The sequence below is a fragment of the Meleagris gallopavo genome, chromosome 1 (genome assembly GCF_905368555.1).
Source record: "Meleagris gallopavo chromosome 1, MGAL_WU_HG_1.1, whole genome shotgun sequence".
In the NCBI taxonomy this organism is placed as follows: domain Eukaryota; kingdom Metazoa; phylum Chordata; class Aves; order Galliformes; family Phasianidae; genus Meleagris; species Meleagris gallopavo.
Window position 1 is genome coordinate 44,233,243 of NC_139404.1, and position 208,205 is coordinate 44,441,447.

The window sequence follows — 208,205 nt, forward strand, 5'->3', positions numbered from 1 at the left end:
ACTAGGATATCAAAATGAAGTTACGGTGCAAAGCAGTCCCAGAAGGGTACTACACCTTGCTTAAATACAGAGCTGCTTTGTTACTGAAGTTGGAGCTTAGTCTTTAATGGGGTGGCATGATAGCTGGAAATGGGGAGGGCTTGCATGTGCAGTATTCAAAGGGAAATCTGACAGTGAAGGGGATGAGATGGTCGTCTGGCCTCTCAAAAGGAAGGAGTACCCTCCCACTGCCTTTTGTTCTGTCTCACAACAATAAGTAAGACTCTTGCTCTGTTTCTGGTTAGTGTATTGAAATGTCAGCCAAATATGTGCAGTTTCTCCCCTGACCTGTGGAAATACAGCTCTCCGAGAGGAGGAGGCTGACTCTGGATAATCTGCAGTGACCATAGAAGTGCCAGTAATGTCATCTAAGACCTCTCACAAGAAATAAAAGGATCTGTTCCAGCTAGTAGCTAATACTCCATTGAGTTATTTAAAAAATAAAACACCCTCTTAAATTTAAGAGATTGTACAGTGGTACAATGAAACCCTTTTAAGTTCTAAAAGTATACAAGAAAGAGCAGGAATAGCCTTGCCCTATGGCCATTGAAGTACTGTCCAACAGATCCCACAGTTGAAATGACTCAAATGTCGCGGATTTTAAGCAGGTTTCTGTCAGTAGACTTAGCTTGAAAGTTCCAGCAGGACTCTTGCTCCATCTACAGGAAATACAAGGCAAGCCTGATTGCACCTCTGATGCAGTGCTACACTGGGATCTGCCGGCAGTGAGTCCTCCAGGCCAGGAGAGTTATGGGATGAAGCAGTTTGTATTCCTCCCTGTGGCTCCATTTAGACTAGCATTACAGTATATCTGAAGTTCAGACATGAGAAGTTACTATGTAGTGCTCATAGACTGACAACAGCTTTACTAAAAGACATACACTCTAAGGTTTTCTCTTAAAGCTGAGTGTCTCACTCAGCTGTTGGATTTTGTTGGATTATTAAACAACTGTGTTTTAACTGCTCTGGGCTCACAATAGCCAAAGAAGAAAGACAAAATTGTTCACGCCCTAAAACTTACCATTGCATTGGGTTATGAGCTCAAAATTTGCAATGTGAGAACTTTATTGGACATTCCAGGAAAAAGCTGGATCTTTTCTAGGTCCTCTAGGTCTCAGTTGTGACAGATTTTGAAGATACCATGTTAAGAACCTGGAGAAAATGTTTTGGTTAGGGAAAGCACTTGAGTTTTCAAGTAGTCTTCAATTTAATGGCGCTTCTTAAATAATGGCTGCTGTTATTCAGCTGAGGTGAGAATAGCTTACTTTTTGAGAAAAACCATAAGACTTCAGCCACTGCCTTCTATGCTTTGGATGTAAAAGTTTTGAAAGATGCTCCTGTCTGCAGAAATGATGCCCTGTTTTGGAAGCACGTCTCTTTGCCTAGAGAGTGACTCGGAACTGGGGAGAGAAGTCACATCTGGTGACATCTGGTTGCACAAAAGCTTTCATTGTTTAATTCCACATTACTCAGTCAAGTGTCTGTTTAAACCACTGATTTGAATGGAGGCAGAACAGAGAAGCTGTTAAAGTCAAGCAGATTCCACGTGGCCGTAGTGAAATTGATGACAAATTCAGACTGAATCTGGGGTACTAAGAAATGGGGGGGAAATTGAAAAACACGTGAAGAAAGCTGTAAAGCTGTATACAACTCTGCACTAACTTCAGGTCTAGTTCTTGCTCTGGATAAGCAAAAGACTGAGATGCAGAGGCAGAGAGCAGACTTCTTTAATCAAAACTGCCTAATAAATAACATTAGCCATCTGCTTCCTTTAAAAAGAAAGACATGGAACATTCACTTGTGAGATGCTGATTAGGCTTAGTGCTGAAGCCTGCCCAGTTGCTTGTCAGAGCTGCACACCAGAATGTAAATAAGATCCATATGGCCCTTTTACATAAAGGCATTGGTAACTTTGGTTAAAGCTGGAAACCAAGACTGAAGGCTAGAAAATGTCATCTTAGCACTAAGAAACCCGGTTTTAAATATCAGTTACACAAGGAGGCAAAATCTAAATATGGCTTTATCTACCAGTAGGCTATACATGTTCATGTCTCAGTGGAATGCACTCGGATTTATTTGGCATAAGTGGATGATCATAAATAACGGCTGTTGGAGGAAGCATTGTGTATTTTTCTGTGGAAACCAACCCTGGAGCCTCACAGGGATATAATGACTGCCTTAACTGTACAAAAAAAACTGTGACAGGTGCATTCACATAGGGCTTATTTAAGGTCTTGGAACAATACTAAATGTAGAAGTTAATAATGCTATGAAGTCTGGGGAATATAAATTTGGTTGTAAGGTTACATGCCCCAAACCGTGCTTTCCTGTGAAAATGAACTCGTGTTAATTGATTGTGCTCTAAGAGCCACCTGGCTACCTGTAGTTCAGTTCGTTGCTGTATTATGAGGACTTGGAGTCCTCAGTTTCTGTAAGAAATAGTAGTGGAGTTCTAATGATTCTGTCTCTAGATTGACCCATATACTTGAATTTTTCTCTTCGCCTGTTTACTTTCATGCTTATTTTTTTCAGCATTGGTTGTATATGCAGCACTGTAATTAAAACCTATGTTAAATAATTGCTTAAATAATCCTAATAAGAAAGAGTAATTCATTTATTCTGATTATTGCTACAGTATTTTGACTTCTTAAATTATAAAGCACATGTTAATGCTTCTTTTCCTGCCTATTTTGTAGGCTGGCGTAAAGGGAAAGCTAGGCAGACTGCTCGGCATATTTGAGGTGAGCTATTTCTTTCACTTTGCAAAGACAGTTTTTGTTTGGGTTTGGTTCCACTATTTGTTTTTTATTGATGTTGGTTTTTTTGTGAGTTGATAACCTGCAGAAAGCAACTTCCACACGACAGAGTCAGACTTAAGTTGTACTTGTCTGTACAGTGCATTAATTGCTGCTGGAAGACACATGAGACTGATGTTGTTCTTTAACTGCCACATGATGTGTGCAGGTTTGAGTAAGGAAAGGCTTAGAGCCTTTTTAGAAAGTGTCTGGAAGTGAAACTGTGTGCACTGACAGTCTTCAAACCTGCCTATCTTTTTGAGTCCAATAGAACAAAGCTTTCAAATACCAGATTCCCATACATGAGTACATACTGTTATCAGTGAGAATTAGAGCCAGTTTTGCTGGCAAGTATTTCCTAGGGTAAGTAACTTCGAATGTTACAGTTGTGGAATGTCTGTGATGTTGACAACTTTTTTTTGCTGTGAATTAAAACCTCTGCTTCTAACATTCAAGCAGAACCAGGATCGGAAGCATAGGACGTACGTTTATGTTCTTACTGTCACAGAAATACTGGAAGACTGGGAGGATTCTGTTAATATAGGTAAATGCATTCTCTCTCCTCATATTCTCCACTTAAAATGTTGCAGTTAGCAAATAATTTCACTTTCTGAAACGACTCGTTGATGCTTTGCCCTTTTACAGGAGATGGTGCTTTAAGTGATGTTAACTTCCATAAACTCACAACATTTCTATGTCACTGAGTGGCACACAGCTGTCTCTTGAAAACTGTGCTCAGTTTGTTTAGGTAGAGCGGATATATTGCATGCCAGCGTTCCTGTAGAGCAGCCCTGATTGTCTGTTACTTCAGAGGATTGATACGGGGGTGGTTTTGCTACTCCTCAGGCTCAAAGTGTGCAGGGACCATCAAGGCTGTGCTGCTCCATTCCTGCTCAGCACAGGAACCATCCACTGCTCTTCAGAGCACTGCCAGGGTTGACAGTGTAAGAGGGCAGTATTGAGTCACTTAAATAATAACCCCTTCCTATAAGGCCTAAATGAACAGTCCCATGAGCTGCTGCCCACTATCTGCTTTATTATGAACTGTTTCAGCAGGCCTACGTGAGTCTCTTGTGCTCATCCATTTTCTTCAGGTCTTCTTACTGTGCTATCTGACAACTTGAACTTCCCGAAGTAACTGAGAGGTGATTGATCAGATAGAAGTTTAATGGCACCACTGGTTGCTAACTTTTTTCTTTGTGTATTGCTCTCTTTCAGGAAGGAAAAGAGAATGGTTTAAAGTAGAAGATGCAATCAAGGTCCTTCAGTGCCACAAGCCTGTTCATGCAGAGTACTTGGAAAAACTGAAACTGAGCTGTTCACCTACGAATGGAAACTCTGTGGTTCCCCCTCTCCCAGATAATAACTCCCTGTATGTCACTTCTGCACAGACTTCTGGGTTGCCCTCTACTGTGAGATAAACGTTTGGATTACCTTTTTATTCATGCCATCGCAAGGGGGGACATCTTTGATTACATGCAGGCACCCATATAACTGTCAATTCTAAGTGAAATATGTGAAAATGTCATGATGTTGAGTTTATTTGAATGCATTTTTTCCTTTTTAACAATGTAAAATAGTATTTCAGCAAACCAAAGCCATATATGGATTTTTTTAAGATGCCTTAGTAGGCCATTTTTTAAGAGAGGAAACTTGAGTATATAAATTTCCGTATCTGCTAAAATAAAGTATGCATCTAAATGGTGTTGAGCTTATTTAAGACTTGTCAGTAGTTCTGCAAGAGTACTTGCTTAAAGAAAAGCTTGAGCAGCTTGTCTTATACTAAACTCTTATTGGGTATCTGCAAATGAAGTGCTAAGAACTGAAGACCGCACTGTTTGGGGAGGTGAAGGCAGAGATGTGTGACTGCAGTGAAGCACACTAACCCATGTTGAGCTGTTGAGAGCTAAGGATACCAACACTAAGCACTGTTTGCCTCAGTCATCCAAAAAGTTGTCTTGCCCTCTGCATCCTTCACGTAATGTAGGACTAGAGCAAGGACAATAACTTTTGTCTTGTAATCACCAACCCATTTGCTATACTTCTGCTACTTGGTCAACCAGCTGTCAGCAGATGTATGTGAAGGTTGTTGTTGTTCCCTCCCTGATCCTTTTTTTTCCTTTCAGCATTTTGGTGCACATTTTGTTCATAGTGCAATTACACGGCAGGATCCAAAGCCTGCTAATCTCCAGTGACAAGCATCTTATATCATGTTCATGCAGTCTGTTATTTAAAAATGCCTGAAGGAAAATGGGACATTAAGGTAAAGCGGTGTTCATTAGCATGCATGTGTTGAGGGGTTGTGCCCAGTGGGAGCTGGTTGTGGTACTTCTTGGGCCTTGGAGACAGGTAGGTTGATACGCTGGTGGAGGAGTAATATTCCTTTGTCTTATTCAGAAGGTATGCTGAAAGCCCTGTATTAAAGTTAGCTCTTTAATACTTGAGTTTTACTGTTTTAACATCAGTTGCTCTAGCATTTTGTAATTAACAGCTGGCCTCTTGGTGAAATTCACCTGGAATAAATGAGGTACAGCTGACAACTCCCCTCTGCTTCGTTATTTTCTCCTCCTTTTCAGCCAAGAAGATGAAACCTAAACCCACTGTAGGTCTTAATATGTTTCTACCATAGGATTATTCTTTCTATGTGTGTATATGGCTTTCTTATACAGGAACGTGATCCAATTCATATGAACACCTTAATTCTGTATTTCTTCTAGGATGTAAACCCAACTGTCCTCTCCAGCCAGTCAAAGCAGAGGCTGAGGTAAAGCATTACCTCACGTGTGAAGTTTATTCTGGGTATAGCTCATTCTCCACACAGCATTTGAACCTTTGTAAATAGTCCAACTAGTAAATAGTGAGTGTAAAATGGAAAATAAATGTAATTTAAACCTTTTGTTACTCAATACACAAATGGTTAACTTCTACTTTTTTAACACAAATTGTGTAAAATGCTGCTATAAATTAAACTTTTTTGTGCTGTTACACTTTTTTAGGGAAAAAAAAAAATGTTGCCAGAAGTTACTCCTTAGAAAACCAACCTTGTGCCATATGTAAATGCAGTGGAACTAGGGAGACAGAGTTCTGATCTCTTAATGCTGCTCTCTTTGAAGAGGCATAAATACTACTGACAAGAGGTGTGAGCCACAAAGCTGAAGACTTCTGAAATGTTGGGTAGGGCTTTCCATCCCTGCAAGTCCTATTCCAGATCACTTTCAGAATGGGAAAGAACACAACTCTGTTCAGGTGCATCTTAGCATAGAAGGTACTGCAGACAGCTGATCCTTGCCTTCAGTTATGAGGTGAAGGGCTGAACTTGGTCGTTTCTAAAGTAGGGGCATGCTAAGCTAAATAGCAAAGGGTGGAATTGAGCATTTTCAAGTATGTTCAGTGTTAAAGCTATGCCCCCCTATTGTGTAAAAGTACCTCCAGCTCTACAGTTACCTTTAAAAGAGTGACCAATTCAGCTTTTTGGGCACTTACCTTTTGCTCACTTTTTTGTTCAGTAGTCATTTGAACACTTTAAATTGAGCAAACTTGTACAGGCTTTCTTGTAACAAGATTCTATAGAAGATGTGAGAGCTAAAACAAGAATCCAGAGTTCAAGTCCATATTCCTAAGCCTGCTTCTGTCTCAGTTTCCAGTTCTTGGAATGAAACCAATCCAAGCTTGTATGAGATTTAGTGGTAATGCATGATCTTATTTTGTAACTCTTGAATTATGTATTTGATAATAATGTAAAAATGTACAGTATTGCTGTTACTAACAAACTCAGAGTTGATTGCCTATAAATATTTTGGTTATTTTTTTTTTGGTCACACACATTTGAGCTGTTCAGTAATGCCAGATGGATTTTGAAGCAGCATTCACTGTATAAACCTCTTCAGTCTCTCTGCAGCCTTCAGAAGGAAACACTGTGATGCTTAGTTTGACTTCCTCTCAGAGATGAATGTTCTGTGAATTGGACAAACCTGACAGCGCAGGTAAATTGAAAGTGCATCAGCTGTGCTGAAAGAAAACCATTTTAGTAAAGGAGCAGTGGTCTGGCTTCAGCTGTAATGAAATCTGACCCTAAGCTTAACAGAATGGGTCTGTTTAAAAATCAGTTGGAAAGCTACAGGTATTTTTCTAGTACCTATCTATTAAAATGTAAAGCCTCCTTTTTTCACACATCTCTATTTAGATGGTCCAAATCTGCTGTATACAGAATGGATATGGAATTGTCCTCATGCCATGAATTCTGTAAGACATCCCAGATTTGGTTCTCCAGAGGAAAGAGAAGTGTGTCAGCTGCTAGTCTCAGAAAGCTGAGTTTGAGCCACTGCTTCCTGCATTAAGTTCTGTCATTACAGTGGTAGCAAAGAGAAATAGCCTTAAAGTTAAAAAACACACAGAAGAAATAGTGAAGGACTGCACAGAGGCTGCTGAAGTGGAATATCTTATTTTGGTGCTTACTGCACCCTGCGTTAACCTTTTAGTAGTCTGCTAACAATGTGCTGTAAAAAAAAAAAAAAAAAAAAAAAAAACAAGAGGAGGCAAACACTTGGTTTACTTACCACCATGGTTTGTGAAGTGAAAACTGAGGGAGGGGGTGGGGGTGCAAAATAAGTTGTAAACATTTTGACCTGCTTGCATGGATTTTCTTTAAAGATTGATGTAAGAATTTTGACTTTTTATATTTGAGAAATACCAAAATAAAATCTAAATTAGTCCTGTGGATGATGTGGTCATTCAGTCTCAAATGCTGCAACCGCACTCTCTGTGCAAAGGACTTGCATCTCCTTTAAAATGTACACGTGGGGGTTTCATCTTTTTTCGTGCTTCAAAACAACACAACATGGTAGCAACAGCTGCCACGTCCCTCCCTGCCTGTGGCATGGAGAGGGGCAGGAGCTGAGCCCTATCTCAAACAAGACACTAGCATTCTTCTGCCCTTTGCAGCTACTTGAGGAAGAGCAGAGCCCACTGAGACTGGTACGTGATCAGCTGCTCTCTACCTGATGGCCCATGCTCAACTGCCCCACTCTCAGTGACAGCACAGGTTCCCATTGACTTTCCCTCAGTATCTGTTACCGTTCATTCTAGTGGACAGTATGAAGAAGCACAGACAAGCACCACCTCATCCCTCTCAGTTACTGGGGCCTGGCCTCTGCTACAGCCACAGAGGCTTCCTAACATGGTCTTTTTTGCTACCATTCATCTGAATTCTGAAAACTTTGTGCCTGTGTTCTGGGTATGCCATGAGCAAAACTCATCTTTGAACATAGCAAATTACCCAACAACTGGAAGTACTACTAGGGTCAATGTATCATATTCTTTAAGATGAACCTGCCTTTACTGCATGGAATGTAAGACTACAGCTACCCTTCATCCTGTGGGGAGTGTTCAGCTGTCTCCACTGCCATCAGATATCTGCCCCAAGCTGTTTTCTGCAGGCTTCGACAGGAAAGGTGCAGATACATGGCAATGAACTCCATTACAGCAGACATAATTATTAGCTATGCTCGTGCTGTAACATGGCTTAGCAACACTTAATACACCTGCCCATTAAACTGCACTGTAGTATCCAAATTGTGCAGTGTTACAGTAAAAGTCTTAGGCTAAAAAAGGCAGATAGAAATAGGCAAAGCTCTGAGCTTGTGCACCTCAGCAGTCCTCTGCTGGCTGCTCTTTCCTCCCCTAGAAATGAGAAAAAAAAACCCAATTACAAGTGACTGATGAGAGGAGTTAACGTTTCCTTATTTTAAGAGATGATGAGAACTGTTAAGTTGTGCTGTACAGCGGTGGCAGCCTGCTGCAGTTAAATGAAGCTCAGTGTCTATGTAATGAATAATCACTCTTCCTTTTATTTCAGTGTCATATTACATTACAGTCAAGACATGTTATTGACAAAACCTACCAGACATTTTACTTTAAATGTAACCCTTAAAAAAAAAAAAACAAAAAAAAACAAAAAAAACAAACAAACAAAAAAAAAAACCCACAGAATGTACATAAATTGAGATGTCACAATTTTGTACGTTACTAATCCATTAAGATGTTTCACAATATTCTCCATGTTGGAAATACACTTTCTTGAAAGCTACAGAAGCAACATTTCACCGGTTTTAAACTAAAGTCAGCTACTGCACAAACGTCAGTTCCCAGTGATAAAACACTTCATACCCATGAAAGCACGCGGCCAAATGTTGAGACAACCACCAAACGTTTATGCAAAGACAAAAGCCTCCCAAAGCCTCCTTCCCCTCTTGAGCTCAAGGAAATTGCCACAACTGTGTTCTGTATGCATGGTTTTAGAGTCCATTTGATAATCCAGGCTCAACAGATGCAGTCGCTATCCAGAAACTGACCAGGTGCAATGTCAGTGCTCTCACTGAGGGTTCCAGGACACGACACATAGCACCAGTAATGGCAGAGGAAGCCCACCTATTGTACATTTGCTGTAAGTATACCCAATAGCCACTAGAAATGGAGCTAGAACGAACACTCCCTAAGAGAGAGCTGCGTTTGCTAACCAGCTGTAAAGGTACACGTGACAGAAGTAACCTCAGGTTCAGATGATGCCTGTAAATACACACCTGCTTAGCTGAGGGGAAAAAGACAAAGTCCCATCTACCTGGCTTCAGAGAATCCCTGTTTGTTGCAGGGAGTTGGGCTAGATGACCTTCAAGGGTCCCTTCCAACTCAACTCAAACCACTCTGCGATTCTATGATTCTAATTTAGTCTAAAACTCACATTCCCTAACACAACATAGAATAAAATTTCCAGGTTGACTTTATACATAGCTCTTAAATCAGGTTTATATTACATATATATATATACACGCATACATAAAATGCCAAATTTTGAAAGACCAAAACATACCTGAATAGATCCCACAACAAACAGGAATTTCGGGTTTTAGGAAGCCTGCTTAAAGTTTCCTTTCATCACAACTATCACTTGAAAATATTCAAAGCAGTTTTGAAATACAGTATCTTGCTTGTCCTTTTATACCGTTAGATACACCACTACTACTGACTCACAAATTCAAACTGACAGTATGGACTTCTGTAAGTCTCCAATTTGTTGAGATACTAACAGTAATAGTAAAATAAAGAAAAAAATAAATAACCCAGACACATACCAGCTACAGTGTACTCACACTGGTCTATAATGTACTTAATTCGGTCACTAACAAGTGGGGGCAGAGGATTTTTTTTCCTATTTATATATTAATAATATTCCATCAAGAACTTATTCATAGCTTTAATTACATTCTCATCTCAACAGCCAGCTCCAGCCAGGGTTTAAGCCATGCACTTACAAACACCGACCGTCTGCCCAATGCCCCGGCTCTGGATTCAGCCCACCTAGTTTTAAGCCGCACGCTGTGAAGCGCCACTTCAGAACCTGCTTCTGTGCCAAAGGAGGAGAAAGCCACATTCACAGGGGATGCTCAGGGTTCTGACCGCCCAGCAGCACTGTGCTCCCTTACACCATGGAGCTGAGGCAAGCCTTATCCAGTGGGGAGTGCCCATATCAAGCTTTAAGAGGTAGGTGAAGGTAATGTAGAGCCTACTGCACACACAGCTCACGCATTCTCAGCTGCCTGCCACAAAAGCTGCCCGTGTTAATAGCATATAGGGGGCACACAGCAGCCGAAGCCAAGCACATGCTCATTTGCAACACGAAGATAGGGTTAACAGCACTTCCATTCTGAAGAGCAACTTGTTACAAAGCCCTGAATGCAACTTTGGCTTATATTCAGCACAGAAACTACTTTTAAGGGGTTTTGTTTTGTATCATGAAGTTGAATTCCGAACCAAGCTTCAATCGCGCTTAAAGTACTCCAAGGGAGAAGACCAATCAATCACTGAAAGCATTCTGTTTGGAAGAAAAGCAGTTTTAATAGATACTCTTAATCTCCCTTAGGAGCACAATAAATAGACCACATTCTATAGAGATTTCAGCTGATACTAGAGTAAGAAGTAAAAAAAAGTGGGAGGAGAACACCAATAGCCTATCTGATCATAATCCAAACTGCACAACAGCATTCCCCATTGCAACCACAGCTAGTTGTCACTCATAAACTTCAGGTCAGCCTTGCCAAAAGCTTTTACAATTGTACTTGGGAGGTTGGAGCTAACATGGGAAGAGAACAGGGATACAAGAAGTTATAGGAAGTAATAAGATGGCTTCCCAGAAAAGCTGCTGGATTCCCAGACACGATACACGCACTCAAACACAAGGACAAGAAGGAAGCATCACACCAAAATTCCCTTCCCTCCGATACAGAAGCATTGCTGCTACTGACGCAGACTGGTTGTTCAAGCAAACAGCTTAATAAGGCATAAGGCCAGTAGATAAAACCAGTGGTAAGAGGTGCTAGCTAGATATGGTTAGCAAACATGAGTTGATATATAAGCTAGCTGCAACTGTTTCTGTGCACTGGTACGTTTCATGTTTACAGAGGACAGGAATTTGAGTTAGAAAAGTGTAACAACTGATGATAATCAAAGACAAGTTATGCAGATGCTCACAATTACTGCTATCTTTGTTCTCGGCCTCCTACTTGATTACACTCCATTTCTGTGACAATGCATATCAATGCATTATCGAAATGATGATTATAATTGTAACAGATTTTTTCCCCTCCCCCCCAAGTCACTCCAAATGTAACTTTCTATTAAATCGGACAGGTAAGGTCACCCACATAACACAAGCTAATGAAAAAAGTCAGCGTACAGAAGCAAAACATCTTGCAAATTCCACCTCTTTACTCTTTTAATCTGTCAGACTAGCAAAGACAAATGGTCAATTCTGGTTTCCATGTTTTTTTTTTTCTTTTTAAATACGATTGTCACATTAGAGAAATGAAAACACAGCAAAATAAACTGTACAAAGGCAAAGTAGAATAACAAAAAATATTTTACTAAAACATAAGATTTACAGGAGATTTTCCAGACAAGCCATACAAAATGGTCACAAGCTTTTTCTCTGAGGGATTTTTCTACACTTGACAGCAGAATCACAATATTATTAGTGAAGGTGATGGATGTTTAATGTTCCCATTTTTTTGTTCAAACAATGAAGCTTGTCCATCTACAGCGTCTAAGTTAGACTGGGCTAGAGGGTATATTCTAAAGTACAACTGGTTAGCTGCTTTTATCAATGCAATTAGCATCACCATAAAAAGGGAGGAGGAGCCCACAAAATTAAAACAAAAAGCCCCGCAGCTAACCCTGCCTACCTTCATTCACAGTGCTTATGCTTAAACCATGATGGGATTAAAAGCAGAGATGTGCTGCTGCTTTTAAACAATTTCACAACAATCCAGATGATACTTCTAGCCTCTGCTCATGCGTTACAATAGTGAATTAGGACAAGACACAGATTTGCTAATGTGCATTTAATCACCAAAAGACTGAAGATGTCTGGGCTTTTATTCTGTAATGTTTCTAAGACTGTGTCCATTAAATGCAAACAAAAAAAGGAAGAGGTCTTGGCAGAACAGGAGAAGTGATGCACACTTGATGTTCAAAGCGCATTTAAATATTATTCATGGCATATAGCCTAGTCCATGCTCTGGCTGTAAAGGAAAAAAAACACATTTAAGAAAAAATGTATTTTTCAAGCTTTATTCAAGTTATTTTGTTTTTCAAACATTACTTTTACGCTGCTGCAAAGACACAAAATGTATCAGTAGTGAGACAAGCACAATTTTGACCTCCTATAATACACAATATGTAATACACAAAAACAGAGATCTGATGAAGCAGCCCAAGTACAGCGAGGCCAAAAGTGACACAATGCAGTAATTCTTTCCATACCTGAAACAGAAGTATGGAAGAAATACCTTCTGAAGCTAAATAACCCATTCCTTAAACATCACAGGTAAAACACAGGTGTGCACTTCTATTTTACCATGTCTCCACACCGGACACCCTTGCAATTTAGGAACATAAAAACTCAAGAGAAAACCACTAAGTTTTCTTTCTAGCAGGCTGCATTTACACACTTGAGTAGACCACTGCAGGTATACACGGGAAACCTGGACAACAACTGCATGCAGTAATTACTTCTGCAAGTAGCAGGCACAAAATAGGAGGCTGGGATTTCAACTCCCCAACCAATTAGCCATCAGCTCATCGTATTTCCTAAAACTAGAAGAAAAGCATCAGATACATCACCTGTTTCTATGGCTTGGGCTTCATTGGTCTTCCATTGCTCAGCTACATCATTTGCTAGTGGATCATCTGGATTGGGAGCGCTTAACAAAGCCTGGATTGATAGCAGAACTGTACGAATCTGCAAAGCTGGGGACCATTTATCTAAAGAGACATTTATAACAGCATGAAATACCACATTCACAGTCTACTGAAATATCAAGTTTTCCACTCCCAGATTAAAGGATAAATAAGATATCCTTATAAAGAAATCTCTTTCAGAGAGAATCTCCAAGCTTCTGTATGTGGTAAGATAATAAGAAAATAAGGTTGCACTTACCTTTCAAAATATCTAAACATATTCTTCCCAGCTTGTCTACATTAGGGTGATAAATTTTGGTCATGAAACGTACTTTAGGAGCTGCCATTGGATATTCTTCTGGAAGGAATAGTTCAAGTTTAAATGTCCCACCCTCAAAGGGGGAATCCTGTGGACCTGCAATGACCACATGAAAATAACGTGCGTTGCTTTCATCTGGTTCTGCTTTTATCCCAGGGACCGGCTCTGCCAGCAAGCGCTGGGTTTCCTAGAAGAGAAGGAGAAGAGGCAATAAGTACAAACTGTGCGACGTAAGCGCTCTGTACAAACTACTTTAAAGATAAGTCTTCATTACGAATTGATTACATCCACTGAAACTACGATATCAAATGAGCATCAAAGAACACCATGTGGTGAACCGGTATAGATCTCCTTCCAAATCTCTCAACTGCTATGATAATAACACGTGCCTCCACAGCAAAAGGTAACGGCTAACAATCAAGAGATTTGGTAAGGACAGCTTTACTTCTGATTCAGTATAAATACAAGCAATCTAAAGAATATCACAGTAATAATATCAGCATTTCCCATTCTACCTTAAAGACACAAGTCCACAAGTGAAAAACGAAACGACCGATCACTCACAGAAAGCATTGAAGACTTGCTCTAACACGAGTGCACTGGTTTTAAAATGAATGCCTGTCCTGGAATCAGAATCAACTCTGAAGAACTGAAAGTACTACTCAGCCCCAGTTAAAGACGTTGCTGTATGTATTAATATATAAAACATCTGTATGTGTGAATAGCTTTTGCTCAAGCACATTCAGCTTACATAATAAGCTGACTTAAAGCTACTCTAACAAACAGCAGGAGACAAACAAGTTGTTCTGTACACGTTAGAATTAGGGAAGCTTGCTTTTCCACCCAGATTCGTTTTCTTTGTCGCTCTGCCTCCAGCAGTAACTCTGCCCCAGGCACCACAAAGGAGCTGCCCACGTTCTGGCCACCCATCCCACTAGAGCTCCCTGCTGATTTCTCTCTCCTCTACTGCCAGCCTTCGTAAGTGCCGTAGGCACCACTCCACCCCAAAAAAAGAAGAGGCTGACACTGGCAAAAGGACTTTAGGCAGGGACAAGGAGTTCCGCAGAAGCCTCATTTCCTCAGGTAATTTTAGCCCCATTTCGTGCTTTTCGTCCTGCTTGTTTTCATTGCTTGCAGTTAATTTTATCACCACCTTCCCCTGTTGACTTACACAAAGAGAAATTCTATTTCTACTGCAGCAAGTGGTAACCTGTGGGTGTCACATTAATTTATTACCCTAGTTTTATGGCATATTTACTCTGTGTGTCTACAACAGCAGTACTATAAACACAATAGCTGTACATGGCTTAAAGTTCTTCAAATATAACCGGGCTGTTACAATACATGCACTTTATTAAAATAACTCACACAGCACTGAAGTGACTGCCTTGATGCAGTAACATCTCACTTTAACAAGCGAATGAAATATTTGAAGCATTGAAGCCATAGTAATTAACATTCCAATCCAACCATTCATATCAAATGCATCAAATTCCTACAGCTCATAATATTGATGTTATTATCTTCATAAACACACCACAATAAATGTATGTGGTCCAACGTCTTGTTGGACTTATCTGCACAGGCATTAGCTGCCAGTGCCATTTATATACCACACTCTAAAGACATCCAAGCTGCTCTAAGCTTCCTACACTCACTCATGCAAATATATTTCATAGGATACAAATGGATTTACGTTCCGTTCCCAGCCCCGGCTCTGTCCCGCTGACCCCAACACTGCCTCCCTAGCCATGCCAGTGTGCTGACTGTACCCATACCACACAGCCAATCCTGGCTTAAAACAATCCAGAATCAGCAGTTCCACGGCAGCAGCATCAGCATTTCTACCTGCCAGTGCATCCAAGGGAGCAGTGTCAGGCTGGGAGCTGCACATACTGCCACTAAAGCCATTTGTCAGTAAACAATGGGTGAGCCCACATACAAGAAAAATCATTCTATTGATAAGGTACAGCATCATCATATCGAGGGCTTTATCACTGCTGGAATGTCATCGTGTTCAGATAGACCTTTATGCCCTATGTTATACGGACACTTTTATCCTGCTATAAAATAACAGAAGAGATGAGAGCCAAAAAAAGCATATAATGTTACATATGGTTACATATGGCTCCTCAGAACCTGGGCAGGACGCCTAAAGAGTGTGAGGATGATGAGACACCCAGCGTGGCTGTGGATGCCACCTCCCTGGAAGCATTCAAGGCCAGGCTGGATGGGGCTTTGTGCAAGTTCAGTATGATAGAGAACCCTGGTCTAGTGGGAGGTGTCCCTGTCAAGAGCAGGCAGGTTGGAACTATATGATCTTAATGGCCCCTTCCAACCCAAACCATTCTGTGATTCTATGAAAAGGAGTAGGAAAGGGAAAACTAATCAAGAAGTTTTGTTTAAGGCCACAACATATCAAGATGCTTAAACATAAGTAGACCAGTAAGTACCAAGGCAGAATTGGAAACTCAGCTTCCACACTGTATAGTCAGACAGCCAGCTAAAGACACACTGATCCTGAAATCCATTCCACCTGTCGTAAGGCTCGGAGCAGTAAGTTCCATTTGAGACAAACAGCTGTCGGTACACAGGACAACACAGCACCAACTCATCAAGCTGAACCTGCTTTAAGAATTTCTAAAAATACGTTGCACCCCTTCCCCCTTCCCATCCCCTCCAATACAGGCACCTACAAAAGCAGTCTGCAGATGTGAACTCAATCTACAAAAAGGAAGTGTTTAATTTCCTTTTATATGTTAATCTAATTATCTATTACCTTCCCCAGAGGACAGTTATCCAGTGAAAAAGATACCAAAAAAAATCCCTTTCAATTAAATTTTTAGCTCGCTAGATTTAATTAGATGAATCAAGAAGCTCAAGCGTATGCAACACTTCGCTTTACTACACAGTAACTAATTTTGTCTGCACAGGAATACTAATTTCAATCTAACTTGTACCACAAAAGCACGTCATGGTATTTCTTATTAGCTCTCCTCTATCGTACTGTACTGAGTTTCACAGAAAACACTTCAGGACATACTTTGAGCTCTACAGCATTTAGTGAGGTACATCCTTTGCATCCACAGGCACTTTATTTCTATTTGTCACACTCACGTTTCTAAAATGAGAACTCTATTCGTTCTCATTTTATTTCACTTTTCCTCAATTTCAAGCTAATTTCACAGCTTTCATGTATTAATGAAAATGAATAGATAGAAAATGAAGATACATGCCAGCCAATACTTCAAGGAATAAAAAAAACCACCAAAACACACCGTTATCATTCAGAATTTGCTACACCTTTCCACCATTTCCTTTCTTGTTTTTAATTAAGTGGTTACAAGAAACACAGAAGTGTTGAATGTTTTCTGATGAGCCAAAGCTTTTCTTAGTAGTACAGGTGGCCTGAAGTAGAGTGACAGATGATACGGAAGGGACATATGGTGCAGCTGACATTCTCTGTAGCTATTCTTCTATGAAGACATTAAACTGAAGATGAATAGTACCTGTGGGGGAAAAACCTTCAACTTGTTTATATGGTAACCTCTGAGACCAAGGCAGCCTAGGACAAAGTCTGTGATGTTTAGAGGAGGTCAGCAGAGGAGGTGGGAGCAAGAATGGTTCGGGCTGCCGAGGCAGAGAAGTCTCACAAGCAAAATATCAATTATCAGTGGGGTGTGTTTCAGTCTTTGAGCACTTGACTTCATTATGCTGCTTTCAGAGGAAGAAAAAATAAATATTGAAACACAGCTACCAGGATACTTCTTGCTCTGTATGATAGAGATCCTCTTTAGGGAAGCAAAATGAACAAGAGAGGATGCTTCTATACAGAAATGCATGAAAAAAAAAAAACCAATTGTTAGAGCATGTGGAGATACGTGGACACAGCAATATAAAAAAGGAGTCCACTACAAACATACAATTGTTTTAATCAGTTCTAGTCTTCCAATAGTCTTTATAAAAGCCTCAAGTTGCCAACACCTCATTCAAAACAACTACTACAGAATATGTATTCCACCACTCCATAAAACAAAAGCTACTGTAATAGACTTCAGAAGTCTTACTTGCCATCAACACTATGGCAATATCAAACAATGGCACACTGGAAAATAATTATAACCAGAAGGCAAACATATGCGGGCATTTGGGAAAAAAAATACTTCTTACAAAGCACAGCCACTGCAGTTGAATTGAAATCTTTAAAGCTCCACTTGTCCGATAAAGACCATACCAGCAATGAAGGAAGAAATTACTGCATGGGATTACACAATTTTTTAACTTTCTTTGTAATCTTTAAGACTACTGTATGAAGACTTCTGGAATGTAAAAAAGATGTTTGTGCTGACTTGTCAAGCAAACTAGCTCAATGACAGCAGGGTTGGTCTCTTCTCACTGGTGACAGGGGGAGGGGAAATGGCCTCAAGGGTAAGTTTAGGTTGGATATCAGAAAAAATTTCTTTACATAAAGGATGGTTAAGCTCTGGAATGGGCTCCCCGGGGAGGTGGTTGAGTCACCATCCCTGGATGTATTTAAAATCCGTTTGGATGTGGTGCTCAGGGACATGATTTAGCAGAGAGCTGTCAGAGTTAGGGTAGTATGGTTAGGTTGTGGTTGGACTCGATGATCTTTAAGGTCTTTTCCAACCTGAATGATTCTATGATTCTATGAAGAAATCCAAACTCTGTGCTTTCAGCCAAATTTGCTTTCCTTTTTCTTATTTCACGTCTACTATTACTGCTGCACAGCTAACCTCACCAACCAAAAAGCCTGCACACAAGCTAAACACTCTAGTCTTGAAGCTGCAACGTCAGCAGTTACAACTGAAGGAATACACGTTGGACACAATCTACCACAGTTGATATTAGAGGACTGTGTAGAAAAAGAACTGTGAAATCCATAAAGTGCATTAGAACAAAGGGAACTTTGAGAAATCCCAACACTTTGAAGAGCCTGAGCCATTTCAGTTGATAAGTGAGAGGCCACAAGGAGGGGAAGGAAGGAAGAAAGGCTGCGGGGCCTTCCACTTCAGCACCAGCACTTCTGCCTGCGTGCTGATCTTTTGACCTCACGGTGAAACAGTCCTTGATCCAGCCCACCACATGCCCATGCAAACAGCTGTGCTGACAAAAAGGAGAGGGCAAACATGCTGCCAGAGTGCTGGGAGAACAGAGCCGCTCTGACAGAAGAGCTGTGGCAAGAATCACAGCAAGATGCGAGCGTAACAGATCACCCCTCTGCAAACAGCCTAAAAAGGAAGCGCAGAGCCTTCCTCCTCATTCCAAAGGAAGAGCCTTAACTACCAGGAGTGCTAATTTCAGTAACAGATGGCGAATTGCTAAATTAAAGTATTTGGTATTTAAGGCTTCATAGATGGATGAAGGCTCTGCATCTTCTTACTTGTTATAAATGGTTATCTAGCAACTGTGCTATCACAGGTTGCTACAGCAGAAGAATCCTCAGGGCCAGCAGAGCCTTTATGCTGGCACCTATCGTTAAGCTCTCAGATTCAGCATAGCTGTGATAAAGTTACACTGAAACTTCAGAACTGAAAGCATTAACAAGGCCTCTCTTACCCAACAAAAAAAAGCACTGTAATTATTAAAGCTATTAAACACTCAAGCTTTTACGATGCTATAATATCACACCCTGACACCAAGTCTCAGGTTAATTATTTCTTCCTATATTGTCATCAGCTCTTTGTCATCACTGCTACACAACTCCCCCAAAAGCAGTGAGGCCATTTACCTCTACCACCAGCAGCTATGACGGAGGTTACATCCCTAAAAACTTTTCAGGCCAAGGGAAGCTAAGAGAGCCCTCATCTGCTTCAGACAGAGAAGTATTTTAGCTAATATCCACCTTTAGCTGTAAGTTCAACTAGCCAAAATGGCTTCATCAGATCAGAGAGCAGGGATGGACCACTATCTGTCACAGCAAAAGGCCACCTGTCACACAGCCCCCATTCACTCCCAGTGCCCAACGCTGTCCCCTTGCCAGAGGCAGCCATCACTCCAACCCACCCAGGAGGCAAATCCTGCCAGCATGCCTAACTCAATCCCGAAAATTTTAGCTGGACTCTCTCAACTACATTTCTAAGCCCCAAAGTTTAGGCAGCACAAACTCTGCTGCCCTCTAGCAGAAGACAGCAACCCCCAGCAAGCAGCTGGCACTAGGGGCTGCAGATAAAATCCTTCCACCAGCACAAGTACAGAAATATGCGCATCTCTTAACGGACTGCCTCTTCATATGCCCTCTACCAGCAAAAATCTCCAGATAGCTGGTTACAAACTTCCTCCATTGCACTGGCCACGTACAACAGGACCAATGGCTCGCAACACTGCATGAACAGCCCCAAACTAGCTTAAAAGAAAGTTACTGATAGGCAAGAGAGGCACACGGAGTGAAAGAGAAGCATACCAGCCTCCTGCACTTCTCTGGGACACAGAACTTGTATTTAGCCCCCACAAGGTGAGGCCAGGGCTGCCCCGTGCCAGACACGGCTGGTTCCTCCAAGTTCAACAGCCCTGCAGCCAAGGTGGGGGCCCCTCTGGGACAGAGAATGGAGGAAACAAAAAACACCACAAAAAGATAATAGCAAGGGAAAAAAAGCATGAGCAAAACCACTGCAAACGCCAAGGTCAGAGGAGGAGGAGATATCCCCATGCAGCTCTGGAGAGAGCACAGCAGACATCCAACACAAGTTACAGAGCAACTACTGATCTGCAACTTGCTTAAACCTCTACATCCAAAAGCATTTCTAGAGAGGATATGAGACAGAATTCTAACTTGCAGCATCATTTGTAGGATTTGAGTTCTTCAAGGAAAAAAAAAAAAAAAAAAAAAGAAAAATAGAACTAGAGGGAATGGCTTCAAGCTGCACCAGGGGAGATTTAGGCTGGACGTTAGGAAATACTACTTTTCTGAAAGAGTGATCAGGCAGTGGAATGGGCTGCCCAGGGAGGTGGTGGAGTTACCAACCCTGGAGGTGTTCAAGGTATGTTTGGACGCTGTGATGAGGGACATGGTTTAGTGAGAACTATTGGTGATGGGTAGATAGTTGGACTGGATGATCTTGAAGGTCTTTTCCAAACTGGTGATTCTGTGGAAAAAAAAGGGCAAAAAAAAAACCACTAGCTGCATTTCTGTTATAGCTGAGATAGCACTTGGAGGGCACTACACATAATAGGTAGACATCATATAGAAGACAACATGACGAAGAAAATATAACTTTCAGTTTAAATAACTGCTGATCAGTCATTTTCAGTATTTGCTTCACAGAGAAGATCGCACATTTGCTGCCAAGTTCCACAGAAAGGTTTCTAAAGCAAATGGAAAGTCAATATCAAAAAGCCAAGTTTGTTTCGTGTGTTTTTCCCCCTCTCAAATTTAGACCTATGTCTCACCCTAATGACTAGAAATCAGTGCAAAGCCTTCATCTCATTTCCTCATCAGCTCCAGATGCTGAATGCAGTCAAACCACCTTCCTCTTCACTGTTTCAGCCTGACTTCCAGTCCTTCGTGATCAACTCATGTCTACGACTGCATGCCTTTTCCTCTCCTCACAACATACAAGGGTTTGTCCACGAGGGAAGTTGCAGCTTCTCAGTAGTAGTGCTAATTTGTACAGTTCCAAGTACCCCATTCTTCATGTCCACAATGTTCAACAATAAATGAGATCACAACTGATCTGGCTTAAGAAATAACCATTACTGCAGAGTTCTGAGCCAAACCAGTCCCTCAGACCAAGCTCACTGTAGCAGCACAAAGTTCTCTCTCTCTGTGCCAGCACAGCCCAGGCTGTAACAGTTTACACAGCAAGGCTGGCCAGCATTGGACCACAGGCTAACCACCTTGACAAATTCTGGTTCATCCAACTTAACTAGGTGGCAACTTCTCCACCCGGTGCCAGTAATCTACAGAAACCGTAGAACTACAACATCACCTTCAGCATTTTGATTTGGAGCACATACAGTATATGTTTGTTTCATATTTTTATTCTGATCATAGAAAATCCTCACCAACTACCAGCACCAATATGTTCCAACTACTGTGAGCAGTTTGGATTTATTTTTTTTTTTTTAAATATGAAATGGAAACTAATTTTTTTAGCTGCATAGGACTAAACTCAGCAGTATACTGGCACACAGACAAGTTGTAATTACTTGTTGAATGGCAATTCTTTCATGTTCTGTCAGTTTGGGATAAGGAGGAAGATTACACTTTCAGTACTGATACGTCACACACAAGACGGTAAACTGCACGCATGTTTTTGCTTTGATTTCTGAGAGGAATGTAGTAGGAGAAACTGAAGCACATTCAAGACCTTTTTCTACATATATGGATAAAGCAGCATCAGAAAACCACAAAGACTTCATCCAGTAACTTTCTATAATGGCATACCACATCCCAGCACAGATTCTTCCAGGACACACATCCTATCATTTCATTAGCTGCAACAAAGAAAATATCTGACTAGAATCAGCACTGCTGAAAATAAATGTTACTCAAGCAAATATCATATTGCCAGCGAGATCTCAAAATGCTTGAATTAAAACTTTATCACTGTAAAACAACTACACTGGAGAAAGTCTTCACAAAATACTATCTTCTTTGAGGGAAAAAAAAAAAAAAAAGAATTACCAATAAAGTCCATTAAATCTTAACGCAGAGGTCAAACATCATAAGCAGAAGGCTGCACTTGTGGTTTCCAGTAGCCAGCCTAATCAATTCCTCGATTCCTTGCCATATAATCCTGGAGTGTGAGCATTCTGCATGGCCCTGCTTCCTGGGATCCTTACTGGGCTAATTAATGGCTTCCAGCAGTCCTCCTGCCTGCAGCTTCCTAGACCTCATCACCCTGACTGCACCTACCCAAAGAAGCAAAGCAGAACAACGTTCAGCATATCAGCATGTCAAAATGCACCTCCCATAGAGCGTATCAGCAGTACAGGTGATTTAGAAACTACTTCAATCTGTGAACAAACACCCAGCAATCTGAAGCTGGAGCTCTGCTAAACAGGCACGGTGAATTTTGCATCCATCACAGTTCTCCCCGTGCACTCCAAGCTCTCCAGCTCTCATCACCACACTACAAATTCCAACAAAGCAGAGCACTGACAGCGAGATGAAGATGAGCGCGCTCCAGGTAGCAGTGCTTTTACAGAGAAAAACAGACTTGGAGGATGACTTTATTACCATACAGCAGCAACATGAAGAAGGCATTTTTAAGGCAGCATCGCTCTCCCCCGCAATGACCACATTCTCAGATTTTCCATAGCAGATTACAGGATTTTGAAACTGTGAAGCTGAGATGTTATGCAAATTCCTAGAGGATAATCTATGTACTAGCACAGATCAAGCTTTGTTAGAGCTGGAGATGCACCATAAAAAGTGAGGCGTGACTAAATTCAGTAAGCTAATAGCATAAACCATTCCTCCAGTTACATTAGGGAGCATGTTTGCATTAGAGCCTTGTGTTAATACCTACCGTAGAGTCAACTATCAAAGCGTGATTAAAGCAAATAATTAATGTAGAGCTCTTGTCCAAATGCCATTTGCAGCAAGATTTCCTACTCACTGTCATTACTAACCCCCCAGTCACATAACAACAAAAATATACTGATGATATTTCTTCTGGCTTTCGCTACCAGACAAATGCATATAAAACAGCTGTGTGCAAAGTTATACATTGATATTAAGAAAGTTCAGTTTACTGTAGATTTGTAACTCAGTGGTGCACAAGTATTACATAAGAAGGTACTCCAAACAAAACACTTGCCTCTTACTGGACTATTTTGCTCTTCTTTCTCCAATTCTATCTTCTGGTGTCTACTGCATGCAAGAGGCCATGGGAAGCCAGTGTCCTCTAAGATCTTTCATTAAGACTCCATGCCTTTCTTCCAAGGCTGGCTCCTGGGACTAATTTTACAGGCTTCTTACCGTCTGTGCCTGACTCTCCTCAACCTCCTTCCATCAACTCCACAAAATCCACCCGTCCTGCCAAACCCAGGGCTTCCAGCACCTGCCCCTACACCCATGGTATTACTGGCCACAGCCAACACAGGTTATACTCGAGGACTGGCAAGGTGGAACTAAGAAGGTCACAAAGCACTGAAATTCACCATCTTTCCACAATTTTGAGGAGGGGCAAAAAAAAAAAAACAAAAAAAACACCCACAAAAATAAGAAATTTTGATTCTTCTGTCAAATTTGAAGCTATCCACAAGATTCAAACAGCACACATGGGACAACAACACATTATAAAGTCCAAACATACAGTTCCTTTGACCGATGTCAAGGAACTGTGCTGACCAAAAACAAGAAGCTTCTACACCTAACCATCATTCAAAGACACTCAAAAATACTACAAAAAGCCTTTAATAGAAAAGACTGTAGAAAAGACTACAGAAATCAGAGCCTCAATAGCTTCACACTGATAAATTCATTCACAAAAAGTTTGAAGAATCTCATACACCGCTTCAGATGTTTTGTTTCACGAGATGAGCAGCTGCAGCAATAACAAAAGTGCCATTAACAACGAGTCACACAGTTGACACACAGACCTGGACACCAAACCATGAATGATGAGATCATTGCAGCAATGAAAACTGAAAGAAAAAAAAACAAAAACCTCTAAAGGATGACACAAGGCAACATTGCCTACCCGATTCAGATATATTCACTGCATTTGACACAGCAATGAGGTGGTTTTGAATGTCAGCCAAAGGAAAGAAAAAAAAAAAGATACAATTCAACTCCTTACTCTACTGGAGCTACGTGACTTCGCAACATAGGAAATAATTGGTTTAACAAATGCTTGAAAATAAAAGTTTCTGGGTTTACTGTGTACACTGCAAAGATTCACTTCTTAAATATGTGCAGTAGCAGAAGAGTTCACAGTATCAAAACCACAAATCTATGCAAGCGTACCATACCGCCTTCTTATTTTCTTACATTAAGAGATTTTCTTGACAAAGTGCCTCTCAGAGGACCACTGGTGTTAGGCTACTGAATAAAAACACCTCTCTATTCACAAGATAAAAATGTCTCCAATTCCAATTATACATTTGATTTAAGGATTCACAGCTATAACATTTCCTACTCAACATCTGTGATGTGCTAACACCATAAGCCATACTTGTAAAGCGAGTCATCTCCTGAGCTTACAGATCATTCACCCCACTTTTTTAAAAAGCCTGTCCGTCGAAGTAATCTGAGGACAGTGAGCCAGGAGTAATCCTTTATCTCCTGTAAAAAATGCTTTGCAACATCTATACTGACACCTTCTAAATGAGCATGGAGAAGTACTGAAAATATAAATAGAGCTCTCTGCTGAGACAAGGAAAGTCAGAGCTCTCCTGCTGGGCTGGATGACAGTTTGCACAGAGCTAAGAAGCAGGCTGGAGAGCGCAGGCCGCTAGTCAACCTGAGAGCCAGGCCATCTGCCAGCAGTCCATCAAGATGAGGAATGCCAACTGCATTTTGAGCCCTTAGCTAGATTCTGTATTTCATTACGGTGCATACATGCTGCTTTACCCAAACAGCTATTGCTGTGCTTCCCTCAGATGACCACACAAAGGCCACACGTGGATCAAAGGGAAAAGGTCTTCTCCAGGCCTAAATCACTTATTTATCAAGTTTGCACCTTGTTACTAGAATTATTTCATTCTTCTACAGCTCTTTTCTGTCATCTGATGTATCTTTCTCTCTTCTATTTCCTCATTTTTCAAATTCTCACTAGCAATAGAATTCATTTACTCCCCTCCAACTAAGGCAAGCAGCAATAGGACACTTAACTCCAACATTAAAAACAGTTGAACAGCAAGCATCAAAACAACCCTCGTTCAAGACTCCTGAAGCATTCATTCCTACATCTGCAATTTTGCAGCTGGGATACTTTCAAATATTACCTTACACATTCAAGATTGTAATACTAGTCAGATTCAAGTCTTAGACCATACATACTGCTGATGACCTGATGCATGCACAGCACAGGAGCTACAGAAACGGTCATTCGGTGCAACCAGTTCAAGACTCAAAGGCTCTAGACTGTCCACAGACAGCCCACAATGCATACCTGGAAGTAGACAACCCACTATACGCACCACCCTGTAACAGACAGCACTCTGAAATATTCCAAGCAAGACTCCTCTGGAGAAAATCTAGAGCTTCTAGGACTCTGCTTGGGGCATTCATCTATCTATCCCCAGGGACAAGAAAAAACATTCTCCTACCATCCTCTACCTTGGAAATGAGCTGTGTGCTCTGCTCTATGTTTTCCCTAAAAGAAGCTAAGAAAGAAAAAACAAGGGTCCTATGAAGGAAATTTATGTACTAGCTTATAAGTGGGTGCGCTTCTTTGCTGCTCTCAGGAGAGCTGTCAAAATCAACAGCAAAATCTAACATGGACATCAGCTTCACAACTGAGCTCTTACCACATCACTGCAATGAATACCAGTTCTGCTACACCATGAGATTTCCTCAAACCTGAAATATATTCACTACTGTATGTTGTGCACCAACGCAACGGGGTGACCAAACTCACTTCCGTAAGATTTACATATCATTTTGACTGCCTGTATTTCCAAGCATCAATCATAGTTCAGCTGTTTTCATACACAGAAACGTTAATCCTGCTGAATTTTTACCCCATCTCCTATATCACCTGTTATAGATATGTACTGACTTAAAAAAAAAAAATAAAAATCCAGATTTATTTTTTTGCATCAACTAGTTAACACATTCTGTGTTTTTGTGTTTTACAATGGTTGCCAACTTTGCATGCTCAACCAAGAGGAGCTTTGCAGCGTTATTCTAAGCAGTGACATTCACTCAGGTGGAAATGAAACAAGTGCTACCGCTAACATACCAATGAATCTGACCAAAATCAGTTAGTAACTTTTACAAAAGCAGTCAGTGACCACCGATTTGAGATTGCAAGCCACATCACTGCAAACTGAGCAGGAGAGAAGATGTCAGCCCAGGAAGCATCCACACCAGCTACAGGAGCAAGCGATCAGCAGGACGAACTGCATTGCAACGTAGCTCCCTGCGCCTGTGCCGAGTGACTTCACGCGTTCGAGCCAGGCTGCAATTCCCTCCGAGGTGTAGCTGGAAGCATCCGAAGCCAAAAGCAGAGCTTGGCAGACAGAACTCGAAGCGCATCGCCGAGCCGCCAGCATCGGCACGCCGAGGCCACACGAGCCGGCAGCTCGGGGCGCACGTAGCAGCCTCGGACTGGCGCAGCCCGCACGGCAGGACACCGCGTGTCTCTCCAGCGGGCCCCGCGGGCCGTTCCTGCGCGGAGCCGGTAGCACAGCGGAAGGGGGCAGCGCCCGGCGCCGCCCGAGCCCCGAAGCCCGGAAGGGCTGCGGGACGCCGCCCGGGCGGGCACCGCGACGGGAGCGGCCTCGCTCTCGCCGGCCGCCCACGGCCCACCGGGAGGCCCCGGTCGCTCCCCCTTCGCCCGCGCACGCCGCCGGACCGAGGAGGGAGCGGCGGGGAAGGCCGGGCTCGGCCCGGCGCCCGGCTCTCATTCAACCCCACGGCGGCCGGGCCAGGCGGCGGCTCCGCGCCGGCCGAAGGATAAGGGAGGCCCGGGAGCGGCCCTGCCCCGCGCGGGCCCGCTCCCGCGCACCGGAAGCGGCGCAGGGCCCGGCCCTGCCCGCCGCGAGAACCGGGCGCGGGCCGGCGCCTCCCGTCCCCGCGGGGCGCGGCGCGTCGGTACCTTGATGATCCTGCGGGGCAGCCCGGCCATCTTGTCTCGTCGGGGTGCAGGCTCGCGGGCTCGCCTCCGCTCGGGGCTCGCGCACAGCCGGAAGTCGCCCGCTCCGCGCTTCCGGTGGCGCCGCCCTCGGCGCGGCACGTCGGGCAATGTAGGCCGCGCCCGCCCCTCCGGCCTCCGCGCTCCTCCCGCTGCTGAGCGGCTGCGCGCCGAGTCGCCGCCGTGCGCGCGCTCTGACAGAGCTCTGAGTTCACCAACGTGTCTGACGCACCGCGATGGCACGACGTGTGTCGGCGAACAGTCAGTGAGACGTCTCGGGACATCTCACCTTTGTGCCGCTAAAGTCTCGTCGGTCAGTTCTCTGCCTTCTTGGCAGGAAGAGAAATGTAGAAGATGAGCTCGTTTACATGGATATCGTTATCTCTGCAGCATCCTATGGCTCCCTGCTACAGCTACGTAGCGACAGTAGCATCCAGCCCTCTGCGTCGGCACTGTTGCTGAACAGATTGGAAATGAAAGCACAGAAAGATGAAGCAGTTTCACAAAGCATTGCCAGGAGCAAGAAGACCCTGCACGAACAATTCCCCATCAAGTGCTTCCTCCTGATTCAGAAACAGGACTTCTAGGTCAGCTATGCCATTTTTGTACACTGGTAGAATGGAAAGTTCTGAAACTGGTAAATCTGTACTGTGTAATTGCTGACACGCTCCTGTCATAAATACTACAAGCTTATATTGTGTCCTAAAATATAAAAATTCATATCAACACATGGTGGCTACAATAACATGAGACGTGTCAGCATTGGTGTGTTTCCCTCCTTATAATCAAGGAAACAGGATATTCTGAGTCAGAAGGGACACACAAGGATCATCAATTGCTGGCTCCACACAAGACCACCCAAAATTCAAGCCCTGTGTCTGAAAATATAGTCCAAATGTTCTTGTGCCAGTGCCCACCACACTCTTGAAGAACTTCCTAACCCCGAACTGGACCCTCCCCTGACACAGCTCCATGCCATTCCCTCAGGCCCTGTCACTGTCCCCATTGAGCAGAGCTCAGCATTGCTCCCTGTGAGGAGCTCCCTGTAAGGAGCTGCAGCCGCCATCAGGCCTCCCCTCAGCCTCCCCACAGTACTTCCCAAAAACTTCCTTCTCTGTCTTTTGAGAAGGCTGTTAAAAGGCATATAGTTGTTCTACACTACTTGATCTCCTTAGCTGTTGAATACACCAGCAATTCCAAACTTTTCATATAAGTTCATGAAAAATACCATCTCTGTGCATTCTTGTATACATGTTTGGCCTTTTAAGCACTAAATTGTTCTACTAATGTTATGGATGTAACTTTCTGTGGAAGTCAATTAAGTCAATGTATTGACATGTGGCAAGAAAAAATGCATCGAACATTTGCAGAATTGGATCATAAAGGGTTCACCAATAACATTCCCTCATCTTGCCTCGGTGAAGGGTGAGTTCATTTGCATTCATTATTGAGCTTGTAAAATAGCTGTGCTTAGATGTGGTCCTTCAGCAAAATCTGGTCATACTAGTTAGACCTACATCTATTCTGTAATCATGGATTTTCCTTTTTACTTCGTCATTACAACTTGTTAATGCTAAACGGGACCAACTATATGCTTTTGTATACACAGTACCTTACTGATTGTTGTTGGTTTTGGTTTTTGTTTGTTTGTTTGTTTGTTTGTCACTTGGGGGAATAATAGTTTTGGTGTAAATGAAATAACACAATTTAGTGGTGACTGCTATGTACGGCTGATCTGTATATAACTAAATGCTTACCACTGAGCAGCATAGAATCACCAAGATTGGAAAAGACAACTAAGATCAGCTAGTCCAACCATCAGTCCATCTCCATCATGCCCACTAACCTACGTCACTCAGTATGACATCTACCTTTTTCTTGAAAACTTCCAGAAAATGGGTTAGAGCATCTAATTGCTTTTGATGAATGGGATTTAGCAAACTTTGCTTGAGGAGTTGGGAGAGAAAACCAAGGACAGGTTAGTGAAAAGAGAGCATTAGTATTCATATAATCTTGCAGCTTCTTGAATGACTGCACATATTTGTAATCATGTTGCTATGACACCCAGTAATAACTAGGAGTCTTCATTTTGAATTAGCAGGTATGCAGAATGCATAGGTTTCTGTTATTTGTAACGTTCTTCTTTCCATGTTGTGTAAATTTCACATAATGTGATGGATAGCTAAGGGAACAAATGGTCCCATATCACTCTTCTGTCCTATGCCAGTAACCCCTGTAAGCATTTGCCAGCATCAAACAAATGTCAAGATGTAGGAGGAGAGGTTAAAGACATCAATTCTTTGTCAATTTTAACAAAAAAAAAAAAAAAAAACCCACACAAAAGATAGAGAAGTGTTGGTAGTCCCAGTGAGAGGAAGACTCCACGACTTCTACATTAACTAGTATCAAAGAATCATCTTCAGAGGGCCCTATCTTCTAAGTAATTATAACAAAATTCTTCTTTTTTTACACTGCTTACTTCTTTTTCCTTGTTTCTGCCTTCTCCTTTGTTTATTTGTTTTCTTTTGCCCTTCTTCTGAAATCCTGACCATTGAAAGACTGATCTAAGCGAAGGAAAATATGAGAAAATGTTGTAGGCTCAGTGTGATTAAGAGGCCACAATTTCTTGAAAGCACTGGAACTTCTGCTCTGTGAACCTTGCCCCATATGTGCTAGATGCACTACAGCAGAGCATGATTGACTCAGTGCTGATGAATATTGTGTTTAGTGTTCTTACAAGTGTTGTAGACAGAATCCCGCTTCTGTCTGGGGTTGCAGTAAGTCAGTATGGCAAGCTGTTATATTTTAATTGTTTTCATTGCTCAGCAAGTGGCTTGCTACATCCTGGGAAAACTGCATTTTTCACAGTGCCTCCCTTTCTGGCTTCTTTTGGGAAGAGGTTTTTGTAGTCCACTTGCTCCACAAGGGGCAGTGAACAAAAACATTGTTTTCTATTCTCAATGTACAAAGATTTAGGTCGTTCCTCTAAATCGTGCTACCTCTTAGAAGGACTACTGCTGAGATTCCTAAGCATCCATATGAGTGCTGGGAAAGCCATTCATGCTGGCTACTCTAGGATCTTGGCTTTATAGTTTGCTTCTTTGAATTGCATCTGTACAAGGGATGTCTTCCAGTAGAAACTATAGTGAAAAATGTTCTTTTATGCATTCTAAAATTCCCAAAGAACGCAACTTAATCCTCTGAATCAGATCTGGAACAAGACAATTAAGTGCCAAGGGAACTTTGTCTTCTCAGCTAGCCCCACCCTATGGGGATTCTGGCAATTTCTGGGTGCTATCCCACTCCCAATGACCTTCCAGCATCCACTCTGGAAGGAAAATACTTTGGGATTTTCCACTCTGCCATTATTGCCACTGTAACTGAGTTCTAGGCTACAGCCTACATAGCAATGTGTGCTCACCCTCGCTTTGGTGTATCTCTTATAAGGATTTCTTGGAGAAGAGCCATTGGTAAGCCAGCCCAGTATGGCCCTACTTTCCATTTCCATTGGTCAAATAGTTCTTCAGGACTCCTACTCCTAGTTCAAGATTGCCACTAAAATGTGTTTATTTTTCTTATTCTCTTCTTATTTTGAGCAATATGGCTCAGAGATTCCCTTTTCAAAGTACCATATAGCAATATCATTAAAACCTCCTGGAGAAATGTACAAGTTTCTGAAGGGCATGCGAGGGGGAGCAGGGAGAAGAAACAGAGAGAAGGAAAAGTAGATCTGGAAAACTAGATTGCCACAACACTACACAGTTTGTTCACGGGAAAACAAAAGTTCTGCTTTCACCCCAAACAGTATAATTAATGAAGTCGTGCATTTTCATTTAGACAGCTGCCTTCCCTGTCTCAGCCTGGCATTTTTCTTTTGGTAGATTGAAAGATAAAGAAGTTATGTGTTTGACAGTCATTTAGATTGATACTTTCGTTTAAATTAGATTGAAATTTTCATTAGAACCATTGCCTGCAGTTCTGTCTGATAATCTCCTAGCAATTGCTAACTGTTTGCTTTCCTAATATCCTTGAAATAAACCCCACATAGATAGAATGTGATGATTGTACTGCCCTTTACTGTCTCAGTAAAGACTTTGAGTAAATGGTATTTTTAGTCCACAGCTTACCGTCAAGGCTCTGGGTGCACAAATAAGCCTTAATTGCTGTGTTGGGCATCAGCTGGGGCCTCCACCCTCACCCTCTAGGGACCTGGATACTGAGTCCCTTCCTGAGGGACACTGAGTCCCTTCCCTAGCTTGCCGACCTGTCACCTGCTCCTGAGCTGATGGTGGATTTCCTGGAGTGACCTCAGGCCAGGCCAGATCAACCCTGGATGACTGATAGGGCCTGCTGTGGTAACCATACTGCCCTGCTCACCTGCTCTGGGAGCAGTAGGACTGCCTGTCACTGGTGGGGTCACACTGAAGTGCCCTCAGTTCCACATTCACCTGCCCGCAGGGAGCAGTGCTGCTTCTGCTGCTCCCTGCTGCCTTGCTGCTGAATTCAGGCTGCTTGAAGCTGGAGGTTCATTGTGGAAAAGCAATCTTGCCTAGCTACTGTTGCTGTTAATCAGCTTTTATAAAGGGCTACAAATACAGGCGTTTCGAAGCAAATTCAAGTGCAGCGTTTGTTAAGACTGTTGTCATCTGTAGTCCCCATTCAAATCAGAGTTCGTTCCTACACCACAACTCTACCAAGGCCTGCCTTAACAGTGGTTATTTAGGGTGTTGTTTCCTGTCAGAGTTACACCACTTTGTATTTGCAATGCAGATGAGAAGAATCTTGCCCTCCTTCCTCTACCACAAGCTGCTGCTCCCTCAACTCACTGATCTCACAGAGGGCTCATGAATAGTTCCTGGGTGATCAGTGGGCTTACGTGACTTGCAGTCATGCATCTGTGTAGATCTGGCACAAGAAAGGGGGCAGGAACACCTGAGAGTGTGAGAAGGTAACAGCCTGTGGTTGGCTGAATTGGGTGAAACTGTGCTTTGGGGTTAAATTATATCACAGAGCTGAGTCAGCTTGTCAAAAGGAGATCTTATTTCCTCTTCCCACCTCACTCCTTCTACCCTTTCTCATCCACAGCTTTTCCCTTGCAGTTCACTTCTATGACCTGCCAGATTCTATTGTCTTCTACAGATTCTGTTTGCTAATTTGGCAGAAACACAGCCATGTATTCCAGCTTTCTGTTGGAAGGGTGAATTGATTTGGCTTACAGTAGGATCTAGCACACACCAGAGACAACCAAAGGTACATGACAGGAATAAGAGTGAAGTTTTCACTTTTAGTGTTCGTTAGTGTTCAAACCACTTGTGGATGTCTCTTACCATTTTTGAGAAGCTGCAGGCAACACTGAACTCCTATTTCCTTTCCCTGCATTCTGCCATCTATTTCTGAACCCCCCCTCCCTTTCTATAGGTGCTTATCTGCTTAGGGAATGGGAGGAGCAAGGGGTTTTTCTTGGTTTGGTTACCCTTCTGACCAGCTCACTGGGAAATCTAAGTTGGCACAAGAGAAACAATAGTAAACAGAGTAAGATGTGGTGAATGTAAAATTAAACCTTCCAGCAGCAGTGACCCATTCTGTTGTCTAAGCCTCTCACGTCTCACTGCACCTATATGAAAACCAGGATGGGAAGCATATTTTTCATGCACAGATCCATAACAGTCATGTCACACCACCCTATAGCTGTTCTGAGAACAAAATTAAGCAACTGCCTTATTTAACAATAAGATTCTCTAGGGTGCAGATAGAAAACATTAGCAAAGAATTGCAGTTATACATACAATTCATAGTCCCAGGACAAGGCAACACAGCTGCTTACCATCTTCCTGTGACAGCTTTAGCTGTCATCTAGTTACTCATTGGGTGGATCTAGACCATCTGAGCCTGTGGCTGACTAATCTTACTTCCTCCTCCTACCCTCTTTGCAATCTTATAATAAGTCTAACTGCAATTACAAAACTTTCAAAACCTGGATTCTTTATTTTACATAAGAACATTTTGATATTTTTGTTACATCTTGCAGAGTATGTTCAACTGGATACTTAGGAAAAAGATACATATACACTGATTGGATTCCCACTGTAACATCTGGATTTTACATTGGAAATATTTATACATAAAGCCCAGGGTATTTTAAAAGAACTGTTGTTATCCTTACACACAAATGGGGAAACTGAGGCATAGAAGTGCAGTTTTGCACTTAGCAGTGGACAGAACAGTCATTGAGCAAATTCAGAATGATTCTAGCAGGCATCACTGGCTGAAACCTTACTAAGAAGGGCCACCTCTGGGATGTTTTACCTGCATAAGTAAGACATCAGAATGGGATGCTGTAAGTAGAAGCCAAAACTATAGGAAATGCTTTTGATTGTTATTATTTATTTAAGTAACTGCTCGAATATAGGCTTAATGTTACTTACTTGAACAACAGTAATCAACATCAGCACAAATTATTTAGGTTGTATAGGACCCTACAGGCAATTAAGATGCAGCTTGAATCTTTAATGGTAACCCAGTGAACAGGTGATAGGATGGCATGGAATTTACTAACGAATGAAAATAGTCTATTGACATGAGTGTTGGAGTTTATTCTGTGTGTTTACAGATTGACTTAAAATATAGAAACATCCATGGCTACAGCGTAACTTGAGAAGATTTGAGAACTAACACCTCCACTCAACTGCTGCGCCTTATTAGAGATCTGTGCTCTAAATTTGGAGAATAACCTCACAAAGACTAAGACACTTTCTTTCAGGAGTAAGGCTTGTCTGCCACCTTGCAATACAACAAGCCCATGCAAACCAAATGCTCATTCCTGGAAGACTCTGAAGCGTTGATTTCTGTGGAGAGAAAAAAAAAAAAAGAAAAAGAAAAATACTTACTGTGTTCATTTTTGCTAATAAGGTGCCTGAATTAATTTACTAAGAAACAATTTCCTAAATATGTCATATGCATTTTTAGGAATAAGTATGCAAGAGAGCTAGAAAAGCCAATGCCTAATTTTCTATTTCTCATAAGATGATGGGGGAGAGAGGGAAAATATAGCTTCAACAACAACAACCCCACAAAAATCCAGATACCAGCTCTGATTTATGAATTTGTTGGCAAAGCCAACACAGTCCTGCCCTCGCTACCACATCCCATTTGTTACATAACTGGAAGTCAGTTGTTTGATCAGAAATTCATAAGTGACTGCTTGGGTGAGATAAGGTAATGCTTTATCTTCAGCAAGAGAGCAACTTAGAAACTACACTTTCTAGGTTTTCAGAAACACAGAGTCCCAGAGATCCGTGGCTCGTGGAATTACCATTAGTGCCTTCTTGGTATCTCTGCTGTTAATGGACAGAAAAACCTACTTTCTGTTTAGCCAATATGGAGTGAGCAACTTTCTCTTTGCTATTCACAATATGCTGAAGCAAGCAAGGCAGTTGGCAGTTATTAATAGCCCCATCTCCAGCCATAGTTGAGAAGTGTGTAGTCATGCTTCTGAGTGTCCTTAAGCAATTCCTGTCTTGCTACCAGAAAGCTGTAATCTGTCAGAACATGCTTCCAAGAATAAACTCTCAGAACATTAAGTGTCAGAGAGGGGGCAGACCTCATATACTGTCTCCTAAAATCTTTTAACAGAAGCCATCTAAAAATAGTCTGGAAACTTATCAGGGAACGTGGTTTAGTTTGTAAAAATAAAAATAATGCTTTGCAATGTCTTCCACTGCAACCTTTTAGAGCTAATCTTTTAAAGGGACGCGTTTCCAGAATAACAAATACCTACCGATTACCTCTAATTTAAAACTAATTACACTATGAGGTTATAAAATAAGGGAATCTCCAACCTAGTGGAGGCTATTTTGTGAATAAAATTTAACAGGATTGCCAATGAGTTTATACAAAGTACGGAAGATTGCTGCCAGTTTCTAATTAACACTGTAAGTAATATGCCATTGTAGTGATGTGAAAGACAGGACTGCAGATGCGATAGTACTATGTAACAGATAGCAGTGATGCCATCTGTTAGATAGCAGACAGCACATATGATGATTACTAATATAATTAAGTATATTGAGTATAATAAGACCTAGTATTTTCTATGGATAGGGTAAATTTCTAAGGAGCTACTGAGAATGTCTTAACAATTTTTATTAGTCAGATACTACTCAATAAAGAGGAGATAATTAATAAAAGTCTAACACCGGGGAAGAAAAACAGTGAGATTTGCAGTGGTGTCCAATTGTGAAGGGAGTTTATTTCAGTCTTAGACTGGCCTAGAAGGATTTTACCTGCAGCATGAATGAACAGTATCCTTTGGGAAGGAATCTGAACATCTGAGGTGTCAGCCACCTCAGGTGTCATCATTATTGAATTCAGCAAATTTTTAAAGAAGTTATGACAACTAAGTCATGAATATCTTCAAGATAAGTCGGAGATAACTTAATTTTATTTAATATCCTCCAGGAAACTAGAACAAGGCCTGCTGTGCTTATGTCAAAATTTCACACAGAACAATACACCTAATCATATTCGGCATTGAGGGGCCTCATAGGATGCATTTTCTTAGTGCTGTATTACAGTGATGCAGTTCAGGATACAGGCAAGGGCAACTTGGCCAGCTAAATCTGAGCTGATGTTTGCTGAAATGGGACAGTCTGCCAGTCAGAAGAAGGTGGCAGAAAGTGACAGCTTTGTTGCTGTAAGAAGTGATGTACTTCTAAATGATGTATGGAATTAGCCAGCTGTGGCGGCACACCATACAGGCTGCACCACCTGCAAAATCCTAGTAAGAATCCTGAGAAGTTGTGCCTTGGTCACAACCTGCTCATAAACTTGTCAAGATGCAGTTTGAAGTAGAACAGTTTGTCTCCACTACACCTACAGACAAGATTTTCCATAAGTTATTTCTTAAACAGTTTAAATACTTTCTTTTCATTTCCAGATCACATTTGTTTCAGGCAGTTTATAATCGTTTATTTTTGTCAGCACCATCCTTGAGCTTAGAATTCTCAACATGTTTTCTTTGTCTGCCAGTGCAACCACTCTCTTGCTTGTACTCAGCCCAAAAGGCTGTTCTTCATCTGAAAGCTGACCTCATCCCAGCACAACAGCTTCCTTGTGGGAACAATGAGCTGGCACAGGACATACACTGAGCTGTATTGCTTCTGTTCAGTGCTTGAATGCAGAACAGAAGCTGTGCACAGAAGCGTGATGGGAGTGATGAGGAGGGCGTGAGAGAGCCTTGCAGTGGAAATACAGCTTTCTTCTTGATTGCATCTCTGAGTAGTACATAAAGTATGGTGCTGCATTGGCACAGGCTGTCCAGGGTGGCAGTGGAGTCACGTCCCTGGAGGTTTTCAAGAAATGCGTAGACGTGGCACTGAGGGACATGGCCAGTGGGCATGGTTGGACTGGATGATCTTAGAGGAATCTTCTGCAACCTCTGTGATTCTAAGTCACCCTTCTGCCAGCTCTCTGCTTACTGACTGCAGTGCTCCACGAAGGCCCAGAACGGATGATTTCCATCTTAGAATCATAGAATCATAGAATGGCCTGGGTTGAAAAGGACTACAATGATCATCAAGTTTCAACTCCCCTGCTTTGTCCAGGGTCGCCAACCACCAGACCAGGCTGCCCAGAGCCACATCCAGCCTGGCCTTGAATGCCTCCAGGGATGGGGCATCCACAACCTCCTTGGGCAACCTGTTCCAGTGTGACACCACCCTCTGTGTGAAAAACTTCCTCCTGAAATCTAACCTAAACCTCCCCTGTCTCAGTTTAAAACCATTCCCCCTTGTCCTATCACTATCCACCCTCGTAAACAGCTGTTCCCTCTCCTGTTTATAAGCTCCCTTCAAGTACTGGAAGGCCACAATGAGGTCTCCCGGGAGCCTTCTCTTCTCCAAGCTAAACAAGCCCAGTTCGCTCAACCTTTCTTCATAGGAGAGGTTCTCCAGTCCTCTGATCATCTTAGTGGCCCTCTTCTGGACTCACTCCAAGAGCTCCACATCCTTCCTGTACTGAGAGCTCCAGGCCTGAACACAGTACTCCAGATAGTACCTCATAAGAGCTGAGTAGAGGGGAAACTGTCATGGCAAACATCTGAAAATAAATGTTTGCCACTGCTAGTGGGAACAATCAGTGGGAATGCTCAGCTCTTGGCTATGCTCCTGCTGGACTCTGGAAAGCTGTCAGTGTCACCAGCTGCTCCACAACTGCAGGACAAAGCGAGATGCTGCTGAAACTGGGAGGCTTTCACTGGTGGCTGCGTGAAACTTGTACACTCAGCCAGAGACCCGAAAGCACCAGAGAACAACCGCACTGCACCTCCCAGCGGGCCGCGGGGCGTACACCGGAAGAGGAAGTACGCCGGAAGCGGAAATAAACCGGAAGCAGAATGGCGCCGGAAGCGGAAGAGCGCTGCTTTCAGCGCTGAAGGCGGAGGGGGTTCGTATTGGCGCAGTGCTTGTCTTCGCGGCCGGGGTCGCGTACTGAGGGATGAAAGCGTTCCGTTGGTATGTAGTGCTCTGCAGGTCGGCTTTTATAACGGGCACTCTTGCTTGCCGTGATGGATTAGGGACTGATTTTCTTTCAGATAAATACTTGCTGTAGATAAGCACGCATGTATATAGACGTTCTTTGTCCCAGGTTGTGTGCGCGGGGCCCTCTAGCAGCGTCCCATCTCTTCCCCGGCAGCGCCCAGAGAGGCGCATGGGGCTATGCGGCAGCGGCACTCCTGGTGGGTAAACGGGTGGGAAGCGGGGAGGGGCTGCCGACCGCACGCTGTGGAGGCGTTCTGAAGCGCTGATTTTTTTTTTTTATTTTTTTTTCTGTTAACGAGCATGTCGTTTTGCTGTCCCCAGTTATGTTTTGCATCTAGGCAGTTTGTTAACTCCAAGAGTTACTTAAGAGTCGCTCTGAATGTAATGCTTCCTAACCTTTTTCTATGGAAACTACAACGGTTTCAATGATGCTATTTGATAGAGCAGATTCTCAGCTATGACAACACAATCTCCACCGTTAGTACTGCATTTTTGCTAACAATGAATAAAAACCTGCTTAGCCACACTTGTAAAAATCTGCATGGTTGTCCAAAATGTGGCTTGGCTTTCATGTCTCAGTCACTGCTGAAATACACCACCCACCTTCTCACTATGCTCACGTCTGCTGTTTGATCTCCATCAACATTCAGCACGCATTAATGAATGTCAGTGAGTGCAGTTTTTTCCCCATGAAAGAATTCGGTGATGCACCTTTGCTTCATATGCACTTCCCTGTCAGACACCATTCTGTCAGACTGCCCCCCCGTTGCCATTTGTCACAAGGCAACAAAATGTAACAGAATGCTGGTGGGAGGGTTCAACCTCTACTGACACACGACCAGCATTTACTTTTGATGTTATGGGCTGATGTAATAAAATAGGAGGCATTACTTTTGGAACAGGCTCGTGTGTGTTGCGAAAGGAAAATCGCACATCAGGAATAGTTCCATGGGGCTTGCAGAAAAAAGAAGAAGTCGCTGTTGGAGAGGGTCCAGATGATCACAAGGCTGGAGCACCTCCCCTATGAAGACAGGCTGAGGGAGCTGGGCTTGTTCAGCCTGGAGAAAAGAAGGCTGTGGGGTGACCTCATTGCAGCCTTTCAGTACCTAAAGGGAGCCTACAAACAGGAGGGGAACCAACTCTTTGAAAAGGTTGATAACTGCAGGACAAAGGGAAATAGTTTTAAGTTGAGGGAGGGAAGATTTAGGTTGGATGTCAGGGGGAAGTTCTTTACTGTGAGAGTGGTGAGGTGCTGGAACAGGCTGCCCAGAGAGGTTGTGGAAGCCCCATCCTGGAGGTGTTCAAGGTGAGGTTGGATGTGGCCCTGGGCAGCAGGGTCTAGTATTAGACAGTGAGGTTGGTGGCCCTGCATGTGGCAGGGAGATTGGAAATTCATGATCCTTGAGGTCCCTTTCAACCCTGGCCTGTGATTCTGTGAAGGATACAAAAGTGGTGCATGTGTGGGCACTAGCAGCAAAACTGAGCTGAGGGAGGACCCAAGCTTGGAAAGTTGTTTTCTGGGGCGACTGAGGTTGTTCAGTAAATTAAGCTACTTTAGAGAGAACTTCTTACTAATGAAGATTGTCCCATATTTGACTTTTTAGGAGATGTGTTTATCTTAAATCATAAAGACTTACCAAAAACTGACAACAAGTAACATACTGAACGAATTCTATTTGTTCTTAAGCTAGGAAACTAAATTGTCTATCTCTGTACCCAAACAGTTACGAAACTGGTCTTTTTCAGAGGGTGTTCTGGAACCGAAAAGACATCGTGTCTGTTTCAGTTCCATCTTGTCCAGGACTGGTTTCCCATCTGCTCTCAGCATGGCAACATCACTTAGGGCTGTGTGGTCCAGCTGTCTCTGGGTGCGTTCAGTAGCTGCCTGTAAGCAAGTCCCACTACGAGGTAAGTGATGATGGAATTGAAATCCTATATTAGCATTTATTCTTTGAGAGCTGCTTTGTTATACTCTATAAAATCATAGAGTGGCTTAGTTTGAAAGGGACTTTAAAGATCTGTGTTATAAAAGTTTGACATCTTTATAACTAAAGATGAGTTTCTTTGGGAAAACTGAAGCATGATGGTGCTGATCAAAATATAAATGTAGAATTTTAAAATCCGAAGTGTATCTCAATTTCTAGATAAATTTGTCTTTGAATTTTAGAATTTAACACATGAAAGTACTTCTAAAAGGAAAACACCTACAGAAAAGTTTCCCCTTGGTTCTTTGAATCTTCCCAGCTTTGTTGCACTGAATGCCTCTCCCCACAGTATAGCCACTGTGGTGGCATTCACAGCATTTATGCCATTTTACTTTTACTGAAGGGACCCGAAGGGGCCACAGTATCAAGGTGTGATCTAGTGAGTGCTGAGTGCAGGGTGAGAATCTCTTCCCTTGCTGTTATAGACAAGCATGCTGGTGGCCTTTACTACTTGTAATTCTTGTGATTGCTTTCCTTGGAGTAACAGGAACTTGTGGAAGGAATTGAGTTCCCTAGTGTTAGAGCAGCCAAGGGATTGTAGTTTTGCATAGCATATATACCACTCTTCAGCAAAGTACAAACTCATTTTAACAGTGACTGTTACTGTGAATTAAAGAAAAAATCAGATAATCTTCCCTGTAAATCATACTATAATGTTCTTTGCCCTTTCAATACTATATGACCTCAAAATGCATCTATTTTGTTAAAGCATTTATAAAGATATAACAGTGACGTTTGTGTTTTGTTCAAGCTGTGTTTTTTTTCTTAGGAATACAGTACAATAGAAATACAAAAGTAGGACAGCTACGTAAATATTGCGTTTTTGGTAGCACTAGAAATCTTCATGCTAAAGTGAGCTTCTATTTAGACAACGTTTTATAACTTGTTTGTCTTTTTTTCCTTGCAGTTGGAGCTGTATGTCATGCTTGTCATAAATCGACGTACTCAGTGCTCCCTGAAGACTACAACTGGTAAGTCAACGTGCTCTGTGTGGCCTTCTCATGTGATGTGTATTGCACGTTACTGGCTCTGCCATCAAGTTGTCATCTGATGGTATCAAACACACTTTCGACCGCTTTTGGATATAGATGCATAATAACTTGAAGTGAAGTATTGTTTTCAGTCATAATGATTGTGAAGCTACTGTTTCAAAAATGAGCAGAATGGAGAATCATGCATGACTCATTCCAAATACGATGATGAGCCCCGTACCACTACATTTTTAATTGTGGAAGAGCTAAAGAAAGAGCAGTTGTTTTCACAGATGCTTATTGTTAAGACACAGCCCAGGTAATTTTGTGCTGCTGCATGGGAAACTTCAGTAGGAAATGGAAAAGATGATAAAAACATAATGAGAATTGCAACATCTGCACTGCAGAAGTTTTTTGGAAGCTAATGTTACAGAAGTTAACAGGGAAATAAGGTGAGAAAAGCCGTACTCCCTCAAGGAACTTGTCAATAGAATTTCTTCTTTATCATGCTTACCATCATTTGTCAAATGATGGAACCTGGAGCTTTATTTCCTATTCTTTCTCTTACTGGTACCACACTTCTTATAAAGGCACGTTGTAGATATCACTGACATTCATTACCTGCTGTTAGTTTTAGTGTGATTCTTCAGTGTCCTAAAGACTTTTCCGAGCCATATTTCCAGCTGTCTGTAGAGCTCCATTTTATCCCTTTCTTCTCTGCCATCAAAAAAAAAAAAGAGAGAAGAAGAAGAAACATGAAATAGCTGGGGGAAGAAAGTTCAGATCAAGTACTTGTGAGCCTTCTATTTTTTTATTTTATAGAAGATTTACAAAGAATTCATAAATAGAGGATGAATTCAGGTTTTCTTTGGGAATTGGGCTGCTCAGTCAGTCAGCATTTCTGAAAATTGTAAGGGATTGTAATAATGTCACTTTTTATTTTTATAGCAGAGTGGAACTTGCCTTGACATCAGATTCGAAGACAATTGTCTGCTACCACCCTTCACTTGAGATTCCATACGAGCACACACAAGTATGTCCAACTGTACACACTGCTTAGTCGTGTAAAAGCATAGGAAGTTCTGAGTCTTTAGGACAACTGTTCGTTCTTCCTTGCAGTTTGAAATACAGAGGTACTATTCTTTACATAAGCAGCATACCCGTGAAGTGAATGATGAATATAGCTGCTGCTGTAAGGAGGACTTTGAGCTGAAGTGAGAGAAAGCTACGGGCAAATAAATGCTCAGATTATCCCAGCATTACTCAAAGTGAATTAAATGAGGTACTCAAATAGTTGTGCACTACAGAGAAAACCAGTGTTTGTCTAAGAGCATGCTCCTCAGAGAAGATGTTGGAAATCCAGGCGATAGCTCATACGTCCTACTGTGTTCAGATGCAGCAGTGTGGGGGACATGAAGAAGTGCTGTTATTTTAAACTCAGGCTTTAAATTCCATTCAACTCTGAGTTCATAAACTTCACAGGAAAATTTTCAATAAAAACTTAAAAACTTAATACGATAAAATGGTGATCGTCAGTATGAGCAAATGTATAAATAGCAATAATATGAGTATTTTATGTTAGTAAATTGATGCTTATGATTCAGCTAGTGGATTGTAAGGATGAGAGCTCAGCAGTAGTACTGATAGTAGGGACACGGTAATCAGCTGTAGCACCTGGAGTAATGAGATGTTTCTAGAATTCCTCCCCAGAGTGATGTGGTTTTGATTGAGAAGGAGGGAGCCTTTTATGATGCTTTCTCTTTTTAGTTCTTTTGTTCTCAGCTTTAAAGAGTAAACAGTAATGTTATCAGTGCAGCTTGACTTTTTGTTTTTCCTCAAAGAGGAAATTTACATTATTGTTTTTGTAGCCTGTGCCACGACCAGATCCAGTGAATAACAAAGAAGAAACTCTTGATCAAGTTTTAAAATCCAGATTGAATGAAGAAGAGCTAAAGAATGATAGAGGACTTACAATTGAAGAGCTCAGCAAAATGTTTTACACTACAAAACATCGGTGGTACCCTGTGGGACAGTAAGTTTTCTTTTTATTCCATGTGTGTTCCTTTTGGGCATAAAGAGAAATACAGGAATGATTATAATTTATCCAAACTCATCCTATGAAATACTCTTAGCACGTGGGCTACTGCATACAGTTCTAAATGCAATGTCGTGTAAATGGAAGACTGTGTATTATTTTATTTTTTTAAATTCTGCCCCTTCCATAGACTTTGCAATTTGATTGGTAAAATACCATGGAGTAGAAATTTCTCATGTTGTGTAATTAGCTGCTGCTCCACGTGATTTCCTAAAATTGCATAAGTGAAATCACACTTTTAATGAATGTAGCCAATACAGCTTGAAACCATATAATTATCAGACTTTAAAAAAAAAAAAAAAAAAAGTAGTTTTTCATTTGAAATGATGAGAAGTGTACCTTGGTGCACTTTGTATTCAGAAAGCTGCAAGGAGAAGAGATATAACATGCCTGACTGAGCTTAAAGAGAAACTCTGTGTGTTCAGGTACACCATTGGAAACAAACAGCATTTTAGTTTGTGCAACTCCACTCCAGTCTGTGTTATTACATTTTATGGTAATTGCTAGTTTTATAGCTATGGAAACTTGATACACAGCAAACCTTTTTAACTGCTGTGTTTTGTGAACAAGTGAAGAAAACAAAATGGTAGAACTCCCTATGGCCAGAGGGTAGTTGTCGCTTAATGAGTATTGTACTGTATTTGCCTTGTTTAAGGGTGGCTAATTAAGAAAGTAGGGATGCAATTTATCTTTCTTTGTTGTGAAGAATTGTTTTAAATTATTTGACTGTAGAATATTACACTATTTAAAGTAAGGTCTGACATAACTCCTTCTTGTACCCCTGATTATTCTGTAGCAATCATTTTGGTCAGAGGAGGCCCTGACTATACAATAAAATCAATCTCACACAAAGGATTAAGAGTAAAAAACAGCCTTTGTATCTAATCTGTTCTACAACTGAATGGATTATTGCGTGCTTGTAGCAGACATAGCAGCAGAAATGAGCAGTGTTACGTAACTTCATGAACAACATCTAATGAATGGTCACGGGCTGTGTTTGTGTGTATTATATTTTGCTTACTGTGTAACCTCCAAACTGCTTCTGGAGGGAAGAAGGTCAGAAAAATCAAAGATTTTTCCAAAACTTGCATTCACAGCAGCTTTTTTTTTTATCTTCTAGGTATCACAGAAGACGGAAGAATCCTAATCCTCCTAAAGACAGATAATTAAGATGACTTCTCGCTCACGAGCATGTTGTTATTAATCTTTATTTGAAATAAAAGAAAAAATACAGAAATGTTTATCAGTTCTACATGTGTGTTTTAACGAAACAGTGCTTAACTAAATTTGATTTTTCCTGTTTCAGTTAGTTGATAATAGAAAAACAACAGAAGTGCACTGATGACATAAGGGCTCTGAAGAATATTGTGCCTGTTGGGTCAGAGAATGTGCTGGTCTTAGATCTGGATGTAACAGATGATGGAGTGCTCTGATTAAACTAGGTCAGAGGCTTATCGTAAAGTAAACGCATAGAAGCAGTATTTCAGAGTGGGAGTTCTAGAACTGGACGTGCTGTGGTTTCTTATTTTAGAAATCTAAGACTTGAAATGCAGATGAGCTTTGAATACTGAGGTTTAAAGAATTTAAGGCTCTTTTCTTATTCTGAAAGCCAGATGACTCAGTTAAACTTCAGCTTCCAAGGCATCACTCGCTCTTTAATCATTCGGCATTCGCAAATATTTGAGATATTTGTGTACATTCTTGTTGTTATTTTTAATTTTAAATTCATCCTAATTTATTCAGTGAGGATGCTATGTATGTTCCTATAAATAGGTGTAGCTCGGGGAGGAATAGTTCTTTGCTTTAGCCCAGCAATCATTCAGTGAAGATACCTACTCTTTCCAGCTTACCAAGGGGGAAGGACTGGTCCTTTAAATGCTTTAAATTCAAGAAACATGATTTTAATCTGCTTCATAGCACTTTGCAGTGCTTAAATGTTTCTGCTAGTAAAATATTGTCACCTACCGTTTTTCTCAGAAATATGAAATTCTGTTCTCCAGCCTCCAGTTTTAGGCATCGGCCTTCTGACAGAAAGTGCCGTCTTGGGACGTTGTGCCTCCACAGAGATCCAGTAACATTACTGTTATCTTTGCACATCTAAATAAATAATGATGGAGAAAAAATCCCAAATGTCATACATTTTGATCGTACTTCCTTTCCAAGGCAACTTGGATAAGACAGGAAGGTTCTTGTTTCTTGCATTCATCTAGTGTCATTTTGCCAGTTTGTGTTATCCATATGTTTTGCTAGAAGATGAGTACCGTATAAAGTCTCTAATTCTGGTCATTTTAGCATGAAGTACATCTGCTTTTTTCTAGAGTTATTAAACAGTTTGTTTTTCTTAAATGCTTTGATTGTGTGAAGTTAATGGCAGATGCACCAAGCTAGTCTACGTATTTGATGGGTGTTATTTTTAACATGTAAGGCCAGTAGCCCGTAATGATTTCTCCTGGAATAGCACGAAACAGCTCTGCTACGCTTCTGTGTTAATCTGATGCCATGTGTAATCCTACATCAGCACAGTGATTCTGGGTGTGTGATCCAGTGTGTTGCTCACATGTCATCAAGCATACTGTCATGAAGGAATGTTTACTGTGTTTTTGGAAAGGATGTCTGCTTACTCTGCAAATTCAGTTGAACAAAAGTACTTCTTCTGCCTATAGTATCACTTTTTTTGAAGGGTTTTTAGTAATTGGTGGCGTAGCACATTTTATTATTTGCATCAGTTTATGGTGACTGTTACTGACACAGGTCCATAGGTGAGAAGCTTACATCTCAACGCTCACTGTTTTGTTACAATCCACCATGTAAAACTGAACCACCATTATTTTTGGAAAGCTGAGACCTAAATAGTCTCTGCTTGGTTTCATTCCAATTTAAAAAAAGATGTTCTTTCTTGGGTTCAGCTTTCAAATATTTATCCCCCCCACAAACAAATTCTTGCTTATGCCTGCATAATGCTGTTAGGACGTTTTCCCTTGCAGATGCCTTTTGTTATCACAGTACTACTACATTTGTCTGTTCTTGCCTGTCAAACTTGGTGATTAATCATCTACAGTCACTGCAGAAATGTTACATATCTCACTTTTTCCCAAATGTTTCTGAACACTCCTGAGGTATTTGGAGCACTAAAAATCTGTTATGTGTGGGACTGCTATCTGATTTAAAGTACTTCCTCTTCTGAGCAGTTACTGGGAACTGAGCGAGTCTGAAACGCACTCACTGCATGTACCCTCTGCCAATTTGTTGTTACGTTAATCCATAAAATGGGTGTTTTAAAATCTTTCCTTGCACTACGCTGCCAATATTTCTGTTTTCTTATACTAAATCTTTCGTCTGGGTCATCTGAAGCGTGACCCAACTAAACTCCTATTCCCACAGTAATTTCAAGTTGTCCTCATGGCTTTCATCGTCTTGAACAGCTACATAAAGCTGTCTTTAACTGTGTGTTTCTCTTTACTCGAAGACTTGGAGTTGGAAATCCATCTGCTGGAGCCTTTTCCTGCTTTTTCCTAAAAGAACAATCAATTTGAAAGGTAGTTTGGGACTTTCTGTTGTCTTTTCTCCTCTTGTGCTAACTTCGTAATTGAAAATTTGAGTTACACAGAATTGGTAGAATGGGAAATCTGCTGTAGTGCTTTTGTATCCAACTTAAGGCACTCAGCCATTTGCCTTGTGCTTAATAGCTATTGTTTCAGACTTCAGGAGGCTCATTGCCGTGGATAGTGTGCAATTGGGTACATCTTACTGATTTTTAGCTTTTTTTTCACGTTGTACTGAAAGTCTCTTTGAGCTTTCCTTGTTAGTATGCTATTCCACTAGAAAGCTCTGCTTCAGTCACATATCAGAAGGTTTATCCTCAATTCAGGCCGTTAAAATCACACTGAAATTTTTCACTTACTCTACGTAGACCTGAATTCAAAAAGGAAGCCTTCTTTTCAAACGGGTATTTTGCCTTTTCTGTGTGCAAATTGTCGTTCTGCAGGTTCGTGGTACCACCACCGGGAGGCAATCTTGCACAGTGGCTCTCCTGGATTTGTTCGAAGCCATAGATCGTGGGACTTAACACTATGAGAGGCATGCACCAGCTGCTACTTAATTAAATTTGCAAGTACTGAAGAATAAGATATTTCCTGGGAGGTCTGAAAGTGCTTGGATTCAAAGGGTCAAAGGTTCTTTTCTAGCACTTTCTTGTTTGCTTTGAACTGTTTGACTTTTCTAATGTATCAGAGTTGTATCTTTCTTCATACTTATTAAACAACAACAAAAAAAACCACCCAACCCTTGTGGTTTTGAAAAATTGAGTCAAAAGTACAGCACTGCCAAATGTGCCCATTTGACGAGTTTCGTGTCTGCATGCTCAAGTTCCTCGAGACAAGAATGGAGGGAGTGGTTAGCCACCCTCCCCTCTGCAGCTATTCAGCCCCATGGAAAAGCTGGCTGTTGGGAGGGCCTGGATTTCACCTGACATCTCCAAATTCTACTGTGCCACCACTACATCTCTGCTGCAGCTCTATCATGTATCACAATAGGAATTTATGTTTGATGTCAGCACTTTCTCGGTTATTCCAGTTTTCATGGTGCATTGTTACAGTTTCCCACATGCTCATTCCATCCTGAAAAACAGTACAAGGTTATATGAACAGGCAGACATAGGCTGTGCAGGCTGCGTTCCTCTTCTGTAATGGAGGATGTGTGTCTCACTTTAATACTACTGTAGAATAAATTGACTTACAGCCCAGTTTTCACAAGAATAAAGTTCAGACTAATTGTATACCTACAATATGTAAGAGCTAGACTTGTTTCTTAACACTGAGTCAACTACCAATTAGACATGTAAATCTGAGTAAACTGTCATAGATTCACCTTATAGTCAATAGGCACGCATACAAAGTACCTCAACGAGGCAGTAAATCCCATTAAAAAAAAAAAATGCTTGGAATAAGCCGCACATTGTTTTCTGGAGGTGCTTTTCTCTCTTCTGTGAAGAGAGGAGGAGCTTAGTAGAGATTTAGATGCCTACTTCATCTAGGCAAATAAAGGTAGTTTTATTGTGTTTGGGAATTAGTTTTTGGTTGGTTGAGTTTGAAGGGTAGGGCAACAGTTTGAGAGCAGAGACAGAAATATAGAAGTACTCTGCTTAAAGGTGAAGACTTCTTTTTTGCTGTTTCTGCTAACCTTTAGTAGCATGTAGTCCATATACAGAAGTCCTGAAAGAAGAGATGAGAAAGTCAGCAAAATATTTTAAAGACTAAGCAGTTTTCTCTTGCTAAGCAAATGAAGCAATGTGTTTTGCCTTCACTGCAACAGCTTTCTAACTTCCTGGTTTTTGTTCTCTGCATGCAGTAATGCACATGCTTAATAACTGTGTATAGGATTTTAATCTCTCACCTCCTTTTGTTTCATCAGCTCTCCAATATTAAAAGTTAGTAGTGAAGCTGTTAATTTTTTTTTCTTTCATTCTAATTATTCCGAATAAACAAGAGTTGCTTATTTCATGCATCTCTGTAGTCCCTCTTCTGATGAGCCCATGGGTCTCTCTGTTACCTCCAGGTAGCTACACAAGACAAACACAACAAATAACAAAATGGCTGTGCTGCAGACATGCTCTTCTGCTTCTGCTTTCGTTAAGGCACTCTGAGGCTTCCAGTCAATAAAGTAATTCCAGGGAAAAAAGGTCTGTTTGTTTACATTTGTTTATGGTAATGTAAAAATTCATGTTTCCTCTTAATTTTTTGGTTATTCTATATTTTTTAGTCCTGACTCAGAATCACAGAATCACCAAGGTTGGAAAAGACCTCCAAAATCATCCAGTCCAACCATCCCGCTACACCAGTATTTCATCTCTAAACTATGTCCCCACTTCTAGGTCAGGATTTGCTTGTTATTTTCTATGAATACCTTACATCTTTATAAAACTGCTTACTCCCATCCCATTTTTTTATGCCGTTAAAATCTTGTATTTAGTGATGGGGAAACTGATCGTGGCAATGAGTTCCATGGATTTTAGAACTTGATTAAGAAAAAGGATTTCTGATCAAGGGGGAAGGCACACACAGTGCAAGCAAAGTGTTCGCCATACCAGGGAGAATAAGAAAAATGGTCCAGCACTTCTCTTTCTAGACCGTGTATTTGTATTCAAACCTACTGCAACAAACACTCCACGTGTGTCGTGTTGGCCGTGTGGGTTACAATTCATTGAATTTATACAGCTGTATTTGTTTAATAAAAAAAAAAAAAAAAAGACTTGAAATGAGCCCAAAGAGGCCAATGGTTTGGCTGAAAGGCGGTGATGGTGGCTGGGGCACAGCCTGTGAAGGAGGGAGGGTGTGGGCAGCCCTGAGGCAGGTGGCAGTGCTGAGCACCCCCACACTGCTTGGCTGGTCCTGGCCCCTCGAGCTGCTGGCTGTGTTGCTTCAACACGGCTGAGGCTTTAACTCGTGACTTGAGGAAATGACCCCTTAGAAGCTCTGTGCTTTCTTAAGGGTGAAGCACACCACCTGCAGAGCGCCACTTGTGCCCAGCCAGCTGGGCCCAGCAGCCGGCAGTCAGGCTGGCCCCTCTGAGCCTGGCACCAAGCTCAAGCTTGGGGCTGCTGAACACCCACACTGCTTCACCACATACCCCTCAGCCCTCTCCCAGCTTCTCCCAGCTGGCCCCCAAGCAGTGAAGAGCCTGCTCCCGAGGCCAGGCCTTTTTGTGCCTCTGCCCAGAGCAACCCAAGATGGCTGCATGCCCTCAGACATTACCACGCCCCAAAACACGTGTACCTCACATTCACAGTAGGGAAGCACCATTCTCAGAGGCTGCAGAGCTGTTTCACCTTATTTCAGGCACTCTGTACTGAAAGAAACACAAAAAAGCATCATTCCACATTGGACCCACAGAGCACCAGAGTGCAGGCAGTGCTGTGGAGTGGGGAAGCAGGAAGAGCCCAGGAGGAGCCACGTTGGCACGGCTGTAAGCCAATCCTCCTGGCATCAGGAATGTTCTTATCCAGAAATAAAGACATGCCCTGTGGGAGCAGGTAGCTGTTCTCTCAGACAACCCAAGCTCAGGCCCTCTTTGCTCCTCCTGTAAACACTCTGGCACAGGCATGTTGGGATGTGTGAGAGCAACAGCTCGCACGCAGTTATTGCTCTCTCTGCACAGCTTGAGTCCTCAGCACGGTCTTGCCCAGTTCACAGGTGTTCAAGTTGAAACAGCAGTAAACATCAAAGTATTTTTCTTCTGGATAAGCAAAATAAAAAATACAGTAACATAAAATCAGCCTGGATTTAGGAACACACAACTCTTTCAGTGGTCTGCATCAGAGTAAATGGAGTGAATGAAGGGTAACTAAATATCAATGTTCTGTAATCCTCAGCCTTCAGAGGATCCAAAAGTCTAATGAAATAGCTCAGGTTGAGGCACTTGGGAAAATAATGAGGCTTCTGGACAAAAATAATAATTGAGCACTAATTTCTTGAAATCTTCACTGAGGCATTTTAAAATAAAAAGGCTGTATTTTCATTTCAGAGCTAGTGACATTACAACAAAAGACATATCAGAGCATTAAAGAGCTCCCTTTCTTCTCAGGATGCACAGGTTAATGCATTTAAAAATCTGCAACACTGGCAGATAAGCTTTTCCCTCTAAATTACTTGCCATTTTTTCCCCTGTTCAGCTGCTCTACATGACAAATTAACTTTGCCTGGAAGGCACTACCAGCACAGCTCCTCTCTTCACATGGCACCCTGCTATCTCCCCAGTAGCCCCAGAAGCCAGAGACGAGGCTGCTTCAGGAATGAAGTTGCCTCCAGAATGCATTGGAGCACGGCCGTCAGCATCAGCAATCCATCCTGTGCGGGGATTCCAGAGCTGCAGCTGTATACTTTTGTCAGCCAGTCCAGAGGGGTTTCATTAACCTCTCCCCAGTACCTCTGTCTAAGCATGGATGGTGACTGGATTGTGAAACTTCTAGAAAAAAATCTATTTTGAAGTGTTAAGTACATAAATGCAATTGAGTGGAAACAGCTGTTATTTACATACGCTGAGCACAGGATTCTGCTCCCAGATGGATAGAAAAAAACTTGCCACTACAGGAAAAAAAAATTGGAAAAATATGGATTTAGAAAAAATACATGCAGTGGACCATGCTGTCAGATTTTATAAGCAATCACAGCTCCACAAGTTTGCCACAGCGATGGGATACAGCCCATCCACTGGAGGGTTATGTGCATCCCTGCAATAGAGCAGCTGGAAGGAGCGGGCGTGCTGCTGGGCACAGTGCGGGTGGATGGGCCCGTGTGTCAGCCTTGTACACAAAGGCAGACAGAGAGCCAGGAGTCTTCAGAAATAGTCTCGCAGAACAAAGCCCCCTTCACAACCAGATTTTGCCATGGACTTCTGTAAATTCAAGATTATGTTCTAGAAGAGAAATTAAAAAAAAAAAGAAAGAAAACAAAGCAAACTTTAGAACAATGCAAGCAGCATAGAACTGTGTGGCTAAAAGTGGAGGATGGCTGGGAATGCCCATCCCATCCCATCCCATCCTATCCCATCCCATGCCAGTGAACAGCTGGCCCCAAGACATGAGGTGGCTATGGAGATGTACAGAGAGGGCACACAGCGCACCTTGGTACTTTCCACTGGGAACCAGGCTGGGAACTTAGGTAGGGAGGTTTGGTTGGCTTTTCCTCACAGGAGCTGCTGTGAGAAACAGCAGAAGCTCAGGCAGAGCGAAAGCTCAGGCTCGGCAAAGCCGCTCAATTCTTGGAGCTTGCCATGGGATCCCCTTCAGGATCTGTTGTGTTCCAGGGCTGCTGTGCGTATCACTGCACACAGACCTGCCCTGATGCAGGCATGTATGTGGGAAATAGGTGCCACCTGTCCCACTTCAGATACAGACCCCCACAAGCCAGCCTGTGTGATACAGAGGGACATCGGGCAGCTGAAAGTGTCTCTCAGTGCCTGCCCTGAGCAGAGCCCAGCCACAATAGCAGAGCTGGTTCCATCAGACACAATGGGGCCCAAAATGCTGGGGTAAAGTGTGCCGTGCCCTAGGCGGCTCGCTGAGCCAAACTCATACCCAGAGGGATAAGCTATCAGGGGAGGGAGCTCTGAAGAGAAAGCTAAAAATAGTGTTAACATTTTGAAATATGGGACAATGGCATTCACAGTTAGAAGGGACCCAGCCCCAGACTTAACACTTTTTAAAAAGCTCTGCCTGTTTTGTAATAATCCCAGATATTATTTCCCCTCCCCCATCCATTTACAAAAACAGAGATAATAGCAAACTTCAGCAAATCTAAACCCAGTTATACAGAGCCATCTGTTAATTCTGGTCCATGGCAGCAGAGGGCATCTGAGGATTTCGAGCCACATCTGGTGCGGGGCTGCAGGCAGATGGCCGAGATAGATGCCCACGATCCGGCCTTGGACATGGCTTATCCCAGCCAGGGCTCCCACAGCCGGGCGTCCCCAAGCTCTGCACCGCGGCGTGTGACCGAGAAGCTCCAAGCATCCTTGGGCAGCAGGCGGGCGCTGGGCAGGTCACTGAGATTGTGCAGCGCGTGGGGCTGTGGGAGGCCGTGCCCAGCCCTGCAGGCCTGCAGCCACGGGGCCTTGGGCAGGCCGTGTTCGTTGCCTGCTGCGAGCACTCTGAAAACACATCTGAGGTGAGCACCGCGCACAGCTCCAAGCTGCACGTTGTCACTATGTGGAAGAAGTTTAAAGTTACAGCGATGCAGTAATACCCATCTGATGCCCTGTTATTCAAGCTGCTAAGTGCAGCAGCACGTCAGGCCTGAAGTGCGCTGCAGCCTCCCTCCGAAGTGTAGCAGTGGCTGAAGCCCAGGAGAAGGCTCTCCCAGCTCCCTCTGTGCCTCCCAGCACTCCCAAAATGATATCCTCCTGCTGCTTCCCGTGGCAGCGCTCGCAATCATAAACACGTAATTGTAGGAATCCATCCTGGAGACCAAACAGCTCCGGGTGAGTTAAACATCCTCAGGACAAGAACTAGAGCAGTGATGTAAAATAAATCCTGCTCTGACGGGAGAGCATTTACTCAGAGCCACGTAACCCAGTTTCTGCTGCATCCCCGTTTCACTTTGCGCTCCGAACCCTCTCCGTCAAGAGCCAGCCACAGCTGCACCTATTTTAATTTTCCCTCTCAGTTTCAGAGCTGCCCCTACCAACCAAGGCTCTGTACTAACACACACAGCACCCCGGAGAGCCTCCTGCCCGCTGGGGGAAGGCAGCCGCAAAGCACGGGCCGCCCCTCACAGTGCAGGCACCATCCCGTCCTCGCTCAGAGCGGCCGTGTTGTTTCTGGCAGCGGCCGGGAGGAGAAGGCAGCACTGCACAGCACTGCCAGCCGCTATCTCGGTGGGCTTTAGGAAGCAAAGCCGGGGGTGCGAGTGCCGACAAACACCCGAACTTCAAAGAGTGCAAGTGTGACCAGAGGAGCCGTCGGTGTGCAGCTGGGTGCGCGTCTCTCAGCCGGGAAACGAGCTGAACAAACAGCACGGCCACGGCACCGTAGCCTGAACGCTACAGCCCGTCACACTCTCTCAGCAGCAGTTTAAATGACCGCTGTCAATGTGCGGCTTGCAGCAGTCTCTTTTTCTGCCGCGCTGATGAAAGGGAGGACTAACGGGGAAGAAAACGCTGTCAGAGCACCAGTATCTGCCCGTGAAACCTCCGGTACCTCTGTGCGGTGTTTTCCCCATCTCATCCAGGGACGCGGCACCTCCGTGTGATGGCAGTGACCCAGCAGATGGGGCTCTGAGCACAGTGCGACCCTATACACCAGGTAGGCACTGCCAGGTACTGCACCAGGTGGGCACTGCCATGGAAATTCTCTTCTTTTTTTTTTTATGTTTATTGCCCTGTGCCATCACATGTCATTTTGCCTTAACAAGCAGATATTTTCATGTTGCTTTGTCATTGCTTTATATCATAAATAATAAATTGGAGAAGCTATGAAAGCACTGCTTGCAGCATGGTTCTAATTAAAGCTCCCGAGTGTGTGAATCTCGCTCGGTGCAGCAGAGGCCTCTGTGTGCCACCAGCAGTTTCTACAGAGGAGAGGGCACACGGGGAGAGGGCAAAGAGTCCCGATGCCCCTTCCCAGGGGCTGAGATCTGTGCCTGCCATGTGCTGTGTGCATGGTGAGGGCAGGGGAACCCACTGGCCCTTCGAGGGGAAACCAGCAGGACAGCATTGCAGCCCTCCCAGCGCTGTCTCTGGACTGTTTGCTTTCCGATTCTGAGTGCTGCTTTCTCTTAGGACAGCGCTGATTCATAGGAATTATCCACCCAGTTTTTGATGACTCTCCTCGAGCAAATATATATTCTTAAGGAAGAGAAAGTGTTTGTGTCTGAATAGATCAGCATGGCAGGAAGTAAGGTGGCAGTTGGTTAAGAGTAAAATTGTTTCGTATACATCATCATTGATTTCATCAAAACATTCTGTTCCTCAGGCAGCTGCGAAGAGCAACGTGGTCCCACTTAGGGAAACGCTTGTTTTCTCTCTGCTCTATTTATTATGTTTTAAGAGCTCTTTGTAACAGAAGCAAAAACCTGACTGCAGGGCGAGAAGTTCCCCAGCCCCTGCATTGGGGTGTACCCTCTTAACTCACCCTCATCTGCTCACGGTGAGGGCTCCATGCTCCCATCCCTGTGCCTGGGGCCGGGATGTGGCAGAGCTCCTGCCGCAATCTGTATGAGCCCAGCAGTGCATGGTTGATCCCTCAGCGTGGGACACGATGCCCCCAGCCCCTTGGCTGACGCAGGTTGAGCTGAGCACAGGGCACGCTGAGGGCAGTGGGCTTTCTGAGCAGCATCCTCAGGGAGCAGGGATGCAGCAGCAAGGAGAGGCCCCTCTGTTCTGCCAGTGGGATAAATGAGCACGTAGCTTTTGCAGCACGGCAAATTTAGCCAAATCGGCTGCACCAGGGACAGAGAACTCCCCCCGTTCCCCCTCACATCGCATTACATAAATAAAGCAGTGCGAGCTCTCCTGTGCATCTGGCACACTTTTCAGGAATAAAGTGAGAAGCATTTCTAGCAACAGCCACACTTCGCACCACTGCAAAAACACTGCCGCCTCTTCTCTCGATCATGGAAGAGATATTTGCCTTAGGGAAAAACAAGCAGGGAACCTCCTTGTCCCGTCACCCCCCACACCCCCCCACCTTTCTCTCTCGGTACATCCAGAACCAAGTGAGAAATGTGACACATGCTCCGTGATTCCAGGAGCTCCCCACGCTGCTGCGGATCCGAACCTCCGAATCTGACACATCTGCCGACGGCCGACGCACTGCCCGACTGAACTGCTCGTGTGCGGGGGAAAGGATCTGGGAAAGGAATCGACTTTCTCCTTCCTCAGCCTCAAACCTCCGACGTTTGTGCCCTCGTCCCTGCCGGGCACTGCACGCCGGGGGCTGGCAGCGGCTGTCCCCGAGCCCCATCGGCAATATATAAAGCACGCTGCCCGGGCGGCATTACCCATTTCAGATCCCTGCCTACAGACGGTCATTTTCCTTTCGTATCAGTGACCCCGATTGGAAAATTATTGTTTATAGCACGGCAAATTAAAGCCGGATTTTGTTTACATGGAGCAAAGCAAAGCTCTCAGAGCCCGAGATCTCTGTGCCTCTCCCGTCTGCTTTTCCTCTGCATCCCATCTCTCTCCCACCCCGCTCTTTCTCACCCAGCAAAGCACTCGTGCAGACCGACCGAGCCCGTATTAAACGCCCTAATGCCAAAGAAGCTACAAAGTAGCTTAAAGCACTTTAATACACCGCATGTGGCCCGTAATCCCCAAAGTAATTTAATTTAATCGCCTTTTCTTCCACCACCGAATGGTTTTTTCCTCCCTGTGACCGTGCGGGAGTCTCACCCCGAGGCGGAATGGAGGTGGGGGGGCTGCGAGGAGCGGAGCCCGAGGTCCCTCCTGTCCCCCGCCCCGCCCGGGGGGTCCCACCGAGCGTCCCCGCACCGCTCCGCTCCGAGAGGGAACGCCGCGGTCACATCGCTGCCTCGGACCTTCAGCATTGCTTTTAAACGGCATTGACCTCTCGTGAAAAGTTGAACGGGACCACATCGAGAAAAGCCCCCGCTGGAGTTTTATCGCAGCTTTTCCCGTAACAATGGCCGGAGCCGGCAGTAACGCCCGTTCATTGCATTCCGCCGTTCCCGTTCCACCCCCGGCTCATGAATCACGGCGCTCCCCTCCGCTCTCCGGGAGCGGTTCCCGTACGGCTCCGAGCGGCCGAGAGAGCGGCGGCGGCGGGGAAGGGAGCGCCGAGAAGCGGTGTTCCTAAAAGTGCCACCGACAAATAACGCGGGGGGACGGAAGTGCGGCAAAGCGGCACAGCACAGCCCCGGCTCGGGGCGGGATGCACCGCCCCACGGGGAGCTCCTGAACGGCAAGGGGAGAGCTCCGATTGCAATGCTATAATAATACAGATATCGCAGCAAAAATAGGTAGCGTCGCAAAATATATATCACTGCAAAAATACATCTCGTAGCCGAACAATATATTCGTGAGCGAAAGCTCTGTGTCTGCATATAAGGAATTATTTTAGGAAGAAAAACGGAGAAATGTCCCTTTCTTGTTTTTTTAAATGTAGTTTTCTGGACGTAGTGCAGCCGATGTGAAGCAGTAAGTCGGGCTCTGCGCAGGCTGCCCCCCCTCCCGCCACCTCTCCCCTCGCCGACACCCGGAACACGGCTGGGAGCGCGGCCGAGGCGGGGGACCGGCGGGGCACCGACGCTCCGCGGGCAGCGCGTACGTACGGCCGCCTTTCCGAAAAGCCCAACGAGCGAAGTGCCCGCACATCGCACACACGCGGAGCCACGCCGACCACCTCGCTTAACAACCGTTATTCTTTCACACGAATCGCTTTAATTACCAAACGCACCGCTTGTGGCTAATTTTTATTATTTTATTTCATTTTTTAAGGGAGAATGATTAACCCCAACGCTCCTCGCTCACACCCCGCAGAAGCGCGTTTAAAACTCCTGAACAGCTCGGAGCGGCTCCCCCCCGATCTCAGCGTTGCCGGAGGTCAGCTCCCGGCGCAGAGACGGCGCGGCCCCCGGTTGGGGCACAGCGGAGCCCCCGCGCACCGTCGGAGCCGTCCCGGCCGCGGCCCTCTGCGCCGCGTTCCGCCGACGAAGGGTCCTCCGCACCCCCCACCACCACCACCACCACACCGCCACGCACACACACACACACGATTTGTAGAGCTGGTTTTGCTGCGACCGACACCGGCCTAGAGCAAACCGAACGGCCCAACGCCCCGATTCCTTCCTCTTTCAGATCCGAAAATTATCTCCTTCCCAACACCGCGGTTAATTTTGAGGGCGATCCCCACCCTTCGCCAGAGACGAGCCCGGCACAGCCGCGGCCGCCGTCGCTTTGCTCCCCTTTGTTTCCCCGTCAGACCCCCCCGCACCCCGCTCCGCGCGGCCGCTCCGCGGCACGGCGCCCGCACAGCCCCCCCTCTCCTCCCCCCCGCCCCCCTCCGGGCGCTCCCTGCCTCGAGGCCGCGCCCCCCCACTCGCTCTCAGGTGCCGCGGCCGCGGTGTTCCCGCTGCCCGCCCCCCCCCCCGCTCCCTCCCTCCCCGGCGGGCACTGACCTGCGGCGGCGGCGGCCTCGCGTCTCCGGCGCGATTCGTGCGGGGCGGTGCGAAGCGGCGGCCCGTGCGGGGAGGGGAGTTGCGCGGCGATGCGGCGGAGCGGCGCGGCCCGGGAGCGGTGCGGCTCGGAGCGGGTCCTGTCACATGATGCGGTTCCTGGAAAGTTCCTGGAAAGCGGCCTTTGTATGGAGCCGGGCGGGGGGAGGATGCCCGCGCCTCCTCATCAAAGGCGCGCGGAGCGCTCGCTCCTGCCCGCTCCCGGGGAAGGGGGCGGGCGGGGGGTGCTTCCCCCGGAGCGCGATCCTCCTCCTCTTCCTCCTCCTCCTCTCCTCCTCCTCCTCCTCCTCCTCCTCCTCCTCCTCTCGCGGCGGCAGCCGCCCGCCTCTCTGTCTGTGTCCGTCCGGCTGCGGGAGGGAGCGCGCTCCGCCGTGCGCCCGCACCGCCCGCACCGCCGCGCCCCGCCATGCCGCCGGCCCCCTGACGCCGCCGGGAGCCGAGCGAGCGCCGCGCCCCGCCCGCGGGCGGTCCCGTCCCGCTGAGCCCGGGTGAGTGCCGACCCCGAGCGCCCGCCGCGGGGCCGCGCGTTCCTCGACAGCGGGCGCGAAGCGGGGGGGGCTAGCGACCGCGCCGTCCCCTTCGCGTCCCCTTCCCGAGATTCCCCACCTGCGCCCGCGGCCCCGCGACACCTGCGAGTGCCGGGCGCCGCGAAGTTGGCTCCGGGGAAAGTTTCGGAGCTCCGCTGCGGGCCGTGCGGCGGGAGGGATCCACCGCGCTCTGCCCCGCAGCCCCCGCCGCCCCCTCCCCGCCGGCACCGCCCGGTCCCGGCTCGGCCGCGAGGTGACAGCGGTGCGGCGGTCGCTCGCGGCTTTCCCGTACCCGCAGCCGGGCGGGCGGGAAGGCGATTTTTCTTTTCGATATCCGAATTTAATGGAGCGAGGAAAGCGCCGCGTCCCCGCCCCCGGCGCGCCGCGACTCGCGTGTTCGGGAGCCGCCGAGCGCTGCCCCGCGCCGCTCCCAGCTCCGTTCCTCGAGGTCTCACCGTGCCCGGCGTCGCTCAATCCGAGGCGGTCTCCGGGCACAGATCCGCGTGCCCTCCCGATCCTCCCCCCCGACCCCTCGGCGCTGCCCGGGCCGGGAGCCCGCTCTCCCTGGTCCCTCTATGAACTCGGGGCGGTCCCGAAGCGCCGCGCGGAACCGCTCCGGGTGCGCCTCCCGCGGGGCCGCCGCTATAACCGCGCTTCTCTCCGCTCGCAGGCGGCGGCGGCCGCGGGGCAAGGGCCATGGCCCCGGCGCGGCGCTGAGTCCCAGACCCGCCGCCGCCCCCCATGACCCTGCGCTCCGCCGAGTCCCTGAGGAGCGCGGAGAGCGCCGGGCCGCACTGGGGTCGCCCCGGGGTGGCGGAGGCGGCCGCGCCCGCCGCAGAGGAGTGCCGGGAGGCGGCTCAGCTGGTGGCGGCCATGGAGGAGCTGCGGCGCGCAGGTAAGCGGGGCGGCGAGGGGAGCGCGGCGGTGCCGCCGGGAGCGGCGGGCGGGCGCTGGGCGCTGCGCGGCGGCGGCCCCGCGAAGGCGGCTCCGAGCGCCCGAAGCGAAAGCGGCGGCAGCGCCGCGCCCCGGCGGGAGCCCGGATCGCCGGGCGGTCCGGCGACAGGGAGCGGGCGGCGGCGGCGGCATCCCCGGGGCCGTGCCCGCCGCCCCGAGTGGTGCGCGGTGCGGGACGGGAGCGCCCCGGCGAGCCGCCCTCTCGCCCCCCTCTCCCCAGTAGGAGCCGCTCGGGCTGCGCGGTCGCGCGGTGCGGGGCCGTTCCCGCGTGTCGCCGAACGGAGCGACTCCACGGGGCGCGGGTGGGGGTGCGGGGGCCGTGCGCGCACCGTCTGGGAACAGCCGCCGGCCCGAGGGGCGCGATAAAAGGAAACGCGTCGTAAGGCAAATTATTTTCTATGGCAAATAAAACTTTATGATGCCTGCAGGACTCCAGCTTGCGAGCAGCACAAGAAGTGGGTTAGTGCAGATCCGTCGGGCGAGGAGCAGGCTGTTAAACAGACAGCCGGCAGCAAATCGATCCGTGCTTTCTCCCCTTCTTTACCAGGGTGGTACTGGGGCAACATGAGTGTTGCCGAAGCCAAGGAGAGGTTGCAGGATGCCCCCGAAGGGACTTTTTTGGTTAGGGACAGTTCGCATTCTGAGTATCTGCTGACCATCTCAGTCAAAACCTCGGCAGGACCGACCAACCTGCGCATTGAGTACCAGGACGGCAAGTTCAGGCTGGACTCCATCACCTGCGTCAGATCGAGGCTCAAGCAGTTCAACAGTGTCGTGCACTTGATCGAGTACTACGTTCTGATGTGCAAGGACAGAACCGAAACGCCTTCGAATGGGACGGTCCACCTCTACTTGAACAAACCCCTGTACACATCAGCCCCGTCTCTGCAACACCGCTGCAGAATAACTATAAACAAATGTACCAACCAGATCTGGGAGCTGCCGTTGCCAACAAGGCTAAAAGAGTACTTGAAAGAGTACCGGTACCAGGTATAAATGTCTTTTCTAAATGCCTCTAACGTAGAGTAAGTTTTAAATGCAATTCTTAAAATCAGCCAAAGAACTGAGTAACCAGTTTTACAACTCAGTGTGGAATTCACTATCAAAACAGTGGCAGTTCTGGGGGAAAGGTTTTTATTTCAGATGCCACAAAGGGAGACTTTATGTAGAATTATCCCCGCTTGTATCCCTGAGGTTGGACAAGGTGACACGCTGTCCCTGCAGGGGGAGCGGAGCCAGGAGGCTGTCTGTATGGCATTGCTTTGTCAGTGGCATAATGTACCGCATAAGGACAGAACGCTGACTGAGCGGGACAGGGAGAGGCTGTCAGAGATGTGCAGGAGTGCACGAGGAGCTCAGCTGTCTAATTCTGAGATTCATGTGGTGCCGGTGTTCGTACAATCCTGAAAGTTTAATTGGATCGCACTGTGATAATCTTGCCAAAGTTATGCAACTAATCAAATCCAGTCAAAAGAGTGATCATCTATTCAGTTTTTATTGAACTCTGATTTTTGTGCTTTTCTGAAGGAAAGGTGTACTGTAAGCAGTTTCAAACCTTGTTTTTCAAAGTTCTCTAAAAGTTGATGTTAAGGAGCAATGCCACATCTTTCATAGGAACCCAGTATGTTGCTGATTATACCAGATTGGTATCCCAGAATCTTTGTTAACATGTTAACATCTTCCCGGTGGTGAATATATCCATGTTGTTACTATTAAGCCTCTTTTGGTTGAGGCTTTAGGACTCCACGCTGCAGAGCTGCAGCCGGTTAGTTCCAATGTCAGAACATGGATATCAGCAGATACAGCTGTCTTCTACAGTGTAGAATGTTTTCTTCAGCTTGTTTCCCAAAATATGGGGAAATTTGGATTTTTTTTTTTTTTTTGAGGGGAATGGTTTTTGTGGTTTTGTTTTGTTTTATTTTGTTTTTCTTCTAATTCACGGTTGTAGCTCTCAGACTATTACTCAATAAAATCAATCAGATTGCACATCTATCTTCATCTCTGTATGTATGGATTTGCTACTCTTCAGGAAAGATTGACATTAAGAACCCCTAGCATTTCCCAACTAATACCTACATAAGTGGACACGTATCAGTGATGATAAGTACCCTCGCTTTGCCTTTGTGGTGCTGCTCACAGGTACAGCTGCCTGGTGTTCAGATTACTGCCTTATAAGCAGCCTGCTGAATTCCTACAGTTAATTAAGTTGAATATTAGCGTAGGACTTTGTGTGTTACGGCAGCCCTCCAAATGAAAAGATGGGGCTAAGACCCTCCGTATCCCTTCTTCTCTCTAAATGTAAAGCATTTAACAGAAGAAACATTCCAATCTGGGAGTAATATGAGAGCAGTGAAGAGGGAAACTAGCGCATAGATTCATTCTCATTAACAGTTTCACGGTTTTAACTCTTTTCCTAGCTTACCTTAATTAAAGCAAAAAGACTTGTGTTTGAACAAGGAGAGTTGTCAAGACTTGCTGCAGTCTAGCCCTGCCCAGGCTGAAACAGAAACAACAGAAAACAACTTTGTTTTCCCTGTGCTTTAGCTGCTCCGCAGCGCTACTGAGCATAACTGAGTAAATGAGGGGGAACTGACCAGCTCATGGCATTGCACCCAGACTTCTCATGCCAGGCACTGCGATTCCAACAAACACATGGGCATGGGAGGCCAACAAGGCTGAGAGGATGTTCCCTGAGCACCACAAGTGCTCGGCGTGCCGTTGTTCCCTCTGTGGAAAGGTGACTTTTCTCCCTCACTCAGCTTGCATTCTCTGCCCGAATTTCATGTAGAGATGGGCTGGGGGCAGTCTTCTCCTGGAAAACAAAACAAAAGATTTTGTTACGTAATTTTTTTCCCCATGCCCTGCCAAGATGCAGCAGTGTTGGAAGGCTTCCACCCTCTGCGTCCCACCCCAGCAGAACTGTGGCACGGCAGGGACGTATCACTGCGACCTGCCTGCCCTGTCCTTGTCACCTGGCTGACTGGCACATGCCACCTCGGCACGAGGAGCAACTCCTGTGGTCAGCAGGAACACTTCTCATTCCAGTAAATGTGCATTTTTACAGCTCTTGCCTAACCCTAGCCCAGAGCTGAGGTGGTTGCTGTATGGAATAAGCAGCCCCTGTCAGGGTGAGGAAATGTCCTGGCCCACTGCCATGCTCACTGCCCGTTCATGGGCACACACCGCCAAGATGGCGCCCGCCACGGCACTGTGGGACTCAGTGTGAGCACGGTGCATTCAGCACCCTTAAAACGGATTCCCTCTGGACAGCCCCTGGCTTAGGGATCTGAAACAGAGAGCAGCACTGCTGAGAGAGGCTAGTGGGGTGTGGGGGACAGTGGGGGGCAGCTGGAAGGGCCTGGTGCCCGCTGCCAGACGTGGAAGCCTGCCAGGCCCTGCCCTGTCCTGCCCAGCGATGCCAAGCTGAGGCATGAGAGAACAGAGGCTGTGCAGACCTCGGGTGTTCAGCACCTCTCCACGAGGCACATGGGCTGAGGGTGAGGGGTGAAGAGGGGGAAAGGTGGTGACGGTCGTAATTAAGCAGCGGAGCTTCCCGTGCTGCACAATCACATTTCAAAACACGCAGTGTCCCGACAGGTACTTCCTCTCCTCGGTGTTGAATGCTGAGAGGAGGGAGCAGGGTCTGCAGCAGTGCTGTGCTGGAAGCAATGAACAATATTTTGAACAGACTGGAGGGGGAACTAGACCTCTTTGTATGAGAGCAGAGCTCTTGTCCTCATTAGGATGCCAGCCCTAGGGCTGATGCACTCGTACAGCTAAACTTTGCTTGGCTTGCTGCAAGCTCTGCTCCATCCTAGTGCAGTGCAGGGGAAGGACTTGTTCTGGAATAAAAAAATACAAAGATAGCACATGATTCAGATCACAACGGTGAAAAAATCTTGCATGAAGACCCCTTGATTTTTCAGGCACGATCATGTTGTCCAAACAATTTAAAGAAAGACCCATTGCTTCTTAAATTTAGTATTATTTTAATTGCTGTCCCTTCAGACCCCCCAAATGACTTCTAACTGACAAATGTCAACCTGAATTGCAACTGGGGAGCGTTTGGTGAAGGCAGTCTCACAGATTTAACACCTCTGAGTCAACCAAAAATCGTCATCAGGACTTTAATCACAAGTTTCTTTTCCTCTCATTTTTCATTTTTCAGTCTTGAGGCTCCAGATTTTTCAGCCTGCACCTGAATGTTAGTCTCTGAAAATGCCTTTGTTTTGATAAATGAAAGGTGAGAAACCCATGACTGTAAAAGTAAATTGTAAAACCTAATTTTTTTTTTTAATTAATTTTTTTTTTTTTGTGAGATGGATGGTGAAAGTAGACTTGTGCCGGGATAGAGCTGAGCATTAACACCAGCACAAGTGTGAGATACAGTTCCATTTCAGCTGTTAGGGCATTCCTCTGCCACCAGCATTAGCACCAGAGATGGAAAATGGTTCAGTACAGGATGGGTGGGCAGAGTGGGCGTATAACCAAACAGCTTTGCATTCATTGCATTATAATTAATTTGATTTCTTTCTGATCTCATCAGCATTATCTTAATTGCAATTTGTGTAACCACATTCTAGATATACAATATATAATTATTGGTGAGCAGGAGAATGGTGCACTGGAATATGAAGTGGGAGTTGTTTATTTTTAATCTCAGAACAATCTGCCACTTGCTCCTTGCTATAAGCTGTGGAGTTTTGAAATCTAAAACTCTCATTGAATTTCACCCCCTTAAGAAAAAAAAATCTAATTACAATAGGAAGGACAGTGCTGTGTAGCTGCATGAATTTGTATATGTTAGTTACCTCTTGTGTCTTAGAAAAGTGTTTCTCTGGGGAAATGATCTTGTTGCAGAGCGTAGAAAAGCTTTATTTACTCATATATTCTATTCAAGAGCTTTTCCTTGTATACCTGGTACAATTGCTATGGATTTTTGCTTTGTCGGGCAGTGTATTGCTTTGTTCTTCACCCAAAGCACACGATGGGTATGGGTGGAGATGTGGGTGTTGTGTCTGACTGTCATTTGAAATAAAGTAAAACAAAACCTCTGCCGACTTCGCTATTACTGAAATAAATCTGGGTGTCGTACTAACTGCTGGAGGAAATAACGGGTCGAGGGGCTCTGAAACTTGTATTACTGGTTCTCAGGGATTGTAAGGTACTTCTCTGTCAGAGGGGGAAGGGGGAATTAAACAACTACAGAAATACAGGAAACTTGTAGTAGATAAAAAAAAATAAATAAATTTCCAAATAAAATGACTAGGAAGTTACTTAAAAGATGTAGCTAGTTAGGGCTGTGCACAAAAACTTGGGGGATGACAGTCTCCCTCAGCACAGCCCCTGGAAACTGCCGCCTCAGTTCTAACTTCAGTGTGACTGAGAATGCCTGGAAACAGCACTCCACCGACACATCCCTTCAGATCACCCAGACCTGAGCTCACTTCACAACGCCATGGCGGTTTGCCACGGTATTGCTCAAATGGGCTAATTTCCACAAAAGGCTGAAGATCAGCCAAAGGAGTGAGAAGGCGGCGTCGCTGTTAGCGGGGCTGGAAAGGTCATCGGTGCCAAACACCCACAAGACGGAGGGCAGCTGCATTCTCGGTAAGGCACAGCATGCAGGGAGCTGGTGAGAGCTGCTCTGCTCATTGCAGAGGGAATGACCCGCCTGCTGTCCGAGGAAGGCTGGCTTCACTGTGGCAGGGACAGCAGGGAAGGACACAGCGCGGCTGGCAAGCGGGAGGTGCGCTCCCAAGTCCCAGCAGGATCACAGCCGCAGCACAGCTGCAGGGCTATGGGAAAGGTGCCTCGGGGGAGCCTCAAAGTCAAGGGAGGGGGGACAAATATCTGCACACAACTGTGAACTGCACACAAAGTCTGTCAGATAACTGAACTTTGGGAAAAAAAATCAGCTTACAGCAAAACCAGTCTGTCCTGGTCCCAGGGTTGCCAAGGGGATGAGGGATTAACCGTGTTTATTCATCAGGTGTCTATAAGGGTTGCAAGTAGCTGGTTCTTCTGAGAAAGTCTATGGGACTGTAAAAACATAGCACAGCAATTATGGTGCTTAATCTCCTTGATAAACTGGATTTTATTCTTCTTAAATCCCACTGAAAGAAGGATTGCACCTGTTTTGTTTTTTTTTTTTATAGTTACTCTTTCTGTTTTTTGTTGTTGTTGTTGTTGTTTTCCTTAGAGTTGGAGCTGCTAAAACTATCCAGGGACTGAAACATCAAAATGATATCATTATTTTCTATGACACAAAGGAGGAAAAAAACTGCAGGAGCAAAAGCTCCTTAAACTAGCATAAGAACTAAGCTGGGTTTTACCAGGAAAGAGTTCAAATGGATAGGAATGGGGACAAGTTCCGTGCTGCGTGCTGTACAGAACAAAATACATGAAAAAATCCCCCAATTAAATGTGCCTGTCTTAATTTCTCTTTCTTTGGCAGGCAGGGTTTATGTAAGTGAATCCTTTTGTTTTCAGACAAATTGTTACATAATTGATGTTTCATAGCCGAAGACTGTAATTCGGTGCTCTGTCAGCTAACAAATGGCAAAGGCAGAGAAACGGTAAATGTGGGAAAGATTTAAAGCCCTGTGCAAATTCTCCTTTCTACTTTCCTGGAGTTATTATTTATCAGACTTTAGATCGGGCTCAATAACAAGAAATAAACTAGAAACAGCTGTGGGATGGACATTTCAAAGCTCTAACCTCACTTTTCAAAATGCTTTGTTAAAATTTAATTGTGCCTCTTCAGGCTGCGGTCCCAAAACAGGACCCGTTCAGCTCAGCCTCTGTCCCCACACCCAGCCTGTCTCAGTGGAATGCCCCCACCAGAGGGGTTCCTCCAGACACCTCCGTGACACGTCTGGCAGTTGCTTCTCTCTTACCTACCGTGCTGCTCACTGACACAAGGCAGAGGAAGCTGTGGCTCAGCTGTGGTTGTTCGTGGAACTTTTTGCTGCCACATTTTCTTTTCAGAAAAGCAATAATGTGACCGAGCCCTTACGAGCTGCAGTTTCCATACTTGTAGGGCAGGAGATCGACTTCATATTTTGTAGTTCTTCAGTGTGGGTGAAAAATTGCTTATTTCTCAATTAGCATTTACTCTACAACAATAGTGATCTGCTCGAGCAGCTGCTTTGCTCTGCAGAGAGCAGAAAATAAGTAGGGGAAGGGCGCTGCTTGTCTGCCTCCATTGCAGTGCCAGGGCATCGCAGCTCCTCTGTGAGCTGAGTGCTACACACAGAAGCACTGCGAGGAGATAGCAGCTTCTGGAAATCATCAGTTTCCTTTGAGTCCCTCGTTGGCAGATGCAGTGCCCACTCGAGGCTGCTGAGCCGGCGCCCTGCAGTCATGAACCACACAGGTTTCATTTTGCAAAAGAACAAAATCGAGCCTGAGGACTGTGAATTGAAGGGTATTTTTTATTGGAGAACAGGACATATGGAAGAAGTATAAGCACAGCTCCAGCTAGGCTACCTGCAAAAACTTTCCATGAATCATTACCAGCTCCTGAAAAACTTAACCTGAAAGCAAGAGCCTTTAAAAAGATGCACTGTATGTGAGTTTATGCAGCTCAAAGCCCGAAAAAGGGACTGAAGATGACAAAAATCAGTGGCTATTCTCCTCCCAAATAAATCCTGCGCTCTGTATGGAGTGCTAGGCAGGCAGTTCCTACTCTGGAACTTGCAAATAAAAGCAGTTTGTTCTGAGACAGGGTTTTAGACCTGAATCTGAAATTCTTTTCCCTTATTTCTAAGTATTCAATTTTCAGGCTAATTGTGATACTTCTTTACTCTCCCATTAGTAAAATGGTTGCTTTGCCTTAGAAAAAAAAAGTTTCAAAAGTCAAGAATATTTCAAGGCTTTCAGTATTTCATCTATTTCCTGAAAGCATCTTTAAATTGTACTTCAAAACAGAGGAAAGCATTAATTCATACGCCTAAGGAAAATGGACTACAAATTCCTCATAGGAGAAATATTGAGTCACATTTTGCAAATATGCATTGCAGGTTTTTTATTACAATTCGCTGCAGAGATTCTTTTTCTCTGGAATGAACGTGCCAGTTTCACATTCGATGCCTGCTCCCTTTCTTAGGACTGTTCTACGTCTGAGTTTTGGCTGAGATCATTAGCACCAAAGTAAACAGCACTAAGAACCAATTCCTCGCAGCGCTGCTAATATTTATTTACTTATTTTTATTACTGAAACAAATGTAAAAGCACGGATGCTGCGGGGTCACTGCAAACCCCAGAGGATTAGTGCTTTGAGACAGTGCTTTACCTACATGCTAGCCATGCCTTTAATAAAACAACACTTCTACGAACGTTGATGACGTGTCACCTACGTTTTATACCCTTTGCTCTCTTTGAAGTGCACTTAACTCCAAGCCCTTATCGTTAAAGTGGGGGGGTGGGTGGGAGGGGTGCTCAGGAAGCAGCAGAATAACCCAACGTGCAGGCTGGGGGCTGGCCCCCTCCCACCCCACCAGGTACAATCTCCCCACAGCTGGGGAGAATAGCGCTGTCGGGGCTGCCCACTGCCCTCAGAGCCTCTCTGGCACCAGCCTGCCTTTGCAGCAGCACCAGGTGTTGGTGTGAATGAGAGCCAGGCTTGCCGAGGGCAGCACAGCAAGGGGAGGCTGAGGAAGAGGGTGAGAAGGAAGGGATCATTCACAGGACCCTCATCTGCTCCTCAGGCCACAGCATTTGGGCCACCCCGGCTCCTATTTTAACAGAAATGTTCTCTGTGCTCCTCTGTCTAAAAATGACAGGCAGCCCCATAATATATGTTTCTTTTTTCCATCTTCATTTCGGAGGTTTTGTGAGAGATTTAACCAATTAGATGTGTTTTTAATAAACAAATATTGAGGCTCATATTTCTTTTCTTTTGTCCCTAAAGTTGGAATGCTGTCCTAAAGACAATTGAAAACAGCATAGTCCTAATAGATTAAATCTGGTTGCACGAGTTTTAAAAACACAGTTTGGCTCTTGTTATCAGCAGAAACAAATTAGTATGTAGAAAACAAAGAAAATACATCCATGCTAGGATGGAACTCAGCTCTAGTTAGCAGAGAGGATCCTCTCAAAGGATAGATTTTTTTTTTGATGGACTTACTATACTTGTAGAGTTTCTAAAAAGATTCAGGATTTTTAAAAATGTATATTTAAAAATCTGACATTCTCATCTGCAATAACACACATGTAAAAGGGAACAGCCCTGTCAGAAGAGACGCTGCGTAGCTTGGTTTCCATAGAGTTGGACTTGCTGCCCTGATCTCAGCAGTCCTCAGCAGCATGGCCTGAAGACCAGTAGCGATTCCCCATCCCACAGAACCACGGCGAGCAAGGTTTTAGGTCAAATGTCCTAAATGCTGATGTGTGGGATTGATCGTGGTGCACTGACCTACACAGACCAGGAGATACTGTTTTGATCTATGTGTTTAACCAAGGTTAACATTCAGACCTGAGCAGATAGCAGGGAACTGAGCCAATCCCAAACTGGATCATGTGGTGATTTTTTTCCCCTAAAACTGAGATGGAACTGAACCGTTCTTCTGCAGTTTTGTTGAAGTTGGATCAGACCTGGAAGTACCACAGTCAGAGCTGAACCCAAGCAGAACTGCTAAGTGTGAGGGCTTCTCTCCCTGTGCTGTTCTGTGGCAGCAGGGTGAGCACGGAGAGCAGTTACCGCTTTGTTTGTGTCGCTGCCGATGGATCTGAACAATGTGTAGCACTTTCAGCTTCCACCGGTGAATTTATGACACTGCTTACAAACCAGTGGAAAGGACAGGAAACACCAGATTTTCCCTTTAATCAAGCCTGAACCTCTTCCCCTCTTCCTTCCGAGGCTTATCTCCTTCCTCCCACCACTCTCCTTCTCTGCATATTTAGGCTGTAAGCAGCGACGTGACCAGTGCTGGCTGTGCTAAAGACAACGAGGCTGCTGCTATTTATTAGAGAGGGAACCGGAGCTGCTCTGTGCACATCCATATGTTTTGCTAACTTTCTAAGATATTCTTGGACAGTATAAAATAAATAATCACAATTGCTTCAACTGGCAGAAAGAATGCAAGCTATCTAACGAAATGTTTGTGTCCCTTCTCTGGGCTGAGACGTGGGCTCAGTGTTTGCACCGAAAGCAGCCGCCAGGATGGCAGTGGGGTGGTAATGTAAGTCCCCAGGTTTGGTCCCTCTGGTTCTAAACACAATACAGTTCCTTCCATGGTGACTAGAATTGAAAAACAAAGCAAAGCAAAGCAAACATTGGCAAGCAGAGGTACAGGAAGTTAAGAAAGGAAACTTTCAGCAGTCACACGGCTGTGCGCGAGGGATGATCTTATACATTGATTGTGGCGTCCTCCGCTCCCCGGTGCCACTCCGAATCGCTTACAGATGTGTTTTCGCACCACAGTACTATGAACGGCCCGTGACACAGAAACGTGACAGCCGTACTGCGGCTACAGGGCAGCCAGCTCCTCGTCACTCAGCGGCTGACGGTGCCTCCCCGTGCGGTTTGCAGCTAAGGTCACAGCGCATGTAGGCTGTCCCGCCCCCGTTCCTAGAAGGCTGAGGTGTGCCTGAGACAAAGCATTCGCCGCGGTTTAACGGACGTACCGAAATGCAGCATCACCTACCAGTTATTTAAAATCAATTTCAACCCCTTGCATCGAATTTATTATCATCTGCCCGCTATCCCACACCGACACGCGTATGCCGAGCGATCCAAAGCATTGTTTTCAAGCCTCCGCGTACAGCGCTATGCGCGCAGATGCCGGCCGCACAACCACCACGCGCGCCTCCGCGTCCCTCAGAGGCAGCGCGCCGCGCGCTCAGACGGCCCTCCGCTCCCACACCGCCCCGCGGCGCCGCGAAGCGCTGCGCGCATCGTGCCCCCCCCGGCGGTGCGCGGCTTCCGCGTACCGGCCGAGAGCGGGGGGGTGGGAGGGAGTCGGGCTCCCGCGGGCGAACGCTCTTCGCTGCGGGCCGCTCGGAGGAGAGCGGGGAGGCCGAGCGGCGCGTCCGAGCGGAGCCGGGTCGCGACTTCCCCCTTCCCGCGGGTCTCGTTCGCCTCGGCGGGGACTCCCCCACCCCGTTCCGGGACAGAGCCGCCCCCCCGGTGCCCCGCGGCCCCCGCCCCCCGCCGCGCCGCCCCCGCTGCCCACAAGTGACATGGCGGCACCCCCCGCCCTCGCCGTCAGCGGGGCCGGTGGCGGCGCTCCCCCGGGCGGCCCGCGGCCGGGCGGCGGCTTCCGGCGGAGCCCTCAACAAAGATGGTGCTCCCCGCGCCGGCTCCGCGGGCGCCCGGGCGCCGCGTGTAGTTCCCCGTTTCCCTCTGTAAGTACGAGGAGCGGGCGGAGGGCTCCCCCGCCCCGCGCTATCCGCTCCCGGCCCGCTCCAGAGCTCGGCCCGCCGGGGAACCGCCGCCGCGGGCCGTGCTCCTCCGGTTCCGGGGGCGGAAGAGCGGCCGAGCCGGCTGCGGGCGGCGCCGCGGGGCGCTCGGCTGCGGCCCCCCGCGCTGCGGGGTCGGGGCCGAGCTTCCGCGGGGCGGGCCGGGGCCTGCGGTAGGGGCCGCCGCGACGCCGCCCCCGGAACGGAGCGGGGCAGGACGGGGCCGCGCGCTGCCCGCCGGGCTCGGCGCTCCGCCGCGTGCGAAACCCGAGTGCGTAGGGCCGGGGAAGGACGGGGCCGGGGGCGGGGTGGGTCGCGACCTGTCATAGGGCGCGCGGGGCCACTCGTGGCGTCGCGGGCGGCGCGGAGCGTTTGGGGCTGGGAAACGCCAGCCTGTGTCGGGAAGGGCCGGGGGAATGTGCGTTTTGGGAGCAGGAGGATCGTCTGCCTTAGTGGACGGGTCACGTAGGTCCAGAAAATCCCAAACCTGTGTCTGCAGGTGTGGAGATGAGTCAGGGATCGTGGGATGTGGAGGTGTGGTTCCTAAATTTGGTTCTGCAGTGGGAAGATGTAGGCTTAGGAGTGTCTGGGAAGGGCTGAGCTGTGCCATCCTGCAGCTAAACTGGAGTCGCGTCTGTTCGTTTCTTTTCAGCAACAGTCTTACAAGGAAAGCTTACTTCACAGCTCACCACGGACCTCTAGGTACAGATTAATTAGAATTAATTGAAGATGTTTCCCTGTTGCATTAAACTCTGGCCCTATGCTTGCCTGCATCAAAATCCTGATAATGCCTCTGTATCTGCCTGGTTCCTTAATCAAATGTGGTAAACACCCCTAAAGAAACACTTCAATCCATAAAAAAACCCTAAACATCAACAAGCACTATCCTGGCAGTTGCTGGGCTGCTGACCTTGGTAGTGAGTGGCCCCGCAGGCTGTGAAACCTTCATCGTGCTCACCCCTGAGTTTGTGGGCTGGGCACATCCTTCAGCAGGCATTGCCACCGCACATTCATAATCCAGTCAGCATTTCCTTTTGCACAAAGGTGCAAATAGATAGTTTGGAAGGGGTTTGTTTGTTGGAAGCACTGACCAACTTGGTCATGAGGACAAGGAACAGGGCACGTGTTCTATCTATGGTGACTGGAGGCCTCTGTTTCCTTTGTTCAGTGTGTGGGGGAGGCCCATGAGGCTACTAATACCCATGCACAGGAGGAAGCAAGAGGGTTTTGTGGCATCAGGAAGAGCTTTCTGCCTGGGTTCAGAGAGAGGTTCTCAGAGGTGCCTGGTTTAGGCACTGCAAGCATGTCATAAGCTCACAGGTCAGTAGGGAATTTGGGAAGCAAGAAATTACAGGGATCTGCTTTCTGACTCTTGGACTTCTTCCACATGTATAAAAGCATCTAGAGACCAGAATGTTGAGTTTCACCCATCCCTAATGAGCATCCTAACACCAGACACTGTTTGTCTGCCTCCTGTCTCTCGCTATCACCACACTCCATGATGGGGTTCAGTGTTTAGGTTGCACCCATCAAACGAGGCCATGTAAAAAACAAGTGCCAGGGGGGTGCTGCTAAGCTCTGAGATGGCCCAAGGCAGAAGGTGGGCACCTCAAGATTCAGGGTAACCTCCTGGGCAGGTGCCATTAGTGCTGCATTCAGCACTCAGGGAGAGTGTTTTCAGAAAGCTGTTTTGTCAGAGGGTGTCGAAGATGGAGTTTTCCAGTCCCTCCCTTTGACTCTTGCATTTTGTCCAGAACACCATTTGTATGCTTGTATTTTCTGTTGATTACCTGCCCTGAATGTCAACAATCAGGCCACATAGGCATATCTTTAATGGAGAGTTAACAGGCATCTCTGACAGTAGAAAACTTGAGCAGAGCTCTTAAAAATCTTGGTCTCTCTCTGTATCTTCAAGCTAAATGAAATATAATTCCAGTACAGTCAAGCTGTTACAACAGCAACTTCTAATTTAATTACTAGAAATTCTCCTGGTAATCACATTCAACACCTGCTACAGTTTTTTGGCTTCATGATTTAATCACGAGAAAGTATTTAATTGTATTACTAAGTCATTTTCCTTTGCAAGTGCCATTAATGGTCCTGGGGATATGTTTGTCATTAGGGACTAGACTAGACATCTTGATTTAGTTCCTAGCTTTGGCACTGACTCTTGATTTGATCTTGGATGAGTTGCCTGGTCTCTCTGGACCTCGATTCGTCTTTCTCAGAACGGCTATAAAATGCATCTTTTCCAGCTTTTGTCTAGTTGGAGCGTTAGTTGAGTGAAATGGAAGCTGGCAGGCGGCACCCAATTGCTTCCTATAAACACATTAGAAGGGTGAATACCAGGGAGGGAAAGGAGCTGTCTAGGCTAAAGAATGATATTGGCAGAAAAAATGCCTATAAATAGAAGGTGAATAAATTTAAGATGGAAATTTGAGGAAAATTTCTCATCACCAGGTCAGTCAAATCCTAAAAGAGCCGTCCAGGATGGGCTGGGGGAGAGGACAACCTTGTGCCTGTGGTACATTTCCACCCCTGCTGAAATTAGAATGTGTTGGATTGCCAGGGCCACTTGCTGGCTGGCGGCAGTGCAGCAGCCCTCATGTCTCAGATGTTGAGACCAGAGGTTAGGTGTGACACTGGGTTAATTTTCTGGGGGTAGAGTCTCCCATGGACTGGCAAATACTCCAGCTGCTTCAGGGGTGGACCTTGGCCAGTTTGTGAGCCAGGTACTTTGGCATGGTTGTCATTCCATCTAAGCACTGGTCTTCACAATGCCAAAAGTTCTCTTCCTGTCTAATATTTCCCAGAAATGGCTGTGTTTTAGCTGGTAAGACTGTATGATTTGAGCAGAAAGGAGGTGATGGAGATCATTAGTGGTTTTCCTAGGCTGATGATTTTGAGAATGGCGTTCTTTCTGAAGAATGTTGGCCATCAAACATCACTTGTGGGTGTTAATGGTTCATGTTTTAATCTTGCATTTCCCCAATCCCTTGCTTATGTTCTAGGTTGCCAAATGGATGCCAGAGACAAGCAGCTTTTGCGCTCCCTGCGCCTGGAGCTCTGCACGGAGGTGCTGGTGGATGGACTGGTTATTCAGTATCTCTATCAAGAAGGCATTCTCACTGACAGTCATGTTCAAGAAATAAAATCCCAAACCACCAGCCAAAGGAAAACCATGATGCTCCTTGATATTCTTCCTACTAGAGGACCCAAGGCTTTTGATGCATTCCTGGATTCCTTACAGGAGTTCCCATGGGTTAAGGACAAGTTGAAGGTGAAGCGTAAGGAAATGACAGTACAAGATCCTGCAGGTAAGGCCAGGGTTGTTGTTGCTGGTATTTTGAAGCTTGTTCTCAGCTGTAGTTTTGAAAGTGTTGAACATACCAGTAATTTCAAGTTATGCATTGTGTAGATACAGAGCACGATAGCAACATAGGGTGCAGCCTGAATTTCCTGGGAGCCAGCCCAATGCCAGGAAGCATTGCCAAGCTTGGGGTGTGAGCAAGGCTGAGTTTCTCGGTATGGGGAGACAGCAGCTCAGCTGAGGCTGCCTTTGGAGAGCTGGGAGATGTAAAAAGACCCAGACTCCTTTACTTCAAAGGGAATGGACTATAAAAAGTAGTTTTCCCTAGCTGAATAATGGCCTCTTTGCTACCCATACCTGATTAATGTGTGTTCTATGTATGTTGTCTGGTATTTTGTTTCTGGATTGACGGAATTTTTACTTATGTAACTTAATTATTTTAATGTCGTTTTAATTTAGTAGCATATGCTAATTTAGAATTATGTGGTTTATCACGTTAATTGGAGTGCAAATATCTGGGATTATTGCCACCAAAACTACCAGCTGCTGCTTAGTTTTAAAAAGAGTTTAGGAGTTAACTGATTTAGTGGACGTTACGTAATCTTGTTGAACCTCTGTTTTTCTGACATTTAAGCATATTTCTAAAACAAGTCTTCTGGATTTGGTGTTTATTCTGAAACCATTTCTCTACCAATACGTGTATGCAATTACTAAGCTGTTTTGAAGTCAGGAAGACTGCTTAAAATACATTTCCTTGCCCTAGTTTATTGCAACATGTGTTAGTTGTTAAATAGTTAGTTGTAGATAATAATAGTTAAATAGTGAAGTAGTTCTCATTTGGGAACATCTTTTTCTGAGCAATTGGATTAACTTTCCTTCCTTCCCTCCCCTAGCCTCCCCCCATTTAGATTTGGTCATATTATGATGTGTGATTTTTCCAGTGTCAGTGTGCTTTGCGTGAGGCTCTAAGCTTGTGAAGATGTGTGACTCAGGACTGTTGAACATCATGTGCACCTGCGCCTGAATTAGCTGCACGCTGGAGAACGTTTTGTCAAGATCTGCTGGACAAATATGGCATTATCTTACCTTAGGACATTTGTAATGAAATGTCACGACAGCTTATCTTTCTGCTGGGTCTCTGTGGAGACCTGCTTTATGCTTGCTCCAAAGCTGCGGAAATAGTAAATAATTTTCAGAACTTTTTGGAGATTAAATATCACGTGCTGCCCATAGGTGAAAACACTGTGAGTTCTCAGCATGGTGCAGACTCGTGGTGTTGAAAGTGTTGGAAAAGATGGTGCTGCTATGACAAATCCTGTCATGCTCGTGCTCCTTATTTGCCTTACAAATCGGAGCGTGTGTCTGTTTGCTGATTGCTGGCTAAGCTATTGAATAATCCTCAAAGTTCTTCAAAAACACACGCAGCTATCAAGTACAGGCAAGGTCCCATATTTTTTTACTAGAAAAATGCTCTCTGATTTTTATTCTTTTGACTGTTTTGTGGATTGCTTGTTTCCATTGTGACTAACATAATGTATTCATGCGTATCAGGTTCTTTGGTTTCGAGTGGGCTGACTGTACTTGATATTGCCAAATCTCATGTATAAAGAAAAGATTTCCAGATTAGATCAAAGGTAACTGTCATTTTGTACTGCGGCAATCCAGAGTGTAAGAAAAGGGTAAGCTTTAATATTTGGGTATGTTCTTTAGTAGCCAAAGAAAGAGCACCATCTGGACCCTAATAAATGATGAGCGCGTCCTGCAGTGAATTGGAAACTATGGTGACATCATCAGGGCTGATTACATGCAAGAAAATGTGGTTTGGGATAAAAAGCCTCACTTTGCATTCAGAACAACAAACTTGTAAGCTTTTGTCTCAGCAGAGTACTTGAGCATATGCTTGGCTTTAAGCATGGAAAAAGCCATTGCCTCTAATAAAACTGTAAGCATGCTTAAAATTAAATGTGTTCTTCAGTGCCACGCTAGATAACTTCTACCTTACTGGAAACAGTTCATAAAAATGATGATTTGTCACTGGCAATTTGTTTTAAAGAATCTACTTCTAGTGAAAAAAGCCTCCTACATACATCGTATGTTTTTTAAAACTGTAAGACCTTTAAAATTGAAATTGTTTCATGGCCTCAGATTTTAAAATCTTTATTTCTTGGAATCATGCATACTTATGGAAATAGCACGCCTGCTGTTCACTTGTTTATGCTCAATTAAAATTCTGTTTCCTTAAGCAAAATATCTTCAGTTTTTGCAGATCTTTTGCAGGATTGAGGACTGTTGGCGAGTTGTTTCTTGGAGGAAGGCTTTATTTTGTAGTCCTTCACTTCTTACAAACTAAACTGCATGCAGAGTTTTTTAAAAGTTAATGCAGGTACACTATTACTTTATCTGTAGGTGGAAACTCTGGCACATGCACAGTGATTTTTCTATCTAGGGCTTTGGACTGTTGTGCATTTTGCTTGAAGAGATCAGGCTTTCTATCTGTGGATCAGCTGAGAAATGGTTGGTTACCAGTTAAAAAAAAAAAAAAATCACAACTGTAATTGTTAAGAAGCTTTTAATTTATTTTCTTCCCCTTGTAAAAGCAAAACAAAAACAAAAACAAAGAAAAAAAAACAAACCAAAACAAAAAAACAAACAGGAATTTTAGAAGGACAGAAATAAGAACATTTTTGGTGATGCTCTGTAGTTATGATCTGGTGGACTGAGCAGCTATGAGATGGAAGCCAGAGTCTGAGACATAAACAAGACACTTCCACTGACTCATTGTGAGCTTTGGGCAAATTTTTTCAAGGCAATGGATTTGTCAGTCACTATTTGTGTAACTCAGTGTAACGTTCATGGAGCAGCATAGATTGTGACTGTAAATTGGTCCGGGATTGAACCCAGACTGTGCTGCTTGGCTGCTTGCAAATAAATGAGCATTAAAAACTGTGACATCCTGAGTTTCATTGTTTAGTATCAGTTTAGCTTTAAAGTGGTAGTTCCAGATACTGTTAGCTGCTGTAGTTACAGAGGGCACAGAAGACTCTAATCCTGCAGAGCTCGAGGAACAGTTTCTGCTGGCATCAGGAGACTGACTGCAGGCAGGTAGGGCCACTTACATCTACGTAAGTCCAACAAAGAGATCTGAGATTGCATCCCTTTGCTTGTTTATGCAGAGGACAGCCTTTTGTCTAGGGTAACTTTTCTCCTATCTTGTACAGTTCTGTCAGATGGCTGCACCTTGGGGACACCTTTCTTAAGGTAGGAAAAATGTAACTGTAAGCCCAAAAGGATCAGGAAGAAAACTTAAAGTCATGTGCTTTGGGGGTAAACACTTATGTCTTTGATCGATTTCAAGATGATTAGGATGTACTTCTTGCTTTTTTAACAACCTGAGATAGAGTAGCTGACCCGGTGCGGTGTCACTGCTTGACTAACGAATCATTACAAAGATCAACCCCAGTTGGGGGTGTCTGTTTTTGAAGGTCATAACTTCTGCTGTAGTAAGAGTTAACAAAAATAGCACAGGTCTTTTAGAAGACGATTGTTTTTTCTGCCCTAGTTTGGATAGCTTTAAGCCTTTGTCAGGAGCATAAATCTTCAGTATAGTATTATAAGTCCTCTGAAAAACTACAGCTGTTGGCAACAAAATTCCATTCTTTCTAGGAACAGCACACAGTTACCGAATATTTTTTGCTCTGAGGAAAATAACATAAGCTTTGAAGGCGTTTGTTTATCAAAGTGTCTTTCTAGTCTCTCTCTGCTCAGAAATTTCTCTACCCAAGTATTATATTTCTATATATACTGTAGGCTGCTGTAGAATTATTTACTTCAAAAAGTGTTAGTACTGCACCTCTTTGTAGTATAGATTATTTCTCCACTCCTCAGGAAATCACAGCATATTGAGAAAGAGAAAAATGTGAGATACAGTGTTTGCCAGTGGAATTCTGCAGCAGCCGTTGCTATCCTGGCAAATGTTAGTGAATTTGGGGCATTGAGTTACGCAGAATCATCTTGGGAAAGCTGTTTTGTCACATCTAAGCCAGGAATATTTTCTAACGTATGATTTCTTTTTCTTTGTTGTTGTTCTTTTTGCGGTACCTACTGAGCGGTCTGCACTAGGGTCCTATTAGACTCAGGTGAGGTTTTATGTTTTTAACAGATTTTAGTGGGGTTGGGGTTTTTCCCTGGACCTGTGTGAAGTGCATGTTTTTGTATAGCTCTGCAAAACTCCATGTTGTGTAACACGTTGGATGAAGCATGCAAATACAAAGCAAAACAAGTACTTTTACTGAGAAAGCCATCCTTCCCTCCACCCCAGCTTTACCAAAGTTCTTTTCCACAGCTGGGTTGTAGATTTATAAGAGTTTTGATTCAAATGCAGCAGCATTAGGACATGGGGAAGTTTAACATCTCTTCTTACCTTTCTTGGCTGCTTCCTGCCCTCTTCCTATTCTGCTTCCTCTCACTTCTAATGCAGTGAGGAAACAAGCTGGTTTCTGCCTTTTCCATTTGGATGTGAGATAGGAGAGCAGCTGAGGTATTCCTTTTCTTTCCCTAAAATGGTGGACAGAAGGGGGTGTTTTTTTCTTTCTTCTCTTTCCCTCCCCTCTCTTGTATAGCCCAGTGACAGAAGGGGGAGTTTCCTCCCATAGAGGAAAGGGATGGGCTTAGCAGTTTTGGCTGCACTGAATTGACCTGGATGAAGGAATGCCCTTGTGCCACATCCCAGTGCCTGAAGGCTGTAGAAAAAGTACTCGAGTTCTCTGGAGAGATTCAAATCCATCTTTGTAGGAGAATTTCCCAAACTCTTTTCCATATTCCCTTCTCCCCTGAAAATCGGGTGTTACATTTACGGCTTTGGCTTTGCTCCTGACCGCAGTGAGATCTGGCATTGAAGGTCTGTGCACACACTCAATAAACAGCATACATCATGATATGGACAAGTAATCAACTTCCCTGGTTCTTCTCCTCAGCGTTCTGTGTATGTATTTTAGTTTGAATGTGCATATGACTGTAAGTTTTTTTATTATTATTTTTTACAGTTTAAGGAATATTTTTATTGCTTTTTTTTTTTTTTTTCCCCCTGTTAATAAGCAGCCATGTTTTCTCTGTTTACACTTTACATTTTTCACATTGAGAAGCCTTAATCATAGGCATCACTAATGAGAACTGTAATGTTCCCCATCAGGTCTCAAGCAGTTTCTTTCATGCAAGTTAACAGCCATATTCATTTGTACTTGATATCATCCTCAGTAACACAGGTATGTGAGACTAATGGTAATTTGAGATTTAGTAGAATATTTAGTGCTCTGGGAACAGGAGAGGAGTGAGTTCTGGCAAGGGAAGTGTTTGGGCCAACTCTGCCTGGTCAGCAATTCATAAGCAGTGCCAGTGCTTTGTAGGAAGCAATGGGTAACAGAGATTGAATACTCCCTAGCACAAGGAATGTGAACATTCACCTGCTGACCAGACCTAATGACTTCCAAGGCTTGCTGCTTTCCCAGGGACTGGATCTGGGACATCATGGAGGTTGCCAAAGCCAATCATCAGACTTTGCTACTCTTTCATATAGGCACTAGTAATACTTGGCAGGTGGAGGATGACTGCAGGGCTCAGTGACCCAGAGTGAAGAGATGGAGCCCAAGAAATGTTCTCCATCCTGGCCAGAAGTGAATGCATCCTGTATGCTCACACTTTTGACGCACTGTCATAGAGGACTGTATGGCCACAGGATCCTTTTCAAGAAGTGGGGATTGCTAGGGACCAGTGGTATCAACTGAACAGTATGGGGCAAAAGTGTCTTTACCAGCAGGTGTGCTGGAAGGAAGTCGGCTCTTACATGGTGCAATGATGTCATTTTTGCATTTGAATTTGCAGAGACGCAGTGGGAAGTTCACACAGTTGCTCTTAGCAGGGGTGCTGCTATTGGAGTCTGGGCAACAGGCTGGTCAAGAGCTATGGGTGAGGATCAGATGGGAAGCTCAGTATGAGACATTGCGGTAGCATCTGCTGTAAAACTGTCTGATCGAAAATAAGCAATTCCTAGAGAAGAGAAGGCTTCAGGGGAACCTGGTAACAGCTTTCCAATGCCTAAAAAGAGATTATCAAGAAAACACAGAGGCAAGCTCTTCTAAGCAAAGTGTGGTGGGAAGATGAGAGGTGACAGGCGTTAGTTCAAATTCTCACTGGCAATAAGGAATAATTTTTTCATGATTAGGGCAGCCAAGAAGTGAAACAGGGACCCAGACGGGCTAAGCAGTCTTCATTTTTGGATGTTTTCAAGAGCCAGCTGGATAGAATGCTTTGCAGGATGATTTGAACTGATTCTGCTTTGACCAGGAGGTTGGACATGAGACTTCCTGAGGTCTCTTCCAAACTAAGTTTTCCTAATAACCTGTTAAGTCTTCTTAAAAGAACATTTCAGGCCCTGGTTCTCAGGGCAACTTTAACCACCTTGGTGTGTACTGAAAATGTGGCATAGCAGGGCAATCCAAGAGACTTCTAGAGCGCAGGAGGGACAATATATTGATGGCTGTCCTAGATGGGTAGACCAAAGAAAGCGGTCAGCTGGCTTTGCTTCTCCAGATAAGGTGCAACTGTTCAGGGATGTGATAGTTGAAGTCAGTCTTGGCTGCAGGAACCATGCAGTACTTCAGTTTTAGATCATGAAAGAAGTGAGGAAGGCAAATGGCGAGCAGAGATCATGGACTTCAGCTTGTTTGTGAAACTAGTTGATGGGCACTGTAAGGGACAGTTCTGAAAGTCAAAAACACCCAGGGGACATGATCGATTATCAAGAAAAACTTCATATCACCAAAAGAGTCCATTCCTGTGTGCAGAAAAAGAAGAAGGAATTGCAGGAAGCCAGTTTGGCTGTAAGAGGAGCTTTCAACTGAACTTATGATAGAATGACTACTTTTCTGGATGACAGGAATAGATTTTGTTTACATTAGGGCTTTCAGCACAGTTTCTCTTAGTATTCTAGCTGTGGAAGTATAGACTTAATGGGTGGACTGCATGGTAGGTGGAAAAAAAAAAAGCTGGACCATCAGGCTCAAAGGATGGTGGTCAATGGTTAATTAATTAATTCTTTGTCTGTTTTCCTCTTTAGCTTGTATCATAATATAAAATCATGCCAGTGTTTTTTATGTCCAAAACCATGCATAACTGCAGTCCTCTGTGATCCTTGAGATCTTTAGTTAATTGTTGCCAGCTTCCCACTGTTGGCCTTGTCTCAGAATGTGGCATGGGAACCACTGAAAATGCTTTGTGCAAACAATAATCATTGTTTTCTAAAAGAGGGGAGAAATGTTCTGCTAAGTACCTAACTCTACAGCTTGATAAAGCTAGTTGTAAACTTAAAAAAGGATGCAGTTGTTATTTATGCATTATGTTACCTGTACTGACATTCTGTTGATACTGATTAATAACGCTTGGGGCCCATATGCACACACTAATAAATACTCCTGAGTAACTGAGATCAATTCCTATTTAAGTCTTCTGAGATCTCTTTTCACAAAATTTTTCTTCATAGATGTTTTCTTTCAGAGCTGGCCAGCAATTTTTTTACCACCTCCGGAACTGTCTTGAAGCTTCTTCTGAAAAAGTTTGTTTAATGCTTGTATTCCCACTGTGTGGAAAAATCTATTGTCTTTTATAAATTAAGACTGTGAATGCTATTTTTAAAAAGAAATCAATCAACAAACCACAACCACCTTAGTTTGCATGTGTTGTGGAGGCTGCATAGCTATCCAGAGTCAGTAAAAATGTTGCCTGATGTGTTACAGTAAAAACCTGACTTTGCTGAAGTCACGGGATCCTGTTGGCTAGAGCAGGACCGCTGGTAACTTGATGATCACGGATGCTGAAGGTCTTGGCACTGAAATGTTCTTTCCAGTGGGGAAAGGATGCACTGCTGTCTTCCCTACACTGACAGGGCACTGTGTCTTGACCTTCAAAGCAACATCTTTTCTGCAGCTGAAAAGCTATTACTAATTCAGACTGCCCGTGCTGTGGCATTTTGCCTGTTGACTGAGAAGATCAGCAATGTCCGAATTCCTTCTGACTGGGAAATGTCATGTGTATGACAAAGATCAGGAAGTTTCTCTAAGATCCAGGTAGTTATTTATGGTTATTATAAGTGAGAAGCCTCCCTGCTTTGCCATACTCAACTAGACTTTCCTTCCAGATTTGTTTATTTGCTTTTGGTCATATATGTTTACGTGAATGAGAATGAAAGCAAACAGAATTGGTTGTAACCTCAGAAGGATGCTGCTGCAGTTTGTCTTTTTAGACTTAAGATTTTGTATACAGGACTGTAAAGGCAATTTTTATATATTTGGCAATCGTCTGTGTAAACAGAAAACCAGTTTTGTTGCTTTATTAAGCCATTGAACCCTTGTTTCACTGTACTGTCAGATTTTCTTCTTAAAGTTTTCTTCCTGCTCTTGCTTTGTCTGTGAATAGATTTGTGTTCTGTTATAGATTGATGTATTGATGAGGAGTTGTACACGTGTTTTGATAAACATTTCTGTTTCACAATGCTGTGAAATAAAGCTTTACCATTTCTTCCAATCCACATTTAGAGAAGGAGCTGATTTGATTTATATTACACAGTTTGTGTGTGCGGGAAATAAGCATTAATGCATCAGGTCAAGGGGAATAAATTGCCATTAGTGCACCATTTCTTCTGGCAGCCTTCTTAATCTTAGTGTTTCACCACCTTGCCTGGGATTTGCAAAGTACTCAGAGTTAACCCAACCCTCTACCCTTCAAGGTCAAGGGTAAGCTCCCTGGGCTTTAAAGAAGGCAATTTTAGTCCTGTGCTGATGCTTTTGAAAATCTTACCTTTCATTTGTGGTTAATGATGTGTTGAGCTCTTTAACGAACAGCTTGTTTCAGTCTTTGGATCTGTCTAATACATGGGCTACGATTGAGTGAAGGGGCTTTGTGCAAGTTCAAACAGGTAAAGGGTTAATGGAGCCCCTTTCCAGCCCCTGGGCTTCCAAAATAGACAGCTGATTCCGCCTTTATGCAGGGGTATGCGAATCCTCAGCAAAGTAACTGCTGGGAAAGGACAGCTGGACCAAAAAAAAAAAATCAGTACTTTCTAGTATTTCTGTGTAAAAAATGTAATTCTTCCAATATGTTTTTATTTACTGCAGCTGATGGCTGTGTTCACTCAGCTTTTTGAAGAGACATTTCATTCCTACTCCTCTTCTGCTTAATTAAGAAGTCATGTGTGTCTCTGTGATTCAGTTCTGCCACATCCCACAAGAGATGAGCTTTTTTTTGGTGTCTAAGAGCAGTGACTGCTGCCGTCATGATTGCAGGACACTCTTGATCTCCTTATTCTGTGTGCTCATGGGGCATCTGACAAGTTTATCTGCAATGCCCACATTCTAGAAGCAACTCAAGGTTATAGCTAGAAGTGCTGGCTGGCCGTTTGCTGTAGAAGTTAACTCAGGATTATGGGGACGTTGCACTTGCAGGCACTCTGATCCCAGAGGGGAAGCCTTAAATCTTTCCCCAGGGAGCAGCTGGATGTGCCGCAGCCAGGCCTCTAGGCCTTGCAGCTTTTGCTACCCACATCCCATGTCATCCAGGGCACGTCCCAAGGCTGGCTGCCTCTTGGCAGCAAGGTTAGGCATTTCTCCAGCCATCTGTCCGTGTAGCCTAATCCAGTGGACATTCTTCACACTGCTAGAGGAGTTGGGCAGCCTCTGCCAGCAGCAGGGAAAGGAGCCTGCACTTCCATTTTGTCCCATGTTGCTGCATGGATGATGCAGCCTGTGCTGAAGGGCCTGCTAGCTTTATTGGAGAGGGCTTTCAGTCCCTGATGCCGCAGCCCTTTGTGTAGAACAGTTTGGCATTGATGTGGCCCAGCGATGTGACAGGTAGATGCTCCTTGTGACTTGCCTCTCAGGCACTTCCCTGGGGTGTGCACCTCTGGTAGATGTGTATGTGGCCACTGGCCCCTTCAACTGTCTTTAGCAAATCTGAAGTAGCAGAAGCACTCCAGGAGAGATACGTAGTACTTTCTGGCCACTGAAAGAAACATAGCTAAACCCCAGGAAGACATAAGATAGGGCTCAAGTTCCTCTCATCCTTGTTTTCTGTGGGCTAATTTAGTCAGCTACTCAGTTGGCATGCTGCCCTTTGTGAATCCTATTCTTAATGCACCTAACTTTCCCCAGAAACTGTGCCCGGATTTTAGTGAAATAATTCAGACCTGTCCTGGAAGTGATAGTGCTGTGCTTCTGCTTTACATCTGACCTCAGAAGAACTGATGCTGTGATTGTGAGTCCCATTGAATTTATCACTATTTGTTTGTATTTTTTTGGTTTCTCTAGTTCTCTTACATAGCAATATTATTGTATGTTTAAATTGTTCATGTAAGTACAATGATCTTTTCTATGCAAAGTATAAATACATACACTTCACTTGACTGTCGATAGCTGTTACATATGCTAGGGATTTTTCAGCTGCCAGTGAAAACAAGTGGGACTGAAGGATGCATGCTGAAAGTAGTATGTGTCATGTGTGGATTTTGTTAGGCTTTTTGTCTTTATCAGTTTGTGATCTACTATAGTGTAAAAAAAAAAAAAAAAAAAAAGAAAAAAAGAAAAGAATCTCAGTAGTGCAGTACTTTCCCTAATATATTAGGAATATGGAATGTAAAGCTGCTGTTGCTGTTCACTTGGCTTTCATGCACTAGTCTGTTAAATGACAAGGTGTTTTCATGACTAACGCTGATCAGAGGCATTCCTAATGTGATTATATGTCCACTGCAGTGTTCATTTTGCCTCTGGTATGTGTACCCTCTTAGAACATTCCCGGCACCCCAGGCTCTAGTTTAGAAAATTTCTCCCTACTTGTTTTGTGAAGCCAGATAAGAAGGAAGCTGTGATTTACAGCCTTGAATGTACGATTGAACAGCCTTTACTTTCCCTGCTCAGCAGCCCGTGCACTTGGTAACCTTCCTTCCATATCACTGAATATTTTTGTTGACAAAGATTACATTCTGATTAAGAAGGCAGTGTGCTGAACTTTTCTCCAATTGTTCTGCCTGCTCAAATGCACTACCGCTTCCTATTCAAAACCTTTTTTGACAAGTGCTGAAAATGGTTTGGGATGTATATATTTTTAAAATCAATTCTGATAATGTGAGCAGTGGTATTATCTTCAGATTCTCTGCATGTCTTCTGCAATCATCTGTAAAAGTGAGAGAAGATATAACTAGCCTTTTGTATTTGCTCATAGACCTTTTACACGGACCTTAAGCATTAGATTGTGTTGTCAGCGCCCTTCCCTTCTGGTTTTGTCCCTCAAGATGAAGTTCACCACTGTATGCATGTCCAGTTTTGTTTTTCATTGTAAGTGCTTTGCTGAATTCTATCAAGTATCAGGTATTTTTGTCCATAAAATTTCAGAGGTCTAAACTAAGGGAATATATGGGATGTCCATGTCTTAATGCTGGTTCTCAGCCAGCTGATTCCTCACGGTACGGATTGAGGAATGACTGTGAGTTATTTGTGAAGAGTACAGCACTACTTGTATTTCATATACTAAATAGCATACTGCCCAAGTAAAATTGCAAACCCCCTGGTTTATGTAAAGATGGACACTGCTTGTTTTGGTATTTGCTGTCCTTTCCTTGGGGATTCATTCTGGGAATCCATTATCATGTCAGCAACATTGTTATCATGTCAGCAGCATATATGGACAAGACTGGAGCTCTTAAGACTTTATCACTGTCTTACATTTCTGTCAGTGGGATGTTTGTGAACTCCTCTCACAGATGGTTCAGGAATGCTGGAAAACACCACTGCACTAAACAGAAGCCCTGGATTTGGAGACCTAGTAGTGTTAATCCTGGAGCATCAGATAGGCAGGCAGTCACAAAACATTCATGTTCCTGGGGGTAAGAGATTCTGTACTGCCAAAATTAATTAGCTTTCTGATTTGGCACCAGCTAATGTTTATGTGCTTATAGACTTCGCACTGATAAACAAATCCCTTTTCTCCTGTTCTATGCCGTAAGTGTGGCTTTTAGCTTTTACTAGTGCTCAGTTCCTATCAAGTGTACAAGTCGTTGCAGTAGCCCTTTTTTCCTCCTGTAGTGCTACAACCTTTTAATTACTCAGATTGCTGATTTAATTTTGTGCATCAAAAAAAGTCTTTATGATACCATATTATTAATGAAGAGTTACCCTCTGAAAAGATTAAGTGCTTTGGTTTATTGAGTTAGCGAATACCTGAGCATGGTATAAAATCTGGAACATCACTTGTGTTCCTACATCACTGCTGCCTGGACCTGGTTCTCAAAGACTACTTGACAGTCCTTATCTAGTTCCAGTCATCTGGAAGCCACAGCAGTTGTGCTTTTCCTCATTTTGGATAGCTTTTTCCCTCTCAGTTTACTGTTTCCACTTGCATAACCCTTTCTCAGATACATTAGCATTATGGCATATAGCTGACTTAGTTCTGAGACACAAAGCGCGTTGGTCATACATATCAATGAAGAGTTTAATAGCATTTCTGTGAACAAATTGAACATCACTGTATTGCATCTTCTTTAAAGATCTAAAAGTGAAGATACTAGGACCTTTTTCTAGGATTAAATGCTCTGCCTTTGTCAACAGATGTGGAGTAGGTACATTATTATTTCTTATCAGCTTCCAAGTCCAATGCTATCGCAAAGTTACAAACAGAATTTCATTGGCATATAGAATGTACAGAGAAAGAATCAAGAATTAGCTTTGTATCACCGTAGGAAACAGCCATGAGTTATCTCTGTGTTTGTTTTCTTCATTACACTGAAATAAACTATTACTTTTTTTTTTTTTTTTTTTGAAATAATTCCTTTTCTGGTTAAAAGCAGTCCACACCAAAATGACCTTGAAGTGTTCTGCTAGTACAACAGTTGCTTGTCCTTCCTTTGCAGCGGTAACATTAATGCTTACCATCGTGGTCTTCTGTCTTTTCCAGGATATTGTGTATCTGCTGTAAAGACTGAAGTACAGTTGTGACTCCTACTTTGTCCTTAAATCATTGCAACTGTGCAGCAGACACTCATCGATGATGGGCTTACTTGGCTTAATCATAATCCTGTCTTATCCTTGAATAGCACACGTTATGAACTTGTCAGTATTTGTACTGGATAAATCTTTGCCTTGCCTCAGAGCTGTACAGGCATATAAGCTTTGAAATTATTTTTTTCCAACTGTGGGATCCATTATGCTTCTAGGAATATTCCTTTTAGTATCGTAGTCTTGTAGTTGCTAAGAAAGCTTCCTTGCCCATCAAGTCTTAGCTGTTAAAGGAGGGATGCCTTGGGTTTTGATCTCTATTTCCATGATACAACCTCTGGAGTAAGGAGATGGAAGGAGGAGGAAGGAAGATGATAGGGCGACTATCCTGGATCTGTCTTGCTCAGTATATCCATTGAGCCAAGTAACTCACTGTCAGTGGCGTGGGAGTAACTAGTCCAAGCTATCTTTTCACACCACAGTCGTAATTATTTTCATGTGAAGTGATAGTGCAAGACATACCTGAATAACATGCATATGCTGTGTCTGGAACACAGAGATGAATTACCTCGGAGGTAGAAGCAGAATGGAGTCACTTTAAACGAAGTATGATTTAAGGTTCAGATACAGGAAATGTACTATCAGATAAACTTCCCCCATCATTCCAGGCTTATAAAATAAGGATTGGCATCAGCCCACAAAGACAGTTGGTGCTTTAGGAATGCCAAAGAAGATGCAGTTATTTGTCAGAATAACTGCTTGGTTTTTTTTGTGTGTGGGTTTTTTTTTTTTTTTTGGTTTTTTTTTTTTTTTGCCTAAAGGCTATGAGAAAGTTTTGAGAGCTGTTCTCAGCTTTTAGAGGGTCACCTTTTCTTGCTAGCTTGAATTCAGGGTATACGTACATACAAGTAGTTTATTTCCCATGAGAAATCAATGTGCTTAAGTAGATGAAAATAATTTGTTTAAGAGAATTGGTGCTACTAGCAGACCAGGGTTCTCTTACTTTATGATGTATGCAGAGTGACTGGTAGATGTTTGGTATTGGGAGGAAAAACAGTGGAATCTGATGCTGTTCTTTGATGTTTTGCTTATGGGGGAAATGATTGAATTATGTTTAGTACAGAAGAATTGTTTAAAATCATTTACTTTTTTCTTTTGGGTGTGTTGTGTTGTAGGCAGCACCCAGCTGAGCAGTCTTCTCAGAAAAACTTCTTGCACTTTAAGCAGTACTTAGCAGCTGGAGATCTGTCCCTGTACAGAAAGTGAGTGTGTTATATTTACACTGTAAAATACACCAACGCTTAATTTCAGATTAGTTTTCTTTGTGATTAAAGCCAGGTGAAAAGCTGAAATTTCCTTTTCGTCTACAGATGTCTTGTAGTTTCCATAGATTGCCAAAGCCTTATAAATTGGTTTAATTTCATTACAGAGTCTTGAAATGGAGCTTTAAAAGATCGCTCCTATTTGGAGGTGAAGCCTGTTGTAACTCTTTTTCTTATAAGTTGAAGTTTTGGATTGTTTTTTGTTTTGTTCTGAACACGGACAACTCTTTTAATATCAAGAAAAAATAATGAAGATGTGTGCTTGATGTATGCAGTCCTGTCCACTTTGTGTTTTCTCATCATATTTCTTAGTATGTAGGTTGCTCTAGAAGTAATTTCTTCTACTTATTTCCATGGAAATTACAATAGATGCAAAGAGCACAACAACACTTTTTGATAGAGCAAATTCTCAGCTGCAAAGCACTATTTTTCAACATAGTCACTTCCATTAGCTATGCATTTTCACCAATGATGAACAAGAGCCTGCATGCTGCACTTAGAAAAATCTGCACCAGCAGAGGTGATCCACCATTTCATAGCTGCTGTGACAGCATTGTTGCTAGGAAGGTGTTGCTCCTTCAGTCAGTCCATCCTTCATTGATCAAAGCAGTCAGAAAGTGCCAAATCCAGACTGTATGGTAGGTGTGAAAGTCCAGACCAAGTTGACAGTGTGCTCCACAGTCTTCAAACTGGTATTATCATATTGCAAGAGAAAGGTTGTCTTTTTTTTCTGGTCTGATTGTGGAAATTCAAACCTTCAGCTTAGTCAGTGATGCAGTGTGGCAGTCAGAGTTCATGTCTTGTCCAGGTTCCTGGAAATCCAGAAGGCTCACTCCTTTCTTATCCCAAAAGACAGTGCACATCACTTTACCCCCGGAGGGCTGCATCTTGAACTTGTTATTTGATGGAGAATTCACAAACTCGCGCACAGTATTCTTTCTGGTTGTGCATGAATATTTGTGGTACCTACCTGGTGCAAACTTTGCAATATTCCAACATTGCCACCATTATCTTCAAAGCATTGAAGTTGATATTCAGCTCCGTTTGCAGTTCGCTGGTCACAATCTGCTAATCAGCAGAGAGGAGCTGATGGAGATGCTCTTAATTTTGTGGTATGACAGCTATGTATGGCCACCCGGAACAGGGCTTGTCTTTCATGTCAGTGTCACCACTGCTGAAATGCACCAACTACTGCCTCACTGTGCTCACATCCGCTGTTTGGTCTCCGTCGACATTCAGCAAGCATCAATGGGTGTCAATGGGTGCCATTTTTTCCCCGCGGAAGAGCCCAGTGATACACTTTTGCTTCATACATACTTCCTTGTAAGGTGTCATTCTGTCACACTGCCCCTCTGCTTCCATCTGTCGCATGGCAACAAAATGAAATGGAATATTGGTGAGAAGGTTCAACCTCTATGCCATACCTCTGACATCTGCCTCTGATGTCTTGAGCCAACATAATAAAATAGGAGGCAGTACTTTCAGAGCAGCCCTTGTATAAATGGAGCCAGTTTTGAGTGGCATCCTGTATTCCTATCAGGCACGAGGACTAGTAAGAGAACTTTTGTTAATAGGAACTTGTTGAAGGCCAGTAGTGATTTTTCTTAAGAAGAATATAAAACAAAACAAAAGTTCTTGCAAGGCTTGATCTTTCATAGGAATTATATTCTTAAGCCTGAAAGCTTTTACTTTATGTTTAAAACTCATAGAAGATATGGCTGATGGGTGTAATACTGAGAACCCTTTAGGCCCAGGGGTCTGATGTCAGAAGACACACTTTTTAAAGATTCACACTTTTCTTGCAAGGCTCCGTTCAGTGCTGCAGGGGAGTTTAACACCAGAGTGAAGTCTGGATGTGCCAGGTGTTCATAACTTGCCACAGGAGACATCCTCATTAACTACATCTCCGTTTCTCTAGCTTTTCAGCAGATTGCGATCAACAGCTCGTATTGCATTTAGAAAAAAAACGAAAACTGGTCTGAAATATTCATAGTCATTCAGCAGAGCTCGTGGATTTAGTATTTGTGCAGACCTCAATTTTCCTGTACTTAACCTGTTTTGATTTGACTGTGTGATACTATCCTTACCCTGGTGCTTTTGTCTCGCACTGCTCCCCTGGAACTGAGATAAGCTCGCTGCTGGTGATGTCTGGCACGTTCATTGCCATGTTCTGCCTTGACTTGGCCGTTCTAAAAAATGGCATCACTTAATTGGCTTTTCAGGAATAGCTTCTCTTTTAAACAGTTTGGTTTCCTCCATCAGCAAGTACCACTGCTGCTTTACTCTGTTTTTTTTTCAGAATTTCTGATCCAGCTAATTTATGGCACTGGGACTCCTTAAACCATTCTGTAATTTGCCTTACGTATATTTTAATCTCCCTGCTGACTACCATAAAAATATTTGGAAAAGAAATTTCTCCTTTTAACTCAATAATAAAACTAATGTAAAAAACAAGGCAATGTAACTGTCTGCTGCGCTCCCATGAGTGGCTGCGTTACACAGGCCATCTTATTGTTCTCCTGCTTAAAACAATGTTACCAGGGAAAATGGGTTTCATAATTTACACACAGTTTACACACAGTTGGGCCTGCAGAAGGGGGATTCCAATGGGGGCTCTGCTCTCCAGCTGCACTGTGGCTGAAGTTGTCTGGATGCCAAACCAAGTTCCCCGCAAGGCCCCTGCTGGGATCCCCACTGCCCCTCAGACCAACCCAGGCTGCGGGCACAGGCACAGAGGAGCGCGTAGCGCTTGGCTTCCATTCCTACACCTCAAGGGTTAACGTTCCCGAGTCCTCCCCATCATTATAAAGAATGTATATATGTATACTTTTCATGACAGCTAGGAACGGTGGGTCTCTGTGAGCCAGGCACTTAACCAAGCAGCAGATAGCGTCCCCCTGCGCAGAAGCTGGGAGCGGTGCTGGCTGGGCGGCAGAGGTGAGGGCGGGCTGGTTCCCATGGAGGGAGGCCTGCCCATAAGTGCTGCTCAGGGGACCTTTCAGCGCATGCCCTGCCTGACACACAGATCGCGGTTCCCTTCTGGCAGGGAGCAGGGTTTTTATTCTTTGAAGAACACTTTGGTAGCACTCAGGCATTCATAATTCTCAGCTTACTCTCTCAGGCTTAACTGTTCCCTTTTGTGGCCTGTCTTGTAGGTCACAGACCGTTTCCTAACATGCTGCTGTCAGCTCGCCTCTAAGCCCCTTGTGTGGTCTGATGGATGTTGTACTTTCTGGTGCGATCGGTGCCCTTCCCCAAATGCCAGACATCTTGTGCTTCCCGAGATCCATCATGTCTGAGTTGGGGCAGTAGGCTCCCTTCCCCCTTTGCAACAGCTGTATTTATTTCCTACCATTATAGTCACTCTATATGGTCTTTTGAAAGACTTCCTTAGGAGCCTTTTGCTTACGTTTCAGTAGATGGCTTCTCAAACCGTTCCCAGCTGTGCCATCCATCCGGGCAGCGTTGGGCTGCTTGGCTTCAGAGCTTTCTGAGAAAGTTGAAAGGATCCTCGTATTACTGAGCTGCGAAAAAAAGCCTCTGTGAAAAATTCCATCCCTTCCTTCTTGGGGTTAATGGTTGCATTTAAGTTGCAGAGCAGAAGAAAGCTTGTTCGGGTATTAGAAACAAAATAAAGAAGAAAAAAAATTGCTCTGTGTGCTGGTGCCCCCTTGGTTTCGGTTTGGTCTGGTGTTAGTGCAGAGCACAGCCCCGCAGCGCGTTCGCTGGGCAGAAGGTTGTTTTCTTTAAACATTTGCAGCCTTTTCACTGTATATTCTCTTTTAAATAGATTTTAAAGATCATTCCAAGCAGCATGCCAGGGCTTTGAAACAACTCTCCTGGCCTATTCCACCCATCTCTCCCGTGTATTTCTAACCTATATTTGCTGTCAAACTTGCAGCTCAGATTCTCTGCACTATGTGATTTCTGATTCAGGCAGGCATCTGAACTTTGCTGTTTCTGCTCATTTCTATTTTCGTGTCGAGTGCTGTACGGCCCGTTGTTGCTTCTGACCTTACTAAATTAGCACAGAAGGCTGCTTCTATGTCTCTGTGGACACATGCATTTGTTTACTGGCAGTAATGGGGTGGTTGCTGTTTTCCCAGCGTGTTAAAATCCTGCTTTTTTTCCTGAACTGGTGAGCCGATAATGTCCAAACCTGTTCAGACTACCCACTTTTCTTTGAGGTTTATCAGCCCTCATGTTTCAGGTGGGTGCTCAGACCGAGCCCAGATGCACGTCACTCAGCAGCTGTTCTCCTTGTCACAAAGCTCCCCTCTTGCAGTACTTTTTCCTCTGCACCGAGCTGTTAATTTTGTCTGTATGCTTGTTTGGTTTTATGCCGCAATCTTCTGAATCGTGCCTGAACCAGGAAAGCAGAGTGATTTGGGAATTTTATTCCCAGTTCTGCCCCTGATTTAAAGTGTGGCCTCGGGCAGGCGGCTGTCGGTCTGCCTCACCGTTTGCTCGCAGGAGGTGGTGGCATTCCCTTTGCATCTCGGGGACCATCGGCTGAGGTGCGGGGCACGGTGGCATGCTGCTGTGGCATCGTGAGCACCTCCGAGCCGCCTGCTGCCTGTTTGAGTTGTCCCCTCCCAGGCCAGATGGATTTGAAATTTATAGTTCTGAGAAACTGGAGTCCTTTGTTCATTCTGCAGGGCTGGGGTTTTGTGTGTGTGTGTGTGTGTGTGTGTGTGTGTGTGTTTTCTGTTGTTTTTTTTTTTTAACCTCAAGATGGGGGTACCTAATTTAATAAAGGATTTGATCAGCTGGAATGAGCACTTCTGAAAGCAGCACACAGCAGAGGCTTCCAGGAGGAGGCCAGATGCACGAGCCGGCTTTAGGAGAGAGAAAGAATGAGGCAACTGTAAAATAAAAGATGTCTAATGTAGTTAACATACAAATACCGTGCTCAAAATGAATAGTCTGCTCTCTGTCTTCATCCTGCTGGAGCATGGTGGTGTGTCAGACCTCGCCAGCTCTTTACTTTGAAGAGGTTTAATGCTTTTTGACAGGTGACAGGTTTGGTGGCATCTGCTTTTCTGAGATAAAAAATTTAAAAATCCACCTGCCTTCCCTTTCACGTGGGGTCTGCAAAGGGTTAAGGACTGCTGAATGCAGACGTATATGGTGTTGTATTGATATAATGTACTTTGTAATAGAAAACAGAACTATCCAGGTCAAATATCAATAACATTCTATAAGCCTTTCTAGGAAAATATAATTAAAACCATTCAAAGCTGTTTCCCATAACTGAATTTACTGTGTCTTATTGACTTCAGTCCCACGTCTACAGTATGATATTATTATTGACTGTTAGAGTTCTGCCTATTTTAGAAATAAAGAAAAACACAAACTCAGGTGGTAGTATTCAACATCCATTAGAAACCTTGTCCTCCTTTTCTCCCTAAAGCAAGGGTAATATGGTATTGTTTGAACCACAGAAAGGTTGGGTAGCCCTTGGGTTTATTTAGCTCCACGGAACGGAGCTAAGTCAGTGGACCATCAACCAAGAACCTCTCCCACATCCTATGTTTAAGCAAGTTCCTAATTTGCACCAAAGGCTGCTGATTACAGCACGACCTCTGGTTTTATTGTCAAGCTATATTCACTTGTTTTCGTATTGAATATCATGAGTAAGATCCAGAGTAGGAAGCTCACTAAATTGGTTAAATATTTCTGACAGAATGACTTTGCTTGCCTAATCTGTCCCTCCTTCTCCTTAATGCAAATACTTTGTCATTTCATATACATTTAAATCATGAATATAGTCTCCCAAGCATATAATTTTCATGATAAATACATTTGGTATATTCAGTGAGTTCTTAAAAGCTAGCACAGCCTCTTCAAAAAATAAGTGCACCAGACTCAAAACCTGAATGAAGACCTGATACTATATATTCACTAATTATATTTATTCTGAAGACTTGTACCAAATACTGACTATGCCTGTATTTTTTTTACACAAATCTGCTAGTGGAATAATTTTTAGTCATAAATAGTAATAATATCGAGCTGTTTGTGCAAGTATTTCAGAGCCTAAGAAAAATCTTTTCAGAGAATAGATTTGTTATTGTTGTTGGCTGTGGGTAGATTAGCACTTTATGGTTGTCACTCAATATTTGATCAATAATTAAGACTTTTGAAAAAGTCAGGTATATGCATGTGTATAAAATAGGTACTCACACAGAGATGCATATATAAAGAAGAAATGGGCATAGAACCTCATAGAGATTTTTAATGAACACTTCCTTAAAATTCAGTGTACTCTTTTAACATTAGTCTGATTTTACTGAAATCAGAAATTTCTCAGAGGTTGGTAGGGGTTGCACTGTAGAAGAGAGAATTCAGTCTGTTTTCTTTCTACTGGAATTGCACTGTATTGGGTACATTTGTGGCTCGCATGGAACACCTAGATTTAACATCAGCTTGCTTGAAAAACATTTAGATATGGAGATGTATTGGTTATGACAACCTAGAATATTTTTAGTTTACTAATGTTTTGTGTCTTTTTTATTTAGTCGGAGTTTAATTGCTAAAGGAGCACCCCTTGTGTCCAGAGACAGACAGTGGTAGCACTCAGAAAAATCTGATAGTCAGTGGTAAATGTGTTCAGAAAGAGATGAGGTAAAAGAAAATCCTTCTGGAAGTGTTGAGAGCCGAGCTGGAATATTGTGTGTAGAACAACAAAAACTATTTTTTTTTTTCTTTCAGCAAGTATCCTTTTGCCTTATTATAGCTTAATAGGTATGTGTGAAGTTGGTAGACAAAATGCTTTGGTAGGAAACATAATTTTATTCCTTTTGCTGTCAAAATTGCTAGAACTCTGTGACTGAGTTTTTAAAATTACGGATTTAAAATTAAGGATAATCTGAGCTAGTGTCTTTATTGCTGTTAGATCTGAATGTTCAATGCAAATTCATCTGAGTGAATAGTATCTTAATTTCTTTTCTTGTTCAGTCATTTTGAGTTGCCTGCAAATTGTAGGCAGGTCTGAGCCATAATTTTAATATTGAACTTTCTGAACAAATAATTATAAAAACCCTAATCCTAAACATTTCAATTTGAACTACAGAATATTTTACACTCTTGGTATTTGTTTAATATTGTAATAACTATATTTTTGATATCGATATTTTTTGCTCAAAGTATTAGGAACTACATTAATATGTAAGATAGAACAAGAGTAAATGATTTGGAAATTGGAAGGACTCTGGTGTCAATTTCATTACTTCTTGTCATTTCTGTTTCTCTCGTGTTTGGTTTAAAAGGGGATCTGCAGTCTGGTTTTGAGTAGATGCACATCTTCTCTAAATATAAAGGTTCTGTTTGTGAAATACGTGCCAGGGGGAATCTGTATGGGATTTTCATGTGCTGTCCTGTTGTTCTCTTATCTGTAAAGAAAAATGCCTCCAAACTGATGGACGAGCACACAGGCTGGGCAGTGGCTGTAGAATTGTAGTCCCCCAATTCCCTTTTTTTTCCCAGAATTGATAGTCCTGTGCTATGACTCTGCAAGAGCTAATATTGCTTGCAAGCGTTACATTATCACAAAATGCTCTGCATTAAAACTCCCATGTTTTAGCATACAGGTGGCAGTAGGAAGATTAAACCAAACAAAAGAACATTACTAAAAGACGACAGGAAACACAGTCTACTTCTGACCTGCATCACTTGTTTTCGGTGTAAACTCCCCACCCCCTCCTGATTTTTCATACAACCAATGGATGCTTGGAGAAAACATTGTTAAATCAATTTTTCACATGCATGTATAAATTTGGCAGAGTCAATTACTTCTCTGGGCCCGCTACTGTTATATTTTTAACTCTGTTCTCACTTGGTATGTGAGAAGCATCACTGCAGCATGCAGAAAAATTGTTGCTGCAGTAACATCTGGAGCTGCCTATTTTTTTCAGCTTCAAATTAATTATTCTCTTTATCTTTAGGATTACTGTAGAACGTTGTGATTTTATGATTATTATCAGGCCTTATGAGGTAGACAGAATTTCATGTAATAGCTTCATGAGTTCAGAGACCAGACTTTACTGTACAAGAGTGGTTAATGCATATGGATACACCCCCAAAGTTTCCAGTAACAATTACATTCCAAGAAAGGTGCTAAATATATTGCTACCAAGAATCTTCTGTTTTTTTCCTCCCTGGATCTTTGATGTCATTTGGGAGTGCCAAGAATTTTCACTTCACCTACTTAAAACTTTTAAATGTGAATATAAAATTTGCTTCAGATTTTATTCTACCCAGGAAGCTTGATCCTGTGGCTATCACCTAGCAGAAATTCCCACTGCATGAAAGCAAGTCTCCCTTGTGTCAGGGCTGCAGGAGGAGGTCCGCAGCTGCAGTCAGCCCTTCATGAGGAAATTATTTGGAGCCCATGTGAGGCTGCCGGTGCTGTTCCTCTAACTGAAAGCTTAACTACAACGGCACAGACTCCTGAAAGGAAAGTTCTCAAGATGGGTTCTGATCGCTTGTTTATATTTTGTAATTCAGCGATGTAAACTGGTTGGCAGTGTTGTGCTCAAAGTTTGCTTTAATTTGGGGAGATGCTGGACTTTTAAATTTTGGAGAGAAGGAGTTCTCGATATAATTTTTATATGCCCAAAGCAAAAGCTCTGAAAGGATCTGAAAGTATGACATACTTCTTCAGGTCAGCGTTATACTTACTACATAGTTTCTACACATGGTTACTTTGCAAAGAGAGAGCAGATGATAATTGGGGTAGTTTGCAGGCAATAATAACCTGCATTTTCTCACAGGAACCTTAGTAACAGTGTGACATAATGAAGGTAAAAGCAAATTGAATTAGAAAAACAGCAAACATTGTGTTTTATAACCCAAAATAAAATTCTTCAGCAGCAACTAGTCCTGTAATGTAATCCAATCTGTTTTAATACTGAGATTTTTCCAAGAAAGCAGGAAACAGTAAAGGGTAAGGCTTTCAAACCTCTGCTGTTTCGTTTACAGATCCCTTGTGTTAATTTAATGCTTCTAGGGAACTGGGGCTCTTTCTTTTTCTCAGAATCCCTTCTCTAGGAAATACTGAGTGGTGTGGCGCTGAGAAGCAGTCATGGTTTACAACAGATAAGCCAAAGGACCTGGCTTCAAATTCCACACTTCTTTGAGAAAACAAAACACGCCAATGTGTATTTTCTCTAAAGCTAGTGTTTTCTTGCTCTGATACTAGAAAAAGTTTACCTTAGAAAGGATGTAGCAGGCAACCTTGCAGGCACTGACTCTTCTCCCCTTCTCGTGTCCCTTCTGTGCATGTCTCAGCATCTAGTAGTTCTGTGCAAGAGGACTGTTAAGCACTGAAGATAAACATTTACAGCTAATGCTTTTGAAGCACTGCCCTGAAAGTTTTGCTGGCCCAAAATTCACGCTCCTGCCGAGGCAGCCGTGCCAGCTACAACCCTGGAAGATTCACTTGCTGCCCCTTCCCAAGCCCTGGCTGTGCACTTTTTTCCTGTTCTTCTCTTCCCACAAACTGGAGACACCCACCTGGAAAACTGGATTTTGCAGAGAAAACTCATTTTGTCTGGAAAAAAATAGAGTGAGTGAGTTGCTTGCAAAAACATCTAGCTGACGTCAGCTGCGTGCTTATTTGTAGTCTTCCTGTTGCAGCAGCTTTAGGAGATGCTGGGGCAATGCATGTTTTGGCCTCTGTTTCTTTTCCTCATTTTGCTGGTTCAGAAAAAGGTTTTGCACAGTGAAGTCTGAACTTACAACAGCTCTGGCTTCTGCGGTGTGGTTGGCGGGGGATGTATTGGGCATAAATCATAGGTTTTGGGCAGTGGGGGCTGTGAGGCGTGCCCACAACCTGCCGGAGCCCTGCCAGCCCCAGCGCTTGTCCCACACCTGCCTGGGGAAGAGCAACAGCTGCACATGGGAAGAGGCACTGGGAAGGGGACACGGCAGGGGACATGGCTCTGAGCGGCTCCAGCTGTGGGTGATGCATGCCCTGGTGGAGGAGAGCAAACAGCAGGGAGCATTGCAAGAGAGGCGGTGGGAGGGAGGCTGAGCAGGGAGGGCCCTGCATTGCCAGCCGCAGCATGGCCTGTCTTCACATGGCGTGCAATATGTGGGGAATGGGGGGTGGGAGAGGAAGGGGGAAGTAAGGCTGCTGGAGCTTAGGGATGGAGGAAGAAAGGTGTTTCCCAGAGCATTTAATTGTTCCTGTCTTCTTCTTTCCCCTTTGTATCTGAGTCGATAATTAAAATTTTGTGTTAGTTTGTAATAAACTAAGTGAAATTAAAATTAGAGCTGGAACAGCTCTGCCCACCACAGGAAGGGAAAAGCAAAACTTAGCGTGCTTTGTAAGCTGCAGCCTCTCCTGTCTTCAGCTGCGGCTTGGCTGGCCTGGGAGGAGATTTTCAGAAGCTTTGTTCTTGCTGTGATACAGAACATCCTGATGGACTGATTCTTTCCCTCTGGTCATTGATTTTTTCATTACTACGTACAGGCAGGGAGAATATCAAAGGCTCAGCTGTATCCTCTCCCAGGTCCTGGGAAGGCCAAAAGGATCTTGGATTCAAACGACGGGAGTAGAAATTTGGCAGGAGGGAAGAGCTTTGCACTAAATCATACGTTCTTAGTCTTGGCCCCACCTTCAGTGCCATACAGCTTGGGAAAGAAAATTTAGCAAACAGTCCTAAGTGTAACTCCGAGAATCCTGCTGCCAGGCCAGGGAAGGTGCAGCTCCTTTAGGTGCATGTTCTGTGTTTAAGCTTATGGTTGTGAAATTGGTAGTTCCTGGAATCAACACCAGAGTAGATTGTCATGGCATTCTTGAGATTACCCAAGATCAAGGAAGTATCTTTAGAATCTTCTTGAGGAACAGCTGTTACTCCCACATATGCAGAGGATGAGAAACCTCATGTGTGGTAGATAAAGCACCACCCTGGCTTTCTTCTCAAGTTGTCTTTCCTGGGTTTTATACAGGAGGGAGAGCACTTCATCGGTTTCGTCAGCAGGTTTGGTTTATGCTTACACTGTGTATTAGAAAAACTAATAATGAGGTGTACTGGGAGAGAAAAAAAAAAAAACAAAGTTATGATTTTAGAGGGTATTCACGTAGCTATTACAGTTACAGAGCTTTTCATGTCATTTTCATTTTCTGAATCCTGCAAAGAATTCTTGGTAATGCAGAAGTGTTGTCCCTACCAATTTTGGAAACAAACTTTGAAAAACAAATTGACTACCGAGCCAGGAATTTGCAAAATAAACTTCCTCTCTCTACCATTTCCAGATTTTTCTTTTGTTTTGTCTTCCTTGTGTATGAACTGTTCAGGACTGGCAGTGTTGTATCACCCATTTCTTCTAGGTTGCTCTAGCTCTTTGAAATGGCATCGCGTGGTATTTCCATGAACAGACTTGGAGAAAACCAGAACATAAAAATTACCCTAAGGATTGCCAAACCAGGTCAGAGTCAAGTCCATCTGTCCTATCAACCTGTTTCCAAGTACAGTCAGTAGCCCGGTGGCTGAGGGAAAGCTGCATGAGGAGGCTATGCGTGTAGGCCGTGCTCATCCTGTGGTGTGGTGCTCAGAGGCCTCCTGAGCTGAGTTTGTCCCTCACTGTTTCGTGGCTCTTCGTGGACTTTTCTCAGCCTTAATTCAAGAAGGTGCGTGTTGAAATCTGGCACCCATGTCTGGAGATTGTGAAAGATTTAACTTTTGGTCCACTCCTGTTCTGTTGCGTGAGATGCATTTTTGTTCGCCAAGCACCGCTCACTTGAAGGAGAAAGAGCAGTTCACCAGGGGTTGGTGTAGGCGCAGGAGACTTTCATGGTTGGCCCACTAATGTCAGCCACTGAGACTGTTTTCACCCAACGAGTGCTTCTGGTAAAAAATACTGGCACATTACAGTGTTGGGGTGTCAGTTTGATGTTATTTACGTAAAGCCTTGCACAAAAAGCCAGAGCATTTTTTTGTTGGTGTGTGATGCGTGGTAGAGCAGCTCCATTCACCAAAAGACAGTGCCTGTGGTCTGTGTCCCCCGTAGAAAATAGCCCACGGCAATGTTGCGGCTGGTGGCTGCATGATGGCAGGCACAGTGTTTGGTGGTGATTATTTCTTTCCTGTGTAGGGTTAATCTGCAGCTATTTGTGTAGTCTCTTGGCAGTCGTGTGAAATTATATGTCCTGTGATGTGGAAGTTGGTTCAAACTGATCATCTTCCAGACCTATGGAAAGACCTCTCCATCTACTCTGTTGCTTTGACGCTAAACTGAGTTTCTTGGCAGACAGAAGGAAGATAATAAAAAAGTGCTCTCTGCACACAAGGCAGATAGAATTTGTCCCATGCCGTAATAATTGTGCTTAGTAATTCATAGCTGCTGTGTTTTTAAATGAAGAGTGAAGTTCATAGGAGGTCAGATGGATTTCTGCATTGCAGTATAGGTTACAGGAGTAATAATCAGCAAGAAAGTTACGAAAGGCCTCACATTACAAAATACGGATTAAAACAACTCAACTTTTATGCAAATATGGTAATCCTTGCTTTCACAGAAGTTTCTTCAGACCCGCTCACAATGACAATATTGTTTTCTGTCCTGCTTCTTTTTGATATGCTGCTGGGAGGTAGTGAATAAAACTGGTGGATTCAGAGAGACTCTTACATGTAGTATAAGAGAAAAGATGTTTAAAATGATGTTAAAATGTATGTTTTTTATTTAAGTAGTGACAATATGACTAACTATGACCTTGGAACCTGGAGTCTATGTCCTATTAATGTGTTTGTGACTGCAGTTCTACGCTGCATGAATTGTAGTTGTAATTATTTGGTCCTCCATTTACACGTATTCCATTTACAAGCAAAAGTTTTGATCTCTCACATTGCTCCTGACTGACACAGATCTGCCTGTGATTGGAAGCTCATGACACTTGTCCAGCACTGAAACCTGCTGCGGAGGAGTGGTGGTGAGGTTCCATCTAGAATGGCAGTGCTCTTGGGACTGGGAGCAGCATGGAAGGGGCCTGGCTGATTTCGGGGGGCTCGCAGGTTGTTGTGTGGTTTTGCTTTATGGCTCAGCCTGGTCAGTCTCCAGAGGCTGACACACTGGGAACAAGCCAGCAGAACCAACATTGTCCTGTGATATACACCCGCTTGTCCCAGTAGTATGAGAAAGGTAAAATGAGAACAGGCCCTGTTGTTTGCATCAGTCACTGTCTCCAGGTGTGGAGGCTTCCATACACAGGACAAGGGAAAAAGATAATTATTTTAATTTTACAGCTAGTGAGTGGAGCAGTAGAATGGATAGTTTCCCTAGAGTTTATGGCAGATTCAGGAACTGAACTATTAAGTCCCAGACCACTGTCCTAACCGCAGACGGTTTTTCCTACTGTCAATTAGATGGAGTAATTTTAAATCTTTCAAAGCTTTTTTCTTGAATACTGGCCCGTCTTCACCTGTATTTTAAGGTCTAGCACCTATATTAATTAAATAGTGAAATATTTACTTAAATAGTAAATAGTAAGATAGTACCTGCTTTATTTTATTTGCAATAATTTAACTTCTGAGGATAAAATCACCTACTAGCTCATCTTTGAATCCTTCTGCAGTCCCCCGAAAGTGAGAAACTGTGTGTTCCTCTGTAGAATATTACTTGAACCAGCAGTTCAAAGTCATGATTAGACGTGCTTTCTAGAAAATCCAGTGAAATAATTCTTTAAATTCCTGAAATATTGCAACCCCGTATTAGCTCTAAATACTTTTTCCTATCATTCTTGCTTCCCTCCTTGTGAATCTGGGAGCGTAGTGCTGCTCTGGAGATCAGACAGCACAGAGATGAATGTGTTAAAAAGAGAGAGCCTCTTCTGCAGCGCAGCTGTGCATGTCTGAACATTGGCTTCCAGTAGGCATAAAGAATAGGTATCAGATTATTTGCACTGAATTTTCACGTGGTGTCTGGAATTGGATGTGGGGAATTTTACCAAAATACATAACTCTAGAATGCATGAGCTTTGAGTTGTTTCAGTAATTCCTCATTTTTATAGTTATCACTGCTAATAATGAATTTGCTGCAACTGATGTTAATGGCTTTCAACGTACTCATTAGGATTCCAGGATACTTACTGTTTGTATATCATAAAAATACAACGCTGTCTTTCAACAGACAGGTTTTCTTTTTAACAATCCTTTTAAGTACATTTCATGAAGTAACAAAGACATCCATTAAAAGACAGTATTAAATAACTTCTGCCAAGTTTCAGTGAACAAATTTTTATTTAAATTAGGAATGGAAAAGATTTCCTGAACCTAGCATTCATTCTCTCACTGTTCCAGGCAACCTCCTCCTGCTGTTCCATTTGCAAAGTGATCAAAATCCTGTTAAGTTCTTTGTCTTCACTATGGTTATTAAAAACATGCTTCAAAACCTCAGTGTGGTCAGGCTAGAGGCCTTCCCCTAACTTCAACCGAAATTTCATTGTGGCTTGTTTATATCCACTTGTTCTTAACATTGTCATTTTGCTTAAATAAATCTTTTACATCCTGTGTGATACATTTATAGAGACAAATCTTACAGCCTTCTCAGCTATCTCCTTCTGAGACTGATCAAGCCGAGATCCTCAGAGGCTGGTCTGTTCCTCTCTCCATTCTAATCACCCTGCTCTGCACCAGTTTGAGTTCAGTTTCCTCCAATATGAGCATAAAACCTTTGCTCATGCTGGCAGTGAGCTCTTTTTTGCCAAAACTGCAGAATGGCAATGATTTGTATCTTTCGGAAGCCTATCTGAAACAGTTCTGAAGTATCTTTGCCTTTTATGATTATTTCAGGGTGATTATCTGTGTGATTTTATGGATTTGCCTTTGGCATTTCCAGGTGATGAGTTTCCAGTTTATGGCAGAGTTTTTTGCTTTTAGTCTTTTTGTTCATCTTTTTTCAGTTTGTTTGGCTTTGTTCAGCTTTTTCAGTTTCATTTCTGTAGCTATACTTTACAGGTCAGGTAGCTCCTCCTATTTGGTATCTCCTCAGTACAGGTGATTCTTTAATAACTGATTTCTTTTAATTTATCAAACTTGCCCTTTGAATTCCTGAACTTTTATGACAGGCATTTTGCTTATCTGTTTAACTAGAACAAATGTAAATAATGCTCTCTCAACTTGTAATTATTTTCTTAATCCAATTCTATTACAGATATCTTTACTCCTTCAAAAATCAACCCTGAGTTTACAACTGTTAAAGCAGTTGTTGGTAAAGAGATAACTAGGATCTCACATTCAGAAATCTCCTCTCTTCTGCTGTCCCATGTGTTCTACTATCTGTATCTCCTGAATTAAAGTCTTGTTTTCTGCTAGGAATTCCGCTTTTTGAGTCTCAAGTGAAGAATTTCTTTGGGGGAAAGAGGGAAAAATATTTGCTGCAAAGGAACCTAGTTTGCTGGAGAGCCCATCTTCCCTAAACAGATTTTGTGTTGTCAAAGGTATTCCTTGCTATCACACTGCTACTGACATTATTAATGTTCAATTCTTTCCCATCATTTTCACTTGTATTTTTATTTCTCCTAAACATAGTTGTGTTCCCATCTTGATTGCATTTTCTGTTATTTCTTCGAAGTATTGCTTCACATTTTGCACCAGCAATTAAAATTCCTCTTTTCCTTTTCTGGTCCATGGCCTAAGTATTATTAGTACACAAACATTTCACTTGTTTCTCGCTAACCACATCCATTTCCCTCACCGAATTAGGTATAATCCTGTGTTTCCTTTCAATTACTGCTCTCTACAGTACTGAATCTGTTTTCTTTCTCATTTTTGTCTTTCCTTTCCCTCACTGACATTCCTTTGCCCATTATCATACATTAAAACAGAAGATTTTTAAGGATCATTCTTAACTCCATATCCCGTATGCATTGGGCGCACACTATTCTTTTTTTCCTAGATCTAACCGTGTGACACATTTTGCAGATCTTCTTAACAACAGTCTCCATCTAAAAAATGTCATTTTCCTGTTCCCAGTGTCAGTACGTATCTGACTCCTTTCTCTTCCAGTTCTTCCGTCCATGGATCACCCTACTTCCCAAGTAAGCCTCAGCTTCCCAAACACTGTCAGGTTGTTCCTCAGTGCCGAGTCCCTCAGTGTTGCTGTCCTTTTCCTTTTTTGTAACGCTGTTTTTCTCCACTGCTGGCAGGTCTCATTCTCAGTGTCCTGACCTAGGGGCTTCTTTTTGTTTTCGTTTAGTTTGGTTTGCAGATTTGTGCCAAGACTGTCACATTATTGGGCTGTACCAGTACTCTTCCTGCATAAAAAGCATCCGTTGTGTACCCAGTTGAGGATAAGGGGTGTCTCATTTTCAATATCCAGTCATTTTGGTGTCTCTGTAATTATTTGGGTCTGCCCCACCACTGCCATCATCACTGTTACTGTTTTCTCATCATTGCCTTACATTTATAACACCAAAAACAATAAGAAAAAACCTTCCTCTTCCAAACTCCTGAACACTGCCCTCTTTTCTGCTTTCTGTCACTGGTTCCAAGGCTGCTGGCTCTGTTCCATACTTACTGGCTTCTTTCTCAAGAAAATACATACCGTAATCACTTGGTGAATTGCTTAATAGAAGGACTTACATCGAGGAACTGTGTGCAGTGTAGTAAAAGTTGATGAATTTAATATAGCTTGTTATTGTATTAAAGAAACGTCTGACTACAATACGTACCAGCAAACTAGCGCAGCAGCTTTGAAGGAAAGCCTTTTAATATTGAACTGTATGTATTAGCATTAATACTTCAAAGTTACAGTTTCAAATAATGTTTTCTTTTCCTGGGGGGAAAAAAAAAAAAAAAAAAAAAGATGCTTCTGTAAATTAACTTTTCCCTAGTTGAAGCTGTATAAAAGCTTGACAGCCTAAGGAAATGTATTTCTCTAGTATGGCTTATTCTAATAACATTAATTCTCATCATATGTTTGAGCCTGAAAAAAATGCAAACAATGTTGAGAATAATTTCTTATCGTTCATGCAGATCATTTACAGTAATTGGGGCATTATTAAATCATTACTTAGTAAAGCTTGTTGGTGGAGTCACAGAGCATTACAAGTTCACTCTTTCTCTGAGGACTGAGGATTTTTTTTTTACTACAGAACAGCATAGTTTAAAGCTTTTGAAAAATTAGTAGATGATCCTCCCTGTTCAGCAAAATCTGCATTAAAACTACATTAAAATGCATAAGGTTGATTACTTATTCCAGTCTGATAGTTGAATAAGAGACCAGAATTTCTATTCTATTTGCAGATGTCTCCTGTAGCTGACTTAAGAAATTAAGTAAATTTTAATTAAGTTACAGTTGCTATTTGTTGAGCTTTTGCTGTTCCTATTTTTTTTTCTCAGTTACTCTTACTGTTTTCCAGGAATTCTGGAACTAAGAAATGTTCTACTTAGAATTTGAAAACATAAAGCCTTCAGTTCAAGGAGTTTGTTTTTAAGTTTGGAAGACCAGTGAAATAGAGGTTTCTAATTTGTTACTCTATGTGCTATCTTGTAAACATGTTTAATATAATTTAATTGCACTTCATGGAGCGAAGAAACACACAAACAGTAATTGCAGATAGATTCTTGCAATGTTAAACAAACATCATCCACCAAGAGGGAGTACTTCAGTAACAAAAAAGGAAGGAAGGGATACGTAACTAAATAATGAAGTTTTTAGAAATACAGAAATTATGTAATAGCTTGTTGACCTTCTCCTCTGCACTTGAATTAAATTTATCTGTCTTTTGTTCTTTTTGGCTTCTTTGAAAGTAGTAAATTCCTTGTTTCCTACCATTCTCCTCTTAATTTGTTTTTCACATTAAAGATGCCAAAATTTGAACTTTCTCTTCTTTTATTTTCTTTCTTTTCCAGCTGTTTTCCTCGGAAGCATTCTATCTTTAGTCCTTTTCTGCCTTTTTTATTTCTATACCCTCATTCTTCAGTTCGCAGGGCCCAGCTCCAGTGATGCTCAGTACCTCAGAGGAAACCACAACAGTCTTTTTCTTAAGCTAGTGGGTCCGGTCCTATTCTTAGTGAGGAACAGAAGAAGACATCAATCCCTTAGTCACCCACACCAGATGCTGCAAACTGAAACTGATTATCAATGCTGCCGCTTTATTTTATCTTAAGTGAAAAAATATGAGAGGAGAAGGAAAGAATCCCTAGGCTAGTAATTGCAAAACACAAGCAGGCACCATATCAGCAGAGGTTCGGCTTGTTTTTAGGAACAGGAATTCACTTGCCCTGTTATTGCAGGATGTTTCTCTCAGCTGCCAGACCTCTCCTGTTTTATTTTTAATATCCATCGTAGCTCACCTCATTCTCTTTTCAGTATAACAATAATCACTCCTGGGAAGAGATGAAATAAGTAGTCTATGAAGTTAAATGCATTTTAAGGTAAACAGGCCAGTTCCCACATGGTGTAAATCGATACAGTCCACTAATCCTGGTTGGGATTACAGCAGTTTCTGCCATTTGAGGGAAGTGAATAATGCCTTTGGTGAAAGACCCTGCGCTTAGCTTAATTGAGTTGTCAGCTGAAAACACAAGTAGTCGGCCATTGGACAGTGACATATGCTTTAGTTATCACAGCCCAAGTTTGTTTTATGAATAAGTATTACTGACGTGTGCTTTCCAATGCGCTGTGAGTGAAAGCCAATCTGAAGCAGACAACCGATAGCGAAGCCAATTGCCACCACTTACTCATAAGAAATGTTAGTGATTCTTGAAGTTTAGTCATCAGGTTTTGTTGTTAAACTTGACTCACCTCTCAGGACTCACGATGATGCTTTCTCTGCTCTCCATTACTTCACGTCACACGCAACAAACTGCTTGCCCAGTGGGTGCCAGTTTGCAGGGCTGGACCTGCCATCTTGGCCTTCTGAGCAGAAACGTTCTGTTGTTTCTACCTGTGCTTTGCCTCTTTGCAGGTGGAGAGCTGCACTTCTAGGCTCTGTCTCCCACTTTCCCTCCTCCAGTCGGAGGAAAGCTGAGCTCAGGCAGTGGTGCTAGGCGTGGGGATGGGTAGCGTGGTAGGGCTGAGGGCCGGGCCTTGCAGTGGGGAGCGTGCCTGTGGCAGCTCCTGTTCCACAGCTCCATGGAGAACTGACCATAGCCCTTCCTGTCCAACTCAGAGCTCAGCACCATCATCAGGCCACTCACCTGAGCCTGCGTCTCACCTCCCTCTAACCAGCTCAGTAGAGGCCCCAGCAACTCAGACGTGCCACCTGGCAAAGCAGCACACGTCCTTCCTCCTTGTCCTGCTTTGTGTCTTTGGACACATTCCTCGCTTCACCTGTTTGAGAGCCAGTCCCGCAGCATTTGGTGGAGGTGTGGTGTTACCCAAGGAAGGCATGAGCTGGGAGGACATGCCACCTGCATTTCTCTCAGGTGCTGAGGGGATTTTTAGAACCAGATATGTGGTTATCCATTTGGGGATTTCATGCTGCTCTTTTAGGTTGCTAGGGCAGATAATTGATCTCACTGCTTTCTTCCAGTGTGAACATTGCCTTGCACTTCATTTTCTTCATTTCCATTTTCCTGGGTACAAGCTTTTTCTTCTCTCCAGATGAGTTTCCTCACTGATAGCTGGTGTTTGCTTTATACCAACCTGGTAAATTAAATTATAGCTTTCTCAGTGCCGAGAAAACTATATTCCTGTCAATAAACATGCTTTTGCTAGACATGTTGGCACTTGTGCCCGTGGGTGGGGACTGGCCTTAGGTTTACTCTTTAGTACTTGCCGGTGACAAGGTGACATCCATTTCCTCACCTCCTTGCAGCAGGTAATTTGGAGCAAAACTCTGTATTTGCGAGGAACACTTTCTTCCCAGCCTGCAAATCTTTCCCCGTCTAGGAGCAACAGTAGGCCTTTTAGCACAGACTCACTCACAGTGATAACACAGCTGTGTTATCTGACCATTCTGCTCTTCACAGCACTTTACTTTTCCCGTCACTTAAGGACTAAACTTCTAATATTTAAAATTAATTGCTTTATTTAGATGGTAAGAGTTTTCTGCGTATCATGATCCTGCTGGTCAGAAGTCGCTGGCTGCAGAAATAGATAGAAATGACTAGAAAAAATAGAAAAGCCCTCTATAAAACATCTCTGCATTTGTGCTGCTAGGAGCAGGTGTTGAAACTAGGTGTGAAAAATGCCTGTGCTGTCTTGGAGTGTAATAATTCAAATGATGTACTGGGAGATAACTGAAAACAAGAAAGGAGAGTGTGTGTTCTGGTGATGAAATGTGTTAAATGTGATGCAATCTGTACAACACATTTCCAGGTTGGGGCATGCTGGACTCTGGAAACTGTGCTGCTTCTGAGCACCTTGTACTGGGCTTCGTGCTGGCTGCCATCACCCTGCTGGGCTCACACACCGACCAGGAAGAGGCAGCAGATCGCCACCCTATGCATGCAGTACCTACGTTGGCACCCGCAGGTCTGTCTCTACCTTGTAAACCCCTTCTCCCACTGAAGCCCTCTTTTTCTTCAACACTTTAATATATTCTCCCTTTCAGAAATATTGACCACAGAGCTGGATAAGGTAATCCATCCAAAATCTCGTAACACTGACTTGAAGGGTATATGTTTTATTGTTTTCCCTAGAGAGCTCTTTCGATTCTAGCTATTTTTTCCAGTCACAATTCTCTTGATTTCCCTCTCAGAAACCTCAGGCCTTGCATACTTCCACTCCCTGGTCTCCAAACCCTCATTCCATTCTATCAGATCTCTGGGCTCTGTGTGTGGCCAGGGCCCCTTCCTCACCCATTCCTGTTTCTGACTGCTCCCAAATGTGCCCAGTCTTCTACCCCACATGCACACATGCTGTCACAGTGCAGTGGATCTGTTTGTTCTTTCTTCCCATTGCGTTCTGGAATGGACTAACTCTTAAGCTTACCAACACTTTATACACAGGTAGGGCTCTCCCCAGGCTTCAGGAAGAAGCCAGTGCCTAAGTTGTCTTAGTGCTTGAAGAAATCTGCAAAAGAAAAATCTGTTTCTTGTCCTCTTAATGAAGAATACACGTTCTTCTCGAAAGAAGCTTTCCGGAGTTTCCCTGCATGTCATAAAAAAAGAGCTCTCCTTTTTTCTGCATAGCTGGAAGGCGGGCCTGAATGGTTGAGGAAAGATGTGGTCACCATCCTACATAATCCTTTCCAGCTCTTTTGAAGGAAGATCTTTGTCTTCACTTTTTCTCTTTCCTGCTGTTGCTGTGCCTACCGCTCAGTGTCTTGGCTGGGCTTGGCTTTGCTCAGCAGCTTTTCCCTCTGAATCTTCCTGCTTTCACATACCAGCTGCCTACCCTGCCATCCAGACAGCTTTTCACACCATATAATGTTTTGCTGTTCTCCTCTCCCTGCAATGCTGCGTGGTGCCGTGCCAGGCTGGGGCATACCTCAGTCTTGCAGGGATGGTATAGGGTGGCAGGAGGGACCATGCTGTGAGAAGTAGGCCTGGGGAACACAGGGGACCAGGGGTCAGTGCAGGGCTGGGAAAGCCTTCACTGGCTTGGGGAGAGCTGTTCTGTGGGCTCCTCCCGCCATCTCCTTGCTGCCTTCCCCATGATTTTCTTCGCAAGAGCAGCCTCAGCTTGCTGTTCCCCATCCCTCCCTTCCTGCCTCCTCCTTCTCAAACTGGCCGGGGAAGGCAGGAGGAATGTCCCCCAGGAGAGCGGGGACGGAAAAATGTTGAGGAACTGCTGCTGTGGCTCTCTCCTTCTCATTAGTAAGAGAAATGTCACAGTGAGCTGCCTGTGACTTGGTGTGTCTGGGACCACTGCCAAAACATCCATTTGGTGTGAGGTTTATTGGTGGAGTGATAAAAATAGCAGAGGGGTTTGCAGAAACCAGGAACTACCAGGCTTGGTCAGTGCTTTGTTTTCTGTTTTTGAATTGCTGTTAGGCTTCTAAAGTGACTTGAAGTACTTTTTGTCCACGGTAAATCGGGTCTTTATAAAGCTGGAATTAGTAAAGAAATCCTTGAAACTTAGGTGCAGTCATTGAGGTTAGAGAGACTACAGCAGGTGTCTTGAGTGTTCAGAGCATCCCCCATTCCTGGTATTCTTTTCTCCCTGAGGTTTGTTTGCTCGTTTTAATAGAATTTGCATATCAAGGCCAAACCACTGAATCAATCTCTCTTTTTTCCTCTCTGAACTTGGGTTTGCTTTTACGAGAGTAAAAGGGGAACTGGAGGCCCCTTGGGGCTTTGAAGTAAATGGCAGGCTTTGACATCTGCAGAACGTGGGGAATGTGATTGGTATTTTCTTTAGAAAATTTAATGGTGTTTGATAAGGAACTTGAGAGTTAGGAAAGCTGCACTTTTGAATTTGTGTCTTCAACAGTAAAATTCATTTGGGGGCTGTCTTGTATTTTATGTGAAGGAGAGAAAACAAGCAAGGGAAAAACTGATTCCTTCCATGTTTCTTTTATTCATGTAATAATAAAAAAGAGCTCTTTGAGTGTGGTTAGGGCGTATTTGTTCACCAGTCCCATAGGAAGTGGTATTTTCTGTGCAGCACAAAAACACACAGCTCTCAGGTACTTCTCTCAAAGTTATAAAAAAAAAGAAGGCAGCACGCATGCACAGAATCCAAAAAGAACTCCCCAAACCAAACTGCAGGCAGCGTGCTACACCCAGACAACATCACCACCTATTCTGAAGTTTTCTGTCCCCAGATTTTCGTTTTATTTTCCCTCCAGAATACCTAAATCAAAACGTGGGCAAGTTGCTAAGCTGATTTTCTAGTGAGCAGTAGTGAAATTGGTTAGAACTTTCCTGTCCTTTTTCCCTCGGATCTCTTGACCTTAAGGGACAATTTTATGTTAAAGCACAGTGGAGATTAGAGATCCCCTGGTGCCCTGTTTTGGCTAAAATGGTCCTATAACGAATAAAACTACCTGTTTTTCTGTGGCATACTGTACATATATTGCCTGTTCTAACATTACTGTGGCTATGGTGAACTTCAACAGATGCCTTGGCATGATTTGCATTGCAAGACATATATGTGTCTATTTGAGAATTACCTTGTTTTCCTGGTAGCAAAACTGTTCTGCCATTTTGGCTCTATCTGGCCATATTCAGGAGCCTTACTGTTTTTTTCCAACAGGTAGTGTTTCAGAGTTTGAAATGGAAATAATTTATTTTCAGTGTTATGAACATAGATTGAATTAATCGTGAATTGGTGTCTGTGGCATAAAAATTCCAGTAAATAAATTAAAGGGCTGCTGGATGTAGTCCATTAGTATGTTGTTCTTTAGTGTCTTCAGTAGGAAGGAAAATTAGGGAAAACTCAATAAGGAATACTGCTGCACTCGAGAATTTTTAATTTTGGCTTCTTTGGCTGATTGTATTGCTCTAGACCTTGTCCATGTGCTCAGCAGGATTTGAGGGGCTCGCTTGTTTGATATTCTGGCCTTTTTTCAATGGAGTACTTAATCACAAGCCTAACTTCAAGCATACGGATGGTCTCACTTATCATAGGTGTTGACAAAGTCATCTTCAAGAGTCCATTTGCTGGCCTTTCTAAATATAGCCTGTTTTATTTTCTGCTAACACAAGTTATATTTGACTATTCATCCTGTATTATCTTCCTCTTCCTGTTTTTTCATCCCCAAAACACATTAGATTCTTTTCAGACTGGAAGAATTTCATTCTTAATAGAGTGAATGAGGCACAGAAAAAAGATTGTTTATCAGAAAGATCAAGGGAAAGAAATCTACAGAACATGGACATTTCAAAACATTTGGTTTGCAGCTAGGGGCAAATGACTCCTCTGAGTGGCAAAACGATATCCCCAATGAAAATAATTTCAACATGCACATTCACAGCATCACAGAATGGTTGAGATTAGCAGGGGCCTCAGGACATCATCTGGTCCAACCCCCTGCTGCGAGCAGGGTCAAACAGGGCAGGTAGCACAGGACTATAGCCAGTCTGTTGTCTCCTAGACTGGTTTGGGGATGGCATCAAACAACATCCGCTGCTCTCCCTCCATAACCCAGCAGTCTTCTCATTACAGAGGGCTTTGAGGTTGGTCATACTACAGCCAAAGGCTGCCATGATGGAAGTAAGGATAAAAGCAGCAGCAATATACTGGTGCATTCCTTTCTCAGCCAGTGAACTTACTCGTTCAAGTCTCTAAATAGGCTGTGAATATCAGATGAAGTTTTAAGCCCGAAGATGACTACTTTTAAGATGGAAAAAAATGTATTTTAACAAATAATTAATAAAGCTTTTCTTTGTTCTTTTATCCTAGTAGCGTGGATAAAATCAATACCAAAAATATTCTTCAGTTTTGTATCAAGCAAATTAGTAATCATGACTGATGAGCTCATTAGGCATTAGAAGCAAGAAGGCTGCATAACACTGCCCTATTATGGCTTTTCGAATGTGACTAAATTCTTTTGTACCGGAAGCTAAATCAGAGTGAAATCTGGGGTTTGGAATTTTGTGTACTGTTGCAATTCATGTTAGGGTCTTTTTTTCCTCTTGTTTAACTTTCTAACTTCTGTGCTAGTTAATCATTTATAAGTATTCAATACTATACTAGATTTACAGGGAGTAACTTTGGCTCACTGCCTGCATAAGTAGTGCTTTTTCTTTTTTTATAAAAGTTTTAATGTGCTGCGAGTCTGTGGCCACTGTTGAGTCATGCTGCATAACTAGGCCAAGTAGGGATATCTTGCCTATTTCTGTCTTTATGAGGATATTTCTAACATTCTGCTCTAATTAACAGTGTGAAGAAATGAGGGAAAACAAGATTTTGTTTTTTTTTACATGACCTTCAATTACTTAAAGAGGGAGTTAAACTTAACAGTTTGAGTTCTCCTGTTAAAATGGAACTAGAGTGGTGGGTCATCTGTACTGTGTAGGTACTTTCATGGGGAGAAAATACTCGATGCTAAAATAATGGGTTACTAAAAGGTCACTTTAACAGGAGCAGGCGGCATATCAGGAATCAGCGGCTGGAAGCTGAGGCCAGAAAACTGCAAATGAGAAGCAGGGTTCGTATTTTTAATAAGTGAAGTGGCTAACCTTTGGAGGAAATTGCTGGCTGGCAAATTAAACATTTCTCCATATCTGCAAGAGAAGACTAGAGGATATTCTTAAAGATGCAGTGTAATCAGACATAATTTTGTTCTGTATTCAAGCAGTTACTGAACTTAGTGCATGAGCAACAGTCTGACATAAAATAGCTTGTGGTGATGCAAAAGATAAGACTGGACGGGGTGGGTAAGCCCGTCTAACTAGATCATATGTGGCCCTCATCCACTCTCTGTTACACTGCATTGTGAGACAGGGCAAAAAGTGGTATAACTCTGGGGAAGCTGGTGGCTGATAGCCTCTTGTGCCAAGACACGTTTGTTCAGCTTTGCATCTGCTTAGATGAGAAGAATTCCGTGGATGCCATTTTAAGACCAAGGCTGGCAGGTGAGGTCTTGCTTAGCCTGACTTTCTGTCCTGCAGTTCACATAGCAGTGTATCGGGTAGCTCACAAGTAGCTCTTCTGTGAACCTCCTAACTTCTGGTGAAGTCAGACTTTCTAGAAGAGGTGCAGGGAAATGATGGGCAAGGAGCAAACGTGCTGTACCTCACAACATCCACGTGTGCAACGGAGAGAACATTTGGCTAATTGACAAATGCTTTTGTACTACACAAAGCGCTGTGGTAGGGTACCCTCTGATCCTTGGATGGAAGGTACAACAAATACATGTTGTTTTTTTCTTGTCATCGTAGGGACGTGTAAGACCTTAAAGATGAGACCGATATGAATTAATAATACGTTGAGCAATTAAGAAACCCATATAATTGAGTGAAATTATTTTCTCAGGGCAACACAAAGTACGTTGCGACACCTGTGGAAAGGCCATGGTTCTGTCGTTGCGTTTGGTCCTCTCACTGAAACCAATGAGAGTGTCCGACATCTGGCTGAGTCGTTTCCATGGTCCCATGAATTAGAAGAACAGATTGTTGTGCCTGCAACTTAGAAACACATGTCTGTGCATCGGGATTCAGCTTCCTGTCGGCTCTGCTAGTCTTCTCTGGAAATCTCTGGCCTGAATTGCCAGGCAGATTAGCTGCTTTTATCTGGCCCTCCTGTAGGAACTCCAACTATGAGAAAGGTTGTTTATGCAAATAACCGGCCTAAAAATAATATCAGCATTTATAATGCATTTCAGCAATCAGTAGATTACAGTTCCTGGGGACTTGTTTTAAGAACATGGCAATAGCTCTGATTCTTCTGCAGAGGAATGAGAAGATGGTAGAAAGTAATGCATTGTTGGGAAATCAGTATTTGTTGTAAGATGATTTTGGACTTTGAAATATTGCTTTAATTACTGTATTTTTGCTGTTATTTTTATGCTAGGCATTTTATTATGGGCTAAGGGAATAACCAAGGACGATTATGTAAATGCAAAGTGTCATCTTCGTTCTATAGATGGTTCTGCTCTGTCATACTTTACATAAATTACCATAGCACAGAATAACTTATTTGATACCTGAAGTTCTTAGCTAGACTAAGGAGAAACATGCTTTGTTTCTAAAATCAGAGGTATCCTTAAAATGTGTAGCTCCGCTAGCAGTCTGAGATCTCGCTCATGTTTATATTTAGGTGATCTCTGCTCTAAAGAGAAAGCTCCAAATACATGGCCTTAAAAATCATACAAATCAAACCATCAGATTTGCTTTCTTTTTGTATTTACCTCACTTTTATTATATTTACCCTGCTTGTAGATCTTGAATATAATCGGTATCACAATGACCTTACAAATTTCTTATCAAAACTTTTTATCTTCATGTCACTTCTCAAGTGTCTTACCCAAGTACTCTCAGCATCCTTCATCACATTGTCTTTCCCACCTTCTCGATGCAGTCCAAACTGCCCTGTCAGCTTTTTCCACATTCCGTTGCCTCTTACCAAATTTGAAGAAAGCAATTCCATCTTTTGAGTTACAGGGAAAAAAAAGGATTTGTCTTTTAGGCCAACCAGCTGAGATCTTAATCTGCTGGGCCTCTCAGAAATCCTGACCTTTATTTACACCAGTGCAGTTATTTAGCAAATAAACAACCCACCATGGCCCACAGCGCATAACAGAATGATATCTGTCACCAAGCTGGTATGTACTGAACTCAGTGCTTGAAGTGCTGCTGAGGTTTTGTAGGCAAAAAGCAAAGGAGAATTTTCGAGAAGGAGCTGAAAGATGATTTTCTGAAGCAAAATTTTCTCTCAAGTTTAGCCAGCTGCAGGAGTGAATGCTATTAGAAGATGCTGACATAACCTGTTAATATTAATAGAGCAATTCCAAGAAGTTCTGAAAGCATTCTTATGATTGCTCCCACACATTCAGATGATTTGGACTTGGTTCTCCGGATTGATTCATTTCTTTTTTTGTACCATAGCATCTAATGTCACGATAGCCTGTTAGAGGTATTCAGCCCCAGCCTGAAGTACCATGAAATCTCATACAATGGTAGGATTTTTCTGCTGGAGCTTAGAATCTAATTCTGAAGCCATTGATGGGATTTATTTTTATTTTTTGGTGGGAGGCTCTATTTTTAAGCATTTCTCTGTATTTGAAAGGCCAATAAAAGGTGTGCACTGACCTGGAAAAGTAGCCTACCTCGCACAGTGTTGCTCTCTATAAGAGGCTGGTAGGAGGTACTGATGATGTAGAGGACACATGTGTGTCCAAAGCAGCATTTGGATCACTGTGTTTTGGAGACTATTTATCCTCTAAATTTGTCTAATCTGTTTTGAAACCTATTTTAGTTCAACTTCCAGAACATCCTGTGTCTATGAGTTTGGCAAACTGTAGGGTGAGGAAAAAAAGCTAATTGTTTCCTTACTGTTTTTTATGTGCAAGCCACCTGTTAACCTGGTAAGCACCTGTGCTCACGGGTGGCTTGCATCTGTCTTTCTGTTCCTTTGTATTCAGTGAGTGTTGCTGACATGGTGATAGGTACTAAATATAAAAATATGATTACCAAATGGGAAGTATGAGGACAAATAATCCTTTCAAGAAGATTATGTATTCGGTGCACAGATGGTGGCTTTTTAGTGCCCACAGACTCAATTAGTCCAAGTAAGATAAGCACATACTTTTTATGATCTTTTGAAACACGGTAAGCCACAAAACAGTTTGTGATACTGCTGTTGTGAAAGCACTCATTTTTGCATAGGTGATGCAGTCTCTTGCTCTGTGGTGGTTTGAGATTGGGATGGACTCTGACAAGGGTTAATGAGCTGTGCTCAGCCTGGACTTCTGGCAAGCATTGTAGCACAGGATCTGTCGGAGGGTATGACCTGATTAATAGCCAGGTGCTGGGGGGGAGGATGCCAGGTGAACGTTCACCAGGTTTACAGGTGGCATCTTACTGGGAGAACCAGTCAGTATGTAAAGCACAAAGCTCTGCCATTCAGAGGTGCCTCGACAAGGTGATAACCTTATGAAATTCAGTGGGGACAAATGCGAAGTTCTGCATGTGGGAAGAAGATTCCTGGCAGCATTGCAGGCTGGGGACTGCCTGGCTGGGGAGCAGCTGTGCTGGAAGGATTGTGACACACAGCAAGTAGAACGTGAGCCAGCAGTACGCCCCAGCAGCAAAGGGGGCAACAGCAGACTGGGCTCTATCAAGCAAAGCTGGGCCTGTGGATGGAAGGAAACAGTTTTCTGCCTGAGCTGTCACTGGATCACACCTGGATAGTGCAGTTGGTTTTGTCCCCTTGAGTGCAGGAGGGGCGTTGATAAGCTGGCATGAACTCACTGTAGGCCCACCACAGTGATTGGGCTGGAGCACCTTCCCTGTGTGTGCACAAATCCTATATGTTTCCAGAATGTTTTGGGGAGCCTCGCTGAACGTATAGTTTCCAGACATGGTGCTTAGAAGACATGACATCCCATGAAAGCTTTGGAACTTTTGCCTGTAACTATGATACTGTATTCACACTTTTCTCAATAGTCTGCAGTGGAGAACCTGATGGATGTGATCTCTGTGACATTTGACATGAAAAACAAGTACGTTTTGCTTCATCATTTCTTTGAGAACAGGAGAGCTCTTGAACTCCTGAAATGATGCAATCTGTATTGAGATCTCTGTTAGCACTTCGCTTTCAGGAGGTAAACTTGCAAATTTGAAGAGCAGGGCAATTCTTGAGAAGTTGATACCGATTGCTCTCTTTGCTGACAAAGGTGTTAACAAAGCCAGCATTTTAATTGCAGGAGCATGAATTCAAGGATGCAGAATCACGGAATTGCAGGGATTGGAAAGGACTTTTGAAGATGATCAAGTCTAACCCCTTTGCTAAAGCACGTTCTCTACAATAGGTTGCACAGGAGAGTGTCCAGGTAGATTTTGAATATCTCCAGAGAAGGAGATTCCACAGCCTCTCTGGGCAGCCTGTTCCAGTGCTCTGCCACCCTCACAATCAAGAAATTCTTCCTCATGTTTGTATGGAACTTCCTGTGTTGCAGTTGGTGCCCTGTCACTGGGCACAACTGAAGAGAGCCCAGCCTCATCCATTTGATTTCCACACTTAAGATACGTATGAAATCAGTAAAACCCCCTTGCAGTCTTCTCGAGACAGAACCATCAAAGGTCTCTCAGGCTTTCATCATAAGGGAGATATTTTAGGCCCCTCATCATGGCCCTCTGCCAAACTTTATAGAGGTTCCCTCTCTTTCTTGAACTGAGGAGCCCAGAACTTGATATAGTACTCCTGATGTGGCCTTACCAGAGACCTGCTGGCCATGCTCTTTTTCATGCACCCCAGGATACCACTGGCCTCTTTGGCTAAGGTCACACTGATGGCTCCTGACCAACCTGTAGACCACTAGGACCTCTGAGACTGTCTGTGCAGAGCTCCTTTCCAGCAGGTCAGCCCCTAACTTGTACTGATGCATGCAGTTATTCTTTTCCAGGTACAGCACTCCACATTTGCCCTTGTTGAACCTCATAAGGTTTCTTTCCACTCATCTCTCCAGCCTGTCCATGTCTTGCTGAATGATGTGTGCTGCTGAGCACAGCCTTCTGGTGTGCCAGCCACTCCTCCCAGCCTTATGTCATCAATAAAACTGCTGAGAACACATTCTGTCCCTTCATCCATGTTGCTGATTAAGATGATTAAGTTGATTAAGTTGATTATTGCTGATTAAGTTGCACAAGATTGGACCCAGTACCTTCCCTTGGGAAACACTGCTAGCTAAAGGCCTCCAAATGTACTCTGCACCAGTGATGACAGCACTCTGAGCTTCTGCCAGTAAGGTCTCAGTCCAGCTCACTGTCCGCTCATCTATCCCACGCTTCCTAAGCTTATCTATGAAGATGTTATGGAATACACTGATCACTGTTTTGCTGCAAGTGGTCTCCTTTCTCAGCCAGGAACTGGTTTCAGCAAGATTTCTAAAGGCTGAAGAAAGAAAGCCATGATTACTTTCAGAGATCCAAACTAGCCAGGACAGAGCTGGCAATACCCTCTCTCTATTGAGACGTCAGCAGCTGGCATTTGCTTCACAGCGTAAATACACGTCAAAGAGCATAAGCAGTTCCACATTCTTTCCAGTGAACATGCTGGTTACACACATGATCAATGTTTCTGGTCCAGCTGAGGGAGGCCTTCACAAAGCTATGGCCAGATTCATTACCTGAACCGGAGCTGGGTGTGGGACATGGGACTGTCACAGGCTGGGCCCACCCTAGGGATGCCGAGCCGCCTTCCATGGCACAGCGCATTGCCAGCCTAAGTGTGCGTGGAGACCCATAATTTAGTATTCAAGTTGTGCTCTGGGGCTGCAGATCTCAGAGCAGAACCCTTGAGCTTTTCAGTCAGCTCTGTTAACGTCCATCTCTGTTGTAAAGGTGTTCTCAACCTCCCCTCACCGCTGGTGCTCTGGTTTCTTATTGCCTTGCTAGAGAATTACCCATCAATGAGGAACATGTCCTGCCCACAACATCTTAAAACCTACCAGTTCCTTTTTTGTTCCTTTTTTTTTCTCCCAGAATACTAATCAGTTTGTGCAATTATGAACTATTTAATATACAGTGTCACTGAATTAACTTGTTTCTCAGTTATTATTTTCTGCTTTTGCTTACGCTGCTCTGTTCTCTTAAATGCAAATCTTATCCTCCATAGCTTCTCTTACCAGTAACTTAATGACTACATCAAAGAGTACAGCTGAGTTTTCAGCTTGTAGGTAGTGAATGGGACTGAGAAGAAAAGACATTGCCAAAAATTCCCCCCAAGCCTATACCTTGTAAATGGAATTAATTTTATCCTTAAGTTGCCAACGCATAAAATGTACTGAATTGTAATGTATTTTTGATGAGGCACTTTTCAGAGCAAATTACACTTTAAAAACTCAAAGTTTTAATAGCTGTGTGTGTTTGCTAAAAGCTCGCAAGTACAGACAGATGTATTTTTAGAATGGAATAGAAAAAGACAGACCATTATTGGTTATTCAGAGAAAGTAAGGGAACTAATCAACCTCTGCTCTATATGGAAAAAGACCTCATGAGAATATTTGGGTTGCTACAAGAATTATTAATAATTAAGAAGGCAAAATTGTCCTCATTGTTTAACTTCTCATGACTGGTTATGATAACATTCTTGAATTATGCTGCCATAGATACATATTTTCAGCAGTAACACTGCATCAGTAAGGTGAATATTGGAATAGGTAAGGTGACATCACTAAGGTTTTATTGAAGACTTCGAACAAAGGCAAGGAGCTCTTAAGAGATACATGGCTTCCTTGCAGCAAGTATCTTCATCTTCATTATACAGACACTGTACTGTGCAATGGATTTTCAGTGTTGGGTTTTGTTTTTTTTCTTGTTTTATTCTCCAGCTGAGGAAGGATAGTATGTAATTTAATATGACGAAGGTTATTGCAGAGGTAATTGTTGCATGGGTAATATTAGAGTAGCACTTTGCAGCTGATGAGCACTTCACTTCCCATCTCAGAGCTAAAAAAAAACCCCTTGACTCCCCCTCCCCAAACCTCTGAGAAAGGCATCATTTAGATCTCTTTAAAAGAAAGCATTCTTCAGGATGTGGAATATTTATCATTTCTCCTCATATGTAGTTTGTAAGCATAACGAAGAAAAATAAGACAAAGTCACCAAGTGCTGCAATTGCAGATCCTCCATTACTGGCACTGTGAACGCTTTTTGAAGTTTAGGAATAAATGAGGATGTATTTTGAAACATTTTTGCCCGATGGAAACACTTACATGCCATAATTAAAATTTGTCTTTGCGTCATTAGTTTTCATAATCCTACTTGCGTGCTTGCTGTCGTGTGCATCCCGTTGTGGGAGTATGGTCCTATCTGGGATTAATAATCAGAGCCTGGCTGTGCCCTGCTCTCCAGTTTGGACTCAGGCATGTTCTGTTCATATGCATATTACTTGACTTGCAAGGCAGCTGTCTGGCTGTGACGAAGATGTGGATAAGAGAGAACAGCTTCTAGATTCTTGGCAGGCCTTCTGGATTTTCAGCAAACTTGCAAGACCAATTTGATTAGTGAACCAAGTCTTGAAGGTGATCAAAGGACATCACCTGTCAGCAAAAGGTGACAGAACTGCCATGATGCTCGTATATGTTTTAATATAGCTTTAATAAGCGGAACATCGCTGCTGCTTGCTTACAGAGCCAGATCATGAGCTCCTTATCTTGTTAATCTGTACTGAGCTTATAGGATGGATGGAAAACCCACAATATTTTCTGAAGAAAGAGATACCTACATTCAAACAACTATGAAATCTCAAATTATTTAGATTTTAGAACTTAAAGGGGAGCTTAGGTTATCAGAATATAAAAGATTGCAGTACTTCTCTTTACATTTAGCTGTATGCTTTTCTATTTAAGTTACCAGCTTTAAGCTGCCACATTATAATTCAGATGCAGCAGAATTTCAGTAATAGACAAAATTATTCTTAAGCACAACTTGTTTGTGGAGCTGTTTGGGACACATCAAGGACTTGTGTAAATGTTTTCTCTGAAGGCACAGTATTCAGGTCAAATACGTAATATGCTGCTGGTGTCTTAAATTTAGGAATTTTCCTACACTTCAGTACTGTCTCTCTCTCAGTGTATCAGGTTTACAAATGCCACTGATAGCCAACTGGCTTTTCTTTTAAGAAGGCGCAGAATCCTTGAACAAATTAACAAGCTGCGAGGGCTTCCAAAGGGAAATTGCCTAGACTGGAGTTTGTCTGAGGAGAGTTTGTCATCAAGAGGAATTCTCTGCCATCTAAGAAATCTTTCACCAGCAGTAGACATCCCTTGCATAGAAATCACTGCCAAGCACTTATGGAAATATTTGAACTGGAAATGACTGACTAATTGATTGACTGGGCTTCTTCTACCACAGCCTTTTTTTCTTTTTTTTTTTTCCCCTTTTTCAATCAGGCAGTTTAGAAACCAAAGACATTCCTGGCCACGACTGCTGACTCAGTTGACTCAATTTTCCCATTTCCTCCCTGGCTTCCGCTGGGATCGCTGTGACAGGAAGTTTCGTGGTGCTCTGTGTGAGACTCACCTCCTTCTGCAGCTCAGGCCCAGCGGTTTTCTGGTCACTGCAAACCCTCCAGAAACCTCAGGTCTGAAGGGAATGTTTGCCCTGTAAGACTTCAGAACTGACTTTATTATCATCCTAAAACTGTGTAGCTTGGTGAGGGTCGTGTGGTGGATCAGGATCCTCTCCAGCCAAGAGGGAAGGCTCCGAGCACCTAGGCAGGAGGCCAGAAAGCCACATGTGCTCCCTGTGCCAACCAGCAGCCAGAACAGCTTCACTGACAGGGAGGGGAGTGCAGAGTGCCTTTGGGAACCTAGAGGTGTAGCTTCGAACCCTTCAGACCCAGGGATACTGGACAAAATGGGTCAGCAGCAGCAGTGGTGCTCAGGTGTTAGGAAAGAGTACTGTAGCATTGTTCACCTGTGAAATTAAGGGTTTGTCCAGCTCTGAAAGAAGATTCTGGGCTGAGAGACTGCTGGTACTCTGGCACTCTGCTAGATGCCCCACGTCTCTGGAGGAGCATGGCTTGGCACCTCTCATCTCTGTAAGCAGGTTGTTGATCAGTTTGCCAGCCATTGTGGATCATGTTGTCCGTAGCCCAACTCACAACATGCATGGCATTGAGGGAGACTCGGCATTCAGGAAGGTATATGAAGCCCCATCAAAATTCAGTCTTTGAAATCCTTCAGGTCTGCACTTCCCACTTCCCATTGTTCAGGTCTCTGTAGAGCCCTTAGCTGTTTGGAGCAGTTTTCTCTTTCCATTTTAAGCACACAGCACAATACCTTTCAGCAACGTCTTTTCCCCGGAGCACTGTTTACGTGTGCCTGTTCCTTTCAAGAAATGTAGACATTGGTCCTTTCAGAAGTCTGAAGTGATCAGCTTGCAGCATTTGAACAAGTTTCCCTCTCCAGGTGAATTCCAAAATAGAGAACATGTTATTTCTCCATTTTTCTCCTTTGCTGCTGTTCTGTCAGGATGACATGTCAGGATAGACAGAAGTTCCCCTCCCCAGCCTCTGAGAGAGTTTCCCTCCAGCCTCATTTCCTCCAGAGAGACTTGACGTCTCAGGCTTTGTCAGCATCCTCCAAAAACTCACCTCCCAAATCTATTCTCCCAAATTGAACATTTCTTACTTTGTTGCTTCAAGTTGCTTCATGCTCCTGTAAGATCACTTCTTTCCCTCAATGGTGCTTGACAAGAGGTTTGGAATTGCCCTTTCTTTGATGAAGGCTTTTGCTTGCTTGGGCCACAAGTGCTTTGTCTTTCAGGCAATTTAATGCTTAACCCTCTGGTTCCCTGTTGAATGCTGCATGCCTTGTTCTCAAAGTGCAGCGGAAGGAGGGAGAAAAATTGCCATATGAACATTTTGCAATATTGCCAGTTTACGAGGCATTGAGAGGGATTGTGGCTAAGCCTGTCTATGCGAATCTGTTAGAGACAATGTCACTGCTTTCCATTGCCACGATGCTCTCTTTTCCCTCAACTCCTTAAACTTTGAGGCCCCATGCAATAAAGGAGAAAGGAGACTGCATCAGCATCAGGATGCAAAGTCTGAGTGTTATCAAACACTAAAAAGGTTAATTTCCTTCAGTTCAAAGGATCATATAGAAGAAAATTTGAGTATTGCAATGTGTGAACCAGGCTGTTAGCCGGGGTATGAAGCCGTTAAGACTTAACCTTATGGTTATAAATTACTACCAAGGCAGCTGCCAGATGCCGTTTTTCTGATCTTGGTGACAGTCATAGTGAGAGAGCTTTGCTGAACTTCTGTCTGTGAGGAGACAGCTTGGAAGTGCTGGGACAAAGGGCTGAGGACAGATCATTGTATTTTAGATGTGGTGGAATTGTCGTCACTGTTTTGTAGCACTGACTTGCAGGACTAAGTTGATGCGTTAAAACTACAAGTACCTTGCAGTGTGATTTTTAAGTCAGTACTGTCGGACAACAAATGAAATATTTTAATCTAAGTTTACATACAAGTAGTCGTACCAAAGTCTGAAAGGATTTTAGCAGCTGGAGCTGTGTAGTTCTCTGTTGGACTTCCCATGCATAGATTGCAATATTTACTGACAGTCAGTGTTGGTACCGGAGCCCAAATTTGTTTTGTTTCTGTTGTTTTTTTTTTTAATCATGGATTTATATTTTGTGGTCACACAAGGTGGAAAGAGACCGGTCACTTTCACTTTCCTTTTTAAGGGCTATTTTTAATGCTTTTCATTTTCTGGCTTCCCTCCATTTGACCTGTGTTGTAATGTTTGGATTAGAGATGCTGCTGGGGAAACATTAAATCCAAACAAACTCCCTTCCACCTTGTTTTCATGAAATCTTTCTTGGAGAGTCACTGATGCTCTCTTTTTTTTCCATTACATTCCCAGCCTAAACACAGACACACACTACAGGTCTCATGACTCGTAATTTCCCAAAACTAAAGCAGCTTTAAATGCTTTTTTGCATGTTCTCTATTGGAGAGAAATTAGAAACACCATGGTATTTGCTTGTTTGTTTTATTTTGCTTTGCTTTGCTTTTCATTGTTTTTCCTGAGGGTGAGCTGTAAGAAGTGAGGAATTAGAAGCCCTGGAAGTACTTGGCACTAAAATGAGAATAAATTTTTCCCCTTTGTAGCACGTCTGGCATTGAAGAGTGTTGAGTCATTACCTGGTTGGTCCCTTATACTGTGATGCATGGAAACTTTCCATAGTGACACTGCCTTCAATCACACCTCAAGATGTATGAGCTCATTCTTTTGCAGCATGCTCACGTGTAGCGTCTTCCTGAGGCCGTGTAGGCCATGCAGATGCAATGCAGGCAAGCTCTGGGAACGTTTTGCAGAGGGATCTTCCTTTTTTACAAAGAATGTGGCAGAAGCATAATGAAATATTCACAGCTCACTCTTAAGAATTTAATAAATGGCTCCCCCTTGGCTGATTCTCCAGTAGGTGTGACACAGCAAAGAAAGAAACGAAGGTCAGAAACGGAGAACAGCAGACCAAGCGATCAGGATAGAATTGTTGGAAGGTTTGCTATGGTTGTGTTCTGCCTGAACCTTCTCCGAAACCAGGCTTCCTGAGAAGTGGCAGTATTTGTCTGTCTTGCTTCATCCGTGCTTTATTATTTCATATCAAGTCTCGTAAAATCAGCAACTTGAAATGCAATAAAATCTGCATGCTTTGTTTATGTCCAACACAACTATATATCTTCCTCCTTACGCCCTGCACCTGGGATAACACGAGAAAGGGTCTCTTTCTCATGTCTTCACAGAGTGCCTTTGTTCCGGAATTTTTAAATCTAATAATTTACTTTGTATCCTGTTGTTGGGTAAAATATGTATTTCATATGCAGCTTTGGTAACTCAAGTATCTTATGAGACTTACATTCTTCCTACTGCTGTAGTGTATTTTTTCAAATGTATCTGGTTTGAGTTGATGAATCTGAGAACCATAATCTGTATTTTTATTATGAGCTTCTTGGCACTGATGTGTAATAAATTCGCTTCATTACCCCATCCAGAAGAAATACTGCTAAGTTGAGGGCCATGAATGTTTCATATCAATATCCTGTCTTTAATAAAGCCTGGTCACTGCTGCAAAAAATGTGTCTGCTTTATGTTTTAGGATATTCAGGAAGAAAAATATGGAAAAATGAAATGTTTTAGTGTGGGACTTCCTTCCTTTTCACTGCTGCTGTCTCCTTTGTCTTTCTGGTAGATATTGATGATCCGTGCTCACTGGTCCAAGCTGCAGCTGAACTCAGGAGCAGGAGCTGAGTCAGTGCATCCGTACTTCTGGTAGCTCACTTTCTAAAATGCTCTGATGAAGAGCATTTTAAAGCTTGTCTGGGGAAGAGGAGATGGTTACTAGTATTGGAGCCATCTGCCCTCTGAATCTAAATAATTTGAATTTAAGGCACTGCCCTGCATTAAACAGCTTCTAGCCTAAACTCAGTCATGGTGCAAAAATCTCCATTTTAACAAGGAGGATTGGACTGGCTATTTAGCTTAGATCCAGCTGTGCTCTGCCCCATCTACCGTCTGTTCCCAGTTCTGCTGGCATATGTTGGTCAGGACAGGGAAAGCACAGTCGCGGATGTCATGGATTATCTGCTCCTAAAAACTGCTACAGTGGCAACCAAAGGTCTGCCTCCAAGAACAGGTAGAGACAAAATCTTCTGGAGCAACCTAAGAACATGACACAGAAAGAGTGACCCTTGTGCTTACTGTTATTACGTAGAGTGAAAGAAAGTAGATGAAAATAAATTAAGACTGCATCTTTTTATTATTTAATTATTTTTATACTTGCAGGAGATGGTATATACAAGGCCCGTGCAGGTACAAACACCTAGTGATGGTGGGGATTGAAATCAGTACCTATAACAACACTTGTTATCTACAAAAAAAACCTCAAGCTATGTGCTCATAACAAATGAAAGCTATGGCATAGTAGTTTTCCAAGTGAGCGGTGATACCAAGTCTTCAGTTTACTTTGGAAGATGCTACCAGGATGTAATTTCATAGGTGGGTTTTCTGTGCTGTTATAACTTGTCAAAACACACTTCAGTTAGTCCCGTTACTGGAATCCCCTGGAGGAAAGCAGCCTTCAGAGGAATGAAAACCACAGCCTACTGGCACAGATAGTTTCACCATCTGTTGCATAATGGGACAACTTGCTTGGTTACTCTGTTGTTTTCTGGTCCTGTCCATAAGCAAAGGTAGTGGGAGGCAGCGTGGATTCAGATTCAGGCCATCTCATGTGTGCGTGCGGGTGCAGGACACTTCACATGCAATGCCCATGAGAGATCACGTGTTAGCACTGCTCCAAACAGAAGGTGTCTACAGTGTGCATACACGATCTTTTGTTCTGGGAAACAACATCAGGTATTAGAACATTTGGCCTGAAGTTTCCAACTGTATTGTTCATTGTTTGATTTGCTTTTTAACTCACAAAGCAGTACTTTTCAACTCTTAACTATAGCTTATCACACCAAAAATGTGCAGTGCTGTTGCAGTCGCCGCGGCAAACTTCGCTCTTAACGACGTGTTCCATGTGGAGAGCAGCAATTCCATGCAGTGTAGCTAAAGGCTTGTTGGAACTTGGGAGAACAGCTGGCTTGGCTGATGGATATACACTCTGTGATGTTGTTACTGAATTTGGGCTGACACCGTAAAATCTGACCCATTGGTGCTCCATCGCTTGTGGAGGGTTGCTGGACTCCAGCTGCATCTTCTGGCTCAGCAGTTGCTGGTGGTCTGCTGAGAAGCTGCATGTGTGTGTGTGTGTGGTTGGGGGGTTCCCACTCTCATACCTCCAGGTGCAAGCAGATTCAGTCGTAGAGGAAAGAGTGTGAGAATTGTTTGTCCCCAGAACTCGTCATATTTCCAAAGACTGTTATTTTGGTTGGTTTGTGTGGAACTTACTTATGCCAACAAAGGTCGCTGGAGTTTCACTTAGTTTGTGTTTTGTAGGTAGCTGTTAAGCATTAGGCAGCAGCGCCCTACAGGTTGGAGAAGTACTGGGTCACACCTGGAGGTGTTGGGGTATCTGGCTGCGCTGCAGGAAGGAAGGGGATCCCAAGGTGCTGCTGCAATGGGGACTGCTGCAGTGTGCACAGTAGGTTCACAGCCAAACCTTATAAGGAGGGTCCTGGCCAAAAACAGAAAAGCTGCTGAAGGAATAAGCTAAACTAATATATGGTTTGGACACTCTTTTCTGGTACTGTTCTGCCTTACGTATTTGCTAGTGCTAATAATGGTGGGGTGTTTGCATGGCAGACGTGGTATGAGCAGAGTGGCAGGGCGCAGTCTGAACTGGTGGTGTAGGCACTGCTCTGAACTGTAGGGAAATCAGATTTATGGTATGGCCTCAAAGAACAAACAAACCAAAACAACAATGGTTGAAGAGGGAAGATTGTTGTAGGTAGTTAATTAAAAATTGTGTAATGGTAATTATGTCGTCCGGTTAAATACTTACTCCTGAAACATATAAAATAATAGTTTGACGGAAAGAATTGGAGAGACAGCTATTTTTGCTTTGGGAAAGAGAGCAGCATTCTTTATTTTTGAAAACAGCCTGGGGCTAGTTTGGCAGAAAAATGTTAACCCAGCAGCCATCACGCTTGCCATCTGCTAAGACAAAGCCTTAAACAAGGTTGAGTCCTCAGTACAAACACAGTGTGCAGTACATACATACGCTTGTTCCTCATCATCCCAACTCCCTCAGGCCTCTGCATGTCAAAGCCTGTTAAAGTCTGTGACCTTGGGGAGTTTGCTTGCTCTTCACTAGTCACTCCTCTCTCTGTCGTTCCTACGTGGGAAGGCTGTCTCGTAGCTCAAGGGTGCTCCCTCCCTCCACCCCTAACATGCGGAAATAGTGGGGATTACTCTGGGGCGTGTGGAGCCAACTGGCAGAAGGAAAGCATCACGCACTGCGCTTCCATGCTGGGCTGTGGGGTGATTTCTTCCTCCGAAACCCCAACAAGCATTTCTTAAAGACACAGCTGAGGAGAAAAATTCAAGCTGACCTCTTGCTACCCGTAAAGCCGGGCTTTGTGATAAACAAAACAGAGGTCAATAGTTACCGGCTCTGCGCTGCCTTCCACCCCAACTGCCTGTATTAGCTGGACACTCCTGTAGGAAATTTTTAATAAAAACAGGATTCTGAACTTCACTGAAAAAAAAAAAAAAAAAAGAAAAACCAGGAACAAAAATCTGTCTTGGTGGAAAATTTTTTGTGTTTTTTTTTTTTTTTTTTTCCAACAGAAGCTGAGGAAATCATTATTCTCCCTGTCACTTTCCTTCCCACTAGAAAAAGTGGGAGGAGGAAAGAAAGCACTAAAGAAGGAAGAAAAAAGAAGAAAAAGAAATGCATTTTCTAAAAGTGGGAGGGGATTTTTATTACAGAAAAGCTTGCAACACACCTTTGGCACAGCTGCTTCCATCCATCTGGACACAGGACTGCGTGTTGGCTGGTGTGGGCTACATGACAGGCAGCTGTGGCACTGCATCAGCCATGGCCTCTAGATAGTTGCTTGTGAAGGCATCAGTCCTTTGAGAAATGGTCGTGACGACACCTGCATTCACAAAGAGAAGGCACCAGAGGCCCACAGTTGCTGTAGGACAACCAGCAGGGCTATCAGTGCTCTGAGTGAGCCACATCAGTGACCTCCACTCAGCCCCAGTGAGCTGCAAAGGCTGAACAGCAGGGAGCGACCATTCCAGCACTTGCAGTTCTGTACTTATGATGGCTTGGAACAATTTTTGGTTTGCATTTCTAGCACCTCATAAATTAACCTCTCTGATTGAAACCGCGGAGACATAACGGGTCTCCATCAGCATCTAAAGATAGGCACCTTTCACAAGCAGGAAATCCAGCATGGAAGAGCAGGATTGCTCCTCATCTGTGATCTCTTTGGATGCTTTTCCTTTTGGGCCTGTTTCAGCCCACCTCTTCAGAGCTGTTTGAACTCTCTGATGGCAGTCTCTGCATACATAAATGGATACACGCAGAGCCTTTTTCAGGATCTGGGATTGCCAACTGTCTGTCTGTCCTTCCTCCATTAAAGACAATGAGGCCAGTCTCACTGGGAGTTTCCAGACAGTACAGTGTGGAAGCCACAAAATACAGTAGTTCAGATATAAGACTAGAAGGCTGTTGGTTTAGAGTTCCTGGAAAGCCTGGGATGGTGTACAAATGAGCTAATATCAAAAACATCTTCAAATACGTTTCTAAATCAAATGTTGCACAATTAATGCTTCAGAGAAATAAAAAGTAGAAACAGACTTGCTTTTCTGTGCAACAGGACAAGAGTGTCACATCTAGTAGTTCCCATAGAAAAAATGTGAACTTCAAATAAAAGTCAAAACTGTGTTGTCAGTCTAACCAAATGTATCAGATTGGGACAAAGAGAGCTGTAGATTCTTGCAAAAAAGCAGAGGACTTCTGACCATCTCTTTCAGGCAGAGTTTTATCTTCTCGTGGTCTTCTCTTTTAGACTCACAGGTATATTCATGCATTAATTAGACTTTTTCTTGGGGTCAGAGATGGATGAGCTCCAGGGCTGTGCTGCAGATTGCTTCAGCTGCCTCCTGCTGTCCCTGCATGTAGCTCTGATCTTTTCTGATAGATATTCTCAAGCTGTGTTTCTTAATGAAACTGTCTTTGGAATAGCAGTTTGTGGGGTGACAGGGCTACATTTTTTTTTTACAATTGTGTATCTGAAACAATTTGATACGTTGCTTGAGATTGTTGCATTCAATTCAGTAGTTCCAAAGACACTTCTGTTCCCTACAGACAGCATGCTCCCGTGGCACATACAGATGGAAGCATCATTTGTTGACTGAGTTTCTCCAGTTGCATGTGGAAACAATTGCATGACACAAAGAATAGTATTAAAAATGGCTTGTGCATTCCTTGCTTGGTTTACAGAAGAGGTCTGTTGAGTCAAATGCTTTGGACCTGGCTTTGGTTTCTCATGCTCATCCTGAAGCTCTCGTCTGCGGTTTCACAATCTGTCTGTACAGAACTTCCTGAAAACACTCAGGCTCTTTGCAGTTTTCAGCTTGAGTATCCAAACTCACTCAACAGTTTTGGAAGTGAGTACCTTCATAAATCTTCAGGCTGTAAGATGTGCACAGCAAGACCTTCTCATGGCATGCTTAAAGTGCTCAAACAATGTAAATACGGTATAAATACCATAAATAATATATCTTGAAAAGCCTGAGTCAGAAATACTTTTATGTTCTTGTTGACCTCTTTCAAGTAGACAAGAAGGCCTCATTTTCAACATAAAAAACTGAATGAAGATGTTTAAATAATTTAGTCCTCTTCAGGACATTTAGCATCTTCAGGACAGAACTAGGCTTTATAATCACCTTAAAAAGCTGTGATCTACAAAATGAAGGAAAACCAAAGCATGAAAGCCAGATTTTCATCTGTTTCCTGCACTTGAACTTGTAAACTTTGCACATGACCCCCTTGCGCTTGTTATTAACATATTGATACACACTAAAGTGCAAATGGAAGGTCAGGTTAGGTAGCAGGGCTCTGTTTGTGTGGTTTGTTATGCAGCAAAGTTCAGTTTGCATATGCTGATGTGGTGTGTCGTATTCCTCAAATGAAAACCTGAGGACAGTTTCTCAGAACTTGTCAGCCTTGCATCTCAGAAATGTTTGGTTGTTCTCACTGCAGCTGGGAGGAGCCCATAGTCACAACTGAGTGTTGAGTGTGTGAGGTTGAAACTATTTCTCCTTGTCTGACTCCACAGTCAGTTAGAAAGGTCATTGCATTGTGTATTTTGTTTATTAAAGTCAACCAGCACCTAGCACATCTGAAGAAGAGAGAAAGAGAAAAATATTCAGGTTTACAGTTCTGACATGAAAACTGACAGCATTATAAAAAATCCTGATATCTTTATGAGTTTGTTTAACTAGAGAGTTGTTTGCTTAAGAAAAATTTTTATTTTCATGTTTTAAGATTGCTTTTCCATTTTTACCTCTAGGAGGTAGATGTGATGTCAGCTGTTTTCGGCTGCTGAGCAAGTAAGAAAGTCTTCTCGCTTGTTCCTAGCATGGCTTCAGATTTGGCTCCCCCAGGGATACAAGCATAGTTTGTAATTTTGCATCTCTGTGACAGAACAGAGTTGTTTAGTTTCTTGTTTCGCCTTTTGGTTTTGTTTCAGTCTCACTAAGATTAGCAGAACTGCGTCAAATTCCCAAACCAAGTAAAACAAATCTTCTACGGTCTGTCTGATCTTCCAGCCTTTTCATTTCTGATGTTAAGACATTTTTATTTCTGATTTGCTATGCATAAAAGCCAAAATGACTGAAATTTTGATTCTGGATCAAAATCTGACAGCTAGTAGACTATGAAACTGTGAGGGAAAACATTGCTCTGCATGCATGAGACATGAAAATTAATTGCTTAAGCACAAGATTTTTTCGGATGTTTAGGTTTGCTATATGAATTGTCCCACTAATACTGCCATAAATCTTATATAAATATCTTAAGTAATACAAGTGTTTGCTTATAGCCTGTTTGATTTTGAATATGCTTCAGTTGCTTTGGCAAAATACTGTTCCTAAGAGAAAAAGAGTAATTGGGCCCCCAGCCTTCAAGGGCATGGCTACAGCTGTGAGTCACCTCATTACTTTCAGTACTGTCCTGGGACCCTCGATGAGTGCGGTTGGTCGGAGTGCTGCATCCCAGGGCAGGCACAACACGTGCCAGCAAGCACATCGTGCCGGGTGTGAGAGCAGCACTGAGGCAGAGGGGAAAGAAAGGCAAGAACTTGTAGCGCAGAGTGGTTTGTGCAGTCGGCTATACCTGCACTCCTACTTCCATTTCTCAAAGGGAGCCTTGCCAGTTCTCTGAAATGAATCTGTGGAAATTAAATCAAAAAGGGGATGAATTTGACTTGCAGATATCTAAGACTTTCATCTTTTTTTTTTTTTAATAAAAAGTTGGAAATGTTCATATATCTATATATACACACACAAATGTATACACCCGCAGATGTAATCTCTGTTTGCCGTAGAGATAAATGAAAGTCCTCTGACTGTGACCCTTTAAAATTACTGTCCTATCAGTCAGCTGGAATTGCTTTCAGTCCAGCTGTGTCAAATAAGTCACGAGATTCCAGATTCATTTCTCCCAGATCTTTATGTGACTTGGCACCTGAGCAGGTTGTGGTGCTGAGCCCCATTACTTTGGGAACACCAGTACCTATGGAGCACGTGGCCACAGCTGAGCAGTGCGTTTTAGTACCAGTAACTGGTTTTCCTGAGGATTTTAAAATGGCAAAAACTCTACGAAAGTTCATAAGCCTTCAGGGAAAAAGGTTCTGTTGCAAGAAAGGGAGCAAAAAAGAAGCAGAAAGATGGAAGTCCATCTTGCTTAAGGCATTTGGTGAAGTCTTTCACACCTGTGCAAAATGTTTATAGAAAGATGCTCAGCTGACACATTGGTAGCGTTTTGATTACTTGCTTTGCATGGGTGTAAATGATTAAGTGAAGTGCCAAGCAGTGGAGGATTCAGCATAATGATAGCACTGTTTTAGCTTGCTCTGCACAGCTCGTTCTATTAATATATGTGGTCAGGAAGGAACGCAGTCTCACTTTGCTAAAATCTGAAACTCGGTAAAGCATAATATGTGCAGTATTAATTTTGGTTTGACACCTGCCAGGCAAAGATCTTCATGAGCCAAAGGCATTCTTCTAAACGAAGTTCCATCTGTTGCACAGATCTTTGATTCTGATATTTCTGATTACTCAAGCCAAGGCAAAAAGAATAGCCAGCTTGATGAGAGATCTCTAAGTGGAATGAGCAGTTTTATCAGGGTTAAGTATAATGGCTTGTTGTCCTGTTTGGTTTAGGATCTGTAAGGGAAAAATGTGTGACTAGTTGTGTTATATAACAGAACAGTCCTTCGTGTTGGCAGCGCTAGCTTTGTTGTTGTATGAGAGAAACATCTATAGCAAAGTCCAAGTGCATGATTTTATCTTTGAAATGCCTCAGCCTTTAGAAATATTTCTATGAAGGAAAGTTGCTGGTAAAAAATTTACTCGCTCATTGTGCTTATTGGCAGATAAACATCCCGTGGATCTTCCTATGGCTCTTACACACAGAGGAGCAGCAGAATTAATGCGTACCTCAGCTCCTTTAACGACATTTGAAGTCAGTATTCAAGTAGTTTCTGTCAAAAGAAATTATGTGCCAATCCCTCGACAAAAATTGTATGATGAGTTTGTCACATAGCTGACAAAATAATCATTAATTGCTCCAGTTGTCTTTGTTTTGCACTTAGAGTGGGTGAGTTCTTCTGTCAGCGCTGCCCTGCCCACCTGGATAAACATTGGTTTCCTATGGAGTCATGAGAAGCCGAATGTGCCTTGTGATCGTCATGACTTCGTACAACCAACCACTGATTGTTAATTATTATTTGTGATAGCGCAGAGAAGAGACTTGATTGAGGGAAATGATGGCTCTACATGGTTCAGACCCGTAATTAATGGTTGAATGTGTCGTGAGTATTATCAAACTCCATTGAATTCACTCAGAACTACAGAGCATTCAAAATTAAATAGAAATTTGCAGACATACTTTAGAATTTGATTTTCAGCATTATTTCTAGAGTTGACTTGCTGTGACTGATGGCATATAAACCAGTCTCTGCTCTGGCAGGCTATCAGATAGCTTTGTACTAGCACATAGTTGTACTTGGCTTCCAAAAGCATGGTCTTACCTGTTCTTTCCAGAAAACTTTCCAAGGCATATTTGGAAAAATCTTTGGCCAAGATCTGAATGCTGACTATTTGTATTTATGCAGTTCTTCCAAGCTCAGGTGTTCCTCAGAATCTTCCCATTAACGGGATGTTTGTTTCTTTTTTCCTTAGTGCTGCATGCTGAACTTGTTAATGTCATAGAATCATAGAATCAAGAGTCCTAGAATCATAGAATCATTAAGGCTGGAAAAGACTTTTAAGAACATCTCATCCAACCACCAGCCCATCGCCACCATGCCCACTGACCATGTTCCTCAGTGCCACATCCACACAGTTCTTGAACACCTCCAGGGACGGTGACTCACACCTGCCCTGGGCAGCCTGTGCCACTGCAGCGCCACTCTTTCAGAGAAGACATTTTTCCTAATTTTTAGCTGAAGTATCACTGCAAGGATGCTGTGGCTTCAGTACTGTGTGTGTGTGCTTATTTATGTACAACAAGGTTGTATGTAAGTACATATAATAAATAAATAAATGTAAATCCATGGGAAATATCAAGCAAATTTTATTTCCACTTCAGGTACTAGAGCAGTATCGTAAAATGCTAAAACAAAAAAGCATAAGACACAGTATAATTCAGTCCAGTCCTGTCTGTAATGCTTAGGTGATCTTGCTTGAAAAGGGAGCAGGCTTATAACATTTTGTGTTTGTGCTTTCTTTGCATAGTAATTCTTTTCCTCTTACATATCGATAAATGTCATTTAATTTATACAGTCAATTACGTGATTTCTCAGTGTGCAACAACAGAGAACTACTGGGTAGGGTTGTAATTATTTAATTTTCATGTGAAACAGAACAAAATCTATGGTATTAGCTGCTGAAACTTCATCCCTGCTCTTCTTGATAGAAAGCAATTGAAAAGTGAAAAACGGATTAGCTTCAGCTCCTCAAACCCAGGGATTGCTCCCTGCAGCCTGAAGAGGGTGAAAGCATGGATTTATTTAGGGACTTCCCTGTCAATCTGTTTAACGTGGATTAAACAGGACTAATACTGAAGGCTAACAGTCTGCAGAAATCCGTGGAGGTAAAAACATGTTAGACACCTTACAAATAATAAATCCTGGAAAACCATGCAGCTACTGGAACTGAATAGTGAGAAAGCAATTGAAACCTTTTGTCATGAATGTTTGTGTTTCAGGTTTTACTAGTCTGCTACCACATCTACAGCTACCGTGCATCCGTTAGTAAGTGATAAAGAAAACATGAATTAGCTGCTGGTACTGAGCCGTAATAGAAACATCTGCATTCTGGAATTGCCTGTAGATTTACAAAATTTTATGCCACCTTTTTTTCCTACTCTAATATCACAAGTTTATTTAATGTCACAAAGCATGAAGCTTTACAGAGCTTGCAGATGAAGAGGTTACCAGTGAATGAAGATATACGTACCTTTATATTACTGTAGAAATGCATAATCTCAGCGGGAAGGAGTTGAATTTGGTGCCAGGGGTGGGTAGGGCCTTACTTGAGGGAGACTATTTAAAATTGCTGTGGCTGGGATTATCACAGAATCATGGCTGCATTTTTTCCTACGCATTGACTGTCAGAGTTTTATGTTCGTATTCGTTTAAAAAACAACAACAGGGACCTTTCTATAATGCAACGCATTTTAAAAACCAGCATGACGTGGAAGAACGCAGCCAATCTTTGTACCGTATATTTACTGCCATTTTGATTAATGTCTGATAATTTAATTATGAGAAGTGGAAACGTAAATTACCGTAATAGAAGTACACTTCAGGGTAAGTGTGTTTTACGATCTCTAATTGCTGAGGTTGGTTTTAATCATACACATTCTGTATATTAATGACTGTGTGCATTCATAAGATCAGAAAATACCCTTTTGCAGAAACTTTAAAATTCTGCATCTGTGAAGCCTACCTATAGCATATACTCAGGTGAACATAAAATTCTCTGTCAAATTTGTTTTACTGTAGCATAGTCAGTGCAGCTTTCTCCCCTTGTATGTGCTGGTAGTACAGACTCCATTCTGTAGTTTAGTCAGAGTATTAAATGAAAAAGACTTATTTTTATTACATTAGAGAAGATAGTATTTATTCTGGATTTATCCAGGCATTCTTAGGAAGGTAACTGGGCCTATTCTTCCTGCAGAGCTGCAGGTTTTCCATCACCAGGGTTTTCCTGTGTTGATACAACTCTATGGAAGAAGAGGGAGTTTCCAAGTGGAGATCAGCGCATTTTTGGCAGTCATCATTAAATGATGTCCCCTGATATAGTGAAATAGGTTGAAAGAGGGAGGTGTGACTCTCCTTTCAGTAATGAGCAGAAAGCTGCAGAGAAGGCAGCAGGCATTGGCAGATGGAACAACGACCACACTCTCCCACCATGACAGAGAAACAGCTGGGGATATGCTAAAAGCAGAAGTCAGTACATCTCCTCTGATGATCTTCTGTTTTAATCTTCCTCTGTAAATTACTTTAATCTAGGTATATTAATTTTATATACAGAAATATCTATAATGGGGTCAGATTTCCATGTTCAGGTACTGCAAGGTATGGTTCCATTTTTCTCATTCCCCAGTCCAACAGTTTTTGAAACTCACTGGCATCAGGAAGCAGACCATAGTGGTTCTGAATAGTCTCTTCTGGATGGACTGCACAATCCATATTTACAGATTTATAGAAAAATGATATATAGAAGGTAAATATTTTTCCATATTCCACAGAGCGTGATTATTTGGAGCTGTTGCATTTTACTAGTGTTCCCTTCCCAGCCTTTGAATCAGTTTGATGTAAAATTTGCAACAGCAAAAGGAAAAAACAGCACAAATTATACAGTATGGGTTGGTTTCTGGATAGTCTGTTGTACTTTTTTTTACTCATCCATGTTTTGAGCTAGTTTGTTGTGTTTGAATGGGTCTTCTTCAATGGAACTTCTTCTACAGCAAGGAAATGATCTTGTAGTGCTTCCTCAACATTTTTAATTTGCACAGGACAGAATAAGTGCTTCATTCTCCGTGAAAGCCCACCAAATAAAGCTAGCATGGTACATCCCATTTAGCACTCCAGTCATTCATTGCCATAGGCTGGCTTAATGCTCATGAATTTGGATATGCTGTAGGAAGAGAGCAGGCATGTGCCTTCCATTCTGCCTGTTATGACAGGGATGAGGGAGAAGAGCTGAACAAGAAAGCAGAAGAGCAGCCCCACTAAAGGAGGCTTACTGTCACCTCCCATCCCCTTTTCTAACAAATTGAGCCAACCCGCTCCCTGCGGTTACCCAGCAGTTACCCTCTTTATTCCATCCTTCTCACCATGACCACTTTCATCATCTGGTCTTGGATTCTGTGAAGTACATTACTTGCTAGGAGCCCTCAGGACTCATAATTTCCTCTTTCCCTTTCACCCAAGGTCTCTGATAGCTCATGGAGGACTGCTGCTCTGTGAAATCTCAGGTCCCTCCGTTATCAGCAGCCTTACACACTCACCTCCCCATTCAGGTTCTGCAGCCCCACCTCAAAGCTCTTGAAAGCTTGTCCCAGCCTGATCCTCCAAGTGTTGTTCTGCTTCACGATCCAGTTCTGCAGTTGTGCTCGGCCCAAGGGGATTACACTTTAAAGCAAATCTACATGATTATACGCAGGTTTTTTTGCTATTATGACACTTAGTCATTAAATAATTCCTGGAACATAAGGCACCTGCCAAAATACACAGCACACGGTCTGGCAACCATGACCAGACCTGCTCAGTACTGGGTCGGCTGTTCAGACTAGTTGAACAAGTGCACTGCGTTTGGAGGGGGCTGGAGGGAAGCAGCGACTGCCACTAGTTCTTTCTTATGCATGTTTTCATAGAATCATAGAACCACAGAATGGATTGATTTGGAGGGGACCGTAGCTAGTTCCACACTGCTGCCATGGGCAGGGCTGTCACCAACTAGATCAGGCTGCCCAGGGCCCTATCCAGCCCAGCCCTTAGCTGAAGAGCTCCACGTGTGGCTGCTGGCACATGAGCTTTGGTGTTCTATGGTGCCTCTCCATTGTCACTGGGAGCTCCCATTTTCTGTAACATAGTTTCCTATTAACCAAAGCTGTGCTGTTCTCTTCTGAGGGCTGTTACGTATATTTGTCTACCCTTGGTACCTTCTGAACCTGTTGGCCAGTTTCAAGAAGCCTGCCTACTTGCAGCAGTAGAGAAGATTTCATCAGTAAGCCTCCAGAGAGGCCCTGTGAGGACTGGCTGAAGCAGGAGTCAATCAGCTATGGAATCACACCTGGGGAAGCAAGGCTTTTTTTGGTTTGTGCTTGTGGGACTTCTTGCTCCAGCTTTAACACTTCTCAGGGAAGAAGTGTACTCCAGATGCCAGAAAAGACGATTAAAGAGGACTCTGAAATGCTTGCTTTGAACTCTTTAGATATTATGAGTAGGATCTGGTAAGGGTGTCAAGAGAATAAAAAGGGCTAGGCAGTTGAGTTCAGATCACTGAAGGACTGTACGCCTACCAAGAGAAGATGTGGAGGCCAGAAGCCTGCCTAAGAAATTATTCCTTTCTGCAGTCTCATTCCCAGCTGTGCAAGATTTGAAGCCCAGAATCACCTGCCTGTTTGTGAGGTGATAATACAAAAATAAGAGTGTTTGCCTAGCACTTTCAGCCAAAGATCTTGCATTTGATTTTATTGTGTCTAAGCATACCTTTCTTCCCAGGAGTTTTCTCTCTCTCCACCAGCCTCTGTTCTGGATGCTGGGAAGTGTTCTTAACCCTTCACAGGGAAATCTTTCTATTTTTTACTGGAATTATTAATCAAGAGAAAGAGAACAAAGTAGAGCTTTATCATGCTGCTCAGCACTGGGATGTGCAGCTCAGAGAGACCTGGATTCCAGTCTCTTCCAGGACTGCTTCTGCTTTCTTATCCAGTGAGTGCACATGGCCATTTTAACAGATAAAATACAGAGGCAGTGCTGGAAGCAGAGACCAGTTCCCAGAACATCCTTTCCCAAGGGGCAGCTTTAACCAGCAGTGATTAGATAACAGGTGGCCTCAGTTATCCCTAACTCTGTCCTTAACTGCATATGGAGTTGTCCTCCAGGATGAGGTGGCAGCTGATTGGGACTTTTTCAGCACTTTGGATTCAGACACATCATTTTCATCAAAGTACTTTTCACACAACAGATAGCAAAAACCAGTAAAATAAATTGACTGCATCAGGGAGAAGGATCTTTGAAACTCTAAGCAGATGCTTTTGGTCACACACAGAGGAGTCATATTTACACAGAAAAGAGACCTTCAGACAGAAGCACTTAGGCTGCTGATGGTTCTGAGGAATCAGCTGGGCACTTTGCAGACCACCCCAGAACACCTCAGTGTTTATTACTGCTGCATCCCGTGCTGGAACCAAGCTTGTTTGCTCCCCCATTCAAAGCTCACTTTGCTGGACTTTATGTTACATCTTCTCACTTCTGCCAAGGGGGGCTGATCTGGAGTGAGTTTCTTTTTCCATCCCCCTGATTGCTACAACATCCTGGAGTTTTGTGCTTGAAACTGTGGCATTCTGGAGTGCATTAAAAAGAGTGTGTCCAGCAGGTCAAGGGAGGTGATCCTCCCCCTCTACTCTGCCCTGGTAAGGCCTCATCTGGAGTACTGTGTCCAGTTCTGGGCTCCCCAGTACAAAAAAGACAGGGATCTCTTGGAAAGAGTTCAGTGGAGGGCCACAAAGATGGTGAAGGGCCTGGAGCATCTCCCCTATGAAGAAAGGCTAAGTGAACTGGGTCTGTTTAGCCTTGAGAAAAGATGACTGAGAGGGGACCTGATCCAGGTTTATAAATATCTGAGGAGTGGCGGCCATAGCGGTGAGGCCAGTCTCTTTTCAGTGGTACGTGGAGACAGGACGAGGGGAAACGGACATAAGCTGCAGCATAGGAAGTTTCACAGGAATGTGCGTAAGAACTTCTTCACGGTGAGGTGACGGAGCACTGGAACAGGCTGCCCAGGGAGGTTGTGGAGTCTCCTTCTCTGGAGATATTCAAGTCTCGCCTGGACGCCTACCTGTGCGACCTGGTGTAGGGAACCTGCTTTGGCAGGGGGGTTGGTCTCGATGATCTCCCTTCCAACCCCTACAATTCTGTGATTCTGTGATTCTGTGAACTGGGAATGTCTCGAAGAAAACTGAATGCCAAAGTGGGAACCGGATGCTTTTGCCCCAAACATATTTTTGGTATCTGGGTTACTCTGTTTTGTTTGGTCCCTGTCTGTGGTAATTTCTATTTATATCCAGATCTGTTTCCTGTCCACACTCACTAGCGTGGCTATGTCTCCCACTTTGAGCCACGGTCCAGAAGCACACAGGCTGGTAGTTGTCAATGTTTTCTTTTTGTTTTCAGCTGGGATGGCTAGGATTAAGGTTGAGGATGAATGATCTTCCTTGACCAGCTAGAGCCAGTGGCAGGAAGCAGGTGGAGAAGGGGAGAAGCCTGTCCCTTTGTGCTGCAGCTTTGAACAGGAGGAGCCACAGTTCTTTCTCTGGGTCAGTTCCAACTCCAAATCCAGGGTGGAGAGCATCCTCCCTGCTTTCAGCCCTGAGAAGAGGAATTTTTGTGGTCCCAGTGCTGCTCCAGCAATCTGGCATTAGAGCAGCCCTGCCCCAAGTCAACGTGCTCCCCAGCACAGAGCTGTCAGCTTGCCATTTCTCAGGGCCTTGGTGGTTTCGGTGTGAGCGGTGAAAGGTTGAACTCTCAATCTCCACAGCATGCAGCCATGACATTTCACACAACAGACTATGTCCACAGCTGTTGTGGTCTTTCACTTAGCCTGCTCTCTGGAGGTAGAAACACCACAAATGGTCTTTTTTGTAATAGCCATCAGCACCTTCCAGGTTCTCCTGTAAAATACAGGTCACACCACTATAGCAAAATAATGAACAAGCAGCCCAGTGGCACCACGGGTGCAAGTCAGGTCACCCTCCACAAGCCCCACTTCTCCCCATTTCCAATGATGCAGTATGAATTTCACAAGCCTGTATCTATCTTAAACACAGACATCTTCATACTGGATCCACCTAAAGTTAGAAAAGCTTTGTATCTTTGCAAATTTAGGTCTTAGTTTCCTGAATGTATATTTCAAATGCAGTCAGAGCATCTGCATAATTGGAACTTATACTGTACTCTTGCTACCTCCATCAGCCTATTCTGACCAATGCAGATTGTAAGCGGGGGTCTGCAGTAAAAATAACCAAAACAAGCTGTCTTTAATGTTTTTGCAATGTGTTCAAAGCAGCTTGGTTGCTGAGGACAGAAAAAGCATTTCCCTTTTACCTGAAATGCCCTTGTGTTTATTAAATTAAGAGTGTTATTAATCGTAGATCATATCCAAACCTTTATATTATTTTACATTTGTCATAACTAAATGATCTCACTAAATATTTCTGTATACCTCTAAATAATGTTGCCTGTCATGTAATACTTGTCTTGGTTTTTTCTCAGTGAGAAGTGAGCTGAAAAAGAGCTATCACAGAAAATAAAATGGGACTAAAGTAACAGGCCTTTGTATTAAATTTAACATTTGGCTCCTGTCCCAGAATTTCCTGCATCCATATTGGAATCAGATGCTAGCCCAAGATGAAAAGATTTCCTGGATGGGTTTTATTCTTATTCTTATTAAAGGGCTGATAACAGGCTGAAGGCAAGATACTTGTTGTAGTAAAAAAATCTGCCTGATATCAAAGGCTGGATGGACAAGCTGACATATATTGTTGTTAGGCCTCCCTGCTTGATCACATTTCAGTACCATAAAATCATTCTGCTAGTGAACACGAGATGTAAAAATCTCAATGTGAGAGCAAAAATCTTGGGCTGGCAGGTCCTCCTCCTGGGCACAGAGTTCTTGCTTAGTAGCTGAGACAGTACGTGGGTTCAATAGCAAGAAATATTGTTTGCTGCAGCACAGGGTAGCTGTCTTCATTGTAAATCGTACTTATTATCAAGTACTTGCGTTCACTTTTGTGTTCATGACAGGCACTCAATGGTCTCGATGTGCCCATGGAACTGGCATTGTGTGTAATGGGGGGGCAGCCCCGTGGTGCTGCTCTTCCTTCTTCAGGAGAGTTGTGCTGGGGTGACAGGCCGTGGAGGCTCCTTTGCCACTGCTGACATCGACAACGAAATGTACAGCCTGCATGCCACAGAGCCTTTGTCTTTCCAGATGCATTCTTGGGAGAAGGTGAATTCTGTCTTGAGCTCTGTGATGAGGGCTGGAGCCACTGACCTGACACAAACCCTTCTGTCTCAGAAGCTGCTGAAGCTGAAAGGTGGTCTGGACATTCAGCCTTTGCTATTGTAGCTGGGACCTGTGCAAGAAAGCTTGTGACCTGTGCCCTACCCCAAAACTAGCCACTGTCCCAGTTCTTTTGGCAGCCAGGAGATGAGAGGCCCTAATGCTGTGGTTTAACCCTGCAGGCAGCTCAGCACCACTCAGCCACCCGTCACACTCCCCAGGTGGAATAGGGGAGAGAATTGGAAAGGGAAAAGTGCAGAAATCCGTAGGCCTGAGATAAAGACAGTTTTCTAGGTAAAAACAAAAGCTGCATACGTAAGTGACGCAAAGCGAGGAACACATTCCTTGCTTTCCATCACCAGGCAGGTGTTCAATCACTTCCAGGAAAGCAAGGCTCATCATGCATAATAGTTTCTTGGGAAGACAAACGCCATCACTCTGAAAATCCACCCTTCCTCCTTCATTCCCCTGGCTTTTATTGCTGTCCATGATGCTGTATGGTATGGGACATCCCTTTCATCAGTCTGGGTCAGCTGTCCCGGTTCTGTCTCCTCCCAGCCCCTTGCCGCCAGGGCAGCACGAGGAGCTGAAAAGTCCTTGGCTCTGTGCATGCACTGCTCCACAGCAATGGAAACATCCGTGCGTTATCAACACTATTTTCATCAAAAATCCAAAACACAGTATCACATGAACATCTAGGAAAAAAAAAAATCTCTGTCCCAGCCAAAACTGTGACACCTAGATGCTCTCCAGAAAGCAATTTTGCCTTTACTCAAAACAGCTCCATAGAACACTCATGTGTGATTGGGCTCCAACAGTATGAATGTTCGCAGGCTCTGGGTATTCTATGCAAAAACAATTTTTGTTTTCAGACAGTGGAGTAGTGCTTTCTAGTGTTGCTGTTCTGCTGTGGCAGAGACTGTGAACAGGGTATTGGAGCTATAAATTAGATTTTGCAAAGCAGCTCTTCTGGAGGGAGGCTGCTGCTTCAGATTGGCAGGCTATAATTAGCATTTTCCTGAGGTTATTTTTGCTCTGTTTTGACGCAGTATCTTCAGTGACAAGAGCAGAGTAGCAATTGCAGCTTGCATTGACCCTTCATTACAGCTTGTGATCTCAAAAGGTATCAGAGAGTGAATATGTTTTGCAGATATGCTGCTTTTCTAGATACACCTTTTCAAAGCAACTGGTCTGTGGTTTGAATTTACAGGCAGAGAACTGTTTCACCAGCGCTGGGCGTTTACAGCATCGACGTCAACATGTGAGCTTATACCCAGCGCTCCTTTTATAGTCAATGGAGAGAAATGTGCATTTTTAGAGGAGTAATTCATCTAGTCTATTTTAAACATCTTCTTTCAAATATACGAATTGTATTCTAGAAGAGCCTATTTCTCTCCTCGGGAGTAATTAATCCTAGCACTGTTAGGGTTTATTCAAATAAAAGAAAAGCCCCCGAAGCTGGCCACCCAAAGATGATTTTGCTATATATAACAGCGAACAAAGGGTAAGCAGCATCCTAGGAGACTGAAGACTTCCTGGTAACTAAGGAATCAGTTATTTCTGATGTGTATAAACAGAGAGACAGGACCGAAGTGGTGAGATATTATTGGTCCTATATGTGTCATTGTCATACTTGTACAGCAAGGCTGATTTTCAGAATGTGCTGACTGCTGGAAGCATGTTCCTTTAAAACCTTTCTTGTTCACTCCCCCAAAATCTGTAATTACTTTTGAAAGTTCTGGCTTCAGAGTAGAATTCTGATATCTGGATTATTGGCATTCAGAAGCTCCAGGCTCTCTAATAAGGTCTATTGAGCATTAGTTTTCCTCTAATTAATCTTGTATTTGATTATGTAATTCATTTTTCCAGTTGAGTGTCCTTGCTGTTTCTCAAATTAATAAATTATTTCACCTCAGCTTTGCTTATTCTCTCCTTGTCAAGGTTCCGCGTTAATATTTGCAACATTGCCTAGTGATGTGTGTTTGCATTTTCTTTATTTTTTTTACAGATGCAGCCGAAATTGCCCCATGTATTTTGAAGAGTTCACCAACAGATCAACAGATGAACAAGCTTGCGAGGAGACTGGGACCCGAATGGGAGCATATTGTTCTGTGCTTGGGTTTGTCCCATACTGACATCTATCGATGTAAAGTCAATCACCCTCACAACGTTCAGTCACAGATAGTAGCTGCTTTTGTACTGTGGAGACAGCGTTTTGGGAAAAATGCAACAATCCAAAGTCTGCATGCTAGTCTGATGGCAGAAGAAGTGGATCCTTCTGTGATGCAGTGCATGCTTGAGTAAAGCCTTGCCATTCATTGGGAGCTTTCGAGTACTTTGCTAAATTAAGTACATCACGAGACGAGTTGAAGATCTGGTGCATCAAACTGGCAAAACTGGGGTTGAGAACTGTGATTTTATTAAGTTTCTACATTTCAGTTTTCTGTGGCACCTTGTGACTTGTAATTCTTTTCGTGCCAGGTTTCTTTTTAGCAGGCATTAAAAAATGGATCACTCTTTCCTCTTTCTTTGCTCTTGTACTATTCCAGTGGGGATATAGGGTGACGCTTAAAGTCCTTGCACACAGGAGGCCCTGCAGTGAGTTCAGCAAGGTTTCCCATTTCACAGTGGAAGCAACACTTGATTTAACCTGTTTTCTGCACTATGGACTAAGAGCCTTTTTTACTGCTGTTCCATGCTAATTCCCTGATATCCCAATAAGAAATGAGAATAATCACTGTTACTAATGCAATGATTATACAGCAGTTACTGCAGGTGGCCGTTTCACATTTGTCAGTCTTAGCACATATCACTTCTTGCTCGGGTAGATGGCTGCCACTTTATTCTACCTTTCAAACTGGCCCTAAGAGAGAGTAACAGGAACCTGGTGTGCTGGTGAGGTCTTTTCCCATTATAGTTTAAAAGGTGTAGGTTTCTCCAAGGAGGCGGACACTGCGTAAGTGTGGGTGGGGAATTCTCTGGGAAGATACGCAGCAGGAACGTCACAGAGGATAGGCAGAGAAGGTACCTAAGAAATGAGATGACTTTTAAGTTTCCCATCTTTGTCTCAGCTAGTAAACTGGAAGATAAACTGATGTCTGCTGAGTCTTTGTGCTATAGCATGTATGCAGAGGCAACAGAAGCAACCAGCTGCTCTTAGAGACCTGATGGCAAGAGGCTAAATACATGTTAATTCTTTATGGGCACTTTACTGTACTGTAAATGAGGAACAATGTTTGAGTGCAGGGTTTCCAGGTCTGTTTATGAGCAAGTTCTGGTAGACCATTTCATCTATACAGAGTCATTGCCAAATAACTTCCCATCCTACAGGATCTGCTCCATATAATTTAACAGCTTAACAGGCTTGTCAGAAATCTTTACTAGAGAAAGAATGAGCTTTATTGCCTTTTTTTCTTTTTTAATTCTTCCTCTACTCTGATTTTTGAAGCCATTTCCCAAAGATGGGAAATTAGGAAAAACAAAGACATTTTCAGGAGACATTGTCTGCCTTGCTTTTCAGAAGCATGAAGAGCTGTCCTGGCAATTCCTGCAGGTCCTGAAGTGATCTGGTAGTAGTCTTCTGCATACAGCTTTCACCTTCAGTAAATCATGATCCTCATTTGGATCTTAATTAATCATTATCCTATTACAGCTATTTACAGAGTCTAAGTCTATCAACAAGTCCCAAATAAACAGTTTAAATCAATTTAGGCCGTGTTACTTATTTTACTAGTTCGTGATGCTTTCATGCCAGCATATACTTTTTGTTGAAAAACTCCTAGAGGTATACGGAGACATTTGGCAAATTCACATAGACACGGTGCAGAGAAAGGAGTGTGAGGACTCTGAACCTGTTCTGCTACGAGATGAGCACCGGTGTGACATGTATGTTAGGGAAGAGGGGCAGAGCGGCATCCCTGGCAGCAGCTTGGAGGGAGATGTGAAGTGGGACGAAATACCGAAAGCGTGGCTTACAGGAGGAATGCAGCTCTACAGTCACATAAATGCAAGGACCTTGTCTTGTTCTGAGCCGGCATGGGCCAAATCTGAACACAGACTGGTGGCATGGGGAGCCATCCCCAGTTAGCCCAGCCTGAATGCGGCAGTACAGCCAGTCCCGCAGTGAAGCGGTAGGATGGGTGGTGCACTCACAGGTCCTGGTACTTTCTTCTCTGCATGAACTTTGGATTTTATATTCTTCTTTTATAAGGCCGATGTCAGATTACACATAACTATATTTAGAGCATTTTAAAGAAAAGAGCTTGGAACAGGTATGAAGTCTCATGCCAAAGAAGCCTTCCTAACCAGTCAGGTATCCTGACAAAGCACCTAATTCATAATTTATAGCTGCTTTCACGTTCCCAGGCCCAAAATTAGTGCTGTAATACTTGAGGTGCAAATACTGAAGGGAGAGGTTTACTTGTTTTATGAGACTGTTTCCATTGCTGTTATTTTTAAATTCATGGAAATGTTTCTATTAGACTCTTCAGTTTTATTAAGGCTTGTTTTTGCACCACACAAATACAGGGACACACTAAACTTGACAGTAGTATTCCTTTAACCCAGTGGATTTTTCCATCTACTTAAAAATATTTTTCTTCTGTATGTAATGCTTTATTTTACACGAGGATGTAATTAAGACAATTTAATTCTTCAGATGTAAAGCAACGCCTCTCATTCTCCCTTAGCACAGCCAAGAGATCTTAAAATGTTTATTCTTCTCTGGCTAATTTGAGAGCAAATGTTACTTGTTTAAATGTCACTCTGAGGCAAGCCGGCACTCGAGCATTGTTCAGGGGGAGGCAGCTCCATCAGTCAGTGTCCCCATCTCTGCCTTCACACTTTGGGTGACAACCCAGGGTTGGTAGGGGCTGCTCCCTGCCCCAGGGACGGTGATGGGAACAGCACCCACAGCGGTCATCTCGCCCGGTGGCAGTTCAAGTGTTTTCAACTGAGTTCTGGTTTCTTAGCTGAAGCCAAAAAAGTCTTTTGAGAGCAACTAGTGTGATTGCTCTGTACTTGTTTGCAGCAGTGTTTAGGTGCCCTGAGAGAGAAAAGCAAAGGTGTCTCCTGGGTCTCCTACAGAAATGAATAGCTTGACTTCTAGCTCCTGGAATAAGCAGCCATTGCTTCTCTTCCTTGACTTATAAAGGAGATGCTCAGATCCCGTTTAATTCTTCAGAGGTAAGTAGGCTTTACAAAAAATTGTTTTGTACTCGGAGAGTACAGGCAGACTCTTAGCATAGCAAAAGGAAAGGGCTAAGAGCAGTACTTCCCACCTGCACAGAGCAACATGGATTATCACAAAGGAGAGACCACATGACCACATGGATTAGGCTTCACATTGCTCTAAACAGTGGCTGGAGTGTAGAGGAGAACTAAAATGCAGTCATCTTTGAGCTGCTTCTCTGAGATGATGCGGGGGAAATTTCCGTCTTGACTCATATATTACGACAGTCATCGATCTATGGAATAAAACATTTTGTTGAAGGTTGGAAAAACAAACAAAAGTCCCATTATATTCAAAGAATATAAAGCGCACGCCGATCTTATTCTAAATATGGTCATGCTGCCAATTTTGTTTCTTACTGGAAATAAAAACAAGCTCTGAGAGCTAAACTATTTATAAGCTTCTGTATCCTCAATGGCCATAAACTAATCTTGAGGCATAGCAGAAGTAGAGCTGAAAAGGCAGTTCCTAAAAGGTTTGTGTATTTACAATAATAATTTACAATCTTTTTTTTTTTGGGGGGGGGGGGGTGAATTTACAAATGGTGTCTGGATTTCACTAAATGAGAAAAAGACCTTCAAGGTGTCTATCACCCGATAAGTAGATCTAAAAATAGACCTAGTGATTTGGCTTCTTTTTAGCCTGAACACAGTGTCTTTCCTGAGAAAGAGGAGCAATTGCTGGAAATGGAAATAATCTTTCAAAATCTCTTTCCAGATTAAAAAAATAAGGATGTGTTTTTATCTGAATTCACTTCTGAACCTGGCATCTTAGTTGTGAGACAGATGAATTGGTAACTTCCCTTTGAAGCTGTCGGGGAGGGCTGAATGCTCAGTGGAGCGGAGCGGTTACCAAAGAGCTGATGGTGCAGGAAGGCTCCTGGCACTTCTGTACGGAGACAGCATTAAAATGCCTGCACGTGCTGCAGATGCCATTTCTGACACTGATGTTGGATCCAGGCCCCAAAAGAAAGGAGACAAAAAGTCTCTTATTGACTTCAATGCGCTTTGGATTAGGCCGTCTCTAATTGGAACCTGCTGAAGCGTGGTACTTTTACTACCTCCCTTTGAAAAGCAGTCCTTATGAATTTGGGGCAATAAAACGCGAAGGGTTTTTGTGGGTGCAGAAAGCATTCTGGGCTATGGGGTCCTCTTTGCCTCAAGTGCTGCTTTGCACTTCAAAATCAGCGTCGTGAGAAAGGAAAAATAAAAGAGGAACAGAAAAGGGCAGAGGATGGAACAAGCCAAGCCCTTGACCCAGAGCTCTCACAAACCAGCAGCAAGCTTGCTCAACAGAGAGGGCATGCAGCTGCCCAGCTGCTGGCTGCCAATGCTCTCTGAGTGCTGTCGTAGGCCTTGGTGAGAAGCGTGAGCCCAGTCCCAAACACACCTTCCCCATGGCCATGGCCACCAGCGGGCTAAGGGCCAGGCAGCACAAGGCCTCAGCTGGGAGCACAGCTCGGCCACACGTCTCACCGGCCATGACCAGACCCAGATTCAGGGTTATTTTTTGATGAATAGTGTCTTTTTATTTTGTCCCGTGGTGAGGATCCTTGCTGTTGGCCACCTGGCAGATGTGAGCCAGCCTGACTCATGGCATGAGGCTCTGGGTTAGGCCCCAGAGTTAGCCATTCCGGCTTTAAAATATGCACAGCCTCCTAGCATCCCGGACATCAGAGTGTTGCTGCTAAATGCGATCTCAATCATTCTCTGTTATTGTTACTGACTGTAACCTTCAATTGTTGCACTGCTAGTTTGGGGTTTTTTAAGGGAGTCACTCAGTTATTCTCACAGGGCAGTGTGGTTTCTTTGTGCACGCACGCTGAGTATCATTCCCTAAGAAGCAGCACACGGAGCTTATTACGGTCCAACAATGTTCATTTTGGTTTTTCAGCAAGACGTTCTGTCATTTCCCACTCCAGAAAGTCAGAAAGTGTTTTTTGCTTTACACCTTTCTTGCTGGAACACGGTGCTTCCCAGCTCATACAACCCAGCCCCCAATTTCCAAAGGCTCCTGTTCAGCCTAGGCTGGCATGGCCGAGCCAACCACCCCAATTCATCTTCAGAGTACCTTGGTGGGAACAGCACTGAGCATACACGGCCCATTCACTGCCCTTTGAATTCCGAGGGGCACACAGCAGCCCTGTAAAAAGATATAAAGGCCTACTAACAGGAAACAATACAACTTCCAATTAATTGAGCAGGCAGACCTCGGCGATACCGTCTTCTATGAGGTAATTTTATTTTTATGGACACGTTTGCTAGCTTTTATTTGAATACTGAAAGCAGTTAACAGCTAGAACATGTGGAGCCTCCTGATAAGGATCCTTCTTTCAGGTTATTAAGCAGACTGCATAACAAGTGCTTGATTATTCTGGAAAATGCTTAAGCAACACCTTTTGTTCAGAGTCCCGTCCCGAGCTACCTCCCAGTGCGGCGCCTCCCAGCAAGTTCCAAGAAGCAGCGTGTGATCAGCACACGCCCCTGTGCTCCATAATAAAGATTTCTGAGAAAAAGCATTAACAAGCCAGCCACGTATGGACCTGGGAAATCGAGCCTTCTGATGGAATTTTATTTGCCTCACGCTGGGCTCTCTGTGCCTTCGGGTCGGATGTCTGTATGCGAAATGAGCCTCCATAATTAAATATTCTTCCTCTCCATTGCCGGCCCTGACTTAGCAAAATTTGAGAAATGACTTCAGGCTGCAACCCACAGAACGATGCAGGCTTCCCGTGAGAGGAGCCCGACTCACGGGTAGCAAGTCCTGGGTTATTTGCCATGTGAACGTTTGCTTTTGGAGCAGGGTACAACAGAAACCTCAGCAGAACACCTTGAGGAGGCAGAGCACAAGGCTTTCTCCTTGTGAAGCACAAGGGTCTTCTCACCGAGCACCCAGTCTTTGGGTCCCGCAGACCCAAAGGACAAAAAATGACAGGAGCTATCCATTTAAAGCAAAACTCACATCACAGAAGCACATGAGAGCAATGGCATACATCTGAAGAAAGCCAAACTAGAAGTGAAACCCAGAGACTGGCTGAACAGTTTGCTGTGAATTTGAGGACCATGATTTCGTTTTGGTTCAGCCCCAGAGCGGGCTCTGTGCCACAGGCTGTCAGTCCCTGCCTCTGTGGCAGCTCTGTGCTCCGGTGAGTCAGCTCCTGGAACTCCTGGTAAAGACAGCAGTAAAAGCAAACAGTGCAGAGAGGAACACGTGGGTCAGCATGGTGGCAACAGAGAGCAGGGGGACAAATGGAACAGGAGGAGGAGAAGAGGGAATGAGCTCTGGAGCCAAAGGCTGCTCCCCAGCACCTCCTTGTCCATACCGTGAGACCCCATGTCAGGAGATATCCATCCTGACCTTAGCAGATACTGCAGCAGGTAGGATTTTTATTTTTTTTTTCTTTTTCTTTCACTAAATGGACACAGTCAACACATCAGATTTCACCCTGAAATCCAGCTGACAGGCTGGGTCCAGGTTTAACACACTTTCCTAGAAGGGACATTGCTCACAGGGCATTCAGCTGCCATTTCCAAAAGTTAATCCCAGGAGGCGAGAGATCCTGGCGAGATGACAAGCTGTGAGTGACTGAAGCAGAGCCGTCATCCCAGAGAAGTTCCAGCAGGCACACTGCCACACACTGACGACAGCAAACGCTCCTGGCCATAGCTGTTACCCACCCAGTACCGCGTGAGGGACACGCAGCCATCACCATTGCCGTGTGCAGGACATGAGCACTAGGTCAGTGTTGGGACACAGGGACATGTGCCACCCGGCCACCTCATCCAAGGCCAACTGCTGAGTTTTGGGGACGTGTTTAACCTCTTGTCTGATCCTGAGCCATTGAATCCAGCTCTGATGGAGTTGGAGGACTTCACTGAACGACACAACCTCCCCACTGCTGTGAGTGCTCTGAGGGACTCACCCATCTCTGGTGTGGGACTGTGAGTCAATACATAGCCAGGCTCGGAGAAACTCGCACCCAAAATAGCTGGTTCCTTGGGAAACAAAATGAAAAGTCAACAGAAACTTTGGCTGCTTCAAAGCGCTTCTGGAGTGTCTCATCTAAGAAATGCAGGTTGTTCTCTTAAGTGTTATAAAAATAAACATTTCAAGCATGGAGAATAGGAATGGATGAGGGCTGGGCGCAGCACATAGGCGTGTGCTCGTGTGTGCTCCTCAGGGTGCCCCTGGTGCATGTGCCTGCCTGCCCCTGCTGGGGGCACTCCCCTGTGGGTTTGCACAGACCCTCATGGTGGGCCGTAGTGACATGTTTCAGTCTGTATTGTTCTTCACCACTCGCCTGTGCGGAGTTCTCTCTCCTGGATGCAGAAGACATGCACAGTGCCCTCAGCCTGCTTGCTCCCGTGTCCTCTTTACCCCATGGTAGTACTACCCAGCAGTACCAGGCAGAAAAGTCCTCTGGGAGGACTTAAATGTGGCAGGCTGCCAGGCCAGATCAGTTCTGCAGGCAGCCTGGGCTTCACTGGTCATAACAACACAAGAACTGCATCTGGAGGCACTGTGCACATACCCAGGTGCAGACACCTGTGCCCGGGAAGCAGTGTAGGCATGGCAAAAGTAACCAACTCTGTAGTGCACTTCTGATGAGCCCAGCAGAAATCAAATAACAAAGACTGTTCCCTGTTGAGTCTGTTATCCAGGCAGTGGTGAATGTCAGTTCCCCAGCAAATAGCAGTTTTCCATCAAAAAGCCAGCACTTCACCGGTAGTGCCATTGTGCTCTCCTGTACTTGAGCATGTTGGCAAATGTTTTTAAGGGCCATTACAGCAACAAAGTGGGAGTGCTGCACAAAAGTAAGCCAGCAGTGCAGCTGATCACAAGCAAGATTGCTATGTTCGCTGCCATGAACTCTCCTGGGGACATCAGCTTTGTAAGAGAAGGAGGAAAAGAGGAACGGCACCATTTGACATTGACTATTACTAACATGGCAGGAAAAGCCTAGGCCTAGTTTGGAGAAGACAATCATATGCCATAACAGAATTGCTCATCTGTTAAGCATTACTAAATGCTTACTATACTAAGCATTGCCGATCTCCAGGAAATGTACCTAGGTGAAGTTGAAGATTTTTAAATCTAAAACTGATGGCATAAATCAAACCCTTCTTAGGATCCTGCAACAAGAGGAGAAAAGGAAATTGCTTTTCAGCCCACAAAGCATGCTCCTAGTAGCTGATAAACTGGCTGTGACTCCCCATAGAAGGTACAATGAGCAGTGAGAAGGCAAATATCATAACTATAATGAGCCTCCAAAGGGACACAGGGAGGGACAGCAACTGCTGCTGGAGGCACCTGGGGCCACAGGAAATCTTCCTGAGATGGACTGTAGTGGTTAGGAGCGGGGTCTGTGGCTTCCAGGTGAGGACTATTTCCTGGGTTGGAGTTTCTTATCAGATGGGGCCTTTCCTTTGTCATTTTACCTGCTTTACCTGAGAGACAGAAAAGGTATCCAAGAAATGTGAAAGCACCATGCCAGCCAAAAGATGAGCCTGACTGAGATGATGGATGAGGACACACATATGAGGATGTGATCCTGAAGCAATGTAACCCTGTGAAATGGGGACCTGGCTTCTTCCCCTCTGACCTTCCCCATCTGAAGATCAGACACATGGCCCAGACTTCTCCCATAGCCAGCAGATCAATGATGGCACCAGTGTGGGCAGCTCTGCCCACTTTGCAGATCGAAGTGACATGTTCCAGAGGGATCTCTTCCACTGATTATCAAAGGAACTTAGATGAGTTGCTTTGACCAGCCACCTGACTTTAGAAAGCCAGGGAAGGATCAATTTAACTTTAGGTATCTACAGTAGAGACACTGACAACAGAGCTGATCCCTATTATGTACTTTTACAGTCAAGAGAGAGAAGCAGGACCCTTTTGGGAGTAATGCATCTACTTTTCCATGTATTTTTGGTAGGATGAGATGAACGCATATCCTACTGACTATAATAGATGCCTGCCTCAGCTGTAGGTGTGTACATTTACTGAGACAAACCCCATCCTTCATGGCAGATTAAATGAATCCTGTCCCAAAATCTTGATCCTTGGAGAGAACATGCCCCAGCAGGAACCAAATGCTCCCAACAGTTCTGGCTGCCAGAGCAGATAGCCCCCTGCAGTAGCGCTGCCACTTTGCCTGTCATGGAGGTCCATGGGGGCCTTGACAGCATCAGTTTCAAGGAGGCCTTCCAAGGAGTAATAAAAGGCTCGTAGATCCAATAAAAGGAAATTGAAACTTGGTTGACAAGCTTCCCTGGAAAAAGACCTATTCAGTTTGTATAAACAGCTCACACACAGCAAGAGGGATTCTGGAACATCGTAATCCAGTTCTACTCTTAGCCATCCACAAACACAGAGTGGATCTCTGCTTCAAAAGGAAATATATTAGAGGAAGCCAATAAAGATGATTGTGCCTACTAAAGTTGATAAAATACAAAACAGTACATCTTATATGTTACCTTTGCAGACGTATTTTATCATCTGCTTTGTGAAGCACCAGAGCAAAAATGTTCCACTTTCTGCCACGAGAGGTTTGGTAGGATTTGTTGGTTTTTTTTTTTTCCTCCTCTTTGTTACTAGAATTTTAGAAGCTTGAATTTGGAATAGACTTGCATTTCCTCATGTCTGTATGTCTCACCTCAGTGCCATTAAAAGTCATGACACGTAATAGAGAAACAGCTGTGCAGGAAACTTCAGGCATCTGTTTAATATTAATTGCATGTATTCCTAAAAAGTCATAGCATGTTTTTAAAATTTCACTGCACATCTGGTGCGTCACTACTTTGGGTTTTTTTAAATAGGTTTTATCTGTGAGTCACTGAGGATTATCAGCCACAAGCTGGCCAGACAGCAGAGAGATATATAAGCAAGTAAAATGGAAGAGACATTTCTAAATAGCTTGTAAAAAAAAACCCCATCTCTCAACAAAAAATGACAAAGCAGCACTGACTCTGCCCATCAGAAGACACTGAGTTGAAGGGAATTTAGGCTTAGGGAAGGAAAGCACATTCTATAAATAAACATTGTATGATTTAAAAGATACAGCTTACAGCTGAGTCCAGTCTTGAACTTTAGTTTAAAACTTCTTTCTCAGCCAGAGAAGCTACTCAAGAAAATATGACTTGTTCCCTTCTACGTCTGAAAAGTATGTGAAGTTTCTGAGAAGCTTCTTCTTCTGAATGAATGAATGCTTGATTTTTGCACATCTTTCTGTATGCCCACCCATTAAGAGGAAAGCCCAAAAGTATCACTACGAATGATTCTTTTCTTAATGTAGAGTTGTGTGGTTTTTTTTCAAGAGCTGTTCTTGTACACCACACATGGCAGGGTGTTTCCTACTGTCAGCTCTTTAAAATATTTGCTGAGTGGTCATAAGTGGTAATTAACTCAGTAACAAATGATGATTTAAGGTTTTGATTAATGTATCTAAAAAGAACTAGAAGACATAGATCTGAAAAAAAACCCAGATCTGTCCATGTTACATAGCAGGTGTGTGCCACAGTGAGCAAATGAGCAAATATTTCTCTAAATGAGAAATATGGAAGTAGGCCAATGGCACGTGTGTGCCTGGGGTTATCTTCAGTAATGAGTGGACCCACAGAGGCAAGGGCAAGGGAAGAAAGGAAGGGAGCCCTCATTCCAACCTGCACAGGAACAGGTTGCCCAAGGAGGTTGTGATGTCCCATCCTTGGAGGCATTCAAGGCCAGGCTGGATGTGGCTCTGGGCAGCCTGGTCTGGTGGTTGGCGACTCTGCACATAGCAGGGGGGTTGAAACTAGATGATCATTGTGGTCCTTTTCAACCCAGGCCATTCTATGATTGTATGATTCTATGATAAGAAGGTGTTTATGGGAGTAGTACTCGCTAGTCCCATGCTTTGGAGGTAGAGTTATTCATAAAAAATAAAGACATGTTCTCATTCTCTACTCAGGAGGGTTACAACTTTCTCCTTTTGTCTTGGAAAGAGCTTCACCAAAATAAAATAGTCATTTCACACCTGCCCTCAGCTCTGGGGAAAATCCCTGTCTGGGGCTAAAATTCACCACTGCTTCCTGTGTTTCTATTGGGGTGAGCAGCTTTGAGTGCCAGTGTCCTCTTTGGGGAGATTCTTGTCTGAACTCGGTAACCTGGGGTCCCTGACAGCTGTGAGCTTCACACCTCTGTCTGCTCACCTGTAAATTAGGGCAGTGACTGTACCTTCTCCTTGTGAACTGCTTTGATTTTTTTTAGAAGGGGAAGTCTTACAACATCTAGGAGCACGTGGGAAGGTGTGAAATGGGTGTGCTCCAGAGATGCAGGGACTGATTGTCCATTGCGCATTCCCTGTGTTTGCATTGCCAGCACAAGGAGTACCTTCCAGTCCTTATTTTTCCCATCTTAAAATGTATGGCTCCTTATTAAAAACAATTATACTCTGCAGCTGAATGCAAAGCTAGTTTTAAAAGCTCCAGGCCAAAGGGAATCAATCAGAAAAGGGATGATAAAGGCTAAATCAAGAAACAATACAGTATATCTGTGATGTGAGAAGGGGAAAGGGAAGGTTTCTCTGAGCCTCTGCCGGCAATCCAGTAGGTCTGGTGCCAGCTTAGGCCATTGTTTGAGCCAAGTGTATTTTATCTTGATCTTTTTACAGATATGGATGAAATTAAGTTCCTGGCAGAGAGCAAGAACATTATTTGTGGACTGAGTCGAAGGGAAAACACAGAACCTGCAGAATGCTATTTTAAATTAATACTAGTGAACAGCTGCATTCAAAGGCTGCAGAGTAGAAAAAGTAAGAAAGCTCAGGGGCCTCTGAGCAGGGGCAGTATTAAGCCCTCACAAGCACCATGGCCCAACAGAGAAGTAAGGGAGGCTTTTTGCTTTATACTCCACCTAGCCTAGCCTCTTTGCTGGCCCTCCCTTCCACCTCCTGCTCCTGGTGAGGTAGGTGAAGGCAGACAGTGCTTGTGCTGTGGGACAGAGGCAGGGGGTTGCTGCCTGTGCCATCAACAGACACTTGCTGTGCTGTGCTGGTGCAGAGCAAAGACTGTTAACTCACCCTCTCCAAACAGCACGCTGGCATTGTCTGTGCGTTGAGGCCAACGACCTCTCACCAGGCAGATGGGAGAGCTCCTGCTCACGGCCCATCCCTGCTGTGGCACTGGGGCTGGCATGGCCAGCAGTGCTCTCTGGGCTACGTGAAAATACCAGAGAGCATCCTGAGTGGCCCAGCTGCGGCTGGCTGTCATCGCTACCCAGGACCTTTTCCTCACTTAGCAAGAGGTGCCAGGATCCACCCCAGTATCAGTGAAAGAAAGAGATCTCGCCAGGGTAATTACTGCCAGTAACAGGTTAAAGGCATGAGGAGTGATGAAGAAACCACCCGACATGGATCTTTGTTTTTTTCCTCGCCAGCATTCCTCACCTTATGCTGCTTTCTCACAGCATGACTTCACTCTGTGTTTTCTCACTGCTGGCAAACCCGGTTGTGCTGCAGCCCTGCAGCCCTCCGCAGTGTGTGCTCAGCTCGGGCGGCAGTGGGACGAGCAGGAACGGGGGCCGTCTGTGCGTGGCGTTGCCGTCACACCAGTGAGCGGGCAGCGCTGCAATTTACAGCGCTGGGGCCGTCCGCCTTCATGCGGCAATTGTTCTGGCAGCACAGAACAACCACGACAGCGCTGCCAGGAAGGAAATAGGACTCCAAGTATGCCGAGTCCTGAGGGCTTGCGCGGTACAGGGTGCGCTCTGAGCAAGGCTGGTGCCCAGGGGCTGTGCTGAGGTAGAGCTGAGGCGGGGGCACAGTCCCAGGGAGCAGACAACAAGAGGCAGTGAGTGGTGCGCAGAGCGGAGAACAAGATCTGCTCAATTCCATCAGTCAGCACTCTCTTCCAGAAGATGACCTATTGAACATTTCCAGGAATAGCTGTGCCAAGCCTGTCAACTGTTTCTTGGAAATACACTCAAGAAAAATGGCCTCCTTCCAGTAGGGATCTGCAGAAAGCCTGGACTGGATCGAGGGCTTGCAGCCCGGTGCCAGGATGGGTGGGTGGATGGCTCTTGCTCTGCTGCTCACTCAAGTTCTGCAGCCTGGGGTGTTCAGGCCACGTGGTGTCCCCTTCTCTTCCTCCAAAAGTCCAGTCCTCCTGCATCTCACACAGATGGCTGGAGGAAAGGGGCAAGGCCTTGCAGACTGACTTAGCCCTCAGGCCTGCTTCTCTCTAACTTTCAGTCTTCAGAGTGAGCCCATGTGGAAACCGGCAGTGCTAAAAGTGCCACATGAGCACATTGGTGCTGTCCCACCGGCTGCGGTGGTGCCAGCTGTCCAGGGAGGCTCAGGGTGTTCAGAGGTGTTCAAACCTCTTCCCCATGTGCTCTTCCCTGTATTCCCTTATCATTGCCTTGCTGATAATGACACCACAATCTGAAGTAATTGCTCTGATACCTGCATGCTGCAGCAGTGGCTCCATGTGCCAGCCTGGCTGCAGTGGCCCCATCCCAGCAGGAAGGCCCCACTGGCTCTGGTCAGCCATCAAGGTGCAGGACCATGAGTCACAGTGATGGGGTCATCTGCCTGGGCCCATCCACAGGAGTGCACACCGTGGCCTGCTGCCCTGCCATTGACAAATCCATTGCTCTTCTGCTAGCTGGAAGTGGTAAAATACAAACTGGAGGCACATAGCAACTTGATGTACAAATTTAAGAGGATTCTCTCAGATTTACACGTTGCAATGTGGTACTGGTGCAGCAAATGGCTTTTGGAAGATGTGTGCCAAAGTCCTTCACATCTCACGGGTTGCTTTCCACCATCATCCTGTGACATGTGTCCGGATAAGCAAAAGCCCACAGAAATAAATATTTCCCCACTGTCATATGCCAAGAGAAAATAGTCAGATGCTGTTCCGTTATGCGAGAGAGATTGTAGAGCTGCCCTTCGGAGTTGTTCTGGATTGACTCCAGATCTGGATTTACATTGGGTCCTTCATGATGGGTTACAAATAAACCAAGTAATGGGATCTGGCATGGCTTGGCAGATTTTTAATAGGATACAGAGCCATTCATTTGTGGGTCATTAATTCAAACCAGCCCAGAACAGTAGTGGGCTGGTTTGTTGCAGTCTAATAGCTGTATAATGACCTCTCTGAACAGAATTAGGGAGTCCATCACCATAATTTAAATTAATGATAATAACTTTTGTTGGCTGTTTCATGAAGAAACCCAAGACTGAATCCTGCCCAAAGTGGGGGGCTCTCCAAAAAGAGCGAGCAAAAGGTGTGGGGCAAGTGGTGTTCCTTCTGCAGCAGATGAGTGCAGGCTCTAGCACTGGTCCTCCGGAACTGTTTACAAGGTGAAGTTCTCCAGTGCACAGATAGACCACCTGAGCAGTGTGCATCCCTGCGGCTATTAAAAACTGGGCTCCAGATGTAGCCTCCAGCTTAAGAAAGTCCCTGCAGCCCCTAATTGACTGTTGGAAGTGTCCGATCACTCGATAGTTGCTTGCTTTCTTGTATGCTTTCCAAAGCATCTGTTACTGGCGACTCTCCGAGTCAGGATACCGGGCTGGCTGGGCTAGTATTTGACCTAACAGGGATCTTTTAACATTTTTTAAAAATATTCTTATATTCTGAAACCCTCAGAGGGAACGTTAATGATAAACAGTGCACTTGTGTGGGATCTATACACATGGATGCGTTTACCCCTCAGTTCACACATGCACTTGTACATGCTCACTCCCATCCAGAGATCGTCTGCATTTTTGCAATGGCCCAGTAATTAAAGAACCTTTGAATGATTTATAATTCCTTTGCGAGGAAGGAGAGCTATTCTTCTTCTTTTTTTTCTCTTTCTGTGTCAAATCCAGTTAGCTGGCCACCATCTCACTTGAAAAATTAACTAAAATAAGCCTTCTGTTTTCCTGGGAGGAATATTTTCATGTTTCTTTCTGGGTGTGGTCAGAATTTCTGGCAGCACTGTGCTGAACTGCAGCATATGCCTGACTAATGCAGCAAACAGGCTAGTACACTATGCCATCTGCAGAGATTATTCATTTCATACCATCAGATCATATCATTTGTAATTTGCTGTAGTGATTCCAGAGAGCCCCAGAGCTTCATGCTAACTACATGTAGTTGCTTTCAGTACAGGGCAGAGGAGACTGGGAAGGGATGGAGAAATGCTGTGAAAGTGATATATAAAATGGGGCAGTGGAAAAAGCCACTTTTTCTGAGTGTCAAGGCTCTATCAAACAATTTATCTTCAAGGATATCCCTTCATTCTTGGGATGTCTTCAAAAGAGTCATTTGTCAGAGATGACACTTTTCATTTCTTTGCATCACTAGCTATATCACTGTGATTCTGGTATTGTGGTTTGGTTTTTTGTTGTTGGGGTGGGTTTTTTTTTGTGTGTGGTTTTCTTCTTGTGATTTTTAAAAAATTTGCTTAATTAATAATCATTATTAAATAATAAAATAATAATATTAAATAATATAATATAATAATTAATAATATAAATTATTGCTGCTGCTGTTGTTGTTGTTGAATTATTTAAATAATAAAATAGTAATTCATTCTTTTAAAAGAGAGGCTAATGTCCTTTCTTCATCTAATGAAAGAACAGAACAGTGTCCATCTCCAGGTCGCCTTGTCAGTGTCCTTCTGAGCATCTCTAATTCACTCAGCACAGTGCTTGCTAGTATGGACTGCACTTAGCACTTGTTCTGCTAGCTTTCCCAGTAAGTAGTTTTGCTGTAGGAATCAGTTCACACCACTGTATCCCGGTGGTCTCTTGCCTTTACCTCTTGCCCCTGCACTGCCTAGTTGCTTACTGTCCCCTGGGGCCTGGAATGCAGCCTTGAGCTTTAACGTGTGCACGTGAGAATCAGGGAGCTGAAATGCAAAGGCGACTCTCTTTTGAACACAGGGAAACTTCATCACAATTTACGCATTCTCATTACATTAGCAAATGCAAAGGGGACCCTCTTTTGAACACAGGGACACTTCAGCATACTTGTTCCCGCATTCTACCTGTTCTCATTACACTAGCAATAGTGTTACCAAACAGCTTTGCAGCACAGAAGGCTCTAGATTTGAAGGCCCCAGACAGGCAGAGGCAGTCTAAAGTTCTTCTAGTTACTATGTGTGAGCAGTTTGGACTGGTCATAGAATAAAGAAAATCACCTGCAAACTGTTCAAACACCAAGTGCTAAAGCTGCCATTGGAATAGCAACTGCAGCTCTTATTTGGATAATACAGGGGTTTATGCATGGCACTATGAATTAGAATAGATTTTGGAAGGGTATTAATCAGGAGCTCAGATCACTTTGGGAATCAGTTGTAGCTGCCAGGCCAAAAATAAACAATTCAAAACTTGAGTGCCGCACAATGACAGTAATATACCTATCAAAGTATGAATGCTACAAGAGAGATTACAACTCCATTAAGACAATCAACAATGTATCTGTGCCAGTGACAGAAAGAAATTAAGCCCTTTGGTGGACAGAAAGCTTAATGGAGTTTGCAAAGCTAAAGCAATTTATGGTGGAGACTGCCATTCTTGTGCCAGTTGTGAGTCTGATATCAAGCTATTACAGAACGCTTTCCTGAAGAGTAACAGCACAATTCTCTTGCAAATGCATGATCAAAGTAGACTGGTAGTTTATTCCAAGAAGTATATGAGGAGTGCTGTGCTGATGAATGCTGCCCATAACCTCTTCTAATGACACCAAAGGAGCTACAGACAGCTGTTAGTGAACATGGAGAGGCTGCCTCCAGCTTGGTGCAGGTTCAAGCTGGGCAGAGTTGCAGCCCCACACCAGGCGTGTGCAAGGGTCTCTGAGCAGGGCAGCATGAGGCAGAGCTGTGAGACTCACACACTGAGTCATCAGGTATGACCTCTTGGAGCAGGGATGAGTGTGGACTGTTGAAAATCAGCACTGGCAGCAGCCTGCTGCTGTACTTCCAGTTTCTTTCACTGTTTCCTAAAGGAGCAGGAAGAATTGCTCTCTACAGTTCTTCAGGTTTTGGTCTGGCTTAGATTTAAGGCAATGAGATTTTAAGTGGGAAGAGGCTTGATACAACCCTGGGGCTCATTTCTGAAGCAACAAGCAAGAAAGCTAATTATATTGACCTTAGTGACAGTTACGGGAATTTATCACTTATTCTATGAGAATTGCACTGACATTAGTGAATCATGTCCCATGGGTGATGAAACACCCATTCTGGGAGACAAACTTTTGGTCATCACCAGCAAATCTTGGCTTTCAGTCAATTCTGCCATCTGTTGACATGACATTGCCAAATCCTCATGGGTATCACGAGACTGTGCTGTACACAATCTAAATGATGTGTAGGCGTACCTAGCTAGATCAAGAGAGGCAGCTCACAAATTCTAACTCTCGGGTCCTAACACATTTGCTCGACTTAGTGTACAACACATTAACCTCAGTATATTAATCAATCTCCATTTAGTGAAGATGTAACATGGATATCTTTCATGTTTTCTGCCAGCTCTTGTGCAGAAGAGCTGTTGCATGTCTCACTATGTAGGTATCAGAGTGCCCAATGAGCTAAAAGACACTTTGAGATCCTTAACTGACATAAACTGTAGAAATGGACTGTATCATTATTATCTGACCACGGCTGTGAAAATTGTTTCCTTGTACAAATTAGCTGGGTTAACCAGTTTGATTTTTCTCAACAGTTAAAACAGGAGACTAATTCTTTTATTCTGCCTACACCCCTGACTGGCATTCAAACCTTTATCAGAGTCTTCCCTACAGAAAATCACAAGTGCAAGACTGCAAATTCTTTACAAGTGAAGCCAAGCTCTTCATTTTATTTCATTTGATGCCTAGCAATGAGTTCTTTTGTAGTGTTATTTCCTCAGGTAATTTTATTTGTGCAGCCATGCTGTCCCTAGGTGTCTGTTTCACAGATTTGACCAGGTTGACTTGTTGACCAAGGGAAGGAAGCCAGTTGATGTTTGATACTGTTTTTCACAGTATCCCTCTGGAAAGTATGTCCAGCAAACATAGGATTTGAATTTAGGGTGGTCCTCTGTGGAGCCAGTAGTTGGATTTGATCATCCTTTTGGGTCCTTTCCAACTCAATATATTCTATGAATCTGTGAAATAACAGTGAAGTAGAAATCTCAAAGATTAATTAAGTCTTCTGAAAATAGGCAGCAGTGCAGAGGAAAGAGACTCAAATTCACGGCCTTTCTGAGAGGAAAGCTTCTATATCATTGGAGCCATTTTCTGATTTAACATGCACAGTTCTATACAACACAGTATGTGCTGCCTTCTCTCCAGGTAGCAACATAGGGAGATTGAAAGGAATTCATACAGAGAGGGAGGAAGAGGTCCCCTAGGCCCAGATGGCTGAAAGAGGACCACTACATGACAGAAGAAACTTGTGCCTGCACTGTCACACCTTAATGAGTCATCATGGCTATGCCTGCCCTGGCTCAGGCAAGCTGCTGGAGGGCTACCCTTAAGACCTTAAGACCAGGCTCGCTAATACCACAATACCACAGGCAGAAGAGTAGCAGGTGTGACCAAGGACCCATCTCTTCAACAAACCTGCCCACGTGATGGAGTAGCATGGCAGTGCCAGGTAGGCCTGGACTGCAGCTGCAGAGCATTGTGGTGGGACAGGGCAAGGACAGGAGCCTCTGGCCTGTGCTCCTGCAAAAAGCTGCCTCCTGCAGGGAGTTAAGAACAGCTCCTGCTGCCAGCACCCTTCGCTGTTCCTCGTAAGGAAGTGCCTTAATTAAAATCCAATAGTTTAGTCTGGTTACTTGCTTCTTAAGTTGGAACCGCTTAATTCAAGCTTCCTAATGAAATACCGGGTAGGTCAAAATTGCTGCTGGAACATGCTGGGCTCACTAAGGAGCCCAAAACTGCAGAGCAAATGACAACCTCACATCTGCTTGTGTAACAAGCGCTTGTCTTGATTTTCTTCTCTCTGCTTTTTTTTGTGTGACTAACTTAAAAGGTAATTTTGAAACTCAGCTGTCTTCCTAGAAAGTGTCGCAGAGAGGTGTTAATATTTTTTTTTTTTTTTCCTAACAAGCTTGGCATAAAACCAGAGAGAGATTAGAATGATGTCAGTGAGAAAAAGGAGTGCTTCAGACCTGAAGCTCATTTGAGTATTTCTCAGCTCACAACTGACAAGGCTTGAGTCTGGAATCAGAGCCTGATCTCACAGGAGGCTATAGGGTTTTGTAAAACTCTGGGCAGTGGTTCCAAGTTTTCTGTGCTTTGTAGCCCTTGGTGCCAGGTGAGCACAGCTGCCAGAACCATGGGAGCCACTGCATGGGCAGCTGAAGTGCTGCAGCAAGCTGGGAAGATGGGGAGCACATGGCCTGAGGCTGCCCCTTCCTCTCCTGCTGTTCCCAGAGGGTGACATGCTGAGGTCTTGAGCCTCCGAAGGCCATTAGCTGCACACTTTTTGGAGGAAGGCACTACCAGATAGAGTGATTTACTTATGAAATTGTATGCATATGCATACATCATACCACAAGAAGCATAGAAAATTGCAGTCTCCCTGCCTGAAAAATGCGGGTTTTTTGCTGTTTTTCCATCCCCCAAGAAGACGGCATCTTTCTGCTTCTGGTTACTGGCAGCCAAATTATCTGTCCTCCCACTCTCTTATGTGCAAGCCCACACCTATGTGTTTCTCATGTTTCTGTCTCCCGTTGTTCACACCAATTGAGTTATCATTACTTATTCTGGAACTACAAAATCCATTCCTTTACTCGCTGAGTCAGGAACGAAGCGTGATAAACACCGCACAGTGGTCTTTATTTGCTTTGTTATTTATAAAGAGAAATTAAAAGGAGAGCGACAAACACAAGGAGAAGGCAGTTTGTTCACTTAGCAAACTAAACATAAATGCAGAGCATGTAGGAAATTTCTGCAAACTGCCTGTTCTGCTGACCCTTTCTATCCACAATCCTAGAGCAAGATGTAGGCTGCCGCAATTTTTGAAACTGAAGCCAGAGCATTAACCCAGAGGTCTACTGGGAAAGAAGGCAGCTTGTGGAAAATAGCAAACAGGTGAGCCTGGCTGGGAAATCCGCAGCAATCCTGAGAAAGTCGTAAGGGCACAAAGACGGGAGAGCAGGAAATCTTAGAAAAGCAAAGTTCACCTGACCAAGTGGCCCCCCAGGGCATGTCTTTGCAGTCAGGTGCAAACAGATGCAAGTGAATTCTTGTACAAAAGCCGTGCAACCGCAGCAGCATGCTGCCAGCTGCATGTATTGCGGTCAGTGGTGTGCTAACCCAGGGCTGATCCCCTGCTGGCCTGCACCCACAGCACTGGCAGAGGAGCCAGAGTCTGTCCGCACCTGCTCATCTGTCACACTTAGGTTGGAACGGGCGTGCAATCTAATACATGGCAGGCCTGATAGTGCATAGACCTGGCCTTGTGTTCCACCATCATCCTTTTATTTACCTTCCCCTCAACTGCTTTCACCCAACCTCCCTGGCTGTGCTTGTGGTAAAGGCCAAGAGCCCCCAGGAGAGCAACCTGTGTCTGAGAAAGAGCCCACCATGGACTGACATGTGGAGGTTGTCCCTGAACTTTTCTAAGCAGTGCCCTCACCACAACCAAGTCAATAGTTCATATTGATTAAAAAAAGAAAAAAGAAGAGTGAGGATCACAAGAACTGCTCTGTGGGCTTTCTGATTTCTGAGGGAGCCTTGAAATGTGCCCTGCATTTGAGAGATGCAGTTGTCCCAGACTTGCATGGCATGCAGCGAGCTGTGTCTCAGGGAAGGAGCTGGAACACATCAGGGCTAACTGCCTAAACAAGAATCCCTTATTCATTCCCAAAACCTGCTGGCTGTGCAGAGAACAGAACAGGAATGTTTTCTATTACACCCAACAATTATCCTCTCAGATAACACCATCGGTTATGTGAAATCGCAATAGACATTTTTCCCTTTAGGAAGCTGGTAGAAACTGATGCTTTCATCAGACAGGCTCCTCTATTCAAAGCTGGTGCTAGCAAGGCCAAATATGAGGCAGCCTGCAGTGGCAGCCTGCCACCGGCCACAGAGCAGCCCTGCTGCCTCTTTCCTCAGTAAAGATAGGGGTGAGATGCTTTCTCCAAGCCCTAGGTGCAATTCTGCCTTTATACTGCCCAGCACAGAGTCGTCTCAGGCAGCAAGAGCAGCCCCATCCCTCTCAGGAAGCCTGACTCTGTGGGATCCAATCCCGCTGCATCCACGGAGCTGCTCGGGCATCCACCTCCTGTTTCTCAACAGCCAAATCTCCCTCCACTGCTGCGCACCACACGTTGCAGTTTATAAGCTCTGTCCATTTGTCAGTGAGGCTCTTGCAGTTGAACATGTGTTTCCCAGTGCGTTGCAGCTCTGATTACCCTCTGGAGTAGTTCTGTATGCCAGAAGCACTAAGAGGCGCTTGATGCTGTAAACTTGCCATGTGCATTCATTCAGAGATCATCTTTACAGTCTATCCCCATCTCGTACAATATGATGAGAAGTATTTAACTGCCTCTGAGTCCAGCTGCAGCCCTAAATCATGATTATTATGCTACAAAGAGCAGTGAGGAGTGGTGTGGCTATATTTCCAGGACTAGTCTCTACCAAAGCTGTCTTAGTTTCAGCTGAGACAGGGTTAATTTTCTCTATAGGAGCTGGTATGATGCTGTGTTTTGGATTTAGGAGAAAAACAATGTTGATAACACTGATGTTTTAGTTGGAGAATAGTGCTTACACTAAGTCAAGGACTTTCTATTTTCTTATGCTGCTGGGGTGTGCAGGGGACAGATTTTACCTTTTCCTGATTCTCTCTCCTGTCCCACCTGGAGAGAGTGAGCGGATGGCTGTGTGCTAAGCTGCCTGCAAGGTTAAACCACAACAGAAGCACAGGGCTTGTTTGGAGGAATTGTCAGCTGCCATAAATCAGCTTCCAAAATCAAGTCCCAGCCCTTCTCAGTGGGGTACAGTGGAGAGAGCAGTAGGGAGGTCCCAGCAAATGGAGGAAGCATTCAGGGTCATCCTCCCTTTATGGAGCCATGCCACATAGCACCACAGACACAGCAACGTAACACCCAGAGTGTCTTCAGGTGGCTCCCAGCGAGCTCACACACCACAGTCCTGCTGAAGACACGCAGACCGACAGCGATACTGTCACACTTCTCCCCACAGGCATGCACTCTGCCTCCTGGGACCACCAGTGGCACCGAACGTGTCCCTTGGTGCCCTCTGAGTGCTGGTGTTCTGGCAAAATCTTGATTAGATCTCTGACTGGTACTGAGGCTGTATCTGTCCCTGGAGATTTCATCTTTCTCATTCATACTGGCTGAGAGCATTGTTCAGTTTCTGGTGATGTAGTGAAGCAGATAGCCTTGCGGGTGAACCTAGCAACAAACAACATTTTCACAGAATCACAGAATATCCTGAGTTGGAAGGAACCCACAAGAATCATTAGTCCAACTCCTGGCTCTGCACAGGACCACCCTACATCCTTCACCCTCCCATTGCCTGCAGCTTCATCCCACCCCTGCCACCACATCCTGCACAGTGAGGTGACACCTGTGGCCATCTGGGCTTGCAGTAGGACATCCGTGGGGTAGCTGTTAAGGCCCTGGGCTGGCTCTAAAGAGGTTTGGCTGTGCTAATGAAGCAACAACCCCCACGCTGTGGGGCTGGGGCTGCCCAGGCACAGCTGTCTTGTTGAGGAGCAGCTAATGCCAAAACCTCATGCAGAGTTTCAGCATTCAGTAGAGAGGTTAGGATGAAATTGTTAGCAGCACTTCAGTCCTGCTGGCTTTAAACGAAGACCGTTTAAATGAATGTGGTTGGTAAGCCTTAGTTGAGCTGTTCCCACAGCTAAATGGTCTGTGTTTAGAAATTCCATCTCAGTGTGACTTTATTGAGCCTCTAGGGCTCTTGCTACAGTGACCATTTGAAGGTCAGTGGGTGAACACCTCTGCTTCCAGACGCAGCCCTGCAGCTAGAGCTGGGGTCCTCCCCTCTCTTTGAAAGGTCCCTCATGAGCACCAAGGTGCAACAACAATCCAAACGAGGAAACATGGCGGCCCTGAGGGTAAAACTGCATCTGTACTATGGGAGACATGAGCCCAACATGAGTCAGGCCCAGCAGCTCACCCTGAACTGTGACAAATCAACAAGACAGGTGTCACACTGAAAAACAGCCCTGCAGTCATAGCTTATTTATGGTGCGGTTACTGTGTGCCGGGTCTAACCCTACTGCTCTGCAGGGCATGGCCACAGATCTTGAGCCTGGCCGTATGTGGGGCCAGTGACAAGTAAAGCTGAGAGTGGAATGGCCTCCCCACAGGGCCTATGGTGGGCGCCATGCCTGCGTTGTTGTCAGTGCTGGGAAGGCGGGCTCAGCTGGAACAGCCCTGGAGCCCATCACACATTACTCCCATAGTAAAACATGTTGGGGGGATGAGGTGTCCCTTTATATGCAGCGGCCATGTGGGACCCTGCCTGCTGCTTCTGGACACAGAGAAACCTGGGGGATACAAGATGATTTTTCCTATTGTTTGATCACTTTACTATCCCAAATCATTTGGTTATATGTGCTCCTCACAGTCCTCCGCCGTGTGGCGCTCATTATTGTAGCCCCTGGTGCAGTAATAGCTGTGCTAATATAAATTAAGCTTTGGTAGGACTGCAGGCTTCCTTGATGACAAAAGTAATGGCTGCATTAGGGAGAGAATAAGAAAAAACTGCACGTAATTGAATTATTTGAGATTAATGCTGGTATAACTGTCAGCAGATACCCAAATGCTTCCAGTACTGTATCACAAAATCATAAAGCTTGGCTGCTTTCTTTTATCACAAAGCACAGTTATGGAAAACAATGTCATATTTTTAGCACTCAGAGTATTAAGGGGTTTGCTGTAATTTTGAAATTACATTTTCTTGTACAAAAAGTGCGTAGACTTTCTACCAGCATTCATGTTTTTGTGATTCTGGGTCTCGAGGAAACACAAATAAAGGCGTAGAGCAGACATTTGGCTTGTCAGACCATTTTCCCAGCTCTGTGATGTGTGTATGTTTTTGGCTCACAGTTATATTTCATTTATATTCATTTGAAGAAAACATTTCTTTTTCAAATGCAGTGAAGTGCATAAATCAGGTTTTGTTCAAAGCAGCTGTGGATAAGCATTTCAGTTCTTGGAAGATGGAGAAATTAACGGCATTTTTCAAAATATGATAATAAGGTTTTAATGATCTCTGGTTTATGTATGATGGAAAGGTTACAAACACTCAGCTGTGCCTGCCTGCAATGCTCATGAGAAAATGAGAAGCAATAGTACTTAGCATTTCCTTGCAAATGCCTTTCTCACAATCAAATGAATGCTGCAAATACTGAATGCAGAGCCTGTTTCGAAGGCTGTCTTAAATCCTGCAGGAAGAACTGGAGGAATTGTCCATGTTTTAATTACTAGAAGAAAGCTGGAGAAAAATCTGCTGACAAGTATCCAAAGCATGTTTTGTTTTGTTTCAATTGCAGCAAGGCACGTGTCCAGCCTGTTTAGAGCAGAATCAAACCTGTCCTGCAAAGGAGAGGTCCCACCAATGCTTGCATCTGAAGAAGGTAGTGGGGTGCAGTTCTTCCATGCTTTGCAGGCTGCAGGAGGGGGCTATGGGCAATGCCTACCTCTAACAGGGAATGGTATAACTGCTTTAAATTGCCTCATTTTGTGGGAAAAGGGAGTGAATGGCACTCTACGTGAAAACTTTCAATGCCTGTTGTATCACAGAAGCTGTTACCTGGCGACTGTCGCTGGTGCATCAGGGACATTACATGTGGGACCCTTGCTCACCCCATCCTGTGCTGCTGGGCAGCCCCTCACCCCCAGGTTGGCTCTGTGCGCAGGCACGAGTTGGCCCGCGTGTCTGGGGGAAAGGCTTATGAGCTTTGCAAGATTCAAAGAAGGTGTCGGATTTATAGTTGTGAAATCTTTCCAGTGAACTAAGGAAGTTTCCTAAATGTTGGAATAATCCCTCATTTCCTCCGTAGTCCTTGGGAACCGTTACTTCTTTGCTCTGTGTGGAATTCCTCTCCTATTAGACAAATCAGCTCCACTGGACTCTTCTGCAAGCCCTGCTACCCTCTGCTACATGCCAGCAAATTATGTACCGCTCACTGCATCTGATGGGTGCATCAGGAAGTTGGAGTTGCAAAGCAGAAGTTGGGAACAGTCGTATTTTTATTTGTTTCTTGAGACATCACCCAGTGCCTGCAGGAAAATACGCTCCTGAAGCTACATGCACTGTTCCTTCCAGTACCCATGTCAGCCATATGGCCCCTGTGTGCCCTTCCTTATCTGTATGACGTGTATGTGAATAATTCTTTGGCTGTGTGGTTTAGATACAAACTAGTAATGATCTTTAGCCTGAAGACCGTGCTCAAGTCTAGGCTTCTGCGCTTAAAAGCTTCTGTGTTTTTTTTTTCTGAGACGGTATCATATTTGCTTTTTAATCCCCGGACTAGATTGATGGCTTTCAACTGCAAACCCTGGTAGATGATGATGGTGGATGCTGATGATATATGTCATGGCTCACATTAAATCAAAGAGAAATAAGGATATGCAACTGCCAACTTAATTCCAACTTCTGTTAAATCAGAATGGCCCCACTGTGTGGTTACTTATACGTGATGATAGGTGAGTGCAGCACGTCAGAATATCTTCCTTGTGTCATCTGTTATTACAGCTATAACACTCATGCAATTTTTGAACAATGGTGATTGAGTGTGATTTGGCAGTTCAAACCTCAGGAAGCCATATATTTCCCCATGACACCATGCTATCTAATATACCGGCTATCTCAGATTGCATCAACTCTGAAAGCTAGCAGAGAGGTTATGACTTAAGGCCAATAATAAAGTCCATTTATTGGTTATTAGACATGAAGCAATAACATTTCTGGCATTCCACCTCCCAAATCCGACAGCCATTTCTCCTGCAGCAGTGGGAACATGCGATCTGCATTGCAGACTCCTTGTTGGTGTGTTTGGGGGTGCACTTTCTGGAGGGGCTGTGCAGCTGAGCACCAGGGGCCAGGAGAGGTGGGCAGTGCATGAGGTCTGCACACCTGCAGAAAGCTTCCATAGGATGTGCCATTCTGACATGGATAGAAGTGGAGGCTTTCTAGCCTGGAAGGACCACTTTCTGCCACTTGTGGTAGAAGGCCCACTCTAGGAACAGGCACGATCCGTGGTGTTGGTGGTCTTTCTGCCCTTAGTAAGTGAACTACAGTAGTTATTTACTATAGAAAGCTTTTAGGCATGCTCTAGGTATTCAAACTTCACCATGAGTTTTAAAGTCCTGTCCTGGAGACTGTTCCTGTCTCGTTGCTCTTCTGTTCCTGAGTTCTCAAATAATTCTTTCCATTTCATTTTTTCCTTGTTTTGTCATCTTCTATCTAATGGCTATTATTTACCTGTTACCCAAAGCCAAATTACTCCTGTGAATTTGGCATTTGTTTGTTCCCAGTGTTGAGAAAGAAGCATAGCATGAGAAACCCACCCGGCAAACATCCACTACCATGTGTATTCTGCCCTGGGTTGGATTCTGCTCTCATTTACACTGGCACAAAGACACAAACAGGGCTGCTTTATGGTCTGTAGTCACTGTACTCAGTATTTATAGCAGATAGCAGTTCTGCTACCACTAAACTCCACGATGATGTCAAAGAAATAGCTTTTTGAAGAGTATGTTCTTTTAAACACAGTACTTTAAAAACTGTATTGGAACAGAAGAGTCTTTTATGTGCATAACAGCCGTTTTACTCCATGTCCTGCCTTACGCGATATTCACAGTGCCCATATGTTAGCTGCCAGCTCTGATCCTGCCTGTTACTGTGATCTTCCCCCAGCCACATAAACCACTCAGGATCTGACTTTACTTTGAGTTTAACCCCTCAGATTTCCATTCACAGTGCCACACACAGTGTACATTTAAAATGTCATAAAAGGGATTAATAATGCCTGACTCTACAGAGCAAAGTACAGAGAAAGAAAGGACAGAAAAGCAAAATATAACTCTCTCTGCTGAAATTTAAGCAGCACAACGAGATTAATTCTCCAGCTCTTGTGAAAAGCGTCATGGGATCTTTAAAGACCACAGACAAACCGGGCCAAGATCTTTAAGTCCCTTCAAGAATAATGCTCCCTTTACATCATATAAACCATATAAAATAACCACCGAGGGAAAGCCTCCCAACAATTTAAACAGCTGTGCGGCACGTAACCTAATGCTGGGAGGCTTTAGGTGTCCATGCACCCGGAGCATCCTCTGATCAGTACTGAGCACTGCACAAGATGTTCCTGCCAAGGCCAGATTGACAAGTGTCACCAGCACCCAGAGCAGACAATGCGTGGCTGTCGGGCAACGCGGGTGGCAGCTGAGCGGGAGAGGGACCGCCACTGTATGGCAGCCTATTGAACAGATGTTTGTGACTGCTCGGGCTGCTGCAGATGCATTTAATGAGATTAGCTCCCCAAATGAGAACACTTCAAAAGAAGTATATAAATAGTTGCCTGTACTCTCCCCTTAATGAGGCAGATCATCTGCTTGGGACTGAAACAGAGGCATATCATCCCCAGCAGCCGCAGGCAGCACTGTGCTCTTTCTCTGGAGGGCTCTTTGTTGGCCACGTGAGAAGCCACAAGCCACACTATTTGTTCTTCCTCACTCTCCATCCTGTGGACCTCATCTCACAGGTTCCCATACCCCTTGCAGGGGCGTCCTCCTGCCCAGCAGCACACTGAAGGCCAGGAGGGGAATTTGCAGTTGGCGGTGATGCAGACACAACTCAATACATGGTACTCACAAGATGCCAACCTGACCAAACTCAACTATGTGCAGTCTTTGGAGAGAGAAAGGGAAAGCTTCTAACATCATCACGAGCACAGAGAAAAATGTCATTACCAAGCTGATAGCAAACCACATCTCAGCTTTATGTCCCTAGATGAAAGGAAGGAGAGTAAGCTCTGAGTGATGTGACAGCAGTGGGAAAACAGCAGTGGTAGTGGGGATCAGCAGCCCACCTACAGCTTGGGCAGCTGGCACCAGCCCCGCAGAGATGGATTCTTGGATGTAAGTGTTGGATCTCAGCGTGACTAGGCCAAGAACTTGCACTTCAGAGGAAAAAACGTTCCTGATTCAGTCTTAATTAACATGCACGAGTTAATTTTTTAAAAAAGGTGTCAGTAGCTGAGCGTTATATAATTGAAGACAACCATATAATTAGGCCCACAAAGGGAAAATAAAACACTGGAATGTGCCATGGCTCTAGTAAGCACTAAAAAATAAGATGTTAGTTTAAAAGGCTTTAAAATTGGAATTAAATAAAATCTCTAGAAAGTCACCTACTCAAATCACAGTTATATACAGTGTTGGAAGATATGCTTGAGGTTGAATAAAAGGGAACCAGACAGGGGCAGAAGAATGCCAAGTGGCAAGATTTAAGAGGTAATTTGAGCCAGTCCTTCAGCATTTGGAAATCTGACCCTACTGAGGGCAATAAACAGGATTATAAATTATGGTAGGTGATAAATTAGCAGGAAATCAGAAAGATCAACATAGGCTTCAAAGGAATATAGCTTAAAAAAAAAGAGTAAATATGAAAATATGTTTTCTTAAGTCTATCAGAATTGGTAGATAGAGGAGAGACTTCATGGCTCTGTGAGAGAACCAGAGCCTAAGGGAAACAACTTAAGGAAGGAAAGGAAATTTTTCAGAATTAAAGTTATCTTTTGGTGTAAGGCTGGTGATGTTGGTTCCGTTCCTAGGGATTAGATGAAGCTGCTGAGGAAATACCACAACTGAGGTGTTGGAGCAAGCTGAAAACCTTGTATGTTGCTACATTCAGATCGTATGTCCAAGACTGGCAAAGTGCTCCAGTCCTGAAGGAGGCTGATGGGCTGAAAGAAAAACAAGCTTTTTGTCTGCCTTGGGACTTCAAGTGGCAAGCTCTTCCCTACATGAGTAAAAATCTGGCTGTGATCACTAATTGTCACTTTTGTACCGCAAAATATGTTGAAGCAATCATTGAGTTAAAGCAATAAGACATCTGGAAGCAGAATAAATTGTTTGGATTTCTACAGAGACCTAGTTAAATCTTATCTCAGCAGCTAAATAGCGAAGAAGTGAGAAAGCACTGTCCTGAGCCAAACACTGTGGAGGGGACAGAAATCAATGGGTAGGTGGAGAAGTTTATTTTCATAATGACAAAATGGTCAAATGCAGAAGATCCTGTTCTGGAACCTGTGTGATTTATTGTCCTTATTATCTGGAAATAGGGAGGCAGTTGAAAGGTAATAAAATTATGAGTGATTCAAAGAAGGCAGTAGAGAAAGATTAATTAAATACATATTGCACTTAACAGATGCCTTTTTGGATCTTGTCAGATCCTTTTTTCAAAAGCTTCAGTGCTGGAGATTTCCCTGCCTCCCACTGTCACTGCTGCACAGTCCATAACTATCACATAGCATTCCTGACAAGTTACCCATTCTCTTTGCTTGATGTCTGGCATTGCTCTTTATCCAATACACAACAGACATTGAGAACAGTTTATTCCTTTCCTATGACTTACTTGTTGCATATTTAAATCATTATTTTTGTGTTTATTGACTTATGCATTTTCTAAGGGCTCATCATGAGAAATTTAAGGACTCGTTCATCTCTCACTGGAGCCTCCTCCATAATAAGAGAAAATCTTCCAACCCTTCCCGTGGCAACCCCTGGAGGATGAACCCTTGATGAATCTCTGTGACCAAAGTGGGACATGTTCTCCCATTCAACCTCACTGACACCACAAAGAACAAAAAATCACATTGTATATCATGGACTGCTTGTTTTTATATGCATTGTAATTCAGCTCTCGCCTATTTTGTGACTGAATTGTTGACTAGTAGGTAATAGGAATATTACTGGACCCCAGGCTGCATTACTCTGTGTTAATTGATTATTCTCTTCCTATGTTTCTGGAGTTTGTTATTCTTAATTATTTACATTTTATTTAGTTGCATCCTTTTTCTTCCAAACCACTTCTTCAATTTGTCAAGATTGTTCTATATCCCATCTTGTCCTCTGTCATCACCACTGCTTCTCCCAGTTTAGTCATTCATATAATTAAACAGCGTATGTCTGCTCTCTCATGCAAGTAACCTTTACAAATCCAGCGTAGTATTGGATGCAGTACAGATACCGCTAAACCTCAGCAGATAGATTCTGTGGTTTTGAGAATGAGCTGTTGATCTCTGCTCTCTGAGTACAGGTTTTCATCTAGTTTTGGTACTCCCAAATGTTCATGTCTTCCTTTTTTTCATGCTTATTTATCAGGATGTCATGAAAGGCATGTTGAAAGCCTTAATGAAATAAAAAAAATATATAGGTCATCAGCTTCCTCTTTCCAACAAATAAGACCTGCTGCCCTGCCACAGAGAGTAAACTATGTTAGTGTGACATGACAGGTCCATGTTGGGTGCTATTCATCTGCTTCTTATTTGCCAGATGCCCACAATTCTTTGGTTACTTATTCCAGCATTTTTTCTGTGAATTGAAGAACAGCTGATTGCCTTGTAATTCCCCAGTTCCTTGACGAAGATGATAATTATGTAGATCTGGTTTTAGGCTCGTGATTTACACAGGCTTGCTTCTGACATGCCATTTTAACCTTTCTCCTCACTTGGATAGATCATGCTTTTGACCTTACTGTAACATTCAGGGACTCTCCACTGTTCTGAAGTACTTTCCCTCTTACATTTGTTTTCTGTGTTCATCTTACTGTGCTGGAATATTTTGAAGGTTGCTTTCTCTTCCTGTTTTTTTTTTTTTCCTAAGAGTCATATAATGATCACATGGTTCACCTTCACTTCCATATTCTTACATAAACCCAGATGTAGAAGACCCACACTTCTAATTGCTTTGTCCATCCTCTGTTTAAAAAGAGTGACTCACAACATATCCCCGTATCTTGTGGCCAGTCTCTATCCTGCTATTCTTCTCTTTTAGCAAATGACTGTGTGGGAGTTCTCATTAACACCAAGTCTTGCGTTTTGAGTGGTTCTATTAGTTGCTGAGACAAAGTTGCATTCATCTCATCTTCCTGATATTGCACAAGCCTGCTGTGCTCATGCCTGTGTGAAGTTTCTCCTTTTGTATTTACTCTGTGACTTTACAGCTGTGAAAGAACAAAGGAGAGCTGGATTGTTTATGTTACAGTAGACAATGCGAGTAGTTCTTTCTCTCTTCTAATAATAGGTCACTGACATAGAAAGCACAAGTAATTTGAGACTGCTGAATTGAAGCATTTTTTTTCCCACCTATTCATCATTAGACTGTTCATTGCCATGGGAACAAATTTTAGCTGAGATTAAGATTCGAAAAGCCACATGGAGCATAGATGTGGACAGTGTGCATTTCCAGACACTACATATACTGAAAACACTGTGGAAGAAAGATTCTCTAAAATCTTCTCCAAATCTCATATCTCTAATAGTAAGGTGTCAGAATGGCTGGTGACACTGCAGTGCCTTACCCTCCCAAGGTTACTCTTTGTTATGCAGAAGCTGAGGAGAGCTGTCTGAGCTCCAGATCAACTCTGGTATGTGTGCAATATTTCTGACCACCAGTGGCTGCCAGGGCAATGCAGTCTGGCTTTTCCTCCCAACCAGAGCACAGCTGCATTTACCTCTTCACCCACATACCGTTTTTACACCTTTCTCTGAGGCATCTGCTGCCACAATTTATGGAGGACCTGACAGTTTTTGCCAACTGAATCAGAGCAGGGGCTGCTTTCCTGTTCCTATTACTTTTCAGCAGCAGTTTCCAATTTTTTTAACTCTTAATCCCACTTCCTATGTCCCCTCAGCTCGCCCTTCCAGACTTGTGAGCCCTTCTGCAGAAACTGCTGCTTTAAAGCATCATATGCTCTCCATATTGCCTTCCTCCGCATCCATTCTCACTGCATTCCCACTTTGTCACCTTTCCTCTCTGCCTGCTCCTTTTCTCATTCTCTTGCTCCTGAGCCTCCATTGTGCAGATATATCTATGTTTCCTTCATTTCTTCTTGACTAAGGAATCCTATTCTTCCCCCAGAACTTCCTAGGCTGATGCAGCCTCTGATTATTATCCATTACTAATTCTTCATGTACACAGCAATGTAGTAGGAAACAGAAGTGCAAAGGTAATCAAAAGAATCTTCAGGGCCCTGGCATGGTTGGCTAAAGAATCAGGAGCACAGATAGGGCTTTCTTCTAACCAGAAGAAGGAACAATATTGGAAGAAAGAAGCAGACCTAGCTCCAAGACTCCAATATGTGGCTCCAAGACTGGTGTGACCAGTAGAATTTTATTTTATTTTTTAAATCATGGGATGTTCCACACAACAACAGGCCTGCTTGCACCTGATGGACTGTACCTTTCTCAGAGGCAGAAAAGGATTTTTGTCCATGAGTTATCAGGGCTGACTGAAAGAGTTCTAAATTAGATTTGAAGAGAGTAAGGGATAAAAAGTGATAAGCAAAGGGCAGTACATCAAAATTTGAGAGGCTATGTGCTAGCAAGAGTACTGGAGCACATTTGAAATGTTTCTACACCAATGCATGCAGCTTGAGGAACAAGCAAGAGGAGCCAGAAGCCTTGTCTCAGTTGCAGAGCTACAACATCACTGCCATAAATGAAACCTGGTTGGAAGAGCCCTGTGACTGGTGGGTCATGATGGACAATTCTAGGCTCTTCAAAAGTGACAGGCAGGGCAGTCAAGGCAGGGAGTAGCTGTGTGTGAGGAGGGGCTGGCCTTTATGGAGCTCACAACAGGTGATGGCATAGTTGAGAGTCTCTGAATAAGGCTGAAGGAACAAACAAGTAAAGCAGATGTCATTGTGGGAGAGTCTTTTGTAAGCCACCCAGACAGGATGGCAACACTGATGAAGGAACTAAGAGATTCTTCTATATAGGTTCCTCCAAAATTAATCCTTCTTATTTATTTCCATGGGAAATACAACAGACACAAAAAGCACAATAACACGATTTGATAGAGCAAATTCTCAGCCACAAAATGCTATTTTTCACACCATTAGCTATGCATTTTTTTGCCATCTATGAACAAGAGCCTGCATGCTGCACTTGTAAAAATCTGTACCAGCAGAGATGACTCAATGTCACTGTTTAAAACTGTCAATACAAGAAAAACTAGCAACAAAACTTTGATCCTGAATATGCAGAGAGCAGACTTCAGGCTGCTTAGGGAAGTGGTTAGTAAGAACCTCTGGAATTCTGCTTTTGAAAGCTGAGAAGTACACAATTCCAAAGTGTCAGAAGTCAACAAGCAGAGCAGAAGGATGTCTTGACTAAGCAAGAATCTTCTTCCAGATCTTAGATCAAAAAGAAAAGTGTATGGGCACTAGAAACAAGATCAGCTGATATAGAGGACTACTGAAATTCTGTTCGTTATTGTAGGGAGATAATTTGTGCAGCCAGAGCTCAATTAGAGTTGAAGCTGGCCACTACATGGAACACAATGAAAATGGCTTTTTAAAATATGCTAACAGCAAAAGGAGGACCAGAGATATCATCAATCCCTTATTTGATGATGATGATCACCACAGAAATAGGTACATAGGCAAAACAGAGATTTTTAATGCTTTTTTTCCCTCTGTCTTCAACACCAATGATGAGGACTGGGATACTCTGAGCCCTGAGCTGGAGAACCATGACTGAGATAACAATAAATGAGGAAGGAAGGCAAGTTCATGGATAGTTAGATATGATCACTTATTAGGAGTTGCACTGTAAAGAGTCCATAAAGCATATACCAAAGAATAATAAAAAGCAAAGGGCTGTAGCTGCCTAAAGGAAACTTCAATAAATACGAACATGAATGATAAGTTTTCAAACTTCTGGATAAAGAAGTAAAGATAGGATTGTACTCAGTTGGCCCTTTATCTTTTTCTAACAAACATCGTGTGTGACTCACGTATGCAAAAGTAGCTCTCGATGCAATTGGCTGCACCCTGAGTGGGACCAAGTTCCACTGCAGTCATTGCTGGCTCTGTGGGCAGGAGTGAGACATACAAAGCCTTTTGTCCCTACCCCATCTCTGGGCTCACCTCTGCATAGAATAATAGTTTGGTTTCAGGTAAAGAAAAGAATAGGATTAATTAGAAAATAATAGCACAGAGGAAGAAAGTTTGATATACGTTAAAAAATGTTTTTGCTGGCTGTGTTCTTGAAGAAGAGATTTTTCCTCACTTAGAAATACCTTCAATGGCAATGAAGAAAAATCTCCCAGAAAAATACTGGAAAAAATGTGTAAGAAGGAGGTTGATTAATTTCCCAAGTAATTTTCTGGAAGATTTGTCTTCATTGTCATTAAGAGGATTTTGAAGAAAGAGCCTGATTAATTTCCAAATTTAAGACTGCCCATGTTTAGACAGAAAATTATATTTGCCATGTTTCCACTCTGGTGATTTATATTTTTCGCTTTGGACATAGGCCAGAAGGATTTACAGCTTGAGAAAGGATCTTCCATCTTCCTAGGAAGTTTAACCATTGGCACTGCTTCAGCTTTTGTGTATAAAGGAGATTAACATCATATTGACGTATAAGGTTGAACGAACCACGAAACAGATGTTTGGATAGTCAACTGAATGCTGAACCCAATAGAAAAACGTCCATTTTGATCAATTTGAGGTAGGCCTAGTTGTCTTGTGGCTTGTCTAAGATACTAAAATCTGGACTTTATAAATGAAACACTCATTTTAAAAAGTCCTGGAGAAACACAACTGCTTGAGGCTTCTCATTTTGTGTTTTTTAAACTGCAATAATCTCTGGCACAGATGGCCTAGTCCAAGTGGAATACATTAGCCTTAGTTATTCTAATAATCATTACGAATTTTCAGATGATAGCCATCTCCTAATCACAGCTGGTCCCCATCTAAGAACTCCTGGTGCCATCATGTTGCCTTTTTGGCAACTTCTCACAGAGGTTGCTCTTGGAGTGAGGATGGAGGACTAGTGGAGATGTTGTATAGAGGTGTTCATTGCTGGACATTTGCTTCTTCCCAAAGAATACTGTGAGAGGTCCCTGCTAAAGCTATGGAAGACAGCCTGGATTCACCACAAGTGGTCATTAGCAATCAGGCATACAACAAGCCATAGTGCAGCCTGGACTTCTCTTCACCGTGGCAGAGGGGTGCCTTCAGATTGTTACAGCCAAGCAGCATAATTTACTGCTGCTGCGGATGTGGTTTCCCTTTGTTATACTCACTGAGCTATATTGGCTTTTCCAGCCAGGTATTCTAATGCTTACCATCTTTACAGTATATGGCAACTTTCCATCCTTTCCATGCTAGCCTCTTTACCAAGAGGTAGAAATGAAAATCTCATTGGCTTTTTCTTACCTGGAAAGGGATTACAGCACCAACTTTTTTTTTTTGTCTCAGCTATGGGGCGAAGGGGAAGGGATAGCCCCTCTACCTTGTTATTAAGGCCTTTGTTGTAAGCACACTTATTATTGCTCACATTTTTTAACATAAGGAGTTCATTTGTTGGACCAGCAAGAGCAGCACTGCGGCAAACAGACCTGTAGCATGCACTGATCCTCATATGCTGTAAATGTTAGATTCTTGGGTCCAGTCCTTGCTCAGAACCTGTGTAGGGTTGCCATTACATATCCCTTTTTACCAGATTTAGTCAGTAAGTGGTGAGAAACAAAGAACCAGCAAGTGTCAGTTTTGCTTACCAAAAATTTTTAGAATATGCTTCTATGAACACCAGTGTCTCTGATTATAACATGGGCAGATTGCAGTTGCTGTAGGAAGACTGGAGATGAATCTGACCTTTAATAATTACCAAGCTGGGCAGTGGAAAATGCCTTAATTAAGGCTCTTAAAACAAGCAAAAGAAATGTTGGTTTTTGTTGTGCTTTTTTTTCTTTTTCATTTAGGTGGTTGATTTGTTCTTTTTTTCTTCTTTTTATTTTTCTGTTTTGTTTTGTTTTTAATTTGATCTGACAATAACTGAATAAGCAGAGGAAATTCATGATACAAGTTGCAGTTTTCTACTAAGCCTCCAAGTGTTAGCACCAGCATGAAAAGAAATGGTGCCTTTGAAGTACCACAATAGATTGAGGTACATATTTAGACAAGGAATGTGGATTGCAAGATGGGGAGCTGATCAAAAGCAAATCTATCTCTTTTAACCTCCACGTTCTGTTATATCTGAGAATATTCATTTGAAGCAGTTTCTTCAGCTACAGAATTTGCAGATAAACTGAGCCTCACTGCTCTCTGATATACTCATTCATGCTTAGATTTCTCTGGCAGCAAAAGTAGACTCTGTGCATGTAGAATCCTCTGTGAACATTATTTACTTGTCTGTTTCTTCCTTTACATTAAGATTCATCTCTCCTGTCTTCAAGTGATTTAGATTAAGCTACTCATTGCTACAGTCAATAGAAACAGAGGGACACCAACTTTCATAAGGTATACTTCGTGGCACTTATTTCACCTAAACTTCAATCATGTCTCTATATATGCTCCCTCTGAAAGTGATTTTCCCTCTTCACCGTCTTCAGACAGACCGCAGCTCAGCTTAGATAGCTAAAGGTAGATTTAATGGTCCCACCAGCGTCCATAATGATTTTATCCTTTCTTTCTCCTAAAGTCAGAGAGCTGAAAAGGTGAGAAACACTGACAGTGGCACCCAAGGAACCAACGAAAGGTCAGTCATTAAGCATCATGAAGGGAATTCATTTTGTGTTTTCTCTTCTTTTACTACTCTTCTGCTTTGAGCTCTGCCAAACTTTAGTGTTTATATTTCATGTCCTTCTTTATTTTCTGAAATAAAAACTTGACACTGAACTGGAGAACTGCCACAATCTCATGATTAGTGAGCCCAGCTTAAACAACCTAGCAAATGGCATTTCATCATCATCTAATTTGAGCTTCTACTGTCATTTTTGTCTTTCCCACTTCAAATGCATTAGCAAGTATGCGTGTTATACCAGTAAATATTTATTTCAGATCCTAACTGGAAACTCCTTGTCATTCCAGAGATATTTTGAAAGTCTGGGCAGGTCTGCACAGATAGGTCCAGGCAAGTGTGCTCAACTGCCATGCTTTGAGCTTATCTAAGGGGAGCCATTTCAGGTCTGGAAACCATTGAGCCATGTTCCTGCAGCTCTGTGCCCAAGTTAACAAGTGTGTCCTGCAGAGGAGATCACGTCTGTCTGCACCCATCTGCGTAGATGTGCCTTCTGTACATAACTTTGGTTCTTTGCTTCTCATTGTTGGTTGCTCTTGCTGCATACGTGTGTGCATGCACACACATGCAGCTGCATGCCTGTTTTATATACCTAAATACAATCTGTGGTGGCTCAAGTGGCACTGAAATACCACAGGAATATGTTTTACAAACAACAAATGCTCCCTTTTGAGTGAACAAGCAATTGAAAAGCAACCTGTATCTTCTCCCTGTGAATTTTATAGTAGATAAACTAGGTGACTTAACTATGCATTCCATCTCTAAGTTATGATTCAAGATGCAGGGCAAATAGATTGAGAGCCTCACGCCTCTGGAGTATTTAATCCAGGCAATATAGTCCAGAAGGAATTAAGACAAGTGTTAGTTCAAAAAGAAATCTTTTCCGGCTACATCTGTATTTGAAGTTCACTCTGTGAACTCACAAACTATGTTGAAATGAGCAAAGAGAGTGGGGATGCTGAATTTACACACGTGCAGAGAGCAACTTGCTATGCAGATGCAGATTATGGCCTGAAACCAACTACCATTTTTTCTTTAAAGTCCTTGGTGCCTTCAAATCCTTGGAGGAATTTTGGCTGGTGCAGACTTCCTCCTGGAACATTAGCAGAAAGCAAACTAGAGTTTCACTCCACCTTCAAAGAGCTATCCCTTGGTCCCATGCATGGAGCCAATCCTCCTGATGCAAGTGTTCACATGCCTCTTCTCCCACGTGGGCTGTGATTAATGTTCCCTGGAAGACCTCAGGTGTTCTGGGTGTCTGATGATTATGGCCATGGACAGCTATTTTGTGGAACACAACTGGGATGGAAAAAATCTTGTAACCTTTTTCTTCTTCTCTCACGTTAGTGGGAAAAAAATGTGTCCAATAGTGCTTCAGAAATTACTTTTGCATGTAGCATTCCCATAGATTGTGAAGAGCATGTTGATATATGAAGTGGGTGTGTACGCACATATGACTGCACTTCTGGCTAAACAAATGCAATGGATGCCTTCATTCCTAAAAGTCCACTCCAATGGACAGCAGTGTATTTACCCACTTTTGTTTGCAGTGATCACTGAGCCACTTCCTGATCTTGTAACCTCTGAGTAAGCATTACTCTCTTCATGCTCTTGTGGGTGTCCCTGCTTCCAAGGGCTCATCTACAGAGGGAAGCTAACATGCATTAAGATAGAGTATGAATTTACTTTGCTCTTGAGATATCTACACTTGATAGAAAAGCTGTTACTATGGAAAATTGAATGAAATTGAAATTATGCCTGGTGGAATGTCTTGTTTAGCTAAATCTGGTTTAAATGTGGATAATGCTTTATTCAGATGGCAATTTTGGTCACCTGGCAGATGTTCATGTAAGTTCACATAGCTTTTGAATAATTATTCCACAGTTTCTCATCCCATTTTTTAGGCATGCTTTCCATTCTCTCCAGTCACTGCTTTTCTTGGCCTTTTTCCAGATGTGAGTGATTTGATAAAATCCCTCTTCAAATGTAAAGTTTCTGCAGCTATAATCAGTTTTGGCAGCCTGCCCAATAAGATAAGCTGATCTACAAATATTAAAAAGATTGGACCGATATGAAGCTTTATTCCATCACCCTTGAAAAACAAACAAAACTCACAATTCCACGTAAGTCTGTTCTTAGAAAAAGAAGATCTGATTTTTAACACAGAAAGCTTAGCAGTAAAAAGAGACTTGTTCAGTTTCTCTTCATAACATCAGTGATGTTATGATCTTGTATTTTTAAACCAGAATATCTCCTTACATTGGTAGGAATTAAATCTACTTCTGCATAAAGACAGATCGAGTAGATGTATAGATGTATCTGCACTTCTTTGGCAGCGTTATAATCTGCAACATCCACATTTTCCTTTTTAGAGCTGCTGCCTTCCAGAACGTGCACATAAAAATAGACTAAAAAGAGAATCTTAGACTCACGCTTATTCAGTGACGAAGGACTTCACATTTGTCCCTGTTGAATTTCCTGAGGTTCCCATTGGTCCATTTTTCCAGCCTATCTAAGTCCCTCTGAATGGCAACATTGCCCTTTAGCATGCCACCTGGACCCCCTAATTTGGTGTCATCTGTAAATCTCGTGAACATGCACCATCTCCTCCTCTTGGTCACCGATAAAGATGTTGTACAATACAAGTGTACTGTATACCAAAAGACCTTGTGGTACTCCACTTGCCACAGGCCTTCACACTGGATACAGCCCATTAAGCACAACCTTTTGAACCCAGCCACCCAACTATTTTTACATCCATCTGCTCATCAAGACCCCAGTGTTCCACCTTGTACACAAGAATACTGCGGGCCAGCGAACTGAAGACAACGTATATGACGCCCACTGCTCTGCCCTATTCCACATATCCATTCATTTTGTCATAGGAGGCACCCAAGTTGCTTGGATATGCTGTGTCCTTTGTAAACGAATGCTGACAGTTTGCAATCATTTTCTCTGCCACATGCTCAGAAACATAGAATATGCTTCAGGAGGACTCGCTTCATGATTTTCCCAGGGATTGAAGGGAAGACGAATGGCCTAATTTTCCTTTCATCACTGGGGACCTCCCCCAGTCTCCACCACCTTTCAAAGATACTAGAAAACGGCCCTGGAATTATATTAGCTTATCTCTCAACACCCTGCAATGAAGCCCACTGGGTCTCGTGGATGTGCGTGGGTCAAGTCCTCTGAGATAACGCTTGGCTCGACCCTCATCCACTGCTGGTCTTTCTTTTCTTCCTTAACCCTGTCTTTAAGCACAAAGGCCAATGTGACCTTGCTGGTGAAGACCCTACAGCAGGATGCAGGTAAGCATCCAGGTAGGTCTTGAATATCTCCAGAGACAGAGTCCATAGCCTCCCTGGGCAGCCTGTTCCAGTGCTCTGTCACCCTTATTGTGAAGAAGTTCCTTTACATATTGGTGCAGAACTACCTATGCTCCAGTTTATGGCTGTTTCCCCTTGTCCTGTCCCCACAAACTTCTGAAAAGAGGTTGGCCACGTCTCTTTGACTCCCACACTTAGTAGGATATTTATAAACATTAATCAGATTCCCTGAGTCTTCTTTTGCCAAAGAATAGACCCAGTTCGCTCAGCCTTTCCTTATAGGAGAGATGTTCCAGGCCCTTTATCATCTTTGTGGCCCTCTGCTGGACTCTCTCCAAGAGATCCCTGTCTTGTCCTTGTACTAGGGAGCCCAGAACTGGATACAGTATTCCAGGTGAGCCCTGACCAGGGCAGAGTAGAGGGGGAGGATCACCTCCCTTGATCTGCTGGCCACACTCCTTTTAATGCACCCCAGGATCTCACTGGCCTTCTTGGCCACCAGGGCACACTGCTGGTTCATGGTCGACCTATCATCCATCAGGGCCCCCAGGTCCTTCTCCACAGAGCTCCTCTCCAGCAGGTCATGTCCCATTCTATACTGATACTTGTGGTTATTCCTTCCCAGGTGCAAGACTCTACATTTGCTTTTACTAAACCTCATCTGGTTTCTTGCTGCCCAGCTCTCCAGTCTGTCCTGGTCTTGCTGACTGCCAGCACAGCCTTCTGGTGTATCAGCCACTCCTCCCAGCTTTGTATCATCAGCATACTTGCTGAGGCTGAACGCTATCCCCTCATCAAGCCACTGAGTACTCAGTCTTCTCCATGTTCACTGTCATTAAATCACCTGCCCCACTCAGTAATAGGTTCAGTTTTTCCTTTTCAGCTTTTTACTATTAATTTAAGGTAGAAGAATTTAAAGCTGGGCCATGCACAGACTCTACCTGGGCTAGCAATGGCTGATAAAACTCCAGTGAAGGGTATCACCATACCTGAAGGCAATCAACAGGAAGAGTTGAAAGCTGTCTGAAAGGGTAATACACCTTCCTTTGGAATGGAATGATACAAGTCATCGCAAAGACATTTGCACCTGCAACCCTGAGAGGATTTTTAGCAGACAAGGTAAACACACAAGAATAATTTAGTCAGTGGGTTACAAAAGGATAAAATTATTATAGAAAGCCAGTCATGTGTAATTTTTAAAATCTTATTGTATATTTTTTAACACACTTCACCATCAGTAACACAAATTCCTTCAATGCCTTCAAGCAATGTGGAATTTCCTTCTCGTGGAGCCCTTCACTGACCTCTGTCTCCAGAGAGATGAAATGTCACGGCCTGAAATCAAACAAGTAATTCTAATAATTATTTACCAATTATTGCATCTCCTTTCTGCATAACTTAAGGGCACTCTGTCAGCTTCATCTTACAGATGGGAAAACCAGAGGAGAGTGAGTCAAGAAATTACACCACGTCTCACAAGAACTGGAGGGTAAATGTCTCGTCTTTCTTGCCAGCCCCTGTCCTTCAGGCCATACTGCTTCCATCAGTGGTATGGAAGTGAAATCATGGTACTGGTATGTCTAAATCCTCTATGGTCTTCACTTTTTTTAGCTATTGTAAACACCAAATTGTTATCCCAGTTATCTTAGCTGAGATGGTGGACAAGTATAAAGGCTTAAAGGGAAAGAAAATAACATGGGTGCACAATGTGGCTTCAAGAAATCACTTAATGACAGGATGTGGAGAAACACAAAGACAAAAATGTCAGAAGGAATGACAAGAATGATGCCACAGTAAAGAGCAGCTAAAATGCAATGAACAGAGCAAAGCTGTAAAAAAGCAGGTTTGGGAGAGCTAATAAAGCATCTCACAAACATTATTGTGTGCCATGTACTGAAGAGATAAATTGGCAGTGGCGTTTTCTTGATGCCAGAAGAAAAGCAGGATTAGGGACAAGTGTGTGTGAGGGAGTGAAAAAGAGCAAATGCTTTTTAAGTTGGAGGTAATTTGCTTCCAGAGGCATCAGCATGAACTGCATAAGGTGTCTATGATGGATTCACACAATGACTGGTTGAGGAGTGGATGCTGCTGCCCCTTGCATTCACCCACAGTGTGTTCATCGCTAACTTCTTCAAGAAAGCAAGCTCTGAACTAAAGGAGGCAGACTGCATGGGAGAACCTAGTCCTCTATAATGAGCCTGCTTCTTGTCCAAAACCTGCAAGAATCTGGGGCCAGTAGTGGGAACTTACACCTAAAATTAGAAAAGCCATTATGAAAATAGAACCCCTGAAAATAGAACTGGTTTTATTTTGAGATATACTCTGGGGAATGCCCTGGTGAAATGTGATCTGAAGCCAAATCCTTGAGTACACAAAATTTGTCGTATTCGTGCAGATCGTTCAGTAGACTACTTTTTCTGTAATTGGTGGTCATTAAAAAATCTTTGGTTGATGTGTTCTGAAGGTGTTGGCAAAATGGGCGCTCAGGCTGTTAGCAGTGCAAAAGTACATATTCTCCCTCTTTGGCACATGCAGGTCCCACCTAAATGAAGATCATTTGCAGTGTATCTAAAAGTCCCAGCTGGTGCCTCAAGGAAAACTCAGCAGGGGAAAATGTTGCACTGAGGTTCAGGTAGATCCTGGAGTGCTGAGAATTTATTTCCTACATTCCTTCTAGCATGATTGTGGAGATTAAATAATAATGCTCTTTGTTTAAATAAACCTGATATGCTTTAATGGAATTTTTTCAGCTCATCTGTTCATGAAGTATTAGCTAGTGAGTGTATTACTGAACCTTCACTTCCAAAATGTACGCAGATGCGATGCCGGCCACAAGCCAAGTCATAAGATGTCAGAAAATAAGTCTCAGGAGCAGCAGGCTTAGGAAAATAGACCATTAACAACCCCTGCCATGAAATACTTTTGAACTACTAATTTCAGATGTACACACTGGAATCAAATAGCAAAGGGACCAGTGAGATGAGGAACTGAGGATTTTTTTATCCAGATGTTAACTTAGAGCATGCTGATATTCTCCCATCCTGGTGTCCTTGTGGTGGCATGTCACACCATCCTCAGAGGCATGGCAGGACATTCTGAGAAGAACGTTCCTCATCTTGGGTGATGAAACTGGCAAATGTTTTTGCTGATAATTGTCCATGGAGACTTTCTTGGTGCCTATCCACTGAGAACTGGCCTTGGGCCTGAGCAGGTGGAGCGGATGGCCATCACACCAACCTCCTTAGCACTGCACTGCCCACCTAAGCCACCACCTTCCTCTTCCACACAGCAAATCCCCTGTGCTGGGAGATGAGCCATCACTCAGGGTGTGAGAGGAGCAAAGACTTCTGGTCTGGGAGGCCCACAGAAGTCAAGAGCCCATAGCCAACCCTCCACAGGGAACAGTTTCCACTTTTCCCTATCTTCCCAGGGTCTGGCTGTGGGACATGATATACTGATGCTGTAACCCTGCCTCAGTCTGTTGTCCTCTTGCTCACTTCAGTATTTTTCCTTCCTTCCCAACTTGATCTTCCCAAGTTTGGATCTTCCCTTTAAATGTTTCTGGAGATGCTCTGGAGGTGTTAACGATGTGCGGCCTGAACAATCTCACCTGTCCAGATGGACAGAGTGGGATTTTTCTGAGGAAATATGGACATCTGTAGTGTGGATACCCACTGTTGACATCATGATCCACACTCCTATGATAGCTATGGATGCTTATGTAAACTTCTAGGCTATACTCACTGCATACTTAAGCGATATCTCAAGAAGACCAAGTGAACAATACTTTCTCAAGCATGATTTCCTCAAGCTGCTCTCTCAAATGTGAAATCTGCGCTGGAGGAATCTAAAATAGGCAAGATGAACTCTGCCTTTAGTGACTCTTTCCCTACTTCACTAAGGTTACAGCAAGACATTAACTGCATCCAAAGCTTAGTACCATGTCCCTGTTTCCCGGAAAGTGTTTAAATCACACACTGATGCTCCCTCTTATTCAAATTGCGTATGCAATACATAATAACTTCCTGCTCCCAGCCAAGAGCCAGCATTACTGAAAGCAGCTTCACTAGTATGTTTTCCTTGTCTAGACATGACACAACAAATCCCTCTTAGATGATAATTGGGTTTGGAAACCAGACCATCTCCCGGGCTCATCTTCTAAGAAATACTCCGACAATAGAATTTTAAGTGAATCTAATTAAAAGAAGTGAACATAAGATGAGAGCGTCACTGCAACTTGTTGACTTCAGTTTTGCACAATTTAACAAATACTGTCATGCTTTTTGTCAGACTTCTGACAATATGGTAATCGTCAGTCATCACAGATCTGGATAAACTCAGTGCATGCAATTGCTTTCATTTCATACAAAACTAGGAGTGATTAAGCATCTTCTAATGTAAAAAATAATTGAAACCATTTCCTTGAGGAAATTGTTAGCCACTGCTGCAGAAGATAAGACATCACCAAAAATTCAGTTCTCTTGAAAAATGGCTGCAAGCCTAGGATGAATCTGTCATATCACAAACAAAAAGCTGCAATACAAAAGAGTAAGCCAGCAAATAAGGACAAATGTTGTCATGCCCCGAAGAGAAAGGACAGGCAGAAAGTGTACTCTCTGGAAGAGCAGTATTGGAAATTGTGAGCAAGAAAAATGTCAAATTTTTTGTTCTGACTGTTTTCATAGAAAAAGGTTTTATTTAAAATACTGCATTCTTTGTAAATAACCATTGCAGACCCAGAGAGCTAATAATTGACTCCTGTAATCAATTCTCCTTGCAAACCCTGAATATTGGCTAGCCTTTCTATCCAAGGGCCATTCATATATTGTCCAGGAGTAATTAAGGACAAGGTGGATTTTTATGGCTTGCATTGAAAACGGAGGAACTATCAGTACCTTGATAACACAGTGACCAGGACAACTCTTTATTTAGTGACTCACTGTTGATAGACTACTCTGTATGCCACTTACCCCTCTGCTTAGTTTGGACACATTGTACTCAGGGATGCTACCAAAGTCAATACTGTAGATAAGATTATAGACTTGGCTAGAGTCAAGGAGAAGCTGCACGGAAATACAAAAAAAACCAAAAACAAACAAACAAAAAAAAAACAGTGAAAGTGCATGGCATAAAGAGTATTCTATTCATTTTCAAGCAATTAGCCACCCATAAGGAAAACTAAAAGCCTGCATCACAGATGTCAAAGAAAGTGTACTGAAACACCTCCCTTAATTTGAAAACATTCTGCATGCAGAAGGACATAATGGAGTGGGGAAGATGGCAATTAAATGATAATAAAGATGGAATAGCCAAGAAAGGTGCTAAAGGTGACAAGCAGTGTTGTATCCTGTAGCAGCCCTACTGTGACTATTGTGGATGCTGGAGAGTACCATAAATGGACCACTGTAGTGTCTACACCCTCCCTCAGTAACGTCTCCATTGCTACTGTCCTCCTTGTTTCTCTACCAAGGAAACAGGAAAGAAAACAGAGAAGTCAAGTGATTATGGGCTCCAGGAATTAAGATAAGGGAAAGAACTGTATGTCAGAGAGTGAAAATGGAAATCCCAGACACCTTGACAGAGCACCCTGCAGTGCCCTGGCTGGAGGCAGGACAACTGCAAGCCCTGAAATAATAGCTGCAGAATGATTGGCATGGGCTGACGGTCCCACAAGAGACCCAACGTGGGCAGCTGTCAGCAGTATTTGTGATAGTTCCCAATGGGGAAAGCAGCGCCTTTAGTGAAAGGTGAGGAACCACCATCTCCAAGACCTGCGGTCCTGGTGAGGGTGGCACAGGGCTCACCATCCTCACCGTGACTTCTGTTACCTCTGGGTCTCTCATCTCATAGGGTCTCACTCTGCTTCTCAGAGCTCTCAGAGTGCTTTCCCAAAAGTCTGCAGGGCCAGGTGGTGTGATGGCTGCATGCTCAGAGCTGATCTGGGTGACTTTGCAGAAAGAGCTGTGCTCTGAAGAACATAGGAGAGCAAAAGAACCACACCAAAACTAATCCAGAGTGCAGAAAGCAGGGAAACAAGGACTGGTTGCGTTCCTACATGAGCAGGGCTGCTCCTGTGGGTCAGTGCTTGGATTCCTGCAGGAGCTTTTCAGGATCAGAAAAGGCTCTTCAGCCACAGCTGAGCTGAGAAAGGTCAAAGCACCAGACTGAGGAACCAGCCGATGTTCGCTATAAAGCGGCGCTTTGTTTAAGGAGATTAAAAGGGGGAAGTTCAGTAAAGCACAATAAATAAACTCTGGCAATCCAATTTGAATAAGTTTGGTGTCTGTGCTATCAGAAAAGAGGTGGAAAGCAAAAAGTTTGAAGCTGTAGCGGTGGCAGCAGGCAGCATGGGCACTGCACCTTCCTCGGGAAACAGAGATCCCTCCTGCTTCAGGAGAGAAATTTCCACACGATTCCAAAGTGTCAGCAATCTCCAACATCTCCACAGCAGATCAAAGTGGTTTCATGTATGTGATGAACTAGATGATGTATCTTTCTTTTAGAACACAGAAAAGTTGTGCTCTTTAACGTAATGAAGATTTTTTTTTTTTTTTTTTTTTTTAAATCAGGAAGACAATCTGGCTTCCCAGCCATTCACGTGTCAGTGTCCAAGACACAGAGGTATCAGCGACAGTCCTGACTGCTGTAAAGAGCTCCTGATAGAAAGAGAGAATTAGGCAGGAAAGTACATGTAAATAATTGATTATATCATGTAAGTGCTTTCAAGAGATGGAAATACTGGCTACAAAGTTGGTCTCTAAGGGGAAGTGGCACAGCTGGATCAGTGGCTGGAACCTGAAGCCACATAAAATCAAGCAAGAAATAACATTTAGATTTTTACCAATTAGGTCCTCATCTTGCGATATCTTCCTGTTAGAAGTGCTTGGCTTTGAAGATGGCAGGAAGTACAAGCAGGAGAATCCCAACAAGGGGATAGATAGGCCAGAATGCAAGTGTGCACAGTGGGCTGGTGCATGGAATTGGGCAGCTGCTGGTTTTCTTGGCTTTAACATCACTCCCCAACTCTGTGAAGTTAGCTGCCTACAATAAAATTCAACTTATTAGTTTGAAATCATTATCGAATCTAATAACAACACCAAACAAAATTTCTCTCTGAAGTATATTTTTTCCAAAGTAAGTCCCAAGTTAACTTTTCTAATATCTAAACATCTTTGAAGGCTATCCAGTTTTTAACTTGGCTCTCAACAATCTTTCTGTCTTCTGGATACTTCAGGACCAGCAGAGATTACACAAAAAATGTCAAAAACCTTGCAAGCCCCTGTGTCAGCCAGGGAAATCACAATCCCAGACCAGCATACCCTCCTGGCCCTGAGCTTTCAGCTCACTGCAGAGTATGTGGGAGCTGTCTGAATCAGTGGGTCTTTGCCTAGCAGAAGAAGTTGGATATTATTTTCCTACAGACAGACAGATTCTCATTTCTGGTAGCTTTTAAAATACGTTGGTTCAGTACTACCAGTAGCATGTAACTAAAACTGATATTTGCTTTTTGGTAGCCAAGGTGATATATGTATATATACTGTACATATATTACACATGTTACTTAAAAACGCAGTTCCTGTGTTGGATGAACAAGAAAAGTTTGAATCAGAGCATGCTACACATTTGCAGTAAAATGAAATCTTAAACAAAGAAGGCATTATTCATATCAACAATTGAACCGATGGTTTCTGATCACTGTTCTTCAGAATTTTAGGATTGAAGTATGTTAGCCTCTCACATCTCATTTCTATAAATAAATTGGAAGAGCAAACCTGGCTTTTCTGCTTGCTTTTTTTTTCTTTCCAAATCCCATCTGGTTTCTCAAATTCTATTACATTACTGAAGTAGCTATTGAATTGTACAGATCTGATATGAAGAAAACATCCTTCCAGCAGAAGAGCCTACAGATTGCCAAAAAGAAATGTAATGCTTCAGCAAATTCTGTTTCCAGAGCCCAGCTAGTGAGTTCATATGCTACAGAAATTTCATTTAAGAAAAATATGTTATCTAATATGGTGTTCCTCTTGTAATCTACAAGCTTTCAATAGATTAAGATGGGAAGTTAATATAGCTCATGATAACTCTTCAACTGCATTTAAATAAAAATAATGAAAATGCATTCATTTTTAGGAAGAAAAATATCTTTTTTGCTGCTGTTTTTACTTGTTAAGACTTTCGCCAGCTCAGTGCCTACTGCCATATTGAGAGATTCTCAAGGCCTTGGGGTGCATCACTACTATGTGTTGCTGACAGTGATCCTACGCAAACTTCTCAGCCTTGTCCTAATGTTGTGACTCACTTCTGCGGATGCATCATGTAACAACAACTTCAGAAATGCAGGGAGAACTGAACAAGATAGGAACATCTCGTCTTCCAGTTCAATCTAACAGACTCATTCTCCGCTCTGGTTTTCTGGACATTTTTCTCTCTTCCTTGCTTGGCCAGTTCTGCTTTCACAGAGGATTTTGCAGCATTTTCCTTCCTTCCTAGGATATGCAGCAACTCGGCTCACCTGCCACAAACTTCAACAATTGTGTTTGAAGTATTGTGCTGGAAAATACCTTTTGACTTTAATAGAAAACAACATTCTTTCAGCTCTCTAAATATATACATGGTTTGATTTGCCTTTACCTTATAAAGACATGTAGCCCATGAAAGTGCCATGGACAAAGAGATATATGAATGTGCGTGTGTGCAAAGTTATACACATACTTCTTATGCATAAATACATATCTGTAGATATACATGACCTGCAAAAGTAGCCTAAAATGAGCTAAATCCAGGAACAGATTTAATAAATCACTGTAAGAAAATCGACATCTGGAGACATTTCTTCAGACTCCGAATGAAGCAGGGGAAGAGCCTTCTTTTATGACAAACCATTTAGCTTATGTGTTTCATTTTTCCCTTGGCATTTTACAGAATTGATTGTTTGCTTTACTGTCATTTTCTGATATCACTGCTGTTCTTCATCTCCACCTGCTGTGCTTTGTTACTAACTTGGTTATTGGGAAAACTTTCCTTTCACATACTCTTCTTCAAATATATGTTCAGTGGTTTTCTGTACGAAGGCCAACACACATATATACATGTTTGTGTATATTTTAAATCCATAGATGCATTTGTATGTATGCTTGCACATATACGACGGCTCCTCCAAAAGTAATGCCTCTTATTTTACTATATTGGCCCACAATCAGAGGCAGATGGTGGTGGTATGACAGTAGAAATTGACACTTCCCACCAATATTCCATTATGTTTTGTTGCCCTACAACAGATGGCAGCAGAGGGGCAGTGTGACACAATGGCATCTGACATGGATGTGCGTATGAAACAGAGATGTGAAATGGAATTCCTCCCCGAAGAAAAAAGGACATCCAGCGATATTCACCAACACTTGCTGACTGTCTGTAGAGCCCAGAATGTGGATGTTTGCATTGTGAGGTGGTGGGTGGTGCATTCCAGCAGTGAGAACAGCACCCTTGGGATACATCTGCTGGTGCAGATTGTTATAAGAGCAGCATGCAGGCTCTTGTTCATCACTGAAGAAAATGCACAGCTAATGGTGGTGGCTATGTAGAAAAACTGTGTCTTGTAGCTGAGAATCTGCTTTGTCAAACAGTGCTATCGTGCTTTTTGTACCTGTTGTTTCCCTGGAAAGAAATAGGAGTCATTACTTTCAAAGAAAACTACATATATATTGACTATTGTCATTACTAATACTTCACAATTCAAAATTAAAGTGTAATACACAGTTAATACTAACAGCGTAACAATTATTACAATAGTAATGATGTGCAATTGTTATATTTCCAAACTGAGAAATAGTGATAGGAGCACGAGAAGTCATTCCTGTCAGTGAGGTTAATAGCACTGAGGCCAGCTCTAATCTGCACACCCACGTGGCACCTGGCTCCAGCAAAGAACCCACCTGCTCCAGCTCCCTCAGCCCAACCAGGCCGCAGGCTGGCATGGGTCCTACTTGCTCTGCTTCAGAACCATTGACAGGATCAGGGCCAGAAACTGCTCTGCTGAAGTGAAGCTTCAGCTAATCTCAGTGAAGCTTTATAGGCCATCTCTTAAAATAAAGGGTGTTCTACTGGGTAATTTCTTTGTGGTAATAAGAAAAAAGAGGTAAAAAGAAAATGAAGTATCTGGATGAATGGTTAGGACATGTGGTACCAGGAGTGACTTACATTACCTTGTGACCCCCTAACATACATGCATACTCTTTCCTACAATTTCTAAGAAACACATGCGTTTATTGTAATAGAGTTCAGTGCTGCTCTTGCTGCTAATTGGCTTACATTATACCAAGTAGTTCAGATGTTACTAAGTAGGGTATATAGTAGTCATGGAGCACATTTGAATTCTTACTAGTAACAAAATAAACCAGAAAATAACAAAAATGCTTTGTCACAGAATGCACCTTTATTTGAAGAGACTTGTTTGTAAACATCATCTCATTAATATCAACCTAAAGGAATTCAGTACTTTGTTTTGCAAGTGAAATGAAGTTTAGGAAACATCACTTTAAGAGGTTATGGAAGTGTAAGAAAAGGATGAAAAATGAATAATCACACCCAGTTAGGATGATTCATCTCTTGCAGAGGAAGAGATAAAATCTCTGTATTCTGGAAAAGAAGTATGCAAAAGAAGTCAGTAAAATTATTGGACAACATTAAAGAGCAAATAAAGTTAGGATCAAATAGAGTATATAATGAGAATAAAAGTAAAAATGGATAATGCCTGTAGGCAAAAGCTAATGGTCTAAAACCAGAAGCAGATGAACGGAAATTCTCAGCTCTAAATGAGGATATTGTTCTATGAGATAGTATGTGAACTGGGAGGAAGGAAAGGAAATCAGTGGGAATACTGTAACACTAAGGCAAAAATTATATCAGAAAGTAGAGTTGTTTGTGCTGGTAGAGGAACAGTATGTGCATTAAAGAAAGACCTGGCAGTGAAATAATATGACTAGATCATCCATGTCTTACGGTAACTCTGTGCATTGAAATAGTGGTGTATGGGTTAGTAAAGGGATAACAGTGCTCCACATCAGGGGAACAAAGTGATGATCAGGATTAGAAATAGAATAATAATGACAAGGGACATATGTCATTACTGGCATCACACAGAGCCATAGGTTGTGGAAATCACAAATGACAGTTTTCTCAAGAAAAATGAACAAACAAACAAAAAACCACACACTCTAATCTAGATGAATAGTAGAGATGTACAAGAGGAAAAGCATCTGTGGGCATTGTGCAAGATACAGTTCAAGATATAACTGTAAAAAAGACACTCTGCAGAACCTACAGTAGCAAAGTTCATATTGTAGCAGGAGAAAAAAATGTCAGAAATATATTATCATTGCACTTTAAGAAGAGTGATTAATAAAATGAAACCTTTTAAAAGGAGATTTTTTACAGACACCTTATCAGACTCTTAGAGTAAATGTACGTTACCTACTAAAAAGACTTAAACCTGATCTCAGACTCAAAAGCCAGAAATAGAATAGCCTTTGTAAATATAAATCAAGGTAAAGGAACTGTCTAGAATTGAAAAATCCAAGCTGTCTACAAATGGAAAAAGCAGAGAACCTATATCGTGGTAGTCAAATGCAAGAGTAGAAAAGGGTGAAAAAAGGGAAGGGGAGGGAAGGAAAAGGGGAAGGGAATAGGAGAAGAGAAGGGGAAGGAAAAGGGGAAGGGAATAGGAGAAGAGAAGGGGAAGGCGAAGGGGAGGGGAAGGGGAAGGGGAAGGGGAAGGGAAGGGAAGGGAAGGGAAGGGAAGGGAAGGGAAGGGAAGGGAAGGGAAGGGAAGGGAAGGGAAGGGAAGGGAAGGGAAGGGAAGGGAAGGGAAGGGAAGGGAAGGGAAGGGAAGGGAAGGGAAGGGAAGGGAACAAATAGTTTCCATGTGTCAGCATTCAGCACAGAGAAGTTTAAGTAATTTTGCACAACAAAGTCTTTATTTACTGGATGAGGCTTGAGGGTCTGTGTTAAATTGAACTGTCATTAGAGAGGTTTTAGAGCAAATCAATAAAGTGAGTAGCAACACATTGCCAGGAGCAGGTAACAATCACTCGAGGGATCTGAGGGAATTCAAATATAAAATTGCTGAACTTTTAACAGTAGTGTGTAACCTATCGCTTATGTTGGCCCAGGTTCCAGAGTAATGGAAGGTGGCAAATGTGGCCTCAATTTTTAAAATAATCTCCGGAGGGGAGCCAGGAAACCAGAGAATTGTAAATTTGACTTCCTGCTGAGGCAGACTAATGGAAGTTATAATAATGAGCAGAATTAGTAGATGTGAATATACACAACTTAGTAGGGATGAGTGAAGAGAGTTTACAAGAAAAGAAACCGTGCCTGACAAATCCTGTATAGTTCTGTGAAAGTATCATTGCACTTACAGACAAAGGTAACTTGAGCAAAAAAAAATTACAGTTGGATTCCTAAACCTTCCCACAAAATCCCTTCCCAAATAGTCTCGCAGAAATCTCACTTCAGGGGGAGTTTTCTGTGCATTAATAATTGCTCAAAGCAGATGGAGAAGGCAAGAATAAATGGTCAGCCTTCTTTCTGGAGCAGTTAGCCAGTAATCCCAGGGGCACCTTGCTGGCAGTGGTGTTGTTCATCATGCCACAAATCACCTAGAAAAGCTGAAGAACAGCGAGAGCAGAAAGTTTGCTTGTGTTTCAGAACGGTTCAGGTCGATGGAAACTAAAGCAGACTGCAGAATTTCAAAAGCTCTCATCATGCTGAGAAGGTGATAAAATGGAAGATAAAATTCACCCTTCGTAAATACAAGGTAATGGAGTGTAGGAACACAGTCCTAAGTGTACATAGGCAACGATCAGATCCAAATTTTACTGGTTTTGTTTTAGCGTTGAGGGAAAGCTTAGGACATTGTTCCAAAGACATCTGCTTGACCACATTTAGTTGTCAAAAAGACAAACAATGTTAGGGATGGACTAGGATGCACTAGAGAATAAATCTCAGGACATTATGCTAATGATGCTGTCATATCTTAGAGATAAGGTCAACTTCTTTCTCAACACCTTCTTCATAAAAGATGCAGAAGAATTAGAAAAGTTAGGAGAGAAAGATAACAAAAAATGAGTAGAGGTTTCAGCGTGAAGAAGAGTTGTGAAGACCATTATTACTGAAAAAAAACCCCAAACATCTGAACAGACTCACCCAAGACATATAAACATTGAAAGATATAGAGAAGGATTGAATAATTCTGTTTTACAGGCAGCAACATGGCCAGTGTGGTCAGTGGCTGTTAAACACAGACATCCTGCTCAGAAAGTTTCTAACTTCTGGCCTCAAGAAAAGGGGGAGGGGGGGGAGATATAGCAATGTAAGGATGATTCTAGGCCAGTTTCTCACGTATCCTGCTTGCACCTGCTGTGGCTAGATGGGGCAGCTGGGCCCCTCTTTGGACTCAGCACATCATCTTTAAATTATCTGTGTGCTTTTGCTCAATTTAGCAATTAGTTACTCAGCATTTCTGAGGCCAGAGGGAGGCAGCTGGGTCATGCTGGTGCTCAGGTGCACGGAAATGCTCGGCGTATGACTGATGCTCTCTCGTCCTCCAAATGGCTCAACATAATGGACAATCCTCCAAGGCTGAAGGCTGTCACGTTAAAAGGTAGTGATCTCTCAATCCGGAGAAACACAGGGAGAGCAGGCTCGGGCAGAAAACAAGGGCATGCGGTAGGCGGAAGGGGGAAAATGAATGATGTAAGCCTGAGCTGTTACTGGTGAAACTCTGATGACTTTAAAGGATGAGTGCCAGGGTCATACAGCGGGCACTGGGATTCCCCAGCGCTGTATCTAACTGAGGAGTCGCAGTTTCCCTTTCAAACACTGAAGCTCCGCAGGCTCAGAAAGCCCTCAAACAGGAATTGGGAAGGAGACATAGAGCTGCTCCTGGTAAGTGTCGAAGTGTCAGTCGGTAAAACGATCACTGTTAATAACACAAAATTTCCCTTTAACCTTGAAGAGCCCGTTTAAGCCACGCTGTCTCCCAGATCGAAAGTTGCCGCATCGTTTCCTACTGCAAGCGCTGCCTGCCACGGAGCTGCTCTGCTGCTCGGCAGCTCCTCAACTCCTGGGAGCTGCTGCTCTCTGGTGCCCGGCTTCCAAACAAAGCAGGACAATTCCTCGTCCGTTCTGCTGGCCCTGCGTTCGGTGTTGCTCCTGAATCGCGTCGTTAAGAGAAGCAGCAGCTTCTCTTCAAGAAGCAGTAGCTCATCTTCTGATGCATTTGCCCTCTACTTAAGCACTGGCAAATATTATGTACCTGAAATGTAAGAAGGACCTACATAATATGCAAAAGAATTTGAGCGAATTTGAAAATTGTGCTTTGTACAGTGTGATGTCTTGTAGGCATGTAACATGAACTGCAAAGCAAATTCCAATTCTGGTAGCAGGGATAATTTAATTGGAAAGTTTTCGGTGGAGAATGACTGAAGTCCTCATTTCAAAGTCATTTTTCATTTTGAAATTGATGGAGGCACCTTGAAAACGGAGTTAAATAACTTGAAAAAGAAACAAAACCCTCATTTTTGGAGCTGAATGGTTGAAACTTTTTTTTTCTCAAAGAGACTGTTTGCTTTGAAAGGAGAATAAATCTTGAGTTGGGTCTCTACGAGGGCCTTTGATGCATTTAGTGAGTGACGGCTTGAGTTCTGTTTTGATTTTATAGTAGAGAAAATACATGGCTGGAATAATGAACGATTTGGTAATATATACTTCACTATTTATTGCTCATTTTCATCGCAGTTCTGTCATTTTTATTCCCTTTGCAAACCAGTACATCTTCCTCGATGTAAGAGTCTGGTGAACTAAATAAATTCAAAGCAGAAACTGTCTGCAATAAAATTTCTATTAGAAGTTCTCTCTTTCCACTTGAAATAATTATGTCCTATCAACTGCACAACGGAAATAACAGAATCAGCCAGTAAATCAGAGGTAGTAAGTAGAAAAAGTAGACTGTTGATGGTATCTTTAGCTGCCGAAAATGGATAGATGCATGAAGTAGTAATATTTCACAAAGTCATAATTATTTCTGACTTTATTGAAATGCCTGCTGCTCGTTACAAAGATTTAAGAGCTTGATGCTATGAGGCATAACAGTTATATTTAATGAAAGATGCAGCACTCCTGCTTTGTGGGCTACTGAAATTATGTTTTATACAAACCGTAGAAGCGTTACCATCCCTTCAGCTGACCACTGAAACATCCCATGCTGTCATTCACAGAGATTTCGGCATTTATTGCTTGTCATAATTGCATGGTGTTTTTGTGAATAATTCTACTTCCTCCTTGTGCTGTTCGTAGTTAAACTGTTTGTGTTTTAAAGATCACGTCGGCTAATTTCATGTAAAGAGAAGAATGCAGGTTTAAAGTTGAACAAAGCACCTAAATAGGTACTTTTATTTATTTACCCTTTTATTGTATGAATAGGAACATTGGCCCTAAAGCACTTCACCTTACACGTCTAATATAAGCCATGTTTCAGAGTTTTGCTGGATTTAAAAGTGGAACAGTTTAAAAGCACTATTTGGAGATGGTACAAAATGACTCTGAAATGCAGAGTCGCTCTGTGAACAGCAGTCCTCTTCTTTAGCTGTATTTTAATTTTAGGGAAAGATTTTAACGGCAAGTTTTTCTATAGGACAGAATACCTCCTCTGCTCTCTTTTTCCCTACTTACTGAGCTTATGGCCCAGGTCACCCCAAGCTACCCCCTTTGAATTCAGTGTTTCTGCTGGAATACAAAATGGATGTACAGTGAATAAGCAAGGTAGAAGAATGCCTATATAGAAGGAAACCTATATAATAAGTTCCTCAAGAATAGCAGTACAAGGCTCAAGAGGTTTAGGTGCTCTTGGACTACCAGAATTAAAATAATAGGCTCACTTCATTACTTCATCACTTAAGATAGTTAAAATTATAAATAATATTTCATATGTAATGTGGATTGTGAAGGTGGAGTGAGCAAACAAAAGGAAGGGTCTGTCTTTTTGAAGGAAGATTGGGACTCAAAGATATTTATTAGAAAATATGCTGCTAATCCGCAGAAAATTACTTTAGAAAAACCCTGGAATGGAGTTTTTCAAGTCTGCGGTATGCAAAGGGACAATTTGGACAAAATTTCTAATCAGATTTTATTTAGGTCAGAAGCTACTGTCAATCATACAAGAAATTTGTCTGTATTGTGCAGATATAGTGATCTGAAATAGTCAATCTTTCATTTTATTAAAAAAAAGAAAAAAAATAAAAGCTTTTGTATCTTACTTACTGAAGACTTGCTCATGTGATGATGCCATACACAGTGGAGCTGTGTTTATCATGAGATAGCAAATCAAAGATCAGGGATGCATGCTGAGGGCTGATGAAGAGTATCTGAGATAAAAAGAATTGGAGAGAAGTGTAGCCACCGTCCAGCTATTTCCTTTAAAGTAATGACACCTTTTCAGTGTGTCACTGTGAAATAGCCAGAAATCCAAGCTACTAGAAAAAAGATTTCCACAGCAAAACTCATTCACTCAATGAATAACCCTGGTGGCCATGTACGATGAAAAGGAGATAAAGACGACAAAAAAGAAAAGACATCAGAGGTGGCAAAAAGGTAACCATGCTTAAGAAATGTTTATAAGATACCATAAAATATTTTTCTGCTTATAAATCAGCCAATTATTCAACAATAGAAGCAGGGAACTAGGAGGAAGACAGCAACAAGAAGTATATTTACTAGCAAAATCCACCAAAGTACACTTCTAAAAATTCAAAAATACATTTTTCATGCGAGCATTTACTGATTACAAAGTGTTACTATGGAAGTATACTGTTCTATTTTGGTTTTCCTTTGAGCATGCAGTCACTATATAAATATTACTTTCCCATACCATCCTCACACAGTCATTTTTATTGTCTTTTGGCGTCCAGTTTTCCAGGATATCTAACTCCACATAGGTTATTATTATCATATAATTTGTCACTTAAAAATGTGGGCTACATTTTAGCTGCCAACAGCACAGGAATCTTCTGTGGTTATAGGTTCCAGCTGAATACTTCCAAGGCTTTTATGCGTTGAGGTTACAATAGAATTATTCTTCAGATTACCAAGTAAAATTAGGAAACTATGAGGTCATTTCCAACAAATAATTGCTATATAATTCTCTGAGTGATTAGAGGAGGAAAAAAAAAAAAAAAAGCTGTTGTTTCTTGCTTATTGTGTGTTTCGTAAATGAGCACAAATCAAACGTTGGCAGACGAGGCAAAGGAACAAGATCTACAGCTAGCCCTGAAGTACAAGAAAGTTATAGTTAGACTGCCTGTTAGGTAGCAGAAATTAAAGTTAAATGGAAGGATTCTGAGACAGAAATGCAAACTCATCAATAAGATTTTCTGGAATAGTAGAGCTATTGGTGCTGCCCCATCAATGAAGAAATGATTGTACTAGGCACATAGCTTCCAACAGTTGTTTTGGGTTTATGGACTTACATAAACCCTTCCATGTTTATTTCCATGTTCAGATTTGCAGCTTGGGGCTTTATGAGGAGGAGAGGGTCATTCATACCTTGACTTGTTCTTTCCTGCAGTGTCTGGCTCCAAGATGTGAAGACGTGCTGTCACATGATGAGTGAGGTTTGGCTTCATTTTGTATTCCTCTTTTCCTGTTTGCAACCTGTGCTGTATGATTGCAGAAACGGTGAAAGCAGTCTACATGCAAATTAAACAGGTGCCTATTCCCATGTTGTCTTGGAGAATATGACATGGGTTGATACATGGGAAATGTAAGAAGCAAAAGATGGAAAGAGATGGGGAGAGGTTAAGGGCTGAGTTACCCCCAAGACACGCTTCAGGAAGTAAGGAATGCTGCCTAATTTGTCTTCAAGGTTTCTTTCTGGGCACTCATTCAAGAAACCCCCTTACACATTTTTTGTTGCAGCTGTGGCTAGCTGTATCCATACTGCTGCAGTACAGTGATTACTGTCCTCCCAGTACCGACTGCTGTCAATCTCAGTGCCCACTAGGCAGATGGCTGCACAAGACACTGGGCAACACACTATCCGTGCTGGAGCACCATAGAGGCAGTGTCAGAGGACTGATCTCTTCTCCCTCTGTGGTTGGTGGTGCAGGTATTGGAAAAAAAGAGTTATGCCAGAGCAAAATGGATTGCAGTTTGCATCAAGCCAGCAGGAGAGTAACCAACATATTGAAAAGGTTGCATAAATAAAATGCCTGGCTTTGAGGAACAAGGCCTGAGGTTCTTATGCAGTTTGAGATGATTCTGGATTTGGCCAAAATTCATAAGTTTGCTTTATGTTTGCACAAACAAGCCCCTGGAAGCCCGCTCAAGACAATCCTTAAACAGAGCTTCTTACAGTTCAAAATTAGCAGTCAGTAGTAAGTCATTACGCTTTTACGTAATAAACCAGCTATAAGGGGTTGCAGCCAGTTCTTAAACTTCCAGGAACTGTGCTGCAGGATATAATGACTCTATAGAGATCTTTTGTTGTGCCACAAAATAGGTCTCCTAATGTACAGCAGGGTGTCCCTTCTTCTAAAAGCCTTCTTGTATCTCTCTGCCACACAGTACAGTGGTGCCTCGCCCAACCACACATCTTCTTATAACTGAGTTTTCTAAGGATGTCCTTCTGCCTTCCAAAAAGACAGAGGGATAGAAACAGATAGACAGAGATAGAAAAGGAAGTTGAAATTTTCAGTTTCTGAGGAGAAAAACCCAAGTTCTAAAATTAGTGCTTTTTTTCCCCCCTATATTAATTCGTGTCTTCTACTCTTACTCCTGCACATACAGCTCCACTTCATACACCCATTCTTCTTTGAGTTAGAAAAAATCTGAGATGCAGGAACGAAAGGATATTATGGAATAATAATGTATTACCATTCACTCACATTTATAAGTAGCAAGATACTACCACGTCTTGAAATGGAAATGGATTTTCAAATGTTGTTTTACGAATAACTTTTTCTTCAAATCTTGAGGACCTGGGAGAATCTCATAAGGAAAGTTAATTTATTTTAAAAGTAAAGAAAAAATAAAGAAAAACTGAAGGAAAATTGTGTATGGAGCGGGATTGTTGGTATACAACACATTTATAATAAAGCTATTTTTTAAGCTGCTAAAAACAAATAAGACAAGTCATGAGAATATTCTTTCAAATGACTACATTTCTTCATTTCAATTAATTTGATAGATTTCTGTAGACTTTATGCACACTCTTCTGTGTTAAATTAAACAAAACTGTAAAACACATTTTGCTGGAGAGGATCATTTAAAAAGGCAGTGTAATTAGCATAAAAACTGCAGTGTTCTTCAAGATGACTTTTTATGTATGAACATGAATATTCACATTGGAAATCTGACCCAAACGATGAAGTAAATTGTGAATAAGATCACATTTTTATTCTGACATTTTCTTTTTCTAGACACAGTGAACCAAAATGGTAAACATTTTTAATCAGTGATTTACAATACCTTTATCAGCCTCTACAAATAAAGTATTATTCTGAAAATAATAACAAGGAAAAAAATAGATGCCAGTACATTCAGAACAATGCCATAAGAAATTAGAGATTATAAATCCATTCAAAGTATATTAATGTTTAATCTTTTTTTCCAACAGAACTGGGGAATATTGTTTCTGAAGAAAAAAAAAAAAAAGATTTCAGTTTCTGAAAACCAAAATTGCTGAATAAAAGGAGATGATCTTGCAACATGTTTGTTGAGAAACCATTAACGTGCTTCCCCGTTTAAGAGCAGCTGGCACAGTATATAAGAATTTTATGAACATTCTGATTTTAATTAATCCCTTGAGGTTTTCCATTGACCTCAGGACAGTTACACAAGGATGAGATTTGTCTTCTTGTTAGAAACAATTCTGTTTATAAATATGTCTTTAATTTTGGTAGGAGCTGGGTGGATTCTCCACTGGTTCTCAATAGAGCTCTATGAGTACAAAGCAGCATTATTTGTTTTGTTGCTTAATTAGAGTTCTTAATTTGAACAAAGCTTATTATTACGGAACACACCTGTTGCTGGACTCTTGTTACAAACCCAGCTTTCATCACAAACTGACCAGTTTTTGTTTGCGTTTATGGCATGCTTTCCATGGTTTTATAGATGAAATGGGACAAAGCTGTGGCCTTTAGTTAGCCCAAGGGAGAGGAACATGGTCTTAGTTTTCTTGTTTTCTGCTTTGATTTCTGAGTTCACATGAGCTTGAGACTGAGCATGAAATTAACTGGGAACAAACTGGGAGAGATTAAGATTGCAGTAAATCCTCCCATCAAAACCACCCATCTTTGAGCCGGCCATAAACCTTCCCATGGGACATCATAATCATTGATCACTGTCGTAGCAAGCAGCTGAGGTGTTACAAAAGGACTTTCCAGTCACTTGAGGAACAAACAGCAAGAGCTGCTGTATCGTTATGTAAATACCCAGTTTGTACAGTTATATAAGTCCCTATTCCTATGTCAGGAAGCTCATTAATGTATCAATAAAGAAGGTGGGGAGAGGAAGGTACACGGGATAAGAACCACACACATGACAGCTTTACACCTACTCCTTCAGGAGAGAGTGACTCAGAAGTTTTTGCTTTCCATACATGCTTGCTCTGAAGTGGTTTCACTCTGGCTTGATCTGACGGAGCAGGAGACATTGCAAAGCAGCATTTGCACTGATATACTGTCAGCCCTCCAGTGTGTAATGAATCTGGTGTAGACAGGCACCACGTCTTTGCCCAAAATACGTTCAGAAACATCAATCACAGGGATTACACAATGTATTTCATAGCCACTTACACACAGAAATCTCACCTGCTGGGTTAATCTTGTAGAAGCAAATAAAATTAAATGATATTATAGGTATATTACAAAGGCAAGCCATGAGGCTCTGTGCCAAGCTCTGCTCTTGTAAACAGCAGTGAGAATCCAGAGCAACTCCTTCAGCTTCTATGGAGATCGTATCAGGGGTAAGCCAAGATTCATATCAAGGTTGCTGTTGCTTCCCACTGACTACACATAGTGTGCTGCCTTGCCTAAAATGAACTCCAGGTGCCTTGCTTCTGGCACGTTTAGAGAACAGTTACCTAATATATACATACCTGTACGTATAGGTATACAATATTGTATTTGAATTATCAGTAATGCTGGAAATAACGTAACACTGAGAATTCGTTAGTTCAGATTTTACATTTCAACGAGCACATGCGATCTTCTACATGCAGGTACACGATAGTCATGCGGAGAGTCGATTCAACTGTGTGTGCAAGATCCTGAAGAGAAGAAGAGGAAAGGGAATTTCAGAAAAACTGCAGAGAAAGAGGTGACACAGTGATTTCGAGGTCATTCTTATAAGGTAACAGTAATGACAAGCAACACTCAGAATGACTACGCTGGAAAAAAAAATTAGCGTTACATAGTGTGGTTTAGACCTTTGACGTTCCTTTCAAGGCAGTTTCCCCTTTTCCTAGTCTAGTCCCTTAATGAGGATATCCTGTGGCTTGTGTAGGACATTCACACAGCAAGTACTTACAGGGAAACTATTTATAGTCAAATTTCCTACAGATATCCGGCTCTTTATACGATTACAGAGCCTGGAGGCCTGTCTGTCTTTCTCCTTGTCCTCCATGATGACTTTTGACCAGCTGCAGCCATATCAGAGATTTATAGATTTTTCAAAAATACTGAATCCCTAAACATTTTGTGATGTTTTTGACTGGTTGGAGGAGAAAGACCTAAAATAATGCTTTTTATCTGAGCTCTGAACACTAGTCCTAGGCATTAAGGGAAGCCACTCCAGAGAAGCGAGTTTAAATATTCTAGTCATAGGAAATGACATAGCTCAGCACCCCCTTAACAAGAAATGATCAGGTCAGCTCTCAAGATTTCATAGAAACTCTTGAAACACATAGAAACACATAGCCCAGAGTGTGAACTTGCAGCTGTCTGGCCAGGAAGCACAAACTCCTAACTTTGTGCCTCCTTGTTCTGATCACTGTGAACTTTAAAGTTGACGGACTGGGTTCTGACAACAAACAACTCCAGTGCATTTAATTTAGAATCATGGAATAGAGTAGGATAGAATCATTTATTTGGAAAAGACCTGTAAGTTCAAACTATCAGCCTAACACTTCCAAGCCCACCACTAAACCACATCTTTTAGTGCTGCATCTACACATTTCGTAAATACCTCCAGGGATGACTATTCTCTCACTTCCCAAGACAGTTTATTCCAGTGCTTGACAACCTCTTTTGTGAATAAATTCTTCCTATTATCCAATCTAATCTTCCCCTGGTGTCACTGGACGCTGTTTCCTCACATCCTATGTCAGTTGTTATCTAAGAAAAAAGACCAATCCTCTTTCTGCTGCAAACTCCTTTCAGGTGGTTGTGGAGAGTGATGAGGTCTCCCCTCAGCCTCCTCCCCTCCAGACTAAGTAAGCCTGTATCACCAACTGCCCCTCATGGGTTTTGTTCTCTACCCTGTTCACCAGCTTTGTTTCTCCTCTCTGCACACACTCCAGCAACTCAATATACTTCTTGTAGTGAGGGGCCCAGTGAGGGGCTTGAATTTAGCATTCAAGCAAATAAAACTGAAGTTCCTGCGGCTTGTCCTAAGTTTGGAAAAAAAAAAAAGAAAAAAGAAAAAAAAAAAGCAAAACAAACCACCAAAACTTTAGTCCTTCAAATGCCAACAAGTCTTGTAGAGGATTTATATCTAAGTGCCACAGATGCAAGCACCGTGCTGCAAAGTGTACAAAAGCATGAATTCATCCATTGGATCCTTGATGGAAGTGTACTATGCTTATACTCAGAAAAGTAATGTTCAGTTAAGTTCCAGGATGTTAAACTTTCTAAACTATAAAACCATGGATATAAACCTAATGCTTCCAGTCGACACTGATACGCTTTTCTGGCTGCTGAAAGAGACCCTTTCACACCAGTGCTCTGCACCACCACAGCCCTCCCTTCCCTGCAGGACACGCTGTGCTACCATCCATAATCACTGCCATTGCAAAGACACCCGTCTCTGTACGGCTTTTCATGGCACGACATGCTGCTCTGCAGACACGGCTTCTGCTCAAGCTGCAATCATGCGGAGAAAGGGGGAAAGGAGGCTCCCTTTGAAAGCACACAAGCAAACCCAACAAGCAAGCTAATGAAATGTCTCCTGCCGCCTGTCCGTGACAGTGCCGTGTGTGTTTGCTCTCCAGACAGGCTCCACTGTGGCCAGGCCAGTGGGGCAGCATGCTGGGCCGTTTGCTCCTCTGCCGCCCTCCCCGTGGGGCCACAAAGCCACAGATCGTACCTTGTGCCCCTTGGACCTTCCTCCCAGATGATGCCATGCAGAAGCTTCCCCGTGGCTATCTGTGGGAGAACCGACCACGTGTGGGCATCCTGACGGCCGACGTGGTGCCAGGCAGCAGCACTCAAACTCCCTATCCCCTCTGAGCATGAGACAGTGCGGCCTCTCGCATCCGCATCTGGGAACTGCTCGACTGATCATCAGCTGCAGTGTTACTCATTATCAGAGCAATGTGCATGGCTCATGTTCCAATGATTTTTGAGAATAAAGCCCTAAATGTACAATTTCCTGCAATTAAAGACCTGGTTTTCAAGGATATCCAAAATATATGCTTCCCATTTCAATGGAGATGAGGAGTAAGGTGCTTAAATCTTGCTCAGGTACTGGTTTTAGACTCCTTTAATCACTTTCCAAACAATCTCTCTTAAGCTGGGAAACATAACAAAATCAGCATTGCCCAATATCATGTATGTAAGCCAACTAAAACTTGATCCTAAGCAAAATAGTGTCAGCAGAACTGGGGTTTTGGAAGGCAAAGGCCTAA

At 43.3% G+C, this 208,205-nt stretch overlaps 6 protein-coding genes and 2 long non-coding RNA genes across 33 annotated transcripts in view; 5 read left to right on the top strand and 3 right to left on the bottom strand.

The window, feature by feature from the left end:
- NUDT4 (nudix hydrolase 4) overlaps positions 1-7,551 on the top strand; it is a 23,039-nt gene extending 15,488 nt beyond the window's left edge. Inside the window, exons 3-5 of one of the 2 annotated variants that reach the window (XM_085223029.1) lie at positions 2,736-2,780; positions 3,291-3,378; positions 4,053-7,551. In XM_085223029.1, the coding sequence (XP_085079155.1) occupies positions 2,736-2,780; positions 3,291-3,378; positions 4,053-4,255 (336 nt within the window). In that variant the 3' untranslated portion in view covers positions 4,256-7,551. The remainder of the gene's footprint in view (positions 1-2,735; positions 2,781-3,290; positions 3,379-4,052) is intronic. The other variant, XM_085223034.1, reaches the window with a different exon arrangement.
- Positions 7,552-11,727: 4,176 nt separating this feature from the next.
- On the bottom strand, positions 11,728-27,270 carry UBE2N (ubiquitin conjugating enzyme E2 N). Its single transcript, XM_085223035.1, has 4 exons — positions 27,114-27,270; positions 13,324-13,570; positions 13,008-13,148; positions 11,728-12,406 (listed from the first exon to the last, which is right to left on the bottom strand). Exons 1-4 carry the CDS (start codon positions 27,141-27,143, stop codon positions 12,366-12,368), a joined length of 459 nt encoding a protein of 152 aa, XP_085079161.1. The 5' UTR covers positions 27,144-27,270; the 3' UTR covers positions 11,728-12,365.
- A 6,451-nt stretch (positions 27,271-33,721) lies between these two features.
- Positions 33,722-57,830, bottom strand: LOC104910410 (uncharacterized). Of its 21 annotated transcripts, none has more exons than XR_014883069.1 (4): positions 57,366-57,830; positions 44,701-44,832; positions 41,262-41,357; positions 33,722-33,994 (listed from the first exon to the last, which is right to left on the bottom strand). XR_014883069.1 is itself a non-coding variant. In XM_085222947.1 (3 exons), the coding sequence occupies exons 1-3, from the start codon at positions 57,828-57,830 to the stop codon at positions 41,343-41,345; spliced, it is 612 nt and encodes a 203-aa protein (XP_085079073.1). In that variant the 3' UTR covers positions 40,404-41,342. The 21 variants fall into 21 exon arrangements, 7 of the variants coding, with proteins under 7 accessions (XP_085079073.1, XP_085079057.1, XP_085079146.1 ...); XR_014883065.1 differs by having other exon boundaries at positions 41,262-42,702; XR_014883085.1 differs by lacking the exon at positions 44,701-44,832 and adding an exon at positions 49,506-51,144.
- On the top strand, positions 39,452-43,976 carry MRPL42 (mitochondrial ribosomal protein L42). Its single transcript, XM_010709172.4, has 5 exons — positions 39,452-39,592; positions 40,577-40,640; positions 41,589-41,673; positions 42,509-42,672; positions 43,856-43,976. The coding sequence occupies exons 1-5, from the start codon at positions 39,511-39,513 to the stop codon at positions 43,899-43,901; spliced, it is 441 nt and encodes a 146-aa protein (XP_010707474.2). The 5' UTR covers positions 39,452-39,510; the 3' UTR covers positions 43,902-43,976.
- A 678-nt stretch (positions 57,831-58,508) lies between the features above and the next one.
- SOCS2 (suppressor of cytokine signaling 2) lies at positions 58,509-60,895 on the top strand. 2 transcript variants are annotated; one of them, XM_085222912.1, is made up of 2 exons: positions 58,509-58,844; positions 59,332-60,895. In XM_085222912.1, exons 1-2 carry the CDS (start codon positions 58,525-58,527, stop codon positions 59,897-59,899), a joined length of 888 nt encoding a protein of 295 aa, XP_085079038.1. In that variant the 5' UTR covers positions 58,509-58,524; the 3' UTR covers positions 59,900-60,895. The 2 variants fall into 2 exon arrangements, with proteins under 2 accessions (XP_085079038.1, XP_085079046.1); XM_085222920.1 differs by having other exon boundaries at positions 58,691-58,844; positions 59,451-60,895.
- A 9,218-nt stretch (positions 60,896-70,113) lies between these two features.
- Positions 70,114-145,676, top strand: CRADD (CARD and death domain containing adaptor protein). Of its 4 annotated transcripts, none has more exons than XM_085223074.1 (4): positions 70,114-70,252; positions 73,318-73,623; positions 108,238-108,393; positions 143,979-145,676. In XM_085223074.1, the coding sequence occupies exons 2-4, from the start codon at positions 73,326-73,328 to the stop codon at positions 144,272-144,274; spliced, it is 750 nt and encodes a 249-aa protein (XP_085079200.1). In that variant the 5' UTR covers positions 70,114-70,252; positions 73,318-73,325; the 3' UTR covers positions 144,275-145,676. The 4 variants fall into 4 exon arrangements, with proteins under 4 accessions (XP_085079200.1, XP_019469378.2, XP_019469368.2 ...); XM_019613833.3 differs by lacking the exons at positions 70,114-70,252; positions 143,979-145,676 and adding exons at positions 70,811-71,008; positions 124,096-125,063; XM_019613823.3 differs by lacking the exon at positions 70,114-70,252 and adding an exon at positions 70,858-71,008.
- Positions 75,914-78,260, bottom strand: LOC146545274 (uncharacterized). The gene is made up of 2 exons (XR_014883141.1): positions 78,037-78,260; positions 75,914-76,120 (listed from the first exon to the last, which is right to left on the bottom strand). It is a non-coding gene; the product is annotated as an uncharacterized LOC146545274 (long non-coding RNA).
- A 52,367-nt stretch (positions 145,677-198,043) lies between the features above and the next one.
- Positions 198,044-207,857, top strand: LOC146545275 (uncharacterized). The gene is made up of 3 exons (XR_014883148.1): positions 198,044-198,250; positions 201,927-201,972; positions 205,581-207,857. It is a non-coding gene; the product is annotated as an uncharacterized LOC146545275 (long non-coding RNA).
- Positions 207,858-208,205: the final 348 nt, after the last annotated feature.

What these genes read in the sequence shown, in the direction of transcription:
- UBE2N (XM_085223035.1), bottom strand. Translation starts at nt 27,143, where the DNA reads ATGGCCGGGCTGCCCCGCAGGATCATCAAG. An exon ending in TGCCCCGCAGGATCATCAAG is followed by an intron (nt 13,571 to 27,113) that starts GTACCGACGCGC and finishes CTTCTCTTCTAG; the next exon opens with GAAACCCAGCGCTTGCTGGC. An exon ending in ATGTTTAGATATTTTGAAAG is followed by an intron (nt 13,149 to 13,323) that starts GTAAGTGCAACC and finishes ATGTCTCTTTAG; the next exon opens with ATAAATGGTCCCCAGCTTTG.
- MRPL42 (XM_010709172.4), top strand. Translation starts at nt 39,511, where the DNA reads ATGGCAACATCACTTAGGGCTGTGTGGTCCAGCTGTCTCTGGGTGCGT. An exon ending in CTCCCTGAAGACTACAACTG is followed by an intron (nt 40,641 to 41,588) that starts GTAAGTCAACGT and finishes TTATTTTTATAG; the next exon opens with CAGAGTGGAACTTGCCTTGA. An exon ending in TTCCATACGAGCACACACAA is followed by an intron (nt 41,674 to 42,508) that starts GTATGTCCAACT and finishes TTGTTTTTGTAG; the next exon opens with CCTGTGCCACGACCAGATCC.
- LOC104910410 (XM_085222931.1), bottom strand. Translation starts at nt 57,830, where the DNA reads ATGGCGGGGCGCGGCGGTGCGGGCGGTGCGGGCGCACGGCGGAGCGCG. An exon ending in CGAGGCCGCCGCCGCCGCAG is followed by an intron (nt 44,833 to 57,365) that starts GTCAGTGCCCGC and finishes TTATTTATTTAG; the next exon opens with ATGTGCAAAGATAACAGTAA. An exon ending in TCATATTTCTGAGAAAAACG is followed by an intron (nt 42,703 to 44,700) that starts GTAGGTGACAAT and finishes TATGCCCAAAAG; the next exon opens with GAACACACATGGAATAAAAA.
- SOCS2 (XM_085222912.1), top strand. Translation starts at nt 58,525, where the DNA reads ATGAACTCGGGGCGGTCCCGAAGCGCCGCGCGGAACCGCTCCGGGTGC. An exon ending in GGAGGAGCTGCGGCGCGCAG is followed by an intron (nt 58,845 to 59,331) that starts GTAAGCGGGGCG and finishes TGATGCCTGCAG; the next exon opens with GACTCCAGCTTGCGAGCAGC.
- CRADD (XM_085223074.1), top strand. Translation starts at nt 73,326, where the DNA reads ATGGATGCCAGAGACAAGCAGCTTTTGCGCTCCCTGCGCCTGGAGCTC. An exon ending in GACAGTACAAGATCCTGCAG is followed by an intron (nt 73,624 to 108,237) that starts GTAAGGCCAGGG and finishes ACACATTTCCAG; the next exon opens with GTTGGGGCATGCTGGACTCT. An exon ending in ACCTACGTTGGCACCCGCAG is followed by an intron (nt 108,394 to 143,978) that starts GTCTGTCTCTAC and finishes TTTTTTTTACAG; the next exon opens with ATGCAGCCGAAATTGCCCCA.